The 288,358-nt window shown below is 43.4% G+C and overlaps 2 protein-coding genes across 3 annotated transcripts; one reads left to right on the top strand and one right to left on the bottom strand.

Annotated features, from left to right (window-relative positions):
* Positions 1 to 64,634: 64,634 nt before the first annotated feature.
* Positions 64,635 to 236,933, top strand: mtap (methylthioadenosine phosphorylase). 2 transcript variants are annotated; one of them, XM_067983303.1, is made up of 8 exons: positions 64,635 to 64,778; positions 100,140 to 100,226; positions 130,848 to 130,906; positions 132,646 to 132,813; positions 198,123 to 198,225; positions 202,397 to 202,636; positions 231,982 to 232,104; positions 236,758 to 236,933. In XM_067983303.1, exons 1-8 carry the CDS (start codon positions 64,767 to 64,769, stop codon positions 236,794 to 236,796), a joined length of 831 nt encoding a protein of 276 aa, XP_067839404.1. In that variant the 5' UTR covers positions 64,635 to 64,766; the 3' UTR covers positions 236,797 to 236,933. The 2 variants fall into 2 exon arrangements, with proteins under 2 accessions (XP_067839404.1, XP_067839403.1); XM_067983302.1 differs by lacking the exon at positions 64,635 to 64,778 and adding an exon at positions 78,782 to 78,892.
* Positions 236,934 to 247,932: 10,999 nt separating this feature from the next.
* On the bottom strand, positions 247,933 to 268,384 carry LOC137321100 (cyclin-dependent kinase 4 inhibitor B-like). The gene is made up of 4 exons (XM_067983301.1): positions 268,194 to 268,384; positions 265,901 to 266,053; positions 263,758 to 263,998; positions 247,933 to 250,243 (listed from the first exon to the last, which is right to left on the bottom strand). Exons 2-4 carry the CDS (start codon positions 266,021 to 266,023, stop codon positions 250,209 to 250,211), a joined length of 399 nt encoding a protein of 132 aa, XP_067839402.1. The 5' UTR covers positions 266,024 to 266,053; positions 268,194 to 268,384; the 3' UTR covers positions 247,933 to 250,208.
* Between the last annotated feature and the right edge of the window lie 19,974 nt (positions 268,385 to 288,358).

Raw genomic sequence — 288,358 nt, 5'->3', positions numbered from 1 at the left:
TAAATAATTTATGTCCATAAATCTTTTAATGATGGACAATGATCTATGTGCAACAAAGATATGTGTTTGTTGTATATATTCCTAGCTGTGATGACATACTGTATGAAAATACTCAGCATAAAACTGGAACTGAGATTTAAAACTCATTAATGTTGCTATCTCAATTTGTTTTGTGCTTTGTGAAATGCTGTAACACCATATGCAGCTGAGTAAAACCACTATAACCACTATTTTCAAAAACAGCTCCACGTGATACTGAAAATTGCAGGTTCCACAATATGGAAAGTACAATGAGCAGGTCAAGGTTTGATGTACTGAAATGTCTGCTTGCCGCAAAAAATACAGCTAAAGGAATAGAAGAACTAAATAATCAGCATTGGCTATTTTACATTATAGTGTTTTGAAGTGTATCTACTGAAATTACAAAGATATATTATAAAATATTCTATGTTTGTGCCAGCTGTGTCATTCAAATTCTATGCCTCTGCCAGTGCCTCTCTTGAACTGGTTGCTAGGACAATGATGATTGAAATTTAATGCAGCCAAGTGTACAGTGGCACACATAGGAATGAACAATTGATTACATGCATACTCCATGAATGGAGTTCAAATTGCTCAGGATGAAGTTGAAAGAGACCTAGAAGTCTTCGTAGACTCAATGCTAAACATCTTCAACCAATGCAGAGCAGCAATCAACCAAGTTACTAGGATAATAAAAACAGAAAATGCTGGAAATACTCAGCAAGTCTGGCAACATCTGTGGAGAAAGAAACAGAGTTAACATTTTAGGTGGAAGACCTTTCGTCAGAACTGGAAGATGTTAAAAGTTTTTGAGCAAGTACAGAGCCAGGGAAGGGGTGGGGGAGGGGAGGAGAGGAAAGAAAAAAAAGGAAGGTATGAGATAGGGTAAAGGGCACGAGTGATTAAATGACAAAAGGGATGATGGTGCAAGGCAAGGTGATAATGGGACAGGTTAAGAAACAAAAGATTGATCAGGAGTAGCTGTAAATGGCAGCAGCAGAACCATTACCAGCACTTGCTGACCGAAAAAATGGGAGCAGTGGTTATGATCTAAAGGTATTGAAATCAATGTTGAGTCCAGAAGGTTGTAAAGTGCCTAAACAAAAGATGAGGTGCTGTTCCTTGAGCTTACGTTGAGCTTCATTAGAACAGTGTAAGAGGCTGAGGATAGAGAGGTCAGAGTAGGAGTGGGAAGGGGAATTAAAATGGCAAGCGACCGGCAGGTCAGGGTCACACTTGCGGTCAGAGCGGGGGTGTTCAGCAAAGCGATCACCCAATCTGCGTTTGGTCTCCCCATTGTAGAAGAGACCGCATTGTGAGCAGCGAATACAGTATACTAAATTGAAAGAGGTACAAGTAAATCACTGTTTCACGTGGAAGGAGTGTTTGGAGTCCTGGACAGTGGGAAGGGAGGAGGTGAAAGGACAGGTGTTGCATCTCCTGCCCTCACATGGAAAGGTGCCGTGGGGAGCAGAGTAGGTGTTGGGGGATGATGGAAGAGTGCACCAGGGTGTCACGGAGGGAGCGGTCCCTTCGGAATGCTGAAAGTGGAGGGGAGGGGAAGATGTGTTTGGTGGAGGCATCGTGCTGGAGGTGGCAGAAATGGCGGAGGATGATACGTTGAATTTGGAGGCTGGTGGGGTGGAAGGTGAGGATAAGGGGGACCCTATCATGGTTCTGGGAGGGAAGGGAAGGGGTGAGGGCAGAAGTGCGGGAAATAGGACGGACACGGTCGAGGGCCCTGTCAACTATAGTGGAGTTGAGGAAAAAGGAAGACATATCAGAAGCACTGGTGCAGAAGGTGGTATCATCAGAACAGATGCAACAGAGAAACTTGGAGAAGGGAATAGAGTCCTTACAGGGAGGAAGTGTAATCAAGGTAGCTATGGGATTTGATGGGCTTCTAATAGATATTGGTTGATAGCCTATCCCCAGAAATGGAGATAGAGACGTCGAGGAAGGGAAGGGAAGAGTTGGAGATGGACCATGTGAAGGCGAGAGAAGGGTGGAAATTGGAAGCAAAGTTGATGAAATTTTCCAGTTCAGGGTGAGAGCAGGAAATGGCACAGATACAGTCATCAATGTACCGGAAAAAGAGGTCAGGGAGGGGACCTGAGTAGGACTGGAACAAGGAGTGATCCACACATCCCACAAAAAGGCAGGCAAAGTTGGGACCCATACAGCTTCCCATAGCAACACCTTTTATTTGGAGAAAGTGAGTGGAGTCAAAGGAGAAGTTGCTCAACGTAAGAACAAGTTCAGCCAGGCGGAGGAGGGTGGTGGTGGATGGGGACTGGTTGGGCCTCTGTTCGAGGAAGAAGCGGAGGGCCCGCGGCCGTCCTGGTGGGGGATGGAGGTGTAGAGGGACTGGATGTCCATGGTGAAAAGGAGACGGTTAGGGCCGGGGAACTGGAAACTGTTAAAGTAGCGGAAGGCATCAGAAGAGTTGCGGATGTAGGTTGGAAGAGACTGGACAAGGGGAGAAAAAAATAGAGTCAAGATAAGAGGAAATAAGTTCCGTGGGGCAAGAACAGGCTGAAACAATGGGTCTCCCAGGGCAGTCCTGTTTGTGGATCTTGGGAGGGAGGTAGAAGCGGGCTGTGCAGGTTTGGGGGTCGATGAGGTTGGAGGCCGTGGAGGGAAGGTCTCCAGAGGAGTTGAGATCAGTGACGGTCTGGGAAACTATGGCTTGATGTTTGGCGGTGGGATCATGGTCCGGGGGAGGTAAGAGGAGGTGTCAGAGAGTTGGCGTTCAGCCTCCGCAAGGTAGAGGTCTGTTCGCCACACAATAACAGCGCCGTCCTTGTCAGCAGATTTAATGACAATGTCAGGGTTGGACCTGAGAGAACAGGGTGCTGCGAGTTCAGAGGGAGGTAAGTTAGAGTGAGTGAGGGGAGCAGAGAAATTGAGACGGCCGATGTCACGCCAGCAGTTTGCAATGAAAAGATCAAGAGAAGGTAAGAGGTCAGGGGGAATGGTCCAGGTGGAACGAGAATTCTGGAGAATGGGTCCACTGTGTGGGGGTAAGACTCCTGGCCAAAGAAGTGGGCGCAGAGGCGAAGGCGACAGAAGAAGTGCTCAGCATCGTATCGAGCTCGCAATTAATTGATGTGGGGGCGTAAGGGGATGAAGCTAAGGACTTTGCTGAGGACTGATCGTTCAGTGTCAGAGAGGGGAAGGTCAGAGAGGATAGCGAAAACACGACAAAGCGTGAGATTGGAGGGAGGGATGGGGTCAGAGGAAAGTGAAGGGGAAGAAGGATCAGGAGGGGTGTTTGGTATCTAAGAGTTGTTGAAGCTTGCGGTCCTTGACATCTGAAAAGTTTTTTGTTAAAGCGCCGAATGAGGCGAAGGATGAAATGAAACATAGGATGTTGAACTACATCAGAAAAACAGTAGAATATAAGTCTAGGAGGTAATGATCAAATTGTATTGTGCTCTGGTCAGACCGCACCTCGAATATTGTATCCTATTCTGATCACCAAGAAACAAGGGAGACATTCAAGTGCTGGAGGCAGTGTAGACAAGAGCCACAAGGCTGATCTTTAGTGTTAGGGGTCTGAGTTATGAGGAAAGATTGGGTAGACTTGGGTTTTTCAGGAAAGGAGGTATCTGACAGGTGAACTTATATAGTTATAGAAGATCATTCAGAGTATAGAAATGGTGAATCTATATTATTACTTTGAATTAAACTGGGAGTAGAACTAGGGGGTCACAGGTTCAAACTAGTAAAAGGTAATTTTAGGACTGATATCAGGAAATTTTTCTCTAGACAGAATAAGTTTACAGATACAGTAGTGGAGGCAAAACCCTGGAATCATTTAAGAAATAATTGGATGCTACAATGAGGGGACATTAGGATCTATCTGGATGGATAAATTAAGATGAGCCAAATAGTCTTCCTCATCTGTAATTATCCTCTGGTCTTGTGAGTTGTGGACAAGCAGGACAGCTGAGTTGTCCCTGATTTTCTCAATTTCCTTCTCCCCTTCCTGTGGCACACAGGCTGGTCTTCACTCTGTACCTGTCTCCAACAGCACTGCTAAAATAAGAAACCATGTGGAGAATAGTAAGCGCGACCCACTGTCTCAGCAAGTCAAAGCTCACATCTGTCATTCTTTTTTAAGCAAAACAAATTGTCATCCTAATGACTGGCTGAGGCTAATAAATTGGAACTGTACCCAAATGTATAAAGAGTTGAGGTGGAAGGTGACATCAGAGGAGTTCTGGGAACTGGAGAAAGAAAGGGACTTAAACCACTTCAAAAACTTTGGGGGTAGACATGTCCTCCTCGCTGCTCCCTCCCCAATGGTTCTGCCCATTCTGTGCCCTCATATGCTGCAATAATCATAGAATCATGGAATCATACAGCACAGAAGGAGACCATTCGGGCCATTGTGTCTGTGCCGGAATGGATTATTTCAATTTGTTGGAACAATGTGTTTTCAACTCTTGAAGATCACAATCTATTTGTTTTCTCTCTGAAAAACTGCTAACAGTCTCAAAATTCCCACAGATATTTGTTATGCATGTTACAAAATGGGGGCACAAAAGGCATTCCTTGCAGGACAATTGTTTTCAATGATAGAAGAAATACAACATAAACACTTTCTGCAGCTGCACATAATAATTCACCTTACCCATTGCACAGATTACATTAATTTTAATAAAAAATACACTTCATGAAGAAAATAATTAAAATGGGCTTTAAAAATCTAATTGTACCATAAATTGTTTTCAGGACTTTGGGGAGAGTGCAGAAGGACTCTGATCTACTGCCAGTTGAGATCTGTTAATATTATCCTTTAAGAATGGTAGAAGTTGTGACAGGTTGTAACTTCCAAAAAGTAAGCATGCTTAAATAAATGTCATTTACAATTTAATGAGTTGCGTGTTCCTGCCTTGAATCCATCTTTATCAATTTTTCAACAGTCAACATTAATGAAGGAGTCAAAGCAAGTAACTACAGCGCACTAAACAGCATCCAGCAATTGACTGCTCAGTCACTCCTGGGACGAGTGAACCAGTAAAGCTGATGAAACGCATTAACCATTCACCAGCCCACAGAACTAGATTTAGACTTTAACACAATACATTCCAAATGCCATTAACCTAGGTTCTTGTCTGAACGGCCACTTTTATAACTCAATCAATAATTTTTGCTTAGGCATAGCATCTTAGGCATGAAGAATTTTTTTTTAAGTAACTACAAATTATTTCTCCCAAAACATGTAATAAAATTATTCTAATTGTTAATCCACCAGTATTATCTTTATATTGTTTCAATAACTTGGAGCTCAGTGTTTATACTGATAACTTCCATGTAGAAACGGACCAAAAATGGAAAAAGATTATTTCCTAAAGTTCTGGAAAAAATAAGACATCCAGGAATGATTTCAAGGCAGTAATTTAATTTCTTAGTTCAGATGATGGACATGAAACACTGGAATTAAAATATCACAGTTTCTGATAGCACTTGAACCCTTTGATAATAAATAACTGCAACACAAGCATGCCCATATAATTATTATTTTATGTTTTTTATGCAAACACCCAATTCCTGTAAAAAGTACAATTAGTTTTCCAAGACAAAAGTTGTTTTAATTCAATATAAATTCAATTCTCCGCAGTTACTAACTATATGTAGGATTCAACTCTGTCAAAATCATAGGCTTATAAGCAGGCAACTTACTAAACACAGTCTTGCAATTTTCTAAAAACTAGTTAAGTCTCAGATAGCACTTAGGCATCAGATGTATTAAGCCTATCGAGATACTATCTATCTATCAATCTATCTATTTTGCAATCTATCTATCTATCAATCTGTCTATCTATATAAAAATCTATGTTACATACTTATTTTAAAAATCAATAAATGTCTCATTTTGAGGATCTTCATTTTTCTGGCATCCTGTACTTTTTGGAACTGAATAAAGAAATTAGCTTATAAGAATGACTTGCTCATAGCAAAAATTCAGTTCCATTTAAATAAATGTGAACCATTCTTACATGGAATAAGGGTGCTGTTAAAAAGAGAATCATTTTAACAAAGCCCCTTTAATACAGTGCATATTATGTCTTTGTTAAAATAGACCTTCCAAAGTTCATTAGCACATGGCACTTTCTAACAACTGAAAACATTTTGAATTAGAACAGGAAGCATTAGAAACTGTTTCTATCTTTGGAAAACTGTTTATACTTAACCAAAGTATGTAGACTGTCAACTTGATTCACCTACAACCATGTAAATTCTGGACAGAAATTCCTATCGTTAATTGTCTGCATCTTGCATTTCTACTTGGAATCTGTTGGTATTTGTGTTTATGATAAATATTATCAACACACATGTATAGTGTTCTGTATATATAAAGTAGATGCAGTTACTTGTGATATTTGATAAACAAAATTATAAAAATTCTTGATCAATTGTAAAACACTCAAAGACTGCTGAACAACAAGCAGAACTTAATCTCATACTGAGTACTTCTTCGCAATCACAACTGAGCAGTGAAAGAGTTAAATACACCTCAGTTTAAACTTGTCACTGAATCACCCAAATTTGAATATCATTGTGAAGAAACAGGCAGGTACTTGGCCTGCATGAGGAGAGGAGTGAATGTTGAGGACAGATCGGGTCTTTGATCAGATAACATGGGCTCGATTTTAGGGTCGGGTTACCTGCGGGTTTCCAGCGGGGGGGCCCCGAAAATCCCGATCTCCGATCACGTGACCGGATTCAGACGAAATCCCGGCCACTTCCGGGTACCGCGCTGACGTGCGGGGCTGCGCGCGCAAGCCCCGCTGGTGGGAATCCCGCAGGCAATTAAAGCCAGCGGGGTTCCACTTGAGAGCACTTAACTTGCTCGTTGTGGTCAGTTAATGAGCTGAATCAGCTGTCAAAAGAGGAAGTGTGGGATTTTACGGTCAAAGCAGTCAGTTTCCCACACTGGGGGAAACAGGACCCTTCAAACCAGGCGTGTTGCAGCCAGCAGCCTGTGCCAGGTGCCAAGGTGCGCTCCACGGGGGAGAGCCCTCACCCACGCAGGAGGCCACCGCGTCACATAGGGCAACCCCTGCCCTCCACCAACCCCCGCCAAGCCAGAGGACAGACCGACACGAAACCGCAGCCCCAGTCCGAGGACCCACCCACCTACCCTGCACAACCCCTCACACCAACACCTGCCAGATGGGTGGTGCGTTGACATCGTCGGAGGACGAACAGGATGACCAGCCCCAGCAGCCTCACAGTCCACGCCGTCCGCCTCGGAGAGGTGGGGCCCCCCAACACGGTGCTGCGGCACACCCACCTGCACAGCAGGAGGGAGGGCAACCGCAGAGAGAGATGCGTCGCAGGAGGCACTACCCTCCGCACAGGGTGTACAGAGCGAGGCTCAGCTTTATGGACCTCTCCGAGGAGCAGTGCATACGGAGGCTCAGAGTCAATCGCCAGGTAGTCGCCGACATCTGCAGCCTCCTTAACGACGAGCTGCTCCCTGATGGACCAAGCAGCATCTTCTTACCTGTCGCCGTCAAAGTCACCACTGCCCTCAACTTCTTCGCATCCGGTTCCTTCCAGGGTGCCACCGGGGACATCACCGGGGTCTGTCAGTCCTCTGCACACAAGTGCATAAGGCAGGTCACCGATGGGTTGTTCCGCAGGGCCTCCCACTACATCAACTTCGCCATGGACGAGCGCAGCCAGATGGAGAGGGCGGTTGGATTCCATGCCATGGCCGGCTTCCCACGGGTGCAGGGTGTAATCGACTGCACCCACATCGCAATACGGGCACCTCCGCATGAGCCAGGGCTGTTCATCAACAGGAAGGGGTATCACTCCATGAACGCCCAGCTCATCTGTGACCACCGCCAGACATTCCTACACGTGTGCGCCAGATACCCCGGCAGCTGCCACGATGCCTTCGTCCTCAGGGAGTCCGCCGTCCCGCCCATCCTGCAGGCACCCAACGCCGGCAACGGCTGGCTCCTCGGCGACAAGGGGTATCCCCTCCACACGTGGCTCATGACACCTCTGAGGAACCCCATCACCGAGCCGGAGCGTCGGTACAATGACAGCCACACTGCTACCAGGTCTACAATTGAGCAGACCATAGGGCTTCTCAAGATGCGCTTCAGGTGCCTTGATCGTTCTGGGGGAGCGCTCCAATACACACCATTCAGAGTGGGACGAATCATAGTTGTCTGCTGTGCCCTGCACAACATGGCCCAACAGAGAGGGGTGCCGCTGGAGGAGGCCCCATCCACACCCGCCACCCACATTGAGGAAGGCGAGGGCGAGGAGGAGGAGGAGGAGGAGGAGGAGGCGGAGGAGGAGGAGGAGGACGCGCCCGAGGATGTTGGACGACCCATGCGCCGAGCCGCGACTCACCGGGATGGTCGCCGGGCCAGGGACGCACTCATACGTCAACGGTTCTCCTAGAGTCAGACACTGCGAGGCGCTCGCATCTCCTCACCTGCACATGCGAGCGGCCATACCAGCCCCCTCCACTGAAGAGTGCTGCCAGTAATCCTGCACCCACAGCAGTGTGCCCAATGGGTGGCAGCAGGTGTTCGCCGTCATGATGGCCTCCACGGAACGCAACTACTGCACAAGCCGCGGAAGAATGGACGAGAGGTGGCAGGAGTGGTGAGAATAGACTATTTAATATGTGGAATGTGACATCATTTAAGAAACAAAGTACAAAATAATAAACACCCTGGTGTATTCCCTTTGTGATTATAAGGCCTTTGGAATTCTTCTCCGGGAACCCCTACGTGGTGCTACCCCTGTGGCTCCAGCAGAGGTAGTGGCAGGTTGCTCGTCTTCTTGCCTTGACCGGGTAGATGCTTTTGGCGGACGGCCCCTGGGTTTCGGTGCCCGTGAGGGCACCTCCACAGACTGCTCCTCCTGCACCGGGGCAGGGGCAGACTCGGCCACCTGGAGAGGAGGCACCATTGCGGGTGCTGGTTGAGAGGTGGGCGACGGGTGGGACGTGGGGACGCCTTGAGAGGCGTCCCCGCTTCCATGTCCCCGGTCACCATCATCCCTCTCTTGGCCTCGGCCCACATCACCCCTTCCACCCTGCTGGACGGCAGTTTGGATGGCATGTGTGAGGCCTTGCAAGGCCACCCCTAGTGTATCCCTCAGCCTGTTGGTGGCGTCGGAATGTTGCTCACCCTGAATCCGTACAGACGTTGTGAGGGCCTGCAAGGACTCGAAGTGGAGCTGTGCGTGACGCTCGAGGGAGGCCAGCCTGTCCTCCACCGCAGACAGTCCCGCACCTACCTGCGACACTGTGTCGTCGGTACCCTCCTGTGCCTGCGCCACCAATGCCCACATGCAGGAGGTGGACTCCTCCATCGCCTGCGCTATTGTGGACAATGCGCGCGGCACCTCTGCCAGCACCTCAGCAATTAGCTGGTGGCCCTCGACGACTCTCCTTTTCTCTGGTGGCCCCCTGGGTTCAGCATCTGGGTCCGGCTGAGCAGAGCCTGGAGATGAGTGCTCCCTCCGTCGCGGACCCTCCGCGGCTGCCCCTGCCACCAGGGTCTGCTCATGCTCACTCGTGCGCAGTGACTCACCAAGTGCTACCCCAACTAGTTGGCGAGGGGGACCCACCGAGGTGCGTGTCTCTGCGCTGGTGGATGGTTGGCTCTGATGTGACGATGCACCCTCAGAGACCGCCATGTCCTCTGAGGAATCGCCCTCCATGCTCGCTTGATCCAAAGACGCACCTGCAAGAGAACAGAGGGCACTTTGAGGCATGTGGACCAACTTGACAGTGCGCCTGATGGCAGGTGATGATACGGTCACTCGCGATCATGGGTGTTGAGTGTCAGCTTTCCCTTACCGCCCATTTCGGCAGCGACACACTCGCCATCGGCCACCGACAGGCAATGTCGCGTGCGGGCGAGGTCGAGCGCCTCCACCTCTGCGTCGGTGAGCTCCACCACTTGCGGCGGCCCACCTCCGGTGCGTGCCCTTTCGCGGTTGTTCTTGCTCCTCTTCTCCTGTGAAGGCAAAACACAGATGTGTGAGTGGGTGCGTCTTGCATCGTGAGACGCATCGAGCATCGGTGTGGTTGGGTTGAGCGTGGCGCGGAACGGATGGGAGGAAGTGTGGGCCACGTGCCCATCCCATTGCATGGGGATTGGGGTGTGTGGTAGTGTTCGGGTGGGGTCAGGGACGGTGGGTACTTGCGTGCACGGCGAGGATGGTGAATGAGTGGCTGTGAGGATTGCTGATGGAGCGCAGTGGTGGCTGTGCAGGAGGGGGTTGTGATCTGCTTGGCGTGATGGTGGGGACGGGATGTGGGAGGGTGCGTTGGTGTACTCACCTTGCCAGACCTAGTCAGGTCATTGAAGCGCTTGCGGCACTGCTCCCAAGTCCTTGGGGTGTTGCCCCTGCTGCTCACCTCCGCCGCCACCTCTGCCCATGCCTTCCTGGTTGCGGCGGCAGGGAACTTGCGCCCATCCTCAGGGAAGAGTGTTTCCCTCCTCCTCCTCACGCCCTCCAGCATCAGCTGCAGTGCCAGATCTGAAAACCGGGGCGCAGCCTTTCCCCTTGGTTGAGCCATTCTCCCAGACCTCTTGCTTGCAGCAGGAGGGGCTTTGGGAGACTGCCCCTTTAACTGGAGCTCCTACATCGCGTCGACGGTACTGCGCATGCGCAGCCGGCCGGCACGCAGCTGGGGAGCGCAGAACCCGGAAGCAGGCCTTAATGGGTCCAATTATCCCGCGATCGCGTGGGGGACGCGAACAATTACCCGTCCGCGTTTTCGACGCTCCCGGAGGACCACCCGCTGGGAACCCGCAGGCCTGCTAAATTCGAGCCCCATATCTCTCTACATTTTGAGAGCTCTTGCTAGTTTTTGGGGGATTAGGGTGGTGTATATACTGCTCTAGAGGCTATTTTTAGGATTATTTGTGTTTAGGATTCAGGCTATTTTTGCAGTTAAGATCTCCTACCATCCTTCTCAGTTCCCTCACAGTGAAGAAACTATAAAATTATGCGGGCATTTTACTGTGAATCAAATTTATTGAACTAATCAGATTTTTTTCCACGAATATTGGTAAATATCCAGGAGGCAATTTTCAATTGCCGGCCGCCCGTTTCTCGCCTGAAAAGCAGGCGGAAAGCAACCGAAAATTGGGGGCGGGGGGTGTACACCTTGGCCATCCCGTTAATGCCAAAGGCCCATCTTATTCAACTTTCATGCGGGCCTGTAAATGGCGAGCAGCACGTCTGTCTGAAACATGCAGGAGGCAGCTTAAATATGCAAATAGGGGCCCTCTGCCGGTTGTGGGACACCAATTGGAATTTTGAGGTATAAATGGATGGAGTGTGTGCTGTGCATGCTCCGCCCCTTTGTAGCCAGGTGTTGAGCAGCCTAATAGGAGCAGTGGTAGCAGTCCCGCCTCTGAGTCAGAAGGTGCAGGGTTTGAACCCCGCTACTTGCAGTCTTGATGAGTGTATTCTGGGCTGTCATCTAGTGAGATACCTGTGTCCAATGGCTATGGATGGCCACCCTCATCCTGTGGGTTGTAGGAGCCCATAAAACCCTCCCACCTTATAGGACTAACCACCCTATCAGCTGGTATAAAGATGGTTATGGCCTCGGAAGGAGCATTAACGTCGCAGCATATCAGACGGTTAATCAGCCTGTGAATTCTTCCACTACATCACACTATTCTCCAAGGGAGGAGTGCAAAGATACAAAAGCAACAAAACAATAAAGGCCTAACCAGCAGTCTTAAAGGCACCGCTAGAGGCTGCTTAAAAAAAAAGCCAGAAAATTATTAATTTTTATTTTTATGAACCAGGAGGAGCACTCCCCCACTCCTGACCTGACTTGCTCCCATGCTGAGCCAGCTGATTTCCCACACTTTGGGTGGGCAGCATGGCCATTCTACTGACTTCATGTCTGTTTTTACTTGGAAGTTGAAGATCAGCCACCCTTTGTGCTCTTGACTTTCCAAAACTTTCTTTTAAATGCCATGGGCCAAGTGTAATGTGTGCTAATTAAATTGTGAAACAATAGTATGTAATGTAATGATGCCATGAAAAGGATATATTAAAGGAGATAATGAGAGCTTCGATCAAAGGTACAGGGGAACAAGCTTGGCACTTGCTGGCAGACGACCCACCATTTCTGCTTTCACATGCCAAAAAAACAGCTCACTCTTCTCCACCTAGGATAGGTCTCATATTGCAGTTTTCAGGGATCACCTTGAAAGCCTTTATCCCAAAGTATGCTGAGTCATACAATGTAATGTACCATTGGGCCCTCGACCCAACACCATCCTGACAATCACTCCATAGAAATATGATCTGGTTGTTCAGAACTGAAGCTCATCATTACCCACGACCTAGAAACGCAAAGGATTTCAAAACCTGTCTGCTACAACTTCGGGGAGGGGTGCAGATTTGTACAGATTCTTAACTTATCTATAATGGATCATCAGTGAGTCAATGAGAGCTGGTCATGTGAAGACATGATTACCTCGGTGATGAAAAGGTAGTCGGTTCTTTTATGAAGCTTTGCTGTTAACACCTGTTGTAAGTTTAAAAAAAGGGGGCTGTCCAGATGGTCAGATACAAATGTGATCATAAATATCTGAATCAGTTGTGTAAAAGAAAATCTATTTAGCCCATATAATTTGATTCCTTTCTATCCACCACATAGTTTGCACAGCTATAATTTCCACAAATTAATCTCCTGAGATGAATAACCATAGGTTAAATCTCTCCCAAAACACTGCAATTTCTCTTCTGAAGATAACCAAGCAAAACCCCAGTGTAATAAGCTATCATTATACCCTATTATTCTACCCTAACAAGATGCATTCCATAGATGACATTTCTACACTCCCAAAAGGACTGGAAATGTATTATGATTTTGATAATTTAGCCTTCTTGTTACAGGATTTTCAAGATGGCAGCCATTACTGCATGGGGTAGCTTAGAATTAAAACACTCATGGCTTCATTGTAGCTAGATTTAAATTAAAATTAAAACATCTACCTGTGATATGTATGAAGGATACGCTTTAAGGAATTCAGAATGCGTTCATTTGGAAGGGGATTCTCTCTGAGCGTCAATCTTTCATTGGAGTCAGGCAACTTTTTTCTTGGAAATACAAAAATAACTACCCTGCTAGGCAGAGAACAAGCAAAACCCTAAAGATGTAAATCGAACATTTGGGAATGCCAGCAGAATCTGAAGGTGGAATTACACTTTTAAAAGGCATAGTCATTTTAAAAAAAGGTATACTTTTTTAATTTGTTTGCTAATAATTTGATACAATGAAGCAATTTATGTTGAACTATGTCATATGGGGCAGTGGGTGAGGTGTGATCTTCTTCTTGTGATGTAAAGTCTCAGTAGGATGGTTCCTATTTTCGGACATTGTTTTAAAACTGCAGTAATGGTTTCTGCTGGGGGGTGGAAAACAGTAATTAATGACATTATTGGTTTGGTGGGATCGCATTAATTGTAGCTGATTTGCAATTCCTGAATAATAAATTCAAACATGGAGATATAAAAGGACAAGGAGCAATCTAGAGTAAAAATATTTAATTGGAGGAGGGCCAATTTCATTGGGTTGAGAATGGATCTGGCCCGGGTAAATTGAAATCAAAGATTGTCAGGCAAAACTGTAATCGAACAATTGGAGGCCTTTAAAGAGGCGATAGTTCGGGTACAGAGTAGGTACATTCCCACGAGGGGGAAAGGTAGGGCAAACAAAGCCAGAGCTCCCTGAATGACGAAAGAGATAGAGAGTGAGATGAAGCGGAAAAAGGGGGCATACGACAGATGTCAGGTTGATAATAGAAGTGAGAACCAGGCTGAATATTGAAAGTACAGAGGAGACGTGAGAAAGGAAATAAGAGGGGCAAAGAGAGAGTATGAGAATAGACTGGCAGCTAACATAAAAGGGAATCCAAAAGACATCTAGAGGCATATAAATAGTAAACGGTAGTAAAAGGAGGGGTGGGGCCAAATTAGGGACCAAAGAGGAGATCCATGCATGGAGGCAGAGGGGATGGCTGAGGTACTAAATGAGTACTTTGCATCTGTCTGTACCAAGAAAGAAGATGCTGCCAAAGCCACAGTAAAAGAGGAGGTAGTTGAGATACTGGATGGGCTAAAAATTGATAAAGAGGAGGTACTCGAAAGGCTGGCTGTATTTAAAGTAGATAAGTCATCCGGTATGGATGGGATGCACCCTAGGTTGCTGAGGGAAGTAAGGGTGCAAATTGCAGAGGTGCTGGCCATAATCTTCCAATTCTCCTTAGATATGATGGTGCCAGAGGACTGGAGAATTGCAAATGTTACACCCTTGTTCAAAAAAGGGTGTAAGGATAAACCCGGCAACTACAGGCCAGTCAGTTTAACCTCGGTGGTGGGGAAGCTTTTAGAAACAATAATCCGGGACAAAATTAATAGTCACTTTGACAAGTATTGATTAATAAAGGGAAGCCAGCACGGATTTGTTAAAAGCAAATCGTGTTTAACTAACTTGATTGAGTTTTTGATGAGGTAACAGAGAGGGTTGATGAGGGCAATGTGGTTGATGTGTATATGGACTTTCAAAAGGCGTTTGATAAAGTGCCACATAATAGGCTTGTCAGCAAAATTGAAGCCAATGGAATAATAGGGGCAGTGGCAGCATGGATACGAAATTGCCTAAGTGACAGGAAACAGAATAGTGGTGAACGATTGTTTTTCGGCCTGGAGGAAGGTGTACAGTGGTGTTCCCCAGGGGTCGGTACTAGGACCACTGCTTTTTTAAAATATATATTAATGACGTGGACTGTACAGGTCACAATTTCAAAATTTGCAGATGACACAAAACTTGGAAGTGTAGTAAACGGTGAGGAGGATAGTGATAGACTTCAAGAGGACATAGACTGGCTGGTGGAATGGGCAGACACATGGCAGATGAAATTTAATGATCAGAAGTGCGAAGTGATACATTTTGGTAGGAAGAACGAGAGACAATATCAACTACAGGGTATGATTTTAAAGGGTGTGCAGGAACAGAGAGATCTGGGGGTATATGTGCACAAATTATTGAAGGTGGCAGGACAGGTTGAGAAAGTGGTTAAAAAAACATACAGGATCCTGGGCTTTATAAATAGAGGCATAGGGGTCGATTTTAGAATGGCCGAGCAGGTGCATTGGGGGCGGGGGGGCTCGTAAAATCGGGGAATCCCGGAGCGGGTCCGGAGCCCGGCTCCAACTCGCCCACTTCCAGGTTCCCCAATGACACGTTCCGGTGCGTGCGCAGCTCCCGCATGCGGGACTCCCATGGCAGTTAAAGCCCGCGGGATGATAATTTAAATACTTACTTACCTAGTTGAGGTACTTGACAGACCTCATTGACAGGTGATTTTGGCAGGGGTGCAATTTTCATGGATCCTCAGCGTGTTTCCCGTGCTGTGGAAAACACTCCCTGTTGGAGCAGACGTGTTTCAGTCAGCAGCCAGTGGGAGATGCAAAGTTTTGACAGTTGGGGGGAAAACCTCTTTTAATACAGCAGGGCACTCTGTCACTTCAGACAAAGTTTTGGCTGCAACACCTTTGTCTTTTAACTCAAAATTATTAATTTATACCCTAAACTCTGCTGTGCAAACACATTTACCTACTTTGCGGAACTCACACCGTCAGGATGGGGGGGCGCCATGGCTGCATTCATCACTTCATCCGAGGACGAGCAACATCAACAGCCTCGGCAGGCACGCCGTCCACTTCCGACATGTGGAGCTCCACAACACAGTGCTGCGCCACAGGCACCTGCACAAAATAGTTGTGCAACTACACATACACCCACTGTAGGGTGACCCAATGGGTGGCATCAAGTGTGGGTGTTCATGGAGAACCTCATGAAAGGGACTTATTGCACAAGCCGGTCAAGAATGGCCAAGACATGGCAGTAGTGGTGACAATATAATATTTAATGTGAGTTGAACCAAAATCAAATATAAATAAAAAACATGACAAACCGTTAAACACCCTTGTGCATCCCCTTTGTGCTCACGAAACCTTTGCCTTATGCTTCCTACTACTCATACGTGATGCATCCCCTGTGGTTGCAGCACAGGTAGTGGCAGGTTGGGTGAGGGTGAACGTGAAAGAGATGCATCAGAGGGTGAGTATGAGATAGAGCCATGAGATTGTATGAGGATTGGGTTGAGTGGTAGTGGTGGGATGAGTACTGGGGAGGTGAGTAAGCGCAGGTAAGTTGAGGATGAGGTTTGAGTGGGTGTGAGGAGTTATGTGATAGAGTAGTGTTGGCAGCGCAGAAGGAGTTGTGAGGTGGGGGCGGTGATGTGGAAGACGGAGTGTAGGAGAATGAGTAAGAGTGCTCACTTTGGCTGACCTAGTTAGGTCATTGAAGCACGTCCTGCACTGTATCCAGGTGTGGGATATGTTGCTGGTGCTGCTGACCTCCTCTGCCACCTCGAGCCAGGCCTTCTTGGTGGCAGAGGCAGGCCACATCCTCCCGTCCGCCAGGTAGAAGATCTCTCTCCTCCTCCTCACCCCATCCAGTTAGACCTAGAGTGAGGCATCATTAAACCTGGGAGCAGCTTTTCCCTTGGGCTGCTCCATGCTGTAATTTTGGCTGTTTGCTGCAGGAGCAGCATTGGAGGACTGCCCCTTTAAATAGGGCTCCTCCAGCTGACAGCCTGTGATGCGGGTGCGCAGTCCGCACGCTGCGCAGTTTTCCAACCTGGAAGCCAAGGTAAGTGGCTTCAATTTACTCGCGATCACGTGGGGAACCCACCAATTTTACTGGACGGGTTACCCACGTGCCCAGTCGACCCCCCGCTGCCAACCGCCTCCCTGGTAAAATCGGGGCCATAGAGTACAAAAGCAAGGAAGTTATGTTGAGCCTTTATAAAACACTGGTTCGGCCACAACTGGAGTATTGTGTCCAATTCTGGGCACTGCATTTTAGGAATGATGTGAAGGCCTTAGAGAGGGTGCCCAGAAAAGATTTACTGGAATGGTTCCAGGGATGAGGGACTTCAGTTACGTGGATAGACTGGAGAAGCTGGGGTTGTTCTCCGTGGAGCAGAGAAGGTTGAGAGGAGATTTGATAGAAGTGTTCAAAATCATGAAGGGTTTAGATAAAGTAAATAAAGAGAAACTGTTGGCACTGGTGGAAGGGTTGAGAACCAGAGAACACAGATTGAAGGTGATTGGCAAAAGAACCAAAGGCGAATGAGGAAAATCATTTTTACGCAGTGAGTAGTTATGATCTGGAGTGGACTGCCTGAAAGGGCAGCCCCTACTTAGACTCCTTTAGGTAGAGTCTTTCAATTATGGCTTTCAAAAAGGAATTGGATAAATACTTGACGGGAAAAAATTTGCAGGGCTACAGCAAAAGAGCGGGGGAATGGGACTAACTGGATTGCTCTTACAAAGAGCTGGCACGGGCTCAATGAGCCGAATGGCCTCCTTCCGTGCTGTAACCACTCTATGATTCTATGATGCTATAAGTCATACTTAGTGGAGAATTACATAGGATGCATAGGTTGTTAAACCCTGCAAGAAGGTATTTGGTCCCTCAGTGACAGCCATCGCCCTTTTTAAATAGTTGCATTCCATTCCATTTTCTATGATAGAAAGCCACAGAATGCAGCTTTTAATGAGAAGATGTACTTTTTCAAATGTTTTCTGTAACACTGTAATGTGTATGTGCACATGGCTGCTGGCCTTTGCTTGAAGGCGTCTCCTCAGGAACCGCAATCATCTGTTAGAGGATAGAAAAGTGCATCTCTTGAAAGGTCCTAAATTACTCCCTGATGGATGTCTGTAACCCTTCTTTGATGGACTTCATGCTGTCTTGAATGGTGCTCCAGTAGCATTGCAAGCAACCATCCATCCATCCTTCCAATTAGGATAGAGTCAAGCAACTTTTCCACGCTATGCATTCAATCAATCAATTTTGGAATGCAGGAAGACTCTACCTAGAGAAGTCTAAGTCGGGGCAGTCAGCACAACAGTTCCCTGCTCTCCATCTGCTGTCCCTAACCAGCCCCACCCATTCTATCCCCTTGTCAATTTCTACTCCTTCAATACCACTGTTGTGAATAACCAGTGCTTCCTCCTACCTCTGCACATCCGTAAATCCCTAGATGCTGGTAAGTGGGCTAGCACTTTGTGCATGTCCAAGTGACAATGTTGGGTCCTTTGGCACGCCTACCGCTCTGGTTCTGACTCCCTTCATTAGTTCCTGCGTCATTGTCTGTGAATAGAAGGTATGCTTATTTGTTCATAAGTACACCTTGCCAATTCACCAGTCCTTTTAAAAGTAATGATCTGAAAAACTATTATCATTTGTGTGAAAGCACTGTGCCATATATGTTAGTTGTTACAAAAATCAGAATAGCATGATTTTTAAACATATCAGCTGGTGTGCATCTACCTTCCAGCTATTCAACAGAGTGTCTCCTACCTGTCTTTCTGTGGATGGAGGCCAGCATCCTTTGTTCAAAGATTGAAAGGGGCTTCATTGAGTTGCTGCCCCATCAAAACCACCATGGATCCTATTGTCATATGCTATCTTTTTCTGTGGAAATGATCTGGGTGGACATTATTGGCAGAGTTCATTGAACAAGACCATGCAAAGTTGCATTATCTTTCCTGCACTGTTATGGGAGGTACAACGTACAGATACGAGACTCCTTTTAAAAAAAACACTCTCAGCCATCTGTTTTTTTTATTATTCATTCATGGGATGTGGGCGTCGCTGGCAAGGCCAGCATTTATTGCCCATCCTTAATTGCCCTTGAGAAGGTGGTGGTGAGCCGCCTACTTGAACCGCTGCAGTCCGTGTGGTGAAGGTTCTCCCACAGTGCTGTTAGCTAGGGAGTTCCAGGATTTTGACCTAACAATGATGAAGGAATGGTGGTATATTTCCACTGGAAATATGAATTGGGGGGAATGTGCAGGTGGTGGTGTTCCCATGCGCCTGCTGCCCTTGTCCTTCTAGGTGGTAGAGTTCGCCGGTTTGGGAGGTGCTGTCGAAGAAGCCTTGGTGAGTTGCTACAGTGCATCTTGTTATTCCACCACGTGCTAGAAAGATTTGGAGATTGGTTATTTTTACATGTAGGTTTATCGAATCCCTGATCCAGGGGTTATCCCAATCTAAAAGCAATGCTTAGATTGCCAAGAAATGATATCAGGATTTGGCTGCAGCAGTTACACCATTAATATCTATTGTCAGTCAAAGTGCAGAAAGCAGTTCATATTCCATTGTGCCAGGTTAAGTAGACACTGTGATTAATTATTTCAGCTTTAAAAGACCTTTTCTGAAGATGAATAAAAGATCAAAATGATGGAATGACCCTGTCCAAATTAACAAAACTATCTGGGGAGATTTCCTTAGGTCGCTATGACGTAAATTTTCATCTTCAGCACTTTCAATGCAGAGCTTCAAGCACCAGGAGAGCATAACAGGAATTCAGGGACTAAATCCCTTAGGATTCCCATCCGTTAAAATTAAAATTAAAGTAAATGGACAGAAATTCACAGCCTGAATTCCTGCTATGTGCTCCTGGTGCTTGAAGCTCTGAAGATGAACATTTTATGCGTTAGCAACATTATAAACACAGTGGGAAGATTTCCTGTGATTTTGTACGTTTCTAGCAAAACTGTGTAAGTGTTCTAAAAGATAGCCTTTATGATTTTGTTAGAAATATTGATAAATCACAACTTTTCACCTAACTAAGTTCTTACTATCCCTCATTTCCTTCCCTCCAGTAATGCATCTAAATGTCTATTGGACCCATTTATATTGCCTGCATCAGTGGCCTTCTCTGGTACCTTATTCCACAATTGTACTCTTAGGGCTCAATTTTGAAATGGTGACAGGTTGGCAGCAGTGGGGAGGATGGTGAAGGTACGCATGGCAAACCTGCATAAACAAAACTTACCGTTTCCGATGCATTCGCATCGTAATTGATGGTGATTAACGCGCTCTCCGGGTTTCGTACCCGGCAGCTAGCCTGATTGACAGGTTGGCTGCCGTCAGGAGCTGCAACACGAGGTTGGGGGGAGAGGAAAAGAGAGAGCGAGCCGTCATCCAGAGCTGGAACGGAAGATCGGGGGGAGGGAGAGTGGAAGATCGGGGGGGGGGGGGGCGGACAGTGGAAGATTGGGGGGATGAAGAGGGATAGGTTGCGGGGACATCGGGGAGGGTGAAGAGGGGGAGATCGGAGAGGGAGACATCGGACATTGGAGCAGGGTGGAAAGGTAGGTTGATTTTGTGTTTTAACTTCGTGCAATGGTTTTTTTATTTAATTTATTTTGTTTCTTTTTGCCTGATCCGGCCCTTCACAGGCGTGAATCAGAAGCCGTGGGAAAGCTGCCCAGATAAGTTAAAAATCGTTCTAACTACCTAATATGTCGCAAGTAAAGTGCCTTAATTACCCATGACTGTACATTTGGCTCTTTAATTATCATCCCGCCGGCTTTAATTGCTAGCGGGACTTCCGGATTTGGGACGCCCATGTGCACACAGGCGCATCCGTGGGGAACTCGGGAGTCAGCGGGTTGGAGCCGGCTTCCGAACCTTTTTTTTTATTACTCGTTCACGGGATGTGGGCGTCGCTGGCAAGGCCGGCATTTATTGCCCATCCCTAATTGCCCTCGAGAAGGTGGTGGTGAGCCGCCTTCTTGAGCCGCTGCAGTCCGTGTGGTGACGGTTCTCCCACAGTGCTGTTAGGAAGGGAGTTCCAGGATTTTGACCCAGCGACAATGAAGGAACGGCGATATATTTCCAAGTCGGGATGGTGTGTGACTTGGAGGGGAACGTGCAGGTGGTGTTGTTCCCATGCACCTGCTGCCCTTGTCCTTCTAGGTGGTAGAGGTTTGGGAGGTGCTGTCGAAGAAGCCTTGGCGAGTTGCTGCAGTGCATCCTGTGGATGGTGCACACTGCAGCCACAGTGCACCGGTGGTGAAGGGAGTGAATGTTTAGGGTGGTGGATGGGGTGCCAATCAAGCGGGCTGCTTTATCTTGGATGGTGTCGAGCTTCTTGAGTATTGTTGGAGCTGCACTCATCCAGGCAAGTGGAGAGTATTCCATCACACTCCTGACTTGTGCCTTGTAGATGGTGGAAAGGCTTTGGGGAGTCAGGAGGTGAGGCACTCGCCGCAGAATACCCAGCCTCTGACCTGCTCTCGTAGCCACAGTATTTATATGGCTGGTCCAGTTCAGTTTCTGGTCAATGGTGACCCCCAGGATGTTGATGGTGGGGGATTCGGCGATGGTAATGCCATTGAATGTCAAGGGGAGGTGGTTAGACTCTCTCTTGTTGGAGATGGTCATTGCCTGGCACTTATCTGGCGCGAATGTTACTTGCCACTTATGAGCCCAAGCCTGGATGTTGTCCAGGTCTTGCTGCATGCAGGCTCAGATTACTTCATTATCTGAGGGGTTGCGAATGGAACTGAACACTGTGCAGTCATCAGCGAACATCCCCATTTCTGACCTTATGATGGAGGGAAGGTCATTGATGAAGCAGCTGAAGATGGTTGGGCCTAGGACACTGCCCTGAGGAACTCCTGCAGCAATGCCCTGGGGCTGAGATGATTGGCCTCCAACAACCACTACCATCTTCCTTTGTGCCAGGTATGACTCCAGCCACTGGAGAGTTTTCCCCCTGATTCCCATTGACTTCAATTTTACTGAGGGCTCCTTGGTGCCACACTCGGTCAAGTGCTGCCTTGATGTCAAGGGCAGTCACTCTCACCTCACCTCTGGAATTCAGCTCTTTTGTCCATGTTTGGACCAAGGCTGTAATGAGGTCTGGAGCCGAGTGGTCCTGGCGGAACCCAAACTGAGCATCGGTGAGCAGGTTATTGGTGAGTAAGTGCTGCTTGATAGCACTGTCGACGACACCTTCCATCACTTTGCTGATGATTGAGAGTAGACTGATGGGGCGGTAATTGGCCGGATTGGATTTGTCCTGCTTTTTGTGGACAGGACATACCTGGGCAATTTTCCACATTGTCGGGTGGATGCCAGTGTTGTAGCTGTACTGGAACAGCTTGGCTAGAGGCGCAGCTAGTTCTGGAGCACAAGTCTTCAGCACTACAGCTGGGATGTTGTCAGGGCCCATAGCCTTTGCTGTATCGGGATTTCCCCAATTTTCAGAGCCCCCCCCCCCCCCCCCTGCTGCCAACGCACCCGCAATTTCCCAGGAAAATCAAGCCGTTAGTGTTAAACGTTTCACTTGATTTCTTTCCTTACTCTTAACTTTCTCATTTTTAAACTTGTATTGGAAAGGCATTTGAACCCTTTCATAATGAACAATTTCTATGGATCAATTTTATTTGTTCTGTTCACAATCATCAAAAAGGGCACTGAATCAAAAGCAAAAAAAAACAATGAATCAAACACTGGTAAAGGAATGCTGATTGCAGTCACCTAAGGGTGAATCCCAGCACTCGAGTTATAAAAGCACTAGTGATCCAGAAACAGTTTGCGAACAAGTTTTGTTTGAACAATGGTACCAGCTATTTACTGAAATAAAATCACTGACTGAAGTCTAGATAAGCTTCCACCTGTTACAGGAAGCCATTTTTTTGCCACATCAAACTACTGAGCAAAGATCAGAGGCTGGTACAGATTTCTGAGGCGTGACAGAGGACTGTGCTAACCAACTTAACACTTTAGCAACAGCGTGGCTGTTAGAAGAGGCTGGAGGCTGAATTCAAAAAACAACAGGACACTGAAAGTTGATTGTGTGGTTCAAATGGATACAGCGAGTGCATGTCTGATTACTTCTTATCTTCAGCTCAAACCCACTGCTGCAATTTAGCTATAATATGTGGAGTCCACAGTTCATCCGCCTTCAAAAGAAGGCCTGGTTCGCAGCTCTGCTAATGAATATCAGGATGTGGAGATGCCGGTGATATGTATAAATGCGTAGGCTTCAAGGAGATCTTGAAACATTTGCCTGAGGAAGGAGAAAATCTCCGAAAGCTTGTGAATTTAAAATAAAATTGCTGGACTATAACTTGGTGTTGTAAAATTGTTTACAATGAATATCAGGATAATGAGTCTAATCACTCAGACACTCAGACTACCGATAACTATAAGATTGAGTTCTCTGGACTTTAACCACTGTTACCACAGAACAAAACGTCAAGCGAAAGAGAAGGGCCACAACGAGGATAAAACACAAACTTCCTTTTGCTCCGCATTTGCTGACTTTATACACACTTCATGATTTTAAATTTATAAACTATAGGGCTGATTTTATCTTTTGGCGGTGGTGGAAAACGGGCTGTAGTAGGTCAGCAATGGAAAGGGAAATCGCGGGGGGTGTATAACGGCTGGCCAATCCGCTACCACCTGTTTTCTGCCACTGCTGAAAGTTGGTAAATGCCCTGCCCAGTGTGGAGCTAAACTCTACAGACCAGGAACTGAGTGATTTCAGCTGAAGCAGCAGAGTCATGCACTACAATTCACCTCAGCACAAGAAACAAAACTCAACCAGTGCTCCACACCTGATCTCTTTCCAGTGATCCCTGTTGGAAAATGCACCCGGAGATCAGGCGAGGACAGAATCAGGCTGAGATGAGATGCATCCCGTAGTTGAACATCCTCCTAACATTCACTGTCTAGGTTCACACAGGCTAGCCACTTAAGTGAGGTTCTGGAGGGGACCAACACCATAGGATATTATCCCAGGATGGATGAGCACCTTCAGAACAAAACTGGAAGGAAATAAAATATATTTTCAGCTCATTTCAATTAATTTGAAGTTTCCAAGGTTTTGTTGAAATTATCATTGGTTTTTGGTTCAACGGTCTTTAAAATTTCCAGAATTGTCCATGTGTGCCAGTTTGATTCAGTTGGTTGCATCTCACCTCTGGGTTTAAAGGTTGTGGATTTGAGTCCCCTACTGGGATTTCACTGCGTAATCCAGGCTGACACGAGTGCAGTACTGAGGAAGTGCTTCATTGTGAGATCGACTCATCGATCGACAGTTCCGACGGGCCACAGCAAAAAATCGCATAGACCTCCTCAGGAGACTAACACGGGACGCAACCAACAGAGTACCCTTTGTCGTCCAGTACTTCCCCGGAGCGGAGAAACTACGCCATGTTCTCCGCAGCCTTCAACATGTCATCAATGAGGACAAACACCTCGCTATGGCCATCCCCACACCTCCACTACTCGCCTTTAAACAGCCACCCAACCTCAAACAGACCATCGTTCGCAGCAAATTACCTAGCTTTCAAGAGAACAGCGTCCACGACACCACACAACCCTGCCACGGTAACCTCTGCAAGACATGCCAGATCATCGACACAGATACCACCATCACACGAGAGGACACCACCCACCAGGTGCATGGTTCATACTCCTGTGACTCGGCCAACGTTGTCTACCTCATACGTTGCAGGAAAGGATGCCCCAGAGCATGGTACATTGGCGAGACCATGCAGACGCTGCGACAACGGATGAACGGACACCGCGCAACAATCGCCAAACAGGAGGGTTCCCTCCCAGTCGGGGAACACTTCAGCAGTCATGGACATTCATCCACCGACCTTCGGGAAGCGTACTCCAAGGCGGCCTTCGAGACACACGACAACGCAAAATCGTCGAGCAGAAATTGATAGCCAAGTTCCGCACCCATGAGGACGGCCTCAACCGGGATCTTGGGTTCATGTCACGCTACACGTTACCCCACCAGCGAACAAATGTTATCTGTTTTTAATATAACGGGTCAGTTGCTGTCTTTTCTATGTTTCTACCTCTCTATCTCTGTTTTTTTTTTGTTTGTTGTTTTTTTTGGTGATTTGTATATTCTGAGACCTGGCAGGTAACACCTGTCTGTCTGCACACTGATGGCCTTGGCAACGGGCAGTTGAAAAAACTGTCTGTAATCACCAAGCATTGTTCTGTGAATTATAAATGCGATTTCATTTCGAGGATTTCATTTTCACATCGTTCACCTGACGAAGGAGGAAGCCTCCGAAAGCTTGTGAATTTAAAATAAAATTGCTGGACTATAACTTGGTGTTGTAAAATTGTTTTTCATTGTGAGAGGCACTATCCTTTGGCTGAGGCAGTAAAGTGGGACCTTAGCCTTCATTTTTACTCCCGGGTGGGAACATGGCAAAGCGAGCAGCCAGCTGGCCCTGAATCGGCAGCAGGGAGGCTCGGCTGATTCTAATGGCTGGACCTCATTAACATGCTGCTTGCCAACTTCCTGACCAAAATGGCCAGGATGTCAGCGAGAAGCGGCTGCCCGATCATTAAAATTGGGTGGCTGGAGGCTGTCCCCGGGGACCCAGGGTTACAGTCCCTGGCACAAGGTAAGCACCGCTGCCATAACTTTGCCAGGAGGGTGGCGGGATCTCCGTTTACACGCGGTTGATATGGAAGTGGAGCGTGCAGAGCTCTGAGTAAATTTTGAGCCTTTTAAAGCTTCACATGAGACAACAACGAGACATGCTCCGAAGAGTTTCATTGAGGAGAATGGAGACCATTCTAAAGCTGCATTTTAGCAGCTTATTTGTTATAGATAGGGGGCGAATTTCCAGGGTTTCATGGCTCCTCCACTGACGTTACAGCAGATGAGTGGGAGTGCCCATTGCGGACAAACACAGATGTAATTTTGACTCCCAGAAACATTACATCTTACACTTTACATTTTTTTGCCTCAAAATCATGTGGTGTGGGCACCCCTGTGGTGAATATGAGGTGGGGTGGCCGTGGCAAATTTTGGGAGGCTAGTCCGTTCACTTTATAATAGTTTGCCTGCACAGGATAAATGAGTGCAGCGGGCCTAGCCTAAAACTCCCTCGCCAGGAGAGTGTGGGGTAGGGTGGGTCTTCTGGCTAGGCACCAGTTCTCAAAAAGCTGCTGCTTGCCGAAGGGGAGGGATGCTTTCACCGTGCCAAAACTGTTTTTTGTTCACACAATACCTCTAATGATTTTCACACAAATATTTGATTCTACAAATGTCTGGAAGGAGGTATGTGGAGCAACTCCTCCATTTGCACATGATGCCTTGGAATTCATACCGCAGAGGGTGCAGAAGGCCACCTTCCTGTGGAGGATGATACAATCTGCATGGATAGAGGTAGTGCAGTGAATAAATTCAATCACCCATGTCCATGGGTGCAATAAGGACAAAGTTTGTTAGCATCAGGGGGTGTGTGAAAGTAAGTATTCCCATGTTTGGATACATTATTATTAAAAAGAAAAACTTGAAGACTTGCATTTATATAGCGCCTTTCATGACCTCAGGACATCCCAAAGTGTTTTACAACCAAAGAAGTACTTTTGAAGTGTAGTCACTGTTGTAGTGTAGGAAACGTGGCAGCCAATTTGCGCACAGCAAGGTCCCACAAACAGTAATAAGATAAATGACTAGATCATCTGTTTTAGGTGTTTGTTGACGGGATAAATGTGGCCCAGGACACCTGGAGAACTCATCTCTCCTCTTCAAAATAGTGCCATGGGATCTTTAATGTCCACCTGAGAGAGTAGACGTTTAATGTCCCATCTGTAAGACAGCACCGCTGACAGTGCAGTGCTCCCTTGGTACTGCACTGAAGTTCCAGTCTAGGTTATGTGCTCAAGAACTGGAATGGGACGAACCCACGACCTGCAAACTCAGAGGCAAGAGTGCTACCAATGAGTCAAGACTGACACCTATTACTGAGGCAAAGCAGGCTTGGCACAAATGTGAGTTTGTGCACTCTCAAAGACATGGCAGGAAAGCACAGGGATAACGTTTCCCCATTTCTCAACACTCATTTATTAAACAAAATGTTAGGGATATGCTGCTAATGGGTACAATAACTTGTGCTGAAGCACACAGATATTCAAAGTTGTGCTCTGAACCAGTAATGCCACTAGAAAGAGCATGAATGCTGCAATACAATGCCCTCGCACAATGAGGGATGTGGACCGGCCATATGAGTGTGATCTATAGCACCCTAGACTCTTGGGAAGCTACATGGAAAAGGTTCTGTGCCCTCTCCAGCCGTTCCCCATTTTCCAAAGGGAAAATTGTGAAGGTGTTCCCCCTGGCAAACATAGCATCTGCCACTTGTCTTATGCATCTATGTACAGCAGGTTGGCTGATTTGGCAGCTATCCCCTACAATGGCATACAAGCTTAGTTCTGTAACCTTCATGGTTACAAAAAGAGCTGTTTCAGTTCTTGGTGTTGTCTACTAGTCAGCTTGAAGCAGATGGCATGGCGCTAACACACGCTCTCTAATTAATGGATAGAAAGTCATTGGCTGCTGGTGCACAATTTCCTGATATGTGCTCCCAGCAGACAGGGTTCCCCATTGGGAATGCCAGGGCAGAAAATCTCCCCTTATATAAATATTAAATGGCATAGGTAATGGAAAACCAGGTTATTACTCACAATGCACCAAGAAAGTAAGACCAGAGGACATAAGTGGAAATTTGTGAAAAGTAAGATCAGAATAGATAATAGAAGAAACTTCTTTACTCAAAGAGTGATAAATGTTTGGAATAATTTATTGAGAAAGTCGATACAAAAAGCACTGGTGTTACTGAAAATATAGGAAAGTTAATGCACCTGGGGATGAGCTTTGATGTGCCGAATGGTCTTTTTTATCCTCAACTTTTCTTAACTTTTATATTCCCACAACCTGTTATCTCACACAATGTGTATTAAAGCCTTTTACCATACTCTCAACCACCTGTTATCTCACACAATGTAAGCAATTCAATCACTATGTGTGTGTTTGAAAACACTGTTAAAATATTACATGTAACTGATTTTCAGCCATCTGCGAATGTGCCTGTCATTTTCTGTCGCTGTTGCACCAGGACGTCACTGGAATTTCACAGGATTTATGGACAAAGAACAAATATGAAAAGATAGAAATAACCAACATTTGACAAAAATTTACTTTATTTAAAATTTCTTGGGATTTGATTTTCTGGAAGATTTACATCAAAATTCCAGTAGTCTGTGGGGTTCCACCTGATGCATTCATTATATGAATTGGCATTCAAAAAATGCACTAAGCTGGTTGCCAGTTCCTGATAATGTGCTCCCTGCAGAAAGGGTTCCCCACTGGGAGTGCTAGGACACAATAACAACAACTTGCATTTATATTGCACCTTTAACATAGAAAAAAATTCTCTCAGTGCTTTACAGAGGCATAAGGAAAAATGAACGCCCAGCCAGAGGAAAGATTAGCTTTTTAAAGATGTGGGTTTTAAGGAGGGTCTTAGAGGGAGGTAAAGAGGCAGAGGGGTTTAGGGAGGAAATTCCAGGGTGTGGTACTTAGGCAAGTGAAGGCATGGCTGCCAATGGTGGGGCAAAAGGAGGGGAGAATGCGCAAGAGGCCAAAGTCAGGGGAATGGAGAGTTTGGAGGACGATTTAGAGTTGGAGGAGGTTGCAAAAAAAGGGAGAGGCGAGGCCATGGAGGGATTTAAATACAAGGATAAGGATTTTAAATCTGAGGTGTTGGGGGATCAGGAGCCAATGTAGGTCAGTGGGCACAGGGTTGATGGGTGTGCAGGACTTCACATAGGATAGGATACAAACAGCAGAGTTTTGGATGAGATGAGGGTGGAGAATGAGAAATCAGGGCCGATTTTAACTGCCGACGGAGAACAGGCGGGCAGAGTGCAGCCATTGCCCACCCGTACTTGCCGGTGGCAGGCCCGAGCCATTTAGAGGCCTGGGCCTTATTTCCATTCTATCCCTAAGCTGTAGGTGCCAAATGGGTGCCTGTTCTGAAAGGGCAGGAAATCTTCTGGCTCCCACGCAGAGGTGGCCAACTGTTGGATCCTGGCCAGGGTGGCAGGAGGGATTGTGGGGGGGTGGGGTGGGGGCGGGTATTAGTGAAGGCGATCCCTGGCCCCACCAAAAATCATATATTTTCTGAGTAGTCTCGAGCCATTAAGGACATGCTAGTTAGGCCGCTCACTGCCTGGTCCAAATGGGCGGCCCATATGCACCGCACGCTCCGGTCATTTGTACATTAACTTGCGATCGAGATCCTATGAACATCATAGGACCCTGATTTGCATAATTTAATGAGGTTGCTGCCTGATTCAGGCGGGTGCCTGGGCTGCCCTTGCAAAGGCCCCTGACAAAATGGTGGCGGGTAAGTGCAGCACTCTGAATTTAGGGCTGCTACTGTGTCGTTCCCGCCAGGCCGTCTGAGTTAACATTAGCTGTATTGAGTCTGGAGGTGACAAAGGCATGGATGAGGGATTCAGTGGCAGATTGGCTGAGGTAAGGGCAGAGGCAGGCAATGTTACGAATAGTACAATCTTGGGATTCACCTGATAAACAAGCTCTAGCTTTGCTTTCTCAGACTGTGATTCCACCTGAATTGGATTAATGCTACATAATCAACCGACAGCCAACCAGTACCTTTCAGTTATTATCTGAGGTTGTACCTATGGACAATCCAGTTTGCTATCTAGTCCCAGCTATGCTTTCACACTAGATTAAGGATACGTCAGTGCAATTAAGAGAACTCTTGTAACTAGGCTGCCATTCCATTTTATATTGTGCTGCCCACAGCCTGAAGGGAAACTGCCATATTTCCCTTTCAAATTTAGTTTATTTTCTTACTGTCTTTAAACCTACTCAGCTCATGCACCATTTCCCAGCCGAAGGCACAAGCAAGTGAGGTGCTCGCAGGCCTCAGACTGCTGCTCTCGAATACAATTACCAGGAATTGTGTAACCCACACTGAGTGCTATGTAGATGTGTTCAAAATGCATTTGTCCTCCTCTATAACGACATGGGCCACACCCTTTACAGTGCTGATAACGCTCACAATTGCTGGAAATATGTTGGAAATTCAAAATTTTAAAATGTACTACAAATGCACAGCTGGATATAAGATTTCCTTTTGTTGCTGTGTGCCCCACCCTGTCTCTGCACTCTCCTCCACTTCTGAATGCTCTGTTCCTCTAATTCTAATCTTATGTGGACCCCCCATCTCCCAACTACTGGTGGCGCAGCTTTCGGTCACCGTAGTCCCTCTCTTTGGAACACTCTTACTTTCTTTGTATTATTCTCTCCACCTTTAAAAATCTCATAACCCATCCCTTCAAACAAACTTTCGGTCACCGCCCCCCCCCTAATCATTTCCTCTTGGCTCAGATTCTACTTTTGTTACATCTATTTGTAATGCAGCTGGGGACGATTTCATGCTAGAGGCACTGGGGCTGAAAATCCATTACTCTTCCGGTGCACTCCTGCCGTAAGTCAGTGGCAACACTCCAGAAGGGCTATAAATTAGGCTTGGACTCAGATACACTGGGTCCCCACCTTATGTCAGAGTTCCTGAGGCAGAGTCTATTATAGGCTGGATTTTGCTGTGAACGGTGAACAAACAGCTGCACTTGCCCATAGACTTTCTATGAGCTCTTGTATGGCAAGTTACTGTAAATTAGAGATCCATACAGCACAGCGCCCTCTACTGGGCATCTGGGACCGATGTGAACAGGGCAAGCAGCTGTGTATCTCTTAACCAATCAGCTTGAAGAATCATTAATGAGCAGCGCAGAGACTGAACCAGGAAATATAAGTTAGAAAGTGAATTTGATGTCAAATCAGGGACAGAAAGTGGAAAAGAAAAGTTGGATTAAGATAAAAGAGACAGAAAGAAAAAGTAAGAAAAAAAGTAATTACATTTTTTTAAAACATCTAACAATAATTAAAAGCTGAAGGAATAAGACTCCATACTTGTACAAGTTAATCTTTAGTGCCAGAGAGGTTGTTTGGCAGTAATTAAGCCTTACCACGCTGTTAAAAGGGTCTTTACACTGGAATGGACAAGCCCTAACTTTTTCTGGAGCGTTTAGTCTGTATCTATGATGTGGAGATGCCGGTGATGGACTGGGGTTAACAATTGTAAACAATTTTACAACACCAAGTTATAGTCCAACAATTTTATTTTTAATCCCACAAGCTTTCGGGGGCTTTCCCCTTCCTCAGGCGGTGTGGAAAAGACAATTTTGAATCCTTTGCATTTTAAGATCACAGAACAAAGCCTGGTGATTACTGCCCGTTGCCAAGGCAATCACAGTGAGCAGACAGAAAGGTGTCATCTAAAAGGCCACTGAATATACAACCCCCCAAAAAAAAAGAGAGAGAGAGAGATAAGGAAGACAGTCAATGACCCGTTATATTAAAAACAGATAACATTTGTTCGCTGGTGGGGTTACGTGTAGTGTGACATGAACCCAAGATCCCGGTTGAGGCCGTCCTCATGGGTGCGGAACTTGGCTATTGACGTCTCGGCACTATACACCAGTATCCCCCACGATGACGGCATCGCTGCGACAGCATCAATACTCAACACCAACAACAGCCAATCTCCAGACGCCATCCTACAACTCATCCGCTTCATCCTGGATCACAATGTCTTCACCTTCAATAACCAGTTCTTTACCCAAACACACGGAACAGCCATGGGGACCAAATTCGCACCCCAATACTCCAACATTTTCATGCACAAGTTCGAGCATGACTTCTTCACTGCACAGGACCTCCAACCAACACTATACACCAGATACATCGACGACATTTTCTTTCTATGGACCCACGGTGAGGAATCACTAAAGAGATTACACGACAACATCAACAAGTTTCATCCCACCATCAAGCTCACCATGGACTACTCCTCAGAATCAGTTTCTTTCTTGGACACACGAATCTCCATCAAAGACGGGCACCTCAGCACCTCACTCTACCGCAAGCCCACGGACAATCTCACAATGCTCCACTTTTCCAGCTTCCACCCTAACCACGTCAAAGAGGCCATCCCCTATGGACAGGCCCTGCGAATACACAGGGTCTGCTCAGACGAGGAGGAACGCGATGGACACCTACAGACGCTGAAAGACGCCCTAGTAAGAACGGGATATGATGCTCGACTCATCGATCGACAGTTCCGACGGGCCACAGCGAAAAATCGCGTAGACCTCCTCAGAAGACTAACACGGGACGCAACCAACAGAGTATCCTTCGTCGTCCAGTACTTCCCCGGAGCGGAGAAACTACGCCATGTTCAATGATGACGAACACCTCGCTATGGCCATCCCCACACCTCCACTACTCGCCTTTAAACAGCCACCCAACCTCAAACAAACCATCGTTCGCAGCAAATTACCCAGCCTTCAGGAGAACAGCGTCCACGACACCACACAACCCTGCCACGGTAACCTCTGCAAGACATGCCAGATCATCGACACAGATACCACCATCACACGAGAGGACACCACCCACCAGGTGCATGGTTCATACTCCTGTGACTCGGCCAACGTTGTCTACCTCATACGTTGCAGGAAAGGATGCCCCAGAGCATGGTACATTGGCGAGACCATGCAGACGCTGCGACAACGGATGAACGGACACCGCGCAACAATCGCCAAACAGGAGGGTTCTCTCCCTGTCGGGGAACACTTTAGCAGTCATGGACATTCAGCCACCGACCTTCGGGTAAGCGTACTCCAAGGCGGCCTTCGAGACACACGACAACGCAAAATCGTCGAGCAGAAATTAATAGCCAAGTTCCGCACCCATGAGGACGGCCTCAACCGGGATCTTGGGTTCATGTCACACTACACGTTACCCCACCAGCGAACAAATGTTATCTGTTTTTAATATAACGGGTCATTGACTGTCTTCCTTATCTCTCTCTCTCTTTTTTTTTGGGGGGTTGTATATTCAGTGGCCTTTTAGATGACACCTTTCTGTCTGCTCACTGTGATTGCCTTGGCAACGGGCAGTAATCACCAGGCTTTGTTCTGTGATCTTAAAATGCAAAGGATTCAAAATTGTCTTTTCCACACCGCCTGAGGAAGGGGAAAGCCCCTGAAAGCTTGTGGGATTAAAAATAAAATCGTTGGACTATAACTTGGTGTTGTAAAATTGTTTACAATTGTATCTATGATGCCAGTGCAGGAACTTTATGCCGTTCAATACATTTGAATGTGGAGCCAGATAGCGAGATGCCGTTTTCGCACAGCTCACTGAGGTGAAGAATATCTCGGGCAGCAACTTTCCGATTTCTGCGCTTAACTGCACACGCTGGAAGTTCCTGTTCAGTTTGTACATAACTAACAGTGAGAGCTGTTAACCTCACTGTCTGGCTCAGACAAGCGGTGGGGACAGGGAATCCCAACATGCGTCCCATGCCTTTCAGAGGACTAGCAACACGTTGGCGGCCAATGTGTCTACTGACCAATTCACCAAATGGCAGAAGTGAAGCCCACCTGGTGGTACAGGCCAAAGATCGTAATCTGGAAGCCCAAAGATTTGAGGGAGGTAATTTTTAAAGTATTTTTAACTATGCTGCCCTAGGGATTTTCAGGCCCCACTATATAAATGGAAGTTGTAATGGCTGTTAGCAATGTCTTAAACATCATGCTATTTCTATGTTTGCTACTTCTGGCAAAATTGCAACATATTTCCAAGGAGAGGCAATACAAACTAAAGGGTACAAATCTAAAGGGGGTTCAGGAACAGAGAAACCTGGTGGTATATGTGCACAAATTGCTGAAGGTGGCAGGACAGGTTGAGAAAGTAGTTAAAAAAGCATATGGGATCCTGGGCTTTATAAATAGAGGCAAGGAAGTTATGATGAACCTTTATAAAACATTGGTTCAGCCACAACTGGAGTATTCTGGGCACCGCACTTTAGGAAGGATGTGAAGGCCTTAGAGAGGGTGCAGAAAAGATTTACTAGAATGGTTCCAGGGATGAGGGACTTCAGTTATGTGGATAGACTGGACAAGCTAGGGTTGTTTTCCTTAGAGCAGAGAAGGTTGAGAGGAGATTTGGTAGAGGTGTTCACAATCAGAGGGGTCTAGATAGAGTAGATAGAGAGAAGCTCTGTAGAAGGGTCGAGAACCAGCGGACACAGATTTAAGGTGATTGGCAAAAGAACCAAAGGCGACATGAGGAAAAACTTTTTTACACAGCGAGTGGTTATGATCTGGAATGCACTGCCTGAGGGGGTGGTGGAGGCAGATTCAATCGTGGTTTTCAAAAGGGAATTGGATAAGTACTTGAAGGAAAAAAAATTGCAGGGCCAAGGGGAAAGGGCAGGGGAGTAGGACTAGCTGGATTGCTCTTGCAGAGAGCTGGCACGGGCTCGATGGGCCGAATGGTGGCCTCCTGTACTGTAATCATTTTATGATTGTATGATTCTGTCCTTGTTAGAAATAGCAATCAGAGGAAATTGTCCAGCTGTGTTCACAATACCACTACTAGAGTGAAGTTTTGCCTTCCCTAATCAATATGAATATGAAAGTCAGGTTAATATTTTGGGTGGGGCTCTTTTGCAGAACAATGGCAGGCTTCTCCCATCAAAAGGAAGAAATGATTAACTACTCATAATGTCTGTCACATGTACTACAGGCATAGTGTTAATTGCCTGATGCAGTGTGTACACCTTTACATTATTGCTGAAGTATTGCAGCATTTATATTGAATATTGTAGTACAAGTTAGTTAATTGGTGTAATAATTAGTTTCAAGAAAATACTTTGAACAGGAGTTTGCTTCCTTTTTTAATTGTTGACCGTAAACCATAGCAAGACTCTCTTACCTTAAGGAAACTAATGAATTAAGACTGTTAGTCAAATCATCTTTTATTTCAGTGACCTGATCTGACTTGTTTATCCACCTGCAGTTTTAGGAAAAAGCATTCCATTCCCACCACATCCTTCCTCCTTTAATCTCCACCTAGCTGACTCAGTTAACAGATGTTTAAAAGCGATGTGATCTCTATTACATTACCTGTTTTTTTGCCAATTTTTCATTGACAGCTTACTCCATCCCACCCCCACCTCCCATCCTGAAAAAACGAATTCCTTGCTGGGATATAGTTCTTCCACAGGCGGCAGTCTGCCTTTGATACCCCACCCAAGTGTCATATATTTCATCGTGAATCTTGACAGTGACTGTCGGTAGGCAATTTGACTGCCTGGGCCATCCAAAGCCGAGCATGATCTTGCCCTCGTCCGATGTCGACACACACACACACACACACACACACACACACTTCCAGAAGTGGTCACTGGATGGTGCTCGGGGTGGAATGTGAGCTAATTTCCTCCACCCTAACCCAGCGATGCTGAAGATAAATGCAACAGTCCTCCTGCCTTCCCAATCTGAGATCAGCTAATTCAGCACAGACCCACTTCCATGGCTGTTCCTGTCTCATAGTTTCCATTCTGCAGACACCACCAGCCCATGTTAGTCTTAACTAGCGTTCCATTCAGCCTTTTGGTTGACCCTCTGTCCACTCAGAAATTTGACTCTCTTGCTGACAGATAAGCAGTGTCTTTTTTTCGACATTGCTGGGAAGCTCCTCTACTTGCCTTGCATCCAAGTCTCTTCACCAGATAAACAGTGCCCCTTCCCAGGGGGAGAATTTCCCTGCCATTTTCTGTGTAATTCCAGTGCATCAGGGCAAGTGACTGTTTGTGGCAGGAAAATGGGCAGAAGCCATTTCTGCCAGTTTTCCACCATTAAATCACTCTCCTCTGAATTGCCTCTTATTATTTGGTCCTTCCATGATCCACCTGTTGAGTCCCGAGTGCCTTTGTTTAAATATATGATAATGAGGGGCAGTGGTACTACAGCTCCTGGTTTCCTGCTTTTACACTCTCAATGCACTCAGGGTAACTTAAACTGAGAATTACAAGGTGTAGCTATTGCCCGCATCAGCTGAGACAGGTGGAAGTGAGGGGTTTCTGAACCTGAAGCAACTGAAGAGACTCGCTTGCGATATCTGCAGCTGGGAAACGCTTTTTGCAGAGTTTTAGTTTTGCCCTTCTGCCTACACAAGCCTGGATTTACTTCTTGATGCTTCTGACAGGGTCAGACCACTGGCAGACTTTCACCCCCCCCCCCACCCCCGGCCCCTACAACCTGTACCCACATTCAGGGCTTCCTAGGAGCAGGTATGACATTCCCTATGGCCATACCCTTATATGCCATTATCATGGAAGAGAAAGTGGAGCAGCACAGGATGGAGCAAAGGAGAGACTAGTAGCATTTAAGAAGCTTACACCCTTTCATATATTCCCACTCCCCTCCCCCCCCACCCCGCCATAGAATATACAGGCAGCACTAGTCATTTGAAGGCTTTACTGAGGAGATGTGTATAAGAAGCGTGTGTGTCACCAAAGATGCTAGAACAGCTCTGTCACCTACTGCATGAGGACCTGCAGCCACAGTCATCTGCCTGCACTGCTCTCTCTGTGCCTATGAAAGTGACAACTGGAACCAACTTTTTTGGGCACAGGCTCTTTTCAGGCAGCCACATGTGCTTTCTGTATATCAGCCATGCAGCAGTACAGGCATGCATTTGTCAGGAGACTGACTCCCTTTACAGAAGAGCTGGGGACTTCCACACCTTTGGCATCAAAGCAAAGCTGCAGTGAGATAGGCCCAATCAGCTTTAAAGGGTTGCTGGCTTTGCCCAAGTCCAGGATGCAATCAGTGGCACCCACCTTGCTTTGTTAGGTCTGACTGAAACCCCCCCCATAACTACCTCAAAAGGAAGGGCTTCCACTCCTTGAATGTACACATTGGCCCCGATATTTACTGGGAGAGTTCAGGGTGGCAGCAAAACAGGTGAAGAACCGGCAAGGCGGGGGACGTGGAGGTCTTGCCGAACTTAACAGCAGGACCTTATTATCATTTTTTTGATCTGTTTCCTTGGGGATGGTCCCCGGCAAACGGGAGAGGGGAAGGCCAGCCATTGCGCGGGGGTGGGGTGGTGGGGGGAGGGGGAGATCAGACATCACGGCGAGTGGGAAAGATCGGCCATCGCGGTACGGGGAGAGATCGTACATGGGGCTGGAGGGGAGAGGCTGGCAATCGGGAGAGGGGAAGGTTGGCCATCGTGACTTGGTGGGGGGGTGGGAGGAAGATCGGCCATTGCGGCGGGGGGAGAGATCGTATATGGGGCTGGAGGGGGGAGGTTGGGAGTGGAAGGGGAAGCAGGCTTCCTTGAAGGGGCGGGGGCAGCACTCCTGCTCCTCCTGGCCCAGAGGAGTGCTGGAAAGGGCACTTACCTTGTGGAGCTGGCAGTCCCCACCCCCCGTCTCCCGATCCCTGGGAAACCCGTGCAGCAGCAGTGAATTTTAAATCGGGCTCCCAATTGCACTGCCATAAAAAAGGCGGTGGGCAGGGTGCGTGGCGTGTTGGGGATGCGTTCCCCATATTTAAACCTCCCCGAACCTCCTCCGCCCGTTGTGGTGGGGGTTAATATCGAGACCATTGTGTGTGACAAAATGCAGAGCATTCTACATGTAAATGCCAGATATGTTATAAGTTGTCATGATGCAATCATCCATTGATATTCTGCCTTCCCTGACCTCTTCAGGGAGGAAAATCATGTCAATGATTCAGGATGACAAAGTCTACTCTCCGCTCCCATGGATAATGACCCCACTAATAGTGGCCCAAACATCAGCTGAGAAACACTACGGGCACATGCATCTACAAGAGTGGTCACGAGAGGACCTTTGGGGTCTTAAAGGAACACTTTCACTGCCTGGACAGGTTGGGAGGGGCTCTGCAGTATGCTTCAGATCGTGTGTCATGCGTAGAGGTAGCCTGCTGTGCCTATCAAAACTTTGTCCAAAGTAATGCAGTAGAAAATAACATTGGAGGCCTTGATCAGGCTTGTAGATCTTCCCCTGATTTGTCAAAAAATGGATTTACTGAGTCGAGATGCCAAAACCAATTTGTGTTCCACTATGCCCTGGTGGAAATGTGGGCTGCACTGTACCTCTCTTCAGCTCCTGTGTATGATGACTGCAGGGCAAATTTTTAAAAATTCGTTCATGGGATGTGGGCGTCGCTGGCGAGGCCAGCATTTATTGCCTATCCCTAATTGCCCTTGAGAAGGTGGTGGTGAGCCGCCTTCTTGAACCGCTGCAATCCGTGTGGTGAAGGTTCTCCCACAGTGCTGTTAGGAAGGGAGTTCCAGAATTTTGACCAAGCGACGATGAAGGAATGGCGATATATTTCCAAGTCGGGATGGTGTGTGACTTGGAGGGGAACGCGCAGGTGGTGTTGTTCCCATTTGCCTGCTGCCCTTGACCTTCTAGGATGTTCATTCCTTTTCTCTTCAGGAATGGAGTTGTCTTAGGGGTAAAGGCACTTATGGCCTCATGAGTGCTATCAGTGATGCCTTGCATTCTGGGAATCCTGCCACAAGGTATCATTAGAGGGCTCTTGTCTGCTGCAGGCTAGAGGAAAATAAATGAAATCACCGGCCCTGGTAACCTGCTCGATGCAATTGTGTACTGAAGGTTGAGAGATGTGACTGAGGTCTTGTAATTGCCTGGAAGGAGTCAACCAAATAAAAGTTCAATGCTGCTGTTACTTTGACAGCCACTGACAGAATCAGCCCTGTGCTGGAATTGATTTCTAAATCTGGCTACAAGAGTGTGCATAAATCTTCTGTGGCACCCTTCAGGAATCTTAGTCGGTGCAGGCAGGTGTCTATTGACAGGTCCAGATACGAGAGCATGGGCCTATAACACGAGTGGCAATGTGAAGACGAGTTGGAGTAGAGTGTCCAAGATGTAGTTGTACGTGTCTGGCATGTCTCCTTTAATCCTCTTCCCCCTCCAGGCCTGTGAATAGAGAGGTAAGCCCATAGCTGGATACAGATGAGCTCACTAACAGCTTCAGCTGCACAAACAGTCACAGATAAAAGGTTTTAAGTAGCTGTCAGGAAGGCTTCAAAAAGTTTCTCTAACTTCCTTTGTCCAACTGGACCAAAATAGCACAGAACAGTGAGTTGTTAAGAGAAACAGAAGTAATAGCAATGTACCTGTAACAAGAACTCAATGGAAGGAACTAGAGCTCACTTGCAACATCTTTTTTTTATTATTATTATTATTCATTCTCAGGATGTGAGCCTTGCTGGCAAGCCTGGCATTTATTGCCCTTCCCTACTTGCCCTGAAGATCGTGGTGGGCCTTCTTCTTGAACTACTGGTAGTTTTTTGATATAACTGAGTGGCTTCAGAGGGCAGTTAAGAATCAATCACATTGGTGTGGGACTGTGTCACATATAGGCCAGACTGGGTAAGGACAGCAGATTTCCTTCCTTAAAGGACAATAGTGAACCAGCTGGGTTCTAACAATCTGACAGCTTCATGGTTATTTTTATATAGGCAGTCTGCTTATTGGATGCTGCTAAGGCTTCCAGGTTGCATCATCAGGAGGACCCCTCATTTGAGTAAAATCTGTCCCTTTAATAAGCTTTATACAGTCTGAATGCCAGCTTCCAGGGTGCAAAGTGCTTCTCAATCACATCGACATGCACCGTGAGCACTGAGAACAGATTAGGTCTCTGGCCCGCATGCCCAATAATACAGGGCTCCACCTGAAGCCCATTGGAGCTTTGCATCGCATTATCGGCCCCATTTTCTATGTTCTCACATGAAGAACGATTGCTTAGCTGGGGTACCAATGAAACCATACCACAGAGTCAGTGCCTTCAGAGTACGATGGGGAAAATTGTGGGGGGCAGAATACAAAAACAAAGTCATGCAATATCTGCAGTGGCATAACATTTGACATATTTACCACAAGTACAAAACCTATCTATTAAAAGCCTTTGGAATTTTTTTGGAACTATTAAGAAGAAAAATATGAGCAGAGAGCTCCATTTATACAGTGGTGCAGAGGTGCCGATATCACATAATACAGTATTCAAACAGTTCAAGTCTTTTGAGTTCTGGAACAGGCCTTCTGCAAGTTTAGTTCGCAAGCACGTGCCTCAGCTCTTCCAGCACATAGTGCACCTCAAAGGGAGTTGAATAAAAAAACTTCAATACAGTGTGACTATTGGATGCTGCTCAATGATTTAAATCATACTAATAACACATCTGCCCTGACACCTTTGAGTGCCAAGGCCAAGAGACAAGTTAGGGCTAAGCTGGGATTAAAAGTATTACTTTCCAAAAACAAACTTTGAACGAAGGTGCCCAGTATCTCGTCAGCTTATCTTTTTAGAGCCTTTTCTCTAAGGGTGTCTGTTGCCGGGACATATGCCTGTACAACACTGAGGAAATGGAAGCGTAGCTACACGCATCTCACACGAGACTGTGGAGAGCAGCGGTCAGAAGACCCCAAATTCGAGAAATTATCTTGGGAGGGGCCAGGATGGGTTAGAAAATGTGGATTAACTTGCCTGGATGACCTTCAGCCTGCCTCCAGGACCCCCGCATACATTCCAGTTAGTGGGGGGTATCACGGCAGGCCCTTGCACCATGGTTTTCCAGGCGCCACTTTGCTGGGGCAACCAATGTGGAATCTCCGGGAAAATGAGGCAGGAGGCCTCCTGCTTCACTACACTAGCTGTGCTGGGCCTGTGTCTACTATAGGTGCAGGCCGACCTGTGTCAGGAAATCCCAGGGCAGTGGAATGGGGGCAGAGACCTGACTTAATGGGTTCTGCTCTGTTATCCTTTTTCCCACACCCGAAGAAAACTGATTGTCCAGGTGCAGGGCAGAGGAATCTTTCCCACATCTTTTCCAGGTCAGTCCACAAAGCTCTTTATTAATTGATTTTTGGGTCCAAAATTATGAATTTATTTGCCACTAATAGTCTCAACAATACTGTTCTAACTTTTTAAGCTAAGTTACATAGGGGCACCACAGTGGGATTTCAGATGATGCAGGGGGTTATATTTTTTGTCCTGGTCAATGTTTATCCCTCAACCAACACCACAAAAAACAGATTATCTCGTCATTATCTCATTGTTGTTTGTGGGATCTTGCTGTGGCAAATTGGCGCCATGTTTCCTACATTATAAAAGTGACTACACTTCAAAAGTACTTAATTGGCTGCAAAGCATTTTGGGGCGTTCTGAGGTTGTAAAAGGTACTATATCAATGCAAGTTCTTTATTACTGTTTGCATCTTGGTCAAAAAAATATTTTCATCTTATTGTTTCAAATTACTTTTAGTCACAAAATAGATTCTTTTTCTATACTCTCTCCATGCACTACTTGTGATTATTTTTTAAAACCCTTTTTCTCTTCTCAATTCCTCGAGGCTGTGGAATGGTTGCACAGGAGCCAGGCGCCCTCTGGTGTGAGAAAAGTAGCCATTATTCAAGTGTGAGCCTTGACAGTGAGTGTTGGTAACTACGGGACTATGGGAGGCATGGCAGCAAGCACAATCCTTTCCTCACCCGACATCCACAATTGTGCACTTCCAGCAGGGATCACTGGATAATGATCAGGAGTTCGAATGTTCCTCTCCCTCGCTTAAAGGCACTGAGACCAATTGTAATGCCTCAGGCTGAGATTAACTAATTCAGACACACACAGGCTGACAGTTAAACCTGGGACCTTCTGGTCTGTGTAGTTCAGCTATTTACTGGATAAACTCACGGAGACATCAAGGGGACATTATTTGCAATGATGTTTTCTACCTTATGTTGTTTCACAAAGCAGGGGGAGAAGATGGAGACTGAATTAACGTGATACTCAGATGATGCAAAAGCAATTTCGTTAGAAACATTGCTATGGCATTTTCCTACAATAAAATGGCCCTCCATACTCATTCTTCAACCTGGTACCCAGAAGTCCCACTTGGTGCCATGTCCTTTGTAGAAAATGGGCAGGCACTCTGCTTCCGGCCTTCTGCCAATACCTGTTGTGGCTGAGGACCACCTTATTAAACTATGATCTGAGCTGTGTGCCATTTTTGAGGTTTCTGATCATTGCTATATTTTCAATCATGGGCAGTGATGCAGCCACATCATTGACGAAACAATGTCAGAAGCTCTGCCACCTCAACCTTTTTTTTTATTCGTTCATGGGATGTGGGCGTCGCTGGCGAGGCCGGCATTTATTGCCCATCCCTAATTGCCCTTGAGAAGGTGGTGGTGAGCCGCCTTCTTGAACCGCTGCAGTCCATGTAGTGAAGGTTCTCCCACAGTGCTGTTAGGAAGGGAGTTTCAGGATTTTGACCCAGCGACGATGAAGGAACGGCGATATATTTCGAAGTCAGGATGGTGTGTGACTTGGAGGGGAACGTGCAGGTGTTGTTGTTCCCATGTGCCTGCTGCCCTTGTCCTTCTAGGTGGTAGAGGTCTCGGGTTTGGGAGGTGCTGTCGAAGAAGCCTTGGCGAGTTGCTGCAGTGTATCCTGTGGATAGTACACACTGCAGCCACAGTGCGCTGGTGGTGAAGGGAGTGAATGTTTAGGGTGGTGGATGGGGCGCCAATCAAGTGCGCTGTTTTGTTCTGGATGGCATTAAGCTTCTTGAGTGTTGTTAGAGCTGCACTCATCCAGGCAAGTGGAGAGTATTCCATCACACTCCTGACTTGTGCCTTGTAGATGGTGGAAAGGCTTTGGGGAGTCAGGAGGTGAGTCACTCACTGCAGAATACCCAGCCTCTGACCTGCTCTTGTAGCCACTGTATGGCTGGTCCAGTTTGGCTAGAGGCGCAGCTAGTTCTGGAGCACAAGTCTTCAGCACTACAGCCGGGATCTTGTCAGGGCCCATAGCCTTTGCTGTATCCAGTGCACTCAGCCATTTCTTGATATAACGTGGAGTGAATCAAATTGGCTGAAGACTGGCTTCTGTGATGGTGGGGATATCGGGAGGAGGCCGAGATGGATCATCCACTCGGCACTTCTGGCTGAAGATGGTTGCAAATGCTTCAGCCTTGTCTTTTGCACTCACGTGCTGGACTCCGCCATCATTGAGGATGGGGATGTTTACAGAGCCTCCTCCTCCCGTTAGTTGTTTAATTGTCCACCACTATTCACAACTGGATGTGGCAGGACTGCAGAGCTTTGATCTGATCCGTTGGTTGTGGAATCGCTTAGCTCTATCTATAGCATGTTGCTTCCGCTGTTTAGCATGCATGTAGTTGTAGCTTCACCAGGTTGGCACCTTCTTTGAAATATGATCTTAGTCTGCACATTATGGGCAACAGATCACTAAATAGAGATTAGAGATGAAATCTATCTTGGGTGATAGTACATCAGCAGTCTGGGTTAATCGAGCAGGGTGTAAAACGGGCTGCCGATGCACTGTTGCCTATTTTGCGCTACCACCAAGATGAATTTCACCCCCATTAACTCTTTGAAGGGTATAATTTCTCTCAAGGAAAATAAAAGCTATAGAAGGGAGGATAAGAAACTAAATCCATCCTCACTAGAAAAAAAATAATGAGGACTTGATCCAAGTTTTCAAAATAATGAAGGAAATTGATAATATGCAAACAGGAAGGTATTTTATGCAAGGCCTGGTTTTAATACATAACTATATATATTCAAACTTAAGGAACAGCTTCATCAGGCCAGTATTCAATTAGAAGGGGATAGATCTTTGTCTTCACTGCCAACACGCCCTTACAGAACCCACATAATTTTCATTCCATTGATTTTGGGTTGTGTTTTGATGCAAAGTGTATTCACACATGTTTCATTGAGATGAAAAGTAGTTAAAATGATAATACACTAGCTTTGATGTTGTTTCCTCAAAGACTGTAAATGATAAACAGTTAATTAGCTTGTCTCAGTAATCAATCGATATTGTCTTGGGAAATCTCTGGTCTTGGGTCACTCAGCAGGGTGTATCTGGTGTAGCAGGGTGTATCTCAGGTAATAAGCACTAGGAGATATGGGGAAGCTAGTCAGGTTTTTGTGAGTAGTAGATTTCAGAGGGTAGATAGAAATTACTTTGTTTAAGTCAAGCAAGATGACCCACTGATGTAGTGAAGTACATGTCCATTATTTTGTATTATTACATGAAGACAAGTTGTACTGATTGAATTAAATGACTCCTTGCATAATTGTTGCTGTGTGTGCAATAAAGCAGCTTAACGATTTATATCTAGCCTCGTCCCACTGTAACTCCAGCACTGCAGCAGCCCAACCAGAATTTCTAAGCTGAAATCTTTTCTCCCCTAAGTTAAAACAGTTGCAAATTACTTACAATTCCCAAATCAATGAGTTTCCTGTTTGAGACAATAACTGCTCCTTTCCAAAAAGAAATCATGGGGAAAAAATGATGTTAAAAAAATGTATTCAAACACCTCCCATTTTGGTATGATTTGTCTGCCTCCATTGTTGATGGAGAACAGCACTACCTGCTGCTCTGAGGGAAAGTATTTGCCAGAAGACAAGAGGTAAACTTTTGAATTAATTTTTAGCCAGTGTTATATTCTTACCTGAAGCCTGAGCATTTCCATGTGCAACACACACACACACACACACACACACACATTTCCTTCTCGTTTTTTGTGTTGTCAACTGACTGGATAAAATTTTATTTTGTTATACACTCGGACGTTCATTTTTTTTTTATTCACTCATGGGATGTGGGCGTCGCTGGCAAAGCCAGCATTTATTGCCCATCCTTAATTGCCCTTGAGAAGGTGGTGGTGAGCCGCCTTCTTGAACTGCTGCAGTCCGTGTGGTGAAGGTTCTCGCACAGTGCCGTTAGGTAGGGAATTCCACACTATCGACGCAGCAATGATGAAGGAACGGCGATATATTTCCAAGTCAGGATGGTGTGTGACTTGGAAGGGAACCTGCAGGCGGTGGTGTTCCCATGCGCCTGCTGCCCTTGTCCTTCTAGGTGGTAGAGGTTGCGGGTTTGGGAGGTGCTGTCGAAGAAGCCTTGGTGAGTTGCTGCAGTGCATCTTGTAGATGGAACACACTGCAGCCACAGTGCGCCAGTAGTGGAGGGAGTGAATGTTTCAGGTGGTCGATGGGGTGCCAATCAAGTGCGCTGCTTTGTTCTGGATGGCGTTAAGCTTCTTGAGTGTTGTTGGAGCTGCACTCATCCAGGCAAGTGGAGAGTATTCCATCACACTCCTGACTTGTGCCTTGTAGATTGTGGAAAGGCATTGGGGAGTCAGGAGGTGAGTCATTTGCTGCAGAATACCCAGCCTCTGACCTGCTGTCATAGCCACAGTATTTATGTGACTGGTCCAGTTTAGTTTCTGGTCAATGGTGACCCCCAGGATGTTGATGGTGGGGAATTTGGTGATGGTAATGCCATGGAATGTCAAAGGGAGGTAGTTAGAATCTCTCACGTTGGAGATGGTCATTGCCTGGCACTTGTCTGGCGCAAATGTTACTTGCCACTTATCAGCCCAAGCCTGGATGTTGTCCAGGACTTGCTGCACGCAGGTACGGACTGCTTCATTATCTGAGGGGTTGCGAATGGAACTGAACACTGTGCAATCATCAGCGAATATCCCCATTTCTGACCTTATGATGGAGGGAAGGTCATTGCTGAAGCAGCTAAGTTGGGCTTAGGACGCAGCCCTGAGGAACTCTTGCAGCGATGTCCTGGGGCTGAGATGATTAGCCTCCAACAACCACTACCATCTTCCTTTGTGCTAGGTGTGACTCCAGCCACTGGAGAGTTTTCCCCCTGATTCCTATTGACTTAAATTTTACTGGGGCTCCTTGATGCCACACTCGGTCAAATGCTGCCTTGATGACAAAGACAGTCACTCTCACCTCACCTCTGGAATTCAGCTCTTTTGTCCATGTTTGGACTAAGACTGTAATGAGGTCTGGAGCCGAGTGGTCCTGGCGGAACCCAAACTGAGCATCGGTGAGTAAGTGTCGCTTGATAGCACTGTTGACGACACCTTCCATCACTTTGCTGATGATCGAGAGTAGACTGATGGGCCGGTAATTGACCGGATTGTATTTGTCCTGCTTTTTTGTGGACAGGACATACCTGGGCAATTTTCCACATTGTCGGGTAGATGCCAGTGTTGTAGCTATACTGGAACAGCTTGGCTAGAGGCGTGGCTAGTTCTGCAGCACAAGTCTTCAGCACTACATATTCACACACAATGGATATTTTGTTGCACTGCAATGCCGTTCATTAAATTTTTGGTCCTGCTTTCTTCAAACAGAACTTGACTTTTTTTTAATCTCTGTGCTTCTATTGAGGATCAGCAGTTTGCTGATTCAGTGCTTACAGGTAATAACAGGGCTGTGTCAGTGGCTGTCATGATGATAATCGGGAGGTAGTGATTTCTTTGTTCCAGTGCCAATATACACCCAAAGGACATTCTGGCTATGTTTAAAAAGTGTCAAAAAACACACATGACCGTATTCTAACTAATAGAATATTATTTTAAACCAATAAATAACTCTGGCACTCTAAAGTCTCTTTCGTTTTTCATGGGGTGCACTAAGCCAGGTTATTTTTATGGAAATTTCATTGGAAAAGAGTTCTGGAATTTTGCTGGAGTATAATGTACTAACTTTGGCAAGCATATTGTGTGATTCAACCTTCCTTTTTGTTCTACTGTACTAAGATGCTTTCACTTGGGCTTTGCTGATCAGATCTACAAAATGTTATAATATCTTGAGACTGATGTTTTTATAGATTCCTGTTTAATTATCAACATCTTTTTTAAATGCAAATATATTTTTATTTAAGAAGCATACACAATTTATTTTTGAATTGCAGTCTTCAAATTAATTTTACTTTGCGAGGTAGAAAACAAATGACTTGATGTTAAAAATGCATGTAGCTTCCAGCGGACAGACCTGCCAATGTAGTGGTAAGGATGATTGATCCCGTACCAGATAATTGTGTCTATTAAGAGCTGCTATTCCTACTCAGTGGGAGTAATTTTAACTTAACCTGCTTGGCGGGAAACTGATGGGATCGGGTTGAATGCTGGTTTTACGCCCTGCCTGATTTTACTCTCCATTGAAGTCAATGAAGCAAATACTGCAGGCTATAAGACGAAAAAAAAGCCTTCCTCAAGTGTAAAGCAACCATAATCCAGAGAATAGTGATGAGTAAAACAATAAGATTAGGGAGACTAAGAAATTGGTCAGTGGAGCCAAAATAGACAATGAGATCAAGATTGCTGGGAATATAAAACACAATGTGAAAGGCTTTTTATAAATATGCTCACAGCAAACAGGCAATCGGGGAAACATTGGGACCACTAAAGAACTCCAAAGTGGACATTATATCATGTGATCAAGGAATGGCAAATACTCTAAATGAATTCCTTGTGTCTATTTTCATGAAGGAAACCTCATACAGCCTTCACACTGTTGGGATATAATTTCTACGACAAGATGAAGAGATTTAAGAAAAATAGATGCAACCAAAAAGAGCTGCTGGACAGACTGAAGGCATTGGAAGAAGCCAAGGCTCTGGGTCCAGAACGATTCACCCTAGAGTACTCAAGGACATAGTTAATGAAATTGGGCATGTTGTATCTGATACTGTTAGAGAATCCTTGGAAAATGAGGCTTGTGGCTGAGGGTTGGAGAAAAAGGTGTGCAATGCCAATTGTAAGTTAAAATATATATACCAATATGCCTTTTACTTATACTGTTCTTGTCCTTGAATAAAGGCCGTGAGGCTGTTGGTGCCAAAGTATAATAGCTTTATTAAGAAGTTATAACAAGTAGCAGAGATGTTTAAAATGCAATAGTACAATTAAATATGCTGGTTAGAATGATATAACCTGGCTAATTGTTCATGAAACAGCAGACCCCAAAACGCGTCTTTGGCAGCCCGATCTATATGGACAGTCCAGCCGTGTCCCAAGAACGTTCTGGCTAGTTACCGAAAAGCATCTCACTTTTATATGTTTTAAAGGTAAACAACTCTGTGTGTCTGAGCTTCCCATCAATCATAGCCTCCCTTTTGAGACAGAGGAGATCAGTCCCACTCCCATACTCCCAACATTAATTCTCACAGTCCTATCCTAACTCCCTTTTGCATTTCTTCAAAGATGGCCCAAGGGCTAGTTAACCAAAAGGGCTTTTTCTCTCAAAGTCGTGAGCAGCTTGTTTTGATACAAACAGCAAGCTCTTTGTTGACAGCTGACTTAACATGTATTCTACTTTAACATAAGATTTATAGTAATGTAGCTTAGGTTTATAATAATATAGAAAGCTTGTTTAGTGCTTTTCTTACATTCCCTTCTGTTGAATCTAAAGGAAGAAATCCTCCGGGTTCATACCACTTTCGGTTCACAGCTAGGCCGCTCACCACATCCATTTGCTTATTCAGCTCTTTATACATTGAGGATACTATGCAAGGCATTATGATAGAGCAAGGATTATAACATGTGAAAGAATGCTAGCCCACATTACATTATACATAGTTTCCCACCATGCACGATTCAAAAGGGTAGTTGTTCTCCTTTTCGATTTCATTGTTCCATTTCAGTCTTTCAATCTTAACCTCGGACAGTCCCAGATGACCTCACATGGCCTTATCTAACGTTCTCATCTTGTCCGCATCACATACCTATCTGAGTCATTTGCTCTTCTGGTCTAAGTTGGCTGTGAACTTCCGACTGTCCCAACAGTTCTCATTTTGGTGCAGAGTGCCCTATCTTTGTGCTATTCAGCTGTTGGGGCTTCATCTCTTGTCTTATCTTCTGGTTGTAAATTATCCCACCCACCCCCCGCCACCCCATCCTGACTCTGTGTCAAACAACTTTAGATGGACCGTGTCACATGACTACCCCATCCTTTACCCCTGCCGTGCATTTACACACATGGAGACAGCTGTTTCTCCTCACACAGAGACAGGACCTCGTCATCTCTTGGCACTGCCCTCTTGCTAAATGCTTAGACGCCAAGCGAGTTGGGATAATTGACAAGGTTTAGATTTAAATCATATTTTTACATCTCCGACCTTTGAACATGAATGAAACCACTCTGATTCAATTTTCAGTGTACTCCATAGCTTTCTTATTGGTCTTGTCTAAGATCACCTTGAGTTATATTTTATGAATATAAACACACATATATACATATTGCTTCTAAGTTTCATTTGGTTAATACAGAAACCTACAGTGTATCATAATACCAAGAAATCACGGACTTAAAAGATTCTCCAAATCTCGTTTTACTAATAACCATCTTGTGGATATTTTCTAAGTATTATTTCTCCCAATCTCATTGTTAACTGAAAGGAACCTAACCTTAAATTTTGGAAATCCAAATTACTATGTCCCTCTTTACTTTCATTTCAATCCCTCTGATTGGTACCAGTGTTTCCTGATTGTTTCATTAATTAGTCGGTTTCTCTACAGACCTTGTGTCAGTGCCTTGCTTAAAAGGTTTTCTCACTCTCCTGGGCCACATTAACCATTTCACGTTGTGCTATTGTCAAGTAACTGAGCATGTCAGAGACCCACTCTTCATTGTTGCATCTTCATGTATTTCCGCATACTTGCAACATATCATAGGTAATGTTCTTGGATATTAACTTTCTGCTGACCAGTCTCTTTTTCCTTATGGTATTTCCGAATGTGTTTTCCAAGGCATACGTCATATGTCCATAAAATTCAATCCTGTAAGAGCAACTGCTCTGATTAAACAGTGGTTCCAATAGCTCACCAGGCCGTAGGCCTTTGTAATCATGTTCTCCATCCTGGTCACCGTTTCCGATGATGGCAACATGCACTTGCATCTTTCATGTCCACTGTAGCCACACTTAGGCTTTCAGGCTATCTTATCAAAAAGATCAGGGGTGTCTGGAGGTCTTTGCTTATCTTCCCCTGCACGGTCCCGATGTCTGGGTAATGGCCAGGCTGTCAATGCAGTTTTCTCATTATTCGGTATAGGCAAGGACACAACACCTCCAAGAGAAATCTATCAATTTACAATTCTCAACTACACTTTCCTGACTTTCACTGGATAGTACATTTATACCAGATTGATATCTTTTCATGCCCAGGTCAATGACGTTAAGAGAAATTCCCATTTGGTGTAATTTCCCTGTTTCTATCTTTAATTCTCAATCACTTCCTCTCATCCAATTTTACCCATCCCATTATATTACCAATCATGAGACCTGGAGGAACTTTACCGTCCAATACAATATTTACAGTTTAGTAAATATCCCAATACATTTTTTATTTACTTAAATTCTTCTTGAACCGCATTTCATTTTCCAAAATATCCCCCTACATTTGCCTGAGTCCATTCCATTATTTCAAAATTATCCCAATTCAACAGAAACATTGTTGGACTGACAGGACTTGTGAATGGACAATTTTATTTCCCTTCCCAAAAGAATTCTTCCTTGGTGCGCAGCATTGGATAGGAACCATTTAGCCTGGACTCATTTTATTTCAACATGTAATTTGATTAACCCCTTAAACTACAGATAAATTTTCCCAATTTGAGTGCTTGAACAGCAACTCATATCAATTTTCTTATCAATTCCAATTTCAGAAACAAATTATGCCCAGGCTTTGTGGTTGTACAGTAGAGACATAAGTGCTTACAATTACTTTTGGATGTAACTCCCATATCTCTCCCCCACTCGAGCACTCTGCTTGAAAGATAATAAATGTTTTCAAAAGAAGAAAAGCAGCTTGGATCAAGGCTGATGATTGCTTTTCCTTCTCTATGTAATTTTGAATTATTGAAATCCAAGTCTTAAGTCTTAGTCCAGAATATCACCATGCTGTGACATTTGATATCTGACTATGTCTGCAGATAAGGTCTCAAATTCTTAACACCACTGGATCATATCCTGCACCAAATTTCTCCATCAAAGGTTGCTCCATAACTTTGTGAAGCTACTTTATGTCAAACAACTACCCTTGGTAATCCTGCACCATCAACACCGATGCGGTCCCGAAAACTATGGTCATCTGTTCTAAAAGAAACACAGAAAATCCATTGTGGCTCTTCTTGAGAGCCCAAGGAGTTAATTTGTCAATTCATAATTTATTATTTATTTATTTATTCATTCATTGTCCAAAAGAATAATCCCTTTACCTGAAACAAATCCAGAAAAGAAAGCAGGAGAAATGACTGCCTATCTTCTCTCTCTCTGGAGCTCGCAGCCTGTCTGAAATTAACCCTGTCTCTCCCACACACAGATGCACATAAGACAGCTAACTTTGGAATTTCCAACTCCAAGTCCTTCTCTTTGTGTTTTCAAGATCTAACCACATTAAGAAAAATGTTTTGTGTTTTTGATTTCATTTATTCTCTCAGGTGAGGAGGGTTCAGAATGTTCGAACTCCCACTCCCCATCCCATGTTATTAAAGACTCAAAGCCTGGGAATGTCCTTCTGGAGTTGTTGAAGGCTGTCTCGTCCTCCTCAACTTGCACATTGTCATTGTCCATAAGCCATAAAAGGATTGTAGGGACGATGGCATGTACCGTTACGGTATCCTGTCCCTGCCACTTCTTTATCTGATTAATATGTACCCACCTATTCTTTTTATCAGTCTGAATTTCATACACATTATTACTCAATTTGTCTATTATGGCGAAGGGTCCTTTACATTTCTTTGCCCACTTTCCTGTGACATTGTTCAGTTTTACCATTACCTCATCCCCACTTCAAGACCCTTAACATAGGGACCAAACTTGTGCCGGTACTTATTATCGTGGCTAATTGATAGAGTGTAACTTGGGTAAACCTGTCCATAGTCACACTCTCATGTTGGTGTCTTGAGAGGGCACCACCGAGCCTGATTTAATCATTGGGTCCTCACCAGGCATCCCTGAAGAAAGAGGGTGTTTCATTTCAAACTTTACAAAAATCACTGCTTTTATCAAGAGACAATAAAACTGTTTATACAATAACTGCTCTTTCCACTTTCAAAAAGCTGTGACTCCATCAGATTGAAATGCTGGAAGCTCAAAAGTTCTAACTTCTTAAAAAAAAAACTAGTACAGCCCAAATACTTAACTTCAGCAATCCAGAAGTAAGAGTTAATTACTTCTTGCTTGTCGAAACCTCAAGGAGTCGGGGAGGAATCAATCACAATAGCACAAAGTGCTTCGAAGAAGTTCGAATTAATTTATAACCAGAGACCATCCTGCAACTGTAACTTGTAATTCTTTAAAGCTGCACCTTATCTTTTCTTTTATAATTAAATCTCATTTTGTCAATTATTTTAAATAAATGCAAAGGTTGTTGCTTGGTGAATTAAAAATAGATGTCGGTGTCCTTGGAAGCGGTTAACCTTTTTTAGAAACAAAATGATGGAGCCCGATGTCAGACGCAAGCAGCGTTCTCAGTGTATGTCAAGGTAGCTTTCCCGTAAATTTAAAAAAACATTTGTGTCAGGAGATGGCATTTCCCTTTGTGCATTTTAGTTTTTAGTTAGTCCAGTATTTCCAGATTGTTGTGATTCCCACCTCTAATTTTGTTCCATCAACTTTTGTTGAGGTTGCTCTCAGTTTCTAATTGTAGTTTCTAGTTGTTTCTTAAGTTTTATAATTTGCTGTCCTTGTCATAACATAACTATAACTTTCCAATTCATTTTTCTCCACATACTTTTTGTGGGTATGATCTTAATCAACTCTCCTGGCTGTTCTAGGTTTCCTGCTTTTCCTATCAAGGAGATACCAGATATCCTTTATTTAATCTGTTCCGTTTTTCGGTCACTTTTTTTTTTCCTGACCACAGCCAATCACAAGAAAAAAAGGGGTGCTGTCAGAGCTAACAACTATCACACTTTAGTACCACCAAGATTTATCTCAAAATTATCAAAATTGATGCCCTGTATTAGATAACAAGATACCGTTTTTCGATTTACAGTTACACACAGCATTAACTCCTTACACATCAACTCTCACTCACCAATACCATACTCAACCAGATCAATTCACACTCACCAATACTTAAACTTCAAATCACTTGACATTTACTTCAAATCATTAAGCATTTAAGAAATTCAAAATGCCAATTTTTATGTGATGATCTCATGTCCAGAATTTGAGATGCTCACATTTTATAAGAACCTGAATTTTACTTGGTCACAGCAAAAGTCTGTTTTCCACAATTTAATAGGTCTGTTAACCTCAATAACTCCAATTTTAATTCAGCAATATCAGAAATAAACACAAGACAAAATAGATATTAAACACAAGACAAATCGATACAATTATCAAGATAACCCGTGCTTTCTAAAACCTAATACATTACACAAAAGAGGAAAACACATAACAAGCATTAAAAGCCCGCAACCTCACAAAAAAGGACTTATGATTGGGACAGGCTTCTTAAATAGACAGTACAGAGACGGTTCAATTTCTGATGTTTGTGACTTAACCCCATTCTGTACTGTTTCAAAGGGCACAATTTTAAAAGAAATCTGCAGGTGCATTGGGGGCAAGGGGAAAATAAAATTATGTTTTTGAGGAGTGGGCAGAAATCCCAGCTCCAACACGCCTAAGAGCGCACGTGACCCAGTGCCATCTGGGTGTGCGCGCCCTTCCCGCAAGTCCTGCCGACAATTAAAGCCGGTGGGACGATATTTAAAGCAGCAATTCAACTAGTTAGAGTAGTTTTTTTTAAAAAAATCCATAAATGCAATTAACCATGAAGGCAAGCGATTTCAACGCTGCCTCAACATGTTTCCCGTGCTGTGTGAAACACGGCATTGAAAAGTAGTCATGTTCCAGCCGGCAGCCATTTGGACATTTAAATCCTTGTTTGATAAATGGGGATAAAAATTGCAACAGGGCACTCAGTTCTCTCAGACAAACTTTTGGCTGGGAAATCTTTGTGCTTAGACTGAAAAGTCTTGGTTTGCACTCGGAATGGTTCTGCTTACACATATCTCCCAACTTTTCGGACCCCTCAAACTGACACCATCAGGATGGGGGGGCGCGATGGCTGCATTCACCACTACATCCGAGGAAGAGCAACATCACCATCCTGGCCAGGCACGACATGCACTTCCGCCACATGCAGCTCCACAACACAGTGCTGCTCCACAGGCACCTGCACAAGAGCAGAGAGGAGAACAACAGAGGGACCAATGTTGCAGGAGGCACTACCCTCGTCAGAGGGTCTACAGACCGAGGCTAAGCTTCCTGGACCTCTCTGAGGAGCAGTGCATACGGAGGCTGAGAGTGAGTCGCCAGGTGGTCGCAGACCTCTGCAGCCTCCTTCATGCTGAGCTGCTCCTGGCTGGGCCTGGTGGCATCGCATTACCCGTCGCTGTTAAAGTGACCACTGCCCTCAACTTCTTCACCTCCGGATTATTCCAAGGTGTCACCTGTGACATCGCCGGGGTGTCTCAATCGTCTGCCCACAAGTGCATAAGGCAGGTCCCCGATAGTTTGTTTCACAGGGCCTCGCAATACGTCAACTTCTCCATGGATGACCTCAGCCAGATGGAGAGGGCAGTGGGATTCCACTCTGTGGCTGGCTTCCCACATGTACAGGGTGCAATCAATTGCACGCAGAGAGCAATCCGAGTGCCTCCACATGAGCCAGGCCTGTTCATTAACAGAAAGGGTTATCAATCCATCAACGCTCAGCTCGTTTGTGACCACCGCAAAAGATTTCTTTACGTGTGTGCGAGATTCCCTGGCAGCTGCCATGGTTCATTCATTCTGAGGGAATCCAACATCCCGGACCTCTTCCATGCACCAAACAGCCTTAAGGGCTGGCTCCTCGGGGTCAAGGGATACCGCCTGCACACATGGCTGTTGACACCTCTGAGGAACCCCATCAGCGAGCAACAGCGTCGATAAGACAGTCACATTGCCAGGTCTGTAATTGAACATGCGATAGGACTGCTGAAGTTGCGATTTCGGTGCCTCGATTGTTCTGGGGGAGGGCTTCAATAAGCATCAGCGAGAGTGGGTCATATTATAGTAGTGTGTTGTGACCTGCACAACATGGTGCAACAGAGAGGGGTACTGGTTGATGAGGTCCCATGACCTCATCCAGCATCCACATCTGCAATGAATATTGAGGAGCAGCAGCAGCAGGAGCAGTGGGAGGAGGAGGAGAAGTAGGAGGAGGACAAGGAACCCATGGGCAGAGCAGTGACTCATCTGGCTGCTCGTGAGGTCAGGGAGTCACTCATATGTGAATGGTTCTCATAAGATCACGAAGTGAGAATAGTCCAGTCCTCGCACCACCTGGAAAGAGCAGCACCAACACCAGCTTCCCCCCACCCCACCCACACAAAACAGTCCTGCAACCACACATACACCCACTGTGTGCATCAAGTGTCGCCGTTCATGGTGAAGCACATGAAAGGGCGCTATCACAAAAGCCAGTCAAGAATGGGCAAGACGTGGCAGTAGTAGTGAGAATGATAACATTTAATGTGACTTTAACAAAAACCAAATATAAATGTAAAACATGAGAGTCTGTCAGACACCCTTGTGCATACCCTTTGTGATCACAAATCCTTAGCCTTTCTCTTCCGACGACTTCTACGTGGTGCATCCCCTGTGGCTGCAGCAGAGGTAATGGCAGATTGCTCATGTCCATGCCCGGACTGCTTAGATGCATTCGGCCTATGCCGTCTGGGTTTTGCAGCCTGTGAAGTCCCTGCCAAAGACTGCTCCACCTGCACCTGTGCAGGGACAGACACAGCCACCTGGAGAGGAGGCAGCATTCTGGGTACTGGTTGAGAGGGGGGCAACGGGTGAGACACAGGACCGCTTTGAGTGGCGTCCCTTCTTCCATGTCCCCTTTCGCCATCATCCCTCTCCTAGATCAGGCCCACATCACTCCTACCACCCTGCTGGAGAACAGTTTGGAGGACATGTGTGATGCCTTGTAAGCCCAGAGTCCGAACGGCCATTGTCAGGGCCTGAATGGACACATTTGTGGGCCGTGCTTGCGGCTCAATGGATGCTAGCCATTTATCTATCGCAGACATTCCCGCACTTACCTGCGATACTACCTCAGACATTTCCGCAGTTACCTGCGCCACTATCTCAGATAGTTCCTCATGTCCCTGTGCCACCATTCCACTAATGCAGGAGTTGGACTCCTCCATCCTCTGCGCTATTGTGGAGAGTGTGCGTGGCACCTGTTCCAGTACCTCGCAAATGTGCTGCCGCCCTTCGATCATTCTCCTTTTAAAGGATGGCCCCTGGTGTTCAGCATCTGCATCTGCGTCCAGTTGAGCAGAGCCTGGAGAAGAGTGTGCCCACCGACACGGACTCTCCACAGCTGCCCAGTTCCTAGTTTTTCCTGAATATATTTCTTTGTCTTGTCTACCAGGGTTGTTTTTACTGGTGGGTCTTCCATTTTTGTGCGACCTAGTTTCCCCTTCTTTTTAAATTTTTTTTTTCTAATCCTTGAGCACACTAGCACATCTCAAAAACCGTGAGCATATCAGCCCACCGTGAGTCCGTGTGATTAGCACATTAACAACTCACAGCCGTGGGTAAACAACTCACCCCGGATCTCCTTTGACCCCAAAACGCATGACCCAACTTTGCCTGTATATCAATCACAGCAACCCAAATACTTATACCTTGTATAACAACCCGAAAACTTAAACAACTGCCTTAATCAAATACTTATACTTTGTACCAACAACACCTCACATCTCATGCTGGAGCGCCAATATGTAAGTAAAAATATATATGCCAAGATGTCTTCTATTTATACTGTTCTTGTCCTTGAATAAAGGCCATGAGGCTATTGATGCCAAAGTATAATAGCTTTATTAAGAAGTTATAACAAGTAGCAGAGATGTTTAAATACAATAGTACAATTAAGTATGCTGGTTAGAAAGATATAACCTGGCTAATTGTTCATGAAACAGCAGACCCCAAAATGCGTCTTTAGCAGCCTGACCAGTCGTGTCCTGGACAGTCCAGCAATGTCCAGAGAACGTTCTGGCTAGTTACTGAAAAGCATCTCACTTATGTTTTAAAGACAAACAACTCTGTATATCTGAGCTTCCCATCAATCATCTTTGTCTCAAAAGGGAGGCTATCAGTCCCATTCCCATACTCCCAACATTAATTCCCATAGTCCTATCCTAACTCCCTTTTGCATTCCTTCAATGATACCACCATTTAGATGGCCCAGGGGCTGGTTAACCAAAAGGGCTTTCTCTCTCACAAGGTCGTGAGCAGCTTGTTTTGGTACAAACAGCAAGCTCTTTGTTGTCAGCTGACTTAACATGTATTCTACTTTAACAAAAGATTTATAATAATGTAGCTTAGGTTTATAATAATATAGAAAGCTTGTTTAATACTTTTCTTACACCAATCTATAAAAAAGGGCAATTTGATAATCCATTGAACTACCAACCTACAATAGTGACTACACTTCAAAAGTACTTAATTGGCTGTAAAGTGCTTTGGGACATCCTGAGGTCATGAAAGGCGCTATATAAATGCAAGTTCTTTATAAGGCTAGTCAACCTTATATCCATTGTAGGGAATGTATTGGAGTGTGTCCTGGAGGACTGAATGATAAACCACCTGCAGAAATACAGTTCTAATAGAGGGAGCCAGCATTACTTCTTGGGAGTGAGATCATACCCAATGAATCTTTTGTAGTTCTTTGAGGAGCTAACAAGCCTGGTGGACAGGGGTACTCGGTGGATGCTATTTATTTAGATTTCAGCACACCTACAGCTTTTAACATGGTGCCACATGGAAGATTGGTCCACATAGTTGGATGGCAGGGCATAGGTGGACTGCTTCTGAAATGGATTGAAAATTGGTGGAAGGGGAGCAATGGGTAGTTGTATGTATAGCTGGACTGGCATGGGAAGAATACCTTATTGCTGGGGCTCTTACTGTTTGTACTTTACATAAGTGGGGAAATAAAAAATACTCCCAAAGTTTGCAGATGATATCAAACTGGTATAAACTGGGCGACATGGACATGTTGGGCCGAAGGGCCTGTTTCCATGTTGTAACTTCTATGATTCTTCTATGATTCAAACTGAGAGTGAGTGCAAACAACTGGAAATGGGCTGATCAAATACAGAAGGACCTAGATAAACTGAGGAGCTGGGCCGATGTGTGACCAATACAAAATCATCAGATTTGAGAAAGGGTAATAAACAGTGGAATTATTAGCTAAATAGTAAATAAAGAATTTGTATTTATATAGCGCCTTTCATGACCTCAGGATATCCCAAAGCACTTTACAGCCAATTAAGTACTTTTGAAGTGTAGTCACTATTGTAATGTTGGAAACACGGCAGCCAATTTGCGCACAACAAGGTCCCACAACAGCAATGTGATAATGACCAGATAATCTGTTTTAGTATCATTCTACATGACACAACACAGGAGAAGAACTTGGGAGCAGTGGTGGATAAGTCGCTGAAGTTATCAACACAGTGTGTGGCAGAGGTAAAGAGACCAAACAGGATCTTGGGCTGCGTCGCCAGAAGAATACAGTATAGAAAGTGAATCTTAGTGATACCAGGACTAGTCAGATGCACTGCATTGGTAAGTTCAGGTCCTGTTTATTCCTATGTTAATCTGTTTTTATGCGTTAGACCATGTAATGCGCAGTGTATTATTTTGCTAAGGTGCAACTGTGTAACTTGGTCCTTTAGGACGACAAGGACTAATTTTTACGCCTGTCTCAGGTCAATTAGTGATTAATTGCTTTGAGCTGGATCCTGAGGACAATTAGAAGTCGAAAAAACCAGCTGCAGTGCAGGCTTCTGGGACAGCACCACTGATGGGGAACTGGCTGAAATACTATAATGCTTGAAGCTGTTTATGAAATAGCTTGCGAGAAATGTGGCAGCTTATCAAGATGGAGCAGCATGACTTCGGGTGTGTGGGGAACTAGAACTCTGTATGGGTGAGGGAGCTGGGAATGGGATTACAAACAAGAGGACCATAGGCTGCGTGTAATAAATGAAAAGTGCTGTGGCAGTTTGGGAGCAGGAAAGAGTGACTGAGGAAAAAGAAATTTTGAAAATTGGAAGTGGTAGAACAGGGCTAGAAAGGGAAAGAGAGAACAAAGATTGTTCAAAATACCAGGGGGGAAAAAAAGAGAGCAGGGGACGAAGGGAAAGAGTGACAGAAGAGAGCAGGTAAAACGGTGGAAAATGATGATTTTAGGCAACTTTTAAAATTGCCAGTTGTGGCCCTTTAAATTCAATTCTAGTGCCCAGCAACACTGAACGTCTACTTTGTTCAGACATTATTAATGTCAAACATAAAAGAAGTTTTAATGATGGAAAATGGGATGCAAGACATCATCACATCATTAGCGGCCTTATTTGGGCAGGTGCTTCCGCCATTTGGTGGAAGTGGTGCCAGAAAATTTAAACACACGTTAAAATAGGCTACTATAATGGATTCCTGCTCAATTCTTTTGACCCTATCCACCACAATAACACCCAAAAATTGGGCGCTATTCAAAGGAAAATTCTGCCTTAAGGCTTTCCAAAAGATCAAATAATGAAATATTTGAAAATTACACGCTAACCGGAGGCCTTTCATAGTTTTTTTATCTCCAAGAAATTCAATCAATCAATCAACTTTGTACTTGTCCCAAATACCTTAAAGTGTAATTTTATGACTGTGCTGACTTTTTTCATGTGGAGGTCAAAATAAATGGTGTATGTAATTGGGCATAGTGACAAGCCTAATGCTCATGAGCACCTCTTGGATCCGGCTGTTAATTTTTAAACTTTAGCATCTGCCAGGTACCAGGGTAAGACTCCCAAATATATTTGTGAACCTTTCCTGGAGTATTCTTTTAGACTTTAATGCAACTCTTATTGCAGCATTCAATATTTTTTTGTACAATGAACAAGTAGTTACTGGCTTTCTGTCAAAACTTTTATGCTGTATCTTGATGGATGTCCAACAAGACATTGAAGGTCAAGTTAACCAATACAACATTGCTTTACTTCATAATAAAAGTAATAACTCTCTTACAATCTTTCTGGAAAATATATGTTCTATTTATTTGGAATTCTACAGTCATTTAGCTTTTTGCCTACTTTACACTGCAGGCAGATTTAAGGCTTACGGACTAAATGCTGTATTCAGCTGTATGTGGAGTGCATGGATTGGACTAAATCCATTTCAGCAACCCCTCTGCTTTCCATCACCATTCTTACACCCTGAAGATGTGGTTTGGCAGTTGGGGCAATAACTGCACTTTAGTGCATAATTTTGTTTAATGTGACTGTACACCATCAATAAAGTTCATGATACCTGTAATGACATGTCAGTTGACCAGAGATATTCTTTAGATTATTGAATTAAATACACTTAATCCATCTAGTTAATTTGTCTAGATCCCTTTGAATGCTATCAGTTTCCCTCACGCCAATTACCTGCCCACATATTTCTAATAGCTTGTTGGTAGGCTTACTAATATTTAAATTCTAACACCATCAACAATCCCACTTCAGGTATATATTTCCTTTGAAGGTATTACTGAATTATTGTGTAATCCCTCAGTGTTGTTAAACTGCACCCATTCCTGTCTTTCAGTTGAATTGCCTGTTTTTGTCATGTTGAGCTGTTGATTGGAAATTGAAATGTCTGGGAACAGACATTTTATATAGACTCTCCCTCATGTAACATCATGAATGGGCAATCTGCTTTTGACTCCATTTTTAAAAGATATCTGAGTGGAATGTCACGTAAGGGAAGGTTCTGTACAAAATGTGTGCTACCAGTATGTCCCTAACCGGCAGTTAAGATATGAAACACAGTTAATGTGACAACTGAGGAACATTAGTAACAGCAGGTATCTATTTGTATAATATTTAGGATTTTGGGGCACATGAATTATCTTTCCTCGGTACAGACTACTTCTCATTTAAGTTGCTGCTGGAAACAGCAGCCGAAGGCCTTAGGTTTTGCCAATCAGGCTGAGGGAGTGAGTGAGTTACAAAAAAATACCAAGTTGCCTACTTCTTCAGCTTGCCCTCAGACCTCTGCAGACCCTCTGTTCCATGGTTATCCAGGAATAGGCTCAAAACTGGGCATCCATGAGGTGCTATGGGCCATCAGCAGCAGCAGAATTGTATTCCACCACAATCTGTAATCTCGTGGCCCGGCATATTCCTCACTCTACCATTACCAACAAGCCAGGGGATCAACCCTGGTTCAATGAGGAGTGCAGAACAGCATGCCAGGAGCAGCACCAGGCGTACCTAAAAATGAGGTGCCAACCAGATGAAGCTTCAACACAGGACTACATGCATGTTAAACAGCGGAAGCAACATGCTATAGAGGGAGCTAAGCATTTCCACAAACAACAGATCAGATCAAAGCTCTGCAGTCCTGCCACATCCAGTCGTGAATGGTGGTGGACAATTAAACAACTAACGGGAGGAGGAGGCTCTGTAAACATCCCCATCCTCAATGATGGCAGAGTCCAGCACTTGAGTGCAAAAGACAAGGATGAAGTGTTTGCAATCATCTTCAGCCAGAAGTGCCAAGTGGGTGATCCATCTCAGCCTCCTCCTGATATCCCCACCATCACAGAAGCCAGTCTTCAGCCAATTCGATTCACTCCACGTGATATCAAGTAACGGATGAATGCACTGGATACAGCAAAGGCTATGGGCCCCGACAACATCCCGGCTGAAGTACTGAAGACTTGTGCTCTAGAACTAGCCGTGCTTCTAGCCAAGCTGGTCCAGTACAGCTACAACACTGGCATTTACCTGACAATGTGGAAAATTGCCCAGGTATGTCCTGTCCACAAAAAGCAGGAAAAATCCAATCTGGCCAATTACCGCCCCATCAGTCTACCGTTCCTTCGTCGTCACTGGGTCAAAATCCTGGAACTCCCTACCTAACAGCACTGTGGGAACACCTTCACCACACTGAATGCAGCGGTTCAAGGCGGCAGCTCACCATCACCTTCTCAAGGGCAATTAGGGATGGGCAACAAATGCTGGCCTTGCCAGCGACACCCACGAATAAAAAAAAATAGGCCATTGCACCAAAGATTTTCAGGCATCTGTTCCTTCAGCAATGCAGATTAGGAAGTTACTAAAATTTTCTTTGTTACTCTGCTTTAGTGAGTGAAGTCCACTATTATTGTACTATGCCTTTGCAGAATTCCCTGAAAAATTCAGTCCACTACTTATTCTGAAATCTAGCAATTAGTTAAACTTTACCTCAATTAACTCACTGACTTTGTTACACACTTTTAGTGTAAGCTTTACATTGCAAATTTCAGCTATTTATCAAAAGCTAAAAATAGTTAATTCAGGAACACATCTGAGATAGCCTGAAGTGCATTCTAGACCATTGCCATATGCAGGAAGATTGCTAACAAAGGCCAGTTCTTCTAACGGCACACATTTACCTTCAGCCATAAATATCCATAAAGTTAGAAAGTGACTCCCCCCACCCCCACCAATCAGGGTGCAGATTGATCAATGGGATTATTTACAATGGTTTCACTTAACTAGTTAGAATTTGGCTTTTTTGTTCATGTCAGTGCTTGTCATCGTCAGGGTAGCAATTCGCCCTGGGAATAATCAAATGTTTCTTAGTTACATCTTTTAAGCATTTGCAATAACTTGTGATTCTTTTTATTTCTGTCAGTGTAAAGATTCTACTCTATCTATAGCTCTAGTCATTCCAAAATAATGAGGGAAATATCAATGATGTACCTTAATGGCTAAATCCTTTGAGGGAAATTATTGTCTTTAACAATTTCCCTATTTTCTCTTCTCGTCACCTCTCCAGATCCCCTAGAATTTTGAACTATCCATACCCAATAGGGCTGGTCAGTGGCTAGCTGCACGTCCTTACAATGCAAACATTGGTTTACACCTCTGGACCTCCTTGGTTATAGCTATCTCGGTGGTGTAAATTAACGAGTTAAACCCCTCAAATAATGACAGGGATTACAGTTTTAGTTTAATATTTGAGATTGAAAGTAATTAGCCACCAGTATCACCATTCTAATTTTACTAATTGAGAAGTGAATGTCCCAGCAAATTTTCTCAATGAGTAAAAACCTCACCGACATCCATAAACTGGCAAGTTATGCATGTCTGGATCCCAAGCCCCACATCAAAGTGAGCTTGCAATACAATAGTGCCTTCTCACTAGCATCATTTGCAAATGTCAAATTCTGATCATTTTTTATATTTTAGCTAAGATTGGCTACCAAAAAAAGGCACCATTAAAATTATTTGTACCAGGTACTCAATCTGCCCATTATGGTTCAAGATTTTCATTAACTGGAGGGGACATCCTGATACAGAGAGCTATCATGAACATGAATGCTCTTTTACAATCTTTGCCAGAGGATGCATTTGGTGGGCAGCTAAATTATAGCTGGCCAAAATGCTATCAAGTGCAGGATGAACGGCTAAGGATTGTGAGACAAATGCCAGTGGAAGAGGTGAAGGCTACCCTAGAGTCTGAAAGGTACAGTGTGCAATAGTTCAACACAATAGTGAGCCACAAAACAAACCTATCCACAAGACTCATCAGATTGACCCTTAAGAAACCTGACAGGCCCAGGAATTGATTGAAAGCAGCTCCAGTTTTTTCTTATTTCACTACAAAGTGGAGAGGCGCACAGTCCAGCCAAAGCCACCCCATGTTTCAAGTGCCAGGGATTTAGCCACAGAGCAACTAGAGTGCAAGAACAACACAAAATATGTCTGATACTGAGGTCACACAGCATTCCAGTACTCTCGGCAAAGCATGATGGCACTTGTGCCAATTGTAGTGAACCATACCAAACATGTGCACGAAATTGTCCTCACTTTCAGGAAACCACAAACATCCAGAGGACAAATCTAGCCAGCAAGAAACCCGAGAAGCAGACTTATGCAAAGGTGGCTGTATCAAAGAGACCGATGGCAGAATCTTGTAAAAGTAGAGACCGGCAGTGCAAGCAGCAACAAGGGTGACAAAGGGGCAGGAAACCAACTGAAGTCTTCAAAATCTGCTTCTGCCAATCCAGACTATTGTAAACAATTTTACAACACCAAGTTATAGTCCAGCAATTTTATTTTAAATTCACAAGCTTTCGGAGGCTACCTCCTTCCTCAGGTGAACGAATCCAGACTATGTTCTGCTCATTCTCCTTGATGGCACTATTAATTATGGTGGCAATGCAATGGGTATGCTGGTACTCCCAACAAATGTATTAAAGGAAGAACTTGCATTTATATAGCACCTTTCACAACTTCAGACTGTCCCAAAGTACTTTTGTTGTAATGTAGGGAAACATGAGAGCCAAGTTCCCACAAACAGCAATGAGATACATGACTGGATAATCTGTTTTCGGTAGTATTAGTTGAGGGATTACTTTTGGCCAGGACAGAGAGAACTCTCTGGGAAAAACACACTGATCCTGGGGAACATCAATGCAAAACATCTCACGTAGGGCGACCAGTCCATTAATTCTGCAGGCTACTGGACACAATTGACGATCTGGGTTACAGCAGCTTGAATTCCATCGAGTCTGCTTACAGTAGTAGCAGCTTCAGCTCTTATTACGTACTCAGCCGTGCCACTGTAACACCAGCTGTAGCCAGCAAATGCTCAGACCTAAAGATCCAGTAGCTCCTTGCCCAACTGTAGTTGAAATAAACTTTGAGAGGGGTACAGGTCAGATTTGGACATTCCAGCCATGCATCATCCACCAGCTGTAACCTCTTTCCAGCTTTGAAAAAGTGACCATTCAACCCAATATTTTTCTTTCTTTCTTGTTTGTTTGTTTGCTTGCTTGCTTCAGTTGCATTTAATTTTCTTCCAGTTTCGACCAAGGATTTTTTTTCTCTTTACAGCTCCTAGTGGACCCACTGTAGTCCTCTATCATTTGCAATGTTTTTTTTTACTGCCCTTTTACGTGGTTCACGTTGACTCAACCGCTGACTTCAAGACATGTGTCACTACTGGTGAAAAGAGTAAGCTTCCAGTGTCTTCCCGTAGCAGCTGACGGGCAGGATCTTAAGTTGGCCAACCGGAAGTCTAGTAACACGGAACAACCTTGCAAGATAGCAAGGCACCAATGGAGGTGAAGGTAAGGTAGATCCTCTCTTCGCAGCTCCCTTGATCGGGAGGGATCTCGAGCGCGCACATTTCGCCTCTTTTCTCCAGGCGTCGCCTCGTAGACGAGATTCCGGCGTACCGCGGGCGTGTGCTCCCCGAGGTTACACTAATAAATCGGGCGGCACGCACGGGAAACCGGCTGTACGGGCTGTGGGTGCAGGAGAGCGGGGTCCCCGCATCGGTGCAGCCCCCGGGGAGGCGGCTCGCGGCGGCCGGGATCCGAACCCACGCGGACAGCGCGTGGCCCCATTGTTCGCTGGCTGAATCGAACGTTCCGTTGGCAATTTGTAGCCGTTGTGGATCCCGCCCCCCCCCCCCCACCCCGCCGTCAGTGGGTTCACAGCACCGCTGTCGGTCAGTGAAGTTCTTCAGCAAGAGTTCGTTGCGGAGTTTGGTAGGAAGAAGTGTGTTTGACCTCTGGTGCAGAGCCTATAACTTCACGCGGTTGAATACATATTCACAGAAAATGTTGAGAAAAGCTCAGCAAGTGAGGCGGCATCTGTGGAGAAAGGAACGCAGTTAACGTTTCAGGTCCAAGACCTTGCGTCAGAACTCTGTTTCTTTCTCCACAGTTGCTGCCAAACTTGCTGAGCTTTTCCAGCATTTTCTGTTTTTTAGTTCAGATTTACAGTATCCGCAGTATTTTGCTTTTGAATACATATTCAGTCGGAGTATGTCACATCACATATTGTAAACAATTTTACAACACCAAGTTATAGTCCAGCAATTTTATTTTAAATTCACAAGCTTTCGGAGATTTTCTCCTTCCTCAGGCAAATGTTTCGAGATCTTGAAACATTTGCCTGAGGAAGGAGAAAATCTCCGAAAGCTTGTGAATTTAAAATAAAATTGCTGGACTATAACTTGGTGTTGTAAAATTGTTTACAATTGTCAACCCCAGTCCATCACCGGCATCTCCACAACATCACATATTGATTGCTCGACCCTCATCTAATTTAAGAAATTGGATTTTCATTTCCCGATATGCACCGACCTTTGGTCCCATGCAAATGCTCTGTAATAGTTGAGTTAAATAAAAAGTTTTTTTTCTTGCATTTTAAAAAATTTAGCAAGAATGACATTTTCTCAGTTATACTAAGTCATTATTATTGGAGCGTTAGTGTTGGTAAAGTCTAGTACATTCTCCAACCTTGCAGGCAGAAACCTTACCCACATTAAACCATGCAGATAGTGACTGGATTTAGTTTATGGGACCGGAGTACTGATTCTTACTTTCATGGAGGTGATTTAACAAATTTATGCACCTGGATGAAGCAGGACAAATTCATACCCTTTCGTAAAGGCAGTCCCCTCATGGATCCGGCCCTTCCCACTTTCACCTGAATCAGAAACCATGGGCGACCCATGCCGGTGAACTTAAAATTCGTTTCAGCTTTAGAATCCACAAAAAATTAAGTACCTCAACTATTCCAAGGAGGTACATTGCCCTTTAACAATCTGCCCACCGTCATTAAGTGGGGACCGGACTTCAGGGTTTTGGATGCTTGTGCGCATCTAAGCGTGCCTGGGCACGTTGGAGCTGGGTTGTGGTCCCACTTCAAAAAACTGTTATTTTTACCTCCCGCCCGTCTGTTCTTTTAGGTTAAAATTACCCCCATTGTTGTTTATATTGTAGCATAGAAATTGAAGGTGGGAGTCAGGTTGTGTTGCTGACATATGGGGCTCGATTTTCGCGTCGGGTTTCCAGCGGGGGGGGGCCCCGAAAATCCCGATATCCGGTCACGTGACCGGATCGCGCCGAAATCCCGCCCACTTCCGGGTACCGTGCTGACGTGCGGGGCTGCGCGCGCAAGCCCCGCTGGTGGGAATCCCGCAGGCAATTAAAGCCAGCGGGGTTCCACTTGAGTGTACTTACCTTGCTTGTTGAGGTCAGTTAATGAGCTGAATCAGCTGTCAAAAGAGGAAGTGTGGGATTTTGGGTTCAAGGCAGTGAGTTTCCCACACTGGGGGAAACAGTCTCTCTCCAACCAGGCGTGTTGCAGCCAGCAGCCTGTGGCAGGTGCCAAGGTGCACTCCATGGGGGAGAGCCCTCACCCACGCAGGAGGCCACCGCGTCACATAGGGCAACCCCTGCCCTCCACCACCCCCCGCCAAGCCAGAGGACAGACCGACACGAAACCGCAGCCCTAGTGCGAGGAACCACCCACCTACCCTGCACAACCCCTCAGACCAACACCTGCCAGATGGGTGGTGCGTGGACACCCTCGGAGGACGAACAGCATGACCAGCCCCAGCAGCCTCGCAGTCCACGCCGTCCGCCGCAGAGACGTGGAGCCCCCCAACACGGTGTTGTTGCACGCCCACCTGCACAGCAGGAGGGAGGGCTACCGCAGGGAGAGACGCATCGCAGAGGGCACTACCCTCGCCGCAGGGTCCACAGATCGAGGCGCAGCACCCCGGACCTCTCCGAGCAGCGGTGCACAGGGAGGCGCAGATTCGCTCGACATGTCGTCGTGGAGATCTGCAGGCTCTTTCATGCCGAGCTGCTCCTGGCTGGCCCCAGCACCAACTGCTTACCTGTCGCTGTCAAAGTCACCACTGCCCTCCACAACTTCTCCTCCGCATCCTTCCAGGGTGCAGCCGGCTACACCGCCGATGTCTCTCAGTCGTCTGCGCGGAAGAGCCCTGCAAATACACCTGCACCTACTCTACAGTAACACGATGGGTGGCATCAGTGGTGGGTCCTCATAGTGATACCCAGGAGCGGGCATTATTGGACACAACGGACAGGATTCGCGGAGACATGGCAGTGGTGGTGTCAATTTAATGTGTGCTGTTTGTTGCTCTGAAATTCAATATGGGTAACACCCAGGACAAACCCTCAGACACCCTTGTGCACCCCCTTCATGCTCACGACACGTTTGCCTTACGCTGCCTACTGCACATATGTGATGCATGCCCTGTGGCTGCAGCACAGGTGGTGGCAGGTTGAGTGAGGCTGGCCGTGAGGGAGATGCACGAGAGGTTGAGTATGGGATGGAGCAATGAGATTGTATGAGGATTGGGTCGCGTGTTAGTGGCAGGATGAGTACTGGCGAGGTGAGTAGGTGGAGGTAAGATGAGGATGGGGTTTGAGTGGGTATGAAGGGTGATGTGACAGAGTAGTGTTGGCGGTGCCGAAGGAGATGTGGGGTGGGGGCAGTGTTGTGGCAGACGGAGTGTAGGGGAAAGACTTCGTGTTCTCACTGTGGCTGACCTACTGCGGTCATTGCAGCGCCTCCTGCACTGTATGCAGGTGGGTGATATGTTGGTGGCGCAGGTGACCCCCTCTGCCACCTCGAGCCAGGCCTTCTTGGTGGCAGAGGCAGGCCGCTTCCTCCCGCCCGCCGGGGGGAAGATCTGTGTCCTCCCCCTCCTCCTCACCCCATCTGATGATACCTGGGGTGAGGCATCATTAAACTAGGAGCAGCCTTCCCCCTGGGCTGCTCCATGCTGCAATTTGTCCCATTGGTTGCAGCATCTGTCAGTGGAGGACTGCCCCTTTAACTAGAGAGCCTCCAGCTGACAGATCGTACTGCGCATGCGCAGCCCGCCCGAGGCGCAGACCAGCGCCGTGGACCCCGGAGGAGCAGGTAATTGATTCCTATTAGTGTGTTGCCTGCTACGATCGCGCGGGCAACCCACTAATTTCACCGAGCGTGTTGACCACGCTCCCGGAGGACCACCCGCTGGGAACCCGCAGGCCTGCTAAATTCGAGCCTATGGAAGATAATCCAGAGCTGCATTTCTAATCATGTGGTGAAATGCCACATTTACATGGCTTAATTAAGTTCCTGCTACCTACAGTAATGGAACTGTCAGCTGATGTGCTGGAGGTAATTTGGAGTTGATGGGATACAGCATCTTGGAAGACATTTCACTGGATAAGGTTGTTTTTCCATTTTTATATTTTAGCAAGAAATTCAGTTTAATTCTAATGGGTGCCTGTAAAACAATGGAGAGGAGGGGCAATGGGAGAAAATTGGGAAGGAACAAAACATTTATCCTGCAGCACAAAATTGCTGTGGTTTAAGATGTTGTTTTCCAACATAGGGTCAGGATGTTTCTTTTTGTTACATGAGCTATTTATTTTTTAAATATATCTTTTTCTCTAAGGGTCTACATGTTTGACCTTTTGTATTTCTAATCTTTCTGCTCCTTATGATTTCACGTTGCAACAGTTCATTTGCAATACTTTATTCCCCCCCCAACCACATTGGCCTGTCCATTGGATGATTGCACCATTTTGTCAAAGTTTAATTATATAAAAGTTTACGTAACTTGAAGGAGCTGTTTGTGTTCTTTTATTGTGTCGCTGGTAGATCATTTATAGAGTCACTTACAGATCATCCGAATGCAGACTCTAATCTCAAATTTGTTGTATTATAATGATAGGCAAGATTAAATGTGCATCAGCTTGCCTATCAGCAAATATACTAAAGCAATATATCACATGATCAGCATGAGGTAAAAATGTTACATATATGGCAATTACTGAAACCATCAGGCTTCACAGATAAGCTGCAGGCCTCATCGAGATATCTGCAAACTTACTTGTGGTGCAGCTAACTGAAGCTTTCTGCTACTTGAGTCTTCAAACAGCTTATGGTATTTGAGACTGACTAGAGATCTGTATTGTTTCTAAACGTAAAAGACGAGGGGCGATTTTAACCCTACCCACCTGACAGAAACCAGGCGGGAAGGCAGTTAAAATCGGCCGGGTGACTTACCCATCGACTTCATGCCTGGATCCCACCATCTTCAGTGATAACCTGCTCTTCTGAGCAGGCGACAAGGGCACTTGTCTGAAGCCAGCAGGGTTTTGTAAATATGCAGACAATGGTCCGACTGCAATTTTAACTCTGGCTTGAGTGGGGAAGCTGTAGTAGCTTTCCCACCAAGTGAACATAGTGGGAAAAGAATCTGGGACGGAAGAGGCCATTTGAGGTAAGTTTTCTTATTTTCCTTGAGGCCATGGTGTGCTGGAACGCTTCTCCAGTCTCCACAAGGAAAGTTTAGGCTTCCCTTGCCCTGGGCTCCCCATCCCCATACCTCCTGTGAAACTCTTCCAAAACTGCCTTCCTGTGACTTACCTTCTTGCCAGTGAGCACCCCCCCCGCCCCCCCACTTGTTGCCGGCCGGTGACCTCCTGCTGCCCGAACATCCAATCCAGCCAGCTGATAGGTGTCATGCAGAAGAGGCCCTGGAGTTAAAATTGCCCGTGCCTCGTGCTGCCAAGGTCAATGAGTGTTTGGCACTCGTCCCATTCCCTATCCGCCAGAATCCTGCTCCAAGTTAAAATTTCTCCTTTGGTCTTCCTTCTAGTAATTTGGCTCTTTAGAACCTAATTTGTAATTTACAGCCTTAGAGATACAGTTTGTGAACAACAGCAACAACATCATGTATAGCGCCTTTAATGTAGTAAAATGGTCCAAGGCACTTCACAGGAGCGATTAGCAAACAAAATTTGACAGAAAGCCATATAAGGAGATATTAGGACAGGTGACCGAAAGCTTGGTCAAAGAGGTAGGTTTTAAAGAGTGTCTTAAAGGAGGAGAGAGAGATGGAGAGGGAATTCCAGAGCTTAGGGCCTAGGCAGACGAAGGCATAGCTGCCACTAGTGGGGCAGCTCATACAATATTCAGTGAGCTTATCCCCAGTATAAGGAGTTATTGTTTACCCTGGACACCCTATCTATCAGATTACTTTCTGCATGAGGTCATATTTTGGTTCTTGGGCCTTACTATGGAAGTGGTCCTTTATACTGAGCAGGAGAACAGGTGTCTCGAGAGTACTTGAATCATCACAGTATTCGTTCTTCGATAGAACATTGACTGTAGCCTTACAGTCTAGCTGAAATCTGACTCATTTGTTGTGAATGAATAGATTAGTATACTATTTGTTGGCGTACTGTTCTTCCACAGATCAAGCTAGAAAATGTAACTTTGTTTAAGTAACCTGAAAATGTAACTTTGTTTAAGTAACCTGTAACTTCATCGACAGTATGTTGCTGCTGTTTTGATTGTGCAACAATTTTTGGACTGAATAGACTTGGTTGAACGATTGACTTTTCTTTGGGTATCAGAAATGTAATATACGTAATCAGGACAGGCTCCCTTCTGAGAATCATAAATGTTATAGGACAGAAGGAGACCATTCGGTCCATCAGGTCTGTGCAGATGCTTTTCTCCCCATGAACCACCTCATCTAATCCCACTCTCCTGCTCATTCTCTGTACCCTTAATGTTATTCTTTTTCAAGCAGCTGTCTGATTCCCTTTTGAAAGAATTTATGGACCCTGCTTCAGCAACAGTTTGTGGCCGAGAATTCCACATTCTAACTACTGTCTGTGTAAAGAAATGTTTCCTAAGCTCCCCTTTAATTCTTTATGTGATTATCTTAAATTTGTGCCCTCTTGTTACTGTCTCACTGACCAGTGGAAACAATCTATCAATTTTTACCTTTATTGTAACCATTCTTAATCTTGAAGACCTTTATCAGCTCCAGTGGGAAAAAAAGCCCTCTTCCTAAGTCTCTTTGTAATTGTAAACTTTCATCCCTGGTAGCATCCTAGTGAATCTATGCAGCTTCTCTTCCATTGCTTTTATACTCTTTTAATAGGGTGCCAAAAACTGTACATTTCTGCACCTCTGGTCTAACAAAGGGGTTTTACACAAGTTCAACGTTAACTATTTTTGCTTTTGTGTTCTTTGTCTGTAATACAAAACAAAAGATTCTGTTTGCCTTTTTATGGCCTTATCTAGTTACAACTGCCACCTTTTAGTGACCTGAGTGTCTGCTCTTCTACTTCATTTAAATTCATAACTTTTATGGTGTATTTCCTTTCCCTTTTCTTCCAAAATGTGTTACTTCACATTTTTCTATATTGAACTGCATCTGCCACCTGGCTGCCCATACTGCCAGGCAACTGCCCTCCTGCACTCTTTTTTTGTAATCCTTGTCACAATTTGCCATGTCTCCCTTATTTGGTATAATCAGCAAATTTCAATATTGTTTCCTCGATTTCTAACTGCAGATCATTTATGTATAAAGTAATTACGAGTGGCCTCAGCAAAGACCCCGTTAGAAAACCACTTAGTCCGTGCAACTTTCTTTTATCTTACTTTTTGTTTTCTGCTCTGTTAACATCTCTATCATTGAGGCCACGTTCCCCTTGATTCCGTACGCTATTTTTGTCTTAAGTCTCTTGCGCACAAATCATGTTCAACTACATAAGAACTCCATGAGTTCAGGCTTATGGATGAAGATTGACCACCTGGGTGAGGAGTGCTGGCAGTCATGGAACATCCTTCAACATGAGCCAGCTCTTGTCAGGAGAGAAGGGAGGAATGTTAATCAGGTTTTCAACAGCCACTCACTAGGTGGCAGCATTGATGCTATAATGTACTGCGAGGGTGCTTGAAACTGTCTATTTGCCTCATTTTGTTTAACTTTTGTTTTCCTGTTTCCTTTTCAGTTCTCTGGTCTTGTGTTTTTCTCCATATTTAATAAGGGGGAATTTTCTTTCTCATTTCTTTTTTGGGATCTAAGAAACCAGGGTTAGAAATGATTGGAAGCAGTGGTGGTGGGGTGAGAATTGGCGGGGGGGACAGGCGTTAAATAATGCAAAGCAAAGCGGCATGGGACATCAATACTCTGTGAGAAACTGGCCTGCTGATTAGAGAGCCAAATATAGTCAAAAAGACAATTGTCTGGTTGGATCTTCCGTATGTAAAAGAGAAGTTATCTGCTGTCAGATTAAGCACGGTGTAACAAGTGAGGAGGAATTGAGTCAGAGGATGGTCTCTGCGAGAAATTCAAGCTATCTGTGTAACTGGAGTGTCAAAACCACTGCATTATTAATTTGTCGTTATGGAGACTTGGGCAGGGGGAATAGGGGAAAAGGAAAAATAAACAATAAATCTTTCTTCAAATTGGTCTCTAGGAGAAAGAAAATCTGTGGAGCTGGCACTCTGAAACAGGTCATCCCAGCTTTGCACAGTCCATGTGAGATGGAGCATTACCAGGGTTCATTGAGAATTCCTGCAAACAAAGATCAATTTAAAATAAAAACATAAGTGCACAGGATACAGGGAAACAGTTTTCACTGGTAGGAGGGTCGGTAACCAGGGGATATAGATTTAAACTTATTTGCAACAGAACCTGAGGGGAAATGAGGAGAGCTTTTTTTACGCTGCGAGTTGTTATGATCTGGAATGCATTGCCTGAAAGGATGGTAGGAGCAGATTCACAAGTAACTTTTAAAAGGGAATTGGATATATACTTGAAGAGGAAAGATTGCAGGGTTATGGGGAAAAGAGCTGGGGATTGCGACTAATTGAATATCCCTTTGAAAGAGCTGGCACAGGCATGATGGGCCGAATGACCTCCTTTTGTGCTGTAAAATTCAATGATTCTATGATATGGATCAACTCTGGAGTGGGGTTCCAGATGTCAAAAATGTTGATGACTAAATGACTTTAACCAGCAGTAGTTCAAAGCAGTTGTAGATTTAGATAAATATTTCTGATGTGTTTTCAATTTTTTGGTGGATTTAATTAAAGGTGGTGGTGTCACAATTTCTACATACTTGGAAAGCCTGTGGATCACCTATAAGCCTAACTCAGAGATAGCACTAATAATAGGTCAAACTCTTAGTGAAACCTTGAAAGGAGAAATTAAAATTAATTTGCTTTGTCGTGTTTGCCCTCATTCTGTCAGATGAGAAGAGGAACAAAAAGAGATGAGGGCATACAGTGCTAGACTCTCGGGAGAAGAACATATGCCACAGAGAGGTCTACAGGGTTACAATGCAGTATGTGGGGCTGTAGGAGGAGTTTGTCAGGGAGGTTGAGGCTATCCAAGAAGACAATTACTGGACTCTGTCAAATGGTAATAGACGACATGAAAATCTCTTCTGTGACTAGAACAACAACTACTTGCTTTTATATAATGTAGAAAATGTTCCCAAGGTGCTTTAACAGAGGGGAAAAAATAAAATAGATGAAAGGAATAAAGAAATAGATGCCAAGCCATGGTGGGAGCATTAGGAGAGGTAATTGAAAGCCTGGTTGAAAAGAAGAGTTTTGAGAAGGTTTTAAAGTGGAAAGACAGAGGAGTTTCGGGACAGAATTCCAGAGAGTAGGACTGACGGAGGCAGCTGAAAGCTCTGCCATCAATGGTGGGGCAAAGAGAAGGAGAGAAGCACAATGAATGGGAGGATTGGCAGGTGGTGGGTAATAAAGAGCAGGAGGAAGTTGCAGAGATGAGGATAGAGTGAGATCATGGAGAGATTTGAAGATGAAGAGAAAGATTTTATATACAAAGTGTTGGGGGACAGGGAGCCGATACAGGGCAGCAAGGGCATGGATGATGGATGAGTAGGATTGAGTATGGTTCAGGATTTGAATAGCTGCATTTTTAACAAGTTTGGGTTTAAGGACAATGGAGGATGGGAGTCCAGCAAGGAGGATATTGAAGAAACAGAGTCTAGAGGCAACACTAGCATGGATAAGGTTTTTGGTGGTAGTGTGGGTGCAATATATCAGGAAAGATAGGGAAGGAAAAAAAGGAGGTATTGATTAAGGAGAATATTGAAGTGCTGGAGCAAGAGGATGTCCTTGAGGGGCCAAGAACAGAATCTGTTTGGTTAAAGCTAAGAAACAATAGAGGTGCCATTACACTACTGGGTGTATTCTATATGCCACCAACTAGTGGGAAAGATATAGAGGAGCAAATTTGCAGGGAAATTATAGAGAACTATAGAGTAGTGATAATGGGGGACTTCAACTATCCTAAAATAAACTGGGATAGTAATAGTGTAAAGGGCATAGAGAGGGAGAAATTTCTGAAGTGTGTTCAGGAGAACTTTCTTGATCAGTGTTTCTGGCCCAGCGGGGAAGGAGGCATTGCTGGATCTAGTTCTGGGGAATGAGGTGGTGCAAGTGTCAATGGGAGGAACATTTAGGGAACAGTGATCATAGTATCATAAGGTTTAGATTAGTTATGGAAAAGGACAAGGAGCAATCTAGAGTAAAAATACTTAATTGGAGGAGGGCCAATTTCACTGGGTTGAGAACAGATCTGGCCTGGGTAAAATAGAATCAAAGATGGCAGGCAAAACTGTAATCGAACAATGGGCGGCCTTTAAAGAGGAGATGGTTCTGGTACAGTCTAGGTACATTCCCATGAGGGGGAAATGTATGGCAACCAAGGCCAGGGCTCCCTGGATGACGAAAGAGATAGAGTAAGATGAAGCAGAAAAAGGGGGCATACGACAGATGTCAGGTTGATAATACAAGTGAGAACCAGGCTGAATATAGAAAGTACAGAGGAGAAGTGAAAAAGGAAATAAGAGGGGCAAAGACAGAGTATGAGAATAGACTGGCAGCTAACATAAAAGGAAATCTATAGGCATATAAATAGTAAACGGGTAGTAAGAGGAGGGGTGGGGATGATTAGGGACCAAAAAGGATGTCTACGCGTGGAGGCAGAGGGGATGGCTGAAGTACTAAATGAGTACTTTGCATCTGTCTTTACCAAGGAAGAAGATGCTGCCAAAGTCACAGTAAAAGAGGAGGTAGTTGAGATACTGGATGGGCTAAAAATTGACAGAGGAGGTACTAGGAAGGCTGGCTGTATTTAAAGTAGATAAGTCATCCGGTATGGATGGGATGCACCCTAGGTTGCTGAGGGAAGTAAGGGTGGAAATTGCAGAGCTGCTGGCCATAATCTTCCAATTCTCCTTAGATATGATGGTGCCAGAGGACTGGAGAATTGCAAATATGTTACATCCTTGTTCAAAAAAGAGTGTAAGGATAAACCTGGCAACTACAAGTCAGTCAGTTTAACCTCGGTGGTGGGGAAGCTTTTAGAAACGATAATTTGGGACAAAATTAACAGTCACTTAGACAAGTGTGGATTAATAAAGTTAATCCAGCATGGATTTGTTAAAGGCAAATCGTGTTTAACTAACTTGATTGAGTTTTTTGATGAGATAACAGAGACGGTTGATGATGGCAATGCAGTTGATGTTGTATATATGGACTTTCACAAGGCGTTTGATAAAGTGCCACATAATAGGCTTGTTAGCAAAATTGACGCCCACAGAATAAAAGGGGCAGTGGCAGCATGGAAATGAAATTGGCTCAGTGACAGGAAACAGAGAGTAGTGGTGAACTGTTGTTTTTCGGACTGGAGGAAGGTATACAATAGTGTTCCCCAGGGGTTAGTACTAGGACCACTGCTTTTTTTAGTATATAGTAATGACTTGGACTTGGGTGTACAGGGCACAATTTCAAAATTTGCAGATGACATAAAACTTGGACGTGTAGTAAACAGTGAGGAGGACAGTGATAGACTTCAAGAGGACATAGACACGCTGGTGGAATGGATGGACTCATGGCAGATAAAATTTAACACAGAGAAGTGCAAAGTTATACATTTTGGCAGGAAGAACGAGGAGAGACGATATAAACTAAAGGGTACAATTCTAAAGGGGGTGCAGGAACAGAGAGATCTGGGAGTATATGTGCACAATTCATTGAAGGTGGCAGGACAGGTTGAGAAAGAGGATAAAAAAGCATAAGGGATCCTGGGCTTTATAAATAGAGGCATAGAGTACAAAAGCAAGGAAATTATGTTGAACTTTTATAAAACACTGGTTCGGCCACAGCTGGAGTATTGTGTCCAATTCTGGGCACCGCACTTTTGGAACGATGTGAGGACCTTAGAGAGGGTGCAGAAAAGGTTTCCCAGAGTGGTTCTAGGGATGAATGACTTCAGTTACGTGGATAGAATGTAGAAGCTGGGGTTGTTCTCCTTAGAGCAGAGAATGTTAAGAGGAGGTTTGATGGAAGTGTTCAAAATCATGAAGGGTTTAGATAAAGTAAATAAAGAGAACTGTTCCAATTGGTGGAGGGTCGAGAACCAGAGGACACAGATTTAAGGTGATTGGCAAAAGAACCAAGGTGACATGAGGAAAAACTTTTTGCGCAACGAGTAGTTATGATGTGGAATACGCTGCCTGAAAGAGTGGTGGAAGCAGATTCAATCGTGGCATTCAAAAAGGAATTGGATAAATACTTGAAGGGAAAAAATTTGCAGCGCTACAGAGGAATGGGACCAACGGGATTGCTCTTAAAAAGAGCTGGCTTGGGCTTGATGGGCCGAATGGCTTCCTTCAGTGCTGTAACCATTCTATGATTCCAATAGGGGTGGAGGCGAGTGGTTGTGGAGATGGATGGGTCAGCTTTGGGTTGCACAGGATTCCAAGATTTTGCACAGTCTGGTTCAGCCTGAGCGAGTGGCTGGGGAGTAGCATTTATAGTGGGCACTACAAATAAGAACATAAGAACATAGGAAATAGGAGCAGGATTAGGCCATATGCCCCTCGAGCCTGCTCCGCCATTCAATCAGATCACGGCTGATCTTCGACCTCAACTCCACTTTTCTGTCCGATCCCCATATCCCTTGATTCCCCTAGAGTCCAAAAACCTATCGATCTCAGCCTTGAATATACTCAATGACTGAGCATCCACAGCCGTCAGGGGTAGAGAATCCCAAAGATTCACACCCTGAGTGAAGAAATTCCTCCTCATTTCAGTCCTAAATGGCTGAACCCTTATTCTGAGACTATGCCCTCTAGTTCTAGACTCTCCAGCCAGGGGAAACAGCCTCTCAGCATCGACCCTGTCAAGCCCTCTCAGAATCTTATACGTTTCAATGAGATCACCTCTCATTCTTCTAAACTCCAGAGAGCATAGGCCCGTTCTACTCAAATGATGGCTTTGACTTCCCAATGCTAAGTTGGTGGAAATTTCAACTCATCCATGACTTGGGGCACGATTTTAAAAGGGCAGTGGGATGGGGTGGTGGTGAATGGGCGTGCGGGTAACCCAAATAATAATAACAACGTTCCCTACGCGAACGCGACTTAATTGGTGGCCATTAATCTTTTTTCCGGGTTTGCTGTCCAAAAGCTGTGCAGTGGGCGGACTGCGCACCCCCATAACCTGCTGCCAGCTGGAGTGTCTGGATTTAAAGGGCTGTTGCTCTAATGGCTTTTGCTGCAGCAAGGAGCAAGGAGACAGAATGGAGCAGCAGAGGGGTAAGTCAGATCCAAGATTCAGTGATGTCTCACTTGAGGTGCTGTTGGTCAGGTGAGGAGGAGGGGGGAGCTATTTTACCCAGCCGACAGGAGGAAGCACCCTGCCTATGCCCCAAGAAGGCCTGGCTCGAGGTGGCAGAGGAGGTCACCAGCAGGAGCAACATCTGCCACACCTGGGTCCAGTGCAGGAAGTGTTTCAATGACCTCAGTAGGTCAGCAAAAGTGAGTACACTTACTGATTCTCTTGCATTCCGTGGTGCACATCACCACCGCTCCTCCCCCCCAGCCCACTGCCTCACATCATTCTGCACTGCCAAGACTACTCCATCACATTGCTCCTCACACCCACTTAAGGCTCCTCCTCAACTTACCTTCACTTCCTGAGCACTTCCTCACCTCCACATTCGTGATCCCACCGCAACCACTCACCCCAGTCCTGATCCAATGTGATGTCTCTGTCTCATGCTCACTCTCTGATGCATCTTTCATGGTCAGCCTCACCCAAAGCAATGCATTCATCGGTTGGCCACTTCACCCTCACTCACACGTCTGTACTTTCTCCCCTTCTAGGAGATGAGAGCATAAAATGCACGGGAGAGGGTGAGGACTGGAGGAGGGCCACAACAAATAGTGATCCTCGCGGAGGAGGAGACCCTGCAGATCAGCCGCACCCTCGAGTGCCTGTCCGTTGGGGACGCTGAGACTGGTATCCCACAAATGTCTGGTGACACAACTTTAACATTCATCACACACAACAGGAATTGATGTTAATAATGATTGGCATGTTGAACACCTCAGTGTGCTCATCACAACATGACACATCTGTGATGATGCTTAATATTGCCTTCTGTTCTTTTCCAGGCCCTTCAACAACCGCAGTGATGGGAGAGGGCGATTCCTCAGAGGAGCTCCCGGCCTCTGAGGACGCACCGTCACATCTTAGTGAGCCATCCATCAGCGCAGATACTCACACCTCGGTGGGTCCTAGTAGTCAGTAAGTTGGATTGGTACCCGGTGAGTCACCACATACAAGTGAGCACCAGCAGACACTGGTGGCAGGGGTAGCCGTAGAGACTCCGTGTCAGTGGACTCACTCCTCTCCGTGCTCCGCTCAGCTGGACACAGATGCTGAACCCCAGGGGCCAACCTTTAAAAGGTGACTGATCGAGGGACTGCAGCACATTTGCGAGGTACTGGAACAGGTGCCATGTACACTCTCCACAATAGCGGAGAGGATGGAGGAGTCCAACTCCTGCATTAGTGGAATGGTGGCACAGGTATTTGCGGGAATATCTGCGATGGATAAAGGCTAGCCTCCATTGAGCTTCACAAATGAGTCCATTCAGGCCTTGACAATGGCTGTTCAGACTCAGGGTGAACAACATTCTGCCGCCTTAAACAGGCAGACCGAAACTTTACATCTGGGCTTCCAAGGCATCACACATGTCCTCCAGGAGTGATGTGGGCCTGGCTCAGGAGAGGGATAATGGTGAAAGGGGACATGGAAGTGCGGTCGCCACTCAAAGCGCTCCCACATCTCACCCGTTGCGCCTTTCTCAACCAGTACCTGCAATGCTGCTTCCTCTCCAGGTGGCCGAGTCTGCCTCTGCACGATTGCAGGTGGAGCAGTCTTTGGCGGGGGCCCTCACGGGCTTCAAAACCGAGAGGGCATAGGCCGAAAGCATCTAAGTAGTCAGGGCATGAACATGAGCAATCTGCCACTACATCTGCTGCAGCCACAGGGGATGCACCATGTAGAAGTGGTAGGAAGAGAAAGGCTAAGGTTTTGTGATCATGAAGGGTATGCACAAGGGTGTTTGACAGACTGTCAGGTTTTTCATTTATATATGTTTTTTGTTAAAGTCAAATTAAATGTTATCATTCTCATCACTACTGCCACGTCTTGCCCTTCCTTGACAGCCATTTGGGATAGCGCGGGTTCATGTGCTTCATGAGAGGCGAGACTTGATGCCACCCAGTGGGTGACTTTACAGTGGGTGTATTTGTGTTGGTGCTGCTCTTTCCAGGTGGTGTGAGGACTGGACTGTTCTCACTTTGCAGATGTCCTTATGAGAAGTGTTCAAATATTAATGACTCCCTGGCCTCACGAGTAGCCAGGTGAGCCGCTGGTCTGCTGATGGGTTCCTCCTCCTCCTCAATGTTCATCGCAGATGTGGATGCTGGATGAGGGCATAGGGCCTCATCAGTTGCACCATGTTGTGCAGGACACAACACACTACTATAATTCAACCCACTCTCAACTCTCAATCCCAGACCGATCCAGGCACTGAAATTGCATCTTCAGCAGTCCTATCGCATGTTCAGTTACAGACCTGGTGGCGATGTGGCTGTCGTTGCATCGACGCTGTTCTTCGCCGATGGGGTTCCTCAGAGACGTCATTGGCCGTGTATGCAGGAGGTATCCCTTGTTCCCAAGGAACCAGCCCTTAAGGCTGTTCGATGCATGGAAGAGGTCCGGGATGTTGGATTCCATTAGAATGAATGAACCATGGCAGCTGCCAGGGAATCTGGTACACACGTGAAGAAATCTTTTGCGGTGGTCACAAACGAAACGCGCATTGATGGAGTGATATCCCTTTCTGTTGATGAACAGTCCTGGCTCATGTGGAGGTGCTCGGATTGCTATATGGGTCCAATCAATTGCACCCTGTACACGTTGGAAGCCAGCCGGAGAGTGGAATCCCACTGCCCTCTCCGTCTGGCTGATGGGGAAGTTGACGTATTGCGAGGCCCTGCAAAATAAACCGTTGGTGACCTGTCTTATGCACTTGTAGGCAGACGACTGAGAGACCCCGGCGATGTCACTGGTGGCACCCTGGAATGATCCGGAGGCAAAATAGTTGAGGGCAGTGGTCACTTTAACTGCGACGGGCAGTGAGATGCCACCAGGCCCAGCCAGGAGCAGCGTGGCATGAAGGAGGCTGCAGGTGTCTGTGACCACCTGGCGACTCACTCTCAGCCTCCGGAGGCACTGCTCCTCAGAGAGGTCCAGGAAGCTCAGCCTCGGTCTGTAGACCCTCTCACGAGGGTAGTGCCTCCTGCGACGTCGATCCCTCTGTTGTTCCCATCTCTGCTCTTGTGCAGGTGCCTGTGGTGCAGCACTGTTGTGGAGCTGCAAGTGCCTGTCGAGGATGGTGATGTTCCTTCTCCTGGGATCTACTGATGAATGCAGCCATTGCGCCCCCCCATCCTGATGGTGTCAGTTTGAGGGGGTCCGAAAAGTTGGTAAATATGTGTAAACAGAATTATTCTGAGCGTGAACCAAGAATTTTCAATCTAAACACCCAGATCTCGCAGCCAAAAGTTTGGCTGGGAGACCTGCCTGCGGCAATTACTCACCTTTTATCCCCATCTGTCAAACAGGGATTTAAATGTCCAAATGGCTGCCGGCTGAAACCCAACGATTTTCCCATGGCGTGTTTCACACAGCATGGGAAACACGTTGAGGTAGCGTCCCAATTTTCTTTGCCCCAACGCACCCGCACTTTTATTTTAAAATTGTGCCCTTGATGTCAGGCAGTGATGGTTAGTGCTGCTGTGCTGGTGACTGACTAAGTTGTGGAGGTGATGGTGGTTCCATTATGGTATCTGGTACCGTGGTGGTGCAGTTATTTGTAGTTTATGAAAAGTGAAATTGCAGTAACTATATCAACTTATGTTTTATCTAATTGTGACATGTGAAGCAGTGTTACACCTTTCATTGGTAAGGAAGGGAAAAATATTTATAGAATCATACAGCAGAGAGGGAGGCCATTGGGCCCATCATGCCTGTGCTGGCTCTCTGAAAGTCCCACTCCTCTGCTCTTTCCCTATAGTTCTTCAGATTTTTCCTTTTTAAGTCGAGATGCAACCCCCTAGTTACTATTGAATCAGCTTCCACCATCCTTTCAGCCAATGCATTCTAGATCATACCAACTCGCTGAGTTTAAAAAAAAATTCTCATTTTCCCCACTGGCTTTTTTGCCAATTATTTTATATCTGTCCTCTGGTTTACTGACGCTCCAGCCAGTGGAAATAGTTTCTCCCTATCTACTCAATCAAAACTCCATATAATCTTGAACACCTTTATTATATCTCCCCATAACCTTCTCTGTTCTAAGGAGAACAATCCCAGCTTCTCTAGTATCTCCACATAACTGAAGTCCCTCATCTCTGGTACCATTCCAATAAATATCCTCTGCACCCTTTCCAAGGCCTTAACATCCTTCCTAGAGTGCGGTGCCCAGAATTAGCACAATACTTTAGCTGAGGTCTAACCAGTGATTTATAAAGATTTAGCATAACTTCCTTGCTTTTGTACTCTGTCTCTATTTATAAAGCCAAGGATCCCATATGCTTTTTAACAGCTTTATCAACTGTCCTGCCACTGTCAAAGATTTGTGTATGTGAGCTCCCAGGTCTCTTTGTTCCTGCACCCCCTTTAAAATTGTACAATTTATTTATGTTGCCTTTCATCATTTTTCCTTCCAAAATGCATCACTTCACTGCATTAAATTTCATCTGCGATGAGTCTGCCCATTTCACTAATCTGTTTATGCAGATGGTCTGCATCGATTTACTAAGGATGCAACATTTTTAAAATGTATGTTACCAAGTATTTTTTTCTAAATATTCTTCCCTTCAGTACCAATGAAAGGTGTAACGCTGGTTCACATGTTACAATCAGCTAAAACATACGTTAATATAGTTACTGCAATTTCACCCATTTTTCTTGATGTGTATTTTGGAGGGAAGAAGGTCGGGAAGAGGTGTATAGGGAAAGGAGGAAAATCTGGTTTTATGAACCCTCAATATGTGTGTGCAGCTCTGTGCTCAGTGATGTCATTGCTAATTAAGTTGCATTGTCAAATGATCATAAATTGGCTGCTTCCAATTGATCAGGGAATTCTTGTGGAAATTGAAAAAAAATCTTTCCTTCAATTTCTGAGGCTTGGATTCAAAATATAGTCAACCAGCTCCCAGGTATACGTTGTGCCATTCTTGAACAGGCCACTAAGGGGTGCACAAGAACGGCCTAGTCTTTTTTTTACTTGTGGGAAAACAATGGCTTCCAGTCAGCATCTTCTTCAAGCCAGTGTGTCAGGAATTGTGTACTTGGGGAAGAGGCAGCCCACTGATGTGTTGTGTTGGTGCTTTCATGAACTATGCCACTGCATTGCAGTTATATTTTGAATACGTTCTTTACTTAGTCGATTGATCTTTCATTCTGTTATATACAATGACCACAGAGCTCAGTTTTTCGTATAATTGATCTCCTTGTCCAGAGGTAGCAGAAAAGCTGCATACCTTTGAGTACGGTGACATGTTGTGGTTCAGTCAGTATGTATAGCTGTCAAAACTGAACATTAAAGGGATCAATGTAGTCTGTCATTCATGCAGGATTGACCTTGACATTGATCTGATTTCGTCACGACTGGCTCCATTTTCTAACGGTTTCAGTGGCGGCCATTTTCTCGATTATTATTTTTAAAAAGGTTGAGGACGAGGCCTTTTCTGACCACACGGTGGCGATAGATATGCAATTACTTTGGAACATGATTTGTTTTTCAATAGGCAAATAGCACGGCTGTTTATTAGTCATAATTATTCCAGGTATTCCGTCGCTGGATTTTATTTTTATGTCTCTTTAACACAACATAACCCTGGCTAAAGAATAAAAAGGGAGACAAACTTTCATTAATATGTATATAAAAGTGTGTGTGCTGCATCTAAACGAAGGTTTACATTTAAACTGAGCTATTCCTTTTCCAAGGATACTATTGTAGATCCATGTTGAGATTCAGAATTGAAGGTGTATCTGTATTACAACCCTGTTGGCACTGCTGATATTCCACCATGGGTTTAGTACAGCATTCGTATCAACTAATATGTCAATGCCAATCGCAAACCAATGGAAGATGTCAGCTTTAGTTACCATCTGGAACATGTATGTCACACATAGAAGGCTGTTCAGGGTGTGATATTTATTTTTCTGTGCTTAGTTCTGAATTATGCTTGTCAAGCATAACATTTGCTGACCGATAGGAAAAGTCAATTATACTTCTCTGTGGAATATAGTTGTTGAGAAAAGAATTCTGCGTTCTGAAAAAGGGTTCAGTATTTGCAGTGTTACAACCATTCATTGCCGGAAGATTGTTTTTAAAGCTCTTACATCTTGATTGAAACATCTGATTGTTACTGTCACCCAACATGATCTGGCATATCTTGCTAATGACTGTGTGTGGTGTCCTGACACAGCTTTGATGATAGTCGTAGCTTTCTTTTGCAGTGGCTGAATGTAGGAATATTATCCTGCTGAGTTTTGTGAAATGAATGGTCAGTGAAGAGAATAGGAAATCTGTGCTTAGCAATTGTTTGGCAAAAGTAGAATAATAGGTCAAATTAAGCCAGGAAAGTAGGGTCAAAAGAAATTAATTTAAATCAGTGATACATATTTTGGAAAAAAAAAATTAGGAATAATTTCTTGGCGCAAAGAGAGATTGTTTTGTATCAATTGTTAGGAGGGGTAGTGGAGTCAAAAACATTAGGACCTTCACAATGAGGCTGTATGGGTGAGTTGGGGTAGTGGGAGGAAAATATGAACAGGAGTAGGTCATTCAGCCCCTCGAGCCTGTTCCGTCATTCAGTGAGATCATGGCTGATCTGTATCCTAACTCCATTTACCCGCCTTGGCTCCATATCCTTAATACCCTCAGCTAGCAAAAATCTTATCGATCTCAGATTTAAAATTATTAACTGAGCTAGCATCTACTGCTTTTTGTGGGAGAGAGTTCCACATTTTTACCACCTTTTGCGTGAAGAAGTGTTTCCTAACTTCTCTCCTGAATGGCCTGGCTTTGATTTTAAAGTTATGTCCCCTTGTCCTAGACTTTCCCCACCAGTTGAAAAAGTTTCTCTGTATCTACGCTATCAGTTCTTTTCAAAATCGTAAAAACCTCAATCAAATCACCCCTTAACCATCTATATTCCAGGGAATACAAGCCTAGTTTATGTAATTTTGTCTCGTAATTTAACCCTTGGAGTCCTGGTAACATTCTGGTGAATCTGTGCTGCACTCCTTCCAAGGCCAATATAACCTTTCTAAGATGCGGTGCCCAGAACTGTACACAGTTTGGAAATGCAGTCTAACCAGGCCTTTGTATAGCTGCAGCAAAACTTCCTCCCCTTTTATATTCTAGTCCTCTATATATAAAGGCTAACATTCCATTAGCCTATTCGATTAATTGATGTATCTGACCATTACGTTTTAGCGATCTGTGTACATGGACCACTAAATCTCTTTGGACCTCCACTGTTCCTAGCTTTTCACCATTTAAAAAATACTCACATCTATCCTTTCTTGGTCCAAAATGGATGACCTCATACTTAGCTGCACTGAAATCCATCTGCTACAGTTTTGCCTACTCACTTAATCTATCAATGTCTCTTTGTAATTTTATGCTGCCATCTACGCTACTTACTATGCCAACAATCTTTGTGTCATCGGCAAACTTGAATATATGGTTCTCTATTGTCTAAGTTATTAATAAATATAGCGAATAGTTGAGGCCCCAGCACAGATCCTTATGGGACACGACTAGTCACTTCCTTCCAATTCGAGTACATACCCATTATCCCTACTCTCTGTCTTCTACCGCCTAACCAATCTCCTACCCAGGTCAATAATTTGCCTTCAATTCCATGAGCTTTAATTTTAGAAAACAGTCTCTTATGTGGAACCTTATCGAATGCCTTCTGGAAGTCCAGAAAACTACATCCATAGACATTCCCATGTCTACTACTTTAGTTCCTCAAAAGATTCAGTTAGATTCGTTAGATATGACCTACCCGTTACAAATCCACGTTGGCTTTGTCTAATCAGCTCAAATTTCTTAAGTGCTCGGTCACACTTTCCTTAACTATAGATTCCAATAACTTCCCCACAACAGATGTTAGACGAACAGGTCTGTAATTTCCTAGTTTCTCTCTCTCACCTTTCTTAAATAATGGAGTTACATCTGTAATTTTCCAATTTAAAGGGACAATTCCTGACTCGAGAGAGCTTTGGAAAATTACGGCTAAAGTATCTGCAATTTCCTCACCTACTTCCTTTAAAACCCTGTGGTGGAAACCATCAGGTCCTGGGGATTTGTCAGTCTTTAATGCCATTATTTTTTCTAAAAAATTTTTCTTGCTTCCATTAACTTTAGTGAGTTCCAGTCCTTGATTCACTCTTGCTTCCCCTGGAATGTCAGGTATATTAACCTCTTCCTCTACTGTGAATACTGACACAAAGTTATTATTCAACAAGTTTGCCAGTTCCTTATTTTCATTTGCAATATTGCCTGCATTTGTTTTTAAAGGGCCCACGTTACCCTTGACTATCCTTTATCTTCTAATACAGTTGTAAAAATTTTTTGTGTTAATCTCAATATCGCTCGCAAGTTTCTTTTTACATTCCCTTTTTGCAGCTCTTACTATCTTTTTTGACTTCTATTGCTGTTCTTTATATCTCTCCCAGTCCCTTAGATCTGCACTATTCTTTGCACTTTTGTATGCTCTTTCCTTTTATGTTATCTCTTACCTCTGTTGTCGACCACAGCTGTATTATTTGGTAAGTAGAGCTCTTGCCCCTTATGGGTATGTCCTGGTCCTGTATTAAGCTAAATTCTTTTTTGAACACCTCCCACTGTTCATCTGTAGTATTACCCAATAACAGTTTTGATCAATTTGCTATTGTCAGTCTCTGTCTCATCCTGTTAAAGTTAGCTGTACCAAAGTCTAGGATCTTAGTAACTATGTTACATTTCTCCTTTTCAAGCCTAACATTGAATTCGATCGTATTATGATTACTGTTCGATAAATTTTCCCATACTTTTCGATTATTAACTAAGTCTGACTCATTACTCATTACTAAGTCTAGTATGGCCTGCCCTCATGTTGATGGTAGAACATATTGCTCCAGAAAACTATCCTGAATACACTCAAGAAATTCACTACCTTTCTGACTCTATATGAAAATTAAAGTCTCCCATTAAAACAACTCTGCTTTTGCTACAAGCCTCTAATCTCTGAATTAATACATTCTGCCACTCCAATGCTGCTATGAGGAGACCTGTAGACAACTCCCATTACAGTTTTAAGGCCTCTCTAAGTCCTCAATTCTAACCATACAGTCTCCGCTATTGCATTCCCTTCCCTATATTCTCTCTTACTAATATTGTAATAGTATCTTTAATCAATAAGGCTACCCCGCCTCCTCTTCCAGTTTCTCTGTCCTTTCTAAAGACCTTATAATCTGGAATATTTAACTCCCAATCATGTCCAGCTTGCAGCCATGTCTCCGTAATGGCCACCATGTCATACCCTCTAAGCTGTATTTGAGCCTCTAATTCACTCAATTTATTTCTTATAGTCCGTGCGTTTTATATAAAACTCTTATTTGGGCAAGAAACCCTAACCTGTCCTTCTGCCCCAATGCTCTCTTTCTCACACCGTTTAACTTAACACATTTCTTATTTGTCACTCCTGCTGTAATTCCCTTCATCTAGAGTATCTATATCACTGTTTGTGACCTGAACTCTGCTCTTATCCCTATTTTTTATCTTTAAACTATCATTTTTACTATTGTTTCTGACTGAGCCCACTGGCCCACCCATTTATTAGTTTAAAGTTCTTTTTACCATCTTATTTATCCTTTCGTCTAGAACCTTGGTGCAGCCCGTCCCAATGGTACAGCTCCCTCCTGACCCAGTACTGGTGCCAGTGTCCCATGAGATGGAACCCATCCTTCCCACACCACTCCTTTAGCTAAGTATTCACCTTCCTGATCTGTTTGTCCCTGTCCCAATTAGCACATGGCTTGGGTAATAATCCTGAGATTACCACACTTGAGGTCCTGCTTTTTAATTTATCTCTTAACTCCTGATACTCCATCAGCAGGACCTCCTCTCTTTTCTTCCCTACGTCACTGGCCCCGACATGGACCACGACAACTGGATCTTCCCCCTCCGTTTCCAAATTCCTTTCCAGCCGCATTGAGATATCCCTTACCCTGGCATCAGGTAGGCAACACACCCTTCGGGACACTCGATCATGGCTGCAGAGGATGCTATCTATCCCCCTAATTATTGAATCCCCTATAACTACGACATTTCTATTCTGTTCCTCCCACCTTTGGACAGCCCTCTGCTCCACAGTGTCCGGGTCAGCAATGTGGCCGTCCTCCCCGCAGTCTTTCTCCTTATCCTCACAGATATCAAGTACATTGTACCTGTCGGATAGGACCAGTGTCCGCAGGACCTCCTCCTCTATCTCCCCTTGGTTCCCCCATCTCCACTGACTGACAGTCAAACTCTCCCCTTCCTGTACCTGTACTTTCCTCTGAGGTGTGACTGTACTCTGGTGAAAACTATCCAGAAATTCTTCCCCCTCCCTTATGTGTCGGAGTGTTTCTAACTTGCCCTCCAGCTCGGTGACTCTGAGCTGGAGTGTCTCAAGGCAGAGATATTTCCTGCAGGTGTAGCAATCCGGGACAGTCTCACTGTCCACAAACTCCAACATATCACAGTCCCGACACATTGCCTGCACTGCCATTTCTAGTTTTTACTTATTTATTTATTTGTAGTAATTTAATTCTAGATAGAATTACTTGAGATCTATATTATATTTAGTAGATGGATTTAGCTTGATTTCAGATTAATTTGTAAATTAATTAGTCTTTTTTTGTTTATTTCTTTATTTAATTATTTAATTCTGATAGATTAGGTATAGTTAAAATTAGATTGTGTAAGTAAATTAGAAACTTTTATTTATCTTAAATTCCTCGGTTTCCGCCTCTCTCGCTTGCGCTGATTTTGACGTCACTTATACAGATTTTTTTCTTGAGTTTTTCCAGGTCTCCGCTTCATACTCTTGGGTCTCCAGTCTCGCTGCTTTGGAGATGAGCTTCAGTAGGCTGAAAGGTCATCTCTTGTCATTGACTTTTTTTTAAAAACAACAACTCAAGAGTTGTAACATGTCCACAGAAAGATTGAGGTACAAGAAGTTTTTTTTTATTCGTTCGTGGGCATCGCTGGCGAGGCCAGCATTTATTGCCCATCCCTAATTGCCCTTGAGAAGGTGGTGGTGAGCCGCCGCCTTGAACCGCTGCAGTCCGTGTGGTGAAGGTTCTCCCACAGTGCTGTTAGGAAGGGAGTTCCAGGATTTTGACCCAGCAACGATGAAGGAACGGCGATATATTTCCAAGTCGGGATGGTGTGACTTGGAGGGGAACGTGCAGGTGGTGGTGTTCCATGTGCCTGCTGCTCTTGTCCTTCTAGGTGTTAGAGGTCGCGGGTTTGGGAGGTGCTGTCGAAGAAGCCTTGGCGAGTTGCTGCAGTGCATCCTGTGGATGGTATACACTGCAGCCACTGTGCGCCGGTGGTGAAGGGAGTGAATGTTTAGGTTGATGGATGGGGTGCCAATCAAGTTGACTGCTTTGTCCTGGATGATGTCGAGCTTCATGAGTGTTGTTGGAGCTGCACTCATCCAGGCAAGTGGAGAGTATTCCATCACACTCCTGACTTGTGCCTTGTAGATGTTGGAAAGGCTTTGGGGAGTCAGGAGGTGAGTCATGCTCCACAGAATACCCAGCCTCTGACCTGCTCTTGTAGCCACTGTATTTATATGGCTGGTCCAGTTAAGTTTCTGGTCAATGGTGATGCCCAGGATGTTGATGGTGGGGGATTCGGCGATGGTAATGCCGTTGAATATCAAGGGATGGTGGTTAGACTCTCTCTTGTTGGAGATGGTCATTGCCTGGCACTTGTCTGGCGCAAATGTTACTTGCCACTTATGAGCCCAAGCCTGGATGTTGTCCAGGTCTTGCTGCATGCAGGCTTGGACTGCTTCATTATTTGAGGGGTTGTGAATGGAACTGAATTCTGTGCAATCATCAGCGAACATCCCCATTTCTGACCATATGATGGAGGGAAGGTCATTGATGAAGCAGCTGAAGTTGGTTGGGCCTCGGATACTGCCCTGAGGAACTCCTGCAGCATTGTCCTGGGGCTGAGATGATTAGCCTCCAACAACCACTACCATCTTCCTTTGTGCTAGGTATGACTCCAGCCACTGGAGGGTTTTCCCCCTAATTCCCATTGACTTCAATTTTACTAGGGCTCCTTGGTGCCACACTCGGTCAAATGTTGCCTTGATGTCAAGGGCAGTCACTCTCACCTCACCTCTGGATTCAGCTCTTTTGTCCATGTTTGGACCAAGGCTGTAATAAGGTCTGGAGCCGAGTGGTCCTGGCGGAATCCAAACTAAGCATCGGAGAGCAGGTTATTGGTGAGTAAGTGCCGCTTGATAGCATTATCAACAACACCTTCCATCACTTTGCTGATGATTTAGAGTGGACTGATGGGGCGGTAATTGGCCCGATTGGATTTGTCCTGCTTTTTGTGGACAGGACATACCTGGGCAATTTTCCACATTGTCGGGTAGATGCCAGTGTTGTAGCTGTACTGGAACATCTTGGCTAGAGGCGCAGCTAGTTCTGGAGTACAAGTCTTCAGCACGACAGCCGGGATCTTGTCGGGGCCCATAGCCTTTGCTGTAACCAGTGCACTCAGCCATTTCTTGATATCACGTGGAGTGAATCGAATTGGCTGAAGACTGGCTTCTGTGATGGTGGGGATATCAGGAGGAGGCCAAGATGGATCATCCACTCGGCACCTCTGGCTGTCGATGGTTGCAAGCGCTTCAGCACTCAAGTGTTGGACTCCGCCATCATTGAGGATGGGGATGTTTACAGAGCTTCCTCCTACCGTTAGTTGTTTAACTGTCCACCACCATTCACAACTGGATGTGGCAGGACTGCAGAGCTTTGATCTGATCCATTGGTTGTGGAATTGCTTAGCTCTGTCTATAGCATGTTGCTTCCACTGTTTAGCATGCATGTAGTCCTGAGTTGTAGCTTCACCAGGTTGACACCTCATTTTTAGGTGCGCCTGGTGCTGCTCCTGGCATTCTCTTCTACACTTCTCATTGAACCAGGGTTGATCCCCTGGCTTGTTGGTAATGGTAGAGTGAGGAATATGCCAGGCCATGAGGTTACAGATTGTGCTGGAATACAAATCTGCTGCTGCTGATGGCCCACAGCGCCTCATGGATGCCCAGTTTTGAGCTGCTAGATCTGTTCTGAATCTATCCCATTTAGCACGGTGGTAGTGCCACACAACACGTTGGATGGTGTCCTCAGTGCAAAGACGGGACTTCGTCTCCATGAGGACTGTGTGGTGGACACTCCTACCAATACTGTCATGGACAGATGCATTTGCGACAGGTAGACTGGTGAGGACGAGGTCAAGTAAGTTTTTCCCTCGTGTTGGTTTGCTCACCACCTGCCGCAGGCCCAGTCTGGCAGCTATGTCCTTCAGGACTCGGCCAGCTCAGTCAGTCGTGGTGCTACCGAGCCACACTTGGTGATGGACATTGAAGTCCCCCATCCAGAGTACATTCTGTGCCCTTGCTATCCTCAGTGCTTCCTCCAAGTGGTGTTCAACATGGAGGAGGACTGATTCATCAGCTGAGGGAGGGCGGTAGGTGGTAATCAGCAGGAGGTTTCCTTGCCCATGTTTGACCTGATGCCATGAGATTTCATGGGGTCCAGAGTCAATGTTGAGGACTCCCAGGGCCACTCCCTCCTGACTGTATATCACTATACCGCCACGTCTTGTCAGTCTGTCCTGCCAGTGGGACAGGACATCCCCAGGGATGGTGATGGAAGACTCTGGGACGTTGACTGAAAGGTATGATTCTATGAGTATGGCTATGTCAGGCTGTTGCTTGACTAGTCTGTGGGACAGCTCTCCCAATTTTGGCACAAGTCTCCAGATATTAGTGAGGAGGACTTTGCAGGGTCGACTGGGCTTGGTTTGCCGTTGTCGTGTCTGATGCCTAGTGGTCCGATGCCGGGTGGTCCTTCTGGTTTTATTCTTCTTATGACTTTTTCTAGTGAGATTTTACAACGGAGTGGCTTGCTAGTCCATTTCAGAGGGCAATTAAGAATCAACCATATTGCTGTGCCAGGGCTTTGCAGGCTACAGTGGAGATGCAGCAGCATACTGTGGGTTGAGAGCTTGTGCATGCATACTCCAGTCATCCTTTTGCTTTGAGTGCGCACCCATTAGTCTTCCTTCCCCCGGCACTCTTCCTCAGTCTGAAGAACTTTTTCCTCATTTGTTCCTATGAGGGATGCACTGAGGAGACAGCATTCACATGGTTGGCTACTTCCTACCTTGCTTGCTGTGCACTGACTATTTTGAAGATTCCCCTCTATCCTAAAAATTGCAACTTTACTCACTGCCGTCTCTTCCAATAAAACCTCCGGGCTCTCCACTGAAGAAGGCAGTTCTAGAAGCTCCTCCAGCCATTCTGTCTTGTTAGCCTGCCAAAAAAAAAGCCTCCTTTTTAGAGTGCATCATCCCTTTAAGGGTGTTACACACCTGATTCCGTGTCCCCTCAGATGATTGAGTTGTCCTTGTCTGTGGGAAAACTAAGCAGGGATAAGGCAATTTATACAAATGACCCAATTCTGTGGAACCTGCTGTGTTTGGGTTGCCAGTTAACTACCACGGGTGTGTATGCAAGCAGTGGTAGCACAGTCCAGTTTTTAGCCTGGCTGTGGAATCAGCCCTTCTTTCTAATAATTGGCAAAGCTGAGTGTCCAGCTGTAACTTCATGCACTGTTAATGTTCTACCATAACTGTAGTCCAGTGGATTTCGAACTTCTGTGTAGGGGAATCCTCTGCAAATAATGACTCATTCCTGAGGCCCCTCACATCCTAATTTCCAAAAGGTGGTGCCAGTTACCAAAGAAAAACAATGCTATTGTTGCAAAAAAAATGCTTTTTGTTAGTGTACAGTAACAGAAATAACATTCGAGTAAATGAAAAAAATGCAGAAAGAATATAGAATAGAAAACTCTTGACACTCTACACTTGTGGTGCATGGTTTACTTGGCTCCAGTCGGACAGATGAACTGGTGGACCCCAGTTTGAAAACTGATGCTTTGGTTTGTGTTGAGGAGTGGTCGGGAGTAGGTTTATACCATCACAGAATTTCACGGTATATTAAACCATGGATGGAAATTCTAATGTGCAGTATTCTTGTACAAACACTTCAGTGTTTTTTGAATCAAATTCCACTGTGTTATTTCAACAGAGACATGTCACTCGTTGTAAAATAAAATGCCTCTGCCAAAATAGCGTGTAAAGAAATTTGATACAAGTGCATCAAGCGTTCGTACAATTATATCACACAATGTAATTTCCAGGCTTGTGTGTCAGAGATGAAAGGATAGTGAGATTGATTGAGCTGTTGAGTGGTATAACGTGAACAGGTACAGTAATAGTTACTGTACTGTTTTTGTCTGTGAACTTAGGGGAGGGGTGGAGGGCTGGTGGAGCAGAATGGGAATGCAAGGTTGACCCTGAGTTACTTGTGAATAACCTAGAGTACTTATTCTCGCAACTGTAAATCCTCCATATATTACAAAGAAATGTTGTAATTACTTGTCATGTAAGCTTGGCTTCATTTTCTTTTACCTTTGCACCATGCAAGTTTATTAAACTGCAAGTATTGTTCGCACTTTAAATAAACATCAGCAGTTGCAAGATCTCTGCCATTTCATCCCTGAAGTAGTGTTGAAATTCTGTAATGCCCCTGCATTCACCCACAGGTAGCCGATGGCAAAGACCGTATTTTATGTTTGCTTGGATTAATGAACAATTTCCACAGAGTAATTGTTGGTGCTCTGTTTAAAGGCTGGCATCTTTAATTAAAGGAGCTTTGAGTCTGCAGTCAGCATGCTAAAAACACAAAACATAGTGCTGCCATTTATCAGAATTTGTCTGGTGTATCTACTCAGTTTCAATGTGTGAACTTACTCCGTTTCTTGGGGGTGGGGAGTAGCTTTACAGGCAGTTTATTAAGTTGTGTACACCAGGCTAGATAGTAATAATATCCCCACCCCCAAAAAAAGTCCTCTTGGTCTGGGACCTTTTGTTCTCAACCAGTCCTTTCTTATTCAGGGATTGGAGTTCAGTTCATAACCTTAGGCCTGTATGCATTTTTTTTTAGCAGATGGTGAGTAAATGTATTGATCAGTCCAAGTGCGCCATTTTCCTGATCTGTGGTACTGATGGGAGATGGTTCATGTTCTTCTGAACTGGTACTTTAATTTATAGTTCAGTGATTTTGTAATTTTTATTTTCTATTTAAAGATGACAGGGGTGAAATTGGGCTGTGTAGTGCCCGTTTTTTAGCCGCTACACAGACATCTAAGTTCCGGAATTGGGGTCCGAGATGCGCGCGCATACTTCCGACGTGAAGTGTGCAAGACACCATCTTGGCAAAGGGGTTTGTGCATGTGCACCTAACGACCGCCGGCAACATGTAGAGTAGGGAAATTATGACACAGATCAGTGTGCAATGCTAAATTGAAGGCAATGCTGCTATTATGGAACTCCACACTCCATCCAACGCACTGCCTTAACCTCGCAGAGCTGAACAGGACTTAAAGCGCATGAAGGACCTCCCACCAGTACTATTTAAAGGCATCATGAAGTACTTACAGGTTTGTTGCTGGATTATTTCTTCTGGCTGCTGGTCAATTGTATGTGTTTTTGGAGGTTTCCTTAAATTGGATAAAGTTTCAGTACTCAACAGAGAGAGTGATCTGGGGCTGGTTTTGCTGTACACTTTGCGTCATTTAAAATATTGTGCTGACAAAAGTTGCTTCCAGACATGGGTGGCCTGTATGGGCTTCCTCTGGGAATTGAACATGACTGGTAAGAATGAAGAGAGGCCATGCAGAGTAGGACAAGCTGCTAGAAGATGGAGCGGGAGGAGGACACTCAGCAGGAGGCCATATCCGCGGAGGGCCTTCAGGGAGCAATTCTCTTACCTCAACTTCAGCGACGACCAGTGCATCAGACGTCTTCGGTTCACTAAAGAGGTCGTGACTGAAATTTGTCAACTGCTGCAGCCTCAAAGCAGGACAAGGACAGTATTGCCTGTGACTGTCAAGGTGACCGTAGCTCTTAATTTTTATGGCTCTGGCTCCTTTCAGGCTGCTGCTGGAGTTATAAGCAACGTCTCGCAATTTGCAGTGCACTGCAGTATAAGGGAGGTCACTGATGCTCTCTATACAATGAGAAACACATTCATCTTATTCTGTTTTGCCAGAGACAAGCAGGGGGAATGAGAACAAGCTTTTGCTCACATTGCAGGCTTCCCCATAGTGCAGGGTACCATTGACTGCACGCATATTGTTGTCATGCGTGCTCCTCATCTGAACTCGGGCACATTCATGAACAGGAAGAGATTCCATTCCCTGAATGTGCAGTTGGTGTGCAACACATGCAGCACATCATGCAAGTCAATGCCTGCTACCCTGGCAACAGTCATGAATCGTTCGTTCTGCAGCAGTCCTCTTCCTCTTCCACTTGTATTTCAACCAGCACGGCAAATCATAGGCTGGCTACGGCTGACAAGGGTTATCCCCTCATGACATGGCTCATGACTCTGGTCGGGAATCCAAGCACATGTGCACAGTAGGCCATTCTGTCACAAGGAACATCATTGAGCACACCATAGACTCCTCAAGCAACGCTTCTGCTGCCTGGCCCACTCTGGAGGAGCCCTGCAGTACTCAGCTGAGCGGGTATCAAGATTTGTGGTAGTATGCTGCACAACCTGATCATTATGAGGGAACAACCCTTGCCACCGCCTTGATAACCTGAGGAGCATGATCAAGAAGAGGAAAAGGTGGAGGAGGAGGAAGTGCAACAGAAAGTGGAGGAAGAGGAAGGGAGATTACAATGTAGACAGGCCCTTTCTGCCAGGGCTCTGCGTGATCAGATTATTAATGAGCAATACCAGTAAAGTCAACACCACCTCCCCACTCACCAACAGTCCCACACTCCTTACCTTTCCTCTCTCACATGAGCATCAAATCGTCCTCCTTATGATTACACATTGGTTCCTCCCTCAGCTCATCGCAGAAATAAAAACCACCACCAAATACAAATTCAAACGCACATTTATAAATTAATACATGAAATGATTCAAACAAACTGATACTATTCACCCTTGTGCATTCCCTTAGTGCCTGTCTTTCGTGTGCCTTTACCGTTCCTAGCGCTCCTATGAGGTGCATCCCCAGTGGTTGGAGCATGGGTGGTGGAAGGCTGCTGACCTTCAATTGAGGAGCGTGCAGATGGTCGTGGAGGACGACCTCGAGCAGCTCTGGGCTGAGCGGGCCCGGCTTCAGACTGCGCCGTCTCGGCTTGGGCTGCAGCGCGTGGGCTGGCTGGCTGACAGGCAACAGCAAGGGCACTGGCGGAGTGGCAGGGGTGGGAGCAGGAATGCTGTCATCCTGAGAGACGACAGCAGGTTCGTGTTCCATGGAGCCACTGCCACTCTCCCAGGGCAGCGCCTCAGCACTCCTGGTGATCTGCTGGAGAACAGATTGCTGGACTGCTGTGATGCCCTGGAAGCCCCTTTCAACAGTGGTACCCACGATGGCAGCAGTCTGAGATTCTAATGCAGCAGTCAAAGCTTTGATGGAAGCTGCAATGCAAGATATTTGTGCTGCAATGGAAGCTGTGACATCGGTCATCAGACCTGTATCATGGTGGGTTCCACAGATGTACTGATGGAGGTGACCACCCATTCCATATTGGAAAGGATGGGCTCCAAGCTCTGCGCAAAGCCCTGTGCCAAGTTGGAGCTAGACTCCTCCATGCTCCTTGACATTGTGCGCAGGCTTTCCAATGCACCGAGCATTTAGTTGTGTACACCCATCTGCCTTTTTCTATAGCCTGGCCCATCAAAGTCCTCATCTGAATCCTCTGCAGTAGAACTAGTGTGCGACCTTGCCCTCCGGCGCGCTGGCACCTGCGATATCCTTCCCCGCCCCGGTTTCTGCCCACTTGTGCCTGGTGTTTCATCATGTGCAGATCCCTCCTCTATCCTAGCCTCTAAAGTACGTGCAGTGTCAGCCTCTGAGCTGGTGGCTGCAAGTGTAAGATCGAGTGTTGGTGTATCTTCATCATCACTGCCTACTTCCTTGCCTCCTCTGACTGGGAAGGTTCCAGTTCTTGGGTATCTAAAATAACAAAGGGACAAGGGTTGGGTTGTGGTGAGGGGAGAGGAGAAAGTAAGAAGTACGTGCTTACACCATCTGCAGCATGTGAGTCAAAAAATTGTGGAATGAGAGAGAAGTGGGAAGAGAGAAGGAGAATTAGGTATGCAGAGTCCCTCATCAATCCCTCCATACTCTGCAATGCCCCACAAGCAGCAGGTGAAATCAGTCTGTTTTTGGTGGTGTTGGTTGAGGAAAGAATGTTGGCCAGGACATTTCTTCCTGGAGTAGTGTTGTGGATTTGTTTCTTCATTCACCTGACCAGGCAGACGGTACACCTACCTGACCAGGCAGACGGTACACCTACCTGACCAGGCAGACGGTACACCTACCTGACCAGGCAGACGGTACACCTACCTGACCAGGCAGACGGTACACCTACCTGACCAGGCAGACGGTCACCTACCTGACCAGGCAGACGATTTAATGTCTCATGTAAATACTGTAGAGTGCACACATCGGGGGTTAAATTGGTTAATCCCTGAAAACGGTCGCAGGGAATGCGATTAACTTGCGCCCCGTCGTTGCGATGTGGCCACGGTCTCAGCAATACCCCTTCCCATGATGGCCATCACTGTCTCCTCCATGGGGGTTGAAACATTTAAGGGCACCTGTCCTCCTTCAGTTGTTCATTGCTCCCTACTGTTATGCACCACCTTCTGCAAGAAAGGGGGAAACGTGGCAGTGAATGTCCTGCAAGATGTTTGGGTGATGTGGCTGTCATGGTTGAATAGCTGCCAGTATGTCACAAACTGTCCTGACTTGGAAATATATCGCCGTTCCTTCATTGTCGCTGGGTCAAAATCCTGGAACTCCCTTCCTAACAGCACTGTGGGAGAACCTTCACCACACGGACTGTAGCGGTTCACGAAGGCGGCTCACCACCACCTTCTCTAGGGCAATTAGGGATGGGCAATAAATGCTGGCCTCGCCAGCGACGCCCACATCCCATGAACAAATAAAAAAATTGTGAACTGTGAGGTGTCGGTATGAGGCTTGCAACAGTGCTAAATGTGTGAGGGTGAGATAAAGCATATGATTTGAATGGTTGAGGACTGATTGAAAGAGATTGTTGGTAGGTGGATGATGGAGGTGTAGTGCATTGAACAGTGGATGATGCTGGTGGTACAGTTGGTAGGACATGCCACTTGAAACTTTAACTCACTCACCTTGAACACTCATGTTAAATCATTGAACTTCTTCCTGCACTGCATCCAGGTCCTTGGAGCTATGCTCCTGGCATTTAGCTCCTCCACTACTTCCTCCCACTGCCTCTTGAGCACATGTCTGGAGGGCCCCCTGCGGATACAGAATGCCCCTCTTTCTCTCCGTCTCTTGCACCAAGGCCTCCAGTACATCATCAGAGAATCTTGGTGCACACTCTCTCGCAGGCGCAACCATTCTTCAAAGTATTACAGCATTGAATCACTTCTCAAATAACTCCCTCCACTTCTTACAGCCAAATTGGCTGCTGTGGTTGTCTACAAAATAACAGTGACTATAACTCAGAACCAATCCATTAGCCGTAAAGCACTTTAGGGTGTCTTGAGGACATGAAAGGCACTTTATAAATGTTAATTTGTTTATTTGTTCGTTCTTTGCAACTCCAGATTTACACTGCTGGTTCAGTCGCAAACTCCGCGTACATGTACACTGCAAAAACCCAGAGTTTGCGACTGTTTACTATTGTACAGTATCATGGGGGAGTTTCTATGTGCACTTATTTTCCATGATTTTAATTATTCCAGTGTTCCTGAGGATTGATTATTTGGATCATTGCCAGCTATAGCAACAATATATAACCATATGTATATTAAAGCTGGTGATGACATCAGGCTGTTTCATTCTTGAATAAAAGATGTGAATAACTGAATCATAACATGCATTATTATTAAAGACTGCTAAGCTACTTATATAACCATTCAACTGCTGATCACTGAATCCATTACAATCTCTTGGAGCTTTTTTTTAATTCATTCATGGGATATGGGCATCGCTGGCAAGGCCAGCATTTATTGCCCATCCCTAATTGCCCTTGAATTATGGTATCACATCATGTTGTTCTCAGTAGGCTGAAGGTCCAGGCAATCTGAAATTGGGATGTCCTTTAATGGAGGAATTTTAGATGTTCATAATGGAATGGACAAAAGTGACCAGCAGTGAGAACGGACTGTCAGTCAATTGCCTCATCTTGTACTTACAGAAAAGGGTTTCTTGGGGGGGTGGGGGGGTGGGTGTTGTTGTAATTGTCTAACTACGGTCTCACTGAGAGGCTTGCCTGCTGGAAGGACAGGTTGGAAAGTTGGGCACGCACTGCACACGATTTTCGAATAGTTAATTTAAATCATGTGCTGTGTGCATTGTAATTTCTGATATGTGCTCCAGGCAGGTGAAACTTCCCAGCAAAAGTCTGAAGTTGTAAGATCACCTCTTTGCGATTTGCTAACCTGGTTAATTAGTACAGAATTAAACAAATATACTGCATACCTTTTATGAGATGTTACTTTGCATAGTTGGTTATATTCAATGGATCATAATGCTGTAAAAGTTGAGTAAGTTTTTGAAGAGTATTAAATAAATTGTTGCTGACTTACTCCATTTAAGTTATTTGTATCTGCTTGAAGGTGGTTAATTGTGTGTTTACCTTACTGTGGATTGGTTCAGTGAGTCTCCAGGTATCTGGGCCAGTAGAATAACATGGTGACCATGTTCTAATGACTAATACTGCACTGGGAATGTGGTAACTCAACATTACTAAACATATATTTTGGTTTCTTTGCACAATTTTTTTTTAAATGCTGAGAAAATATCTTTTTTTAAAAATTCTTTGGTGGGACACAGACTACCTAGTTTGTAAGTAACGCAGTTGGTATATTAGTAGATTGATGCATAGATTTGATTGAAAATTGCCAGGCCCTGAAATAATGCTGAGTACCTGAGCATAGTGATGAAAAGTCTTTATCAACTGATTGTGCCTGTATAATTAAGAGTATACCTTTAAGTTTTAACTTTTTGTTTTCGCTGGATTACAGATTGGAATTATTGGTGGGTCAGGACTGGGCGACCTGGACATTTTGGAGGAAAAGACTGAGAAATGTGTGGATACGCCATTTGGAAAGGTTTGTTATTTGTGTTTGTCCATGCACTGCTTTCTTGGTTTATACTAGTTGTGTGCTGTGAATTATTGATCCACCCATGGTAATTCACAGGTCTCTGTCTTTGAATGGAAGAAAATATATCCTATCTGATTTCCTTCTCTCCTCTTCCCAAGACTTGTATAATTCTTCCATATCTGCAGAGGGTCATTTAATACTTCTCTCAATTTTCAAAGAAAAAGCTTGCCTGATTTGGAATTTTTATTTCTTTTCTCTTTTTCTGTCTTTCCTTTTCTCTTTCTATCTCTTTTTTTCTTGCCCCCTCTCATCTTTGTTGAAATGACCTTGGTAATGCTTCTCTGAACTTTCCTCCCTTGTTCTTTCTAAATTGCAAATATCCCATTCTACACATTGTTTCCTCATCCCTGTGTTGAAATCCAGATTCATTGTTCTGTCTTCTACTCTAACTTGTTCTTCTCTGGGACCTCAAAACTATGTTCTCCTACCCGTTACAGGCCGTTCACCTCAGCTTGGTATCATCTAATCACTACTGTTTTTACGTTATCTTCTCTTTTACACTTTTCCGATGGACAGGGGCAGTCTGAGTGGTTGATTTCTCCACAGCTGCCATCATTACTGTTCCATGAGTGAACAGCAGAAGGTTTGCTTCACCATACTGGTTCTTTGGTATGTTCTTTGTACCCCATCTTTCCCTCTTGCACAGTAAGTTTACTGCTGCCATGCAGCCCTTCTCCATCTACTTGTCCCACTAAGAACTGGCACAGTATGGAGCTGTAGATTCAGGTGGGATCTTCTCACTACCCTGTAGCATGTCACTGCAGTGCTTTATCACTAGCGACAGGACTTTGATTTTCACATCTGCAGAATTTTAGCTCTAATAGTCTGACTTTTTTTATTGATGAGAGGGGGCAAGAAAAAGGCTGTTGTGATGATTTGACTGTCTGTAAAAATGCTTCACCACAATACTTTACTAAAATAGCGCTAGTTCTTAGAATACAGAAGCTGGCTGGGAAAGAAAATCTAAACCTCGTTACTGGATTTCTTTAAATTTAGACCAATTATTCATGGTTGGAACTTAGCCATTATCTTTACAAAATATTGGACATAGTGGCTCAGATTTAGCATAAAGCTAACAGCATGCACTAAATGTACAAAATACTAACTTAAAATGTGCTTTACATCTGGCTTAGAATGTGGCTTTTACTTGCATTTAAGTAACTGTGGCTCTCCATTGCCATTAATTGCTTTATGTTAGGAACAAGTTGGACTGGTGCAATGTGAAGCCTGTTGTTTCCCTCTGAATGCTGTGCTCTGCTGATTCATCTAGAATTAGAATTTCCATTTTTATTTGTGATATGTTTGAAATACCTGAGAAGTGCCAAAATTACAAGCCAATTCCTTAATGTTGCTCAATTTATTAGTAGCAGGTTCTGAAAAGGAGTAGCTGTTAGATTGTGGTTTTTTAACAGTACCTGTGTTTTGTGCTAATTGTCATTCCTCCTAGGACACGCCAAGAGATGACATTCAAATCTATGCAAATGTTAGTGAAATGGGCGCTTTTAGATATCCATTATGTTATATAGTAAAATGATGTGTGCATGTAACCTACAGTAGGTTGCATGTAGCCATATCTCTAGGCTTGTTACATAAGAATATGCCTAAAATAAACTGGGCATTCTTTTTTGTTGTAATGCGTATTACATCATTGATCACCAGCATAAGCCCAGGTGTGGTTATCTTGGGCCTTGTATGTCAGTTTGATCCTTTCGTGGATCAGAGTAGCAGTTTTGCTATTTTGAAAATATGGCAATGGTAACATTATATTTATCCTCTGCACGTTAATTAGTTATTAGTTTTTTTTTAAATGTCAGCATTAGTTTGTGCATGATTTCCCAGACGATGATTCCTTGATCTTAGTCATATCACCATGGAGAGGAAATAGCCCTCACCAAAGAGCGAAAAAGCATATCTGAGACACAGTTGGCTCTGACCAGGGGTTGTGACTGGTTATGTAGCAAATCCTTAGAATAGGTTATCTGCTTGCCTGCCCTCTCAGCTAGGAATGGTAGTTGTTTTGGGGAGACCATAAGGAGAAGGGAAGAAATTAGTAAATGTCATACAGAAAAAATCTTTTAAAATACAACTGCTACAGATCTTATACCTCAGCCTTTCTTGATGTGTACAGCGGGTAGTTCCTTATGCAGACTCTGCTGGAGTTTCACTATGTTCTGACTGTGAAGTTTTGTTTTGAAATATTGCTTTTCTCTGGTAAACAAATTATTTGAAATTTTGATCTTCCATTAAGATAAGAAGTGTTGGTGCTGTGGGCTGAAGCATATTACCATTTTTTGTATCCAACGTCACCAGAAACACAATGAGACTAGGTAAACCATAGTTTAGGTGAAAGATAAAGCTTCTTTTCACTTCCCACACTAGCCATTCTTATGAGTCTCTCTAAGTGAAGATCTCTTCACTTCCCTCACAGGGCCTGCTTTCAAATAAAACTCTCATATTTGAGCATAAGAGTTTCATGAGATCACTTGAATATGTGTGCCAAGCACTCTGACCAGTCTGGGGGCGACTACAGCAGAATCTACAGGTTGCATTGTGTAGTGATGTTTGACTGTCTAGGTGAACTGCAGAACACTGTGGAGAGAGCGGCCACTCCAGGGCCATGTGTAGTGGGACTACCAGTTAGAGAGGTCTTAAGCCCAGAAGCAGCTTCTCTAATAAATGCTCTGAGTGGGGATATAGCGTACGCTCCAATATACTGCTGTTTCTGTTGTTTGGTTTTAACGTGCTGGAGAATCGGATTGCAAGAGCAATAAACTCATTGCACGCCAGCAGTTTGCTCCCACACAGATCACTGGACATGTTGAGCGAGTACCCAGCAGCAGAAGTTGGCATGGATGATGGAGCTGTCTCTCAGGCTGAGGCCTCGTCCATCCCACCTAGTTGCCCGACCAAATGACTCGCAATGTGTTAAATAGCATGGAGGACCAGGCAGCCACCACATTATTAGATGAAGTGACAACAGTTTCCAGGCCACCGCATGACTCAGCAGAAGTAGTTCCTCCTCTCACTTGGGTGACACTTTATCTGCTCTTCTACCTAGATTAGTCAATAGAAGACATAGGAATATAGGAACAGGAGTAGGCCATTCAGCCCCTCGAACCTGCTCGGCCATTCAGTTAGATCATAGCTGATCTGTACTTTAACTCTATCTACCCGCCTGGGTTCCGTAACCCTTAATACCCTTGCCTAACAAAAATCTATCAATTTTAGTTTTCAAATTTTCAACTGATCGATCCTCAGCAGCATTTTGGGGGAGAGAGTTCCAAATTTGCACTACCCTTTGTGTGAAGAAGTGCTATCTGACATCACCCCTGAGTGGCCTACCTCTAATTTTAAGGTGATTCCCCCACCAGAGGAAATAGTTTCTCTCTGTCTACCCTATCTAATCGTCTTAAACACCTCAATTATATCACCCCTTAATCTTCCGTGCTCGAGGTGAGAATGCACAGTATTAACTCTTAAAGCCCGATGCGCTTTCCTCTCTGCTTTCTTCTCTTTCCTATTTCTCAGCCACCTTGGGGTAGATCTTGATTTGTGCAATAGTGTAAGATGGGCGATAGCGAATCGGTAGCCCATTTTACATCTCTCCTGATTTTTATTTCAATTGAAGTCAATGAAGGGAGAGATGTAAAACGGACTGCTGACTCGCTATCTCCCGTTTTACACTATTGCACAAATTGAGACCTGTCCCCTGACTCCCCGATGCAGTGCAGCCCTCCAGTGTGTCCTGTTGTTAGCAACATCTTCCCAGCTTGTGGTATTGATGTTAAAACTTTTTAAGTCTCTCTTCCAAATGTCTTTAAATCTGAGCGTAATAGTTGATCTAGGCCAGAGAGAAATGGGGCTCGATATTAGGAGGGAGGCGGGTAGGCAGCGGGGGGGTCGACTGGGCACATGGGTAACGTGCCCAGTGAATTCGGGGTGCTCTGCACACGATCGCAGCCTAATTGAAGGCACTTACCTTGGCTTCCGGGTTTCGTGCTGGAAAGCTGCGCAGCGGGTGGACTGCGCACCCGCATCATAGGCTGTCAGCTGGAGAAGCCCTATTTAAAGGGGCAGTCCTTCACCGACTGATGCAGCAGAAAATAGGCAAAATTACAGCTTGGAGCAGCCCAGGGGGAAGGCTGCTACCAGGTTTAATGATGCCTCACTCCAGGTCCTACTGAATGGGGTGAGGAGGAGGGGGAGGACAGAGATCTTCTCCCCGGCGGGCGGGAGGAAGTGGCCTTCCTCTGCCACCACAAAGGCCTGGCTCGAGGTGGCAAAGGAGGTCACCTGAACCACCAACATATCGCCCACCTGCATACAGTGCAGAAGGCGTTTCAATGACCTAAGTAGGTCAGCCGAAGTGAATACACTTATTCCCCTACCCTCCGTCTGCCACATCACCGCCCCCACCCCACATCTCCTTCTGCACTGCCAACACTACTCTATCACATCACTCCTCACACCCACTCAAAGCTCATCCTCATCTTACCTGCACTTACTTCGCCAGTACTCATCCCGCCACTACCACTCAACCCAATCCTCATACAATCTCATGGCTCTACCTCATACTCACTCTCTCATGCATCTCTTTCACCGTCAGCCTCATCCAACCTGCCACTACCTGTGCTGCAGCCACAGGGCATGCATCACATAAGTGTAGTAGGAAGCGTAAGGCAAATGTGTCGTGAGCATGAAGGGGATGCACAAGGGTGTTTGAGGGTTTGTCATGGTTTTTACTTATATTTGATTTCTGACCAACTCACATCACATATTATATTGACACCACTACTGCCACGTCTTTGCAAATCTTGTCTGGTTTGTGCAATAATGCCCTTTCCTGAGGATCAAATGAAGACGCACAACTGATGCCACCCATTGTGTCACTGCAGAGTGGGTGTAGGTGTATTTGCAGGGCTCTTTTGTGCAGATGACTGAGAGACGTCAGCGATGTCCCCGGTGGCACCCTGGAAGGATGTGGAGGAGAAGTTGTTGCGGGCAGTGGTGACTTTGACAGCGACAGGTAAGACGATGGTGCTCGGGCCAGCCGAGTGCAGCTCGGCATGAAGGAGGCTGCAGATGGGTACGACTACATGTCGAGTGACTCTGAGCCTCCGTGTGCACTGCTGCTCAGAGAGGTCCAGGAAGCTCAGCCTCGGTCTGTGGACCCTGTGGCGAGGGTAAGGAATCTTACAACACCAGGTTATAGTCCAACAGTTTTATTTGAAAATCACAAGCTTTCGGAGGCTTTCTCCTTCGTCGGGTGACACTCACCTGACGAAGGAGAAAGCCTCCAAAAGCTTGTGATTTTCAAATAAAACTGTTGGACTTAGAACCTGATGTTGTAAGATTCCTTACATTTGTCCACCCCAGTCCATCACCGGCATCTCCACACCTGTGGCGAGAGTAGTGCCCTCTGCGACACATCTCTCTCTGCGGTTACCCTCCCTCTTGCTGTTCAGGTGGATGTGTCACAGCACTGTGTTGTGGAGATCCACGTGTCAGAGGTGGACGGCGAGGCTGGTGATGCTGTTCGTCCTCCGAGGAGGTCACGACTGCAGCTACAGCGGCCCCCATCCGGAAGATGTATGTTTGAGGGGGTCCGCAAGGTAGGTGCATGTGTCTGCACCCCGGAGTTAAGGTTGCAAGTTTGTGACTTTTATTGTTAGGAGGCGGGTGGTGGAGGCCAAACTTTGTCCAAAGTGACAGAGTGGCCTCCTGCAATGAGTTAGGGTCTTCCTCCACCCCCCCCCCCCCCAACCTGTCAAATGGACCTTTGCAGCTGATACAGGCTGGTGGCTGCAACACGTCCATTTCAACTGAGATGATGAAAATCCCACCCCTCCTGTCCTACAAATCAGGTCTGCTAATGACCTGAACTATCAAGTTAATTGGTTTAAGTGGGATCCAGCTGGCTTTAATTGCTGGCAGGAGTCCCGCATGCGGGGGCTGCGCGCGCACCTAAGCGCGTCACTGGGGAATCCCCGATTTTCGGAGCCCACCCGCTTGCACGTCCAAAAATCGAGCCCATGGTGACTGTTGTGCAACTCAAGTGCTTGTGTCACCCAATGCAATGATGTTCAAATGTGCTCAATAAAGTGTGCCAAAACACTATAGTGGGCATAGTGCTCCATTTTTAATGGGCACATGTGGACCTCACAGAAATGGGTAGCGTAAGCGGTTAAGTGAAAGTCTTATCAATTAGGGCCTGCCTTAAGACATTTCGGCCCCAATATTTGTAGGGAAGTTGTGGGTGAGGCCGAAGAACCTGGCAAGTCCGGGCATGCGGAGGTCCTGCCGATCTTAATGGCAGGATCTCATTAACATTTTTTAGCTCCTTCTCCCGCCCAGCAGCCGGTCAAATGGACAGCCTGGCCGGCAGGCAGGAGGTAACATCAGCAGCAGGAGGCCGCAGCCTGGGACCCTTGGGGACGGTCCCTGGCAATGGGGGCTGGGGTTAGGTCAGCAATTGGGGCTGGGGGTGGGGGGGAGGTCTGCAATTGGGAGGGCTGGGGGAGGCCCCTTCCTTGAGGGGCCTGGGGGGAGCACTCCTGCTCCTCCTGGCCCACAAGGCTAGCCCACAAGGAGTGCTGTAACAGGCACTTACCTTATGGAGCCGGCAGCTCCCACCTCCCTTTCACTGCTGAGTTTCCCGACCCCTGGGAAACCCGTGCAGCAACAGTCAATTTCAAATCGGGCTCGCAATTGCACTGTGGGAGCCATATTTAAATATGTTAATTAAACAAGGCGGGACACTCTGATCTGATGCCCTAATATCCGCCACCGTAAAAATGGCGGCGTGCACGGCAGATTGGAATCGGATTATGCACATTTCACTTTTTAACCCCACCCCGACCCCTCCAGCCCGTCATGGAGGAGGGGGTTAATAGCGAAGCCTTCATGTCTGCAGCTGGGATTCAGTGTGCATCTCATCAGGCTCAGACTTAGTGTCCTCTGAATTTCATTCAGTACTCAAATTTTTATAGTCACTGGAAGGTTTATGGAGATGATGAGACGATCGGCTGCACCAGTAATGCTGCCACCAGTCAGGTGGCAGGAACTTTTCTGCCTGTCGGCTAAAGGAGACATTAAATTTCCATGTCTGCATAGATGATGAAGCCAGATATCCTCAGACGTGTGAAGATAGTGTTCAGACACGGGTGGTTGGCTAAGGGTAGGTGTGACCACACCTCCTGACGTGTCCGTGCACCTCCCTGTCATGCCTCCTCAGATTCTTCTTTTCCTCTGCCAAAACCAAAAATATCCAGTGGTATTCCCAGCAGGATACCCATCTTCAGAACTTCGATTGTGGCAACTTAAATTGAATGTAGCAATAAGCCACAGATGGAAAATAAGGGGCCAGTAATATATCCAAAAAACTAGGCCACAAACAAAACTAGAAATAAGTGACACAAAAACTGTGCAAAAACAAAAAACACACAACTATCATTTCAGTAAAATAAAGGGGGGGATTTTAACCCCCCAGCACAGGTGAGGAGGCAGTTAAAAATTCAAAAACCCGACACCAGCCTGCACCCACATCCGGTTTTAATGGAGGCGGGTTTGGGGGGTGGGCGAATAACCTGCTCTCCTGTGGCGGGTCTGTCATTTAAATATTTTAATGAGGCTGCGTACCTCAAATTTTAGCAGGCATTTTGGTTTAAAAGCCTGTGGGTCGGGTTTCTCAGGGCTTGGAAAACCCGACAGCTGAAGGGAGGCGAGAACGGTTGCATCCAGCAGGTAAATGCCTTTCCAGCACTGCTTGTGGGCCAGGAGGAGCAGGAGTGCTTCTCTCACCAAGAAAACTCGCTTTCCTCCCCGCGATCAGCCGCCCCTCCCCCCACCCTACCCCGGTGATCTGATCTCTTCCCCCCCCCCCCCCCCACCCCCCGACATACAATTTCCCCCTGACGTACGATCTGACATACGATCCCCCCCCATCACCAAGACCACCTACTTCCACCCCCGTAACATCGTCCGTCTCCACCCCTGCCTCAGCTCATCTGCTACTGAAACCCTCATCTGTGCCTTTGTTACCTCTGGACTCGACTATTCTAATGTTCTCCCACCTTGCACCCTCCGTAAACTTCAGCTCATCCAAAACTCTGCTGCCCATATCCTAACTTGCACTAATCCCGTTCACCCATTATCCCTGTGCTCGCTGACCTACACTGGCTCCCAGTCCAGCAACATCTTGATTTTAAAATTCTTATCTTTGTTTCCAAATCCCTTCATGACCTTGCCCCTCCCTATCTCTGTAACCTCCTCCAGCCCAACAACCCTCAGAGATCTCTGTACTCCTTCAATTCTGGCCTCTCGTGCATTCACGATTTTCTTCGTTCCATCTTGGCGGCCGTGCCTTCAGTCGCCCAGGCGCTAAGCTCTGGAATTGCCTCCCTAAACCTCTCCGACTCTCTACCTCTCTCTCCTCCTTCCTAATATCTCATTTTGTGGCTCAGTGTCAAATATTGTCTGATAATACTGCTGTGAAGCACCTTGGAATATTTTACTATGTTAAAGTCACTATATAAATGCAAGAAGTTGTTGTTGATATCCAACAGGGACAAATCAGTCCAGGTGCTGCTGAAACCAGGCCGTTCTCATAAAAGAAAATTCTCTCTAAGTGCTCAATAAACCACCGCAAAAACCCCCGTATCCTGTTGATCAAATTCTTTTACTGCATTTTGTATGGAATGTTTCCAGTTAGAAGTACATAGTGTGCAACAACACATCCCTTATTCAGGAGCAGTGATAAGATACTCTTTGTATTTAAGCAAGACTGTCTACTTCAGCTAGTCTGACTCACCTCACATAGTTCTTGTACTTTCATGGCTGTTTTTTCTCTTTAGTGGAGCAGTATAGTGAGCTGCTTTTAATGCCACACGCATTGCATGCCAGTTTATGGGAGTACTTCTTTATAGACCAATTTATTTCTCCTGTATTATAATAAGAATTCAATATATTTTTATCAGGCACAGTTTAGGCTGTAGCTTGATGGCTGTGCTTCAACTGTTGCGGTGAATTTTGCCACGTAATTGGGTCTGATCCTGGGATGGTTTACATGCTCTCACCTGTCGGCACAGATGGGATAATAATAACCGCAGTTCTCTGAGAAAATTCACAGCAGTACAAAAGCTGCTTTTATATCAGGGTTGTTTGATTCGAATTCCAGGAGACTGGCATCTTTGAGCCGATTTCTGCTGGGAAGCTAATCCCAGCGTCCTTACCCTATTGCACCCTTTCTTTTAAAGGTCAACCGCTGCTTTTATATTGCACCAAGATATGTGTAAGTGGCACCAGCTCCTGAAGTGCGAGCCCCTGCTGCCAGCTGCAGCCCGAAAATAAACTTGTTGGGAACTGGTGTCACTAGCAAGGGTGGGTGGAGGTCTCGTGCAATGTAAAAGCAGACTACAAATTTGCCGCCAGAATAAGGGAGCTGGATTTAGTGGTGTAAAGGGCGGGAGCAGGCGCATGAGCATTGTCGCATTCTGAATTATTAGTAGGCCGATATAAAATTTGCTCAATGAAAAAATTTGAACGGTTATTTTGCTCAAAGGGGGCAATTTGGACAAAGGGATAACTGATTCCTACTGTGATATGCTTCTACTTTTAAAATGCATATTAAAATACTTATATTTTGATTAAAAAGTGTTTTAAAATTTATGTTGATTATTTTGCTGTTCTTCCTGTGATTTATATTAAATGAGTTAAATTGATCAGTGATGGAGTGCTCATTTTGAACTGGGTATAATATGAAACATGTACAAGATTTATTCTCTAAGGATCTGGGGGATGCTCCCCAATAAAATTTTGATTTGATACCCTGGTGCATTTTCCAGCATTTGGAATCGACTTTGATATATATGTAAATATTTCATAATGTGCATCTTACTACAGTGAGATAATGACCAGATAATCTGTTCCAATGATGTTGGTTGAGGGATAAATATTGGCCAGGACTCCGGAGAGAACTCCTCTGCTCTTCAAAAACCGTCATGGGATTTTTTTTTTACATTTATCTGAGAGGACAGACTGAGGCCTCAGTTTAATGAGGTGCAAAAGCATACTTTGCAATAAAATACACACAAAACGGGCTACTGGCCCAGCAAAGTTATCCAGTGAGTAGCTCAGTCATACAGCCCAAGTAAGCTCCAGATTTGATTCCTGCTCTGTGTTGCGTTAGCTCATCTCAGTTGGGAGGCAGTGGGGCTGCATGGCGGCATGGAGTTAGGGAGGGGAAAATCTACCAGGGCTTCTGCTGCTGATCGCCACCCACAATCAGTGCTGCAAATGCATATGTCTGCACATTGGCGAAGATTGAGTTAGGCTGTGATACCTGCTGCAGTCAAATAGCATGCGAGCACCCACTGTCCAGGCTCACACTTGGAAAATGGCACTTTGGCCTGGCACAGCTAACAAAGGTTAATTTATACAGAAATTAAATTGCAGAAATAACCTTTGCTAGCTGTGCCAGGTTTGGCAGAACGTACATCAAGATATGGTAAATTTGTGTCCGTTGATACTCCAATTATCCTTGTCTATCTGCACGTAGACGTTATTGACTTCATTGCTATCTGCTTTGTTATGGCACATAATACACTTTTTTACGTAAAGAGTTTGATTTGCTATAAATAAGCTTATTTCAAGAATTGCTTTCGTCCAGACTTTACCTTTTCTCAGTTGTTACATGATCACGGAACTAATACAGAGAGATAAATTGTTCTCTAAACACTGCAGCAATATTAGAGGTATCCTCCTCCTGGGGTAGTGCTTGTGGTGTGTGTTTTTTCTCTTGGTGGCATTGGGTACCCATTAGTACATTTCAAACGAGAAGCAAAACGTCTGACAATTACCAGTTCAGCCTTCCTGTTAGACAATTGTCTGTGCATTGAAACTGGCAGGGAGAATTTGAGAAGAATAGCCTGTTCATATCAGCAATTTAGTGCCACTGAAATGATTGGGAAATAAAATCCAAAAGTGGAACAGTTTTGAACTTAAGCAGAATTGCTCTGAAGGGGAGTAACCTACAGCCTGAAAATCTAATCTGGTGAAAGTGTGAAAGAGGAAAATATTGGGGTAATTCACGACCCTGTGCTCTCAGTGGGGCGCCACACTTACAAGGACTGTAGGTCAGAGGTAGGGTTATACCATTATACTCCCGATTCTCCAACCCCAGCGCCCTTTGAAAATGCGGGACCTCGCTGGGACCACAATCCTAAGAATTGAGGAAGTTACGGGATAAGAAAGGTGGCAACCTGTAAATGGCAAAGTGCACAATTGAGGAATCTGTACAGTAACCTGGCAAGCAATGTTCCCTCTAATTTTTTTCGGCCATGTGCGGAATGAACTTGGGTTTATGCACCGATATAAAGGCTGTGTGCGCCACTGTTTAAAAAAATCACAACCTTGAATAGAACATCTTTTTTGAAAAACATTCTTCAAGGTATATAAAAAAACAAAGAAATGTACAAAATAATGGATAATTTTAACAATTTAATGTTATATTGGCTGATAAATTTATATAATTTATGAAATAGGTTTCTTAAATTGCAGTAGGATTGAGACCAGTCTCGTTATATTTTATTAAAAATTATCTGATTGGAATTGTTCCCATCAGCTTTTTGTTGGATCAGCTTAATGACTCTGATTCAAACAGAAATAAATCGTGTGCAACCAGAATTTTTAAATTGAGTCAGAAATATAAAACAGCTGTCAAATCAGTCAGTGTGAATTTAGGAATAGGGAACAGTTTAATTAAAGCTCTCCAACTGCCTCCCCCCCACCATTGAATCCTCAGCAGGGTTTAAAAAATTATTGCGTTACAATTGTACAACTTGCAGGGCTCATTAGTTTTGCTGTCTCTATGTAAGGCAGGGATCAGTTTGGTTGTGCACACTATTTCCTCATTTGCTTCCAAAGGTTGAAGATATATATTTAAGGAAAGGAAATATAAGGATTTGTATTTAGACAGCGCCTTTCAGGACCTCTAGACGTGCCAAAGCGCTTTACAGCCGATTAAGTACTTTTGAAGCGTAATTGTAATGTAGGAAATGCGGCAGCAAATTTGCGCACAGGAAGCTCCCATAAACAGCAGTGAGATAATGACCAGATAATCTGTTCCAATGATGTTGGTTGAGGGATAAATATTGGCCAGGACTCCAGAGAGAACTCCTCTGCTCTTCAAAAACCGTCATGGGATTTTTTTTTTACATTTATCTGAGAGGACAGACTGAGGCCTCAGTTTAATGACTCATCCGAAAGACAGCACCTCTGACAGTGTAGCACCCTCTCAGTACTGCACTGGAGTGTCAGCCTGGATTATGTACTCAAGTCTCTGGAGTTGGACTTGAACCCACGGCCTTCTGACTCAGAGGTGAGAGTGGTACCCACTGAGCCACAGCTGACATGAATGCTGGGCAGATCCCACAATGACCACCACCTGTAACAATCCCTAACCAGAGGCAGCACATTCTATAAAACAATCATTTATTACCAGTCAGCCATTCAGATTTGATTTTGTGTATTTGAAATGTTCTGTTAATGGCCAAGATTGTTCTAAATGTCTAGTTTAGAGTCTCCCTGCTTGTAGTTCTGTAAATTAAAGGTATCTCACAGGCAGGAGGGGAGCAATTCCATTGCCCCTTGTGTCACTCACTGAAGATTCACACAAACATCAGTTGGATTCTGCTAAGGGCACTGTCCCTTTAAGAAGCCAGCGATTCCCTGTGCAAATACAGGAGCGCTGCCAAGTCCTGAGTGATGGGATAATGGAACGCTGCTGATACTGGGGAACAGCTGGCTTGTGTCACACAGGATTGCACTCAGCTAGTCAAACACTGCCATGTAACGAAATACCTTCACATGCCTCCCACAACCAGCCAGACTGACTCAGGACGACTGACCTCTCGCTATTTACTGTTAAACCTCGTTACAGAGCAGCCCGGGTAATCGCGAGACTTCCAAACGTGCCTGGGCCGTTTGCCCTTGTACATTTGTCTCTCCCTCTTCTGAAGGTGTCGACTTTCACTGGCCGATAGTGCCACAGAAAACCCTGCAATGCTTCACCCAACAGCCATTCTTTACAGGTGCACCCAGCAGTGAACGTCGGCAAGGCATTTGACCACTGAGGACAGACAGATCCAATCCTCCATCACCCACCGTCCAGCTGGCCGGCTGTTCACAGCTTTCAGTCGGGGTCACTCGATAATGATCACGAGGAGAAACCCTCGCCCCAGGACAGTGAATCACAGGCAGTACTCCCACTGCTGCTATCAGCTAACTGGACACAGACCAGATAACACTGATTTGGTGCGCGGACGGAATGTTTAAATGCGTGGCACACTACAGACTGTTGCGCAGTTGTGCGGTCGCGCACGCGCACAGCTTAGAGGGACCGGTGCAGGCAAGAGGTAACTGCTAAATAATTTAGTTGGGGATGAAAAACCTTTTGATGTATGTATATTAAAGGTCCATTTTTTTGTTACCCAAGAGGGATAAAAATTACATTTACAAGTCCTCTCAATAATATAAGTATATCTACTATGTGGGAAATTTAATAGGAACATAGGACAAGGAGTAGGCCATTCAGCCCCTCAAGCCTGTTCTGCCATTCAGTTAGATCATGGCTGATCTGTGTCTTAACTCCATATCCCTTAATACCCTTACCTAACAAAAATCTATTAATCTCATTTTTGAAATTTAATTGACCTAGCCTCAACAGCTTTTTGGGGAGAGATAATAAGATTACTGATTATTGATTATTAATATTTCCTGTGAAGTAAGGTATCTTTTAGTCCCATAAATTTCTCCAATTTCCATTTGTAATCCTCTCTGTACTGTACCAGACAAGCTTAGTGGGGGATACTGTGATGGACACCTGCTCTGAGGTTTTATTCTGTATCACACAATGTCCCTGTCCCATGCCCTTAATTTAGCCTGATGTAACAATAGTTCTTTTTCTCCTGTCCTTGACATTAGTCATACTCATGTTATTCCAGTTGGTGAAAAGAATCTTCTTGTATTGTGTACAAATGACATTGTATCCATTTGTACTCTGGGTTTCAGAATTATTTTCAATTAAATGACTTGATATTTTATCAGTAGCATTTTTGGAATGTCATTTCCAATGTACTTTTCCAAGGATTGAGATTTAGCTTTACAAAAGTTATTTCATAAGATGTAAAGAATGGTCCAGGTGGTTTGAAGATGGTTAAAATTTGGGGTGGCTAAAGCAGTGACTCTCTTGTGACCAAACCAGAAGTATGGCAGACGAGTCTGTAAGTTTTCCTGTTTCGATGCCCACATTGAGGTTAATTGGGCAAGGAACAGCAGGAAGATGGCATTAGAAAAACCACAAGAAAGGAGTCTGCCCAACTCTAGATTGATGCTATTTCTACGCAACCAAATGCCTTGAGGTAGGAACTGGGTTAGATGGTTTTGAAGATTCCCCTTGGACACTTGAATAACGAAATGCTACATGACTGCTAATGCATCAGTAATCAACCTCCATCCTTCATGTTGAGATTGGCTCATTGACTCTGGTTATTAGGAGCTACTGTCAAGAGAGGATTCAGTAAAAAAAACTTTAATATTAGAGGGTACAAATTTGTTGAACTAATGCTATAATGTTGTTGGACATTTACACTGAGAATAAGGTGGCATCAAAGGGACAATTGAGATCTTATCCTAAGCCCTCTCATCACTTTCTTTCAGAAAAATAAGATTGTTTACCATCATTATTTATCTTTGCAAATCTGAGCCGTACTGGTTTCCCTTGGTCAGAAACCATTTATAGTAATGGCACTGTAGTTAGTAGAGATGGGTGGATTTGGCTTTTGAATTGTTATCAGGTAAAGGAAATGGTCACTGTGCATGAAAAACTTGGCTGTCTTTGAAAGTTGAAGCAGTTGCGTAATACACTGGGCTTTAAGTGTTTTAAGTATTTTTGTTAGGTAAGGGTATCAAGGGATATGGAGCGAAGGCAGGTAAATGGAGTTGAGGTACAGATCAGCCTTGATCGAATTGAATGGCTTACTCCTATCTCTATGTTCCTTTTATGTTGCAAGCAAAGTTCTTCAAAAGTTGAGATTCATGATTGCATTTTTGGCTGTTGGACCTTCCTGGATGGCTGGGGAAAGTACGTACAGGCATATGACTAGGATACCACAGTGCTGGCCTGTATAAGCAGGCTGAGCACTCAGGCTACCGATGGCATCTGCTCCAGAGGCAGCATTTATATTTGCCACTGGGGGTGTGGCAGGCTCTAAAACCACCTGACGAAAGGTCATCGACCTGAAACGTTGGGCCCGATATTGGGAGGGAGGCGGGTTCGCGGCGGGGGGTCGACTGGGCGCGTGGGTAATGCGCCCAGTGAATTCGGGGTGCTCCACACAGAATCGCAGGCTAATTGGATCCACTTGCCTCTGCTTCCGGGTTTCGCGCTGGAAAGCTGCGCAGCGGGCGGACTGCGCATGCGCAGCATAGACTGTCAGCTGGAGGAGCCCTATTTAAAGGGGCAGTCCTCCACTGACTGATGCTGCAGAAAATAGGCAAAATTACAGCATGGAGCAGCCCAGGGGGAAGGCTGCTCCCAGGTTTAATGATGCCTCACTCCAGGTATCATTGGATGGGGTGAGGAGGAGGAGGAGGAGGACAACAGAGATCTTCCCCCGGCGGGTGGGAGGAAGCGGTCCGCCTCTGCCACCAAGAAGGCCTGGCTCGAGGTGGCAAAGGATGTCACCAGCACCACCAACATATCGCCAACCTGCATACAGTGCAGGAGGCGCATCAATGACCTAAGTAGGTCAGCCGAAGTGAGTACACTTATTCATTCCCCTACACTCCGTCTGCCATATCACCGCCCCCACCCCACATCTCCTTCTGCACTGCCAACATTACTCTATCACATCACCCCTCGCACCCACTCAAAGCTCATCCTCATCTTACCTGCACTTACTCACCTTGCCAGTACTCATCCCACCACTACCACTCAACTCAATCCTCATAGAATCTCATGGCTCTATCTCATACTCACCCTCTCATGCATCTCTTTCATGGTCAGCCTCACTCAACCTGCCACTACCTGTGCTGCCGCCACACGGCATGCATCACATATGTGCAGTAGGAAGCGTAAGGCAAACATGTCGTGAGCATGAAGGGGATGCACAACGGTGTTTGAGGGTTTGTCATGGTTTTTACTTATAGTTAATTTCTGAGCAACTCACATTACATATTATATTGTCACCACTACTGCCACGTCTTTGCGAATCTTGTCTGGTTAGTGCAATAATGCCCTTTCCTGAGGATCACTATGAAGACCCACAACTGATGCCACCCATTGTGTCACTGCAAAGTGGGTGTAGGTATATTTGCAGGGCTCTTTTGTGCAGATGACTGAGAGACGTCGGCGATGTCCCCGGTGGCACCCTGGAAGGATGCGGAGGAGAAGTTGTTGCGGGCAGTGGTGACTTTGACAGCGACAGGTAAGAAGATGTTGCTCGGGCCAGCCGGGAGCAGCTTGGCATGAAGGAGGCTGCAGATGTCCACGACTATATGTCGAGTGACTCTGAGCCTCCGTGTGCACTGCCGCTCCGAGAGGTCCAGAAAGCTGAGCCTCGGTCTGTAGACCCTGTGGCGAGGGTCGTGCCTTCTGCGACGCATCTGTCTCTGCTGTCGCCCTCCCTCTTGCTGTGCAGGTGGATGTGTCACAGCACTGTGTTGTGGGGCTCCACGTGTCAGAGGTGGATGGCATGGCCGGCGAGGCTGGTGATGCTGCTCGCCCTCCAAGGAGGTCATGACTGCAGCTGCCACAGGCTGATGGCTGCAACACGTCCATTTAAACTTGGAGTGTTTCCCCCAGTACGGGAAACAGTCACAGTTAATTTCAAAATCCCACCCCTCCTAAAAGATCAGGTCAATCAGGTCTGTAAACAACCTGAAGTACCTGTTCAAGTACTTTAAGTGGCACCCCACTGGCTTTAATTGCCGGCGGGAGTCCCACCTGCGGGGGCTGCGCACGCATGTCAGCGCGTCACTGGGGAACCCGGAAGTGGGCGGGTTGGAGCCGGGCTCCAGACCTGCCCCGGGAATCCCCGATTTTCGTAGCCCCCTCGCCACGAACGCACCCGATCGGGGGTGCGAAAATCGAGCCAGTTAACTCTGTTTCTCTCTCCACCAATTCTGCCTGACTTGCTGAATATTTGCAGCATTTTCTGTTTTTATTTCTAAAATCAGCTCTTTTTAATTTATTTTTGGCATTTCAAGAGGCAGTAGTGTTGTCTCATTTATTTCGTATCCTTCCTGCCAAAGTCAGAGCTTTGAAGATGAAAGGAGCATTGTGTACCACAAATCTGTTGCTGATATCAGTAATGACTCAGTTTTAACAGGGTATAAGACTAAATGACCTTCACCACACCACCAAAATTCTGGTCAATAGTATGTCATTGCACTGGTGTTGTTGAACTGAAGCCATGGTAAAGATTTATACTTTTTTTTAAATTGATACCATCACAATGCGTTTGGCTCCATGTCATTACTAAAGAGTTTTGGTAGGGCAGTGAAGGTCAATTAGTTTGAGTTTTTTTAAGCTTTAAATTCACTTTTTTAGTTTTTATTTGTGTTATGATAGAGAAATGGTACCAGATCTAACTTTTTGCAGACAGCTATCCCTCTTCAGTACTGAGCTCAGAAAATGGTGGTGATGTATCATTATCAGATGTACATGTACATTTGAATTTCAATATTAAAATCCTGGTGCTGTTCAATGTGCTATCGCACCATATAAAGAATCAAATTGCACCATGGTGCAAAAAATTTACTACTGGTGTAATGCTGACACTGATGCAGTTATTATATGATGATGTGTAGTCTGTGGATTATGATTTTTTTTGCCCTCCAGCCTTCTCTCTTTTGAAGACTCTGATTTGTGATGGGCACCTGTAGCCCTCTTCTGCCTCACTGAACTGGCTGTGCTTCATTTGTGAGCCCAAACGTTGAGAGTTGGTGAGCTATTTAATCATTGCGGGGTGGGGGAGGATGAGGGATCATCACAGCCAAGCCTGATCATCTTCTCACCTGATATATGTACACGTGCGTGTGCATGCGCACAAACTTTACAGCGGAGGTCAATGAATAGTGATCTAGACCAGGAATCGTGATGCTGAGGCTAGCTGTCACATCATTACTGCTCTCCTGGTTGACTTTAGGTAATTCAGTGTAGATAGAGGATTGAATCAGACCCTTTTGGTCTGAATAGAAGATTGAGGGATGATCTAATCGAGGTTTAAAATGACAAAAGGATTCGATAGGGTAGATACAGAGAAATGATTTCCTCTAGTGAACAAGAGGCACAATCTTAAAATTAAAGCTAGGCCATTCAAGAGTGAAATCGGGAAGCAATTTTTCACACAAAGGTTAGAGGAAATATGGAACTATCTCCCCAAAAGGCGGTGGATGCTGGGTCATTTGAAATTTTCAAGACTGAGATTGATGGGTTTTGTTAGGTAAGGATATCAAGGGATATGGATCAAAGGTGGATAAATGGAGTTGAGGCACAGATCAGCCATGATTTGATTAAAGGGCAGAACAGACTCGAAGGGCTGAATGGCCTTCTCCTGTTCCTATGTTCTTATGGCTCATTAGCATATCTGGCAGTATATTTACCCACTGAACCATTGTGGGAGGTCTGGCACATGACATTTTAAATATATTCATTAGTAACTAGCATCGAATAATCACAACACCCAGTCTACATAATACTGTCAATTGCATTTGCAAGGGCAAAGGAAGGGTAGAGCTCTAATGTGGAGATGCCGGTGATGGACTGGGGTGGACAAATGTAAGGAATCTTACAACACCAGGTTATAGTCCAACAAATTTATTTTAAAATCACAAGCTTTCGGAGATTATCTCCTTCGTCAGATGAATGAACTAATAGAGCTCTAAGCATTAAGAATGAACTGTTAGTGACTCATGTACAACAATTAATCATATACAGTAATGTTTTCTATTAGTGGGAGATATCAGTAATGTGTCTTGCAGAGAATGCTCTCTCCGTCCAATGCTGTTATGTTTCTTACCATGATTGTACATTTATCTTTCATTAGAATGAATTTTTAACAGGGAAAAAAATATTAGGCTAACCAGTGATCCTTTCTAGATACAGGAACCTCTATAAATGCTGGAGTGTAGTACATATCTGATAAATTTGCAATATTTGATACTGTGAACTACTGTTAAATGAAATAGATTGGGGCACAAAAGTTTCTTGTGTATAACAGACTAGCTATAATAGTACTTAGCAATTTGCAGGAGAAACATTTGTGATTTGTTAATTTCGAAGGATATTGCCACCCCTTTACTTCCATCAGCATTGCATAGATAGAGGGTGGGCTGTCTGATTTTGGGGAATGGCTTTGGTTTTAAGTTTATGTTACATTTGTCAACTGAAACTGGATTCCTGTGAATGACAAGCTTTTGAAACTCTGCCTAATCTTATCAGGACTTGATTACTGAGTTTCCTTTATCACTAGTGTTTGTGGTGAAAGGAGTTGTGTGTCTTATTTATGTCTTTTAAGTCTAATTTTAATGCACAGTGATAGACTTGCCAGTGAGCTGTCACTCTGCATGGCCCAGAGGCAGGATTGGCCAGAGGATCGATTACCCCACCATTTCATACATGTGTGTGCATATGTATATGTTTGAAAATACCCAAGTGTGGGAAATGATGTGAAATGGTATTTTTAAAAAAAAATGCTATATGAGAAGACAATCAATTGTTGGTAACCTTTTGTATAAAATATTGTCACATATTTTCTTGTTTTAGTCTAGACTCAATGGTTGAATAAATAGTGAACTGTATATTCCAAAAAGGCCAGAGCCATCTCGAGTTGCACTGTCTGAAACTCCAGAAGATGTTATTGCTGAGTGGAATTATTTGGGAGGTGCAAGTAAGGAAGATGCATTAAGTTACATGCCAAACCACGCTCCAAAATCAAGAGCTACTATTAGCAGATATAAACAGTGCGGACATTGTAAAAGAGGCAGTGCTTCACCCAGGAGCGGTGTAGAAAGGGCGGACCGTGCATGTTTAAAATGCAATATAATCCAAGTGCATTATTTTTCATTCTGAAAATATACAGCTTACAAAGTAAAATGATAAAAAGTTCAGGTTCTGGCTACCTATGAGCCAGAGATGAGGTAAACTCCCCAGGTTCAGTTCCAGCTCTGTGCTGAGTTGGCTCCTAAATTGGCCTGAGAGTCCTTCTCCATAGCTTAGGGAGAGGAAAGGTCAACTAGGTGTCTGCTCCTGACTGGCACCTAGCTTGAAGTTTCTACTTGTGGGCGTTGAGCGAGGCCAAGATTGGCTTGGTTACGATGGTCCCTACAATAGAATGGCCTACTGACACTCATCATCAAAGGTCACAGATGAATTATAGTCACCTGGGCACTGTACCAGAGCAAAGACAGCACTCATGGAATCATACTCCAGTGAAGGCCAAAATCTCCCACATCATCATAATTGCTTGCTGCACAATTTTGCTTTACAATGAAGCATCACCATAGAGCACCCTGAGAAGGAAAGCAACAGACCTCAGCAAGGAAGTTACATAGAGGAGGTGGAGGAAGCTGAAGATACAGCTGATGAAATGCTCTTGGGATTGAGTGGTCCACAACCTTTGTGAGAAGGGGCACACTCCACAGCTAAGGTGCCTTTAGGAGAGGAGGGTGAAAATTAACTTAAAGGAAAAAAGGGGGAGGGGGCATTTGGGAGAAAAAGGGATAATGTCTCACAATGTTAAAAAACAGCTTGGCTTTGTGCAAAGCTGTAGCTGCAGGAATTTTTAAAAGATGGTATCAGAAGCAAATGTAGCCTCTTGATCCTTGTTTTGGTATCGCTATATATCATGATATATGTAATTGAAGAAAAAAGCAGTAAACCCATTATGGGTGTTGGTTTAGGCCAAGAAACACCGACATGGCGTCCTAGTGGGCAGTTTCACACTAAAGAAGTGCAGGAAGCTGCAATCCTCCCTCTGTTGCCTCCACTCCTAAGTGTAAATGAAATGGGCCGCTTTAAACATCTGAAAATGACCAGTTGAGGCCACTGATTTCAGTAAAGCAAATGTGGGGAGCTGGAGCTTCGCATTTACACTCTAGTCCTTCAGGGAAGGGAATCCTGCTTTTACCTGGTCTGGCCTACACATGTTTCCAGTTCCACGCTATGTGGTTGACTCTTTAATGCTTTCTGAAGTAGCCTAGTAAATCACTTGGTTGTAAGAACAATCACTCGGGGCAACTAGGGATGGGCAATAAAACCAACCCTGCTCACATGCTAAGAACAAATTTTTAAAAAGTGAAGTACTGGCATTAATGTTCCACAAATGGATGGCCTGTGTATCAGAATGATTGCAGGCATCACTCTTTCACCAAACAATCCCTCATTTTCAGAGTTTTCTAGTGCTTCAAAATGATGCGCAAATGCGAGATGCTCAGTTTAGTGCTGAACAGAACATTGACTGAAAACAAAATTATGTTTGAACAGTATGCTACCCTCACATGGGGCAGCTGTTTTGCAATGTTATTCCTTGCGAAAAAATAGAAAAGGACATAAGGAGGGGCAGTGTTTTCAGTCAGAGCTGAAGTTAGGGCAGTTCTAATTCAGCTTTACAAAACTCAACGAGCAAACAGAGAGAAACAGACAGACCGACAGAGAGGTGGCTACTTGGGATGGTTAATATATGAAAAAGTGAAATGAAGGAATATGCTTAGGTTTGCATTAAAGGGGTCATTTTGGACTGCACTTACTACCTTCCAATCCACGGGGATTGTTTCTTGATTAGTAAAAATAATACTTATAATATTTATTATAACTTTGTGTTTTTATCCTATGGCTAGATTTCTCTTGTCGTTGCTGTATTTTCAAATACAGTTTAGTCTTAATTCAAATTATCTCATGATTCAAATTTTTCCAAGTGTTAATTTTCTACCTGGCTGTGTTTACGTTGCTCAATTCAAATTATTAGATATTTCAAATTTTTAGCTGCAAAAATGATTTTGAAATATCAGTAGTAGACTGTAGTTCTGGTTTCTCTTCCCTCTTTCATTTCTTGTTCTCCTCCTTCTGCACCTCCTTATTCTCCCCCCACCCTGCAGATTATTAGCTTTGCTTATTTTCCTTCCTGCATCTGTTTATAGCTTCTTTTTCCTGTCTGTAAAATACAAGAATTTCAGTAGATAATTTATATAGATAGGTTGTTACGATTCTGACCACCTTTCAACTTTCCCTAGTCAAGTGCATAGCAGATTGTAGTTTCCAAAAGCGAATCGATGTTCTAATAAGCTGAACTTTCCAGTTTACAGCATGTGATAAATGGAGTAGAATGCAACAGGGCTAACAATATACCTTTGTACCACAGGGTTATGCATTGGATATTGTACGAGATGCTTACAGTACATTCTTGATTCCTTCAGTAAGCAGAGAACCATAATACGATCAGATTATATAGTTCAATATAAAGCTACAAATCTATTACAAAAAATACATTGACACACAAACAAAATAAACCAGCAGCTAAACAGTAATCCAATATTTGACTTGCATCAACACTTTTAAACTGTTTATGAAACCAAAATAATAAAATTTTAGAATTATAATATTAATTATAATATCACCTCAGTAGATAGGGATGTGGGTGTAACATTTTGAGACTTTTACCTATTTCACCTGGAAGGGATTTTTGGTTTAATTTATATTTTGTTGTTATAAGGTCAGGTTCAGCTGATAAAGGATTATCTCCCAGAGATGCAAAAGGCATTTATAATGTTGATTAGGATGAGGGAAATACCAAATGCACCAGCCATTACAGCCTTCCTAGGCTTATTGCTTTGCATATTGTATTAGTTTTAAGGCAATGGGAAAACCCCTTGTAGTCAATCAATAGCAGGCCCTTGGATTTGTTGCAGTGAATAACAGCCCCATCTTTGTCTGAAGTGAGATCAGACTTAAAGCAAAGACTTTGGAATTTCTATCTGACATGACACCCACTTAATTGTCATGCAATTCATAGACAATGGGCTCGATTTTCGCACCCGCGATTGGGTGCGTTCGTGGCGGTGGGGGCTGCGAAAATCGGGGATTCCCGGGGAGGGTTGGGAGCCCGGCTCCAACCCACCCACTTCCGGGTTTCCGCACTGACACGCAGCCCCCGCATGTGGAACTCCCGTTAAAGCCGGCGGGGTGATACTTAAAGTACTTGAACACGTACTTCAGGTTGTTTACAGACCTGATTGACCTGTTATTTGTAAGGAATCTTACAACACCAGGTTATAGTCCAACAGTTTTATTTGATTTTCAAATAAAACTGTTGGACTATAACCTGGTGTTGTAAGATTCCTTACATTTGTCCACCCCAGTCCATCACCGGCATCTCCACATCTTGACCTGTTATTTTAGCAGGGATGGGATTTTGCAATTGACTGAGACTGTTTCCCATACTGGGGGAAACACTCCCAGTTCAAATGGACGTGTTGCAGTTATCAGCCTGTGGCAGCTGCAAAGGTCCATTTGACAGGTGTAGGGGGGGGAGACCCTCACTCATTGCAGGAGGCCACTCTGACACTTTGGACAAAGTTTGGCCTCCACTACCCTCCTCCTAACAATAAAATCCACAAACTTGCACACTTACCCTGGTGTCCAGACACATTTACCCACCTTGCGGACCCCCCCAAACTTACGGATGGGGGCCGCCGTAGCTGCAGTCATGACCTCCTCGGAGGGTGAACAGCCTCGCCGGCCACGCCGTCCACCTCTGACACCTGGAGCTCCACAACACAGTGCTGTGACACATCCACCTGCACAGCAGGAGGGAGGGCAACCGCAGAAAGAGATGCGTCACAGAGGGCACTACCCTCGCCACAGGGTCTACAGACTGAGACGCAGCTTCCTGGACCTCTGAGCAGCAGTGCTCATGGAGGCTCAGAGTCAATCGACATGTAGTCGTGGACATCTGCAGCCTCCTTCATGCCGAGCTGCTCCCGGCTGGCCCGAGCACCATCTTCTTACCTGTCGCTGTCAAAGTCACCACTGCCCTAAATAACTTCTCCTCCACATCCTTCCAGGGTGCCACCGGGGACATCGCCGACGTCTATCAGTCGTTTGCACAAAAGAGCCCTGCAAACACACCTACGCCCACTCTGCAGTGACCCAATGGGTGGCATCAAGTGTGCATGTTCACGGTGAACCCCATGAAAGGGACCTATTCCACAAGCCAGTCAAGAATGGGCAAGACGTGGCAGTAGTGGTGATAATAATAAGATTTATTGTGCATGTGAATTAAACAAATATAAATTAAAAAATGACAAATCGTCAAACACCCTTGTGCATTCCCTTTCTGCTCACAAAACCTTCGCCTTACGTTTCCGGGAACCCTTACGTGGTGCTACCCCTGTGGCTTCAGCAGAGGTAGTGGCAGGTTGCTCTTGTCCATGCCCTGACCGATGAGATGCTTTGGGCCGACGCCCTCTGGGTCTGGGTGCCCGTGAGGGCCCCTCCATAGACTGCTCCACCTGCACCTGTGCAGGGGCAGACTCGACCACCTGGAGAGGGGGCTGCATTGCGGGTACTGGTTGAGAGGGGGGCAACGGGTGAGACGTGGGAGCGCTTTGAATGGCGTCCCCGCTTCCATGTCCCCTTTCGCCATCATCCCTCTCGTGGCCCACGCCCACATCACTCCTTCCACCCTGCTGGATGGCAGTTTGGAGGAATTGTGTGAGGCCTTGGAAGTATCTGTCCGCTTGTTCAAGGCGGCAGAATGTTGCTCACCCTGAATTCGAACGGCCGTTGTCAGGGCCTGAATGGACTCATTGTTGAGCCGTGCTTGATGCTTGAGGGAGGCTAGCCTTTCCTCCATCGCAGACATTCCCGCACCTACCCGCGACACTATCTCAGAGACGCCTTCACGCCCCTGCGACACTATCTCGGAGATACCCTCCTGTACTGTGCCACCATTCCCCTCATGCAGGAGTTGGACTCCTCCATCCTCTGCGCGATTGTGGAGAGTGCGTGTGGCACCTGTTCCAGCACCTCGGCAATGTGCTGCTGCCCCTCGAGGACTCTCCTTTTCACGGCTGGCCCCCAGGTTCAGCATCTGGGTCCGGCTGAGCAGAGCCTGGAGGAGAGTGCTCCCACCGACACGGACTCTCCACGGCTGCCCCTGCCACCAGGGTCTGCTCGTGCTCACGTGCGTGGGGACCCACCGAGGTGTGTGTATCTGGGCTGGTGGATGCATGGCTCGGATGTGACGATGGACCCTCAGAGAACGGCAGGTCCTCTGAGGATTCGCCCTCCACAGTGACGGCGCTCGCGGATGGCCCTGCAAGAGAACAGAAAGCAATATTAGGCATGTGGACAGATGTTGAGGTGCTGCAGATGCCAAGTGATGCTAAGATCATTCGCTATCATGAGTGCTGAGTGTTAGCTTTCTGTCACTGGCCGCTTGTGCAATCCCAGCCTCGGCATCCGCCACTGACAGGCACTCCAGCATGCGGCTGATGCCCAATGCCTGCTGCTCTGCATCCGTTAGGACCACCTGGTGTGGCGGGCCCCCTCCGGTCCATGCCCTCTCCCGGGCGTTCTGGCATCTCTTCTCCTATCAAGGCAAAACACAGAGGCGTGATTGAGTGATGGTTGCATGGTGTGGGTGGGGTTGAGCGTGAGGGAGCTGCATGGGAGGGTGCATGTGCAACATAGCCATGATATTGTATGAGGATTGGGTTGCGTGGTAGTGTTCGAATGGGGACAGGGGCGGTGAGTACATGCAGGCAAGGTGAGGATGATAGTTGGGTGGATGTATGGAGTGATGCAAGAGCGTTGTGGTGGCAGTGCAGAAGGGGTTGTGTGGTGGTGGAGGTGATGTGGAAGACGGAGTGTGGGAAAATGCGTAAGTTTACTCACTTTACCTGACCTGGTTAGGTCATCAAATCTCTTCCGGCACTGGATCCAGGTCCGTGGCACATTGCCGCAGCTGGTGACCTCCTTGGCCACCTCCAGCCAGGCCTTCTTCGTGGTGGAGGGAGGGCACTTCCTCCAATCCTACGGGAAGAGGATTTCCCTCCTCTCTCTTACCCCATCCAGCAGCAGCTGCAGTGAGGACTCTGAGAATCTTGGGGCAGCCTTCCCTCTGGCCTGCTCCATTGTGTAGAATTGGTTGTTTGCTGCAGGAGGAGCATTGGTGGACTGCCCCTTTAAATAGGGCTCCTCCAGCTGACAGACCTTACTGTGCATGCGCAGTCCGCCCGCCGCGCAGCTTAGCAGCGGGAAACCCGGAAGAACAGGTAAGTGGATCCAATCAGCCTGCGATTGCGCGCGGAGCAGACTGATTTCACCGGGCGCGTTACCCACGCGCCCAATCTGCGAACCTGCCGCGATGGTAATATCGGGCCCAATAAGTTTAATTTCTTCTCACAGTGGCAAACTTACCCACATTATCGTTTCACAAATGGAGGTACCAACTAGAGAACCTTGCCCTGATTTAGTTTTTGTTGATGGCCAATAACGTAGACAGGTAAATGTACCTTGCACTCTGTTTTTTGTAGGTAGCTGTTTTTCTTCAGATAATATTGTATGCAGCCTACTCAATATAATTAATTTGCTGAATTCAAATTATTGGATAATTCAAATTTTGGGGTGGAAAAAAAAATTTGAATTATCAGAAGTAGACTATTGCTTTCCTCTCAAGCTCGGAGACAGGGAAGATTCTTTCAGAGTATAACTCTTAAGGGTTGCATTTAAAATACTCTGGCCTAACTAAAAATTCATTTGAAAAGATACAATACAAATATGTTTTATAATCTGACACAGGATGGAGCCTCAAGTCTGTCACATAAATCTTTCCTCCCTCCCAGTGAAAAATGGCTACTCACTTGCCACTTGCAAGGTGCCAAAGCGAGTGATTGCCATTGATTTGCTCTGGTAAACAGGTGGAACAATGCTGCTAAGTCTTTCCAGTGCTTCATGGGACCTGTGGAATCCTAACTGATGAGTGTGCTCCTCTTGTACATTATGCTTGAGCTCTTATACACGATGTAACAGGAGTTGCATCCTTTGTTAAAGGCGCTATATAAATTCAAGTTGTTGTTGTTGTTCCATTCATTGACTGGCATCATATTACCTGAGTTTGCCCTTCAGACATAACTAGGTGATCACTTTGCTGAACACCTCTGTTCAGACCGCAAACGTGACCTTGACCTTCCGGTCGCTTGCCATTTTAATTCTCCGTCCCACTCCCTCTCTGTCTTCGGCCTCCTACACTGTTCTAACGAAGCTCGAGGAACAGCACCTTATCTTTCGATGAGGCACTTTACGACCTTCCGGACTCAACATTGATTTCAATAACTTCAGATCATAACCCCTGCTCCCATTTGTTTTTGGACTGCAGGTGCTGGTAATGGTTCTGCTGTTGTCATTTACAGCTCCTCGAGACCCATCTTTTGTTTCTTAACCTGTCCCATTACCACCTCCCTTGCCTTGCACCATCATCCCTTTTGTCATTTAATCACTCCTGCCTTCTACCCTATCACAGACCTTCCCTTTTGTTTTTTCCTCCCTCCCCCCCCCCCCACCCCCACCTTCCCTGGCTCTGTACTTGCTTAAAAACTGTTAAATTTTTAACTTCTTCCATTTCAGACGAAAGGTCATTGACCTGAAACGTTAACTCTGTTTCTTTCTCCACAGATGCTGCCTGACCTGTTTTTATTTCACATTTCCAGCATCTGCAGTACTTTGCTTTTGATAACTAGGTAACAGTAGGTGAAAATTCTGAATGAGCTTTACAGCTTTGATCACTGCCTTGATGATGCATCCTTGTTAACCAAGCAGCTTATCACTCTACTAAATAACTTTTGCCAATTATGCATCTCCGGCATCCTTTCTCAGTTATTAGGGCCTAAAGGTTGTATCGGCGGATGAACAGCGATATGCTTAAATCATTTGGCACTTCTTCCAGAAGCTGATCTTTTAACATTAATTGTCAGATCTCTTTAGGCAATGTTATACTTTCCCACTCTAACCACAATGTCAGTACATCTATTTCTGTTGTCAGTTCTTGGTAACTACAGTCGTATGTTTTCCGCAACATTTTAAATTGAGGCCTGCATGCTTATGCGTCATGTTTAAACAATGCGATTTGCTCGCTTTCCAACATCATAATCTATATCTTCAATCAGATCTGCATGTGAAAACACAATAAGTACTTTACGGCTAAGTGATGTTTATGGACCATTCTGCCCAAACTTATTTATCTAATTAGGATAGTTTGCTAATAATTTAAAAACCCTTAAGAATCTGTCTTTGTTATCCCATTATTTAAAATTTGGAATAAGGTTAGGTTTAGTAGAGTTATGGACTGTACCAACTGGATCCTTACTCGTAGGCAGTAAACTTTCTCTGAAACTTCAAGTGCATATCGATGCTGTTTCTCCTTTTCCGGAGGTTTATGTTTATACAGGGTCTCCTTGTGTTGATGTTGCTGCCTTTTATTTGGCTCTGTATCTGCGCTGTCACTCCTTTTCATCCTCCTGGTGCTTGAGCTACCCTTTTGCAACCTCCGGTTTAAGCACATATAACTGGCATGCCATTCTTTTCCCTTTTCTTCCACTATCACGTAAGCCAATTCTAATTGTCCATGCCTTTCTGAGCTGTTTGCATCCAGTAATACACTTTAAACTTTGAATAGATTGTTTTTGATCTGCAGGTGATATTTATCCCATTTTAGCTGCCACCAATCATTGAGATTCAGGGGATGTCCCAACTCAGTTTGTGTTCATTACAGATTACAGTTTCTGAAGGTGAATCTGCATTCTCTATGAGCCAAAACATACAAGTTAAAACATGAGGTGAATGGAAGTAGCATAGCTCAAGGCTAACGGCACATTGATATACTGTTGGGTTATGCAACGGAAGTTGAATGAAATGCCCATCACACACCCCTGGTCTCTTTGATAGATGAAAAAAAATGGTATTGAATCGTATAGTAAAACTAGAAATCAGATTTATTAAAATAAATAAATTTACACATAAGCAAAATAAACGATCAGCTAAATAGTAATGCAGAAGTTGGCTTATACCAAAATAACAAAATGTTAAAATTCTTAGAGGCCTACTCAGAATCTTTTAGATGAGTCTTTAGATGATTCTAAGGCAGATCTGTCCCCACAGAGGTCTCTCTCACCATTGCGTCACAGAAAATGAACAGTTAAATTGAGTGAACTAAATGATCTAGAGTTGCTACCTTCATTATTTCACCTCCCTGCCCAGAAGCTTCTGTTATAAGTGCTGTTTGTGCCAATGGTTTGGGAAGGAAGGGGCAGAGCAATGGGCTACTTCAGGGAGTGACATGGAGGCAAAGACTGGTTTGGGGAAATAGCGAGAAGCACACAGATGGAACAGTTGGGTAGCATGCCTGATTTAATAGGTCTGAGGTGAATACTGTTGTGGAGAACAGCCTACCTCAACATTTGTCTGTGAGGACTTATTGGGAGGTAAGTATAATGTATAGATATATTTAAGCATGACAGAAATAGCATGATGGAAAATGTTAAGCGGAAGTAAATGTTACAGGAACTGCGTGCTATACACAAAACGTTTAACATATTACATAGTTAATTTAGCCTCACGTCAGTTACATAGATATAGATATGTATGAGAGGGGAGAGTCATTCTATCCTGTGTTTGAATGACAAATAGTCCAAAGTTAACATCTGCTAATACTTCTGTATTAAGAGAGGGCTGGGGAAAGGGGCGACCTTGTGATGAGATTACTCAGTGAAGTTTTACCATTCAGAAGCTCTGCATATGTTTTTTTCACCCCAGCACAAAGGGCCACTTCCAGAGAAAGCCCCGTACCATGTATGGGTTGAAACATGGCCTTATGCATGAAATAATCTGGGGGTATCATTTCAGGGACGAACAATTATTCCTGCTGATAAGATCACCGAACGTAGTCCGAGACACCTCATACTTTCTGGAAAGAAATAACTTGCATTTATATAGCATTTCTCACAATCTCAGGATGACCCAAAGTGCTTCACAACCAATAAAATACTTTTGATAAATGACTTGATAATCTGTTTTAGTAATGTTGGTTGAGGGATAAATGTTGGTCAGGACATTAGGAGAACTCCCCAGCTCTTCTAAGACCCACACAAGTGTCCATTTTTATTGCTGCTTATTTGAAATATTTAGTGCTAATTTGAATCTGTATAAAGCAAGAGCTGTTCAGAGGTGATTTAACTCTATACAGCAGTAATGAACTCCTTTTAGTTTAATTCAACTTCTTATCATTAACTCCCCCAGGTCTATCTTCCATCTTGTCCACCACCGTGTCTCTGTGTACTGCTGCGTTGATTTTATTGCTGGAATATGTTCCTGCTTTATGATCTGAATGGAAATTTTAAAATTGAGGGAAGATCAATAACTGGACATTTGCCAAGTATGTTTTAACATGGTCCCAATTGTGGGCAATGGTTTCTTTGTCTTAACGCTTTGCAATTGTTTTTTCTCATATATAGCCTTCCGATACCTTGATACTGGGGAAGATCAAAAAGATAAATTGCGTTCTCCTTGCTAGGTAAGTGTTTTTTTAAAAAGAAAATTAGTAGTTGGATGTTGACTGCAGTCTGCTTTATTATTTCCTGGAAATCAATTATTGATTCATTTGCCAAACATGCTGCGGTTTATCTTGCAATTGTTCAGTGTGAATATCATCACACATCAATGACACTCTAAATTAAATGAATGTTATAGTAAATATCCCGGGGAAATAAAGGATGAAGACCCTGGAGTGATTTTAGGCCTATACGGTCCTGTCCAGGTTCAGGTGACAGTTCTGAATTGCTCAACTGTCTAAGTGTATTTGTTGTGTAACAATGTCATGTGAATTTCTTCTGTTGCTTTATTATCTATTACTCCTAATGAAATGGAATAGATCTCTATTAAAGTTAGCACTAAACCAATTAAATCCTTTAAAAGGGAGTTGGATGGTTTATGGATACATTTTGGATTAGATTAATAAATAGTTTATAGAGCACAAAGAGGCATCTTGTTGAGGATTTGATAATATCCGGAGGGAGTTCGCTGTTTTGGCTTCTTGTAAATTTTACCTATGTTTAATTACCTCACCCAGGACATTTAAATCAGTTAGGAGGCTATGATGATACAAATTCTGTGAGAGTCATTGGGCTAAATGGTCTTTTCCCACACTTTCTCATCATATGTTCTTCTGAAATATATCTGAGAAAACTAAAGAAACAAGACAAACCAAATTGTCCAGTAATTTGAATACAGTCCTTGTAAGTTATGTGATGCTTCTTGGTTAAGTATTATAAGAATATAACTAATCAAATATTGTTTTAAATTATTGCTTCTTTATCAAATTAATTCCCAGCTGTGATTTTTAAAAAATCAGGAAAGTGTTCTTCAGAAGGGATGCAACAAAAGCTTCTGCTAATTAGCAATTTCCAACTTTTCCTTTTTCACAACTGATTAGAATTTGCTGAGGTATATATTTGCCCAGATAATTTTATACTTCAATGGATAATAACCTAGAAATTGCACAGTTTTCAGGGGCAGGAATCTGATGTAATGAGAGCTGAAGGGGCAGAAATCTGGGGCTGAACCCAAGAGTTTCTCCCCTTTCTGACTCTGAAGAAAATTTTGACAGGGGATGAGGGCATTGTGATATCACTTTGGGGGCGGTCCCTGGAAATCCCATCAGTTCTACTTTTTGTACTGCCAGTGATGATTGTTGTACAGGTCTGTTTGTGGGCTACCATGCTGTATTCCAACAGCAGTCAGTCCAAGACAGATTGATTGCTGTTTGGCTATGGTTAATTCAGAAAGGGACCAGCATTTGAGAAGGATCTGCAAATTTCTAATTTCATCCATACCACCTCCCCACCCCATCCCCAGAATTTAGGATGGAGTCAAGATGTGTGCAAATGAGATGGCTGAAGTCCCATCCTGCCACACTTCTGGTGTTGCAGCGCTGGGAGTGTAATTTCTAGACTAACGTTCCAATGACACCAACATTCTATGTATTTGCACCGTGATCAATTTCAGATCCAGTGTGTGACATTTTTCGCCAAGATCTCGTCAGATGGGAAAAGGCATAAATCAACTAATTAGCAGAAGCTTTTGTTGCACTCCTTTTTAAGACACTTCCTTAATAAAAGAACAATAATTTAAATATATATGTATATTCCACATGGCAAAACTGTCTACTCTTTTCCATAGAGTTTTTAGAGACTATATAATGTATTTATCACCCCCAGTAGGGTTTTCTATAATTCATTTTCTTTTATTGCTTAGACATGGGAGGGGACACACAATTATGCCGATGAATGTCAACTTCCGAGCAAACATCTGGGCATTAAAGCAGGAGGGTTGCACCCATATTCTTGCCACTACTGCTTGCGGCTCACTGCAGGAAGAAATCCAGCCTGGGGATATTGTCATTCCAGATCAATTTATTGACAGGTAATTTTAATTCTACACAGTAAAGCAGATGTCAAGTTTGAATGTGGGCGTAAGAGTTGAGCATTCCAAATTGGGGTGTAACGTACTGTGTATTGTGGTTATTAAATAGGCGAATGTGTGACAATTGGAGCTGTGTGCAAATATTCTATCTCTTGGTTTCCTGCACCTCTTCCCCTTGCAAACCAGTATAACTTGTCCCTGCACAATTGAAATCTTTCATTAAAAGGGAATGGTTGTAGAGAAGTAAGCATGATGAACAGTCTGTTCTTCAACCCTTCATAAATTGAAGGTCATTTTTTCTTCTTTTGATCATATTTACAAGGGTTCCCACATGCACAGGCCCTTCCCCCCCCTCCCCCCCACACACACATACATACATGCATTTGTCCATTTTGAGGAGAAGATATGCTAGAGCAATACAAGGTGAGGGGATCGTGTATCCACACAGTACTTAGTGAAAAAGAGAATCTGAGTGCGTTTACAGTTCACAGAACTTTTTATTTCTTTCAGTCTCCACTGAGAATTTGGTTTGTTTAAGTAAATTTTCAGTGGGTTTGGGGGAAGGGGGAATAATCCATGGTTACTCTGTGGCAAAATGCGGACAACATGCAAGGGAATCTTGACAATGCAGCTTCAGTGTGCTTCGATGAAAAATATAACCATTTGACTTGCATACCATGACTTTCAAAGTTGGCTTTGGAAGAGGCAGATTTCAGATCCTCTAAACCCAAAGACTCACTCCTAGTGGAGGTGGGGAAGGGGTCACTACCCTTGCCTATCCTGCTTTCTTGTTGATTAAATATGTTGCCTCAGCAATTTTATTTCCTCCTCTCTCCTTCTCACTGAAATTGTGAGGAGGGAAGTGAACAGAAGAAAATAGCCAAAGAAACAAAATAAACAGTCGTGGACATAAAAGTGAAAAATGCCAAACTTTGAATATAAAAGAATGGGAACCAACCCATAACAAGAGGAAGCAAGAAAAGAAATGCAATGGAATTCTTGCAGCTAGCCAAATATGCTCATCAATCTAAATGTTTTTATAAAATAAATCTTAACCACTTGCTGTTTTTACCAAGTTGATATTTTTATGATGTAGTGATGTGTTCCAGTGTGATTTACAACATACTATTGCAGCTTTTGGTAAACGTTCTCACTTTTTCTGTGCTTGTAAAATTTCTTCTAATGTCTCATTTATAGTACAAAGCAGCTCTGTTTATTTTCAATTTCACCATCTTGTTGCTAAATGTGCTTTGTTTACAATGTGGGCAGTTTCATCAGTAGAAGGCAAAACTGATGGACAAAAGTCTCTGGCCTGAAGCCCCCCTACTCCTGTCCATACTACTATTGAACAGTTTTTGGAACATCTAATGATATAAAACTGGTCTGAATTTTTTCTTTTAAAGACTGTTCATAGTAGGTGCGGCACAGAAGGGGGCCATTCGGCCCATCGTTCCTGTGCCAGCTCTTTGAAAGAGCTGTCCAATTAGCCCCATTCCCTATCTCTTTCCCCATAGCCCTGTAAATTTTTTCCCTTCAAGTATTTACCTAATTCCCTTTTGAAAGTTACCATTGAATCTGCTTCCACCACCCTTTCAGGCAATGCATTCCAGATCATTACAACTCGCTGTGTTTAAAAAAAATGTTTCTTCATGTCGCCTCTGGCTCTTTCGCCGATCACCTTAAATCTGTGTCCTCTGGTTACCGAGCGTTCTGCGACTAGAAACAGTTTCCCTTTATTTACTCTATCAAAACCGTTCATGACTTTGAACACCTCCATCAAAATCTCCCCTTAACCCTGGTGTACTAGAATACTGTATACCTGGCTGGGTTTTTTTTGTTAACTGCTGTACATGCATGTGACAAGTTGGTGTATCTGCAGTATTGGGGAGGGAGGGAAGTTTTTTTTATTGGTCAAAGAAGACAAGTGTTCCAAAAAGAAAGCTTTGGCTATGGTATAAGAAGAGCAAGAAGGCAATCGAACCACCGGTAGCTATGCATTTTGGTTGTTGCTGTCTTCTGTTTATATCACTAGATAAACGGATGTAAGAATCATTTGATTCCTGTCCAACCTTCATCAGTTGTAGGAAATCCATGCATTGAAGACATTGCATCTAGATTTGTTTTGTGGCAGATCAAGTTTAGAGTGGAGAGCTCTGAACGTTGGAGGACCAAATCTGTTTCACAGATTCAATATGTGTACATAAGGAAAGCATTACCCCGTGATTGTGTTCAGAATGCTGGCTCATTCAGGATGTGGTTTGATCAGTTTATTTTTTGTGTAACAATTTCAAACAAGTCTGATATGGTAATGTGAATTAATTTATGGAAAGTACACCATCTGCGTTAATAAACGAGTGGGGAACTCCGGCTTTTCTAGGCTGAAAGGCAAAAGACTTGTTTTTTGGACGGAACCTCACTAGTGCCAATTTTTTATGGGTGGTGATATATTTTGAAAGAGAATTTCCTTGTCTATTTCTGATTGTTATTGGATAATTGTTAAACCTGCTCTTCAGATTTCCACTGCTTGTTCCTTTCGAATTCAGATTTTCAGAAGACATATACTTTTCCAAAAAAAAATGTTTTCAACTGATGTCACGATCGGGAAGGTTTTCTGCTTGAATACATGAGCACACAATGGCATGGGGAGGGTCAATAAATTTGGGAAAGAACCATTGCTCTGAAAGTGTGCAGAACTTGGTATTTTCCCACTAGGCTGTGCTGGATGCTCAAGATCCTTGACCTGCTGGAGTGTGCAAGCTTTGTTAAGGGTTTGAAAATGAAGTAAAAGAGGGCAGAGCTTCCCTGCCCTACATTTTCCAAAGGGCGGCTTTGCCCATGTCAAATGTCTATGCAGCTGGCTCCTTTCCATCTGCCTCAGTTGACATCAGCCAGTTTTTTGTAGGGCAAATTCATTTATCAGTTTTTCAAAGGCAGACAACCAGCATTAGGAGAGGGTCGTTCACTTTCTAGGGCGGCTGGGTTCCCAAGAGTGCAAAGCCTCATCAGTTGAACCTATATGACCTTATAGTCTCCTTTCTGGAATGCAGTGGCATTTACGAATAGGAAGGGGTTCCATTCAATTAACACGCAGGTTTCATATGACCATCAGGCACTACATCATGCAGGTAGATGCCAGGTACCCTGGAAGCAGCCACAATGCATTTATTCTTTGGCAGTCGATAGTTTCCCCCAGTATTTGAAGACTGGGAGGATGGCTCCTGAGGAGCAGGGATATTCTTTTGTGCCACGGTGCCAGTTTGAAATGCATGAAATACGGCAGAAAATACAAACATCTGCCTTCACAAGAATACAAATAGAGCATACCATAGGCATGCTGAAGCAATGATTTCGCTGCTTGGACAGGTCTGGTGATGTCCTGCTGACCAGCCCCGCAGAGGTACCCAAAATGATAGTAGCATGCTTTATGTTGTACAGTTATACTTTTTATCGAGTAGTCAACATGCAACAGAGGGTGAGGAAGGTGCTGAAGAGGATGCTGATAATCCCAAGGCTGAAGAATTGCCAGGCCCACTAGAGCTGCAGCAAGGAGGACAAATCCAGAAACTTATATTAGATAACCACTTCAATTAAAATTCTAAGCCACCCCAGCACAAACATAGCTGAATACATGTTACCAATGAACAGTTGCACCAAACTCCATTAGCACAATGGTCCTCTGCTTTACCTCAGCCACTATACATGCACATTCATTCATCTCTTGCTACAGAAATGCACCCCAGTATAAATGAACTCTCTGCATAAATTTGCAAAGTCTCTCTCTGTAAAGGGAGCAGTCGTTCCTTCTCTTTTTACTCTACCCCTACTCTCAGCCATCTGTAGCAATGCACTGAATTGAGATCCTGCAGTACATTTTCAAACTCCGAAATGCGTGAATGTTCCTTTAAGGCACAGCAGTAGCTCTTTAAATCTGCTGCTGTATTGGATATTCCGTCACCTGGCTTTCGCTCTCCTAACGCATGGCCTAATCCACGCTGAGAGCAATAAATATTAAAATAAGCAGACCCCAGCAAATCTCACGAGGCTCATCCCACACACTTGCAATATGAGATAAACTTGTACACTTAATGGTATACGGCCACTGCACCCTACCCAAATGGAAAATCAGCACAGAGGTTTTAAAATCTCTTCATTTTTCTGCATAAATTTCATGCACATACACATGAACTATTAAAATAAGGTGACTTGCGTCGAAGTGTGTGCAAGAGGGACATTTGAAAAAAAAGGACACATCCGAATTCTCAAGGAAACAAGTGAAAAACGGGAGAGGCTTTGGTTATTATTGTTAGGCTCTATATAAGTACAGTGGCGGTATCTTGAGGATTGGAAGGTGGTTCATGTAATTTTCTTGCAAAAAAAAGAGTGAGGCATGAGTTTTAAATACATTAACCTAACAATGTTAGTGGGGAGATTGCTCAATCATTTTATTGCCGCCTATCTATGTTTGTCCTTTATGAACAAGCTCTTTGGATAGTTAACATGCCTGGAAGCAGCAGGTTAGGTCTGATGAACTGATTGGATTAGTGAATAGATATTATTTACTTGGAATTTTCTCAAGTAATTGATAAAATTCTGTATATCAGATTGCTTGAAAAGATGGAATTAATAGTAAATTATTTAGTTGCATTGAAAATTGATTTAATGTTAGAAAACAGAGGCTGATTATAATGGGGAAGGCTGCGTCTTGGGCCTGTGACAATTGGGCGTCTGCAGAGGATTGATCTAATGCACCTACTACTTACGCTATTGATAAATGATACCACTCTTCTCGTATCATCAGATTTGCTGATGACACTAAGCTACATGACCAGGTAGCTAGTATGATGATGAATGCTATCATTGAAATGGTTCTGGATAAATTAAGTAGATGGGCTGAGGGATTGCAGTGTATTTTAAAATGGATATAAATGTGAAGTAAGGTACGTTGGTTCTGGAAATATAAAGCACTAGTTGATCTCCTGTAGCATTGCACATTGGGAGTCAAGGCCAAGTGTCATCTTGAGGTGAAGGGCTGGGGGGGAGGGGAGGCTGGGGGGTGGTTAAAGGGTAGGAGATAGTTGGACCAGGGGGCTCAGATGTAATTCAATCCCCATCTTAAAGTCATTCGGTCCAATCATAAATTCAGTCCTTATTTTGATATTATCCTGTTATAAATTCCTGTGTCCACATTTAGAATATAAACAATCGATTCAAACTTGTCACGGTGTAATTACACCCTCCCACCAATCAGGTGGAATGAGAGTTAAAATCCAAACGGTACACTTATTGCTCTTTTGCCGCCCTGTGGCAATTTTAACACCACCATTTACTTGGGTGCTTGAGGCGTCCGCTTGATACAAGCAGGAGCCTCATGAATGAATGTAAATCAGGATCCGATGATGTCATTAGGACTCCGATGCAATTTTAACGGCCACGGCCACGTACCACATAATAGACTGCTTAGCAAAATTAAAGCCCATGGAATTAGAGGGGCAGTGGCAGCGTGGATACAAAGTTGGTTAAGGGACAGAAAGCAGAGAGTAATGGTGAATGGTTGTTTTTCAGACGGGAGGGAAGTATACAGTGGTGGTCCTCGGGGTCAGTATTAGGACCACTGCTCATTTTGATACATATTAATGACCTGGACTTGGGTATAGAGGGTACAACTTCAAAGTTTGCAGATGACACGAAACTCAGAAATATAGTAAACTGTGGAGGATAGTAACAGACTTCAGGAGGACATAGACAGACTGGTGAAATGGGCAGACACATGGCAGATGAAATTTAATGAAGATAAGTGTAAGGTGATGCATTTTGGTTGGAAGAATGAAGAGAGGAATATAAACTAAATGGTACAAATCTAAAGTGGGTGCAGGAACAGGGAGACCTGGGGGTGCACATACACAAATCTTTGAAGGTGGCAAGACAAGTTGAGAAGGCTGTTAAAAAAGCATATGAGATCCTGAGCTTTATTAATAGAGGCATAGAGTACAAAAGCAAGGAAGTTATGCTAAATCTTTATAAACACTGGTTAGGGCTCAGCTGGAGTATTGTGTTCAATTCTGGGCACCACACTTTAGGAAGGATGTCAAGGCCTTAGAGAGGGTGCAGAAGAGGTTTACTAGAATGGTCCCAGGGATGAGGGACTTCAATTATGCGGAGAGACTGGAGAAGCCGGGGATGTTCTCCTTAGAACAGAGAAAGTTAAGAGGAGATTTAATAGAGGTGTTCAAAATCATGAACGGTTTTGACAGAATAAATAAGGAGAAACTGTTTCCAGTGGCAGAAGAGCCAGAAGCAAAATGAGGAAACATTTTTTTGCGCAGCGAGTTGTTATGATTTGGAATGCACTGCCTGAAAGGGTGGTGGAAGCAGATTCAATAATAACTTTCAAAAGGGAACTGGATAAATACTTGAAAAGGAAAAATTTACACGGCTATGGGGAAAGAGCAGGGGAATGGGACTAAATTGAAAGCTCTTTCAAAGAGCCGGCACAGACACGATGGGCCGAATGGCTTCCTTCTGTGCTGTACCTACTGTGATACTACGATACTCAGTGAAACCTGGCAGACCTCGAGCAGAGGCTCTGTCAGATAAGTTTAAAACTTATTTTTTTGGGGCCAGGAGGAACAGGAGCAATTGCATGAAATTGGAGTCATACCTAGCACAAAGGAAGATGGTAGTGGTTGTTGGAGGCCAATCATCTCAGCCCCAGGGCATTGCTGCAGGAGTTCCTCAGGGCAGTGTCCTAGGCCCAACTATCTTCAGCTGCTTCATCAATGACCTTCCCTCCATCATAAGTTCAGAAATGGGGATGTTCGCTGATGACTGCACAGTGTTCAGTTCCATTCGCAACCCCTCAGATAATGAAGCAGTCCGAGCCTGCATGCAGCAAGACCTGGACAACATCCAGGCTTGGGCTCATAAGTGGCAAGTAACATTCGCGCCAGATAAGTGCCAGGCAATGACCATCTCCAATAAGAGAGAGTCTAACCACCTCCCCTTGACATTCAACAGCATTACCATCGCCGAATCCCCCACCATCAACATCCTGGGGGTCACCATTGACCAGAAACTGAACTGGACCAGCCATATAAATACTGTGGCTACGAGAGCAGGTCAGAGGCTGGGTATTCTGCGGCGAGTGACTCACCTCCTGACTCCCCAAATCCTTTCCACCATCTACAAGGCACAAGTCAGGAGTGTGATGGAATACTCTCCACTTGCCTGGATGAGTGCAGCTCCAACAACACTCAAGAAGCTCGACACCATCCAAGATAAAGCAGCCCGCTTGATTGGCACCCCATCCACCACCCCAAACATTCACTCCCTTCACCACCGGCGCACTGTGGCTGCAGTGTGCGCCATCCACAGGATGCACTGCAGCAACTCGCCAAGGCTTCTTCGACAGCTCCTCCCAAACCCGCGACCTCTACCACCTAGAAGGACAAGAGCAGCAGGCGCATGGGAACAACACCACCTGCACGTTCCCCTCCAAGTCACACACCATCCGACTTGGAAATATATCGCCGTTCCTTCATTGTCGCTGGGTCAAAATCCTGGAACTCCCTTCCAAACAGCACTGTGGGAGAACCGTCACCACACGGACTGCAGCGGTTCAAGAAGGAGGCTCACCACCACCTTCTCGAGGGCAATTAGGGATGGGCAATAAATGCCGGCCTTGCCAGCGACGCCCACATCCCGTGAACGAATTAAAAAAAATATATAAAGTCATTTAAAAGGGTGTCTACGGCCACACCATGTGCAGTGCACAATTATTTTCACAAATTGCACAATATAAAATAAGTACAAAGTAGAGACGCAGGTGTAGTTTTGGAGTAAACACAACCAGTAAATGACATCTGAGATAAAACGTATTTCTGAGATGCTTCTAGCACTAAGTCGAGGCTGTACCTGGAACAAGGATGTTTTTTATAACTGGCTGTAGATTTTTTTTTTAAAAAGCGACTTGCAATTTTGTTTACTCTGCATCTTCATGGAGCACGGTTAATGCGCTATGCTTGCAATGCAATTCTCTTCAGCCTTTTACGGTATTGTCTTATCTATCTCAGGTTATTTATTGTATACACTCAGATTTGAGGTCCACTAGCCGTAATACAGCAGAGTGACTCATTTCCTGATCAGTGGCTTCATGCATTCCTTTCTCAGGTGCTTTTACCCTCATGTTTTGTTGTGTTCAATTACAGTAAATGAGCAAAAGCTCTGAAAAAAAATCTTTTTTTTCAATAAGAGGAGCATTCTAGTTCTGAGTTTTCCGGTCCTGATCGGGTTACATTTGCTGTATTGATAAGAGATTAATGTCAGTTGTCTTAATTTTTGAACAAAATATGAATCTTCTCAGTCTGGTTTGTAATCTCATCTAAATGTCACCAGCAGAGCACTGATTTATCAAATGGGGATATTGTTGAAAAGCCAAGCTATGTCGCTGAAGGGAATGTTACAGGCTTTGGATTAGAGAATACAGAGTAGGAACAAATGTCCCAGGCTTGAATTTTGTGATTTTTGCTGTTGATTTGTCACAAACAGGTAACTTTCTTATATACAAAATTGAAGGGATAACTGTGCAGCCTAGCTTATAGTAATAATTAAAACAGCAACATAAACCATTATGACTAACCTGATAGTTTTTTTGATGCGGAAACAGAGGGTAGAGGAGGGCAATGCAGTTGATGTGGTGTATATGGATTTTCAAAAGGCGTTAGATAAAGTGCCGAACAGTAGGCTTATCATCAAGATTGCGGCCCATGGAATAAAGGGGGCAGTAGCAACATAATTACAGAATCGGCTAAAGGACAGGAAACAGAGAGTGGTGGTGAACGGTTGTTTTTTGGATTGGAGGGAGGTGTACAGTGGTGTTCCCCAGGAGTCAGTGCTGAGACCACTGCTTTTCTTGATATATATTAATGACTTGGACTTGGGTGTACATGGCACAGTTTCAAAATTTGAGATGACACAAAACTTGGAAGGGTAGTAAATAGTGAGGAGGATAGTGATAGATTTCAAGAGGGTATAGGCAGGCTGGTGGCATGTGTGGGCAATTGGCAGATGATATTTAATGCAGAAAAATGCAAAGTGATACATTTTGTTAGGAAGAATGAGGAGAGGCAATATAAACTAGAGGGCACAATTCTAAAGGGGGTACAGGAACAGAGAGATCTGGGGGTATATGCGCACAAATTGTTGAAGGTGGCAGGGCAGGTTGAGAAAGTGGTTAAAAAAGCATACGGGATCCTGGGCTGTATGGAAGTCATGATGAACCTTTATAAAACACTGGTTTGGCCACAACTGGAGTATTGTGTCCAGTTCTGGGCACCGCACATTAGGAAAGATGTGAAGGCCTTAGAAAGGGTGCAGAAGAGATTTACTAGAATGACTCCAGGGATGAGGGACTTTAGTTACGTGGATAGTCTGGAAAAGCTGGGGTTGTTCTCCTTGGAACAGAGACGGTTGCGAGGAGATTTGATAGAGGTATTCAAATCATGAAGGGCCTAGATAGAGAGAAACTGTTCTCATTGGCGGATGAGTCAAGGACCAGAGGACATAGATTTAAGGTGATTGGGAAATGAAGCAAAGGTGACATGAGGAAAAACTTTTTTACACAGCAAGTGGTTAGGATCTGGAATGCACTGCCCAAGGGGGTGGTGGAGGCAGATTCAATCATGGCTTTCAATAGGGAACTGGATGAGTACTTCAAAGGAAAACATTTGTAGGGCTACGGGGAAAGGGCGGGAGAGCGGGACTAGCTGGATTGCTCTTGCATAGAGCCAGTGCAGACTTGATGGGCCGAATGGCCTCCTTCTGTGTTGTAATCTTTCAATGATTCTATAATTCCATTTGCCAAGCTTGCTTTTATCTTGTGACTATTTATTTAGAAACTGTTAGGACAGATTTTTTTTAAGGATGTGACTCATCAGAAAGTTTACATATCATGATACATTTACGGTCATATTATGTAAAAAAAACATTTTACACCCCCAGGCATGGTACCAAGATTTTAATTTTTATATAGTTAAGCTGCTAACTTCTGGATTTGGCCATTATTCCCTCTCACAGCTGAAATGCTACAAGATTGTGATGTCCAATTACAGATTGTCACTTGAAGTCAAATGTATTTGGCCTTCCACAATGAACCCTGCATTTGAAATGTAGCAAGATTCAGATTGAGGATGAACCCCATACCATGAATATTGATGGCTTTACTCCAATCATAATTGGAAACACTAACCTTTCTTAAATGATGCAAAAATAAAAGAAATCTTTAGACCTGCCGAACCTGCCGTTAAACTGTGTGAATCTCAAGACTGTTGATTGGTGCTGTAATCACTTTCGGCTTTAAATAATGACATATGTGTTACTGCAGCTGGGAGCAGGGATACAGATCAGAGAGAGGAGGGAGTCACGGTGATTAAATCCTGTAGTGAACTAAACAGTCAAAACCCGTTTAACTTTTTGATTTTTTTTTATTCGTTCATGGGATGTGGGCATTGCTGGCAAGGCCAGCATTTATTGCCCATCCCTAATTGCCCTTGAGAAAGCGGTGGTGAGCCGCCTTCTTGAACCGCTGCAGTCCGTGTGGTGAAGGTTCTCCCACAGTGCTGTTAGGTAGGGAGTTCCAGGATTTTGACCCAGCGACGATGAAGGAACGATGTTGTATTTTCAAGTCGGGATGGTGTGTAACTTGGAGGGGAACGTGCAGGTGATGTTGTTCCCATGTGCCTGCTGCCCTTGTCCTTCTAGGTGGTAGAGGTCATGGGTTTGGGAGGTGCTGTCGAAGAAGCCTTGGCGAGTTGCTACCTTGCATCCTGTAGATGGTACACACTGTAGCCACAGTGCGCCGGTGGTGAAGGGAGTGAATGTTTAGGGTGGTGGATGGGGTGCCAATCAAACGGGCTGCTTTGTCCTGGATGGTGTCGAGCTTCTTGAGTGTTGTTGGAGCTGCACTCATCCAGGCAAGTGGAGAGTATTCCATCACGCTCCTGACTTGTGCCTTGTAGATGGTGGAAAGGCTTTGGGGAGTCAGGAGGTGAGTCACTCACTGCAGAATACCCAGCCTCTGACCTGCTCTTGTAGCCGCAGTATTTATATGGCTGGTCCAGTTAAGTTTCTGGTCAATGGTGACCCCAGGATGTTGATGGTGAGGGATTCAGTGATGGTAATGCCGTTGAATGTGAAGGGGAGGTGGTTAGACTTTCTCTTGTTGGAGATGGTCATTGCCTGGCACTTATCTGGCGCGAATGTTACTTGCCACTTATCAGCCCAAGCCTGGATGTTGTCCAGGTCTTGCTGCATGCGGGCTCGGACTGCTTCATTATTTGAGGGGTTGTGAATGGAACGGAACACCGTGCAGTCATCAACGAACATCCCCATTTCTGACCTTATGATTTGCTCATTTCAAAGTGAGGATAGTTAGCGATGGGGGAATAGAATACTTTCACCGGGAATTTCCTCGGGGTGGGGGAGGTCTCAATTGGCTGCAGTAATTTTGGTGGAAGATCAGCATAAATAATTTCCTTGGCTGACTTAGAAGCAGCCGGCTGCTTCTATGTTGCAGCAGGCTTCTGAGGCCTGCAACAGTGATTCTCCCTAAATATTCTCCCCCCCCCCCCCCACCCCCCCGCCACCCTCCAAGGCACTCCTCGACCGAGGTGGGATTCCCATTGAAAGCTTATGAAAATTATTAAAATAAGCCTGACCCTGGGAAATCAGCTGGGGCTGGAGGGCACAGGCACAGAGTTGGCAGAATTCCTACTCCACTCACAAAGGAGCCGCAAGGAAAATCAGCCTTGTGATGTCTTCTCAGAACTATGGAAAAAATCACTTTGGCTTTGTTGCTGTTATCATGGATATTATTGCAGAAAGTGTTTTAATATATGTAAGTGATTTAAAAAAAAAATGGAAAATGCTGGCAACACACAGCAGGTCAGTCAGCATCTGTAAAGAGAAAAGACAGGTTCTGATTTCAAATGCGCACCTTCCATGAGAGCTTTTCATTTGTTTTAATAGTTTAGTTTATTCTCCTGTTCGTTGATGGAGATGTGTTGGTTCGGATTTTCTCCAGCACTCGGGTGACGGGAAGATGGCCATTAGAGTAGAAACGATGAGGATGCTTTTTAGTTCCATGTATAGAATCAAAATGGCTTCTGTAAAAGTCATGTCTTGTGAATAATGCCACCCGTGGCATCAAAGAGGGGAACTTATTTTTGTCGTCTTCTGTCCCACTGTATGGACTCACCTGTCCTGAAGTTTGGAGCTGCTGTAACCACACAACTGAGCTGGGGATTTGCAGTAAGGAAGGCGCAGGCTTCACTTAGCACCAGTCTACTCAATGGCACAACTTGTCGAAACCCTGAGAGGCTGTCCTGCCCAGACTGCTCCTGTTTTAAAATTTTGCTGCTTTAATGTTACTGCGGTCGTCAAAGGGTTACATTGAGGCTATCAGAAGTTTGTACTGAAGTCCCCCGATCAGGGTTGCAACATGTCTCAGATGCATCCTCTATTAATTATGCTAGCAGCTGTGCCGGCAGAACATAACGCTGCGGTTGACTGCGCTCACAATCATTCACAATTACTTCCAATTGTGGAACAAATCAACCTGGGAAAAGCTCAGGTGAGAAGCACATGACTTGTGGTGAATTACCTCACCGGCTCAGTGACTCATATGAGCTGATAATTGTATAAGTCCATCAGATAATCAGGCATGTAGTTATTCATAGGAGTCATTGTATTTCTTTGGTATATTAAACAACTTTTATACTAAATTCAATATAAAGAGTAACTAATTTTCTTAAGCAGTTAAGGTTATTAACATATTTTAATTAAGACACGTGAAGTTATTTTTCTTCAACTGTATCTCAGTATTTTGACTGCAATATAACCTTTTTGCTTTACAACCATCCTTTATACATACCAAGTTCCAGGGTTTCTCTTTTTGATAGTTAGCATTTCTAGGCTTGTGCCCACTTGTTGGTATCTGCTGACAAAAATTGGCACGGTATTTTTAAAATTTCCGCATTGCCTGGTTGTTCCTGTGAGCTCACCCCAGGATACTGCTGAAATTTCTTCTGTACTCCAGGGACTTGAGCACAGAATCTAGGCTGACACGTCAGTGCAGTACTGAAGGAGTGCTGCACTGTCGGAGGTGCCATCTTTCAGATGAGACGTTAAACCTCTCAAGTGGATGTAAAAGATCCCACGGCACTATTGGAGGAAGGGCAGGGGAGTCCTCTGTACAAATTGACTACCGCGTTTCCTACATTACAAGAGTGACTCCATGTCAAAAAGTACGTCATTGGCAGTAAAGTGCTTTGGAACATCCTGCGGTCGTGAAAGGCGCTATATAAATGCAAGTTCGTTCTTTCTTTGTACGCAGAGCCATGCGGTCATTTGGCTTCTGCCAGGAACCTCCGCCACCGACCCCAGTGGACTTTCCAATGTCGGGGGTTGGGGCACCATAATTTTCATTTTAATATCGTGTCCTTGGACCTTTATGGGTACGTCTTGGTTTCCCACCTGCCCCTGGAGGATGCAAGATACAGCGTACTGTTCCCTGCCCTCCCCCTGGGAAAGAGGAAAATGTGTCCCCACAGCCTCTTTACAATTTAAAAAAAATACAAACCTTAAATCTTTTGGGGCCACACTCCCATCCTGGACCCCTAGGAGGGGCCCACATGCACCCTGTACTGTGCCAGGAAGACTCCTCTCATTGGGCGTACCAGTTTCCAATTATGCCCCATTCTGTTCCTAGGCCGGGATCCAGGTACTCCCAAAGTAGAACATCTCTGCTACCTCCTGGCCTTGTAAGGCTTCTCCCTTTACCAGGCTCTGCAGAATCACTGTCAGGCTGGCACCTGGCACTTCCAGATTCTGGACTGTTTTCCAGCCATGCTTGCCCCACTATTAATGATAAATTCTTACCCATAGAGATACATTGGGGTAATTTTAAACTTCACTGCCTAGGTGGTACCCTGGCAAAGTGGCCACCCTTTGTAGAACCCAGACGATTTCCATTCCATTTATTTTTTATTTGTCTTTTAAGATTAGATAACTTGTGAAAATGTTACATACAGTAGGTGCAGACAGAACCAGTCAGCACAACTTTATTAGATTTCTGCTTGTTTGCTATTGTGAGACTGGGATGAATAACAATCAAAGGGCTCGTGCCCTCAATGGGGCCAAAATTCTGTGGGCCATCGATCCCAGCACTCATGCCAGGATTGTGCCCACTTTGCAGATTCAGGAAGGGGTTCCCTACTTAACATTTGGATGGTGGATCCTCAAGGCTCTGGGGTGCACCCAAGATCCCCACCGTGCAAGGGAGAGCATAAAGTCAAGCCAAACACTGCGGTGCCCCCCCAACCCCCCCCCCCCCCCCCACCAGAAAGTTTGTAAAGGGGGCTGCATAAAAATTTGTGGGTTCAGGCTGCATCTCTGGACGTGACCCCTGAAGTAGTCTTCATAATTGCCAGTCAGGTGGACCATACACCTACTTTTACTCGATGTACTGATAGCCAAGGATCTGCCAGACCTTTTGAGAGGCTGAGAATGCTGGAGCTCCGATGTTCATAATCCTGGTCCCACCCCCTTCTGCACCAATCGCCATTTTTAGGATGGGCAATGGCTTCATCCCCACAGGGCCAGACGGAAACTCCAGGCCAAGTTTCGGATGAGCCTATCAGGGTCCCAGCCTAATTTACGGCTGTTATGTTTTTGGATTTTTGACCATTTTTCCACAGAAAAGATTTGTGACAAAAAGTTCTATTTATGTGATGTGTTTCAAAACAAAGCACATTCGTACAAGTTAACTGTTAGAGATGAAAGGTGGTTAAAATGCTAATGAGCTAAGCTTTCATGTTGTTTCCCCAAAGACTGTAAATGATAAGCAATTCATTAACCTGGCTTGGTAATCAGTAAACACCTCACACCCATTATTTTGGGACGTCTCTGGTTCTAAGTGCTGCGCAGGGGTCATCTGGCAGGCCATTCCTTCAGGCTTTGAAATTGGCGATTAAAACAGAGACAGGAACACTCACAGATATCAGGTTTTGAAACAGATAGCTACAAAGGCAAGCTTTGGCCAGGCACTGAAGAAGAGGCTGGTTAGTGGTCACATAGAATCTACAGTACAGTACGGAAATAGGCCAGTGTTTATACTCCACACAAGCCTCCTCCCATTCAAATTACCTTTTCCCACCCTGCCTACATATCCCTATATTTCCTTCCCCCTCATGTAACTACCAAGTCTCCCCTTAAATGTGTCAATGCTATCCGCTTCAACCACTCCATGTGGCAGTGAGTGGCAACTTCTCACCACTCTCTATCTAAATAAATTCCTCCTGAATTCTTTATTTGATCTGTTAGTGGCCATCTTATACTTATGCCACCTTATTCTGGACTCACCCACAAGTGGAAACGGTTTCTCCACATCGACCCGATCAAACCCTTTCATAATTTTAAAGACTTCCATTACGTCACTTCATGGTCTTCTCTTTTTGCTCTGGGAAAAGAGCCTCAACCTGCTCAGTCTTTCCTGATAGTTGCTTCCTCTCAATTCTGTAAACCTTAGTGCACTTTCTCTAGTGCTTCAATATCCTTTTTGTAGTATGGAGACCAGGGGGTAAATTTTAACCCCCAAGAACGGGTGGATGGGGGCGGGTGGGCAGTGAAAATTCTGAGAAATCGGAGCGCAACCGCACCCTGGCTCCAATATGCCCACTTCCACATTTGACCCAGACGTGTTCGGATGCGCGCGATTCTGACACCCGGGGGGGGGGGGCCGATATTTAAAGGGCCAATTTATGCATTTAAACCATTTAAGGGGATTAACTTTTTGTGTATTAATTTACACAAATGATTTTAACTTCCCCTGAACGTGTCTCCTGTGGCCTCTCAAACACGGCATGGAAACAGAGGCAAGTTGCAGCCGGCCCTCATGTGGACCTTTTTAAACCAGTGAATAAAAGGTGAGTTTTTGCAGCAGGGCAGTCAGTTCTCTGAGACAAACCTTTGGCTGGGAGTTCTTTGTGTTTAGACTGAGATTTCTTTGATCACACTCATAATTCTTGTGTTCAGACATATTTACCTACATTTTGGACCCCCTCAAACTGACAACATCAGGATGGGGGCACAATGGAGCTATTCCACAGTACATCTGAGGAGGAGGAACATCACCATCCGCGGCAGGCATGTCGTGCAATTCTGGGATCTGCAGGCGCACAAGACAGAGGTGCATCACAAGGGCCTGGAGAAGAGCAGAGAGGGAACCAACGGAGGAGGACCGAGGTTACAGGAGGCACTATCCATGCGAGAGGGTGTCCAGGCAGAGGTTGAGCTTCCTGGACCTCTCTGAGGAGCAGTGCCTACACAGGCTGAGATTGAGTCGCCAGGAGATCGCAGACATTTGCACACTCCTTCATGCAGAGCTACTCCCAGCTGGGCCTGGTGGCCATGCAATGCCCATTGCAGTTAAAGTCACTACTGCCCTCAATTCTTTGCTTACGGATCCTTCCAGGGCGCCACCGGTGACATCTCCAGGGTCTCTCAGTCTTGTGCACATAAGTGTATACACATAAGTGTGTACGACAGGTTACGGATGGCTTGTTTGCCAGGGCTCCCGACCACGTCAACTTCCCCTGCGATGACATCAGCAAGACTGAGGGGGCAGTGCCTCGTCATCAATCCTTGAAGGCCCTGGAAGAGAACATAAAGCAATATTACAAAAAATTGCAGAAGTTAGTTTGCAATGAGCTTATTGAGGTGTGTGACAGGTCAATCATTGATAGCATCAAGTCATGATGTGTGTGCTGATGTTAAAGTTCTGTCACCAGCCGTTTGCGGGTTGACAGTCTCGCCATCTCCGACGGCCAGGCATTCAACTGTGTGGCTGAGCTCCAACGCCTCCTCCTCCTCCTCCTCCTCCTCTGTCAGGGCCACTATTTGGAGTGGGCCCTATTCCAGTCCTCCTACTCTCCCATGCATTTTGCGCTCTCCTACAAGGGGAGAAAGAACAGACGTGTGAGTTTGTGTGAGTGACGTAGTCACCCGATTGCTGCATTGCTTTGGCCGATGCTAACAATGAAACATGCATCAGAGGGTGACTATCAGATAGATTCATCACATTGCATCAGGTTTGGGGTGAGTGGGAGTGGTGGGTTCACAAATGGGGAGGTGAGGAAGTGCACAGAAAGTGAAGGTAATTGGATGATGAGATTTAAGTGGGAGTGAGGAGTGATGTGATGGAGTAGGCTTGGCAAGACAGAGTGAGAGGGGGGGATAATGTGCAACACAAGATGTAGGTGAATCAATAACTGTACTCACTTTTCCTGACCTGGCTGTCTTTAAAGCGCTTCCTGCATTGTACCCACCACCTAGCCACCGTGCTCCTGCTGCTTAGCTCCTCTGCCACCTCCAGCCACTCCTTCTTGGTGGCAGAAGCAGGGCGCTTCCTCTGGTGAGCCGGGTATGGTATCTCCCTTCTGCTCCTCAGCCAGCCAGTAGTTACTCAAGAGAGGAGTCGCTAAAACGGGGTGCCGCCTTACACCTGTGATGGTGCATCTCTGAAGATTCTTCCTTTCTCCTTCAAAATCCTTGGTTGCAATGACCCTTAAAATACTCCAGTTCCCAGCACGTCATTCGGGTGCGCAGTATGCCTGTTGTGCAGCTTGGAGACACGAAACCTGGAAGTAACATTAAGGGCCTTCAATTTAGTCGCAATCACTCGAGCCGACGTGCAGATTATTTTTCCGGGGTTTCCCACGTGACTATTCGCCCATCCGCTGACTTCCCGCCTCCATTATGCTCCAAGAGTGCACACAGTACTCCAAGTGTGGACTAACCAAGGTTCTATATAAATTTAACATTGGTTCCCTGCTTTTGTAGTCTATTCCTCTAGAAATGAACCCCAGTACTTTTTTGCACTCTTTATAGTTTTATCAATCTGTGTATATACTTTTAGTGATTTATGTAACTATATTCTCAGATCTCTTTGCTCCTGTACCCCATTTAGTTACTTACCTTTCATGGAATAAGTGGCTTCTTTATTCCTCTAACCAAAATGAACCACGTCATATTGAATTTCATTTGCTATTTATCCACCCACTCTGCAAACCCGTTTGTTTCTTCCTGTATTTTGGTGCAATCCTCCACATTTTTAGCTGACATTAAAGCCTGATCTTTGTGTACAGTTACTTCAAAGGTCCTGTTCTTGGAGTCCAGTTAATTGATTTTGTACTTTGGACCTCCATTTAAAACGGCTTTGTGGAAAAAAAAATAATAAGGAACATCCATGCAACCTTAACTCTTGTACACAGATTTTGCCTACACTGAGGTAATGTGCAACTCATCACCCCGCCCCCCCCACTCTAACTCATCCATTCCAGGACCTCAAAACTGTGCAGCTCTTTGATTTTTGCCATGTCTTCTCCCCTACTCTTTCCTACAGCCTTTGTGATGTCCTACACCGTGTGTCTAATCTAAATTTGTCAACTTTAACAAGAAACACTTCAATAGGACAACTTTTGCAGCATTTAACTTTGGTTATGCAATGACCAAGGAAGACTACCAGATTAATGTCCCTGAATGATCATCTATTTTTACAGTCAAAGAAATGTGATTTTTTTTGTTGGAATTATAGCTTGCCTGTATAATTCAAGAGAAAATATGTTTTTGCACAAATTTTGAAAGTACACCAGTACTTGAAACATCAGTCCTTTTGGATTTTGAAAGTGCAGGAAAGGCTGCCTTTGATAAACGATCTTTGACCTTCTGTTGTGTTTGCAAATGTGCTGTACCCTCTGGAGTATAGCAAAGTATGTCTCGTGATGTCAGGGTGGCTGAGGTCATCCTTTTTAAGTAAAAATTAATTTAAGATTTAGACAAGGCCTCCTGTGATGTCACCCTGAATGTACAGCAGTGACACATACAACAGTATTCTATTCTGGCTTTGAACATCTGACAAATGTGGGGGAGTTCAAAACTAGGGGCCATAAATTTAAGATAGTCACTAATAAATCCAATAAAGAATTCAGGAGAAATGACATTATCCAGAGAGTGGTTAGAATATGGAACTTGCTACCACATGGAGTAGTTGACGTGAATGTTATCGATGCCTTCAAGGGAAAGTTAGATAAGTACATGAGGGAGAAAGGAATAGAAGGATATGCTGATAGGGTTAGATGAAGTAGGGTGGGAGGAGGCTTGTGTGGAACCTAAACACCAGCAAAGACCAGTTGGGCCGAATGGCCTGTTTCTGTGCTGTAAATTCTGTGTAATATTTGCTGTATGATTGTTCCTTCATTTTTTTTCTGCTTTGAATGTGGGTGTTGAGGAAAGGCTCTCCTGTAGACTTCATCATTCAAAAAGTTTCTCTTTACAGCATCCAACAAATATTTGTTTTTCATGACATAATGGGTTTGATGTAACTCAGAAATCCCATATATTAATCTTAGTTAATAAAAGACCTGCAGATCAAGAACAAATACTAGTAAAATAGGTTTATTTGTACTAGGTGTAGGAAGTCCTGAAATTGTTAGGGACAGTGAATTAACAGCCAGCCGTTAGCCTTTGAGTCCTAGGTTCACATCCATTCCTGACCACCAACTGTGAAGTTTCTATGTCAAGTACGTTTGGACAGTCTCAAATCAGTTCCTGTTGGGTGTAACCCCAGCTGGAAAAAACTGCCCACAAAATGGCACTAAATTCAACATCTCACTTAGAAGAACCATGTGGAAAATGAAAATGTCACACTGCTGCAGTTGAAAATGAGATTGCGGCTTTGAGGTTATTGCACTTTGTTTTGTCAGAGAAAAGGGGCATGATAAGAACATAAGAAATAGGAGCAGGAGTAGGCCGTAGGCCCCTCGAGCCTGCTCCGCCATTCAATCAGATCATGGTTGAGGTGAACAGCCGGAACACGGTGCCCAGGTCTTGGCTGGAAGCGGTTTCATGACCTAACCAGGTCAGGAAGAGTGAGTACATTTGCTGATTCCCCTACATCCTATGGTGTACAATACTCCCATCTCACTCTGTCTTGCCAAGAGTACTCTATCACATCACTCCTCACACCCACTTAAGTTTCAGCAGCACCCATCCTTCACTTTCTAATCTCCCCATTTATGCACTCACCACTGCCACTCACACCAATCCTTATGTAACGTGATGCATCTGTCTGATAGTCACCCTCACCTAATGCACTGCATTCATCGGGTGAATACGTGACCTTCAGTCATTGTAGGAGAAGAGAGCGCAAAATGCAAGGGAGAGGGCAAGGACTGGGGGTGACCCTCCACAAATAGTCCAGCTGACAGATGCAGAGGAGGTGGCCATGGAGATAAGTGGTACATCTGCATCACGATCCATCCAAGATGGAGAGATTGGGAACCCACAGATGCCTGGTTACAGAACTTAAACATCTTTCACACACATGATGACTTTATTTCATCCCTAACTGAACTATGAGAAACCTGAGTATGGTGATTGCCAAGATTGTTACTTTGCCATGACTAATTCATATCGCTTTCTTCTATCTTCCAGGGCCTTCATGCGTACAAAAAGAATGTGCAGAGATGAATGACATCGATTCCTCAGAGGATCTCATTCCTTCTGAGGGTGCACCGTCATAGGACATACAGCCATGCACCAGCGCAGATACTCACACCTTCGTGGGTCCAGATAGACAGTTAGTTGGATTGTCACCTGGTGGTTCACATCGCATAAGTGAGCACGAGCAGGTACTTGTGACCGGGGCAACTGTGAAGAGTCCGCGTCTGAGGGCACACTCCTCTCCAAGCTTTGCTCAGCTGGACACAGATGCTGAACTCCGGGGGCCATTGTTGGGAATGATTGAGGTACAGCTGCACCTTTGCGAGGTACTGGAAAACGTGCCGCTCTCCACAATAGCAGAGAGGATGGACGAGTCCAACTCCAACATGAGTGGATTGATGTCGCAGGTAATTGCAAGAATGTCTGCCATGGAGAGAGTGGCTGCCTCCATGAAGCTTCAAGCAATGCTCTCAAATGAGTCTATGCAGGATGCGACCATGGCTGTGCATACGTTGATAGCCAGCATGTCTGCTGCCTTAATCAGGGTGACAGATGGCTAATCCATGGCCTTACAACACGTCACTGATGTGCACCAAGCTCCTCTCCAGCAGAATGATAGGACTGATATGATGCTGGTCCAGATGAGGGATGATGGTGAAAGGCGTCATGGAAGTGGGAACTTCACTGAAAGCGCTCCCAATCTCACCTGTTCTCTCCCCCCCCACCCCCCTCCCCCCGACCAGTACCCACCATGCTGCCTCTTCACCCAATGGCCGAGTCTGTCTCTGCACAGGTGCAGGTGGAGCATTCTTTGGTGAAGATCTCATGGTTTCCAAAACCCAGGTCATAGGCCAAAAGCATCTCAGCACTCAGGGCAGTGAGTCAGTCTGATCAGTCTGCCTTTACCTCTGCTGAAGCCACAGGGAATGTACCATGAAGAAGCAGTAGGAAGTGTAAATTCAAGAAATTGTAGTTCACCAAGGGTATGCACATGGATGCTTGAAGAAATGTTACGTTGTGAAGTTTCCTTTTTTAAATATTGGCACATTAAATGTATTGATTAGCATCACATCCACGTCTTGGCCATTATTGCATCTCGAGTGTGAAGTGATCCTTTCATTTGCTTCATGTTGAATGCCAATGCATGATGGTACCCATTGTGTGGTTGAAGGACTGTTTTGAGCAAGGGGGTGATGGTGGTGGTTGTGGCAGCTGACCTGAGTAATCACATAAGAAATAGGAGCAGGAATAGGCCATACGGCCCCTCGAGCCTGCTCCGCCATTCAGTAAGATCGTGGCTGATCTTCGCCCTCAACTCCACTTTCCTGCCCGATCCCCATCCTGCCTGATCCGAAGTATGGAATATTTCAATGTCTCTCTTTTGCCACTGTTACCAAGAGAATCTATGAGAGATGGAGGCATCCCGGGCAGCAATGTGCGCGGCTGGTCTGGCGATGGGTGCCCCATCTTCATATTCCTTATCGTCCTCCTCCTCTTCTTCCTGTTCCTCTTCTTCAGCGTTGTTGCCATCAGAGGATGATTGACGAGTGCCTTTATCCTCCTCTAAACCTCTCTGCTGCGCTTTGTTGTGCAGGACACAGCACAGAACGATGATCGATGATTCTGGAGACTCTCGCTGGCGAGTACTGAAGGGTGCCTCCAGATCTATATGGGCTCCTGAGGCGCATCTTCAACATGCCGATGGCACATCTGGTGATCATATGGCTCTGGTTGTATTGCTCTTGTGCCTAATTGGTGGGGTTCCTCACATGTGTCATGAGCTAAGTTTGTAGGAGGTATCCCTTGTCGCCGACGAGCCAGCCCTTAAGTCTGTCTCCTGTTTGGACGAGGTCTGGAATGTTGGATTGGCACAGTATAAATGCATCATGACAATTGCCAGGGAATCTGGCACACACCTGCATAAATCTCCTCTTGTGGTCACATACCAGCTGTGCATTGATGGAGTGAAACCCCTTTCGGTTGATGAAAACTCCTGATTCATGTGGTGGTCCTCGGATGTCTGAAATCGTTTGCGCCCTGTACACCCTGGAGATGCCTGCGACCGCCTGCTGACTCAATCTGAGCCTGCGTAGGCACCGCTGTTTAGATAGATCCAGGAAGCTCAGCCTCTGCCTGCATACCCTCTCACGTGTGTAGTGCCTCCTGCGACTTCAGCCCCTCCGTTGCTCCCCTCTCTGCTGTTCTCCACACAGTCTTCTCTGCTGTTCTCCAGATCTTTGTTGCGCACCTGCAGGTCCCAACGCAGTACGACGTGGCTGCCGTGGATGGTCATTTTCATCCTCCTCGGATGTCCTCTCGAATGCATCCATTGAACCCCCCAGCCTGATATTATCAATTTGAAAGGCTCCAAAGTTTTGCTAAAGCTGTCTCAACACAAGAACTCTCAGGGCTCAATTTTAAACCTAAATTTTGGGGGCGGTGGGGGGGGCTGCGAAAATTGCAGAAATGCAGAGCGGGTTCAGAAGTCGGCTCCAACTCGCCGACTTTCGAGTTTCCCAGGGACCCACCTGTGTGCGCCCAGGCAGCCCGAATCGGGAAGTCCCGTCGCCAATTAAAGCCGGCGGGATGATAGTTGAAGAACCAAATGTATCTCATTGAGGTACTCAAGGCACTTTGCTTGTGAAATATTAGGTAGAACAATTTTTAAACTTACCTGGGTGGCTTTCCCACAGCTTCTGATTCACGCCTGGGGCTGGATCAGGCAAAAAGAAACAAAATAAATTAAATAACAAACCATTGCACAAAGTTAAAACACAAAATCAACCTACCTTTCCACCCTGCTCCGATGTCTCCTTCCCCGATCCTCGGTCCCTCTTCTCCCCCCCTCCCCCACCCCGATCTCTCCCTCTTCACCCCCTCCGATGTCACCCCGATCTTCCACTCTTCCTCCCCCCCCCCCCTCCCCCCAATCTTCTGTTCCAGCAGTGGATGATGTCTCGCTCGCTCTCCTTTTCTCCCCCCACCCCCTTCGGTGTTGCAGCTCTTGTCGGCAGCCAGCCTGTCAATCAGGGGCTGCCGGGCGCGAAACCCAGAAAGAACTTTAATCACCATCAATTACATTGCGATCGCGTTGGAAACGGTAAGTTTTGTTTATTCTGGTTTGCCATGCGCACCTTCACCCTCCGCCTGCTGCCAACCCGCCACCATTTCAAAATTGAGCCCTCAGCCTCAATACAAGAAACTCTCAGCCTCAATACAAGAACTCTCAGCCAAACGTTTGCCCGAGAGAACTGAGAGACCAACTGCAATAACTGACCTTTTATTCAGATGGGACAATCACAGGTTTAAAAACCCAAATTAACTGCAGCTGAATCCCGCTTCTGTTTCACTGGCGAGATTCAGAAGCCCTGGGAAACCCGTGCTGGAGGCGTTAAATTCTAATTTGTGTCAAACTCAATTTTTAAAAAACCCTACCTCAACTCTCTCAACGATGTAAATTGCCCCGCTAACAACTCATCCGCCGGCACCAAATGGGGAAGTGACCTCTGCGATTCGGTTCCACGTGCGCATCCAAACGTGCCCGCGTTATACCCAGAAGTGGGCGCGTTGGAGCCAGATTGCGGTTGCGATCCAAAAACCTACTATTTTCACCTCCCATCTGACTCTAACTCAGCCAGGTTTAAATTCCCCTCCTGAAAACTGTATTACATTGAACCTGAAATTGCTTTATGTTGATACTAGAGGACCAGTTGTCCGAATGTGCGCTGTCAGCATGGAGCCTCATCCACTGGGAGCACCCACCAAGAAATCGCAGGTGCCTTCCCCAATACTAACATCTTTATTTTACTGAGCACAAATTTTCACCAAACAATTTATGTATTCTACCAAAAAAAATGAAATCAGAAAACTCTAGAAATAAACTTTGTGAATGAGTTTGTATCATGAAGTGGAATCTTTTTCTTGAAGGGGGTGCATAGAGATGGTAAAGCAAATATTCTAGCCCCCACTTACCTTATGGAATGTCGAAGTGTAGTTTAGTAATGGAGGCCAAGTAATTTAAAGAAATGAAGATGTGATTTAAAGTGTTTTAAAATTAGATGAATGTAATATATTTTGGGGCAGTATTCTTATGTGAACTAAGAGCCTGTGCATTTGAAGATCTTAAATGAGATACAGGAGTCATTGAAAAACACACCACTCCTTTACTCTATTGCGATCTGCCTCCTCCAACTCCCTTCCACCTTCACCTCTAACACCAAATATGAGGATCTCATGGATTTCTTTGTCTCAGTGGTTGACTCTATCCCCCTACTGCTGACCTCCTTTCAATCACTTACTCATCCTAACCCCGACCTCCGTTGGTTTGCAGCTTCTCTGCTATCTCCTGCCTGCGCTCTCAAAGCTAATCTCTTCTGAGATCCAGCTCCTACTCACTTGATCACATCTCTACCCAAAACTTGACCACTCAACTACCTTTCCTGGCCCTAAGATTTGCTAAATTTGTTAATGGCTCCCTCTGTCTCTTTTCCTTTCAAAAGCACCATTATTTCCCCATCTCAAAAAAACCCCACTTTTGACCTAGCCATCCCTTTCAACTACCAGCCAATCTCTAACCTTCCCTTTTTGTCCCATTACCTCCCAGCAAAATGTTTACCTCTCCCACAATTGTCGTATCCATGAAACAGATGTTCGCACACAATATCCACGTTTTATAGGAGATGCATATCACAGTTACCAATTTTGTAGAATAGTTTTCTTTCAATGGTTTCACAGCTGTTCCCATTAGTGAGCTTTGCCCCCTACTATCCAGAACTCCTTGTTTGTACAGGTTATAGTGCAAAATGTGACATATCTTTTGTTGCTCGGGCTGTAATTTTGTTAGTAATGCAAGGATTGAGAAAGGTACAGTCTTTTTGGGTTTGTCACAACCAGTTAGAAATAGCATGCAAAAGTATGGAAATGTCACAATTATGTAAAAAATACGAGTGTTTTTAGAAGAAAAGGAATATCCATAACTAATGAAGCAAGGCAAATTTTCAGAAAGCTAATGATGTTTTCATGAGGGTGGTTCAAGAACATGAAGGGGTGGTATTATTTGACAAGAGAAAAATAAATGGACTGCAGAATAACTAAATACAGTTTCACACGGCATTTTGTTAACTATAAATTTGTCAGGAAGAAACCAGTCAAATACGGCTGACTTCACACCTAAAGGTCGTATGGAAGAGATGGGAGCACAAAATAACATGTTTTACCCGGGATGCACATCATAATTTCAAGTTTTTGTGGAACAGTTTTCTTTCAACTATTTCACAGCAATTCCCATAAATGGACCTTGTTCCCTACCTTTCAGAATCTGTGCTTTTGCTGCATTCTGCCTGTGCAGAGTTGGGTGAACCAAGAATTAATAATTACCTTGCTTCCAGTAGTCTGCTTACTGGAATTAATGCAGCTTCTTACTATGCTGCCACACTTGCTTAAGACTGATGGATGTTAAACCCCAACAAAGTTTTCTTTTAAACTGACTGCAGCCACTAATATATTCATTTGCAATAAACTAGAAAAATAAAGCACAAACATTTGGCAACTTGCAGTATGTTCAATACCAAACATAAATTACATGAGAAAAATCTACAATGTGTTAATTACAGTTCATAAGAATGTCTTTAGCTAGACAAAGAAACTATCCAATGCTTGTTAGAAAAAGTTCCGTTTCTGAATGGAAAATTTCATCTGTTTTTGTCTTCTCGTACTATGTTCAGAATTGCTGTGAACTATTGCTTCCCTCAAGCAGGAGTTAAGTGAGCTTTCTGTCTGATCTGTTACAAGAAGTCACAGGAACTCGAATACTGTTTGAGTCCTGTTTCTAATCACACAATGGGGTCGACTTTAGCACCCGCGATCGGGTGCGTTCCTGGCGGGGGGGCCACAAAAATCGGCGATTCCCGGGGTGGGCCAGGAGCCTGGCTCCAACCCGTCCACTTCCGGGTTTCCCACTGACGCACTGACATATGCACGCAGCCCCCGCATGTGGGACTCCGGCCGGCATGCCACTTAAAGTATTTATCTTGGTATTTCAGGTCGTTTACAGACCTGATTAACGAGATATTTTAGGAGGGTTGGGATTTTACAAACAACTGGGACTGTTTCCCGTACTGGGGGAAACGCTACCAGTTCAAATGGACATGTTGCAGCCATCAGCCTGTGGCAGCTGCAAAGGTCCATTTGACAGGTGGGGGGGGAGACCCTCACTCATTGCAGGAGGCCACTCTGTCACTTTGGACAAAGTTTGGCCTCCACCACCCTCCTCCTAACAACAAAATTCACCAACTTGCACACTTACCCCGGTGTCCACACTTACCCCGGTGCGGACCCCCTCAGATGTACATCTTCCGGATGGGGGCCGTCGTAGCTGCAGTCATGACCTCCTTGGAGGGCGAATAGCATCACCAGCCTCGCTGGCCACGCCGTCCACCTCTGACACGTGGAGCTCCACAACACAGTGCTATGACACATCCACCTGCACAGCAGGAGGGAGGGCAACCGCAGAGAGAGATGCGTCGCAGAGGGCACTACCCTCGCTACAGGGTCCACAGACCGAGGCTCAGCTTCCTGGACCTCTCTGAGCAGCAATGCACACCGAGGCTCAGAGTCACTCGACATGTAGTCGTGGACATCTGCAGCCTCCTTCATGCCGAGCTGCTCCCAGCTGGCCTGAGCACCATCTTCTTACCTGTCGCTGTCAAAGTCACCACTGCCCTCAACAACTTCTCCGCATCCTTCCAGGGTGCCACCAGGGACATCGCCGACGTCTCTCAGTCGTCTGCACAAAAGAGCCCTGCAAATACACCCACCCTGCAGTGACACAATGGGTGGCATCAGGTGTGGGTCTTCATAGTGATCCTCAGGAAAGGGCATTATTGCACAAACCAGACAAGATTTGCAAAGACGTGGCAGTAATGGTGCCAATATAATATGTAATGTGAGTTGATCAGAAATTAAATATAAGTAAAGACCATGACAAACCCTCAAACACCCTTGTGCATCCCCTTCATGCTCACGACACGTTTGCCTTACGCTGCCTACTGCACATATGTGATGCATGCCCTGTGGCTGCAGCACAGGTAGTGGCAGGTTGAGTGAGGCTGACCGTGAAAGAGATGCATGAGAGGGTGAGAATGAGATAGAGCCATGAGATTGTATGAGGATTGGGTTGAGTGGTAGTGGCGGGATGAGTACTGGCGAGGTAAGTAAGTGCAGGTAAGATGAGGATGAGGTGTGAGGGGTGATGTGACAGAGTAGTGTTGGCAGTGCAGAAGGAGATGTGAGGTGGGGGTGGCGATGTGGCAGACGGAGTGTAGGGGAATGAGTAAGTGTACTCACTTCGGCTGACCTACTTAGATCATTGCAGCGCCTCCTGCACTGGATGCAGGTGTGCGATATGTTGGTGGTGCAGGTGACCTCCTCTGCCACCTCGAGCCAGGCCTCCTTGGTGGCAGAGGCAAGCCGCTTCCTCCCGCCCGCCGGGGGGAAGATCTCTGTCCTCCCCCTCCTCCTCACCCCATGCAATAATACCTGGAGCGAGGCATCATTAAACCTGGGAGCAGCCTTCCCCCTGGGCTGCTCCATGCTGTAATATTTCCTATTTCTTGCAGCATCAGTCTGTGGAGGACTGCCCCTTTAAATAGAGCTCCTCCAGCTGACACACCTTACTGCGCATGTGCAGTCCGCCCACTGCGCAGCTCAGCAGCGGGGAACCTGGAACAACAGGTAAGTGGATCCAATTAGCCCGCGATTGTGCGCGGGCCAGACTGATTTCACTGGGCGTGTTACCCACGCGCCCAATCGCCCCCCCCCCCCCCCCGCTGCGAACCCACCGCCCTGGTAATATCGGGCCCAATGAATTTGAAGTCAAATTTTCAGACAAAATTAACAAAGTTAGATTCAAATATTACAATTGACTGTTCTAAGTGTAAAAAGGTGCATGAGCTTGCTTTGTCCATCAACTTTGCTATAGATGGAAATTGATTTTTTTTTAAGGAAAAAAGAAAGCCATTCATTTAATGCTTCTGATCTGAAACTAACCAGCATTTCCACTGTTCCAACATTTGCCTGAGGAAGGAGGAAATCTCCGAAAGCTTGTGAATTTAAAATAAAATTGCTGGACTATAACTTGGTGTTGTAAAATTGTTTACAATCTTCACCAAACAGCACTGGTTGAACAGTTTTGTTTAGAACAATTAGAATGTCTGGCCTTAGTGATTCCCTTAACAGTAGAATAACAGTGTGCATTAAATGGTATAGCACCTATGACCTTGTTCAACAGAGTATTATCCAACTTGTCTTGAGGAACACCATGGGAGATCCATTAATATATAAACAGAATTATGCTAGTGTGGAGGTTAACTGGATTCCTACAGCCCAGTCTGCAGGAAATAACATTCATATCTGCTAACTTCCAAATGCCATTAACAAGTTTCCAGACAAACCAGTCTATTAGCTTAAGATGTAGCCAGACACTGACATTGCACAAACAACGAACTTATTCACATTTCAGGAATTGTCTGCTATTTAGATTGATATAGCCATCTCACTGTGAGCCAAATTAAAAAGATATATTTGCTTCTTTAATAACGAAACAACACACAAAACTCAAAATTCATGAGTGCCCAACATCCAAACAACATATTTTGAAGAGCCTGTAATCTTAAGGACTCAATAGTATGGGGGAACATGACACTTCAGAGGTCCAGAATCACCAAGCATTCCAACTGACGCACATGTTAACTCTTCTCCAGCACCATTAGGAATATGTTGATCTGCCATCCTTCTCAGACTCATACAAGTTCCATCGCCCTACTTGCTGGCAGACGCAATAGGAAATTAACCTCTTTCAGTTCGCAAAATCCTCTATTGGATGATTAATCACTTTTTATTTCTGTCCCTGTTTTTCTCCTGTCCTGAAGTGTATCTATCTCTTTCCTATGCTTCACTCGCACTCTTGCTCTTTTTTCTGTAATGTTTGATTTCTTTCATTTCATAACGTGTTCTGTGCTCATTTTTCATAATAGCCCAAAAAAAGTGGATAGATGAGCATTCTGTCCATCCAGCTGACCTGACACTGACCCCAGAGAATTTTCTCAGGTCAACATTATTTACGTTTCTTAGGCAGGCCTCTGGCGGTACTTCCACCTATGTTTGGGAGTTCCCCACTAAACGACTGCTGCTGCTGCTGCAGGATTTCAACGCCGGCAGCAACTTAAAGGTCCAAATAGCATCATCATAGTTTTCTACTAATTATGTAAAATTGCATAAATTAGTACCCGCTGTTGCCAAAATTATTTTCTTTTGAATTCCACGTCACCTAGAAACGCATGCAGTTGTGAATAGCAGCGGGTGATAATGATGGAAAATGTGACACTTGGTTTTCCTCCATCGTTATTGCCTCATTTAAAAGCACCTGCACATATTTCCGATGTCTGGCAGAAAACCGGCCACGAAATCCAGCCACGAAAATGGGCAGGAGTCCATTGTAAGGGGTTCCCATGTGATTTTTCACCTTAGTACCACTGGTTGACGGGAGGTAACGTAAAGGAAACTCTTGCCTGATGAGCATTAGAAGTGTCCCAGGTTCTTGTCTGTGCGCTACGTTTAGAATTTCAGAGAGGCCGAGATTATTGTTGATTTATATTGTTGCTCTGGCAGCCACCAAAAGGAATGTACACCTTCAGCCAAATTTCCCTTTTTTGTTTTCCCTCCCTATGTGTATGACTGTTTTGGGATGTTATGCCATTGTCGCTTTACTCTTCAATACAAGGCTTTGTTTTTTTTGCCAAGTTTTTATTTTTTTTTACTGTGGTGACATTTTGATTCACAATAAAAAGGTGAATCTGCAAATTCATGAAAAATCCATAAGTGAGTGATTGGCTTCTCAAAAGGCAGGGGTATTATCCCCCAGCGCAAAGAAAGCTTTGATTTGACTTCCTAAGCCATGTGACCTTTCTAGGTAAAGACCAGAAGGGGAGTAAAACCTGGTCTCCCTACACACAAAAAGAAAGGCAAACAGCAGGCAACATGTGGTTATATCTGTACAAAAAACCTGTAAGTATTTACTAGTCGGGCTATGTTGGTTCAAACAACAACTTGCATTTATATAGCGCACTGTTGTTATCCTCGTATGACTATTGTCTCTTTCGGTTTTGTATTTTTCTCAGACTAAAGCTCTTGTGTGGTGTAGATGCTCTGTTTGATCTGCTTGGAAATTTTACTTTTGAGTTAGATGTTAAACGTTCAGGGTATTTCTTCCCCCCACAAATGTGCAATTTGAGCAGTTAAGGCTAAAAGAAAGAGAAAATTCTTTTTGCAACTAAATACCTCTACATTTCTGAGAAGATATCCCCCCTCAAGTCCAATAAACTTGAAATGGAGAGGCAGCTATAAATCAAAGGGAACTTGGGTTTGTTTTTTTAATATACTTTCTCTTTTTTTAGTGAACTGACAATCTTGTTATTAAATGCCATTGTTTACAGGGCTGAAATATTCAATGGTTAAAGTCTGCAAAAGCATCTTTAAAGCAGTCCAGTAGGATGAGCTCATGTCATGTGCTTGTAGTAATCCTTTATGGTTTCTTCAAAGAGTGGGCGTGTATTAAAAGAAAGAGGTGAGGAAATTGCAGATGAATTAGTCATAATTTTCCAAAGTGCTCTAGATTCAGGATTTGTGTCTTGGAATTGGAAAATTCCAAATGTCACTCCATTATTTAATAAGGAAGATAGAGAAGGCAGGGCCCTGATTTTAAGTTGGGAGGAGATCCATCCGTGCGAGAGGCCAGGGCAAACAACAAGCTCGCGTGGTGAGCCCCGGAGAGATTTTGAACCCTGGGCCTCATTTCCATATCCAGGCCCCGACTACCACTCAAAGTTACTGGAATCTGTTATCAGCGATTGAAATCCCAATTTTAACTCCCCATGCCTGGCGGAAACCCGGTGGGTGGGCAGTTAAAATGGAGTGGCGGACTCACCCACTCCTTTCCCACCTTTCCCAATTTTAAATTGCAGGGTACTCTTTAAAAATGTAGATCAGGCTCCGATGACGTCATCAGGGCCCAATCTACTATTTTAACTGGAGACTTGAGTAGGGGCGCAGTGACTGCTTCCCCGCCAGGCCAAATTTGCCGGGTGCTGGATCGACGGCCACAAGAAGCCCAGGCAAATAAGTTTTAAAATATTTTTAAACCAGAATCTTACCACACCAAAGTACAGCATATCAGATGACTTGACTTTAATTATTTTTGAAGCATTTCTGGAGTCCTGTTTAGTTCTTTTACAGTCTAGTTTCTACTTTGAGAGAACATGGATTCTAGTCCCCATGGGCATGATTTTTACCTGGAGCCAGGAAGAGAGCGGGTGGGTAGATTTTTGCACGGGAAACCTGGAAGTCAAGTGAGCGTGTTGGAATCTGCGATCACAACTCAATTGAAGACAATTATTTTTGCTTCCGGGTTTCGTGTCTCCAAGCTGCGCGGCGGACGAAATGCACACCCATATGACTCAATCTGAAGTCAATTATTTAAAGGACCAAAGCAAAAATGGATTTTGGAGGAGAAACGAGGAAATTAAGCTACTTATTTAAAGAGCAAGGCCAGCACCCAGATTCACAGATAGTTCCCTTGAAACACTGCTGGGTGCAATGAGGATCAGGGGGGAAACAATTTACCACAGCGATAGGAGGAAGAAACCTGGTTCTGCCACCAAGAAGGCGTGGCTGGAGGTGGCAGAGGAGGTGAACAGCAGGAGTATGGTGCCCAGGTCTTGGCTGCAGTGCAGGAAGCAGTTTAATGACCTAACCAGGTCAGGAAGAGTGAGTACATTTGCTGATTCAACTACATCCTGTGGTGTACAACACCTCCATCTCACCCTGTCTTGCCAAGTGTACTCCATCACATCACTCCTCATATCCATTTAAGTTTCAGCAGCACCCATCCTTCACTTTCTATTCCCTTCCTCTCCACTCCATTTATGCACCCACCACTACCACTCACCACAATCCTTATGCAATGTGATCCATCTGTCTGATAGTCATACTCACCCAATGCACTGCAACCATCGGGTGAATATGTGACCTTCAGAAACTCATAGATCTATTCTTTTGCCTCTAGTAAAAGAAGAGAGCACAAAATACAAGGGCAAGGACTGCAGGTGGACCTCCACAAATAGAACAACCACATCCCGAAAGTCTGGGAACCCACAGATGCCTGGTGAGAGAACTTAAACATCTTTCATACACATCAATGACTGATTATGAGAAACCTGAGTGTGGTGATTGCCGTGACTAATTCATATCACTTTCTTTTGTATTCACGCGTACAAGGAGAATGTGCGGAGATGCATGACATCGATTCCTCAGAGGACCTAATTCCTTCTGAGGGTGCACTATCATAGGACATACAGCCATGCAGCAGCGCAGATACTTGTACCTTGGTGGGCCCTGTTAGCATTTTAGTTGGGTCGCCACCTGGTGATTCACAACTCACAAGTGAGCACGAGCAGACACTGGTGGCAGAGGCAGCTTTGGAGAGTCCATGTCGGGGAGCACGCTCTTCTCCAAGCTCTGCTCAGCTGGACACAGCTACAGATTTTTGAGAGTTATCGTTGAGAATGAGAATGATTGAGGTACAGCTCCACCTTTACGAGGCACTGTACTGGAACACGTGCCACGCACACTCTCCGCAATAGCAGAGAGGTTGGAGGAGTCGAACTCCAACATGAGTGGATTGATGTTGCAAGTAATTGCGAGAATTTCTGCCATGGAGAGAGTGGCCGCCTCCACGGAGCTTCAAATGAGTCTGTGCAGGACACGACCATGGCCGTGCATACTTTGGAAGCCAGCGTGTCTGCTGCCTTAAAGAGGCAGACAGATACCTTATTCATGGCCTTACAACTGATATGCACCAAGCTGCTCACTAGCAGAGTGATAGGACTGATATGATGCTGGTCCAGGACAGTGATGATGGCGAAAGGGGACACGCATTTGGGAACTGCACTCAAAGCACTCCTACATCTCACCCGTTGCCCCCCACCCCACCTCAACCAGTATCCGCAATGCTGCCTCCTCTCCCAATGGCCGAGTCTGCCCCTGCACAGGTGAAGGTGGAGCAGTCTTTGGCGGGGCCCTCATGGGCTCCAAAACTTACAGGTCATAGGTGCAAAGCATCTCAGCAGTCAGGGCAGGGATCTGAGCAACCTGCCACGGCCTCTGCTGAAGCGACAGGGGATGCACCACGTAGAAGCGGTAGGAAGCTTCTACGTGGTGGATTCTTGGGTCTCTGTTGTGTAGTGGGGGACTGCTGTTCAGCAAGGGCCCTTGAGTATACCTTTTAATTGAAGTGAAATTGGTGGGATTCATTTAATTTGAATTAATTAGTTAAAGGGTAAGTCATGTCAGGACAGCCCAGCCCCGTGTTATGCTCTTCCTGCTCTATGTGGGAAATCAGGGACCCTTCCGGTGTCCCTGACGACCATGTGTGCGGGAAATGTATCCAGCTGCAGCTGCTGACAAACCGCATTGCGGCACTGGAGCTGCGGATGGATTCATTAAGGAGCATTCGCGATGCTGAGAACGTCGTGGATAGCACGTTTAGTGAGATGGTCACACCGCAGGTAAAGGTTGTACAGGCAGGAAGTAATTGGGTGACCACCAGGCAGAGTAAGAGGAGCAGGCAGGCAGTGCAGGGGTCCCCTGTGGCCGTCCCCCTCTCAAACAAATATACCGCTTTGGATATTGTTGAGGGGGATGACTTATCAGGGGAAGGCAGCAGCAGCCAACTTCCTGGCACCAGGGGTAGCTCTGCTGCACAGGCTGGGAGGAAAAAGAGTGGAAGAGCTATAGTGGTAAGGGATTCTATCGTAAGGGGAACAGACAGGCGTTTCTGTGGCCGTAAACATGACTCCAGGATGGTTTGTTGCCTCCCTGGTGCCAGGGTCATGGATGTCACTGAGCGGCTACAGGGCATTCTCAAGGGGGAGGGTGAGCAGGCAGAGGTCGTGGTCCACATTGGAACCAACGACATAGGTAGGAAGGGAGATGAGGTCCTGCATCAAGAATTTAGGGAGCTAGGTAGCAGATTAAAGAGCAGGACCTCAAAGGTTGTAATCTCTGGATTACTCCCAGTGCCACGGGCTAGTGAGTATAGAAATAGGAGGATAGAACAGATGAATGCGTGGCTAAAGAGTTGGTGCAGGAGGGAGGGTTTCAGTTTCCTGGATCACTGGGCCTGCTTCTGGGGAAGGTGTGACTTGTACAAGTCGGACGGGTTGCACCTGAACCAGAGCGGGACAAATATCCTTGCGGGGAGGTTTGCTAGCACTGTTGGGGGGGGGGGGTTTAAACTAACTTGGCAGGGGGATGGGATACAGAGTGGAGCTACAATAGGGGGTGGTGTGCAGCCAAATATAGAGAAAAAAACAAGTCAGCTTGGAAGACAGGGCAAATATGTGAGGGCAAGGCTGGATGGCATCTATTTTAATGCAAGGAGTCTTGCGAATAAGGTGGATGAACTGAAGGTGTTGATAAACACATGGGAGTATGATATTGTTGCTGTCACAGAGACATGGTTGAGGGAGGGGCAAGACTGGCAGCTCAATATTCCGGGGTACAGAATCTTCAGACGAGACAGAGGGGGAGGTATAAGAGGAGGGGGGGTCGCAATATTAATTAAAGAATCAATTACTGCCATAAGGAGGGATGATATATTAGCAGGTTCCTCTAATGAGGCCATATGGGTGGAGCTTAAAAACAAAAAGGGGGCAAGCACTTTGATGGGAGTGTACTATAGGCCCCCAAACAGTCAGGGGGAGATAGAGGAACAGATATGTAGGCAAATCTCAGAAAATTGTGCAAATAATAGGGTAATAATAGTGGGGGATTTCAACTTCCCCAGTATTAACTGGGATACTCAGAGTGTAAAAGGCTTAGAGGGAACAAAATTCTTAACGTGCATCCAGGAGAGCTTTTTGAGCCAGCATGTAGAAAGTCCTACAAGAGAGGGGGCGGTACTGGACCTAATTCTAGGGAATGTGGCCGGCCAAGTGGAAGAAGTGCTAGTAGGTGAGCACTTTGGTGACAGTGACCATAATTCGGTGAGATTTAAGGTGGTCATGGAAAAGGACAGGGAGGGGCCGGAAATAAAGGTTCTAAATTGGGGGAAGGCCGATTTTAATAGGATAAGGCAGGATCTGGCCAAAATGGACTGGGATCAGCTGCTAGTAGGAAAATCCGCATCGGAGCAATGGGAGTCTTTCAGAAGGGAGATTGAGACCATACAATGGCAACATGTTCCCGTAAAGGTCAAGGGTGGTTCCAAGAACTCCAGGGAACCTTGGATGTCAGGGGATATACGAGAATGGATTAGGAAAAAAAGGAGGGTTTTTGGCAGATACAAAAGGCTAAAGACGGAGGAAGCCCTAGAGGAGTACAAAAAGTGCAGGGGGATACTTAAAAAATAAATTAGGAGATCAAGGAGGGGCCATGAAATAACACTGGCGAGCAAAATAAAGGAAAATCCTAAGATGTTTTATAAGTGTATTAAGGGTAAGAGGATGACTAGGGAAAAAATAGGGCCCATTAGGGACAAAAATGGCAATCTGTGTGTGGAGCCGGCAGATGTAGGAGGGGTTCTAAATGAATTTTTTGCATCTGTTTTCACTATGGAGAAGGACGATGTAGACATAGAAATACGGCAGGGGGACTGTGATATACTCGAACATATTAACATCGAGCGGGAGGAGGTATTGGCGGTTTTAGCAGGCCTAAAAATGGATAAATCCCCAGGCCCGGACGAAATGTATCCCAGGCTACTGTGCGAGGCAAAGGAGGAGATTGCGGGGGCTCTAACACATATATTCAGAACCTCTCTGGCCACAGGGGATGTGCCAGAGGACTGGAGAACCGCTAATGTAGTACCATTATTCAAGAAGGGGAGTAGGGAAAAACCGGGGAACTACAGGCCAGTGAGCCTAACATCAGTGGTAGGAAAATTATTGGAAAAAATTCTGAAGGACAAAATTAGTCTCCAGTTGGAGAAGCAAGGATTAATCAGGGATAGTGAACATGGCTTTGTCAAGGGAAGATCATGTCTGACTAATTTGATTGAATTTTTTGAGGGGGTGACTAGGCGTGTGGATGAGGGTAACGCAGTGGATGTGGTATACATGGATTTCAGTAAGGCCTTCGATAAAGTCCCCCACAGGAGACTGGTCAAGAAGGTACGAGCCCATGGAATCCAGGGTGCCTTGGCACTTTGGATACAAAACTGGCTTAGTGGCAGAAGGCAGAGGGTGATGGTCGAAGGTTGTTTTTGTGACTGGAAGCCTGTGGCCAGTGGGGTACCACAGGGATCGGTGCTGGGTCCCTTGCTGTTTGTGGTCTACATTAATGACTTGGATATGAATGTAAAAGGTATGATCAGTAAGTTCGCTGATGATACAAAAATTGGTAGGGTGGTAAATAGCGAGGAGGATAGCCTCAGTCTGCAGGACGATATAGATGGGTTGGTCAGATGGGCGGAACAGTGGCAAATGGAATTTAACCCGGAAAAGTGCGAGGTGATGCACTTTGGAGGGACTAACAAGGCAAGGGAATACACAATGAATGGGAGGACCCTAAGCAAGGCAGAGGGTCAGAGGGATCTTGGTGTGCAAGTTCACAGATCCCTGAAGGCGGCGGAACAGGTAGATAAGGTGGTAAAGAAGGCATATGGGATACTTGCCTTTATTAGCCGAGGCATAGAATATAAGAGCAAGGAGGTTATGATGGAGCTGTATAAAACACTGGTTAGGCCACAGCTGGAGTACTGTGTGCAGTTCTGGTCGCCACACTACAGGAAGGATGTGATCGCTTTGGAGAGGGTGCAGAGGAGATTCACCAGGATGTTACCAGGGCTGGAGCGCTTCAGCTATGAAGAGAGACTGGGAAGATTGGGTTTGTTTTCCTTGGAGCAGAGGAGGCTGAGGGGGGACATGATTGAGGTGTACAAAATTATGAGGGGCACAGATAGGATGGATACTAAGCAGCTTTTTCCCTTCGTTGAGGGTTCTATAACAAGGGGGCATAGATTCAAGGTAAAAGGCGGGAGGTTTAGAGGGGATTTGAGAAAGAACTTTTTCACCCAGAGGGTGGTTGGAGTCTGGAACTCACTGCCTGAAAGGGTTGTGGAGGCAGGAACCCTCACAACATTCAAGAAGCATTTGGATGAGCACTTGAAATGCCATAGCATACAAGGCTACGGACCAAATGCTGGAATATGGGATTAGAGTAGACAGGGCTTGATGGCCGGCGCGGACACGATGGGCCGAAGGGCCTCTATCCGTGCTGTATAACTCTATGACTCTATGAAGCGTAAGTTCAAGAAGTTGTCGTTTACCAAGGGTATGCATATGGATTGTTGAAGAAATGTTATGTTGTGAAGTTTCCTTTTCTTTTAATATTGGCACATAAAATTTACTGATTAGCACCACATCCACGTCTTGGCCATTATTGCGTCCCGAGCATGGAGTGGCCCTTTCAGTTGCTTCATGATGAATGCCCATAGATGACGATTCCCATTGGGCAGAAGAGCAATGGGTGTATGTGTGATTGAAGGACTTTTTGTGCTAAATGGTGGGAAGTGGTGGTTGTGCCATCCCAATGTCTCGTTTTTGCCACTTTAATGAACAGAACCTGCGAGAGTTGAGGGCATTCCGAGCATCCCAGGCAGCAGTTTAGGCAGCTGGTCTCGCGATGGGTGTTCCATCTTCATATTGTTCCTCCTCCTCCTCTTCCTCTTCTTCAATGTTGTCGCCATCAGAGGATGATTGACGAGCGCCTTCACCGTCCTCCACCTCTAAACCACTCTGCTGCACTATGCTGTGCAGGACGCAGCAGACATGATTCTGGAGACCCTCACTAGTGAGTACTGAAGGGTGCCTCCACCTAACCAGACATCTGAAGCTCATCTTCAACATGCTGATGGCTTGTTCGATGACACACCTGGTGGTCATGTGGCTCTGGTTGTAGCGCACTTGTGCCTCATTGGTGGGGGTTCCTCACAGGTGTCATAAGCCAAGTTTGCAGGGGGTATTTTTTCTTTTTTATTCGTTCATGGGATGTGGGCATCGCTGGCGAGGCCAGCATTTATTGCGCATCCCTAATTGCCCTTAAAAAGGTGGTGGTGAGCCGCCTTCTTGAACTGCTGCAGTCCGTGTGGTGATGGTTCTCCCACAGTGCTGTTGGAAGGGAGTTCCAGGATTTTGACCCAACGACGATGAAGGAACGGCGATATATTTCCAGGTCGGGATGTTGTGTGAATTGGAGGGGAACGTGCAGGTGGTTGTTGTTCCCATGTGCCTGCTGCTCTTGTCTTTCTAGGTGATAGAGGTCGCGGGTTTGGGAGGTGCTGTCTAAGAAGCCTTGGCGAGTTGCTGCAATGCATCCTGTAGATAGTACACACTGCAGCCATGGTGCGCTGGTGGTGAAGGGAGTGAAAGTTTAGGGTGGAGAATGGGGTGCCAATCAAGCAGACTGCTTTGTCCTGGATAGTGTCGAGCTTCTTGAGTGTTGTTGGAGCTGCACCTTTTCAGGCAAGTGGAGAGTATTCCATCACAGTCCTGACTTGTGCCTTGTAGATGGTGGAAAGGCTTTTGGGAGTCAGGAGGTGAGTTACTCGCCGCAGAATACCCAGCCTCTGCCCTGCTCTTGTAGCCACATTATTTATGTGGCTGGTCCAGTTAAATTTCTGGTCAATGGTGACCCCCAGGATGTTGATGGTGGGGAATTTGGCGATGGTAATGCCATTGAATGTCATGGGGAGGTGGTTAGACTCTCTCTTGTTGGAGATGGTCATTGCCTGGCATTTGTCTGGCGCGAATGTTACTTGCCACTTATCAGCCCAAGCCTGGATGTTGTCCAGGTCTTGCTGCTTGCAGGCATGGACTGCTTCATTATCTGAGGGGTTGCGAATGGAACTGAACACTGTGCAATCATCAGCGAACATCCCCATTTCTGAACTTATGATGGTGGGAAGGTCATTGATGAAGCAGCTGAAGATGGTTGGGCCTAGGCCACTGCCCTGAGGAACTCCTGCAGCAATGTCCTGAGGCTGAGATGTTTGGCCTCCAACAACCACTACCATCTTCCTTTGTGCTAGGTATGACTCCAGCCACTGGAGAGTTTTCCCCCTGATTCCCATTGACTTCAATTTTACTAGGGTTCCTTGATATCACGCTCGATCAAATGCTGCCTTGATGTCAAGGGCAGTCACTCTCGTCTCAGCTGGAATTCAGCTCTTTTGTCCATGTTTAGACCAAGGCTGTAATGAGGTCTGGAGCCGAGTGGTCCTGGCGGAACCCAAACTGAGCATTGATGAGCAGGTTATTGGTGAGTAAGTGCCGCTTGATAGCATTTTCGTCGACACCTTCCATCACTTTGCTGATGATTGAGAGTAGACTGATGGGGCTGTAATTGGCCGGATTGAATTTGTCCTGCTTTTTGTGGACAGGACATACCTGGGCAATTTTCCACATTGTTGGGTAGATGCCAGTGTTGTAGCTGTACTGGAACAGCTTGGCGAGAGGCGCAACTAGTTCTAGAGCACAAGACTTCAGCACTACAGCCGGGATGTTGTCAGGGCCCATAGCCTTTGCTGTATCCAGTGCACTCAGCCGTTTCTTTATATCATGTGGAATGAATCGAATTGGCTGAAGACTGGCTTCTGTGATGGTGGGGATCTCGGGAGGAGGCCGAGATGGATCATCTACTCGCCACTTCTGGCTGAAGATGGTTGCAAACACTTCAGCCTTGTCTTTTGCACTCACGTGCTGGACTTTGCCATCATTGAGGATGGGGATGTTCACAGAGCCTCCCCCTCCCGTTAGTTGTTTAATTGTCCACCACCATTCATGACTGGATGTGGCAGGACTGCAGAGCTTTGATCTGATCTGTTGGTTGTGGAATCACTTCGCTCTGTCTAGTGCATGTTGCTTCCGCTGTTTAGCATGCATGTAGTCCTGTGTTGTAGCTTCACCAGGTTGGCACCTCATTTTTAGGTACGCCTGGTGCTGCTCCTGGCATGCTCTTCCACACTCCAGGGTTGATCCTGGTAGAGTGAGGGATATGCCGGGCCATGAGATTACAGATTGTGCTGGAATACAATTCTGCTGCTGCTGATGGCCCACAGCGCCTCATGGATGCCCAGTTTTGAGCTGCTGGATCTGTTCTGACTCTATCCCATTTAGCACAGTGGTAGTGCCAGTGTGAAGACGGGACTTCGTTTCCACGAGGACTGTGCGGTGGTCACTCCTACCAATACTGTCATGGACAGATGCAGCTGCAACAGGTAGATTGGTGAGGACGAGGTCAAGTAGGTTTTTCTCTCATGTTATTTTGCTGACCACCTGCCGCAGGCCCAGTCTAGCAGCTATGTCCTTCAGGACTCGGCCAGCTCAGTCAGTAGTGGTGCTACCAAGCCACGCTTGGTGATGGACATTGAAGTCCCCCACCCGGAGTACATCTGTCCCCTTGCTACCCTCAGTGCTTCCTCCAAGTGGTGCTCAACATGGAGGAGGACTGATTCATCAGCTGAGGGAGGACGGTAGGTGGTAATCAGCAGGAGGTTTCCTCGCCCATGTTTGACCTGATGCCATGAGATTTCATGGGGTCCAGAGTCAATGTTGAGGACTCCCAAGGCCACTCCCTCCTGACTGTATATCACTGTACCGCCATCTCTGATGGGTCTGTCCTGCCAGTGGGACAGGACATACCCAGGGATGGTGATGGAAGAGTCTGGGATGTTGACTAAAAGGTATGATTCTGTGAGTATGGCTAAAGGCTGTTGCTTGACTAATCTGGGACAGCTCTCCCAGTTTTGGCACAAGTCCCCAGATGTTAGTGAGGAGGACTTTGCAGGGTTGACTGGGCTTGGTTTGCCTTTGTCGTGTCTGGTGCCTAGTGGTCCGATGCCGGGTGGTTCGTCCGCTTTTATTCTTATTGTGACTTTCTGTAGCAAGATTGTACAACTGAGTGGCTTGCTGGCCATTTCAGCGGGCGATTAAGAATCAACCACGTTGCTGTGGGTCTGGAGTCACATATAGTCCAGACTGGGTAAGGACGGCAGGTTTCCTTCCCTCAAGGACATCAGTGAACCAGATGGTTTTTTACGACAATCCGGTAGTTCATGGCCTCCATTACTGATACTAGTTTCTTTTTTGATTCCATATTTTATTTAATTCATTGAATTTAAATTCCCCAGCTGCCGTGGCGGCATTTGAGCTTATGACTCCGGATTATTCGTCCAGGCCTCTGGATTACTTGTCTGGTAACATAACCACTATGCTCCCGTACCCTTGACTCCGATGAGGCAGCCCTCAGGTCTGTCTCCTGTTTGGAAGAGGTCTGGAATGTTGGACCGGTGCAGTGTCAATGCATCATTACAACTGCCAGGGAATCTGGCGCACACCTGCATAAATCTCCTCTTGAGGTTGCACACCAGCTGTACATTGATGGAGTGAAACCCCTTTCGGTTGATGAATACCCCTGGCTCATGTGGTCCTCAGATTGGCACGTATGTGCAATCAATTGCATCCTGTACACCCTGGAGATGTCACTGGTGGCACCCTGGAAGGATCCAGAGGCAAAGAAATTGAGGGCAGTGGTGACTTATACTGCCATGGGCAATGCGTGCCCAGCAGGGAGCTGCTCTTCCTCAAGGAGGCTGCAGATGTCTGCGACCACCTGCCGACTCAATCTGTGCTGCATGGGCACCGCTCCTCAGATAATCCAAGAAGCCCAGCCTCTGCCTGTAGACCCTCTCACGTGGGTAGTGCCCCCTATGACCTCGGCCCCTCTGTTGCTCCCCTCTCAGCTGTTCGGCACTCAATTCTTCTCTCTGCTGTTCTCCAGATCTTTGTTATGCGCCTCTCTCTCTCGTGCACCTGCACATCCCAACCCAGCACAACATGGCTGCTGTGGATGGTCATTTTCCTCCTCCTCAGATGTCCTCTCGAATATATCCATTGCACCCCCCATCCCGATCTTGTTGGTTTAAAAGGCTCCAAAGTTTTGCTAAAGCTGTCTCAACACAAGAACTTTCAGTCAAACGTTTGCCCGAGAGAGCTGAGAGACTAGCTGCAATAACTGACCTTTTATTCAGATGGGGCAATCACAGGTTTAAAAACCCAAATTAACCGTGGCTGAATCTCTCCTCTGTTTCACTGGCGAGATTCAGAAGCCCCAGGAAACTTGTGCTGGAGACGTTAAATTCGATTTTGTGTCAGACTCAATTGGAAAAAGAAAACCTGCCTCAGCTCTCTCAACGACATTAATTGGCCGACTTACGACCCGCCTGCCAGCACTAATGGGGATGCGACCTCAGCAATTTGGTTCCATGGTGCATCCAAATGTACCCATGTTAAACCTGGAAGTGGGCACGCTGGATCCGGGTTGCGGTCGCGATCGAAAAACCTACTATTTTTCACCTCCTACCCGACTCCAACCCACCCATTCTTGGAGGTTAAAATCCCCCCACCCCCCAATATATAAGAATAAGGCTAATGGAATGCTGGCCTTTATATCTGGAGGACTAGAGTACAAGGGGGCAGAAGTTATGCTGCAGCTATACAAAACCCTGGTTAGACCGCACCTGGAGTACTGTGAGCAGTTCTGGGCACCGCACCTTCGGAAGGACATATTGGCCTTGGAGGGAGTGCAGCGTAGGTTTACTAGAATGATACCCAGACTTCAAGGATTAAGTTACGAGGAGAGATTACACAAATTGGGGTTGTATTCTCTAGAGTTTCGAAGGTTAAGGGGTGATCTGATCGAAGTTTATAAAATATTAAGGGGAACGGATAGGGTGGTTAGAGAGAAACTATTTCCACTGGTTGGGGATTCTAGGAGTAGGGGGCGCAGTCTAAAAATTAGAGCCAGACCTTTCAGGAGTGAGATTAGAAAACATTTCTACATACACAGGGTGGTAGAAGTTTGGAACTCTCTTCCGCAAACGGCAATTGATATTAGCTCAATTGCTAAATTTAAATGTGAGATAGATAGCTTTTTGGCAACCAAAGGTATTAAGTGATATGGGCCAAAGGCAGGTATATGGAGCTCGATCACAGATCAGCCATGATCTTATCAAATGGCGGAGCAGGCACGAGGGGCTGAATGGCCTACTCCTGTTCCTATGTTATATTCTGAAGATCTCAGTTTATTGTACTCAGAATTAATTGAAAAGTGTTGAAGAGCTGTGGGGAAACGGACTCTGACACGCAGACAATAAAAAAACTGGACAATCTTATTTTTATTTGACTTCCCTCTCCGGTCATTTTGAGAATCTTGACTACTTTCACTGCCAGTGCCGTATTGGATCCCTTCACTGAAAACTGCTGGTGCTCTTGCTCTGCTGCTAATTTTTCCTTTTGAGGCAGGCCATTTAGTTTGAGTGCAATGTGTACTCTTCCTGCCCTCTTCAACTTTTGGACTTTGCCGAAAGTTGGCAACTTTAGCTTTGTTTCACTCCAGTGGATAGTGCTGGCCATTGCAAGTAGTGTGAGTGGCTGTGGTTTACACCAGCAGTAACTTTGCTTTCATCCCTCTCACTTAATTGGTTTCATATGGGCTCTGTATGTCTGTTGGACACTGGCTTCTTTGTGTTTTGTCATTTTTGTTTTTCTCTCCACTTTCTCTCACTCTGAACAGCCTCTCTTCAATCTCTCAATCCCACCCAACAAAATAGAAATCAATCATTACTAAAGAGTTTAAAACTTCTGCCATTTTAGAAAAAAAATCTCGATTGTAAATTTAAAATAAAGGGTTACCTTAAATAATGTTTCTAAAGTCAGTAATAAAAGATCTTCCCTGCATTTTTATTATAAGTGCCACAGGTGTGCACAAACAGGAGATTTTGCATTCCATCAAAGAATGTCTCTTGTTAATATGGCACCTGATTTGTTCCTTATGAGAGAACCTGTTAAACAGCCCAATTACTTTATTAAATCACCAACTCCTGCAATACATTACCACTGCAGGAGCTGTTTTTATTGGGTCCCCCCATTGATTGGTATGTATGGACTTGCCAGTTTGGCTCCTGTTTATTAGCCAACAGTAGTTGTCATAGTTACCCCATGAAGTAAGCATACTTCAAGCTTTATTTCTATAAATCAAAACCTATATATTGGAAAGTAGGCAGGACAAAAACACTACACAAACCTTATTGTTGATCTATTCAAAAATACTTTTGCACGCATTGATTTTCTTCCCCCTATCTCTGTGATGTTTTTCTACATTAAAGATGCTATATAAATACAAGTTATTCTTTTTTGATTGAAATTTCACTCTAGAAAGCATTACTACGAAAATTAATAAAATGTTGTGCATCCTCTACTTAAATCACCTTTTAGGTGCAGTATTTATTTAATGGGAGTTGGCTGATTGCAGCTGGAGAAGTAGCTGAGATGCTACAATTGGGTAAGGTAGAAAAGGGGAAATCATCCGGGATTCTCGTGCCTGTCGTCTATACATGCATACCATTGATCCAACTGGCAAGTGTTCATGAGTATTGGAGGGCCGCTGGTGCCTGTGGCACTGTACCCCATAGAGAGACAGTGGTTTCAGAACAGGAGGGGGAGACAATAATTGGGGGAAAACTATAGCCATTAAAGAAAAAGGAAATGTAATGTGTACAGTAATTGAGCAAATATAAAATGTGCAGTAAGTTAACAAATACCAATATAAATGTAGATTAACCCACTAGATTAATTTATAATACTTGCAAATCTCCCATGGCATTGCTAAAGTGTGATGTCTAAAATGTGACAGCTAAATTGTGACAGGATATTAGTATGATGTTTACAGATAGTGCTGTTTGTTACAAATTTGGGTCTGTCACAGAAACCTTCTCTGCTTCAGTGGAGCCATTTGCTCCCAAAAGCAGTCTGAGCGTTATACCATTTTGAGAGTTGACTCACACTGCATTGTGTCTCCTTGTACAAGGGGTGTAACAGTAGTAACCATTTGTGATCTGAGTGTGTGCTGCTTCAATCTCTCCAAAGGCAGTATGAACAAATACTAGGTGAGCTGAGGCCTGATAGATATTGATAAGCTGATTTATTTCACAGTAAGATGAATGTACAAATTGTATAATTGGACTCATTTAAGTCGAAACAGTATAATTTACCTTTGTATAATGATACAAAATAAAGAATACGCCAAGCTTCCTGACATCTGTGGGTCATCTTACTTGACTTAAATAAGATGATTTCTAACTGTTCCTTCAGCATTTCTGATCCCTTAGTCTTGGTGAAAGCTCTCACAGCTTTCTCTTTTTTTAAAAAAACTGTCTGCACAATCTTACTGTTTCAAAAAACCTCTCTGCCAGCCTGTCCTCCAGCCTCAATCTTAAATATCTCTGTTCACAACCAAGAGAAGGGATTGAAGACTTTCCAAAACCAATGGGCATGTTTTTTTTCGATTGCAAAAGCGGCTAACAAATTGCTTATTTACAGTCTATGGTGAAACAACATTGAAGCTAACTCATCAGCATCTTAACTACCTATCATCACACCCTTTTTTAAAATTAACTTGTCTAAATATAGTATGCTTTTAAAACCCAATATTAAAAGTAACTTTTTTCAAAATCCTTTCTACGGAAAAATCATCAAAAAGTTGTAAACTATGACAGCGCTTTACGGAAAACTTTGAACCTATTGTAGATGATGTGATGCAGTGTCTTTGTCATAGAAAATGTGGTATTCATTGGAGCTGTGAGTTTGCCATGATTCCCCAAAGGGAAATTCAGAAGGAGAGTCATCCGTGCGCGCACTTTTTAGCAGCTGGCTTTAGAATGGGTTTGCTGAATGACCAGGAGTAGATCATCCTCCATTTGCACCATGCCTGTCGAGTGTCCTGAATTTTATAGGGTGACTGGATTAAATTGGTGAAAAAAAACAATTGTCCATTTTGCCCTGGTCATGTCATAATTCCAAATTCCATCAGTCAGACAATTTTTCCATTTGTTTCTCTTGCTGTCTAGGAATGGAAAGTATAAAGATGCTATTTGGAAGTGAGTCTGTATCATCTCCACAGTACTAGGTGTAAGCACTCTTGCTTTGATTGACTGCCATTGACTGTCGATGTGCAGTTATTACACCATTGGCACTTCTAAACATTAATGACCCCAACTTCCATACAATTGATGGCAGTGGAGACTTTTTTTTTGTTGTTCTCTTGATCTGCTTTTGGAACAACTGCCCCCTTCTCTGACCTGCTAAACATGGCCGAGGCATGTCTGTGTGCTTCCTTCCTGACTCAAACACAGATACTGAATCAGCACGGCGTCTATCCTTAGAACACCGCGTAATGTGAAAATGCATCTGGAGACTCAGCGTGTTTGTGGGTGATATGTGTAATGCAGAAGAACCAGTCTTCAAGTAGCTAATTGGCCTCACAGAGTGACAAAGGAAGTTTGTTTTGGTGTGATTGCCTACCCTCATGCTTTAATTTTTACTTATTGACAGGAAGGAAGACTTTGTGTTACTGACATGACGTGCATACTCTGGGAGTATTGAATATCTTGCCCTTGGGGTTTGGTTTTGCAAGGGACGGAAATCAAGGCCTCCTTCCTCTATTGACCAGTGGTCTTGCTGGTTAATTCCCTTGGCTGGCTTCAGATATTAAGCTGCTATTGATTTATTTCCCTTGCCTGTGTTGTCCTGCTTCTTCTCCTGGGAGGAGATTTGTCCATAGGGAGGATGGAGAAATGGTCATGTGAAACATTCTATGCAAAATATAGTTTTATTAACAATGAAAAAGTCCAGATTCTTGTCTTTGCGACAGGACAATAAATGCCACAGCTCATGCATGAAAAAACAACAGCAAAAGTTGACCAACAGCTTCAAAAATGCTGAGAACTCAGAATAGCTCTGAATATAACCCTATTACATTTGAAAATAAGTAATTACACTGAAAGTACAGTGGGACAATGATTTGCAACTTAATCTGTACCCAACATTCCTTAACTCCTTTTGGAGGATGAAACTTATACGCACATGAGAGCCTGAAGTGGGGCAAATGTTGATAGCGCAATATTTGTTTTCTAGTGTTGTGGGAGAGGGGCTTGGAGCATTTTTTTCCCCTCACTCTTTCCCTCCAAGCTGAGAAAAGTATTTTTTGACACTCACTAAACATTCACTCCCTTCACCACCGGCGCACAGTAGCTGCAGTGTGTACCAGCCACAGGATGCACTGCAGCAACTCGCCAAGGCTTCTTCGACAGCACCTCCCAAACCCGCGACCTCTACCACCTAGAAGGACAAGGGCAGCAGGCACATGGGAACAACACCATCTGCACGTTCCCCTCCAAGTCACACACCATCCCGACTTGGAAATATATCGCCGTTCCTTCATTGTCACTGGGTCAAAATCCTGGAACTCCCTTCCTAATAGCACTGTGGGGACAACGTTCACCACACGGACTGCAGCGGTTCAAGAAGGCGGCTCACCACCACCTTCTCAAGGGCAATTAGGGATGGGCAATAAATGCTGGCCTTGCCAGCGACGCCCATGAACGAATAAAAAAAAACATAATTTGGTACATTTCCTGGTATTTTTAAGAAAGGAACATTTGTTCAATTTAATAGAAATCTACTCTTCATTTGCCATTTCAGAATTAAATATTTTTCTTTATATTTTAAAACTCCCTTGATTCCAGTAGTAGCAAGTAATCTATTATTGGGAGAAAATAAGTTTTAATTAATTTTTCTTTTTTTTAGAAAAGAAATTACTAATCACAAATAGGGGACCTGTACTCCTCTTCTTATCCTTAGGATCAGTACAGTGAGGGTTTTAGGCAGCAAGTTCAGACTTGTACACATTCCTTCTGAATGCTGCCCTCTACCCCACTGTGCCAACTCTTTGTGTATTTTTGTAGGGAGTTTGAAGGCATGTTCACCTAGTAAAGTTTGAATTCTTACACTATAAATGGTGCATTCTGACAAATTTTAAACATTGTTGATAGAGTTTTAATCTCAAAAACAAAGTGCTATTTGGGCTTTCATCAGACCAAACAGACAACCACTACTCATAAGTTACCTCAACAATCACTCTTTTTCTCCCCCCCCCCCCCCGCCCCCCCCCCATCTTCTACCCGCCCTACCCCTGATTCACAGCTGTGCTCTACCCCATCCAGACACAGGTTCATAGAGATACTGTACCCCTTCCAACCCCCCGGCCCCTCCATTTCATGCTGTTACACTCCTTTGCCCTACTCCAAATTGTGCCCGAGCTCCTATCACTTTTGCTACTCTGCTGCATACACTGGGCAGTTGCTGATCTTGTGAGAATACCTGCCCACAGTGAAGGCTGGTGCGAATCACTACTGCACCAGTGGAAACTATCGATAGGCGTGTCAGTGTGACACTTTGAGGAGGGGTGAGGAGCCTGCTCCCAACGGCTTTCTTTTCTGTTAATGTGGAAATGTGGACAGTGCCTCCAACTATCTATGTGCAACACATCCACTTAAGGCACACGTCCTCAATTCCTTGCACAAGTCTAACAGACCTGGGGAGTCATTTTCACTTTTGCTGATAATGTAGAGCAGAGGATATCAAGTCGGGCACCCGCTTTACACTTCTCCCGACTTTCTTTTCTATTGACTTTAATCGGCGCGGTGTATAACGGGCAGTCGATCCGATATCACCCGTTTCGATGTCAGCTGTGGCTCAGTTCGTAGCACTCTCACCTCTGACTCAGAAAATTGTGGGTTCAAGCCCCACTCCAGAGACTTGAGCACATAATCTAAGCTGACACTCCAGTGCAATGCTGAGGGAGTGCTGCACTGTCGGATGTGCTGTCTTTCGGATGAGATGTTAAACAGAGGCCCTGTCTGCCCTCTCAGGTGGACGTAAAAGATCCCATGGCACTATTTCGAAGAAGAGCAAGGGAGTTCGCCCAGGTGTCCTTGACAATATTTATCCTATAACTAACATCACTAGAACAGATTGTCTGGTCATTATCATATTGCTGTTTGTGGGACCTTGCTGCGCACAAATTGGCTGTTGCATTTCTTACATTACAACAGTGACTACACTTCAAAACTACTTAATTGGCTGTGCAGCACTTTGAGAGGTCCTGAGATTGTGAAAGGCACCATATAAATACAAGTCTTTTTCTTTTATGCTATCGCCAAAAGTTAAAATTATCCCCTTTGTATTAAAAATTTTGCTGCTGTAAGAAAATAAATACTTGTAAGCACTAAGCCCCATCCTACCCTCACCCAGGACAAGTCAGTCTCCATCTATTGTTTGCTCCACAGCCTCTCTTTCCTCTTCCCCCTCCCCCCCATCACTCCTTTCCCCTCAGTTCCAGGCTGTAACTGCATTTTTCGGAAAGCTATCAAATGCAAAACTGTAAATGTAGCTGGTTTGTTTTCACTTTCATTTTTAGTTACCTAGAAGTTTACACTGCTGCCATTCACTGCTTATTTTACTGTGAGTTCCTAAGTGTGTGCGTGCTAGTATTTAGCTGAAAGGAAAGTTGTGTTGGCTCCTGTAAGTGGAATTAAAATGTAAAAATGCAGACTTGGCCAAACAGCTATAAGCACGCCACTGTGTGAATGTCATTGTCTCATCCTGTGAGCATTATAATTTAATCGTAAAAATAGGCAATCAGCTGACACGTTAGCACAGACAGAAACCTGTCAGAAGGATGACAAGCTTGCAGAAAAATTTAATCATTTTCCAACTGTGTCAGCAAATGTTACTCTATGTGTGGGTGTGTATCATATTTTATATATATATATAATATAATAAAGCCATGTGGATAAATAATAAATGGTTAAGAATAATTTGGAAAGTCGGTGCATGTTTGAAAGGTAGAGGCGATGTCATAAGGTGTGGTAACAGAGTGTAGTTTAAACGAGTACTGTGAACCCAGAGATCATGTTAACAACTTGTTTGATAGGACAATCGGAAAGGAATTTGCATTGTGCCCTCAAAGTGTCCACTGTTTAATCCAAATGGAACGCTGTTACTCGTTGGATTACACACACAGCACCATTTGTACTTGTGGTGAGGTTATGGTTTGCTTCTCCCTCTCTTTTCCTCTCTCCTTCCCCTCTCTTTTTGCAGGTGCAGTCTCACCTGATATCCACACGCACCTACCTTACAGGGATAATAATTGGAGTGGATCTTTCACTGAATTCCACCTCCCCACCACTAGCCCTGTGACACTGAGGCTAACGCTAGAGCCCTGTAGCTGAAATCAATGGCCTCATTCCAAACCTATTATCAAACCTGTGGCCTTCCCGGCCTGTATGGTACAGTTACACACTGGATAGCCCATTACTAACTGAGTTCTTTTCCTTCACTCTTAATTGGTCGGCACCCTTATAGTCTGAATATTATTGGTAATATAAGCCCAGAAATTACTGTTGCTGGTATTAGCAGGTGAACTTAATGTATTTGATAACATTCCTCTGTCTACTATTTTAGGAGGTGTTAGGCCATTTATTTTAAACAAGTTAATGCCTGCATTAAACAGCAGACAGGAATGTCGTAAAAACATATGTTTGTCCGTTTATATTGCCAACAGTCATTTCCAGGCTATAGCTTTTATAGAAAACATGGGTTAAGTGTCTGGGCATGTTCATTAGTTGTAACACCATGCACATACGTTAGTTGAAAGTAGTTTCTAATTCTTGATGCAGGAACTCCCTCCCCTCGCACTGGTCATTTTTGTTTAATTATGCAGAATTTGAATTTATGTTTCTTGAAGTTGTAAAATCTATTTTACTTGTATTCCAAGTGGCCTTATATCCTTGTGGTGCCTGGAGTGATGCCAGTGGGGGACTGCTGAAAACTATTGTACGCAGAGTGAGCAGATGTGCGGTGTTGAATCACACGATTGTTGCTCTGCTGTTGCAATCCAAGGCTATTTTTTGCAGTAAGCTGTCCACTAATATCCCGTCCTCCACGTTTTAGGCTGGATTTTACCCTGTAAGAATGTGTCAGCCTCTATAATGACGCATTGTGCCTGGCAATGTCTCCATGCACTCTGTCGATTCTTATTATTCAGCAGCAAAAAATGTTGTTTCATTCTGACACCCAGCTGTACTACCGGCACGTTTTCATATATCAGACTCAGCTGAATGGGAAGTTTGTCGAATTGGGCAATTTTGAGCGGTTTTTATTTCTGTGCTGCTGAGAGTCCTGCTTGTCAGCCCTGACATCACGATACTGCATATAGAGGTTCACAGCCAGAATCCATCGCTCTCGTTTTTACAAGTGCAGGTCCCACATTGTAGACTTCGCACGAGATGAAAATGACTGTGGCCGGGAATTCACATTAGAAGATGATGAAGTTGTGCTTTGGGTTAATGACTATGTTCTCATGAGGTCAGTTTTTAGACAGAACCTATGCAGTGCAAAAATGCGGTCTCTCCCAACACCCCCCCCCCCCCCCCGCCCTCTTCTTCAACCATATGCACATTTCTTTGGTTTTTTTCTTCCACTATAGTTTTGCTGGTAACGCCACACTATTATGAAATCCAAAGGCCTGAGGACTATCTGCTCCCCAGATCTCTGTCAGTGTTACATGGAAGAACCTGTGGAACCTGCATTTAGAAGTGGATAATACGATGGTGATGCCATATGGGCTGAAGTGTATTATCAATTGCAAAGGCCTGAGGTCTACTTGGCACTCAGTGGGCAGCAAATGCAAAGCGGACTGGGAGCCTGCACATTAGGTCCTGACTATGATGTATATTAGGCTACTGTCTTATAATGAGATTGGAGCCCCTGAATAGCACCCCAGGTATTTAAAGGGGAGGCCGCTGTTAAAGGAAAGAAATTCTGGCACTCGTGCCGGTGCCCTTCCCTCCCACATCGGGAAATTGCCTGGTGCGTAGCAGACACCCAGCAATCTTACACAAGCTGCTGGTGCCCAGCATTGCAGCCCTGGCGCTTCTCGTTAGTGTTTCCACCTCCAACCACCTCGCCCAGTCAACCAGCCCTTTTTCCCCATCTCCAGTATTTTTTACAACCAATAAATGAAAGTGTTCAAAGAAAATGTGAAAAAACACTTTTTTTATTAATGCCCCTATGATTTTTCTCCCAGGTTGCTTGGTGCTTTAATTCCTGGACACTCCAGGGCAGCCCTGGAGGTTTGGCAACCCTACTTCTGGTGTGTTATGAGCAACACACCTGGAGCACCAGAAAATTTTGCAAATGAGCTGGTCTTGCATTATCCAGTGAGGTCACCTCATTTGTATGCAAGCGCATGCAGCACCAGCACTGCGCACACTGTCGACCCCTTAATTTTAAAACTTGTGCACCCCAAAACAACGCAACTTTCATTGTGATGTACTGTTCTGCCCTTTCAAGGTTTCATACCCAAATATTATTTTGTTGCTGCCTCTATGCAAATGTAGTTTAAAGCTGCATAGCTCCCATAGGTCAATGTTTATTCCATTCAAATAAACACACCCAAGAGCTTGCAGAAATATTTATCTAAGAATAATATATAATTGTGGAAACTGATTTGCTCGTTTCCACACACAAAGAATAACTTCACATTCACATTTGTGAATAGTGTGCTTGGAGAAGAGCTGAGCCCAGCTGGAGATGTTCATGTTTTGAAGAGGAAGGTGTACAGGACAGAGCTGAACTTTGACCTTATTCCCATTCACTGTGTCAGGAGCATGGCTGTGTTTCCTGATACAGCAACTGGACATGTATAACCTTTCATGCTGAGTATCTACAGCACTATAAAAAGATTTCAGTTGTTTCAGGTGACAGTTTGGCTGCATTTTACATGGAATAAAATCATTACCCTGGTTCATCTTTGACCTATCAGTCCCAATGTGGTTAGACTGGCACTTTTATATTGGCTGTCTTTTAAGCTGTGAGCCATCATTTGTGCAGTTCCCACTCTAGAGACTTGAGTACAAAATCAAGACTGATGCTGCAGTGCAGCAATGAAGGAGTGCTGCACTGTTGGAGATACCATCTTTTGGATGAGACGTTAAACTGAGGCCCCGTTTGCCTTCTCAGGCGGATGTAAAAGATCCCATGGCACTATTTCGAAGAAGAGCAGGGGAGTTAGTCCTGGTGTTCAGGCCAATACTTGTCCCTCAACCAACATCACTAAAAAACAGATTATCTGGTCATTATCACATTGCTGTTTGTGGGACCTTGTGCACAAATTGGCTGTTGCGTTTCTTACATTGCAACAGTGACTACACTTCAAAAGTGCTTCATTGGCTGTAAAGTGCTTTGGAACATCCTGAGGTCGTGAAAGGCGCAATATAAACACAAGCCTTTCTTTCTTTAAATCTAGTTTCTGTAGCAGCAGACTTGAAGGGAACGGAGGGCTGCATCATGTACTGAAGTCAGACAAGAGTTTTAACCTTTCATTATAAAACTCACTAGAACATTCATTCTGCAAATTAGTGGAGAGGTGAAATGGAAATTGTACTGTACAGTTATGAGCTGGGTTTGTGTATTCTTCCACCACACAAACCAGCCTCTTAAAAGTGAAGTAAAATCTCAGAAGTATTTGTTCAAAGTACTCCCTGATGCTTATTTGAAGTCATTTTTAAAACTTTCTTGGATGTTTGAAAAAAGCATGGGTAGCCTGCTTTCCTGGGGTAGGGCGGTTCCGGATCGGGTGTCATGTCAGTCGGAAATTGGAGCCGCCATTGAAATAAATGAAAGAATTCCAAGATGCCCTTCGTCTTCCCAGTCTGTGATGATAACTGGCGTGCTCTGGAGGTAAAGAAGTCCAAATGTTGTATCAAATTAGCCTGATTTAAAAAATATATATATCTTTATAAATCCTTTTTTTTAAAAAAACAAAATACTTCAAAGAAAAAGTACTCCCTCCCTTCAGACTTTACTTCCTCTTTAAAAATGTATTCACCAACAAACAATTCTTTTTGCTGAATTCCAGAGAAACAGTGAAAATAAGTCGCTTCTGCAAAAATAGGAAGTTTATTAATTGAGTAATCAGAGGTTCTCATTATTTCTGTACTGCTTGCAGTCCAGTATATTAGTCATAACATCATAACATTGCACATTTAGTTTTTACTATGCTATAATGCTATAAGGTGAATTAAAGGAGTTAGGAGATAAATTAAAATGCAGGACCTCAAAGGTAGTGATCTCAGGATTACTACCAGTGCCACGTGTTAGTGAGTATGGGAACAGGAGAATAGACCGGATGAATGCATGGCTGCAGGGATGGTGTAGGAGGGAGGGATTTAGATTCCTGGGACATTGGGGACCGGTTCTGGGGAAGGTGGGACCTGTATAATCGGTCGGGTTACACCCGAGCAGGACCGGGACCAATGTCCTCGCGGGGGTGTTTGCTAGTGCTGTTGGGGAAGGTTTAAACTAGAATGGCAGGGGGATGGGAACCTGAGCGGGGAGTCAGAAGGGAATAAAGTTGAGAGCAGCAAGAGAGGTTGAGACCCAGGGGAAATTTACAATACAAATAGTACAAACAGTTGTTTAAGAACAAGTGAAAGGGAAAAGCGTAGAGCAGCAGAAAGAAAGTGTACTTTAGGCGCTACAGATAAAGTGAAAACTAGAAGATGTAAAGCGATTAACCCAGCATCTAAGCTGAAGGTCAGGTTAGAGTGTGTGGCCAAACTAAGAGTTCTATATACAAATGCACGGAGTATAAGGAATAAATTAAATGAACTACAGGTTCAAATTCAAATTGGAGGGTATGACATGATAGCTATTACTGAGACATGGCTGCAGGATGGTCAGGATTGGGTTATAAGGTCTACAGGAGAGATGGGGAAAATGGAAGAGGGGGAGGAGTAGCCTTAGTGATTTATTTATTTATTTTTTTATTCGTTCACGGGATGTGGGCGTCGCTGGCGAGGCCAGCATTTATTGCCCATCCCTAATTGCCCTCGAGAAGGTGGTGGTGAGCCGCCTTCTTGAACCGCTGCAGTCCGTGTGGTGACGGTTCTCCCACAGTGCTGTTAGGAAGGGAGTTCCAGGATTTTGACCCAGCGACGATGAAGGAACGGCGATATATTTCCAAGTCGGGATGGTGTGTGACTTGGAGGGGAACGTGCAGGTGGTGTTGTTCCCATGTGCCTGCTGCTCTTGTCCTTCTAGGTGGTAGAGGTCGCGGGTTTGGGAGGTGCTGTCGAAGAAGCCTTGGCGAGTTGCTGCAGTGCATCCTGTGGATGGTACACACTGCAGCCACAGTGCGCCGGTGGTGAAGGGAGTGAATGTTTGGGGTGATGGATGGGGTGCCAATCAAGCAGGCTGCTTTATCTTGGATGGTGTCGAGCTTCTTGAGTGTTGTTGGAGCTGCACTCATCCAGGCAAGTGGAGAGTATTCCATCACACTCCTGACTTGTACCTTGTAGATGGTGGAAAGGCTTTGGGGAGTCAGGAGGTGAGTCACTCGCCGCAGAACACCCAGCCTCTGACCTGCTCTCGTAGCCACAGTATTTATATGGCTGGTCCAGTTCAGTTTCTGGTCAATGGTGACCCCCAGGATGTTGATGGTGGGGGATTCGGCGATGGTAATGCCGTTGAATGTCAAGGGGAGGTGGTTAGACTTTCTCTTGTTGGAGATGGTCATTGCCTGGCACTTATCTGGCGCGAATGTTACTTGCCACTTATGAGCCCAAGCCTGGATGTTGTCCAGGTCTTGCTGCATGTGGGCTCGGACTGCTTCATTATCTGAGGGGTTGCGAATGGAACTGAACACTGTGCAGTCATCAGCGAACATCCCCATTTCGGACCTTATGATGGAGGGAAGGTCATTGATGAAGCAGCTGAAGATGGTTGGGCCTAGGACACTGCCCTGAGGAACTCATGCAGCAATGCCCTGGGGCTGAGATGATTGGCCTCCAACAACCACTACCATCTTCCTTTGTGCTAGTTATGACTCCAGCCACTGTAGAGTTTTCCCCCTGATTCCCATTGACTTCAATTTTACTCGGGCTCCTTGGTGCCACACTCGGTCAAATGCTGCCTTGAAATCAATTCAATGATAAAGGAGGATATAACGAGAGGTAAGCAGCCAACAGAGACCTTATGGGTTGAATTGATAAATAGGAAAGGATCTAAGACTATAGTGGGAGTTGTGTTTCGGACCCCTGGCAGCAGCTCTGAAGTGCTAGATTGTATAAATGCAGAGATTAGACAAGCGTGTAACAAAGGCATAGTGGTCTTAATGGGGGATTTTAACCTTCACATAGATTGGGAAAAGCAGACTAGCAACTGTCAGAAAGGTAGTTAATTTCTTGAGTGTGTCCGGGATAGTTTTCGACAGCAGTATGTTCTAGAGGCAACAAGGGGGCAAGCCATACTAGATTTAGTAATGAGTAATGAACCAGATTTAGTTAACAGCTTAACTGTGCGTGAACATCTATCCAATAGCGATCATAACATGATCGAGTTCAATCTAGTGTTTGAAAGGGAAAAAAGTGAATCAGCTGCTAAAATTCTAGACTTGGGTAAGGCTGACTTCAATGGGATGAGACAGAGACTGTCCACAGTAAACTGGGCAAATCTGTTAATGGGTAAAACGACTGATGATCAGTGGGAAATGTTTAAAGAAACATTTAACGTGAAACAGAATTGGTTTATACCCCTGAGGGGCAAGAACTCTACTTGCCAAAAAAACAGCCATGGACAACTAAAGAGGTAAGGGACAGTATAAGACATAAGGAAAGGGCATACAAAAAGGCAAAAAATGGCACAGATCCTGGCATATGGGAAAGATACAAAGATCAACAAAGGGTCACAAAACATAGTAAGAGCTACAAAAAGAGAATATGAAAAGAACCTTGCAAGGGATATCAAAACCAATACGAAGAACTTTTACAGTTATATCAGGAAAATGCGGGTGTTCAGGAGCAGTGTTGGCCCCTTAAAAACTGAAAGTGGGGATATTGTCATTGACAATGGGGAAATGGCGGACATGTTGAACAATTACTTTGCGTCAGTATTTACAATAGAAAAAGAGGATAGCATGCTGGAAATCTCAAGAAAACTAATATTGAATTGGAGACAGGGACTCAATAAAATTAACATAAGTAAAGCAACAGTAATGAAGAAAATAATAGCACAAAAGAGTGACAAATCCCCAGGACCAGATGGTTTCCATCCCAGGGTTTTAAAGGAAGTAGGTGAGCACATTGCAGATGCCCTAACTATAATCTTTCAAAGTTCTCTAGATTCAGGAACTGTCCCCCTAGATTGGAAAATTGCACGTCACTCTGCTTTTTAAGAAAGGAGAGAGAGGGAAACCGGGGAATTATAGACCAGTTAGCCTAACATCTGTTGTGGGGAAAATGCTGGAGTCTATAATTAAGGATAGGGTGACTGAACACCTCGAGAATTTTCAGTTAATCAGAGAGCCAGCATGTATTTGTGAAAGGTAGGTCGTGCCTGACAAACCTGCTTGAATTTTTTGAAGAGGTGACTAAAGTAGTGGACAGGGGAATGTCAATGGATGTTATTTATATGGACTTCCAGAAGGCATTTGATAAGGTCCCACATAAGAGATTGTTAGCTAAGATAGAAGCCCATGGAATTGAGGGAAAAGTACGGACTTGGTTAGGAAGTTGGCTGAGCGAAAGGCGACCAGAGAGTAGGGATAATGGGTAGGTACTCACATTGGCAGGATGTGACTAGTGGAGTCCCGCAGGGATCTGTCTTGGGGCCTCAACTATTCACAATATTTATTAACAACTTAGATGAAGGCATAGAAAGTCTCATATCTAAGTTTGCCGATGACACAGAGATTGGTGGCATTGTAAGCAGTGTGGATGAAAACATAAAATTACAAAGCGATATTGATAAATTAGGTGAATGGGCAAAACTGTGGCAAATGGAATTCAATGTAGACAAATGTGAGGTCATCCACTTTGGATCAAAAAAGGATAGAACAGAGTACTTTCTAAGTGGTAAAAAGTTAAAAACAGTGGATGTCCAAAGGGACTTAGGGGTTCAGGTGCACAGATCATGGAAGTGTCATGAACAGGTGCAGAAAATAATCAATAAGACTAATGAAATGCTGGCCTTTATATCTAGACGACTAGAGTACAAGGGGACAGACGTTATGCTGCAGCTGTACAAAACCCTGGTTAGACCTCACCTGGAGTACTGTGAGCAGTTCTGGGCACCGCACCTTCAGAAGGACATATTGGCCTTGGAGGGAGTGCAGCGTAGCTTTACTAGAATGATACCCGGACTTCAAGGATTAAGTTACGAGGAGAGATTACACAAATTGGGGTTGTATTCTCTAGAGTTTCGAAGGTTAAGGGGTGATCTGATTGAAGTTTATAAGATATTAAGGGGAACAGATAGGGTGGATAGAGATAAACTATTTCTGCTGGTTGGGGATTCTAGGAGTAGGGGGCACAGTCTAAAAATTAGAGCCAGACCTTTCAGGAGTGAGATTGGAAAACATTTCTACACACAAAGGGTGGTAGAAGTTTGGAACTCTCTTCTGAAAACGGCAATTGATACTAGCTCAATTGCTAAATTTAAATCTGAGATAGATAGCTTTTTGGCAACCAAAGGTATTAAGTGATATGAGCCAAAGGCAGGTACATGGAGTTAGATCACAGATCAGCCATGATCTTATCAAATGGCGGAGCAGGCACGAGGGGCTGAATGGCCTACTCCTGTTCCTATGTTCCTTCTTCCAACACCATCACCTTCTATTTATATTGTGCCTTGAACCTAGTACATGTCCCAAAGCATTCCAGAGGAGCAATGGACACAGTTGTAAGGGAGAAGACTGAAGGTATGATCAAACAGGCTTTTAAAGGTGGGAAAACAGGTAGCAAGGTGGAAGGGTTTATGGAGAGATTTCCAGAGGTAGTGCCGAGACACTGATGGAGCAGAGGGAAGTGGAATGCACAAGAGGCCAGAGTTGGAAGACTGGAGAACATATGTTAGAATGTAGGGTTGGAGGAGTATGCTGAGGGGTGATGTGTAGGACAAAGTGCGGGCAGCAGAGCTTTTTATGAGTTGGAGGACGTGTAATGTGGAACTTGGGGGTGTTGATGAGAAGGGCATTGGAGATGCCGAGTCTGGAGCTGACAAGTGTTTGGCTAAGAGTTTTGGCAGTGGTGCTGGGGTACAGTAAGGGCAGAGGAAGACAACATTGCAGAAGCGTTGATGGTTAGGATGTGCAACTGGAAGCTTAGCTCGGAGTCAAACAGGACACTGAGGTTGTGCATCACCAGGCTCAGCCTGAGCAAGCAGCTGTGAAAATGGATGGCGTCCAACCATTGAAACTCTTCGGGCCTCTAACGAAGCTCATCTGGTGGGGGTGGGCTCGGTCCACCCGCCATCCATGTGATAGACAGCTTCATATGAAATCCAACCCGATTCATTCGGAAATCAACAGGATTCATAGATCCCTCTACCACAAGAGCACAACAAGAAAGAAGTATGTATCCAAGCAGGCTTGGCTTGAGTCAAGATGCAACTGGCTACTCCTAGGACCAAAATGTAAAATCTTAACACTTAAAGCCAGAACCAACTGTGGAGTGTCTTTATAAAGTTAGGAATAATCAGCACAGGTCATATTTAATTCCAAAGTCAGGGCAGATGTTTGGCAATGGTATGTCTTGTTCTATATTTCAACCCTACTCATAATGAGTTGCCATTCATAATCCAGTGACCCAGCTTGCCCTGTAACTGGTATGATTCTCCTTTTATAGTGTACACACTACTTGCCTATAAGTTCAAAATCCGAACATTAATCTACGATTGATTCATTCACAAGAAGCAGAATGAATTGCACAGATCAATGGAAAACAATACCTCAGCCATGAAGCGTACTTGCCGAACATCTTTATCACAATTTCTGTTTGTTTACGTTTGTGTTTAATGAAGGTATTCTTTTGAGTTCGGCTGTAGGAAGGAGTCCAAAGGCCTAAATCCTATTTGCAAAATATGTAGTAAGTGTCACCGTGTAGAGAAAATTCAGCAGACTAGTGTCTTCGGACTTGGAGGAGTTTCAAGCTGAGCTGTTCACAGTATCTGAACTGGAACATGCTATGGTACTTGTCCCATTTAATCAAATTCTCATTCTGGAAGACTTGGTCTGCCAACTTGTTTTACACTGAAACTCCCGGCAAAAAAGATTTCACAATGAAAAGGTGTATGTGATCTCCATGTAGTTGGATATGTTGCATCTGCTAACCTGAGAGCTTCAGGGTTCTTCTCTCCTCAGTTCTCTTACTCTTTGATTTAAGGACTGTTGAACTTCATTTTTAGAAGTTTCCATCCTGGCTTCAATTGAGGAGATGCATCACCAACTGCATCATCCTCTCACTTGTTAGACCAGGTATAAATTCTCATCTTTGTTCTCAAATCCCTTCATGGCCTCGCCCCTCCCTATCTCTGTAACCTCCTCCAGCCCTACAACCCTCAGAGATCTCTGCGCTTCTTCCATTCTGGCCTCTTGCGCATCCCTGATTTTAATTGCTCCACCATTGGTGGCCATGCCTTCAGCTGCCTAGGCCCAAAGCTCTGGAATTCCCTCCCTAAACCTCTCCATCTCTCTACCTCTCTCTCCTCCTTCAAGACCTCCTTTAAACCTCCTCTTTGACCAAGCTTTGATCACATGCCCTAATATCTTCTTATGTGACTCTGTGCCAAATTTTGTCTGATTACGCTCGTGTTTTACTACGTTAACGGCGTTATGTAAACGCAAGTTGTTGTTATTATAAAGCCTCAGTTTGGGCAGTCAGGACTTACTAATGTGGAATAATATATAAATACATATATTTTTGTAGTTACCTTGGTCTGTCTTTATTTGACAGTAGACTGTTTCAATATAAAAATCAAAAATGTATTCTCCATTCTTTCATGTCTCTTCCCACCTCCAACCCCTATTATGTATTAGACTTTAACAAATAAAATACTTCTATAAATAGTGCGGCCTCATCTCTCACTGCCCCGCCCCATAGAAGTTGTGAGAGGCACACTTTATATGATATCTTTTTGGAACTTTCTAACCATTAGATTAAGTTTTAGAGTAGTGATTGGTATAACACTGCATTACATTGCTTCAGTATTGAAAGCAATAAAACCAACCAGAAATACCAGAAGTGAAATTTACACCAGTAAAGTTTTGTTTCCTGTCACCTAAATGTTACTGTCTGTTCTCATTTTAAAGTCCGAGTTGAACGGATGGGAAAAAGGTTATTCTCCTTTGAAACTGACTGATACCAGTAAATACTGCAGAAAATTCATGAATAGCTGTCAAATGTGGTTTAATTGTGAAAGTAGTCAGATAAGAATGTGGGTGATAATGTTTGCATGTAGGTGACGCCCTTGAAATTAGTTTAAAAGATTGAAGGTTTTTTTTAGCAAATGATGTCGATATTTGTTTATGACATGATTTCATTGTACAAGACTTAATGGAGCAGAAACAAATGAACCACCCATTTGTCAGTTGCCAAAGGAAGAGAAGGCAAGAGTGAAAGTCACAGCTGCTTTCCCTCTCCCTCCCTGCCCTTTTTTAGCACAGTTTGAGCCAGTGCTTACATATATTTGTAAACAATTTTACAACACCAAGTTATAGTCCAGCAATTTTATTTTAAATTCACAAGCTTTCGGAGGCTTCCTCCTTCGTCAGGTAAATGATTACATTTACCTGACGAAGGAGGAAGCCTCCGAAAGCTTGTGAATTTAAAATAAAATTGCTGGACTATAACTTGGTGTTGTAAAATTGTTTACAATTGTCAACCCCAGTCCATCACCGGCATCTCCACATCATACATATATTTGAGCACCTTTGTACCCTTAGCTGACTGATAACATTCAAGGTTAATCAATCAGCTCCATAGGTTGATCTGAAATCCAATATTCAGCCTCATAGCTGGTGGTTTCCAATGTGTTCTGCCGCAGTAATCCACTTACTAATAAATATTAGAAGGTACTTCCTTTTAAGGAGACCTTCAGTGCCTTTGTAACTGCATACAAGTTTATTTAAAGCAGCAGGCCTTTTCTTTTTATTACACACCTTCAACCCGCCAAAGGGTACTGCTTTAATTTTTTTTTAAAGGACATTTTTTTTTTTGAAGTGTTGGTCTTGTGTACCTCTAGTCAGTGATGGATGTGATGATGAGCAGGCCTACCAACTGCCCTGCATGTGGCGAGAATCTCATGCAGGAGATTGTTGCCTCGCATGTGCACAGTGTAGGTACAACATTTATAAAATTTTTCTCATTTTATGTGCTCTCCAGTACAAAAGATCGCAATGGATGTGGGACTATCCCAACATACATCAAAAAAAGACTTGCCTTTAGGTAGCGCCTTTCACGACCTCAGGACATCCCAAAGTGCTTTACAGCCAATTAAGTATTTTTTTCTGAAGTGTAGTCATAATGTAGGAAACGCAGCAGCTAATTTGCGCACAGCTTGGTCCCACAAGCAGCAATGTGATAATGATCAGATAATCAATTTTTAGGTGTTGGTTGCAACAATGAAAGGCCTCTATTAAACAATAGGCCCCTCATCTAATAAAGGACTTTCATTACCACTGCAGATCCTGGGATAGCCCCACACCCACAGCATACAATTTGCTTTCCAACTTGAGAAGGAAAAATGTAAGGAGTCTTACAACACCAGGTTATAGTCCAACAGCTTTATTTGGAATTCCAAATAAAGCTGTTGGACTATAAACTGGTGTTGTAAGACTCCTTACATTTGTCCACCCCAGTCCATCACCGGCATCTCCACATCATGAGAAGGAAAAAGACAGGGTATAGTGGAGAAAAGACTACATAATGCCACTCAACTGTTCTCTCCGGCCCATATGACAGCCACAGCTTGCTACCTTTAGCCATGTTTATGCTTTGGCTGGAGGGAGTACCTCAGTTATGCAGCTCATGATTGAAAATATTATACCTAAGATTTGTCCAATGTTGATTGCTCTGGATAATGAGTTCACTAGGTTCGGGGTAGGATGGAATGGTAGAGATCAAACAGCTGGTGGACGGGAACTTGCCATTCTAGTCTAATCAGCCCAAGCACATGGAAAATGGTAACCTTGGGAGAGTAGCAGCAATGCTAGAAACGTATTTAAAATACATATTAATGGAACTGGATAGCTGGGACAGGGCAGGATGAGACTTAAGAGTGGGTGGGATTGTGTGGAGGAGCGAGCTGGAGGGAAGGTGAAGGGTGATAGTGGTGCAGCAGGTGGTAATGGAGTTGGTGACATATTGGCCGGTGTGTTACTACCTCTTCCCTTTTGGATGTGAGCAGGAAACTCTCATGGCAGCTGAAAGGGAACCATTTTGTTGGGAGTATCTGATTGGTTGGTTTATTCACAGTAAACCAATCAGAATACTCAGATACGATCCTCCATTAAACCAATTCGAGGGCTGCAACATAATGCGTTGCACACAAAACAGTGTATATCGAATTTATATTATTGGTAGAATTATAATATTAGCAGCTTTACCAATAACTCCAGTTAAGGAATGCTTCTCCTTCATAATCATTTTAACATACAGGATTCACTGAACAGGTACACTGAACCTGGTATTCCCCTGCTGTATACCTTCCAGTTAAACACAATGAGGTTGTTGGCTGTAATGCTCTCTTGCCTATATCATGCTATGTTAATCTGGTAACTGCACATTCCAGCAAGTTATTCTCTTTTTAAATTATATATAACTGTGCAATGCGACCATGCCTGGCTATGTGTTTTAAGACAGTAATTCAATCTCGAGTGCTCGTGACATTTCTAAAAGCTTTGTTTTCAAAGTTATGATGCGCTTGGAAGCAGTCAGTTAATCCATTGGCCTGTAACTCAATAACAGGAATATATTTTCTAATATTTATAAAAAGTGAAAACCTTAAATGCTGGAAATCTGAAACAAAAGCAGAAAAAGTTGGAAACTCTCAGCAGGTCAGTCAGCATCTGTGGAGAGAACAGAAAAGTTACCATTTCATTTATAACCATGCAAACGGCAAAAAATCACAGGTGAACAGCATTTAAAAAGGAACAGAACAAAGGCAAGGGGGAGAGAAAACTCAGGCATGTGTGAAAGAGGAAGTACAATGACATGTAGTGCTTAAAAGGAAAAAAGGAGATGGTATTCTTTGCTATGTGAGATGGCTTTCTTCTGCCTTTAGACCAATTGAAAATTTAAATGGAAATGTTTTGTTTACAATGTTTAAAATTGGTTACAAAGCTTGAAGGAAAAAAGACTTGCACCTATTTAGTGCCTTATTGACTCTTTCAGAAACATCCCAAAATGCTTCATGTAAAATGAATTAGTTTGAAATTCAGCGTCTGAATTATGTAGCCATACAGCAGCCATTTTGTGCAGAGTAAGATTCCCCAAATAACAATGACTCTGGTTGAGGAAGGAATGTTGGCTGGGACAGCATAACCTCCTGCTCTTTTTCAACCATTGCCATGGGATCTTTAATATCCACCTGAACCACCAAAAAAGGTAGGAGGACCTTGGTTTAGCCTCTCATTTAAAGGACTGCACCATTGACAATGGAGCAACTGACTGCAGCCATAGAGTACACAAACCACAATTATATCATTCTTTGATTTCTTTGACATTATTATTAATAAGATGTCACACAAAATGGAAGTGGACAAGTTAACACAATGTTTTTTCTAAGAGGATACTTTTACTTTAAAAAAAAATTTTAGTAATTATTTTGTTCAATTTTCCAACTATCGATAACACAACTACTCTGTATAATCCAATAAGAGTTATGTTATTTTGTTTCATTCAATCACAGAACGACAAGGAGGCAGCAGACTTTCTATGATGGGAGTCCAACCAGCCCAGCAGGAGTTTGTCACATTTCAATGGCTGAACCATTCTGTACAAAAACCAGAGAGGTGAGCACTACATCATGCAATAGGACAAACTGGTAGCTCGCATAGGCACAGGAATAGGCCATTTAGCGCCTTGAGCCTGATCCTCCATTTAGTGAGATCATGGCCGATCTGTGAGCTAACTCCATATATCCACCTTAGCCCCATATCCCTTAATACCTTTGGTTAACAAAAGTCTATCAATCTCAGATTTAAAGTTAACAATTGAGCTAGCATCAACTGCCGTTTGTGGAAGAGAGTTCCAAACTTCTACCACCCTTTGTGTGTAGAAGTGTTTCCTAACTTCACTCCTGAAAGTCCTGGCTCTAATTTTTAGGCTATGTCCCCTAGTCCTAGACTCCCCAACCAGCAGATCTAATTTCTCTCTATCTACCCTATCAGTTCCCCTTAATGTCTTGAAAACCTCGATCAAATCACCCCTTAATCTTCTAAATTTCAGGAATTACAACCCTAGTTTGTGTAATCTCTCCTCGTAATTTAACCCTTGGAGTCCTGGTATCATTCTAGTAAATCTACACTGTACTCCCTCCAAAAGGCATTATATCCTTCCTAAAGTGCGGTGCCCCGCAACTGAACACTACTCCAGGTGTGGTCTAACCAGGGTTTTGTACAGCTGTAGCATAACTTCTATCCCCTTGTATTCTAGTCCTCTAGATATGAAGGCCAGCATTCCATTAGCCTTTTTGATTATTTTCTGTACCTGTCCATGACATTTTAATGATCTACATACATGGACCCATAAGTCTCTTTGGACCTCCATTGTTTCGAGCTTTTCACCGTTTAGAAAGTACTCTGATCTACCTTTTAGGTCCAAAGTGGATGACCTCACACTTACCTACATTGAAATCCATTTGCCACAGTTTTGCCCATTCACATAACTCATTAATCTCTCTCTAATTTTATGCTTCCATCTACACTGCTTACAATCGGCAAACTTGGATATGTGGCTCTCTATCCCCTCATCTAAGTCGTTCATAAATACAGTGAATAGTTGAGGCCCCAACACAGACCCCACACCACTAGTCAGATCCTGCCAATTTGATTACCTGCCCATTATTCCTACTCTCTGACTCCTGCCGCTCAGTAAATTTCCTAACCAGGTCGATAATTTGCCCTCAATTCCATGAGCTTCAACTTTAGCTAACAGTCTCTTATGAGGGCCTTTATCAAATGCCTTCTGGAAGTCCATATAAACAACATCCATAGACATTCCCCTGTCCACTACTTTAGTCACCTCTTCAAAAAATTCAGTCAGGTTCATCAGGCATGACCTACCCTTTATCTATGCTGGGTCTCTGATCAGCTGAAAATTTTCAAGGCGTTCATTCACTCTGCACTTAATTATAGACTCTAGTAATTTCCCGACAACAGATGTTAGACTAACTGGTCTATAATTCCCTGGTTTCCCTCTCTCACTTTTCTTAAATAGCGAACTGACATGTGCAATTTTCCAATCTAAAGGAATGGTTCCTGAATATAGAGAACTTTGGAAGATTATAGTTAGGGCATCTGTAATGTTCTCACCTACTTCCTTTAAAACCTTGGGATGGAAACTATCTGGTCCTGGGGATTTGTCTCTTTAGTGCCATTATTTTCTTCATTGCTGTTAATTTGCTTACGTTAATTATGGTGAGTCCCCGTCCCTGATTCAAAATTAGTTCCTTGGGTGTGTGGCATGCTATCCTCTTCCTCTTCTGTAAATACTAATGTAAAGTAATTATTTAACATGTCCGCCATTTCCTTATTTTCATTTACAATATCACCATTATCAGTTTTTAAGGGGCCCACATTTGACCACCCTCTTTCTCCTAATATAATTGTAAAAAATTTTTGGGTTGATTTTTATATTCCTTGCAAGTTTCTTTTGTCACCCTTTGCTGTTCTAATATCTCTCCCAGTTGCCAGGATCTGTGCTATTTTTTGTATTTTTGTGTGCTTTTTCTTATAGCTTTATGTTGTCCCTTACCTCTTTTGTAGTCCATGGTTGTTTATTTTGGCAAGTAGAGTTCTTGCCCTTTAGAGGTATAAACTGGTTCTGCATCACGTTAAATTCTTTTTTGAACACCTCCCCTTGATCTTCTGTCATTTTACCCATTAACAGATTTGTCCAGTTTACTGTGGACTATCTCTGTCTCATCCCGTTGAAGTCAGCCTTACCTAAATTTCGAATCTTAGTAGCTGTTACAGATTTCTCCCTTTCAAACACAACGCTAAACTCGATCATATTATGATCACTGTTTGACACAAACAAATTTGAACGTGCAATGTCATCCTTATTCCACAGAATCTCCTGATGAAGTAAAATAGGCAAACCTTCCTATTTACAGTGAAGGTGGGCTCAAGTTTTTTTTTCAGGAAGACTTCAAAGAGCAGCTTCTGGTAGAACCTGTTTAAACTCATCAAATGTAAATGTGGTAGTGTAGTGTTATGTTACTGGACTAGAAACATAGAAAATAGGAGCAAGAATAGGCCATTTGGCCCTTCGGGTCTGCTCCGCCATTCAAAACGATCATGGCTGATCATCTAACTCAGTTCCCTGATCCCGCTTTTTCCCCATATCCCTTGATCCCTTTAGCATTAAGAAATATATCTATCTCCTTCTTGAATACATCTAATGACTTCACCTCCACTGCCTTCTGAGGTAGAGAATTCCACAGGTTCACCACCCTCTGAGTGAAGACTAGTAATCCAGAGGCTGGGCTAATAATCCAGAGAATCTGAGTTCAAATTCCACCATGGCAGTTTGAATTCAGTTTAATAAAAAAATCTGGAATCACCACCTGATCCAGCTTAGTAGTTTTCCAGCGTATATTTTAAAAATAATGGTGAGTTTTAACTGAACCTGTTGAGTTTTGGTGCTTTTGTCTGCATAAAAAGGCAGTGTTTTGAACGCTGAGGGAAGGAGACCAGCTCAAATCACTGCCATGTTTAATTTGTTTACAGATGCACAATATGATGAACAAAATTGTGTTGAATGCATTGTTGCATCACGTGCACATTAAACCAGAGTTACAAAAATACCAGATGGATATTTGGGCTCGTTTTCTTCTTTAAACAAATGAAACTTTGCCAAGTATGTTTTAAAGACAGTTCTTTTAATAGCGGTTGCTTTTAAACCTCTTCAGCCCTTAGTGTCACCCTGCTAGGGAGAAAAGGTGTGATTAAATATGTTGCCCAAAATGCACTAGCCTGGTTCTCCTGGCGACACACAATTGGGCACTCCGCCTTTCCTCAACACAGAGAACACTGCGCTGTGCATGTGCAGGTACATACATGCTGTATCATTGTATGTGTCGTACATACCTGCACATCCTCATTGGTGTTCCATGTTTCAGAGGAAGCGGGACTAGCCAGTGTATGCTGCCTGTGTAACCTGTAAGCACAAACATTATTTTCACTTACTGACATTTGCTTGCCAGGCTGGGGGTTCAACCTTGAACCAGTCTGTGGGTATAGATAGGGTAGCTCCAACACACATCATAATGTGATAAAATAAAGAACTCTTTGCATTTATGTGATGGCTTTTGTGGGCCAATTTGCACACAGCAAAGTCTTACGAACACCAATGTGGTGTTGGTTGGGTGATGAATGTTGGCCAGGACACTGGAAGAACTCCTTACTCTTCTTTGAAAAAGTGCCAAGGGACTTTTACAGCTTGTTCTCCCTTAATTACCCGATGACACACATTGGAAGCCATGGAGACATTGGACCAGCAACCTGGGTGTGTCTCAATGGAATTGAACTGGAGTTAGTTGAAGTTTGGTCTGCATAAAAAGGCAGTGTTTCGAACACTGGGAAGAACAACAGCTTAAATCACCATCACAGTGATTGAGCTGTTCTCCTCCACCCAGCGTTCCTCTGACAAACGCAGCATCTTGGGTCCACTGCATTTGCCGGGCACCCAGGAATCACAGAGGAAAATCTACCCTAATGTGATAACTGCAACGGCATCCTCCTGCATACAGCCTCTACAAATAATGTGGTTGACACAGAGACCTGTTAAAAATGGAGCCCAATGTTTGTTCATAATACTGTATTTGTATCTACTGCTGGTTACATTTAGGTCATTGCTTTGAACTTCCCTTGAATTTTCAAAATGTGCTCCTTTTAACAATATTGTTGATCAGTGATGATCCCTAACTATCTTGCTTTATTATTTCCATTTGAATTGAAGGCATTGATTGATGTTGTAAAGAAACTGGGAATTAGACACCATGCAAAGGGGACCATGGTTACAATCGAAGGACCCCGTTTCTCCACTCGAGCTGAAAGCCTGATGTTTCGTCAGTGGGGTGGCGATGTCATCAACATGACCACCGTTCCAGAGGTGGTACTGGCTAAAGAAGCAAGCATCTGCTATGTTAGCATTGCCATGTCAACCGACTATGACTGCTGGAAGGAGCATGAAGAGGTGGTTAGTACAATGTCCTGTTTTCACTCTTTTAAGTTATTCATTAATGAGCACATTAATAAAAGATAATATTGTGTTACAATATTATGTTGCAAACATAGACCATTAGCAGTGGTGAGGGCAAATATAACAGAAGAATGATGTCAGTAATAACCTGATGTTACTGGGAATTGCTTAAAAAGCTTCTCTGTTTATATCCCTGAATTTTATAATAATGTAACTTCATCTGAACCTGTTACATTCCAGAATCTCAGCCTGACGCAGGGCTTCGAGATTCTGTTCGGCGCATATGTCTCTAGATCTAAATATCTTACATGAGAACTGCTCATGTGTGTTGCCAAAAATTAAATGTATGTTCCTATGTACTTTTCTTTCATACTGTCAAAGGCTAATTGTAGCCAAAAAGAGTATGGTAATATTGTAAGTGTATGCTGTTTTAGGATAGGATGCAGACTGCAGCATGTTACAAGACTAAAACATATTGAGGAGTTGAGTTAACTTCGCATCAAAATTACCTCCATCTTGAAATTTATAGATGCCTTCGAATGTAGTACAAAGTGCATTATATGATTTTTTTTTAAAATTTTTGCCCCTCTTTTACTGGAAGTGCTAAATCTTACTGGGATATTGCTTGTACCAACAGCCCTCTGGTACCTCAGGATATTCTTCTTGTTGACAGTGAATTTTGGTTATTCGACTGCACAGGGCATCACAACATCCTTAACTGAAATCTACGCGTGTGCACTTTCCAAAATGAGTTATTGGATAACAATCAGGAGCAGGAATCCTGGCTGTTTTATTTCATCCCATCCCTAGCCTGGAAGCACGGAGGCCATCAATAGTACACCAACAGCTTCCCTGGTTGAAATCAGTTAACTCAGCACATACTGGGAATCAAACTGGGACCTTTGGATCTGTATGGTTTAACACTAAGTCACAGTGGGAGCTGTGCATTTTCGTTATTTTACTGGCAGAGTGTAATGACAGGTAGATCATTATCTTCCACCTTTGTACAACATAATTAGACTGGGAAGTGAAATATATGGATTTATTTTACTGACTGGCACGTGAAATACAATAGCTACCCGGTGTTAATAAATAGATACTATCAGTTAAGCATTTTGTAAGTGGATATTTATTATTCAGTTAAATGACATTAGTTAGAAACATTGGCAGTACCAGTCATCTGTGGATAAGGCAGTCTGATAGCTAAAAAAGCTCACACGTGGGATGAGCATTCGTTTACAGCAAAAGTCTTTAATCAGGGTTATTAACACTAACTGGGAACTACAAGTGAGGACTAACCTGGTATGGCTAGCAGGGTTACTTTTTTTTTTATTCGTTCACGGGATGTGGGCGTCGCTGGCGAGGCCAGCATTTATTGCCCATCCCGAATTGCCCTCGAGAAGGTGGTGGTGAGCCGCCTTCTTGAACCGCTGCAGTCCGTGTGGTGACGGTTCTCCCACAGTGCTGTTAGGAAGGGAGTTCCAGGATTTTGACCCAACGACAATGAAGGAACGGCGATATATTTCCAAGTCGGGATGGTGTGTGACTTGGAGGGGAACGTGCAGGTCGTGTTGTTCCCATGTGCCTGCTGCTCTTGTCCTTCTAGATGGTAGAGGTAGTGGGTTTGGGAGGTGCTGTCGAAGAAGCCTTGGCGAGTTGCTGCAGTGCATCCTGTGGATGGTACACACTGCAGCCACAGTACGCCGGTGGTGAAGGGAGTGAATGTTTGGGGTGGTGGATGGGGTGCCAATCAAGCGGGCTGCTTTATCTTGGATGGTGTCGAGCTTCTTGAGTGTTGTTGGAGCTGCACTCATCCAAGCAATTGGAGAGTATTCCATCACACTCCTGACTTGTGCCTTGTAGATGGTGGAAAGGCTTTGGGGAGTCAGGAGGTGAGTCACTCGCCGCAGAGTACCCAGCCTCTGACCTGCTCTCGTAGCCACAGTATTTATATGGCTGGTCCAGTTAAGTTTCTGGTCAATGGTGACCCCCAGGATGTTGATGGTGGGGGATTCGGCGATGGTAATGCCGTTGAATGTCAAGGGGAGGTGGTTAGACTCTCTCTTGTTGGAGATGGTCATTGCCTGGCACTTATCTGGCGCGAATGTTACTTGCCACTTATGAGCCCAAGCCTGGATGTTGTCCAGGTCTTGCTGCATGCGGGCTCGGACTTCTTCATTATTTGAGGGGTTGCGAATGGAACTGAACACTGTGCAGTCATCAGCGAACATCCCCATTTCTGACCTTATGATGAAGGGAAGGTCATTGATGAAGCAGCTGAAGATGGTTGGGCCTAGGACACTGCCCTGAGGAACTCCTGCAGCAATGCCCTGGGGCTGAAATGATTGGCCTCCAACAACCACTACCATCTTCCTTTGTGCTAGGTATGACTCCAGCCACTGGAGAGTTTTCCCCCTGATTCCCATTGACTTCAATTTTAAAAGGGCTCCTTGGTGCCACACTCGGTCAAATGCTGCCTTGATGTCAAGGGCAGCCACTCTCACCTCACCTCTGGAATTCAGCTCTTTTGTCCATGTTTGGACCAAGGCTGTAATGAGGTCTGGAGCTGAGTCCTGGCGGAACCCAAACTGAGCATCGGTGAGCAGGTTATTGGTGAGTAAGTGCCGCTTGATAGCATTGTCGACGACACCTTCCATCACTTTGCTGATGATTGAGAGTAGACTGATGGGGCGGTAATTGGCCGGATTGGATTTGTCCTGCTTTTTGTGGACAGGACATACCTGGGCAATTTTCCACATTGTCGGATAGATGCCAGTGTTGTAGCTGTACTGGAACAGCTTGGCTAGAGGCGCAGCTAGTTCTGGAGCACAAGTCTTCAGCCCTATAGCCGGGATGTTGTCGGGGCCCATAGCCTTTGCTGTATCCAGTGCACTCAGCCGTTTCTTGATATCACGTGGAGTGAATCGAATTGGCCGAAGACTGGCTTCCGCGATGGTGGGGATATCGGGAGGAGGCTGAGATGGATCATCCACTCGGCACTTCTGGCTGAAGATGGTTGCAAACGCTTCAGCCTTGTTTTTTGCACTCACGTGCTGGACTCCGCTGTCATTGAGGATGGGGATGTTTGCAGAGCCTCCTCCTCCCGTTAGTTGTTTAATTGTCCACCACCATTCACGACTGGATGTGGCAGGACTGCAGAGCTTTGATCTGATCCGTTGGTTGTGGAATCGCTTAGCTCTGTCAATAGCATGATGCTTCCGCTGTTTAGCATGCATGTCGCCCTGAGTTGTCGCTTCACCAGGTTGGCACCTCATTTTTAGGTACGCCTGGTGCTGTTCATGACTCTGGATTTTAGTCCAGGCCTCTGGATTACTAGTCCAGTAACATAACCACTATGCTACCGTACCCGATAGCAGGGTTACTAACCAAGAACTGCCAGGAGGGTTATTTTCACTGATGGGTACTGCAGCAGGGGTATTTATACTAACTGCGAACAGTCAGCAGGGATATTTACACTAACTGGGAACGTCAGCAGGGATATTTTCACAAACTGGGGACTGTTATCAGGGATATTTACACTAACTGGGGACTGTCAGCAGGAATATTTACACTGACTGGGGACTGTCAGCAGGGATATTTACACTGACTGGGGACTGTCAGCAGGGATATTTACACTAACTGGGAACTGTCAGCAGGGATATTTACACTAATGGAGAACTGTGAGCAGCAATATTTACACTAACTGGGGACTGCCAACAGGGATATTTACACTAACTGGGGACTGTCAGCAGGGATATTTTCACTAATGGGACTGTCAGCGGGGATATTTACACTAACTGGGGACTGTCAGCAGGGATATTTACACTAACTGGGGACTGTCAGCAGGGATCTTTACACTAACTGGGGACTGTGGGCAGGGATATTTACACTAACTGGGGACTGTGGGCAGGGATATTTACACTAACTGGGGACTGTCAGCGGGGATATTTCCACTAACTGGGGACTGTAGGCAGGGATATTTACACTAACTGGGGACTGTGGGCAGGGATATTTACACTAACTGGGACTGTGGGCAGGGATATTTACACTAACTGGGGACTGTGGGCAGGGATATTTACACTAACTGGGGACTGTCAGCGGGGATATTTCCACTAACTGGGGACTGTAGGCAGGGATATTTACACTAACTGGGGACTGTGGGCAGGGATATTTACACTAACTGGGGACTGTAGGCAGGGATATTTACACTAACTGGGACTGTGGGCAGGGATATTTCCACTAACTGGGGACTGTGGGCAGGGATATTTACACTAACTGGGAATTGTCAGCAGGGATAATTACACTTGGGTTTATCAGCAGATATATTTACTTTAATCAGGTAGTGCCAGCAGGTATATTTACACTTACCAGGTATGGCCAATGCATATATTTACACTTATCAGGTACTGCTAGTGGGTATATTTACACTACCTCGGGATTGGCACTGGGGAAAATTTACACTTACCACTAACTCCCAGCAGTAATGTTTTACAATAACAGCTTGGATAATTATACTAACTGGGTGCTGCCAGCATAAATAGTTATACTAACTGGAAACTGCCAGTGGGATTTTTGCTTAACACTAACTCGTTACTGATTAAAGGAATGTCTTATATTAACTGGTTACTACTAGACAAGGCATTTTATTTTCCAGTGATTCCAGATTGTCACTAATATGTGGCATTAAGTTGCCATTTATGCTCGTCAGACTATAGCTATTCGTAGTGATCAATTTATTCCAGTATAGTTTTTGTCACAGTGGTTACTATACTGAATGTTCTGTATCCCTTAGAAATACCTTTCACTATCCTGCTATACTATTATCACACTTTTTACAAAATAGACAGGGACAGTGATGAAGAAATTCTGGGCATTATACTGTCATTCTTCAGTGGTGAGATGCCACTTGACCTCTATTGTTGAATACAGTATAAACCGATATCAGACTCTGAACAAGTTTTTAAAAAGCACCATTTTTTATTCACAGTTTCTGCAAAAATAATTGTTTATGATTTATTTGTTCTGTAACATCTTATAATGTCAGTTCCCATGGTTGTAGGATTTTCTTGTAGTTAGGACAGTAAGTCAGTTATGTGCAATATACTTAAAAGGCCAGGAGGGTGAGTGCTGAGTGAGAGTAAATGGAGGCGGAGCCAGTGTGGACCAGTGGGTACTGGCTATGCAGAGAACACATCTAGCCTGGGAGGCAAGTGGAAACTGTGAAGAGAAAGATTTCGGAATAATGTCCTGCTGTTGTCAGTATCCTGTGGGTCTATTCCAATACAACATGGTGACGAGTCATTCGGCAGTCATGGGAAACTAAAAAGAGAAAGCTTGCCAACGACCAAGACAGGATGGAACAAAGGAAGCTCATTGGACAGTAAGGGTAGATAATGCAGATAAATAGCTTCTCTCCATAGTAGCCCACCGGATAAATTTAATTTCCTTAAGCCAGATGAATGGTCAACATGTAGATCTACAAATATAACAGAGACGTGAGCCTGTCCAAATTCAAGTGTTTCTATGTTGGGTTATTTTCATATACCAGGCTATATTCTCTTTAATTTTGGCGGTAAAAGTAGCTGTGACTATGAAGCCACTTTTACTCGCATCTATTTCTAACTAAAATGTGCAAACAGAGGACAATATTAACTAAAAATTGTTTCCACTCTGTTACATTAGTGAGGTTTTTTGAGAGCCATCTGCAAAGTATTTCAGTAAAGGGAACATTGTGTCCCTGTACTTTTTATTTGTTCTTGTGATGTAGGTGACACTGGCATTGCTACATTTATTGCCCATCCCTAGTTGCCCTGAGAAGATGATGGTGAGCCTTCTCTTTGACATCTAATCCATTTGGCAATGGTGCTCAAACAATTAGGTGGACAGTTCCAGGATTTTGCCCTAGTGATGATGATGGACCACCGATATATGTTCACGTCAGGATGGTGTGTGACTTGGAGGAGAACTGGGAGGTGATGATGTTCCCATGACACTTCTGCTTTCGTCCTTCTAATGGTAGAAGTCACAGGGGAGAGAGGTGCTGTCAAAGTAAACTTGGTGAGTTGCTGCAGTGCATCCTGTGGATCGTACATACTGCAACAACAGTGTATGAAGAGAGCGGATGTTGAATCCAGTGGTTGGGGTACTAACCAAATGAACTGCTGTCTCCTGGATAGTGCCAAACCTTTTGGGGTATAAATTTATCATGGGCGGTAGCACAAAACAGGCAATAGTGCATCGCAGCCTGGTTTGCACTCTGCCCAATTTTCTTCCATTGACTTCAATGGGAAGCATTCTCCAACATCAGAACTAATAACCCAATATAATAAGCAAGGGCACAATGATTACACTGAGGGGATTAATTGCCTCACTACAATGTTAGCCCATTGGTTAGCGTGTTCCTTTTACATTTCCATTTTGCTGTTTTAACACCTGTTAACATTTATTTTAATTAGTTTAATAATTGAGTTGAAAAGTAGGAACTGGAATCTGAAGGTAACACGTTAACCAGAGTTCTAAAAATAATCCACACATTCACTTGTGTGACATCATGCATACTGATATGAAATTCATTTAAGCCCAATTTTTTATTGTTCGTTTTTCTCAGGAAAAACCCCACCTACTCCTTTAATACACAGCTGTTTCCACTACAGTCAACACCTGACTAATGAAAAGTTTTGTAATGTTAAAAGGAATAAAGCTATTCCGAGTGCTTTGATGGGGGTAAATATTTTAAATGAACTCTTCAGGATTACTGTTCTTTTGAAGATTGAGTACCCATTCTTTGTGTGCAATATTCTGTTCATGTTATGAATCTCTTCCAAATCTGAGCTTTTCTTCTTTTCTACCATCTTTCTTGAACTTTCAATGTCATTTCCAGTGAGAAAGTGAATTAGTAGAAGCATTCCAGCTGTCTATATAGTATCACTACTGAAGCAGTTTCATTTGCCTAATGAAAGCTATATCAGGTTTGGACATATTAAGGATGATTGTACGATCTTGCACTCCCAGTGGGGAGCCACACTTGATGGAAGCACAGGTTGGAGAATCGGGACTACAAGACAACAGTCCAAAATTCTTGCAACTCTTCGTAATGATCATTGGAAGGGAAAATCGGGCGGGATGTATAATGGGCGGCCAATTAGATAGTGCCCATTTTACACCATCACCCAAAGTTAAAATTACCCCCTGTGATAGTAATTTACATAAGATGATTGCTCATGGAATTGTGCACTGCTTGTAAAGACTATACAAATAGAAACCTGAAGAGGCTCCCTAGATTATAAAAGAGTCTTTCCTTTGATATAGTATAAAAGTAGTCCCTTTTGAAGATAGCCCTTAAACAATATCGGAGCAGACACACATCACAGCAAGCCATGCATTAGCAATTCAGGAAATGAGTCTCTTCTCGATGGTTTTTACATCGACCCAGTCAAACTGGTTCCTTTGAGATAGCTAACACGAGGAGGAATTCACATAAGTGGCAATGAGAAGGAACCTGATGGGCACAAACAATGGCCTGTATCTTATGTAGCCTGATATGAATTGAAACAAAAATAAAGCCTAGCTTAGAACAGATGTTCGCATTGAAAAAGATGGCAAAGTCTGAATCTCTGCAACCAGCTACCTGTATTGATCAACTACAACCTAACTTCGCCATTGAACAATGGGATCCTTACACAGCCATTCCAGAGATACAGTTGGCTGAAACCATTTTTAAAATTGATTATCCTAACTATGCAAAATTGCATAAAGTAGAGAAAATTGCACTTCTGTTGCAGTTTATAGAAGATCACAAGATAGATACTGATGAGAAAGACTAATCGGCACTCATCCATCCAAAAAGAACCCATAGTCCTCCCCATAAGCCCCTGTGGTCCACCTAGAGTTCAAGATGAAATTAGCAAACATTTAGAAAAGCATGGGCTAATCAGGAACCATCAGCATGGATTTATAAAGGGTGGATCATGATTGACAAATTTAATTACACTTTTTGAAGAAATCAGTGTACAGATAAAAGAAACGCAGCAAATGATGTATATATGGATTTTCAGAAGGCATTTCGTAAAGTGCCACGTGAAAGTGGTTATGAAAAGTAAGGCATCTGGTCCTAAAGTGAGCGTAGCCTCATAGAGAAAGGAATGACAAGGGCACAGAAAGCAAAGTGGATGCTTTTGGGATGGGTGGAGTGTAGGTACTAGGGTGCCCCAGAGATCTGAGCTGCAAACTCTTTTGTTTTCCATTTATATCAATGATTTGGACAAGAAGTACAAGGAAAATTTCATTGAAGTTTGCTGAAAATACCAAGTTAGGAAGCATGGCAAACTGGATGGAAAATTGTGGTGAGCCCTGTGATTTCCTGATATGTGCTACCGGTGGGCAAGGCTGTGCGCTGGGAGCATGCATTGAGGAAACCCGTGCTTATAACATAATTTGAAAGGGAATTGGATAAGTATTTGAAAGGAAAGAATATAAAAGGATATAGAGAATGGGCAGGAAAATAGGTATCATGTTTTGGGGTTTTTGTGCTATATATTTTCTCAGGTTCAGTGTCACTGGCCTCCTGTAGATTCTGTATCCCTTATGGTCCACGGCATGCTTTAACCTGCCCAATATTTTTTTTATTCGTTCATGGGATGCGGGCGTCACTGGCGAGGCCAGCATTTATTGCCCATCCCTAATTGCCCTTGAGAAGGTGGTGGTGAGCCGCCTTCTTGAACCGTTGCAGTCCGTGTGGTGAAGGTTCTCCCACAGTGCTGTTAGGAAGGGAGCTCCAGGATATGTAGGTAAGCAAGACTGAAGCCCAGGGATCATAATAGAGAAACCTTATTCTGTACACCGGCTACTAGAATGCATCATGTGCCTCCACATGATTCTCCTCTCTTCGAAAAGTAGATTGAATATACACTCTGACCAGAACAAGACTTGGATTCTGAACCAACTAATGGTTTTATTTAAATATGGCAAGTAAATTAACAGTACATGGCATTCAATAGTGAATCGCACACTTTAATACCCTCCTCAATACATTAAATGATAAAGACACCACTCACTTTCTCTCTATACAGAGATTTTAAAACAAAAGCTCACTTCTTACACTGTTGAACTTGCTGTAGCTTCAAACTGGGCTGACTTTCCTGCTGGACCTGCACCAACGTAACCACAGAGGCCTCTGTTTTTGGCTGAAAGGCTGAAACCGACCCTCTGGGTTTCCCACAGAAATACAATCCCAAGTCCTTTGAAATTATACTGAAACAAAAGCCAATCTTTGGCAATAGCAAGGAAATTGAATGCGATGGCTCTGGCCATTTAAACAATTCATACCTTAGATATCCCATTGTGATTTCCTTCGGAACTCACACCTTGTGAAGCCCACTGCAGACAACCTGTCTGATCTCTGAGCTGAAGGTTTTACTTTGAGAAACACTCTGTTTGACCTTGGCTGTTGGTCCCTTACATGCTGTTTCGGGCAGTACAAAACACAAATTTAAAAATCAACACTGACAAAATTAATTTTTATCACAATGCGGTAAGAGTAGACAGTCCAGTTGAAGTGGCAGCACAGGCATAATGGAGCAAATGGCCTTCTGCTGTGCTTTAAATTCTGTGATTCTAGGATCCAACTGTTCTCAAATCATTCAAACTTTATTACCTCCACTCTGCTACCCAGAATTCCTTTCCATGTGAAATACAACAGTTAATTGTAGCCCGTTCTGACGAAAGGTCTTCGACCTGAAGCGTTAACTCAGATTCTTTCTCCACAGATGCTGCCTGACCTGCTGAGCTTCTCCAGCATTTTCTGTTTTTATTAGTTAATTGTAGTGATGTGTGTACTTCTGTTATGTTGAATGCTAAGATTGTATGCAAACTCTTCTTCAGATGTGTATATATGAAGGAGGTGTATATATGAAGAGATTGGCTCCACTACCCGGACGAAAAAATACAACGTTGCAAAATATATCAAGTTGCGGAGCTAGAAATACTTGTATTTAAAATTTACTGGAAAACTATTTTTCCGCCGGCGCGGACACGATAGGCCGAAGGGCCTCTATCCGTGCTGTATAACTCTATGACTCTATGACTCTAAAAAAATATATAAAGATAAGCAGGACTGTTTATCCCAGAATTTTGATATGAATTCAGCAAAGTGAGAAATAAAGAGCAAAACAGAAAGTACTATTCCATTTTGGGAAAGGGGGAAATGAAGAAGCAAGATTAGAAGAAACTATTTCAGAGCCATAGAAGCTTAGAACAAAGAAGGAGGCCATTCAGCCTGTCGTGTCTGTGCCAGCACTTTGCGAAAGCAATCCAAAACTAATTCCACTCCCCTGCCTTTTTCCCACAACCCTGTACTTTCTTCTGCTTCAAATGATTATTCATTTTTCCCTTAAAAACTGCAATGGTCTCAACCTCAAATATGCCCTGTAGCAAAATATTCCATGCTCTAACAATTCTCTCCATAAAGGAATTTCTCCCAACCTCTTTTGTCACTGTCCTAGTGACAATTTTAAATTGATAAACCTTTATCACTGATTCTCCAACTGGAAAAAATAGTTGTTCCTTATTCATTCTACCAAAACTTCCCTGCTGCAGTCTACTTTAACTGTACTTAACCATTGCCCTAATTTATAAAACAAAAATTCTGTTGGCCTTTTTTATGGCTTTACCGACCTGCACTCGTTCTTTCAAGGAATTAATTATTTAGTATTCCTAGATTCCTCTGATCATCCACATCCTTCAGCGTCTTTCCATTGAGTGTATATTCCAATTCCTTGTTTTTCCTCCAAAAACGCATTACCTCATCCTTCTCCACTTTAAAGTGCATCTGCCACTTGTCTGCCCATTCCATTAACATGTCCATCTCTTCCTGAAGTCCTTTACGGTCCACCTCACTCGTACTTTTGTGTCATCAGCAAATTTCGATATTGTGCTCCCTATGCCCAAGTCCAAATCATCAAGGTGAAAAGTGGACCCAGCATTGACCCTCAGGCACATGACTTCCAACCCTTTATCAATCTGAGAAACACCCATTAGCCCTAACCCTTTGTTCCCTTTCTGGCAACCAACTTTCCACACTGTTACATTTCCTTTCATACCAAGTGCCTAAATATTTCTGACAAGCCTCTGACAGACTTATCGAGTGCCTTTTGAAAATTCATATGCACTACTTCTGCTGCATTTCCTTTATCTATACAAGCAGTTATTTCTTCAAAAAAACGAATTACATTTGTCAAACACAAAATGCATCAAAATACTTATTTTAAAAAGCAAAGCGATGTGTTGAATATAAATTGGGTGCTGTTCTTGACCTTGAATCTGTAGTTATGAGTGTGACAACGAAAAGACAAAGAAGAAAAACAGTCTGTCAGAATTCTGTGGGGGTTTTACCCTTTTGTGAAAAATACACTTTGACCATCTGGACAATTTGCAGTTTTGTTTCACAACTTTTCACGTCACGTCACGTCACTTCACTTCATTGCAGTGGTTATTTTGAGTACCGATGAAGGTTGAAGATCTGCCCTAGTTTGTGTGTGTCATCACTGTTCCTTCAAGATGCCAAGGTAAACATTCTCCCGTTAGGGAAACCTTAACCATTACACTATTTTTACCCCATGAAATTGTCACTCTTTCTACCTAATAGGTTGTTTAAAATTTTGTTCTACCTGCCTGAGAGAGAGTAGGGGAGAGGGTGTGATTTATTGCTAATTGGGGTGATGTGAAAAAGAGCTAGAACCAAGAGGGGAAATCGAGAAAATACAAGAATATATAATTTTTCCTAAAATCTACCTGATCCTAAGAGTAAGTTAGAGTCATGTACTCACTTCCAAACATTGCTTTCTTTATCCAAAAGTAATAAACGCTAGTGGATCTCCCGTTGCTTTGCTTGTAGACTGATAAGGAAGTGAGGTTGTGTATCTTGACAGGGCACAGGAGTGGTGTTTTGTTTTAAATTGGGTGCAATACCCGGGATCTCTCAGGCTAGAGTGGGGAGGGAATTGAAGGTTTGTGCAGGTATTCTCTGCTATTTTATGCCTAGGCACATGATGATCATTCACCTCAGAATTTACAATGTTTAAAGCAATGCTGTTATCAAAAGCTTCCCTCGGAGTCTGAGCCAGGGTGGCAACCAAATGGCGGCTGTATCTTGGGGAATTTTATGGGCAGAAATGTTTTGAGGGAGAAAGATTTTGTGCCGTGTGATTGATTGAATAATGAAAGTGGAAATAGAGGATTGAGAAAAACACATGAGGGTAGCATGTCTGCATGGTTCTACCGTTCTCCCATCGTAACTTGGGCGGAAGCCCCATTTACATTTACGCTGTTTTTTCGCGATTTCCACCAGTCTTCCATGAAGTTACAGAGGGAGATCGGGAGAAGAACTCCCACCAAAATTACTGGCGAGGGACTTCTTCACTGAGGAAAGAAAAGTTGACGGGCTTTCATGACATACACCATAGTTGCAGCACTCACTAAAAATACAAACATTTTTCATAAATTATGTGTATGTATAATCAATTCTGTCATTATACACACTCGTAATTTCCGGGCACTTCCCAGTTCTGTGATGGGAAGAGATTGTGTTTTACGGGACTATGATGGTCAAAAAGTTCCAGTTAAACCAGGTCAGCTGACAAGAAGGGGGCGCTTTAATTGGGAAAAACCTGCACTCTGCTTCCTTGTGGTGTAATGCTCCTATAAAATATATATTATATATATATAAAAAAACCCTTACGCCTGGCACACGTCCGTCGCAACCCAGATATCATACTTTCTTACAGATGCAAAACAACTTTAAAAAAACAAAGGAAGGCAGGCATTTCATCCTGGGATCTTCTTATATGGATACTGAAATTCACAAGCAATTTAAAGGGAGATTTTCTGCCTCATGCTGCAGCACACTTCGGAAGCATATATTGGGAAATTGCGCATCCCTGGCCCATGATTTTCCTTCCATTTGGACTTCTCATTTACTTCAGGAATTTACAAGCAACTGCAATTACCAGGTTCCCACAGGGAGCAACTGAGCAGTGGCCTTAAAGGAATAGGCAAGGATAGAAACTCGACATCACATATGTGCTGCAGGCCCTCTATTCATGAGCATGGGAGATCTGCTAATATATAATAAATTAATCGGGCTGCCCCAATTAATTAGTGGGTAAGTCCACCCCCATGTGGCGCTTTGTTAAGAAATATACGTGATCCTAGGTTTTTTAGCCAGTCTGTACCGTGTTGGCTGGTCTTAGCCTGGGAAGTGTTAGGGCACTAAATTAACCACAGCATCTCCTAGTTACGGAGGAAAAATCCAGCTAATGATCCCTCCTGACCAGGGAAGTGTGGACGATGGGTGTTCAGGCTTGGTTGTGATGTTCGATGTTCCCCTCCTTCCACAGTCAAATAGCCTGCTAGCATTTTCTGTCTATGCTCACAAATGATGGGTGGCCAGCACTCATCAAGTCACACCCCAGTATACATTAGCACCTCCTGCAGTGGAGAGAACTGGGGAGAAAGAAAAATGAAAACCCACCAAAAATAAAACATTAACAATGCTTTGGTCGATCCAAAATGAATGAGCATTAGATCGGGTCATTAATTCGGCAACTGTTGCTTAGCTGGTGAGTAACAGATACCTGAGACCAGGTACCAGGGTGTTGCTTAACAAGGGTTCAGATGACATTATAAACTTGAATAGGTTGTAGCCATCAGCTGAACCCTCAGATGAGATGACAGGACTGTAAATTGCCACAATATATTTGTTTTTTAAATAATCCCTCTTTATTTTAACCTGTGCTCTCCTGGAGGCACTATTTCATAGAGTAGTACTGTTCCATAGGTACAGGCAGCCCTCTGACACCTCACCCCAAGTGGCTGTTTTTCATGTGTGAGGTTAGACATGGAGTATGAGCCAGCTATTTACTTGTAGGGGGCATCACAGCTGATTCTTTCGCTGACATCCATGCACTCATTTTCCAGTAGGAATTGTTGGTTATAGATCAGGAGCAAGAACCCTGCTGATTTTGTTTCCCAACCCCTCCTTAACCTAGGAATGCTGAGGCTGTCTGTAGTGCTTTCCAACCACCACCAGGCTGGGAACAGGTAATTTGACACTGATAAGGGATCGTACTGAGGACCTTTTTGGTATGTGTGGCTCAGTGCCAACACCACCTGTGCCAACCAGAAAGACTTGCACATATAGCACATTTCATGACATCAGGACATTCCAAAGCGCTTTTACAGCTAATGAAGTACTTTTGAAGTGTAGTCACTGTTGTAATGTAGGAAACGCAGCAGCCAATTTGCGCACAGCAAGGCCCCACAAACAGCAATGTGATAATGACCAGATAATCTGCTTTTAGTGATATTGGTTGAGGGATAAATATTGGCCAGGACAGTAGGAGAACTCCCCTGCTCTTCTTCGAATAGTGCCATGGGATCTTTTACGTCCACCTGAGAGGGCAGACGGAGCCTCGGGTTAACGTCTAATCCAAAAGATGGCACCTCTGACAGTGCAGCACTCCCTCAAGACTGCACTGGAGCGTCAGCCTAGATTTTGTGCTGAAATCTGTGGAGGGGTCTTGAACCCACAACCTTGTGACTCAGAGGTGAGAATTCTACCACAGGTGAAATACAAATAACAAAATAAAAAGAGTGAGGCTATATCTCACAAGGCTTTGTCCCATGAAAAATCTGCCAGATACTTGCAGTGGTGGTTCCACTGTGTTACATAGCTAGTGAATTAAAATGTGTTTATTTCACGAGGTTTACTTTTAGCTGCGATTGTTGTGTTAACTGTGAGTGAAACCTGAATGCTACACACTGAAGCTTTGTCTGTAAGTGGAAGGATAGCTCCTGTGACTGACCCCGGTGATCAGTCCCTGGGCGCCGTGTTTTTTTTCTTTCTCTCTGTTCATAAAGATACCACATCCTTCCCACTTCCTGTACCTGAGTGTTTGCTAAGCCAGCTGCTGGTAGACTGCTTGCCAGAAAAGGCTTAGTCATCCCCGGAATCATAGTGGCAGTGTTCCGCTTTCCGGATATCAGCTGAACTCTTAAACCATCCAATAGTGCAGATAGCTTGAATCCAAAGTGACTGAGTGAACTTGCTTGTCAAAGAAGGCAGGTTTTAGGTTAAATTGGGGAAAGGGTGCCTGGCGAGAAATGAGGACACGTTCTGAAGCTGTTAAGCTACTTGTCTTGGAGTTTTATAATGTAATTCAACATCATGTGATATGATATAAACACCATTCTTCTTAAAGGCTGCTGGAAGCTGTGAACTTGCTGCTAGAAGAGGCAGTACTTGCTGAATCACAGAAGTGGCTTGGCAGATCTGTCCTCCTCCAAACATTTTCTACAGCTCAGAGCAGCCATTTATCGGTTAACATAACAGTGGAAAAGAAAACCAGTGCAGTGGCTCTCCTTTTTAAGATTTAATTTTCTTTTAACATTGCATTTGAAATGGTCTGTCATATTTTACATTGTGTGTGTACATATGTAAGGAATCTGACTTATTCTTAAGTTTATGTGGAGAATATAGTGAATTAAATACTGGATATGGGGCGGTTAGCAGTTAGTTACAAGGCAGCAATTCAGTTGTGCACCTCTTGTGACGTCCAAACTCTGAGATTGAATTACTGCCTAAACTCACAGCGAGCTGTTTGTTCTTTTACGATATAATCTGTAGTTTATTTATTTACATATCAGTAGGAACGGTAATGAATATTCTCTTGTGGATAAACTGAGCATGGCACAGAGAACATGATATAGGTGACAGCGTAGAAGATAGTGATGTATCACATGACTGCTACTATAGATTGTTAAATACAATAGAGTCCTGCCTATATATGAACTGGAAAATATAGTAACCGCCCCCCAACCCCAAGTCAATCGAGTGCAAAATACAATTAATTCTCCCCTCCCCTCCATAACTCTGAAGTTCGCTGAACCCCTCACTAAGAGTATACAGGCTCCGATGAGGCTGTCATACCAACAATGCTTGATGCTGAGGTCACACTGGTATTAGCATCAATTTCTCATACCAAATTTATTGTGCATCTGTACTGAATGTGAAATGGATGACCTTGTTCCCTGTGAGCTTTGTATAGCAGGTATTCTGACATTGGATTAGAACTATTTTGGTTCCAGTGAAGTAATGGAGCCAGCACAGTACCTAGAAACTAATGGATAATATATCATCCTTGTGTTCTAATTTTGTTCCTTCCTATCTCTGTAACCTCCTCCGGCCCTACAACCCTCCAAGAACTCTGTGTTCCTCCAACTCTAGCCTCTAATGCATCCCGCACTCCCTTTGCCCCACCCTGGCGGCTGTTCCTTCAGACGTCTAGGTCCTGAGCTCTGGAATTTCCTCATTAAACCTCTCCACCTCTCTTTCCTCATTTAAGATCCTCCTTAAAACCTACCTCTTTTGGTCACCCCTCCTAAAACGTCTTCATTGGCTCCGTGCTCATTTCCATCGTTATGCTCCTGTGAAGTATCTTGGGACATTTTCCTGTGATAAAGGTGCTGTATAATTGCAAGTTATTGTTGTTGCATAAGGCTCTATATGTACTGATCCACCTCTTTATAGTTAACTGCAAGTGCAATTTAAAAAAAATTGGGAAGGGCTGGACTTTGAGGGGAGAAAAATACCAACAAAAAGGGCAAAGGTTTATTCAGTATTTTACAAGGTTTTTTTCAGCTTAGTTCAGTCTAAATCCCTTTCTGAAAATGGGGAAGTTTAAAGCCACAGTTCTGGTTGGTACTCACTTGGGCAAGATTTGATTTATTATCAAGTCCTGTTTGGCTCCTTACCCAGTCTGTAATGGTACAGCTGTCCTGTTATCTGCAAGTCTGTTGTATACAGATTGGTGCTTTCTGTTTTGACCTATTGCATGTAACAGGAATCCAAGGACACTGTAAATTTTGTTGATCACTGGCAAAAAGTTATTTTTAAGCTATTTACAATTTTTTCCCCCAACTTTCTCTCTTCTCTGCTATCCTCCCCTGAAGGTGCTGATTCTTGAGGACTAAAAGCCCCTGTACCTCATCCAAATGGCCAGTCTTTATGTGTGAGCCTAGACAGCAAGCACCAACAAGCTTCTTCATCATCACAGTCAATCCCGATCCTCTTCCCTCCCAACACCCACACACACAATTACCAGCAGGAATCACTGGTAGCAACCAGGGTCTAAATTTTCAGCCCTTCGAATTGGCAGAAACGGGGCAGTAATGCCCCAAAAATGGTGGGCAATGACCTACCGCCCATTGCCACCGTCACTGTGGCCGCAGCAATGTTTACCAGGGCCTACCACTGGGCAACTGGAGTGGCCCCCAGAATCAGGTGGTAGGCCCATTTAAATTGGAAATCACGGTCCTATGACTTCAGTAGTACCCGGATAGCCATTTTTGGATTGAGGTGGGCAGGGCACGTGCTGTGCACTCTCCGACCAGCATCAGGTGGCAGTCCCGCCGAAGAAGACCCGAAAAGTGAGTTCGTCTTCATTTTTGCAGGGGCTGGGAGGAGCCGGAGTGACCAGCCAAGGTCACTGCCACTCCGACTTCCACGCCTCAGAGGAACCTACCTTCCGGAGGCCGACCGGGCTGCCTGATACTGCGGCGACCTGCAGCCAGTAGGATGCCCCGGGGATGCTTGAATTTCGCCGCAGCCTTCCGGCCCGGTGCAAATGGCCGGATATGGCTATGGGGGAAAACCCACCCCAGGAGTCAGAACCCTAGCTGATTTTTTTTCCCCCCTGTTTCTTCCTCCCAAGCCCTGTGGGACTCCTACCACCGTCCCAGCTGAGATCAGCTAGTTCTGCACTGACTGGGCATCGTCTGCATAGAAAAATGTGGAAACCACCATTTTAACTAGCCAGAAACTGTTTGCATATCATGTTTACTTTGTGATTTTTACTTTTCTCTAAATTTTCTCACAGTTTAAATGCTGCTCACCGGAAAGTCGGTGCTGTTCTGCATACATTGCACTGCCAGGGTCAGACACCACTGCTAGAGTTGCTAGCAGCTGGCAGAGCTGTTTGAAGTCCAGCCAAAATGACAAGTTGTTCTTTTCAGTGCTGAGCGCAGTTACTGTGGTTGCTTTGTCCATGTGCTTGGAAGGCTCAGCTTCCATTTGCGCTTTAGCTCTTTTATTAAAACATTTTTGAGTTGCTTCTGTTGACCAGCATGTGAGGCTTTTGAATTGCTATGAAATAAGTGGCTCAATAGCATACAACTGGCAAATGCTGCACAATTTGAAACGGGAAGCAATCTTGCATAGGAGCTGAACTCCAAATATTTTTTGCTCCATTATCAAAATAGTTACAATGAAAACTTGTCAGGAATAGGAGAAGCCATGATCTAAAGCAACCAAATGTGACCTACACTAAATGTAATCTTATCAGATTTGTCCCTTATCGTTATTGTCCCAGTAAGCCGGGATAAAATAAGGAATTCCATTTGCCTATGAACCAGTATGATCTCCTGGGTTTTGACAGTCTCTTGGGTATTGTTGGTATAGGTAAATTAATAGCTACATGAAAGGGAGTTACAGTAATCCAATGGAGGGATTCAGAGGTTAGCATTAACCTCAAAATTGCAATTGGCTTGTAAACTTGAAGGTGAGTTGTGGCTTGTATATTTTTTACACTAAAAATATACCACATTATTATTATAATACCACATACTATTTTGTTAATGGTTGTTTTCTTACCAATATGTAGCTTGTTGAGCACAGTTGGAATGTTCCCCATTTTAAATAAACTAACAGGGAGTCACAAACAGAAAGGCAACTGCACAAGTGCCCTCTCAAACTGAGGAGGCACCACAAATATAATTACAAATAAAATCTAATTAAACCAAAATAAACTTGTAGTTTAAATCATAATGTTATTATTTGCATCAATAAGACATTAGCATTATAATTGATTGTGACATTTGATCTCCAGGATAATTGAATTGTTGGTAACACAAGGTTTGTTCTTGGGATGGGAGTCAACGGTTCACCAATTTACATCTATTATTTCACCAATCTGCAAAATCCAAATCGTGATAACTGTTAAGGGATAGTTCAAGCAGTGTGTCACAGTGTTTGCTAATGGAGTGCTGGCCATTAGGAGTCATTTTGATTTGTGAGACGAATGCACATATTGTTATACACCTGCCAGTAGCTGCATCCCAAATTTGCTCTGTTGTCCTCCATCGGAGGGAGTGCTGTCAATAAGGACACCGGCAGTGAGTGCTACTACAGAACATATATTACTACTCAGAAGGAGATTTCCTCATGAGCAGTATTTGTAGCAAAATTATTTATAAAGATATGCAAACAGAAGAAACGTTCCTGGCCAATGTCTCCCTCAATCACCCGTTCCCCACCCCCAACTCATCACGTGACTGAAGCAAGTTAACGAGCAACAATCTCAACCAAAACAACAAAAGTGCGCGTATGTATTATGAGAGGAGATAGTGATGTTTTGAATAAATATTACTTGCATTTATACAGCACATTTTCATGCGGAAACGTACCAAAGCACCTCACACAATGCATCACTTTTAAAGTGCAGCGACTCGAGCTAACATTCTGAAAAGATGTTGCAGAGGTAAAGGGAGAGTAATTGGTGGGGGTGACACTGATACGTGAGCTGCCGTCTTCATTCTATGTCGTATTTTTTGAGCTGAGTTTAAGTACGTGGTCTGGTCCGGAATATATCTGGGAGTGTCACATTTTGTAAGATGGTGTTCCCGAGTGTGGTTTAATCATGTGGAATACTGCATCGTTATTTGGAGAGGTTCAGCAGGAACTATAGCGAATATGCAATAGAGCATAACTGGTAGGATCCACCCATTAGCCTCAGGAAATCTTATTATCTGTGAGGTAAATAGGAGCCCATTGCTGTATCTGTGCTCTCACTTGTCTGTCAAACCAAGTAAGCACGTTTTCCTGAGCCTGCTCCCATGTGCATTGGATCACCTGGGTGCAGCAAATATCAGAAAGTCAGGCGTGTCAGAGCACATTCCTATAAAAGAACCCACCCGATTTTCAGACATTCACTGCCCTCGGGTGATCCAGTACGCCTGGATGCAGACCTAGAACAATCTCCTCTGATTTTGAAATGTCCAACTAACCCATGCAACCCCAAAGACTTTGTATCAACAGTTTTAAGTGTTGGGTTTGTGTAGAACAGCCGCGTCATTCCACTAATTGACTGGCCTACCTGAGGGTGGGTGTTGGTGTTCTCAACTGTGAATCAAGGCTCTGCACTTCAAATACCAGTGTTTTTACTGTGGAACACCCATTACATGGCCCAGCAGACAGTAGGGAAACTCCACCCACATTGAACTTGAGACACAATGAAAGGAGCGGGCCGGGGCAGGGCCTGACAGTAGAAAAACCAAGCAGCTGTGTAGAGGTTTTTTCTTTTAAGTTAAGTATTCTGGACAGAGATATTGGTCTCCTTTAATCCAAAGGAGAAAGGAAATGCTTGACATCTGTATCCGTGTAAGCTATTTTTCCTAGGAAATTCTGTTGAAAATGGAATAGTTTCTAGAGTGGTAATTTCAATTGTGCTAGTTTGGTGGTATTGTTAAATGAATGGATTTAAAGACCCAATCTGTACATACTCATATCTGAAGTTTTGGCAGCAATCTACATATGATAGTCCAGGACAGGAATTGTTCCAATTCAGTACAGTGGCACCAAGCGATAAAATTAATGATACGTTGCTAAACCTTCTTTAGGGCAAGTGCTGTTTATGGCACTGGGTGGCATTTCCATTTTTTTTTGTGTTTACATTTCTCTCCTTTTCTCTCCCTGCTCCCCTGAAGGTGCTGCCTTTTATTTGGTTACAGTTCCATGGGTGCCTGCAGCCCTCCAGTACCTCATGAAGTGCCTACCTTTCATTTATGACCCCAGATAGTGAGTGTTTGCAGGCTAATTAACCACGAGGGCCATCACAGATGAGCCGAATGCTTTACATCGATACACGTGCACTTTCCAGTATGGGTCACTGAGTAGTGATCAGGAGCAGCTGATTTTTTTTAATCCCCCTTTTCTTGCTGAGTTAAATTGTAGCAGCCTACTGTCACTCTGACTGAGAACAGCTATCTCAGTGCAGACAAGGGTTCAAACCTGGAACACTCCTGAATATTTATGGCTCAGGACCAGTTGTTGAAAATTTACACTTTTACCTCCCTGTTGAATTTTGATCCGGTTTTGTGAGTGTGACTCTATACTAACCTCTGCTGTCTGCCCACTCTTGTTAACACTATTAATCCATCCTCTACAGGCCCTGTAAGAGGACGGTTGGGAATACAGAAACCCATTTTTCTGCATGTGTAGTGTAATGATGTCATTATGGATCTCCATTCCATTTGGATCATTTTAATCGGTAGCTTTTTTCACAGCACTGTAGATAGACTGCAATCATGATCCATTTGCATCTACCTTACTCTGGAACTAACTTATCAGTGTTTTTATGTTACTATTCATGCATCTCACTGTTCAGCTAAAAACTTTCACCCAGAACAATAAATGTTGCAATAGTAGTTCTGACCATCCTATATTCTGTATCCCAACACAAATGAACAGTGAGGAATTTAATCTGATGCACCAATGAGCACTTGCAAGACCCATGAGAAAGTGGGTCTGTGCTCCTGTTGGAGCAAGAACGATCAGATTAATTGTATTTTCAAATGCAGCTGACAGCAGTTGACTATACTTTTTTTTTAATGGAAAACAGCCTCTAGTTACTGTGAAGCACAGCTCTCCCAGAGGCAATCTAGAGGAATATGGCTTTTTTTTAAACTATGATCATGCCTGCAGGTAAATCATAGTAAAATAGCTCGGTAAATCTAGATTGCCAGATAATCAAGCAGTCCGTGCCCGCATGCAGCAAGACCTGGACAACATCCAGGCTTGGGTTGATAAGTGGCAAGTAACATTCGTGCCAGACAAGTGCCAGGCAATGACCATCTCCAACAAGAGAGAGTCTAACCACCTCCCCTTGACATTCAACGGCATTAACATCGCCGAATCCCCCACCATCAACATCCTGGGGGTCACCTTTGACCAGAAACTTAACTGGACCAGCCATATAAATACTGTGGCTACAAGAGCAGGTCAGAAGCTGGGTATTCTGCAGCAAGTGACTCACCTCCTGACTCCCCAAAGCCTTTCCATCTACAAGGCACAAGTCAGGAGTGTGATGGAATACTCTCCACTTGCCTGGATGAGTGCAGCTCCAACAACACTCAAGAAGCTCGACACCATCCAGGACAAAGCAGCCCACTTGATTGGCACCCCATCCACCACCCTAAACATTCACTCTCTTCACCACTGGCGCACAGTGGCTGCAGTGTGTACCATCCACAAGATGCACTGCAGCAACTCGCCAAGGCTTATTCGACAGCACCTCCCAAAGCCGTGACCTCTACCACCTAGAAGGACAAGAGCAGCAGGCACATGGGAACAACACCACCTGCACGTTCCCCTCCAAGTCACACACCATCCCGACTTGGAAATATATCGCCGTTCCTTCATTGTCGCTGGGTCAAAATCCTGGAACTCCCTTCCTAACAGCACTGTGGGAGAACCTTCACCACACGGACTGCAGCGGTTCAAGGCGGTGGCTCACCACCACCTTCTCGAGGGCAATTAGGTATGGGCAATAAATGCTGGCCTCGCCAGCAACGCCCATATCCCATGAATGAATTAAAAAAAAGCTAACCTGTGCTTCGCATAAACTGAGGTAAGTTTTCTGAGAAACCTGAGCTTCCTTTTTCAGATTTATGTTGTCATTTTTCCCCCTTGGGTAAGGAGCTATACCGGGGCTTAGTGGGAGGGAAGGGATGAATCAGTGGTATTACTGACCCGTCAGCATGTTTTAACACCTTTGCCCTTTTTTGTGGTTCCGGCTGGCCAAGAGTGAGGCCAGGTAGGAGCCATCCTTGTCAGTGCCACGGAGACATACATTTCCCTGCACCAGTGTAGCCATGACGATCATAGTCTGGAACCTTCTTCTTGGCGGAGCGGGACTTCAGCCATCTTTGGTCCACACATCATTTAAACATTTAAAAATAGAATAGAGTTTTTAAAATGCATCTGCTTTGCTTCGTGCATGGCGTAGTCCATCATTCCAGTTTTCTCCTTAGTAGTAGCACAGGAAAATTACTGGGTAAATATTTGGATATGTAAATGTATGCAAACCATAAGCATGGGCAAAGTATTTCTGCAAAGCGGTGCTGCTGCCTGAGGGACAAGGTGTTGCAGGAAGTTGATGCACCAGCCATTCACTTTGGGACCTGGTTTTGAATCTAGCCCTGACTAATGGGATGAAAATCTCCGATTTCTGTTGTCTTTGAGCCTTCTTTTTGAATTTCAATCCACCTGTTACCAACTAGATCCACAGCACAAAGACAATTCAGCACAAATTTGAGAAGTAATTTAAAGAGGCTATATAGGTAATTGGTGCAGAAACTAGACTCTAACCCAGGTACTGTGGGGGATGTTCTTCCAAAGTGGGAATTAAGTTACACTGTTAGGGCAGAATAGAAGGACTTTTACTTTGCATTTAACCTGTGCTATATCTGATCTGGGAGTACTCGATTCCAATGCTGGATACCCGAAATGGAAAATAATATTGGATTGCTCATCACTGATATTCTCAATAAGCCCAAATTCATTGGCGACATCCCTCACTTCTTTATGAAATTTTATCCCCTTCCCCCCCCCCCCCCCCCCCAAAGTTAAAAGGTGCTTTCTTTGATTGAGAAAATCACCCCGGATGTTAAAGACAATGTCTGAATCTAATGCTTCAGCTTCCTTGGTCACATGCTTCTTACTTATTTTGTACACTCATCAGACGCTTTTCCTCTGAATTGTTGAGAAGATAGCTCTAATTTTATACTCCCAATGCAAGACCAGACAATTTGAGTGTACACACAAAGTATGCAATTGCATTTTAAATTTCTAATTTAAAAAAATGTAAGCATATTACTGTGGTTCTAAAGGCTATTTGTGGAAGTATGGCTTTTTGTCATTTAGCCTTGGTTCCCAGCACCATCAACCACCACTGCCATCCTTCCCACCACCTCCACCTCCACCCCCGCCATCCTTCCCACCACCCTGCCCTTCAGCTGCTCAGTAAGGTCATGCCCATTTTTAAAAAATATATAAAAAGTCATGCTGTCGGATAAAGTAATTGAGGTAGAGAATTGGAGACTGGACAGCTTATATTTAATTATTTCTGAAACTTATGTCAGTATTGCCTGAGGCAGTGTCAGTGCTTTGCTGTCTTTGAGTAGCCTGGCTTTCAAGCTTTTCAACCTGGATTTTTCATATGCCTTTCATACCAAAGTTGTTAAATACTTTATATTTTTGTTTTGTTTTGTTTTTTGATTGTTTCCTTATTTTTAACCTGCATGTGACATTTCCCTCTCCTGAAGCCTTTCATTGACGAACTGTTTTAACTGCAGCTGAGATACAGCCAGGTGGACCAGCTGAAAAGCTGATCTTTGGCTCTCCTTGAGAGCACTAATATTCCACCATTCAGAACGCCTGTGAAAATCAACATTGGTGACTACCAACAGTGACTGCTATTGCTGGGATCGCCACCATCGCAGGTTCAAAAGAGAATGAGATTAACTATTACTGCTCATGGATTTGAGCAAGTAAGCCCTACCTTTGCTTAATCTCAGATGGAGAAACTATCTTCCCTGCACACAGTTGAATACAATTCATGTAGGCAGCAATGATGCAAGTAATCAAATTTGTTTATCAATTATTTATCCCTCCCACTCTACTTTATTTCTTTTGTCTAAGTTTTCTCCACACAGTGCTGCCATACAACATGTTGGCAAACATTTGCTAATGGCACGCTTGAGCCAACGACTAGGGAGGGTTGTAAAGGCAGCATGGGTTGATTGGCTCTTCCCCATGAGGTGTACCAGCTCGAGCAGCACTGCATGAACCCAACCATCTGTCAAGATTTTTAGGTTTTGCACTGGATATTTTCCCTGATTTGGCTTCACCGGTCACTCTTATAAGTGGACCTCAAATCCCCTATAATTGGAGTGCACATTTTAACACAACATCTACTTGCATTTATGTAGCACCTTTAATATTCTAAAACGCCCCAAGGCATTTCACAGGAGCGTTATCAAACAAAATTTGATGCTGAGCCACATAAGGCAATATTAGGATAGGTGATCAAAGAGGTACGTTTTAAGGAGCATCTTAAAGGAGGAGAGAGAGGTAGAATGGCGGAGATGTTTAGGGAGGGAATTTCAGAGCTTAGGGCCTAGGGCAGCTGAATGCACAGCCGCCAGTGGTGGTGCAATGATGCACAAGATCTCGGAATGGTTGTAGGGCTGGAGGAGGTTACAGTGATAGGGAGGGGCGCAACATGGGGTTCAGAAAAGAGAACCCGTGCACCATATACCAGCTACTGAGATATTATGTGTGCTGCCCACGCGTTCTCTTTTTTTACAGCAGGTGGGCTGAAAAGCACTCTATCGAGATAGGCACAGTTTCAAAGCAGCCAATGGTTTATTTTGTATAAAATACATGAATGGATAGTACATAACTTTCATGGTGAGAACTATGCTCCTCAGTTATGAAAAATTAATAAAAATGCCATCTTGCTATCTCTCCAGGCATATAGGCCCACTTTCTTGCTAAGCTGTTCCAAAGCTAGCTGATCTAGACTTTCTGTTGCTCCTTGCTATGGCACAGCTTGCCCAATTTGTCTAAGAAAAACCAAAAGCCAGTTCCTTAATTCTGTGATTCAGCTTTCCAAGCCATCAATCAAAGCCACCACCATGATTGAAATGCCTCCTCTTTGAAGTGGGAGTACGAGGGTCACAAATGTCTGACCCAGCCAAGCCCCTGGCTGTGCGAATGGAATTAAAAGGCACCTGCTCTCTTGGGTGTACCAAGTGAGCCACTACTCACAGAGGAGTAAAATGCTCAAGATTGTGTGTAATGATCCTACACCTGTTTACTGATTACCATATTAATTTGAAGTGGTAATCAGCCTGGTTTCGGTCCTGCTGGCTTATTGTTGAGATAAAATGCTGAATTTAACATTACAGAAATATTACAAGTTAAGAATTTCAGTGCAGGCAAAAATCCAAAACTATTACGAATGCCCCTCCTGTGCCAGCCACTAGAAGAGATGTAAGAGCAACATGGATTGATTGGCATTTGCTGTGTTTGTATGGGCGCGTGGATTAAAGCTTTCTCACGTGCCTCTCAGAAAAATGTTAGTCCAAGGAGTTATTTTCTCTACCATTCTTCTCTCAATTCTGTATCCAAGATCTTACTAAACCATGGAATAAATCTCCTCTTTAAGGATGGATTTCATTGGTTCATCTCAATCGTGCAGGTTTTTTTTACATAAGTAGCTTTCACTCACAGGGAAGAGTTCCACTTGCATTAGAACTGTGCTATTACATTGTCCATAATTAATACACTGTACCCCTGCATAGTGGAATCATCCATTTAATGGGAGTGTTTGTTCAGGAGCCAGTATCCAATCCGTGTGTCTTACATTGCTTGCTTATTGGACAAAGGAACTATTTTTGCTTGCCATGTGGAGCAGCCCATTCGCATGCTTCTACTACTTGTGTATTCTTTATTTTTATTTCAGACAATCTTTTATTCTATTTTCCATTCTGATTATCTTTTAAAATTTATTTCATTCTTGCTACATAGTTCTCTTGGCAAAATTTGAAATGGAAATATTGACCATGTCAATCCTTTCTGTAGCTGGATGCTTTTTTTATCTCCCCAGAAATTAATAATAGCAATTTGATTTGAAAAAGTCAAAAGATAAACACATTCCAGACAAACTTCCCTTAAAACTTACTTTGATATTAAAAAAAGGATGTATTAAATAAACATCTAGCCTTTTGCCATTCCAAAGACATTTTGTACTCTGTTTTGTTCTTTCAATAAGTCAAGTATTACTCTTAAAGTATTGTACAAGATAATAGCTTGGAGCAAGAAAGGAAGTCAAATTCTAGTCGCTAACCTCCAGCTTGATTAAGTAAGCAAGTATGTACTGCTCACTCTTTTCCCTGTACTCTTGCATCACTGTGACCGGTACAAATATTCCACATGGTTTGAAAATCCTGTCACTACTAGAAGTAGTACTAGTAGCATGCAGCATCCCAGCATTTGTGGAAAGACAGTAACAAGATTCATGATCCCATAGAGATTTTTTTTCTACATTCACCTAAGTTTTCCTCTTTTTTTCTGCCTCTCTTAGGAAATTGCTTGGTTGCATTGGGGGGGCATGGAGCTGATAGCGTGCAGAAATTACATCATACTGGGATGGGATAAGCACAATGGACCAGCTGTTCTTTTCCTGTACTTTTCCATATGTCCGTATGTAATTGGCACCAAACACTGGGTGTTCTAACACTTGTGCAAAAAACCAAGGCAACTCATGGCATTTGTGTAAGCTATTGATCATTAACTGCTACAGCTCTCAATCAAGGGTGAGAGTTCCTTACATTAAGGAAGGGTAGAAATTTGTTTTGTTTGCAACTGCTTGGGGTACCTATGGCTAATTTGGCAGTCTGTCAAAAGATTTTATGGTCAAAGTCTGTGCTATACATCGTATTTGCAATAATTTGAATAAAATATGCTAGCTAAATTGGGTATGTACTTTTTAACAAAAACTTTGGCTCATTTATATTGAAACTGGTCACTGTGAATTTTGAGCGCTGTGTACACATGGATACAAGGTAATAATATAATTCAGTGTGATATATTTTATTTCATAAGTGAGAAAGGCACACGTGCATTAGTCAAGCCTTTTTTAAAAATAAAAGCGTCAAATTATTCATGCCAATTGGAGGTTTTTTTAAACTGAAATGTTTGTCTTAATATCGACATCCATATAATCAAATAAAGATTGGATTAGCCTTTTTTTTAAGTGTAACAAACATGTTTGCTCCATTTACTATCCTTTGCTAAGGTGAAGGAGTATAGGGAGAAAGTGATGACTGAAAGTTTTGCCACCAGTGATCAAGTAGAGAGAAAAGGGGCACTCTGTAGGCCAGAGTCAGGCGAGCAGAGGATGTGAGCTGGGACATAAGCCCGAAAAAGATTGCAGAGGTAGGGTGGAATGAGACCATGAAGCGATTTGAAGACGAAGATGAGGATTTTGAAATCAAAGTGCCAGAGGACAGGGAACCAGTGGAGGTTGGCAAGGACGGGGTTCAGGCGAGTGGGACTTAATGTGGCACATGTGCAGTGGCAGAGTTTAGAATGAGTTGGAGTTTTTTGTAGGATGGAGTTTGGGAGGCTTGCAAGGAAGGCCTTAAATCAAAAGTATGGGTAATGATTACAGAAGCAGAATTATGTAATCCAAATCATTCCTTTAAATGTTAGAAAAAAACTTGCATTTATATAGCACCATATCACAATCTCAGGATGTCCCAACACTTCAGAACCAATTAATTACCTTTTTCTAACTTCGGTCATTATTGTTCAGTAGACAAACGTAGCAAATAATTTTCAGACAGCGTGGTCCCACAAATGGCAAATCAAGATGAATGACCATTCAATCTGTTTCGGTGGGGTTGATTGAGGGAACAGTATCGACCTGGACACTGGGAGAACTCCCTGCTCCTCTTCAAATAATGCCATGGGATTTACTTGATTCTACCTGTATCACCAGAACAGGCAGATGCAGCCTCACTTTAACATCTCATTTGAAAGACAAAACACGCCTGATGATGCAGCACTCTCTCAGTGCTGCACTGAAGTATCTGACTATATTATGTGCTCAAATCCTCACTGCGGCTTGAGCTCACACCCTTGTGACTCAGGTGAAAGTGCTATTAACTAGATCAAGCTAATCCCATATATTATAGCAGGCGTGCAGCTCAGCTGGAAAGTATATTTTTGGTGCCAGATATCACAGATTGCACTATCAGCAAAGCCAAGTACTATGGGGTGGAGCATCCTTCACATTGTCAAACCTGAAACAGTGTGACTCCAAATAAATCTTGTCTGTTCAAGTGTTATGATGTCGTTATTGTTGATAGGAGTATCTGTAACTGTATATGTATCTCAATCACCTACAATACTCAAGCAGTCTGTCCTTCTCTGCGTTGCATTATTAAGGACCACGTATGTCCAAGGGAAGTAATGGAGGGGGAGGGGGTGGGAACAGTTTCCTGTGGGGGTTATAAGCAGAAATCACAAACTCCTTTATAAAGAACGAGTTTACAATTTCGTCACACATAACGCACAGAGGAACTCCTCCGCCATGAAGATGAATGAGTCAGTAAATTGTTTCCGATAAAGAATACTGATTTCTTTTTCCTCATTAAAACTACAGGTCTGTATGGAGAAGGTCCTTAAAGTGATGAAGGAGAATGCAAACAAGGCTTTGAGTATAATTCTCACTGCAGTTCCACAGATTGCATCCATGGATTGGTCTGAGAGCATCATGAATTTGAGAGTAAGTTATGGAAAGACAACCTAACAGCAATTTGATAGATCACATGCGAATGCACAAAGCATCTTGGCTTTGGTGTATTGAGGCTGCATGTGAACCCCAAAGCAAGTGGTCATAAAGCCAGGCCTTATCTGAAGCATGAAACCGAGCGGAAAGAGTGTCCAAGAGATGGCAATATCTGTATTGTTACTTCCCTTTACTATAATTATCAAATTGTCTCAATTGGTAACATTTTCGCTCTGGTTCAGAAGGTTGTGGAATTTCCAATATGTACTCTTGGCTGGTGAGGCTCCCCACCAGAAATTCAAAGTTGGAAAATTACCCCCGCTGTGTATGTTTAGCAATTTTTGTTTTTGTTTTAGATTTGCAATATTCACAGTTTTAAAAACTAAAAGTTAGGCAACCAGCGCAAACTATGGGGCTGTCCCTGGTGTAAAAATTAGGAGAAATTAATTCCCCAGTTGAGACTCTACTCAAGTGTCCTGAATTCTCTTCTGACATTTTCTTTTGTCCTGTAGAAAAAGAACTAGAAATGCTTTCAACAGAAGTGCTTTGGGTTCTTGTACACGTACACACACACACACACACACACACACATTGTAGGGAAAGTCCATCAGTAAAGGCTCGCCTACTCATTGGAAAGTACCGAGTGCCTAAAATATCAATGTATCTGTTTTTTTCAATGGGTAGGTATTGCCTGGCTCCATCTGGCATAGGCCCATTTTATAAACAGATTGAAACGCTGTCATCAATTTTTAAAATCATTGTGGATTGGCACATCCAAGAAGAATAAGCAGTCCAGAAACATCTTGTAATTTGAAAGGTACAAAGGTGATGCCTAATTGTTTTTGTTTAGCAGGTAGTTTTACACATCCTCAGACTTTAACCATTTAGTGACTTATTGCCCTCAAAATAAAAGTTAACATGTATATGTAATTTTTTTTGTGCTCTTTAAACACTCCTTGACCTTTGACACCAAATGTTCACATGTCAGGTATAGCATGCGCCAAAGAAAAGCTCACTCTGCTCCTAAATTGGGGAAGATTTCCTCTCTGTGTCACATATAACTAAATCAAAATACATTTATAGGGAACATGTTTACTATTTTGTTACATATAGCAAATAGCGGAAATCTTCCCACAATGTATTGCAAATGTCATTCTCAGAAGAGCACCCCTACTTTACCAATGTGACTTTTTCTATTTCCCACACCAAACATCTTTATTGACTTTCAGAGTGAGATTGTGAATGTAGTTTCAAATTATGGGCAGTTCTATGCCATCAACTCATGCAGTGGAAACTGGTTTGAGACTGGCAAAACTAATTTTGCACAGGACCCATACAGTCAGCAGAGAGAGGAGACTTTCATCCCATCAGTCTGAGTTGGATTTGAACCCAAGCCTCAGAGGTCAACGGTCAGGTCACTGGGCAATGCACCACCCTGTTTATTTTTAAAATATTTTTAAAAATTTTCTTGGGATTTGGGATCAGGGCGCTCCTTTTTGGCTTTTGTTATAACGAAAAGAAACAAGAGTTCAGGGGGTAAATTTTAACCCCAAGAGCGGGTGGATTGGGGGCGGGTGGGCAGTGAAAATGCTACATTTTCAGAGTGGGATGGTATCCCGGCTCCAACACTTCTGGGTTTAACCCAGGCAGGTTTGTCTGAGTGTGGAGAACAGACACCAGGAAGTCCCGCCCCCACTTAAAGCTGGCGGGCCGATACTTAAAGGGGTAATGTACCTCATTGAGATACTTGAGGTACTTAATATTTTGTGTATTGGAATAATATAATGGATTTAACCTCACCTGTTTCCCATCACCTCCAAATCACGTCAACTGAAAGCAGGCGGGAAGGGCCGAATCTATGTGGTGAGTGCCTTTATTGCACTGCTTGTGGGCCCAGAGGAGCAGGAGTGCTTCATCCAGGCCCAACAAGCTCACCTGGCCGATAGGACCCCTGCGATTGGCTGACGCCCCCCCCCCCCCAATCCCTGATGTTTGCTGACCCCCCCCACCGATCCATGATGTTAGCTGACGTCCCGCTCCCCGATGCTTGCTGACCTCCCGATCCCCGATGCTTGCTGACCCCCCGCCCCCAATGTTGTCCACGTTCCCCCCCCCCCACCCCACCTCCGATTTTTTTTCCAAGCCCTATGATCTCTCTATCCCTCCCGCCCCGCTCTCTGATGTGTAGCCCCTTTCACTGCCGACAGACAGACAGACAGCCTGTCAAGCAGGCTGGCTGCCAGGCACAAAACCCGATAGGGCCATTGATGGGCCTCATTAAGGTCACAATCACAGATCGCGACCCACCCACTTACCAGCTGGGTTTCACACCCAGAAATCTTCCTCCCCCCCCCCCCCCCCCCCCCCCAACCTTCCTGGCTGGAAGTTAAAATTTACCCCCCGGTGTCTTATTTTAAGTGGGATGAAACTGGACAAATCTTCTGACCAGTTCTCATTTTTTTTGCCTTATAACAGATCTTCATCGCTTCAATTTCCCTGCACTTATAGCATTATCCCTTTGTGGGTCAATGTGGTTATTTAATTACATGTATGAAATATTAGAGTGAATGTGGGAAATCAGTCGATTCGCCTCCTGATACACACTGTCTAGGCTTATACAATGAGACTGGTCACGTGGATGAGGTGCACGAGGATTTCTAGTGCCTGTGGAGCCATTTCCCAGCATGAGTCAGCACCAACAGGAAAAGAGAGGGAGAAAATTGGGGGGGAAAAATGTTTTATTTCTTGGTATATTATGATGCAATTGGCTCACAATATATAGAGCAGTAAATAAGTCATTTTCACTCGAATGAAATGTCATTTTTTTTATTTCTTCTTGTGTCTATGGCATGGGAAGATCTGGTGATGCATGAGGAAAGAAAGCAACAAAATTAAGGAAACAAAATGAAAGAGAACTGCCGCCTCCTGACCAGAAGGCAGGGAGGAAACCGCGGTCACCTCCAGGTCTTCATTTATCCACCATTTTAATGACCAACACAGTTACATTTCTCAGTTGGCGCCTAAAATTCGCATACAGTCACCACTGTCTCCTGAGCTCTCATTAACCTGTGACACTCCATTATATGGTTTGGCAGCAAAAGACTTTAACTTGCTTCCTTAGTATGTTATTGTTGGAATCAAATTCTCCCAGATGGTATAATTAAAGAAATACTCCAGTATTATGCTCTGATATGACCTTATTCTTAAGGATTTATCTATAAAACACAACTCTAAAGGTAATTTAAAATAAAAACATTTTACATATTAAAGAACTTTTTCCAAACCTGCCAGAATATAGCTGGCATTCTGATTGAGGAGACTAACATTGACATTTATGAGGCTTGAATGCAAAAATGTGATGTTTATGCTCAAACAGGCATTAATGTCATTACTTTATTTTCAAGGTTGAGAGGATATAAGTTAACTTGACTCTCACTTCTGACTAAGAAGGATGTGGGTTCAAGCCCCACTCCAGAAATTGAGCACATAATCAATCCCAGCTGACACTCCAGTGCAGTACTGAAGAAGTGCTACATTGTCAGATGTGCCATCCTTCAGATGAGATTTTAAACCAAAGGTCTGCCTGTCTGATGTTGAAGATTCCATGGTACCAAGCCAAGCACCAACACTATCAAAAACAGATTCATCTCTGCCATTTATGAGATATTGCTGTATATAAAATGGCTGCTGTGTTTATTTACATAACAACAGCTGCACTTCAAAGTCATTAATTGTACATAAAGCACTTGTTTTTCATTTTTCAAGGAAAGTAAAAAATAAATTTTAAAACTAACTTTTTCGGGCCTTTTCTGGCCCTGATCCACTCCCCTGTTGGGTTGCCCTGGTGGGAAACTCACTGCCTTTTCCCGCCAGGCCTTCCAGTAAAAATTGCAGTCAGGTTCCGATAATATCATAAGGCCACAAAAAAGGCAAACCAAGTACTGGGGTTCATTTCCAGAGGGATAGAATTAAAAAACAGAGAAGTTATGTTAAACTTGTATAGAACCTTGGTCAGACCACACTTGGAGTTCTGGTCTCCATATTATAAAACGGATGTAGAAGCATTGGAGAAGGTGCAAAAAAGATTCACAAGGATGATACCAGAACTGATCGTTATTAGGAAAGACTAAACAGGCTGAGGCTCTTTTCTCTGGAAAAGAGATGGCTGAGGGGTGATCTGAAAGAGATCTTTAAGATAATGAAAGGGTTTGATGGGGTAGACATAGAGAAAATGTTTCCACTTGTGAGGGAGTCTAAAACTAGAGGTCATCGGTATAAGATAGTCACTAATAAATCCAATAGGGAATTCAGGAGAAACTTCTTTACCCAAAGAGTGGTAAGGATGTGGAATGCGCTACCACAAGGAGTAGTTGAGGCACATAGCACAGATGCATTTAAGGGGAAGCTCAATAAGCACATGAGGAGAAAGGAATAGAAGGGTATGCTGATAGGGTTAGATGAAGTAGGGAGGGAGAAGGCTCATGTGAAACATTAACGTCGGCATAGACCAGTTGGGCCAAATGGGTTCTTTCTGCTGTAGACTCAATGTAATGCAATGTAATATTCACGGTTGTTACAATGACAGACAGTTGTACTTTCATTCAGTTCAAATAATTGTGTGTTTTAATGATCTTCATCTTTGATTTCCAGGCCTCTCAGGAAGCTTCAGTTATGTTACCAAAGCATTAAAACTTCAATGACTGGAAGATGGTCCTGCTACTCAAGAATATTCACATTACAGCCTATATCAGTTATTACATTCACTGCCTTGTTCCCAATATACTAATATCACTGTATCCATTACATCAATAAAAATTGAACAGGCACTTGAATTGTTGGTATTGAATTTTAGACCTACTTGTATCTACTTTGTCTGTCACTCTCCTACACAGTTTATTCCATAATTTATCATTGTTGTCTACAGAAGTGGAGAAAAGTTCCTATCACCTGTTAACCCCCCCCCCAACCCAAGGCCCAATTCTCTTCCCAAAATTTCTTGCCAACAAGTTTTCTCAATCTGTGCTTTTTATTTCTAGAGTCAGATGAAAAATACATTCATAATGAGAAAAAAAAAGGTCACTTATTACTTTGATTTCACCAGTCCATTTTCTGATTGGGTGAAAAACTGGACCTCAAAACTAGTTTTCAGCCAGTAAGGGATGGATTTTAACTTTTGTAATCGTGGCACCATAGGTCATCAGTAGGTGAGTAAATGCAGAGGAAAATGGGTTCGCTTTTAATGAACAGAAATTAAGTTAATAAGCATTCATTTTTAAAAAGAAGACAAAATGGGACCGACATAGGGATGCTGAGCATTGGGGGACAAAGCTCAGAGCCACAGAGTGGGGTAAATGTCAGTTCCATTCCTGCTCTAATTGGTTCCTAATCTGAACTGTGCTGAGAGCAGGCAGCATCTCCCTGCAGGACAATGAAAATTGGAGAGGAGAATTGCTCCTGGGCAGTCCCTATCACCGCCCGGTGACTGGCAACAGTGGTTTGGACCAAGCTGACTGAAAATGGAGCGTGATTTACAAGGCAATGAAGAACACACAAAACTGGATGGAAGTAGTGATTTTAGAACTCTTATTTTTATTTAGAATCTCTGTTTTAATATTACAGTAACACGATAGTAATAGCGCAACTTTTAACATCACAGTAACGTTATTCATTTAATGTTAAGTAATTCATGGAAACTTTGCAGGGTTTGACATGGGACATTGAAAATGTGGTCATACCTGGGCTAAAATGGAGGTGAGGTACTATAACGCATCAAATGCAGGCTTCCTTTTATCATTGTAATACAGAATGGATTGAAAAGTACTTCTACAGTAACTCAAACAACTACAGACTCATTAGTCTAACTTCCATTTCATGTAAAATAATGGAATCAGTTATCACCAGTAGACTTGAAAATTATGGGTCAAATTGGTCTTCAGTGATAGCGCAAAACAGGTGATAGCAAATCATAGAAAGGTTACAGCACGGAAGGAGGCCATTAAGCCCATCGAGTCTGTGCCGGCTCTATGCAAGAGCAATCCAGCTAGTCCCACTCCCCTGCCCTAACCCCGCAGCCCTGCAAATTTTCTCCTTTCAAGTACTCATCAAGTTCCCTTTTGAAAGCCACAATTGAATCTGCCCACCTCCTCTGGCAGTGCATTCCTGATCCTAACCACTTGCTGTGTAAAAAAGTTTTTCTTCATGTCATCTTTGGTTCTTTTGCCAATCACCTTAAATCTATGTCCTCTGGTTCTTGACCCTTCCGCCAATGGGAACAGTTTCTCTCTATCCTGTCTACACCCTTCATGATTATGAAATCCTCTATCAAATCTCCTCTCAATCTTCTCTGTTCCAAGGAGAACAACCCCAGCTTCTCCAGTCTATCCACATAACTAAAGCCCCTCATCCCTGGAATCATTCTAGTAAATCGACAGCCCTTTTTATGCCCTGCCGATTTTCAATCATGTGGGCTGTTAAACAGGCTGCCAAATCACTATCGCCCATTTTGCGTTACTGCCAAAGACCAATTTCTCCACCTATCTGTGGAATAATAACCTAGAAAACAACAGTCAACATGGATTTAGATGGGAAAGATCCTTTCTCACCAATCTCGACTTCTTTGTGGATGTGACATCCCAAGTGGACTGTGGACAGTCTTACAACATAGTGTACCTAGACTTCCAAAAGGCATTTGACAAAATTCTACATAAAAGGCTAGTAGTTAAACTCAAAGCTGTGGGAATTCAGGGTAAACCCTGAGAATGGATAAGAAACTGGCCGAAGGATAGAAAGCAATGAATGCTCATTAAAGGAGTTTTGTCGGGGTAAGTGAAAGTACTGAGTGGGGTACCCCAGGGAGCACTATTTCTAATTTACATAAATGATCTGGATTCAAAAATTCAATGCAAAGTTGTCAAATTTTTAGATGATACCAAACTAGGAGGGGCAGTGGAATCGGAGGTGGCAGGTCAGAAATTACAGAATAAATTGGACAAAGTATGTGAGTGGGTAGAACAATGGCAGATGAAATTTAATGCAGGTACTGCACATGGGAAAGAAAGATAGGTGACACACATACTCCTTGAAGTGGTTGTTGAAATAGTCAAAGATGAAACCAAAAGGTACCTAGGAGTCTTAGTAGACTCGATGCTCCGCGTGTCCAACCAATGCAAAGAAGATCAACAAAGCCAACAGAATGTTTAATAACATAGCCAAAATAGTAGAATATAGGTCAAATGAAGATGTGATCAAACTGTACAGTTTTCTGGTCAGATTGCACCTTTGAGTAGTGCGTTCGGTTCTGGTCAACAAGAGCAGTTTAGATGAGCATGCACTAATGTGGATTAAATTGTAAAATACCTTATGATTAATGAGTGGCATTTACCTACTGCAACATGGACTGTATTGTTTATAAGTAGAGCCCTGTGTTTTCAGTTTTTATTTTTGAAAATATTTCCCAGAAATTTTTCAGGGTTCATTTTGGATCTTTCAAAAGCAGGTAAAACTTGGGGCGTGCGAGAGAAACAAGTCAGACTTTCGGTGGAAATTGGAACAAAAAATGATCTTACACAGTTGAAAAGGATTATGTGCCTGCCATCCGTATTCATTCTCTGTATGTATGTGAGTAAAAAGCAAAACTATTACACTGAATCAGAATATAGGGCAGGAAGAAAGTGCAGATTTTTGGGAAGCTAGAAGCAGTTCAAATCCTAGTACAATACACAGAAAAGAAACAGGCTGTTATTGAAGGATAATGCAACGTCAACTGAAAAATTGGGGAGGGCGAAGAAATGAACGGGGGGGAGGGGGAGAGTGTAAATATAATTATCTAGTGTTGACCCTTCACACGGATACAGACTCAAAATGTCAACTTCTCTATTCTCTTTAGATGCTGGCTGACTTGCTTTGTGTTTTCAGCATTTGCAGTGTTTTGCTTCTTATTTCTTTTTATCTAGTAATGTACTTTTTATAAATTGCAGCCAAGTAGTACTTAAGAACTTATCACCAACATGATATATCTTTAAGTGTTACCTCATGATCATCAGCAGTACTCTAGGTCCTATGTCACCCAACCTTCAATTTGTTCCTAGTGTGCAACAGCAAGAAACTATCAGTACTTTCAAAAAAAATGTATGTTCTTTAAAATAACAAATGATTGGCAGCGAGTAATATAATCTATGGATTCAGATCGTAAGCTCCTCGTGGTTAGTAACATCATCTAAATGCCAGAGTATTGTTTGAAGCTGCTGTTTTGCTTCATGGCTACATAAAACAGCTCAAGTGCCTGAAATTTCTATCCACAGTTGCCCCAGGCAATTTAGATTGTATTGCATTCCACACTCCCACAGCCTATACTTTACAAATAAAAAGCAAAAAAATTGCAAGATGCTTGAAACTCAGTCAGATGAAGGATTACACCTGAAACGTTAACTTGTCTGTTTCTCTCCACAGATGCTGACTGACCTGCTGAGAGTTTCTAGCATTTTCTGTTTTTTGCTTCTATGCTTTACAAAGCTCTTCTCCCCTACAGGTTGGCTGATACAATACTGATGTGCCGTTTCTGGAGCCCCAGTTCTCCTTTCATCTCCTTGTTCCCTGAATATACTAATTACCACTTCTCTATCCAAAAAGCGCAGCAATGTGGCCTCCAAGTAATTTATCTTTTTTATCAATTGGGCATCATGGCCGACACACACTATCAGTTTCCAGGGTATGGAATTTTGGAAATTGCAACTTCCATACATCAGGTGAGCATTACTGAAAACAGGAGGAGAAAATGTGCCCCATCCAGTCCTACTTTAGCTTTAACGCTTCAGGTTTTGTCAAAGCCACCTTACAGATGGATCAGGATCTCACTACTTCTCATTGCACCATTTCAGCACGCATCTGCCAACTTTCAGCTTCTTCCAGATTTTTCCTTCAGGCCCCTAATTTCCTTCAGCGCTCTGAGGTTCTTACACAAGATTAGGGCTCATGGGATTGGGGGTAATATATTAGCATGGATTGAGGATTGGTTGACGGACAGAAAACAGAGAGTAGGAATAAACGGGTCACTTTTGGGTTGGCAGGCGGTAACTAGTGGGGTACCACAAGGATCAGTGCTTGGGCCTCAGCTGTTTACAATATATATCAATGACTTAGATGAGGGGACCAAGTGTAATGTATCCAATTTTGCTGATGATACAAAGCTAGATGGGAAAGTAAGCTGTGAGGAGGACGCAAAGTGACTGAAAAGGGATATAGATGGAGTATAATGTGGGGAAATGTGAAATTATCCACTTTGGTAGGAAGAATAGAAAAGCAGAATATTTTTTAAAAGGCGAGAGACTAGTAAATGTTGGTATTCAGAGAGATTTGGGTGTCCTTGTATACAAATCACAGAAAGTTAACATGCAGGTACAGCAAGCAATTTGGAAGGCAAATGGTATGTTAGCCTTTATTGCAAGGGGGTTGGAGTATAAGGGTAAGGAAGTCTTGCTGCAATTATATAGGGCTCTGGTGAGACTACACCTGGAGTACTGTGTACAGTTTTGGTCTCCTTACCTAAGGAAGGATATACTTGCCTTAGAGGGGGTGCAACAAAGAAGTTCACTAGATTGATTCCTGGGATGAGAGGGATATCCTATGAGGAGAGATTGAGTAGAATGGGCTTATATTCTCTGAAGTTTAGAAGAATGAGAGGTGATCTCATTGAAATGTATAAAATTCTTAGTGGGTTTGACGTCTTAGTGAGTAGATGGTGAGAGGCCATTTCCCCTGGCTGGAGAGTCTAGAAATAGGGGTTATAGTCTCAAGGTAAGGGGTCGGCCATTTAGGACTGAATTAAGGAAAAATGTCTTCACTAAGGGTCGTGAATCTTTGGAATTCTCTATCCCAGAGATCTGTGGATATTCAGTCGTTGAGTATATTCAAAACTGAGATCAATAGATTTTTGAACACTATGGGAATCAAGGGATATGGGGATACGGTAGGAAAGTGGAGTTGAGAAAGAAGATCAGCCGTGATCTTATTGAATGACAGAGCAAGCTCAAGGGGCCGTGTGGCCTACTCCTGTTCCTATTTCTTATGTTCTTAAGATGCTTCAATTCTGGTTTTAATCGAATTGGAGATGGGAATTTTTTTTTTACACAGCGAGTTGTTATGATCTGGAATGGTAGTGGAAGCAGATTCCAAAAGGGAATTGAATATATATTTGAAAAGGAAAAAAATTGCAGGGCTATGGGGAAAGAGCAGAGTAGTGGGACTAAATGGATAGCTCTGTCAAAGAACTGCACAGGCAAAATGGGCTGAATGGCCTCCTTCTGTGCTGTATGATTCTATAATTGTTCCCATTTGAGGATTTTAACTTCTACAGTGTTTTTATCAACCGTTAGCACAGTTATTTGATTCATGCTTTGTATTTCTCTGAACAGATTCTTCCTGTTATGTTTCTTCTGCTTTATGCCCCTTTCAAGCGATAGGCAAACAAATGCATGAGGATCAATGCGATTTTCAAGTTAGATCAGCTTTTATTATCTCATCTGCAAAAATTCTCATTTTTACCCTCAAATATGCTTGTTTTCCAGGCAAGTTCCTGTGAAAACATTGCAGCTACTTGAGGTTTAAGATCACAAGGAAATTGAAGGAAAGCAACCGGAGATGGAGCAGTAGAAAAACGCAGCTTCCTTAAACACTTCAAATGATTTACTTGTTCTGCTATGATGCAAACTTGGGTTTTGAAATAGTGGTTTGGGTACCTTGATTACTCCAGTAGTGTTCTAGTGGAGCCAACTGAAGTTTGCTGCAGAACTTCACTATTCACAAATGGTAACTTAGCTCAGTGGGAACACTCTTACCGTTGAGTCAGAAAGTTCCTCATTGAAGCCCCACTCCAGGACTTAAGGAGTAAGAACATTGAGATCGATAGCCTGACAAGAATATTGAACAAGGGCATCAGATGAATCCTTAACTCCTTCATCATAACTCCTCATCAAGGAACTGTCTGCGGTTTGCCATCCAATCTATGCCTAGGAGTAAATGATGCCTAAATTTGACTTGCTGAACTGTCTTGCATCAACCACTTTAGATCATATTAGCATTTACACTACCAACTTCACATCAGGATCTGCACAAGCTACCTAGTGAATTAATTAACTCTTTCTTGCCAGTTCTCAAAGAGGAAATCAGACAACAAAATCATGGGCTAACAATTGTTTATTAACCTTAGAATCATAGTTAGCAGCACTTAAAAATTGAATATGCAAATAATTAATAGGGTTAATAAAAACAGAAAATGCTGGAAATACTCAGCAAGTCAGGCAGCATCTGTGGAGAAAGAAACAGAGTTAACGTTTCAGGTCAGTGACCCTTCATTGGAACTGGAAGAAGTTGAAGATTAAAACAATTTTTTAGCAAGTACAGAGCCAGGGAAAAGGGGGGAGAAAGGGGAGGGGAAGAAAGAACAAAAGGGATAGGATGGAGGGCAGGAGTGATTAAATGACAAAAGGGATGATGGTGCAAGGCCAGAAGGGTGGTAATGAGACAAGTAAAGAAAAAAAGATGGGTCAAGAGGAGCTGTAAATGGCAACAACAGAACCATTACCAGCACCTGCTGTCTGGAAAAAATGGGAGCAGTGGTTATTATCTGAAGTTATTGAAATCAATGTTGAGTCCAGAAGGTTATAAAGTGTCTAATTGAAAGATGAGCTTCTGTTGAGCTTCATTGGAACAGCGTAAGAGACCAATAACAGAGGTTAGAGTGGGAATGGGACAGGGAATTAAAATGGCAAGCAACCGGCAGGTTTGGGCCATACTTGCGGATTGAATGGAGGTGTTCAGCAAAGCAATCACCCAATCTGCGTTTGGTCTCCCCAGCGTAGAGGAGACCGCATTGTGAGCAGCGAATACAGTATACTAAATTGAAAGAAGTACAAGTAAACTGCTGTTTCACCTGGAAGGAGTGTTTGGGGCTCTGGACGGTGGGAAGGGAGGAGGTGAAAGGGCTGGTGTTGCATCTCCTGCACTCGCACAGGAAGGTGCCGTGGCAAGGAGAGCGGGTGTAGGGGGTGATGGATGAGTGGACCAGGGTGTCGCGGAGGGAGCGGTCCCTTCAGAATGCTTGGAGGGGAGGGGAAGATGCATTTGGTGGTAGGATTGCGCTGGAGTTGACGGAAAGGGCAGACGATGATACGTTGAATGTGGAAGCTGGTGGGGTGGAAGGTGAGGATATGGGGGACCCTATCATGGTTCTGGGAGGGAGGGGAGGGGGTGAGGGCAGAAGTGCGGGAAATAGGACGGACACTGTCAAGGGCCCTGTCAACTACAGTGGAGGGGAATCCTCAGTTGAGGAAAAAGGAAGACATATAGGAAGCGCTGGTGTGGAAGTTGGCATCGTCAGAACAGACGGAGACTGAGAAACTGGGAGAACGGAATGGAGTCCTTAATTTAATCCTTTCAATTTAGTATACTGTATTCGCCGCTCACAATGCGGTCTCCTCTACATTGGGGAGACCAAACGCAGATTGGGTGATCGCTTTGCTGAACACCCCCGTTCAGTCCACAAGCGTGACCTTAACCTTCCGGTCGCTTGCCATTTTAATTCCCATTCCCACTCTGGCCTCTCTGTCCTCGGCCTCCTACACTGTTCCAATGAAGCTCAACTGAAGCTTGAGGATCAGCACCTCATTTTTCAGTTCGACACTTTACAACCTTCTGAACTCAACATTAATTTCAATAACTTCAGATCATAACCATTGCTCCCATTTTTTTCGGAGGTAGGTGCTGGTAGTGGTTCTGATGTTGCCATTTATAGCTCCTGTAGACCCATCTTTTCTTTCTTTACTTGTCCCATTAACACCCTCCTTGCCTTGCACCATCATCCCTTTTGTTATTTAATCATTCCTGCCCTCCACCCTATCAGAGACCTTCCTTTTTGTTCTTTCCTCTCCTCCCCTTCCTCCCCCACCCCCTGCCACCTTTTGCCTGGCTCTGTATTTGCTTAAAAACTCTTTAATTTTCAACTTTTGTCTTTTAAAAAGCATTTGGACAGTTACATGGGTAAGATGGGTATAGAGGGATATGGGCCAAGTGCAGGCAATTGGGACTAGCTTAGTGTTATAAACTGGGCGACATGGACATGTTGGGCCGAAGGGCCTGTTTCCATGTTGTAAACTTCTATGATTCTATGATTCTATAACTTCTTCCACTTCTGATGAAGGGCTATCGACCTGAAACGTTAACTCTGTTTCTTTCTCCACAGATGCTGCCTGACTTGCTGAGTATGTCCAGCATTTTCTGTTTTTATTTCAGATTTCCAGCATCTGCAGTATTTTGCTTTTAATAGATAGGGTTAATTGACAAAATAAATAACAGAGATTACAAAGATGATTCTGCCATGTCACAGTAATTCAGCATTAAGTGTCCACCTATTAAAAATTCACAGTTGAGATCAGTATCTGAGATTGATATTGATAGCTTGACAAGTTAACAGCATTAGATAGTCAATCTATTGATTAAATTAAATCTATATGCTCGTAGTTAGCAATTTTTCTTGAACTTATATGACCTTGTTTCTTATGAGCTGACGCGGATAAAGTGTTTGCCTCACCATCCCCTGGGAGATAGTGTTTGTCTTCTGAGATATTACAGTGATGAACCTCCAAGAGGTGCTATCCATGGTTCCTCTGCACCTAGGTAGTTTCACCTTCCATGCTGGTAGCTGTATCTGGACTAGCTTGCTTAAATTTCACCTCTCTCAATCTTGTCGCAACTGTACATCTAAATGACACATTTATATCTGCCTGGTATAGCCATACAATCTTAACTTCTGTAACCTTTGTCAGGGATGCACTTCATGTTTTTACAAATGTAAGGAGTCGCACAACACCAGGTTATAGTCAAACAGCTTTATTTGAAATCACAAGCTTTCGGAGCTTTGCTCCTTCGTCCTTTGCTCCTTCACCTGACGAAGGAGCAAAGCTCCGAAAGCTTGTGATTTCAAATAAAGCTGTTGGACTATAACCTGGTGTTGTGCGACTCCTTACATTTGTCCACCCCAGTCCATCACCGGCATCTCCACATCATGTTTTTACAGACACCCTTCTACATATACTCGACAAAAAACTCCTAAGTCTTCTGCTACAAAGACTGCTACTATAAGTATAAAAACTAAAACTGAATTAAGGGCTGAAACTCTGAACTTTCGAGTCAAAAACACCACTTTATATATCCTTAATCTTCAAAGAAACTTCCTCAGTCCAATCTGAGTAACACGTGTTCGAAGAGTTAAGCCCTTTTGATGTCAATCAGCACACACAGCCCTGTTGGTACCCTTGACCACCTCTAAATTAATGAAGCATTAGTATCTAGACATGCCAGGTCACTTGTTTACTCCCTAGCTTCTCAGGATCTTATTAATAAGGGTTCTCACACAGGTCCAGATAAGTCAGGACATCTTTGTGTCCCCCTAAAAGAGTCAGACCTGCAGTCTTGATGGCTTGTTTTCTGTCACTGATAAGGAATGTTTTCTTGTGTAAGCCTTCATGGTTTAATTAACATTATCCCTTTCCTTTGGCTCCTGACTTCATTTTAAGAACAAAAACTGCAAACATGAAAAACTTGGGGAATTATAGAAAATACAACGGTCCTCACATCAGCAACTTGTCTGTGGTTCAGGTAAACCTGAGCAATATATCCCTGAATCCTACTGCAAAAACTATTGATTCCCCCACAAAGACAGCTTAAGGCATTCCTGTGATGCAGAGACTTCAGAGTGCAGCTGCTCCCTCCAACAGCCCGACATATCAAATATTTGCACAATCCTGGTTCTGGTGCTTGCAGTTGTGGTCCTTGTGCTTTACAGTGCAGTTTGTGGTGCTGCTTGTAAAGCAGTTGGAGCTACAAATGTTCCTGGCTTATTTATAGTAAGTAAAAAAATATTAGGAGTGTTATCACCTCGCTATCATTACAGTATCAAACATAAAGATGATTTATGTTATTGACAGGAAGTTTCTGTATCAAATAATGAATGACATTTACATCCCTTCCTGTCCATTTATGTGAACTGTTCACAGCAGTATAATTTTGTTATCTGTTTTACAAAACACTTAGTGAAGGAAGCTCTACCCCTAATTTTGCCACACAGTTTCAAACTTTGAAAACTGAATTTCTGAACCATTCTCTTTCCATCTTCTGGTAGTTCTTTCTGTTCCTGGGATCTTTCTTCAGTTGCCTTCTTTGCTTAATAGTTGAAAGCAATCTTTTATTGCTTTTTCTTCTGCCAATTTTCTCTCCTCTCCTGAGGGTATTGAATCCTTGCTGGGATACTGTTGTTCAAGCAGTGGGCACCCTCTGGTAGCTGCCCAAATGGGCATCCATCATATGTAAACCTTGGCGATGTAAGCTATATGACTGCAGAGGACATCACAGCCAAGCTCACCTGACATTCACATACTCGCCCTTCCAACAGGAGTCAGTGGATAGTTATCAGTTAAAACTCTCATCTTTGTTTTCAAATCCCTCCATGGCCTCGCCCCTCCCTATCTCTTTAAATTCCTCCAGCCCTACAACCCTCCGAGATTTCTGCACTCCTCCAATTCTGGCCTCTTGTACATCCCGATTTTAATCGCTCCACCATTGGCGACCGTGCCTTCAGCTGCCTAGGCCCGAAGCTCTGGAATTCCCTTCCTAAACCTCTCTGGTTCTTCAGTTCTCTTTTCTCCTTTAAAACCTACCTCTTTGACCAAACTTTGACCTGTCTTAATAGCTCCTTACGTGGCTCAATATCAAATTTTGTTTAATAATGCACCTGTGAAGCATCTTGGGATGTTCTACTATGTTAAAGGCGTTATATAAATGCAAGTTGTTGTTTTTGTTAAAAGCCCTAATCAATTTTACCCTCCCTAACCTAGGGATCAAAAGCCAAATATAGTACACCTATCCCACCCCCTTTGAGATCAGCTGGTCCTGTACAGACTGGAGCTGAAACCTGAAATCTTCCTGATCTGTATGACTAACCTCCTCCAGATAAATTCAGTGAGCTCTACAGGGAGTAGTAATCTTTTCTTTGTTTTTTTCAATGTCATTGAAATATTTGTGCACGTCATACCATCTCATTTTTGTTTTTAGAAGTTGCATTCAACTGTCTGGCTTCTGTTCTCGGGTATATAGTAGATTGGAATTAATTGAGCACCAACTTGGTAAGAAGCTGAACATAAGAGCCAATATCCATGCCATCTTGCATTGTTGTACTCGGTCCAGGTGTTGAAGAATTGGTTGAGACCAGTGATAATAGCATTCTTAATCTCAGGCACAAGAACATAATAAAACATGAAATGAGAAAAGACCAATCATCCCATCAAACATATTCCTCCCACAGTCTATGATAAAATAAATTATACATGGGCTATAACCCACCTCCTGAAGAAAAGTCCTGCATAAGTACACTCTTGTCTACAAAGATATTCAAGCTAAACAGAATATTTATCCATCTTCATAAGTGCACTATTCAACCTCAGCTTCCTGCCCCCCACAAAAAACACCCTCTTCTTTCCTCATCCCAATCCACTAGCTCCAGTAACACAGGCTGTTAGAAGTGTTCCACATATGCACTACTTTGTGGAGATAGAAAATAACATTTCTTGTAATTTCCTGTCTCCCTTGAGTCTTGTTAATTTTAAGCCTGTGTTCTCCAGTCTGTGCTCACAGTCCACGCCAAGTTGGCTGATTATATCTTCATCATCTATGCCTCTCAACATTTAAAAATCTGCTTTGTGTCTCCCTTAAATCTTGTTCTACAATCAAAACAAGTTCAATTTTGTGAATCGTCAAGTTTGTCATCATAATTGAGAGCTCTAATCTTGTGGTCAAATGCTGTTGAGATGCATTATAACATTTATTTTAGGTCTGTTGAGCTTTACATTCACTGGGAAAACTAGAATAAATGATCAAAATTCTTTTCGATTTCCACTTTTGCTGATGGGCAGTTACAAAATGGTGCCTCTTCATTATGTACACATGAATCGTGTTTCCTGTTCCAAGGTGAATGATATCCTGGACTTAAGAGACACTAGTGTGTAGAGCTGCCAGAAGCTCAGTGAATCAACAAGACTGCCAGCAAGTAGCCAAACGGAAATAAAATGTCTTTGGGAGATGATAAAGAAAGACATAATGGTGGTACTATTGGTAACTAGTGGTAATAGAAATTTTGGACTTTATTTTAACATTAGCAGTCATTGCCAATACTCACTGCTTTCCAGTACCCTCTCTGCATGAAGCAACTACATCACACAGTGGAAGAGAGACTGTACTGCTCATTTTAGTCAGACCAGACTTTAAGAAAATATTAAGAATTTAAAACTTTGCAATAGAGTGGGGAAATTTCTGTTCTGAATGGTGTTTAAGATTCAGCATGAAACACGGTACAACTTGGCAATGGCAGAAAACATCTGCTTATAATGTTTAAGAGCTATCGATTGCGTAGTTTCTGAATTGGAAACCACATCTTTTCATAAGTAGTCATTTCATCTTTTGAACTTCAATGGAGTTTGCAAATTGTGTTGACTGTACGTATTTTCCTATTAATTAAACTAGGTTCATGGTATGTTTGTAATGAGAGCTCCATGGTCTGATTTTCATGGCACAACCTGGCCCTCTTTTCATTCCCAAATTTGAATGGGGTCCTGGCCATGGTTCAGTAAAAAAACAGTTTGTTAAGACATAAGACATGTTAAGAGTACATGCTAAAATAATTCTTGACAAAATATATAAGCAGGCATACTTTAACAGGCTTCATTCTGCATAGAGCCAAGCAAGGCTTAGGTGCAATAAATCAACGAAATTATACAAAATGTTGTCTCTAAATTTCCTTGGGGCCTAGGACAGAGTACTGGTGCAAAAGCAGCAAGGATGGATTGGTGAAGGTGAAAAATTGTCCAGAAAAGCCAAGAGGGCAATGAAAAACAGTTTGTAGACAATAGTAAGACAGATTGAGGCATATTTGAGCTTTGCTAGCATATTAAAGAACAGATAGGTTCTTTAAGGGATTAGGTTGGTATACATGCTTATAAAAATCCGTGAATTTCAGATGTGTTAAATAGATTCTTCACATCACTCTTTGCAGATTGTGGTCAATTTCTAGGTCCAACAGTTTTGCCCCAGGAATCTATAACAGAAGAAGACAGAAGAGAATTATAGGTTATGAAGAGCCACAAAGAACTAAATATCGATAACATATCTAGGCCTGATGATATGCGCCCTTAAATCCTGAAGGAAATGAGAGAGGAGATAGACAAAGGGCTCTGATTAACAGTTTTTAGGAGCTGCATAAACAGTTACTGCATCTGTGAACAGGAATATAGCAAATTCATCTTGATATTCCAAATGGAGTGAGACATCAATCTGCCTAATATAGACAGGTTACCCTAACATCTGAAGTAGGGTAACTGCTTGTGAGAATTATACAAAATGCTATCAATGCTCATATAAAGAGCACAGAGACCTTAAGAAGCAGTCAATATGAATTTAGAAGCAATAGGTCACGCCTCATTAATCTGCTGGAATTTCTTGAGGTATCCTATCTAGTGGATGACAGCTATCCAGTAGCTATTAGGTGCTATGACTTCCAGATTACATTTGATAATGTTCTGCCTGTAAGATTTTATTAGAGCAAAGTGACTGAAAAAGCATCTGTTGATAGTGGAGCATAGGGAACCAGAAATTACATAGGAATGAGGTAGGTCAGCGTCAGAGGAGAGAAGGAATCATGCAGGGATATTTGGCTAGAGGAGATTGTTGAGTTAGGATGAGGCAAGACAATGGAGGGATTTGAAAGTGAAGATGAGGATCTTAAAGTCAATTGCTGGAACATGGTAAACCAGTGGAGCTTTTCAAGGATGGGGGTACAAGTGAGGGCACGGATCGGAGCATTTTAAATGACTTGTAGTTTTGTGAAGAATGCAGGCAAGATTGGCCAGCAAGGTGAATGTTGGAGAAATTGATCTTTGAGGTAATAATGGCATCTGGCAGCAGAGAAGAGAGGCAAAGGTAGACATTGTTTTGGACATGAAAGAATGCAGTCTTAATAACGGATCATGTGCAGGGGAAGAAGCTGATAAGAGTTGAGTGGTACACCAAGTTTCTGAATCTCTGGTGGCAACAGGGAAGGGAGTAGAGCTGGAGCATGTGGATATTTGCAGGAGTCAAAGAGGATGGCTTTGGTTTTTGCTCATAGAATCATAGAATGGTTACAGCACGGAAGGGGGCCATTCAGCCTGTCGAGTTCGTGCCGGCTCTATGCAGGAGCAATCCAGCTAGTCCCACTCCCCCGCCCTTTCCTCATGGCCCTGCAAATTTCTTCCCTTCAAGTACTTATCCAAATCTCTTTTGAAAGCCACAACTGAATCTGCCTCCACCACCCCCTCAGGCAGTGCATTCTAGATCTTAACCACTCGCTGTGTAAAAACGTTTTTCCTCATGTCGCCTTTGGTTTTTTTGCCAATCACCTTAAATCTATGTCCTCTGGTTCTTGACCTTTCTGTCAATGGGTACAGTTTCTCTCTAACTAGTCTGTCTGGACCCTTCATGATTTTGAATATCTCTATCAAATCTCCTCTTAACCTTCTCTGCTCTAGGAGAACAACACCAGCTTCTCCAGTCCATTCACCTAACTGAAGTCCATCATCCCTGCACCCTCTCTAAGCCCTTCATATCCTTCCAAACGTGTGGTGCCCAGAACTGGACACAATACTCCAGTTGTGGCTGAACCAGTGTTTTATAAAGGTTCATCATAACCTCCTTGCTTTTATACTCTATGCCTCTATTTATAAAGCCCAGGATCCCGTATGCTTTTTTAACCGCTTTCTCAATCTGTCCTACCACCTTCAAAGATTTGTGCACATATACCCCCAGACCTCTCTAATCCTGCACCCCTTTTAGAATTGTACCATTTAGTTTATATTGCCTCTCGTTCTTCCTACCAAAATGTATCACTTCGCACTTTTCTGTGTTAAATTTCATCTGCCATGTGTCCGCCCATTCCACCAGCCTGTCTATGGTGCTCTTGAAGTCTATCACTATCCTCCTCACTGTTTACTACACTTCCAAGTTTTGTGTCATCTGCAAATTTTGAAGTTGTGCCCTGTACACCCAAGTCCAAGTCATTAATATATATCAAGAAAAGCAGTGGTCCTAGTACCGACCCCTGGGGAACCCCATTGTATACCTTCCTCCAGTCCGAAAACAACAGTTCACCACGACTCTCTGTTTCCTATTGCTTAGTCAATTTCGTATCCATGCTGCCACTGCCCCTTTTATTCCATGGGCTTCAACTTTGCTGACAAGCCTATTATGTGGCACTTTATCAAATGCCTTTTGGAAGAAGTCCATATAAATCACATCAACTGCATTGCCCTCATCGACCCTCTCTGTTACCTCATTAAAAAACTCAATCAAGTTAGTTAAACACGATTTGCCTTTAACAAATCCATGCTGGCTTTCCTTAATTAATCCACACTTGTCCAAGAGACTGTTAATTCTGTCCTGGATTATCGTTTCTAAAAGCTTCCCCACCACCAAGGTTATACGGACTGGCCTGTAGTTGCTGGGTTTATCCTTACATCCTTTTTTGAACAAAGGTGTAACATTTGCAATTCTCCAGTCCTCTGGGACCACCCCCGTATCTAATGATGATTGGAAGATTATGACCAGTACTTCCGCAATTGCCACCCTTACTTCCCTCAGCAACCTAGGATGCATCCCATCCAGACCGGGTGACTTATCTACTTTAAATACAGCTAGCCTTTCTAATTCCTCTTTATCAATTTTTAGCCCATCCAGTATCTCAACTACCTCTTCTTTTACTGTGACTTTAGCAACATCTTCTTCCATGGTAAAGACAGATGCAAAGTACTCATCCAAGTCTTAATGGCAGATAAACAGTTGCAGAATGGTCAATGGAAGAAATAGAGAGGTAGAGCTGAATGTCATCAATGTACATGTGGAAGTTGACCCCATGCTTTCAGATTATCTTGCCAAGGGATAATAGATAAATGATGAAGAGGGAGCCAAGGATGGAGCCATAAAGTATATCAAGCAGGAAAAACCATTGAAGGTGATTTAAAGTCTATTATGAAAAAGTGGGGGTAGAACCATGAAAGAGCAATGCCATAGACATGGATTATGGTAAAGAGATATTTAAAAAGGATGGTGTGGTTAACATTGAGCCACAGTCACAGTCATGCAGGATGTTGTTGGTGACTTTAATCATTGTAGTCTCAGTGCTGTGGAAGGGTGAAATTCCGATTGGAGGTTTCTAACGGAATGGTGGGAGAGTTAGAAGCAAAATTGCTGATTACCTCAGAGAATAAAAATACATGTTGAAGAAGTTAACAAATAATCTATTGATTTTTTTTGGGGGGGGTTGATTGTTTGGGTATAATAAAGCAATGGCTTTGGTTAAAATTCCCAGTATTCTTTAAAAATATATATAAATCATTACAGATCAGTTTAAATATATTTGCGACATTGCTAGTAAAATGGAGACAGCATTCAAACACTGCTCTCTATATGTATCCTCAATGTATCAGCTATGCAGATGGAAATCTACAATCTGTGTACAATGTAAACTGCTGCATTTTCTTTTTATAAAAAATTGACTGGAAAAGGTGCGCTTTTGCAAATAAGCAATATGGTCCTATAGGACAGGAAAGTTCCAATAGTTTTTTTTGGTGGTCTGTAACTGCAGTCTCTAGTGAGAGAAACTGCACATCCTAGAGATAAAAACAGAAAACGCTGGAAATACACAGTGGGTCGGTCCATCAGCATCTGAGAAGGGAATTAGAAACTGGAAGAGAAGTGAACCGCTTAATGGTAGCTTTTTAAGATCTGGGCATATTAGTGCAGAACCTGCACTCAGGAGCTTTAATAAGTGGGATAGAATCCATGACAGGACAAGTTGTATATGGTCTGAGGAAGCAGCAGGCTTGGTGGACAAAATGGCATTTTCTTGTCCCATGCTTTATGTTATCATAGTATTTCACCTTTCTTATGCTCTCCTCACCACTTCTGAAGGTTCATTCTGGGAAATGGTTTCACGAGCCTTGGCAATCCTTTAATATCTTGTCCAAGTGACTGTTCTTCATATGTCAGCCTAGACAATGTGTATTGGCAGGCTATCCCACTATAGAGGGCATCACAGTTAAACTTGGTCCTGGTCTTACCTGACGTACACATAAACTAGTTGGATGGAGGGTCTCTGTGTAGCGATCCAGACCCAGAACTGTGGCAGCCTTTCTTTTCGTCTCCTCAGCCCATGGACAATGAGGCTTATTGCCAATGCTCTCACCCTGTTTGAGATCAGCTAGCTCAGCATAGACAAATGGATCAAGCCTGAGGCCTTTCTCCTCCATATGGCTCAACTGCACATTAGGAGTGCACTTCACCACTGAGTGATTGGGAATGACACCGCTTTTCTTATATTCTTAACATTTGCAAGCGACAATGTAGAGCAATCATATCATAAAAAGTGAATGTATCAAGTACAATTTCAAAGCCACTACTTTCCATACATATTTTCTTCCTGTTAAATATCAACTTCCAATCTTAAACTGAGAAGCATAAAAATCTACTTATATGTAAATCTGATATAATCCAATCTGAAACACTAATTCAGTGCAGGCCATATGTAGCTACTACTGTTTGGTGCAAGTCTATTTATAAACTCCATCCCAGTCTGATTCCTAGAACTGGATGGCACTCTACTACATGCAGTTTTTGTGTTGCATTCTCGGAAATGTAATCCAAAGACTAGAAGTGAACTGCAAACATTTCTCTGCTCAAGTAATTTTTACAAAAATCACAAATATGAAAGACTGCATACAGTATTTTGCAGTGAAAATCTTGAAAGGGCAGACATCGTTTGACTTCCAATTTATTAAAAGTCATAGATGCCGCACCTTAACAAGCCTTGCTGCATTCTTAAATGTTTGTGGTCAAGTACCTTCTCAGCATATGCTAATTATGAAAGACAAAAAAAAAAATTTCAGACAATAAAGGCACTTAGTGTAACAGCTGAAATTATTTCTGTTAAAACTAACCATTTTTTCTGCCTTATGATGAAAATTGTCTAGAATTTCAGAAACATTAAACAGAAACAGCAGCAAAAATGAAACCAACTGTCAGTTTTTACAGTAATTATTATTTAGACGGTTTCAAAAATATGAGTCAAGTACAGGAAATCATGTATTCTCTGACAGACAGTCCATTAAAGAAACCTTGATTGGTGTTTTCAGTTTAGCCATTCAGAGCAAGATAATGATACTATAATTATGCAGATAACTCTTTTAAATGATTTTTGTTCATTGAAGTTAGGTTTTGAATGGGATCTATACAGCACAACGTCCTCACATATATTGAACAAGGGAATTAATTTTGTTTGTTAGATGTTAGGACAGATTATCACTGTTTCAGACCAAGAGTAGTTTTGTAAACTTTCTAGTGCAAAGTGGTGACACTTTCTTGGGTAAATAGAGATCCTGGGTTGATTTAAGTGAAGTATTTAAAATGATGAAGGAATTAGAGTGTCTGTGCAGACAGGCTATTTGAACTAGATAGTTTAGGGAAAGCAAAGTGGTGATGTGTATAAGCTATGTAAGCACAGAACTTGGGTTTTTCTGTACACAGAGGGTTATCGACATTTGGAATTAGTTGATGGCTCGTGATGAGTGCGGATTTACTTCAACAATTCAAAAAGAAGCTGGACGAGTTCCTTTTTATGGCTAATATCACTGCGTACAAAAGGTAGGTGGAACGTTGGGTATATAACTCTTGGTCACTGCAATCTCCTCAAACTCATTTTCATTGCCTCCGGGGGGCTGGACAGCAATTCTCAGATTATTTTTCCCCTGAATTAGCCAAGGTTTTTTTTCAATATATCTAGTGTTTTGCTTCTCCCAGAAGACAACACGACTACTGGTTCAAAGGGAACACTGGGGGTCATGACGCTTAGTTGTATCATGACCGTTTGGGACATGGTCGATGGTCTCTCCCTGCCCTTTTCGTATGTTTGTTCAGAATAAAAGGCTAATTTATGGAGTTTCTCATAGGTCCAGTCCAGATGGGTGAAGGGAGGCCCAGCCAATCCCATCCTAAGCAGACAGAAAATCACGCTAGGCTTAATTTCAACGCATTATATTGAAATGTAGCTATGGCTCATTTTCTGGTCCGATCACTTTAGACTGGTTCAAAAGACCTACTGGAACATCTTGTTCAACACCAAAATAGTGCTGATCCAAATACTGTGCCATTGGTCTGAGCAGCTGTCAAATATATCAGCTTGTTTGCAAAACTATTGGGCTCGCATGCCAACTCCCATCTTTTTTAATGTTGCTACAATTGTCTCCTCTCCTGAAGGCATTGGGTCTTGCTGGGGTACGGTTCCAGAGGCACCAGTCGCCCTCTCACCTTTCAGGAGTGCTCATTTTCAATTGTGAGCTAGGTAGCGAATGTCAGCAGATTATTAACCATCGAGTTCATCTCAAAGCTGAGCCTGATCCTTTCCACAGCTGGAGCCCCGTAATATTACGAGGGTGCTCACTCCCCAGGAAATCAGACACAGAGACCTGCACCATGCCCGAGGTCATCAGTGTACCTCAGTGTGGGCAGCAAGCACAAAAAGGGCCAGTAACCAGTGCACCATATTCATTGCAACCCTGGAATTCATTTAAATTAGGCATCAACCCCAGAACACAGCTGGAGCACTACTACAGCTGCACAGCATCTGTTTGGAATGGGTGCTATAGGACAGACTGCTTAAATTATTTTAAGAAAATTCAGGCACCTCTGCCATTTGCTGCTCCCAGGCACCCCTGCACTGCAGCCCCCAAAGTCCAGTACCCCTGCCTCTTGGAACTTTCCCCTTTCATGTTGTGAAAATGCTTGGCACACAACAGGTAGCCAGGAGCCGTTCATCAACTGCTAGCACCCGATAATAGGGCCCTTACGCTGCTCAGACATTGCAAGAGGTGTATTCAGAGCACCAAAAGTTAGGCAGTATCCGGTGAGTTCAGCCTATTTGTGCACAGACACATGTAGCATCTGTACAGCACTTAGGTTGCATTATCGGCCCCCGGCTTTCCACGCATGTGAGCTTTCCAGCAGTGGTCGCTGGATAGTGATGAGGAGTGAGAATCCTGGCTGATTTATCCCCTTGTCATCCAAGGGGCACTGAGTTCAGTTATAGTTTCCTGACTGTTCCCCCAGCTGGGATCAACTAACTCACCACAGACAACAACAACTTGCATTTATATAGCACCTTTAACGTAGTAAAACATCCCTAGGTGTTTCACAGGAGACAAAATTTGACACCAAGCCATATGAAGAGATATTAGGACAGGTGACCAAAAGCTTGGTCAAAGAGGTCGGTTTTAAGGAGCGTCTTAAAAGAGGTAGCGAGGCGGAGAGGTTTAGGGAGGGAATTCCAGAGCTTAGGACCTAGGCAGCTGAAGGCGCGGCCCCCAGTGATGGGATGATGGAAAGCGGGGATGCACAAGAGGTCAGAATTTGAGGAATGCAGAGATCTCAGAGGGCTGGAGGAAGTTACAAAGATAGGGAGGAGCAAGGCCATGGAGGCATTTGGACACTAGGATGAGAATTTTAAATTCGAGGCATCCAAAGAATAATATACTATCTGCATAACCTGCTCGCTAATACAGATCTGGTGGGCTCAGTGACAGGCTATGGAAATGGTACATCCACATGGAGTACTAGAAGTATTAAGAAACTTCAGCCACTGGGAAAATGCAGACTTTTTCTGGCATGTAAATTGCTCCTTTCCCTCTTGTGTAGCTTTGGTGGGGTGGGGTGGGTGGGGTGCATCATAAAGGTGACCATGGAAAATCAGATGACGCTTAAACTAGTGAGGAGTGGCATTTTACTGCATATAAAAAATCTTTGTAAGATAGTGCAGTGGATTTGTACTCCAACAGGCTGTTCTATTGAGTGATAGGAAAAGAGGTACATGAACACAACTCCCACAATGAGTTCCTGGCCCTGTAGATGTTACAAGAGGGAAATGCTGAACATAGGTCAGAAGGGAGGGAGGATGGACAGATAGACAGACAGAATGTTCCATGATTCAGGAAGACATTAAAAAAAAACAGGAAGACATTTAAAAACCAATGGTTTTTAAAAAATGCTTTTAAAAAGTAAGATCAAAAATGTTTAATTTTAAAACAATTGGAGATATTTGCAAATATTAGTTGGTTTGTCAAATATATACAAAATCTCAGCCTTACTTTAATCATATTTTATTTAGTGCGGTTTGCTGAAGATTATTGGATTATGTGTTTTTATTTTTTTGATCTTTTAATAAATATAATGCAATTTACTTTCACGCTGGAATTTCAATCATATGTTTTTATACTCGCAATTTCAATGCAATAGCGACGTTGTTTACATCTATGCCAACAAACAGATTGTGTCGAAACATTAAATGGGGTAATAAATTCACCGTTCAAATTTGTTATCGGGTGAATGGGAATATATGGAAATGTGATCGTTTCTTGGTGCAGTGTCCCAGTGAGGGGCACGATTTTGTTCGATCTGGTTCCAAAAATAAGTAAAAGTGTAAAGGGGAAACAGGGCGATAATTTCTTTAAAAATGTCCACCTTCGTTAATGAAATGAAGTCAGCGATTCTGCAAAGGATCAGGACAGACAATATTAACAATATTAACAAATTTTGCAATTGGCGGTCGTAAAATGTTGAAAGATATGACTGTGAAAATAAAAATTACCAGAAAATTTCCTCCGCTACAGAAAACGAAACAATGTGAGATTAGTATTAAAATTATCTGATGAGTAATTCTGAATTCCGGGCGGCAGCGCCTTTGCTTAATCAAAACCAGTCACAAACTGTGAAAGACGTTTCAGTAGAGCCATAAACCGAATTAGGATCAATTGTTCTTCACCATACACCGAGTTGTAACGGAAACTTATTTCCCCAGTATATCAGAGCTTTTCACTATATTAACAATTTAAGGCTAGCTTGCTTAGCTCATTTTTTACCCTCACAACCTACGAAAATAAAAGACAATATTTATTTTATTCCTAAATTATTAGTAATTTATAATGCATCGATAGTGGCCTGAATTCATAATCACACATAGCAGTGAAACTGACGCAAATCCGGAAATTCCAAAAGGGACACTACTGTTTTCGTTACAAATCGTTGTGTGTCGAAGAACAAATGTCTTTCACAGTTTGTCACTTTAAATAAATAATAACCAGCGAGCACTTAACAATAAAAGGTGTATAATTTTTGGAAACAAAATAAAACAATCGCGGCGACAAGTTTCTACATTTCCCTAGAAGAAACAAACGAGGAAATTGCAGGCTTCAACCCGAAATGGTGTCTGTTACATTTCAGAGTTCCTCAACCGAAATCATCGCCAAGTCAGTAATCGCTTTCGATTTCGTCATTCTTGGAAAGGCGGTTAATGCCAGTGAAATATTTTAGAAACATTTGTTCAGCATTAAATAAACAACCATTTAAAAGTTAAAGGAGTGACTCCCTGCAGGATTGGCTCATTTTGCAAAAATATCAGTTCACTGAAGTTATTTAGGACGAAGATTGTTTTATAATAATTAACAGCAGCTTACAAATAATGTTTACTAACGGCAGTACACACCTGTAGGTGCGATTGAAGAAGCTTCAACGAGAAATTTGTTAATATTGTCTGTCCTGATCCTTTGCAGAATCGCTGACTTCATTTCATTAACGAAGGTGGACATTTTTAAAGAAATTATCGCCCTGTTTCCCCTTTACACTTTTACTTATTTTTGGAACCAGATCGAACAAAATCGTGCCCCTCACTGGGACACTGCACCAAGAAACGATCACATTTCCATATATGTATGCCATCCGAACCTGTTACAAGAGAAGATTTAAACTGCTTTTAGCAAACGAAAATAATCGAGTTGCTAAAAAGAAAATCAGTGTTATTGTATATGTTGCTGTCAGTACCTTTTTCGACCGTAATTTTGAAATATCTCTGTAGCCTTAATTGTCAGCCTGTTCTCTACAATTATTTTTAGTACTGCTGCTTCTGTGTTTTTGAAATGTAACTTTTTTGTGTTTTATTTATTTTATTGTTACTATTTTCCATTTACACTTTGAGGCTTAAAATGTCCCTTAACAGGCACGGTGCCTGGTTCTGTCAAAACGAACAGGCGAAACTTAGTGTTATCTTCATTTTGAAAGTAGGTTTATAGTCTTCGTTTCTTTATTATTTTAACTTATGAGTATGTTCTTTTGTTTAATTTCGTTCAAAATACGTTTAGTAAATCCAACGCGAATTAATGTTTAATGAAAATGATTTTAAAATAACATTTGATGCTGTTACGAATATTCCGTAATGAATATCAGTGCAGAGATGAATATGTCATCTACAAAACTCCGGCAAGTTTTTCGAATCCTTAACCCTTGGCAGCCTACCCCGTTTGACCTGTGTTTTGGAAGAATTTACAAAATAGCCCAAACATACAGTTTGGTCATGGATTTAACCAAAAGGTCTTTATGCAACATTTCAACCAATCTACTTTAGCCCTTTTTTTGTATTTAGAAACCATAGTGAAAGGCCAGGGGACCACGTTGCAGAACAGGAAGTGGCGATTAGGTGATGCCAAGGTTGAGTTTCAAAAGCCTGAAATTTATAATGGGGAGAAAAGCCTGTGAGAAGTAGCGTTCTACATTATTGAGGTCCTGGGAAAGATGAGGTGAAGTAGGAGATTGTGTTGTGAGTCTTGATTTCAACCTGGTTAAGGGTGTAAGGAGGAATGAGAGTATAGGGTGGTGTATTGGTGGCTTAAAAGGAATTAGAGGACAGTTCACAGGATCACTGACCATAGTAATTTTGATGAATTAGAGAAGGAAAAAAGTGTGATTGAGAGAGAAGCAGCGGGCTAAACATGCGACAGAGATCATCAATTAAATCACACCTTATTTTTAAATCTGTCTGGGAGAGGATATGGATCTTTGAAGAATTGAAAGAAACAAAATATTAATTGCCGTATCAAAGAACTTTGAGAAGATTACGATCCATTGGCCAAGGTTTTCTGTTCACAACGCTGACAGTAACCCATGTTAATTGAAAAAAGTAACAAATATTTGCTCATATCTATGTAAAAGGAAATCACTGTCCTTTCAGGAAGAACCCCCTTTTGGACCAGAGGAATAAAAAAGTAGTTTAATCTAAATCAATATGTTTTTGTTTATTTAGGTTTGTTTTACATAATGTCATTAAAGTCCATCATTCTTGTGACTGAAGATTCCATACAATGAATTAAAATTGAAAATATATTGAATAGATTTAGAAAGCACGCATTAAAGATGATTCTTTAACTCAATTTTAATGTATCACAGTATTTCAAATCAATATACAAATACCCAGGCAGTTTGCTCGAGTGGTTTGTGCAAATCCAACCCTGCAGTCTTTCAATTTTATTGGCTCTAATTTGTCTTAAAAGAAAATATCCATTTTATTAAACTGGAAATTCTATAAATATTAAATTAATATCTTCAACAACTCTTCTGGGACAACCGGGTTGTAACAAAAATGCAATGAGATTAACAATAATATTACAGTATTTAAAATGCAATAGGTAATCAATCGTCAATTTGTCGATCCATTGATATTTGATGAGAAATTTGTAAGCGATTCAGTTAAAGAGTACAGGATATGGGAAGGTTTCATCTAGGTAAAGTCTTCGTTATAGGGAGGTTTGATTTTGATTGTTTTATTAAAAATAAAGAGACACTGATTCAAAACTAGGTGCAACAAGGCAAGACTCAGTATAAAGTGTACATAAATTCTCAGTGCAATTTAACAACGTCACAAAGCATAAACCAATGAGAATATGACAGTGTATTCACTGTCGGCAGTACATTAACCCATTCATAACCAACTGAGAACAGTGGCAGACATTAGTAATTATAGAACCTGCCTTTTCTCTAAACCACATAAACTATATTTTCTCTTTACAGCTGCCGACCTAATGTGCACTTCCAGCATTTTCTGTTTTTATTTAGAATTCCAGCATTTGCAGATTTTCCTTTGTTTATTTTAGCGACAGGCACTAAGATATATTAAGGGAGGAAACCTACAGTTTTTAAATGAATATATATATATATATATATATATAGAATCAAGCACCATTTTTATAAACCAGCAACATTTACAAAAAGGAAGCATTGCAATTGCAAGGAAATTGTACAAAAATAAATTTACAACAGCCTAAATAATATATTTTTTCGTCGACAGATATTTCTCAAATGCATCACCCTGGTGCGTACAACAACATAAGTGCATTCAAAAAATTAAGGGATTTAAATTAAAATTAGTTTTAGAAAAACGATGGGAACAATGGCATCTCCTCGTCTTTACGGCCGATTGTCACTGCGATTAGGTGTTAATCGATTGGTTTAAAGTTATGTATCTTATACTTCACTAATCTTATTTATATTTCACGAATATTATTTAATGTCGATCATGTTATTGCAGAAAAAAATCGACCCCGCTAATTAATCGGTGTGGTCGGATTCTGCCGGATACTTTCTGGACAATAAAAGCACTTGTACATTATTGGAACTTTCAGCTGCAGGCTCTTCAACTCAGTCTTCTTTAAGAAAATATTACTGCCAACAACAAAATAAAAGCTATTGGAATGACAGCTACCGAGATAAACTGTTAAAATCTTCATGAAACTTAAATCCGAATGACCAAATCAAATACAAAGAACCAGTTCCTCATTATGAAAGGATTCGCATTAAATCAGTACAAATAGCATTTACCAAACGGTGTAAGCAGCATTTGTAAAATAGTCAAATAATTTCCATTTAGTGTGTCTAAAAATAGCTCTGGAAATATACGTTATGAAAGGTTCTCTTTGTCATAAAGATTTTTTTTCTTGTAATTGGGACGAGATATTTTCTGTTTCAAGATGAAAAGGCGAAACGGAGCTCGCATTGTAATTGCATCGGCCTAATGTTTGCTAGGCATAAGGACAGGCAACATATTTCCATAGTGTGTGTTGAATACATTTTAAGACAAGCATCCGTCTCACACAGCCAAAATAAATGGACATATTAACATAAGTTCTAACGTTTTATGATGTAGATGTACCGAAGGAAGTTAAGCCGTAGTCTATGGTTATCACAGTGCTGGTACGATTCTGCTCGAATACGGCGGAAAATAATACGAACCTTAATGAAACAAAAATATTTGCTCTATTTTCCTGTGCAGGGTGTACATGTTTTTATAGAATTTATTTGTCTAATTCCTTCCAATTCTGATTTCATACATCTCTAAATATGCTATTAAATGTGAAAAAAATCAAAGAATGATCTGGATTTAATCGAGTTGCTTTGAGGGCAACATCGGCAGATTACAGCGGAAAGAAAGAATGTTCCTATAGAGTATACAGAGAAATTATAACAGGGAAACAAATCCTTCGGCCCCACCTACAGATTAGTTACTGCAGTCATCAGTTCCATACTGTATGCTTTTAAAACGTCCGAGGCCATCTAGTGTACTTCATTACATCAAATATAGAATGAAGTTGACAAGTCTCTCAGTCTGATACAGTAAAAGCACAGACACTCAATCTGCTTGGATTATATTACCTAGATACCTCACCACATCCAGGTGGTTATTTAGCATCGCCAAGTCGATGGGTAGACGGTTGTTCATGTCTCGGAGATTGATATTGGCATTCCCAACTTCAACCAGGACTTGCAACGTGTCCAAGAAACCTTCTCTGGCTACATCGTGGATTAGTGCGATTTGTTGATTATCCTGCCGGTTGGGATCTGCTCCATAGTCCAGGAGAAGCCGACACACGGCTGGAGCGCCCAGTTTCATCACCTGAAAAAGGAGGGTGAAGAAAAGAAAATTGCCTTAAATTAGTACTGAATAAATAAAACACAGTGTATCCCGGCACATGAAGCTGAACTCACCACATCTGGATTTGTAATCCTATCCTTCCATTCTGTTAATTGTTTATCCTCAATGCCTCTTTTAAATAACTACGTTTTTATATTATTTGTATATTATATCGATGGATAAATGTCGGTGTAAAAGCGCCTTGGTGCGTTTTACCACGTTAAAGGCGCTATATAAATGAAAGTTGTTATACAGAAATCTGTTCCAAATTTTATTACTTTCATTTTATTTCCTTTCTTGCTTTAAGCTTTCTAATTGTTACATAACGTGTTGTTCCTTGTTTACTACTTCCCTCCCTCCTTTCTATTTCAGGGATTTTAATTTTGTTACAAAATTATTCAATTTCTAAAAGCATTAACGATGTATAAAAACTGTAACATTCACAACAAAGACTTGCCTGCAACTTACAAATGTCCAGACAGTTATCAAAGCTCCGGAGGAGCATGACAGATACTAAAACCTTTCATCATTTTAGGTCATTTCTAATCCTAGTTTAAAAATATAAAACGTGGTGTTTTAATAGTACGCCAAATCAAAAGAGAAAAATCGCCAACAAAAATATAAAGATTCTTCAAATTTCAAAATAAAAGGAATTTATCCTGGGTAAAGTTGTTTGAATAATATACACACATATTTGAAATATAAATATTGACTTTACAGAAAAGATATTTAGAAATTGTTGTAAAATGTGCAAATTCCAAATAAAAATACTGTAAAAACAAGATATTTAGACAGTATATAAAAAATTCAAATAAAATATTTACAGTAACATCTTTAAACATTTGTTTATAGATAAATTACCACATTTGCAGTAAAAAAATTAAAATATATTATATCTTATGATTTCTGAAATATACAGCAAAAATCTCCTATAGTACTCGACGAAACCTCTATCCCCCTTCGTAGCCTTTCTTCCTGGCTGGGCATCCAATTTCCTAAAGCCTAGCTAGAAAGAGCCTTGGGGCGGTCTTTACTTTTAAGGCGCGTTTAAATTGGGTTGATATCGTTTTCCAGTATCCTAGTTAAATAATAAAATGTACAATTTCAATGACAAATAGGACCATATTTAGGCGCTAACGTTAAGAATATTAATAACGAATTATGTGACATCATAAGATTATGAAGCTTCAGATTAAATCAATACTGACAAATATCCATGGTCAGAACTGGAAGATATTAATTTCTTCTACTTGGTCTGCAGCAGAACCGTTAACTTATCTGTGACTTGCTGCTTGCTTCCAGCGTTTTCTTGTTTTGTTTCAGATTTGCAGCATCTGCAATTTTTGGGGCTTTTTGGTTAAATATCCAGCTCGTTAGTTTATACATCATACGTGTTAAAAAAATAAATACATCACACATTTAAATTAATGGATATTGATCGTTTCCTTAAAATGTAATTATTAAATTCGCGCTAAGAAAAAAGTTTTTTTATTTGTAATCTAGAACAAATAACTCGTCAGTTTTACAGTTAGATTTTTCTTTGTTCTGTTATTTATTTCCTTTCCCTTTATAAAAGTGTGGATCTCTTTAAAATATTTCCGGGATTTGAAACTTTTAACCAAATGTTCTAAAATCGGAGCCAACTCTTGCCGTAAAATGACATCCCCTCCTTCACATTAAACCCCAAGATTTGAATCGGCAAACTAATTGAACTGATAATGGGGAGTGGTGAAAGTACTGATGTAAATAAAGCTTATCAGGGAAATATCAGTTGACAATTGCTTAGCCACGCAAAGATTAACAACCATTCTGCGTAAACCTTATGAAAAAATGCTTACTGTATGAGCAAAACACGATAATAGATCACTAAATAAAAATATGTACCTGTATAGGAGTCCTGCCAAATCTATTGATACCATTGGGGTCTGCTCCATTATTCAACAATTGCCTCATCGTGCCAATATCCCCTCGAGCAGCTGCGTTTGCAAGTTCGTCGTTATTAGCCATCGTGCCCAGCTAATGTGTTTTCCTCCTGTACTGTTAAGAAAATAACAGTGATAATAATGAATTCAAAACTCGCTACTTATTCAGCTTCCAACCTGTTATTGCACTTAAGTGACAGGTCTCTCTTTGGTCAGAGTATTTAAATAGTTTCAGAAGGTGGAGCGATGTCAGTGAATCATCCCCGGGTCGCTTTTTTCCCCCCCTCTCTCTGGGTTAGATGGAGTGGCGCGTGCTGGTCGCTGTCCCCTCTCTCCAGCGCATTGAAACGGGGTCCCCGGGCACGGCTGCTGACCGACTAGGGGCGCTGCTGCTTGACTGACAGGCCGGCCGCCGCGATATGTTCAGACTTGTCTGTGCGCGCGTGCGTGTCTATGTGAGCGTGAGTGTGTGGGGTGAGGCCTGACGTCACAATGCGGCACAGCGCGCAGCAGAGTGCGAGAGAGAGTACAAAAAGTAGGAGGGGCACAGTGCGCCTGTGCGGATCAGGAGGCGGCATCGCAAACCGATAACAGCAGCCGGCCGGCCGCGCGCGCGGGCGGGCGCGCGCGCGCGTGTTGTGTGTGTGTGTGTGTGTGTGTGTGCGCGCGGGGGGGGGCGCGCACGCTTCCTCAGTAAAAGGGAGCGACTTTATCCGTCAGAATGAATGCAGTGCGAGAGAGATGGCGAAAGTGTACGGGAAAAACAGCGATGGCGACTATAACGGAACTCGCAGATGTCCAGGTTTAACACCCGCGGTGATTGCAGGTTGAACGGCAACGCGTACCACGCACGGACGGTGCTGGGTATTTTTTTTTGAATCCTAACTGTAACAAGTGTACGTGAGACGGCGTGAACTGACGTCTCCCAGCCGCGAGCGGATGCGCGCGCCAGCGGACGGAGGGAGCGGGAGGCAGCGCGAGCGAGGGAGCGAGGAGCGGTGATGTCAGCAGAGGTGGGATCAGGGCCCGGGGGTCCGGGCCAGAGTCCGCGCGGGGAGAAGGGGGGCATTGCCTGGGGTTTACAGGAGCTTCCGGCTACCGCCTGCCGCAGCGCAGAGCGCTCCATTATTTTTGCACTGTAGCCTTTGATATTTACTAATTTGACTTCATGCAAACAGATTATTGAAGTTTATTTTTCTTACTGTACACGTGCTACTGTGTTTACGAATTACAGATAACGGCGAGGTCAGGCTGCGGCTGTCATTTGGAAAAGGTTTTCTTGCAGGGGCGCGCACTTGTTTCCCAACCATTCTGGAATAGTGGCCGGGCACTTATTTTAAAGCTTAGAGTTTATCCCGTCTACAGAATAAATAGACGTGTAGTTTACGATTATCTTGTTCTGAGCTGGTAACAGCTTACATTGTTAAGCCACTCTTGCCACCATAATAAAAAAGTTTCCTCCATTACAACAGCGACTGCACTTCAAAAGTACTTAATTTGGCTGTAAAGCACTTTGGGACGTCCTGAGGTCGTAAAAGACGCGATATAAATGCCAGAATCATACCAGGGATCTTCGGTAATCTGAAATCATCAGACTAGAACGAAAATTAGATTAAGAATGATTTAAAATGGCTAAATCCGTTCAACTAAATTCTGCTGCGATGAAAAACATAACTGCGCTGAAATGGCGTTAATATGGGAGGGGGGCCGGTCGGGTTAATTCATTGGATCACATACAGTAACTGCGGGGACGCAGAGTGTTTAGTTTTAATATAAATACTATTGTGCAGATTTTATAAAGTATGTAGATGTATGCTTTTATGAATTTTCAAGTGCCTCCTTCAAATATTAAATAATGTAAACTACAGGAGCGGTGAAACAATAATGAAAAGAAGACATTAAGAAAATAAATGCGGACACGCAGACGCTGTCGGTGCCTGCTTTCTCCGCAGATTTCAACAAAAATAAAAAAAAGCAGGCAGTATTGTAAGTCTGCCGAGATCGTATAGTTAGTGCACTGTCGTTTGCTGATCAGTGTCATTCCAGGAAGAACTTTTTTTTAAAACTCGCGATAATGGAGATTAACCACCACGTGCAGAATATTTTTTTCTTTTTTTTAAAGCAATGGTTGAAATAAACACATTGATATTCTCACTGATTAATAATATCCGCACTTTGATAACGAGGGAATGCATCATTCGTGTTATTCGCTACGCGCTATCTAAATTGTAGTTTCAGTGTGAATGAACATTTACCTTGTCGGTCGCTGATGTGTGTGGTTGTTAGGCTCGGGATTTGTTCTCTTGGTGAGGTATCAGGTCCACTGACTTATATGTGAAAATTCTGCTGATTCCTTAATTCCGGGTTTCCAAATCGACCCTCTGGCGGGATTTTCACTATTCTTACTTTCCCTGCTATCCGTACGGTTGATGTAACTCCCCCTAGATCCCAGCTACGGATTCCGTTAAACCACATATAAAAACAGCAAAGGGTTTATTTCCTCTCATGTGCACAATCGCCACCATTCTACCAGTCCTAAGGTTTCTCTATGCCCAACAACCCCAACAAAAAAAACCTCGTTCGTCCTTTTTGTTCCCTCAAAATTAATTATCCTAACAGAATAAAGTATGACGCTGTTGAATTTATGCTAATTTATTAATTCAATATTATATTCTCCCGACCCATTGTGATCATTGCTTTTCACTCCTGACTCGAAGGTGAAAACTAGATCAGAATTTTAACATTGATACCGTTATGTTGTGCTGTACAGCAGTAGATGCCCCAGCATTATTTTCCAAAGAAAATTAAGATAGATATCCAATCCTGTGTGTAATTCTTAGGTGTCACTACTAGCTTTGTCTGTTTGGTATTTTACTTGCACAACACGATCCCCTTTAAACAGTCTATATTCTAGAGTGGATATTTTTCTTTTCAAAATGGCTTCCACTCACTTTTATGGATATTTATTTTAAGTTGTTTAATAATAAGGATGAGTGGAACTCTATTGTTTTATCTCGATTCTTATTGTTACAATTGGTAATTTGTTCATTGATAATTTAACAGTGTGATCTGACCAGTGAAATTATTTCAAGCTAAACTCCTTAAGCAGCTATATTTATGGCAAATGTGGAACCACATATTCCAAACAAATTAGCTTTTGTATAACAACTTCCCTTTTTGTGATTCATTTAAGTGCATGCAGATATATCTAATTTACACTGATATGTGCATACAAATTGTAGAGAAAAAAGTTGTATCAATAAATAATTGCTATTTTTTCTTAAGTGTTCTCAATTTAATACTTGTGACATAATTTAGTAATATGATAGGTTTATTTGCCTTTTTTGTTGTACAGACCCAATAAGATCGATTGACTAAAGAGCCTTCCCGGTATCAGCTTCTGATCGATATAATCGTACGATTACATCCTTATGCTTATATTGTGCAGATTGTATTAAGATCAATAGTACAAACTATGTATGGCTCATCAGAGAGAGCAAACATCCCATTCTCCTACCCGGGATGATCAATAAATGCGGCCTTGCCAGCGTAGCCTACAGCAAGTGAATGGAGAAAGTAAATGGACGATGCAGACCAGTCATCTATCACAGGCCAACCTCTTTTGCAAGTTTACAAATAGGTTGTATCATCAGGTGCGAAAATATTGGGGAAGTCATTTTTTAAATTTGTCACTTTAGGAATTAAAAATCTATTAGGGCAACATGTTCCTAATAGGGATTTATATAATATATTATGATCCCGGCTCTGTGAAGCGCCGTCTACCTTAAAGGCGCTATATAAGTGCAAGTTGTTGTAAACGCAATTAATTATTATGTAGGATGTGTATAATAGGATTAAGTATAGAATAGAAGTTGATTGAAAATTAAATAGCTCACATAAATTAGACATCTTAGCACAGGAGGAGGCTGTTCGGCCCTGCTGCCATGCGCCGAATTTAAATTACCACAAGTATCCAACCTAGTACTTCCATAAATATAATTAGTGTTCAGATTTCTCTTTGTATTTTGAATGTGTTTACTTTATAAATCTCCATACCTTGAATTTAGTAAATTATGAATAGCCGGAACGAAACATGTCCAAACTACGAAGGGGAAATCCATGTAAACTTTATGCTTCTAGAATAGTATCATCGTGTGAAATTTATGTATATATAGTGATAAATAAATATCTTAGTGGAGGGTTATTGCACTATGAAAATCCAATGGTTTTCTGAAATTTATGTTTCAACAGTTGTCCCACTAATATCAGTGATAATAAACAGACAAACAGAATAAAAACATGGTCAAACTGTGAAGTTTCATTTCGAGTTTGCTGGCAGTATTTGTTGCATTCACTTACTCGTTTAACATTTAGTTCCGTTTACAAGATATGGAACCAAATGTTTATATTCCAATATAAGAATCCCCTTTTCAATTCTATTCCGTAGGTTACTAGTACTCGAGTAGTGCTAACATTACCCTTACACGCTTTATTGGGCGATCTATAGTAAGATTGTTGAAATGTCTATAATTTTTAACAACCTACACAATTGGGTGAGCTCCGAGAACATTGGAGGAGAATTAAAAACACATATCTAGTATTAACATTACTGTTATAATACAAATCTGCACAATCGCGCACAAAATAATTAAGTTAGTTTTTTTTAAAGTTAATTTTGGGACACTTACAGTGAGATTGTATGATGAGAGCAAAATATTGAAATGTTCCGAGCCTGCGAGTACAGAAATTAATAATCTATGCAATAATAGAAAGAAACATCATGTAAGCAACGTGGGCGGCCAATTCGCGTTTTTATGGGTTATTCACACCTCTGCTTAACTTTTTTTTGGTGTTCTAATAGGAGTTATTTTTCCCTATCTGTATTTTTTATTTGCTAATTACTGAGGTTGAGCTGGTACCTGTGGTTACAGTCAACAGAAACTCAACGACAATTTAAGGGGAAAACACTGTAACGTCAATGCAAGACGCCGTTTATTCTTTTTTCCCCGAGGGGCTTCTCCGAAACACCGCCTGCTTCCAAGCATTGGGAAGTCAAGAGAATCGGGAACCATTTTCATTAAAGTAGTTATAATCCGAAAGCTTTGGCTACGAAATATTACTACCCACCTAATCGGACACCTAGTTGAGTGTATGCTGAGTACTTACAGATTAATTTAGAGCTCGTTAAAGCTGAAAGCCCCTCCCAAATGTACACACGTAATATAAATAGTTTTAATTTCAAGTCATTAACGTAATATTTTATCGTTTAATTCTTTAATGTACAAAAATTATTGAGAAGCTTGTCTGTCCAGGTGTCGAAAAATTTGAATGTCGCGAATACATGATCCTCCTTTTTTGCTCTCTCTCTCCGCTATACCAGCCGAATTGTACAACCAACCTGCTTTGAACGTTGATTTGCAGCTGGGCGCTGGTACTTCTCTCAGAGACTTTGCTGTCAGTTTCAGCAATCGAAAACTCGTTTAAGTGAAACTTATGATCTTCCGGTGCTTCGAGCTGATTTAAATAACAGTGCGAAACAGTTACGAAGTAGTCGGGTTGAATTCCTGTGTCAAGAGGCTTTGCAGCGTTGAAATCTGATCTTTCTATGCTGCACTCTACATATACTATCGAATCCTACATAACCCTACAAAATAAGATAGAAAAAAATGTTGCAGGAAAGATATCAACCGTACCAAAATTAGGAGTCAATAATTTAAGAATTCCTCTCATCGCTACGTATGGGAACCGTGGTAAATTTTTAGTTCTATATTTCTTTTAGAGCGTGTTTACAATTTAGCTAGAAAGAACCAGGGGGGAGATGAGGAGATTTTCTTTTATGCAAGGAGTTGTTATGATCTGGAATGCACTGCCTGAAAGGTTGGTGGAAGCAGATTCAATAGTAACTCTTAAAAGGGAATTGGATATATACTTGTAAAAAAAAACATTTGCAGGGCTACGAGGAAAGAGCAGGGGAGTGGGACTGATTGGATAGCTCTTTCAAAGAGCCAGCACAGGCATGATGAACTGAATGGTTTCCTTCTAAGCTACATGATTCTGTGATAAATACGCATTTACCATTTCCTAAATATATAGATATGATGTTCCTCTTATATTCTATTTAGAACTAAAGTGCCCATGTTATGGATGATGTGAAGTACTTTGGGACATTCTGCGATTGTGAAAAGTTATTTCCTTAAAGTTTCACAGTATGACTATTAATGAGTAGCTTGCTTCATTTTCAACCAAACTTGAAACAAAAACATCCTTTTACACATGTTCACCAGCATTCAGTATGTGCAAACCACAGATCAATTATGATTCAGCACGGGTTATATTTTCCACATGATGTAAACTGTTACCAAAATGTAACATGTAAATTGGTGAGGAAATTACTCACTTTTGTAAATTCCCTTAAAACTTATTATCACCTAAAGGCATTTTGTACATATTCATAAAGTGCTGGTATGTGGATAATGTTAAGGGTTGTAAACTACTGGGTATATATTTAGAGGAGGAAAGAATTTGCATTTATATAGTGCTTTTGAAATGAATTAGTTGAAGCGCACTGTGGTCACAGTTGTTATGTAGACAAACACGGCAACAATTTTGCATTGAGCAGGGTCCCACAGACAGTAAATGTGATAATGACCAGATAATCTGTTTTTGTTGGTGTTGGTTGAAGGACGAACATTGGCCAAGACACAGGGGGAGCTCCTTGTTCAAAAGGTGCTATGGGATCTTTTACATCCACTAAAGAGGTAGATAAGATATGGCTTTAACATCTCATCTGAGACAGTATCTCTAACAATGCAGCACTCTCCCAATACAGCACTGAAGTATCAGTCTAGATTGTGTGCTCAAGTCTGTAGTGGGGATTGAACCCTTAGATCTGGCTTAGAGGTAAAAGTGCCATTTTTGTGTGTAAGCTTACGGAAAAAGTAATTTACTAAACTGTCATTATAAATCAATGACAGCTCACTTCTACAATTTCTATTTAACTGCGTCCATAGAGGAAAATATGGTTTCAAGTCTCAGCAGGCCACACTATCCATGCCCTTTCAATTTTTGATTGGGTGTGAATTCTCTCAGTAGTCCACACCTTGGTGGCCTGGAACCGAATTTCACCTTCTGGTCCCAAAAATGTAATCTTGTTTCTTATGCATGCCATCAAGAAGGACGGTGAGCCCTCAGTCAGAAAACCGAGGTTTTTAATTGTTGTGAGCAGTTACTGCCTGTGCATTCTGACTTCGTGCGCAGCTGCATTTTTGGATTGGTTAGAAGTACTGGTGATGAAGCACTTTTGGAACTGCTAGAGATGTGTGAAAATGATAGCAGTGCAGGCTGACAATGATTGGCCAGTATTTGTCAGGTGAGATTATCAGATTTAATGAAGTGCAAATCCAGCAGGAGAAAACACAGTGCACCTATCAATTTGATGGAGAGATGCCACAAACAGAAGTGGCTGAACGTTAATACTTATTTTTAAAGGAGGAAAATATGGACATATTTGTGCAGACACAGAATGACTTTCACTGATCCACACACGCATCCCATTCGCAATTACACATAATAACCCAGAGCCTTAAGCAAAGTCTACAACTTGTTCACTTTAAGTACTGTGCTACTAGGCCAGGAAGCCTGTGTACAAGGCCATGAGTAAGAGCAGAAGACTAACCAACTATAGTTTGATAGATTTTTCCGGTATTTTTTTCTCCATCACAGTGAAGGTGTCAGTTCTAAGAAATGAACTGTTTTCTATTGTTAATATCAGACAAACCAAGGTCACATATAAGGAGGGGCAGATGCAATATTAAGCTTCCATTGCATTGTTCAATTGCATTGGTGAAATATTAGGACCAGTTGTTATATCTGTCTAAAAGGCATTTTTGCATTAACAAATGTTATTAACGACAAGCCTTTGATACCCTACCATTGGTAGCATTCCTTAATTTAAATGTGCATAACCTCCATGGTCTTAACTAGATCAGAGACCCACTTAACCTGTGAGCTATTGTTGGATTCCATGCCTCCTCAGGCTACCTTATGAATAGCCAGCACTGGTTCCCGCATCTTGTGTGCATTGTGCATACTAAAAGTGGAACCACCCCATATGTTTACTTTGGAAATTTTTTGAGCAAGACTCAGTTTTGGAATGTTGTTCCTTAAAACCTTATCTGTGTAGATCATGCCTGTATGTAGGGCATGCGTAATAATAATGCTGGGTTATGATGTCTTGTTCCTTAGTTAGCATATGACCAATTACAAAAATCTCAAACATGCACAATACTTGGGTCCCCCTTTAGAAAACAGTCTTAAATTGGCTTATATTTGGAGCAACAACAACAACTTGCAATTATATACCACCTTTAATGTTAAAAAAACCTAAAGGTGCTTCACAGAGGCATAAGGAGAAAATGAATGCTGAGGCAAAGTAGGAGATATTAGGAGGGATAACCAAAGGCTTGGTCACAGAGTTGGGTTTTAAGGAGGATCTTAAAGGAGGGGAGCAAGGTGGCGAGGCAGTGGGGTTTAGGTAGGGAATTCCAGAGTGTGGGGCCTAGGCAGCTGAAGGCACGGCCACCAATGAGGGAGGGGGGTGGATGCACAAGAGGTCAGAGTAAGGGGATCAGAGGCTTCTGGGAAGTGGTGGTAGGTTACAGAGATAGGAAGGAGCAAGGCCTTGAAAGGATTTAAACACAAGAATGAGAATTTAAAATTTGAGGTGTTGGGGGATCACAAGTCAATGTAGGTCAGCGGGGACAGGAGTGATGGGTAAGCAGGACTTGTTGCAGGATAGGATACAGGCAACAGAGTTTTGGATGAGATGCACTTTACAGAGGGTGGAGAATAGGTGTCCAGCTAGAAAAGCAGTGAATAGTTGAGTCTGGAGGTGACAAAGGGGTGGATGAGGGTTTCGGGAGAGATGGGCTGAGGCAGTGGTGGAGGTGAGTGATGTTATGGAGATGGAAGAAGCTGATCTTTATGATGGAGAGGATATGAGGTTGAAAACTCAGCTCAAAGTCAAATAAGATGCCGAGGTTGCAATCAGTCTGGTTCAATCTGAGGTAGTGGCCAAGGAGGGGGATGGAATTGGTGCCAAGGCTATGGAGTTTGTGGTGGGACCACAGATGATGGTTTCAGTCTTACCAATGTTTAGCTGGAGAAAATTGCGGCTCATCCAAGACTGGACGTTGGACCGGCAATCTGACAACACGGTGGCAGTGGAAGGGATCAAAAGCGGTTGTGGTGAGATAGAGCTGGATATCATCAACATACATTTGGAAGCTGACCCCATATCTGCAGATGATGTTGCACAGAGCCTGCCTGTAAATGTGGAAGTGGAGGGGGCCAAGTGCAGATCTTTGGAGGATTCTGGAGGTAAGAGTGTAGCAGTGGGAAGGGAAACCATTGCTGTAGATACTCTGGCTATGATTGGATCGGTCCTGGTTGAACAAAGGGGGAAGGGGGTTGAGGGCGGTGGTAGTCCCGTTGAGCTGGAGAATGGAGGAGAGGCATTGGAGGAGGATGGTTGGTCAACAATGTCAAAAGCTGCAGAGATCAAGGAGGATGATGAAGGATTATGCACCATATGCACGGTCACAGAGGATGTCATTTGTGATTTTGGTTAAGGCTGTTTCAGTGCTGTGGCAGGGGTGGAAATCTAATTGAAAAGATTCACACAGGGAATTCCAGAAAAGTTGGGCACGGATTTGGAAGGTGCTAACACGTTTAAGGACTTTGGAGAGGAAAGGGAGATTGGAGATGGGGCTGTACAAGAATAGAGGGATCAAAGATTTTTTTTGGGGGGGGGGGGGGTGGTGGTGGTTGATGATGGTGGTTTTGAAAGGGAGAGAAGGAACCATTTACAATGTCAGCTAGCATGGGGGCATGAAGGCATTGCAGGAGATGTTCTGGCTGTGTTAGGACAGTTAGATGTGGAACTAACCAATGGCTGTGCCACTGAGGATAGACAATGGAGAAAGATGGAGTAGTCAGCCATGTTGAACTCCGGGGAGAGGTCGTGGAGTACAAGGGTGAATAAAGCAACACAGTTGCAATCACAAAGGAAGTCGCTGATGATTTTGACTAAAGCAGCCCTGGTGCTGTGGGTAGGATAGAAATCAGACTTTGGGTAGGAGATGAATTTGAGTGGCTGTCATTAATTTATTAGAAAATGACCTAATTGAGTTAACCATATGATATAAAATATGGGTCAAGCTTCGGTGGTTTAGGTTTTTCATCTGATTGTTTTATAGGATTATAGTCTTTAACTCATCAGAAACTATTCAGAATTACTTATAATATTTAGAGGATGTTGATTTTTTTTTAAAAATGCAACAAATAGTGTTGACAATAGATAGTTTAATTGATGTTACCAGTTTCTTCATTAAAGCAGTAACTTGTAATTTATGATATAACAAGGTACCGGGTTATTTTCTTTGGTTGCTTTTTGTTTAAAGGATATTCTCAACAGTGGAAATACAAACGGTGAAGCATGTACAGTCAAAAAAATGAAATAATGAATAAGACAAAGCAATTAATTCTCCACAGTGAACTCATCAACAGTTGTATAATGCTGCAAATTACTTTCGTATCGACACAAAGTGATTTCGGGTGCGCATCAAGGATTCAGGTCCCAATCTGGCTCTGAATGCACCAAATCCAGGAAGTGTGGGATCCCACCAGAAGGCTGTCACACCAGTTTCAGTTCACACTGGGTGCAGTATATGGTAGGACGACCATGCTATTTTCAACTTCTGACTCGGAAGCGAAAGTGCTACCAACTGAGCCAGGATGACACTAGAGAAACTGCAGGGATATATAATAGATCAATTTCACACGAAGCTGAGGAGAGAAGATACGATCTTGAGGAGAGACGCACAATGATTGCGACCGTTAACACTGAATCGTGGAAGGAACAGCATTGATTGGCCAAATGACATTTTCTTATTCCAAACTTTCTTAACACAGAGGTTGAGATCTGTTACAGATAAGATAGCACACATGCTGGAGTGCATTGCAAGGGAATAACGCATGAGCAGTTCAAATTACATAATAAACTATAAGATCTTCTGAGCCCTAAGATATGTTAGGTCCCTGAATTAGATTTGAACCTGTGTAATTCTATGTGATATGTGTAAGGTAGTATATCTTTATCTTCATTTCCGTCAATAATATTATTTTATAAAGTATTCCACCACCAAAAGAATATGTACCTCTCGCACTGTTTCTCTAAAGGACTTACCAGTTCACAGTGGGTGGAGTTTTGCTATCTTTTTGCTGAGAGGAAGTTACTTCACAACCATCAGTGCACAGTTTTACTCCTTTAATCTCCAGGGGGGAAAAAACCTGTTCATGTTTTCACTATATTACGCTTCTGTTCTATTTATCACAAAAAAGTACGTTTTTTAAAAAAAAATCCAGATTTTTAACTGCAAGAAAGCCTCCGTTTATTAAATACATGGATTTCCCATGGAACTTTATAACGACAGAGATATACTACGTCGTGCAATACGTGGTATAATATTTTATATATTAAACATTGTAGGTGGGTCACAACATTCCTTTTTAAAATGCATGGAAAATACCTATGTCAACCTGGTCCTATGGAAAATCCTATTATAACAGTGTCCACGTTAACATGCAGTTCCCTTTAAGCCTGTAAGTGGTGCTGTGCCAGGGGTTTTCGGTATTAGAAACACCATAAAACCTTATCTCTCGAACAGGCCTGGAGAAATCAGTTGCTATTCCGAAACTAAAAAAAGTCTTGCCAGTACAGGAAAGCATCCATATTTTTTTTAATTGGGGATTCTTCAAACTTGAAATATCGGAATCCCTTTGCTGTTTGAAAAGTTGTGGTCTTTTTTTAAAGTGCGGATTATTAAAAGTAATACAATCAAGACTTATGTAGCTTTAAAAATTAAGAACCTCTTCAATGTCAGAAAAATGGGTCATCCTCATCAAATGAAGTACTTTTCCAACCCCTTTCCCCAGCTGCGGTCATTTTCTCATGCTGAAGGATTTTTCTAAACCTTATCATTGCCCCCCCCCCACCTCCCCGCAATGTACTTTTCCACCCCCCCCCCCCCCCACCCTTGGTTCCTTTTCCAACCTCCTCTCCCCCAATGAGGTACGTTCCCCCACCCCCTTACCCAGGGTCCTTTCTTCATCCCCCTCTTATCTTCTCCCCTTCCGTTTCCCTCCCATCGTGTTTCTCTCCTTTCGTCTTGATGCAAATATATTCCTGCCCTCTAACCTTGCATTACCCGAAGACAACACTTGGTTTTGACTCCCCCCTATGCAACACCACGGGAGATTGACTAGTTATATAAAATATTTACGTCTGTTATTCCAAATAACAAACGTGCCAATATATAAGTTGATCTCTCGTGTTGTTTCTGTTGGACAAAAAAACCTCTCTCCCTGTAACCGTTTCAGTCCGCTTTGCCTCCTCCCTAATTGTTCCTGCGCCCTTGTATCCATCTTTCTGTTTGAGTTTCACTCCTCCCTCCCTCCCTCTGTGATTCACACACTTCTTTTATCTTCTTTTATTCTGCTTGACTCTTTTACTCTTTAATCTGTATTGTCCCCGAAAGAGTCTATCTCAAACTATAAAGGATTGATACTGCGTTGCGTAACTCAGTTGATGTCAAAAAGACCTTACAAAGGCGATTGGATCAGAGGGGTCATTTGACCTGAACACTTTACAAACTTATCCAGAGATTTTTAAAATGTCTTGATGATATACTACCAGGTTTAAACCTATTCTGTAGCTACCAATATCAGACCAGTAGCTGGATTATTAATGCAGTGTAAGTCTCTCTTTTCCTCCATCTCCTCTCTGTTCGGTATGTTTCTTTATTGCTCTCACACTTCTTCCTTTAATGAAGTACTGAATTTATATCATATCTTTGGTAAATTGCCAGTTAGACTGCAGTGGCAGATCCATTTCACACCACGCCTTTGAAATACATCAAAAAATTCCCACTCCAGTGTCAGTTTTCCGACAGATGCACGCTAGACATTTCTTACATATGGATAGATTCACTGACTTTTATAAAATACTATGGCACATTTTTTAAATTGCAAATCTATGCAGTAACATGGATCAGGATTATTAAAATAACTTTAAAAAAATCTATTTCTACTGATTTTGTTTGGGTTGATAGATTCAGATTCTGATCTGAAAAATGCTGTATTCTCCTTGGTCTTCGTGGTTCCGGACATATATGTGTATGGCATGAATGATGCGTGTTAACATCTAGCGCATAGATCACGCGATATGTATGACGATGTCACTAACATGGGTACGGGCATCCTGAGACACGATTTTTTTTGGCGCTAAATACTTGTAGGAAGTCAAGGTAAGTAATTTATGCTCAAATAACAAGTCCCAGGAATACCTGTTAAACAATTCCGTACAACTTAACTTGGATTTCTAAACCAAGATTGACATTGCGTGAGTTTAAAAGAAGCGCAGAAGGGTTATACTACTGACAATAAGCTTTTATTGTGCTGATAAAGACCATTGTTGTTCAACGCCAGGGGACATAATGGCCATCATAGTGTGAATTTTTGCCATAAGCTGCAGGTGCAAGTAACATGTGAGATCATTGCACAGTGCACGGCTGTCAGTTTATTCAGAAACGGACACAATAATTTACACATCCTCAACTGGCTAACTCACACACCTAACAGCTCAGATTGGGCTGGAGCTCAGTGTCTGGAGTTTGGCATTTTACTGGTGTTATCTCGCTGAAAAAATATACCTATGTGACGTCCGTAAAGAGCTTTTGTCAAAAAGTCCCCAAGGATTTATAATATCAATTTTGACCGAATGTGTCTGGTTTGCAAACCTGTAATTCAGCATAACCTGTGACTCAGAGTCTAGTTATGTATAGATTGGAAAAGCATACATCTTAATTACTATAGCTCTAGGGAACTATAAAAATCATTTTTTAACCGATTTACATCAACAAATTCCTGGATGTTTTCAGTGTCCATAAACTATGTAAATAATTATGGATTGCACTTTAGTTTAACTGAGACTTTTCTTGAGTTTTACTGATGTTCCAAATAAAACTGATTTTACTGATATTCTCTAAATTTATCCTGATTTACTGGGCTCCAATTTTTTTGCACTTGATTTTCTTCTGTTTTTAATGCTAAGAATAAAATTGAAAAACACCCCAAAACATGTTTTAAAGCGGTAATAAAAACTAACTTTAATAATGCTTAACCGTGTACGACACATTTCCCTCACACCTAACCCAAACACAAGACCAAAACACGTCGCTAGGAGTCACATAATTCGCAATAGTCGTTCATTTCCGAAGTCTCTGCAACCGACATGGCTTGCTATCAATGTCAAGTTTACTCGTTAATTTTAAACAAACTGGAAACGACTTTTTTTTTGCAGAATATCTGCACAATGGCTGCCTTAACCGCGAACCTAAAAGCATTTCATGTTATTTTCCCCCTAAACGCGGTTTATCGATTTTTACGGATGAATATATTAAAAAACCAAAAATGTTGCTAATATTACACAAAGTCGTCTTTATCTTGAGAGAAGAACGATTACATTCACATCCCACCCGAATTTGGGCTCTCTGTTAACTTGTTCTAAACTTTCTGGGTGGCGATGGAAAGGCTCCCATGGTTCAAGGAGCGACTTTCTGGCGAGGTTCCATCTCACTGCTCCAAGCAAACCTGGCCAGCAGTCACTTATTTTGCAATCGTTCAGCATTACAGTTTCAAGCGACAGTCAGGCGTGAAACTATCTTTCAGAAATCGTCATCCATTTTTATTATTTGGAAACTGATTTAAAAACAAATGACTGCATTGGGCGTCTTTACTAGTACAAAAATCCTCATATTCTGGCCGTCTATATACTGTAATATTCATACATCAGGCCAAGGCAATGACGATTTAGTGTCTGTTCACGGACAGGAAATAGATCCAGTGTGCACAGAAGAGGAGAGGGGGACGCCAGTGATATTTTATACCTGTACCAATGCATTGTTACTGTAACGTTTACATTCTGGGAATTTTTTCAAAGATATAAAATAAAAATATGTCTTTTTTGTATAAAGCTCATTTTGTGTATTTAAAAATAATTTACCGGAACTTCGTTTCTAATTAGAAAAACCCCAGCAATTTAAATTTTTAACAGGTCTGAGAGTGATTAACTGGATGGCCATTTCTGGGAAATAAGTATCCTCTTGTAATGACTGATTTTTAAAAATATACTAGTATGTATTTTGACTGCTCATCTATAGTTTAAGAACTAAAAGACGAAGCGCATTTCCCGTTATTGGCCAGGACAGGAGATGATCGATCCGTCAATTCAATAGTTCAAATTGCAAACATTTAAAATAGGGTTACAACGTATTTTATATATTTTATATAATACCGTGAAACCACGTTGAAAGAAAAATATGGTAGATTAAGATATGGCTGGGTTTCCTTTAGACCTGACACTTCCTCTTCAAAATGACTCTTGTATGATGTTCAACGAGACGGGAGACTTGAATACCGCATGCATTTAGTTTGACTTCTTGAATTCTGACTGACTTCACACTGTAAATGTGAGTACAAGCTGGAAAAAAGAAAGCTCCGAATTTTGAGAGGCCTCCAAAAATCACCTGTTGGGCCTGCCAGCCCTGGACTCAGTCACGTTTAATAAACAAAAACAGAGCCTGTAAAATATGTTTTAATGCTTCCTACCAATTGCACACGATGTGTATAAAAACAGGACGGCTAATAACGAATCGTTATGAAGGGACTGTTAGTGGGACGGCTTTCAGTTTCAGACAGGCTCCAACAGGCAGAACAACATTGCGGTCAGTCGCAATTTCAATGTCAGTTTCTTACTGTCAGTTTCTCAAAAAGGTACTTCGATATCTGTAAAACTTGTTTCGCTTTTCCCCTTTCTGAGTAAGTGCTTGTATAGGTTTCTTATAAAGCACGACTGTTAAAAAAATGATCCTCTATGTGCGTTTTCATAGTGAAATTTGTGTCTCTCCATCTTTCCCTCCCCAAAGAATGTAAGCCAGTTTTCTAGGTGTTACAAAATTCCGAGGAGCAAATATCAATACAGGTTTAATATATGCGGTGTCCGTGTATATGTGATTATATTAATAGTTGTATTAAGCTGTAACAAATATTTTGTATAACAAATTTTGTGTAACAGATTATTTTTCTATAAATACGTGGATGTATCCAATTTCCCTTGCTTATTACAAATTATTATATGGTATGTTCCGATATTATTTTGCAAGAGCTACATAAAATAATTTATATTCACTAACAACGCTGCATTTTTAGAGGTTGGATTTTCAGAGAGAGTACAATATCTTATGATTAATTTCTGACCACGGAACTTGTACGGTCGTTGTAAGAAGCCCCGGTTAGCGATGAATGAGAAGTGATTTGAATATTACTGTTAAGAAGTGATGTAATTTTCTCAATTTAAAATCAACAGGGTGGACATATTTTCATAAATTTCAGCCACACACGTCCCCCGCCCCCTGCAGTCAGACTCAACATAGTGATTCATAACACGTTCTTTTATTTTCACCACCTTTGAGTAAAGATGTTTCATTTCTCTTCACACATAGCCCGAATTCAATTCACCTTTGGCGCGGGGCAGATTTCAAAGAAAGATTTTTGAAATGAGCTTTTCGGATGCGCATTTCTCGACACGTGTTTGAAGTGGCACTGAAACAGTTTGGAAAATGAATGCTGACGGTCACTTACATTAAATATTAGAGAGCCGCCACAGGCTCGATGGGCCGAGTGGCCTCCTCCTGTGCTGTTGATTCTATGATGTCAGTGTCTGTATTCTAAGTTTATAGACTCACAACGTGGAATGTGTACCCAATATTTCAGAGTAATTAAAAATAACAGAATTTTATTTACAAATTTGTAGGTCAGTGATTCTTGTATTATTAATTCACGCTTTGACTACATTTAAGAAAATCTTTTTTTCTAGATTTTCCTTTGTTCTTTTAATTTGTTTGATGAATAAAATGTATTAATTTTAGTCAGCTGTATAAAAGAGGGCCTAGTAGCCAAACCCTAAAATAATATCATAAGGAAAACCAGCAAGAATTTTATAATTATGTACATAGAAGGAAGGTATAACGGCAGGCTGAATGGTACAAATCTTCCAGAATCATTCTAATTTGTAAGGGAAAAATAGAAAGAACAAAACCGGCGTTGCTCTGGACTCGGCAGCCTCCACATAACTCCTCTACAACCACGTAAGGGGATTTGGCCACTGATCTAAATTGCCTTGCCTTCTCTCGCACCCCCCCACCCCCCTCCACACACACACACACACCCCGCGAAGATTTATATCCCTCAGCTCTGTACTGCAAGGGTCAATCTTGTACATTTGTGAAACGATTTGGAAACGTCAAACAGAATACTGTAAGGCTGACTGTTACCGTTTAAAATCCAATTTACTTGACTCGGTCAAAGGCCTAATGTTTAAGGTATCAGCAAGTCTAAACAAAATGCTAAATGTCTACCTCGGAAACAGTATGTACTGAGCTTATATTCACAGCTCCCAGTTCTGGCCTTTTACAACAAATAGATAATGTACACCTTTGTATATCACATTCAGAGTCCCCGTCATATGTGCTGCACAGTCAACTCATCACAAAGCTGAAGATCCAGCTAAACACTGACAGGACTGAAACATGGAAATAATATCATAAGGAAAACCAGCAAGAATTTTATAATTATGCACATAGAAGGAAAGTCATTGATTTACAAATTCATTTTTTACGGGTCATTTATTAGGGTGCACTGACCCACTGGGATGCCAAGAAAAATCCTGGTAGATTTGCCAAACGAGAGCGATTTTCTTTACGCTTGAGGTTAAAGAACCTCCTGCTGAATGATGTCCCTGGTTGCTGGTGAAAACCCAGGCTGCTCCTGGCCTTTCACACGCATGAAACAATCCCAGTAAGGCCATCCCATCTTGTATTAACAGATACGTACTGTGTTTTGAATTGTAATAATGGAATCATATTGTGTACCATATGTATTGTATTGTTTTGAATTGTAATTGTGATATCTACATTGAACTGTGTATCCTTAAATTTTGAAATAAAAGAAAGCCAAAAAATGAAATAAAGTATATTTTGAAATTTAAAAAAAGCCAATAAATGAAATAAAGTATAATTTGAAATAAAAAAGACAAAAAAATGAAATAAAGTATAGTTTGAAATTACAAAAAAGCTAAAAAATGAAATAAAGTATATTTTAAAATTTATATAAAGCCAAAAAATGAAATAAAGTATATTTTGAAATTTAAAAAGCCAAAAAATGAGATATAGTATATTTTGAAATAAAAGAAAGCCAAAAAATGAAATAAAGCATATTTTGAAATTAAAACAGCTAAAAAAATGAAATAAAGTATATTTTGAAATACAAAAGCCAAACAAAGAAATAAAGTATATTTTGAAATTACAAAAAGTCAAAAAATAAATGAAGCATATTTTGAAATAAAAAAGCCCAAAAATGAAAAAGTATATTCTGAAACTACAAAAAGCCAAAGAAAATTAAATGAAGTATATTTTGAAATAAAAAAGCTAAAAATGAAATAAAGTATATTTTGATATAAAAAAGTAAAAAAAATGAAATAAAGTATATTTTGAAATTTAAAAAAGCCAAAAACATGAAATAAAGTATATTTTGATATAAAAAAGTAAAAAAAATGAGATTAAAGTATATTTTGAAATTTAAAAAGCCAAAAACATGAAATAAAATATATTTTGAAATTACAAAAAGCCAAAACAATTAAATGAAGTATATTTTGAAATAAAAAAGTCAAAAAATGAAATGAAGTATATTTTGAAATAAAAAAGCCAAAATGTAAAATAAAGTATATTTTGAAATTTTTAAAAAGCCAAAAAATGAAATAAAGTATAGTTTGAAATTTTAAAAAAGCCAAAAAATGAGATAAAGTATATTTTGATATAAAAAGTCAAAAAATTAGATAAAGTATATTTTGAAATTTATAAAAGTAATACTGTATTATATTGTTTTGAATTGTATTGCTTTGGAATTGTGTTATTTACACTGAACTGTGTTTATCCTTAAATTTTATGAAATAATGCATGTTTTGAAATTTTAAAAAAGTAATCCACCAAGAATAGACTTGCTAACATCTAGATCTGACAGATGGGGAAATAATAATCTCATGACATTGACAACACGCTACCCTTATTTTAGCAAAATGGAACACAAAGGGAAAAGTAATAATATATTAACACTGTATACACTTAACCATCGGAAACAACTATTTTAGAATAAGGATGAGAACAAAATAGGAGTCTGATTACTACTGGCTTGTGGTAACCCTTAGAGACCTTTTCAGCTTTCAAATATGCACCTTGTTTCTCTCATGGAATCTGCAAAATCCCTCCATGTCCCCACTCCACCCAAACTCTGCAACCTCCTCCAGCTTCTCACCTGTCCCACTCTCTTTGGTCTTTCAACTCTGCCTTTTTGTGGATCCCCCTCTCTTTGTCCAACCCTTGGTGGCAGAGCCTTCAGCTACCTTAGTCTCACTCTCTGGAACTCCCTGCCGAAAACCCCTTGCTTCTCCACTTCTCTTTTCACCTTTAAAAATCTTCTCAAAATTCATTTTTTGGGCAAACCTTTTGGTCACCTGACCTAAATCTTGTACTATAGTTCGGTGCTCATTCTTTTACTCCTTTTATCTATTTTTCTTTTTCCCACCCACCCCTATATAAAGTGCCCTGGGACAATTGCACATTAAGAGCACTATGTAGATACGAGTTGTTGCAAAAATAATTTACCGTAATTTCTAAAATTGAATGTTATAACGACAAGTTAGAGAAATATACAGAAGTAAAAAGCATTGATTAGTGCAGTGTTCATGGAATAAATTAAAATATTCTAATCTTATTCCATTTTTGAGTTTTGGTTCAGAAATGCTGCAGCAGTCTTCAAGCTTTAAAGATTACTGTCAAATAATATAATATTTTGACATTAGGTACATTATATTGAAAATAAAAGGCAACAGAATTCCAAACACAATGAGAGAACTATTTCTGTATTCACCTATTAAATGGAACAGTCTGCCATCTGGTACACCCAACTGAATCATCAAACCCTATAATTACTGCAATGCACCAGGAATCAGTTGAGGTGAGTCCTTGTGTTTCCCTGATTTTTTATGTGTTTCAATAAGCTAACCACAGTGAATAAGACTCTTATGGATTGTTGTGAGTAAATAACACATTTGAAATAGTATAAAATCTGAAATATAAGATGTACCTTCATGCATATTGTACGTCCTCCAAATATAGGGAAATGACGTACTTTCAAGTGAGACACTGTGCAGAGTTCAGGCAGTTCCCCGTAGTGAGAAAAAAAATAGCTCCTCCTCATCTCTTTGGAGCTGATTATAGGATGGCATCAGCAAAGCACTGGAAGAGGTAATAATAACAGACCTATTTCAGCTCAGTACTTATAACTCTGAGCAAGTTAAACATTATGTTTATTCACTTTGATTTGCATTATACATCATTAACATGTTGGTATTTACATGTTGGTGTTCAGTTCCATTCGTAACCCCTCAAATAATGAAGCAGTCCGAGTTCGCATGCAGCAAGACCTGGACAACATCCAGACTTGGGCTCATAAGTGGCAAGTAACATTCGTGCCAGATAAGTGCCAGGCAATGACCATCTCCAACAAGAGAGAGTCTAACCACCTCCCCTTGACATTCAACGGCATTACCATCGCCGAATCCCCCACCATCAACATCCTGGGGGTCACCATTGACCAGAAACTTAACTGGACCAGCCATATGAATACTGTGGCTATGAGAGCAGGTCAGAGGCTGGGTATTCTGCAGTGAGTGACTCACCTCTTGACTCCCCAAAGCCTTTCCACCATCTACAAGGCACAAGTCAGGAGTGTGATGGAATACTCTCCATTTGCTTGGATGAGTGCAGCTCCAAAAACACTCAAGAAGCTCGACACCATCCCGGACAAAGCAGCCCGCTTGGTTGGCACCCCATCCACCACCCTAAACATTCACTCCCTTCACCACCGGCGCACAGTGGCTGCAGTGTGTACCATCCACAGGATGCACTGCAGCAACTCGCCAAGGCTTCTTCGACAGCTCCTCCCAAACCCGCGACCTCTACCACCTAGAAGGACAAGAGCAGCAGGCGCATGGGAACAACACCACCTGCACGTTCCCCTCCAAGTCACACACCATCCCGACTTGGAAATATATCGCCGTTCCTTCATCGTCGCTGGGTCAAAATCCTGGAACTCCCTTCCTAACAGCACTGTGGGAGAACCTTCACCACACGGACTGCAGCAGTTCAAGAAGGCGGCTCACCACCACCTTCTCAAGGGCAATTAGGGATGGGCAATAAATTCCGGCCTCGCCAGCGACGCCCGCATCCCATGAACAAATAAAAAAACCACCTGGAACTATGAATGTCACTGAAGAAACATAGCTACTATTGTTTACATGACTCATTTTAATTCCAGACTGCTTTATTCCAGTGCTCTGATTGGAGTGATAGTTCCACTTTTGTTATTGAAACAATAAGTTAAGTTGAAAAACTCTTTCGTCATGGAAAGTGAGAAAGGGTTTACCACATTGAGGAATTATACATGTCTCAGCATCACTGAATCCAGGCAGAGGAAGCAGTCAGAAATAACTTGTTCTAATGGGATTCAGATGAGATTGACTCACATTGCTGAAAAAAATACTGTAGCCATTACCTAATAAGTTTACTTCACTTAATTTATTTCCACAACAAAGTTAAAATATCCTTTTTAATCCCTCCTCATCTTGGTGAAATATGGGACTAAAATTAATACTTCAATTATTTTAAAAGAATAATTATATTTGCCAATCAGTCCCTTAAATAGTTTTAACGGTCAGAGGCTTAGTTCTTAGTATGGCTCAAGGTGTTATCAATACTTTGCTATCAGTATAGATACGTTATTTAATGGCATTGTTTTACATTTGTTTGCAATACCTAAGCCCATTGTAAATTACCTCACACCACTTATCATTTTATTTACAACTTGTGGGAAATGTTGGACAATTAAAGGCTTATTAATGCCGTACTAGCATTGCGACCTTGTTGGGTTAGCACTTGATTTAAAAGAAACTGTAATGGTAGTGCACTGAGGGTAGTCTCTTCTCCCCAGTCCCGTAACTGCTTTTTATATTTCTAATATTTTACCAACACTACTGCACAGTTAGGGGGGTGGGAAGGTGCTTTCCTTCACAAATTATTAGATAAAGTGAATATTTTTCAACAAGCATTTATAAAATGAAATGCAGACACACCCCTTGAATTAACTTGAAAATATTAGGAAATATACAAACACATCTGAATTTCAGAAA

The sequence above is a fragment of the Heptranchias perlo genome, chromosome 4 (assembly GCF_035084215.1).
Source record: "Heptranchias perlo isolate sHepPer1 chromosome 4, sHepPer1.hap1, whole genome shotgun sequence".
Lineage (NCBI taxonomy): Eukaryota > Metazoa > Chordata > Chondrichthyes > Hexanchiformes > Hexanchidae > Heptranchias > Heptranchias perlo.
This window is presented reverse-complemented; position numbering and strand designations above follow the sequence as displayed.

What these genes read in the sequence shown, in the direction of transcription:
- LOC137321100 (XM_067983301.1), bottom strand. Translation starts at nt 266,023, where the DNA reads ATGGCTAATAACGACGAACTTGCAAACGCAGCTGCTCGAGGGGATATT. An exon ending in TTGGCAGGACTCCTATACAG is followed by an intron (nt 263,999 to 265,900) that starts GTACATATTTTT and finishes CTCCTTTTTCAG; the next exon opens with GTGATGAAACTGGGCGCTCC. An exon ending in GGATGTGGTGAGGTATCTAG is followed by an intron (nt 250,244 to 263,757) that starts GTAATATAATCC and finishes CTTCTGTTATAG; the next exon opens with ATTCCTGGGGCAAAACTGTT.
- mtap (XM_067983302.1), top strand. Translation starts at nt 78,797, where the DNA reads ATGGGAGAGGGCGATTCCTCAGAGGAGCTCCCGGCCTCTGAGGACGCA. An exon ending in TGGATACGCCATTTGGAAAG is followed by an intron (nt 100,227 to 130,847) that starts GTTTGTTATTTG and finishes TCTCATATATAG; the next exon opens with CCTTCCGATACCTTGATACT. An exon ending in GGAAGGAGCATGAAGAGGTG is followed by an intron (nt 202,637 to 231,981) that starts GTTAGTACAATG and finishes TTAAAACTACAG; the next exon opens with GTCTGTATGGAGAAGGTCCT.